The 269444-nt window shown below is 39.8% G+C and overlaps 2 protein-coding genes across 5 annotated transcripts; one reads left to right on the top strand and one right to left on the bottom strand.

The window, feature by feature from the left end:
* Positions 1–46348: 46348 nt before the first annotated feature.
* col9a2 (procollagen, type IX, alpha 2) lies at positions 46349–91849 on the top strand. The gene is made up of 32 exons (XM_041809488.1): positions 46349–46420; positions 47611–47685; positions 52576–52611; positions 52720–52782; positions 57477–57530; positions 58341–58376; positions 61823–61846; positions 61976–62029; positions 62133–62186; positions 65711–65761; positions 65844–65900; positions 65995–66048; positions 69631–69684; positions 69791–69844; positions 70329–70382; positions 70461–70514; positions 70661–70714; positions 70813–70866; positions 70960–71013; positions 71923–71967; positions 72058–72111; positions 72205–72258; positions 84430–84483; positions 84574–84645; positions 84999–85034; positions 85141–85185; positions 85571–85603; positions 85725–85871; positions 85961–86015; positions 86160–86348; positions 90719–90796; positions 91370–91849. Exons 1-32 carry the CDS (start codon positions 46349–46351, stop codon positions 91573–91575), a joined length of 2076 nt encoding a protein of 691 aa, XP_041665422.1. The 3' UTR covers positions 91576–91849.
* A 6847-nt stretch (positions 91850–98696) lies between these two features.
* Positions 98697–267885, bottom strand: col16a1 (collagen, type XVI, alpha 1). Of its 4 annotated transcripts, XM_041808222.1 has the most exons (71): positions 267656–267885; positions 247706–247821; positions 230438–230506; positions 230242–230359; positions 207386–207509; positions 206460–206741; positions 199806–199886; positions 189561–189629; positions 182329–182361; positions 169746–169781; positions 169612–169662; positions 169343–169375; positions 169151–169186; positions 166251–166289; positions 166061–166123; positions 165076–165120; positions 164893–164988; positions 164569–164607; positions 159632–159676; positions 159477–159512; positions 159271–159393; positions 158562–158597; positions 158132–158167; positions 153122–153250; positions 152823–152867; positions 152427–152462; positions 152292–152345; positions 145914–145964; positions 145690–145833; positions 144375–144410; positions 142576–142683; positions 142091–142213; positions 141951–142004; positions 141801–141842; positions 141394–141429; positions 141260–141313; positions 141074–141142; positions 140932–140985; positions 140540–140566; positions 136655–136711; positions 136294–136338; positions 136068–136139; positions 135272–135325; positions 128068–128121; positions 127786–127905; positions 127488–127529; positions 127332–127403; positions 127215–127259; positions 126117–126161; positions 122843–122896; positions 122698–122751; positions 122514–122567; positions 122383–122427; positions 122239–122292; positions 120363–120398; positions 120217–120279; positions 120060–120131; positions 119901–119954; positions 119715–119759; positions 115448–115492; positions 112983–113036; positions 112783–112836; positions 112637–112687; positions 107993–108082; positions 107838–107873; positions 107678–107722; positions 102568–102762; positions 102277–102340; positions 101897–102073; positions 101731–101808; positions 98697–100178 (listed from the first exon to the last, which is right to left on the bottom strand). In XM_041808222.1, the coding sequence occupies exons 2-71, from the start codon at positions 247779–247781 to the stop codon at positions 99985–99987; spliced, it is 4848 nt and encodes a 1615-aa protein (XP_041664156.1). In that variant the 5' UTR covers positions 247782–247821; positions 267656–267885; the 3' UTR covers positions 98697–99984. The 4 variants fall into 4 exon arrangements, with proteins under 4 accessions (XP_041664156.1, XP_041664158.1, XP_041664159.1 ...); XM_041808224.1 differs by lacking the exon at positions 127488–127529; XM_041808225.1 differs by lacking the exon at positions 135272–135325.
* Between the last annotated feature and the right edge of the window lie 1559 nt (positions 267886–269444).

Genomic DNA, 269444 nt, shown 5'->3' with positions numbered 1-269444 from the left:
AGCATTAGTTCGGCTTAAATAGTCATTGACCCAAAGTTTATTAAGGATTACATATAAAGTTTACAAAATGTCACAAATATCACCCATCTGTGTGTCCCAGTGAGCTCTCAGAGCAGAGAGCTCCCGAGCTCAGGAAGTGTCTCTCTTTTTATCTTCAGGGGAGGATCCTCCTCCACTTCCTGACAAGGAGGAGTCCTGTGAATTACGTCACTTCCCTGTAACAAAGAGTGGTCTCACTGTCTTTAACCTTAGCTGTCATCATCACTGTAGACAAAAGGAGCCACTCACTCTAATCTTAGCAGAGAAAAAGATTATATCTAAAAGTACAATGTGTCATCTTGTAATATCTCACAATTCCCCCTTTAAATATGATTTTATCATATTTACAATAATCTATGTGTATGCAATATGTGTAAGCAGTTTCTTTGTTGCATTTCGTGCATTTCTTCCTCTTATGTCCAAGAGAGTGAGTAGATGCCAAATCAGACTCCACGATTTTTTTGGTTGTTCACGACCATGTTAGACAATGCAACTAAAAACTCTTGTCCCATCTCGGCCGACTGGCCACACTACAAAACTAATCATTGTATGCTGACGTCACCACTGTCTCTGCACCTGAGTGGCATCAAAGGTGAGGCTTTTCCAATACGGCTTTTAGCCGCACCGAGCCAAACCAAGCCGTGCTGATTTGCTTTTCCTCCACCACGTTGGCCGCGCCACACCGCACTCAAATAGCGCTGCTCATGGGCAGGGCAAAAGCGAGCCAGCCCTTGCCTCCAAGAGTACCACGCAGACATTGAGGCGGTTTGCAGGGTGCTATTTGCTGGGGAAATTTACCCATTCTGCTACTGACACTCCACCATTATAATTTTTCATCCCATGGGGAGAAGGGCAGAGACATTTCCTCCCTGCCTGTGCTCCAGCGGTCTATAACTCTGTTACAGTCAGCATTCTCTGAATGACTTAAACATTTATGACACACAACCAAAACTCCAGATTTATGTGCATACTACGGTCCGATAGTTGTGCATGGCTTCTCACACTGACAGGTGAGATCAGGAAGGACCAGGCATAGATCCAGGATTACCACTTTTCTGCACATACTAATAACAAAAGTTTGACCCTTTCCCCTTCCAATAGACAGACAAATTTGTGACTTTTTAAAAAACAAGATCCTGGAGAAGTTTGAAAAGTTTAGCCCTTGACAGAGACAGTTTGTAGTTTATTAACTGGTGCTAGTTCTTGCTGCTGTCAGGGGTCTGATTTACAAAACAGTGCATAGAATCCACACTAAAATGAAGCCTCAGTTTGGGAGTCTGCTTAAAAAGGTTGGTCTCAGTCTGCTTCCACTCTAGTATGACTGGTTCCTGGCAAGAGCACCAATGGATCTTGATCTGATCAAACTAAGGAAACGCTGAGTTTTCTTGGATTAAATCAGCTACCATAGCCAGGGGATTATGGGTAATTGGTAGATGGACTTGAGCTTGTATGGCGCTTTTCTCATCTGTCTACTCAAAGTGCTTTTGCACACCTACCCATTCACACACATTCACTCACAGCAGAGGTTGCTATGGAGACGTGGCCATCAGAATTAGCTAATCTCATTCATACACTTCCGTACCCGTTTACACTCCACTGGAGCAGCAGTGGGAGCAAAGTGGGGTTAAGTGTCTTGCCCAAGGACTCATCGGCATGTGACTGCAGGAGCTGGGGATCAAACCCACAAGCTTCTGATTACGAGACGACCGACTCTACCTACTAAGCAACTTTAAAACTACAGACAGACCTGGCAGAACTTCAGCAACAATCCTCTCTTTTGGCTGCTGTCTCTGTGGAAAACACTACAAAGGTAATGGACATGAGTTGTTTCCAACACGAAAACTTTAACTGGATTTATATGTAAATTAATTCTAGGAAAATATCAGGCTCAGACAGTCTGTGGTGCTATAGCGCCCATTTTTACCACACTCACTAGTTATTACTGCCCATGTTTGCCAGTTTAAATCATTTTTGCCTTTTTTCTGCCTCAGCCAACCCATTTTTGCCAGTTTTGACCAATCTTTCCCACTTTTTAAATAGCATTTCACAAATATTTCCACCCATTTTCCCCCTTTAACCCCATTTCTGCCATGTTTTTCATTTAATTTCACCACTTTTTCAATCAAATTCTGCTACTTTTATGCCAATATTTCCACCGTTAGCCACTTTTACCACTTTTTCTGTTCATTTTTGCCACTCTTATCTACATTTCACCCCTTTTAACCCATTTTCATTCTGTTTTAGAAAAAGGATTTACATTTTAAAGATGGATATATTCTATGGCACAAATGAAAGAAAAAGATTTTTGTTGCCTTGAGCAGAGTCATTATTCAGGAAAAATAAAAAGTACAGATAGAAACAGTAAACTTTATAATGACTCCTTGGGTCCCCAGTATCTTTAAATGTTTATAGCTGTGTCCAACCACCTACAGGGACAGTGAGGGTCCCCGGTCACTGGCAACTTTATCTTCGGGGTGGCGGGCTGGAAAGGTTGAGAGCCCCTGCTGTAAACAAACCAACTTCAAAAATATAGAAATATCCCTTTAAAGGCACCTGTAACCCAGGTCACAAAATGACCAGATTAATATTTTTTTTTTTTTTACAAAGGAATTAAAAGGTTAAATGATTAAAAGAACCGACCTTATTGGTAATATTGTTTGAAATATGTATTGTAAACTTTGTACAAATGTTTTTAATTGTAATCAATTATTTGTGAAACTTTTAATAATCACACGCCATGATTATATAGCGGAATGTCAAATCCCGTTTTATCCCGTTTGAAATCTCGCGCGACGTCTCAGCCAATCGCAGCACACATGCAGTATTTTTAAACAGGAACTGCTAGAAGAACCGATCAACTTGACGAAGGACTGCCGTAAAGATTCCAAATAATCGCGACTTGGTAAGTGACATTCCGCAGCTGCATATGATCCTAACTAATTCATTGAATGGCATTTGTTTATTAAAGAGATTTAAGGAATTTTATTTTGTTATGAAAGTACATGTGTGGATACATTTAAGTTGAAGTTATAGGGGAAAAATGTCTAAAACCTTTGTTCTAGCCCTGTTACCAGACCAGGTTTTTCCCCCCTGGAGTTTGGATGTCGAGCTAAACCCAGGACAAATCATCATCACCATTCCCCTCACCCATAATCATCATCATCCCCCTCACCCAAAGTGTACCTCCCAGGCCAGTAGGACAAATGAACCCCTTTTCCCTCATACCTATTTAAGTTGACTTTTGAAAAAACCCCAAGGAGTTTTAAGTATTTCTTTTCTTTTTATTGGTGAACTGAAACCTAAAAAAGTGTTTAAACAAAATTTTAATTTACCCCACTGAAAGAAAGAGCTTTAAAAAAAAAAGACTCTTGGTATTTTTTGTTATTGTGAATATTTTATGTGTATTTACTTTTGTTTAAATTTTTAATACAAGAATTTTGAGTAACCATATTTGAGTCTCCTGAGTTTGAATGCTGATATCAGTTTGTTTCTTCCTCTTTTCGAGTTTAGAGTCTTCTGAGTTAATTTAGCCTTGATATTTCTTATGTTGCTTATAAGTTTACTCTAAATTAAATTATAAAAAGTAAACTTGTGCTATGCACCCGTTTGGACTGCTGACATGTCATTTTGCAAGCAACCCTTTCTCTTAACATTTTTGACTGAGGCTTTTATATCCGTTCCAGTGTCAATCATACCTCCTTATTTCTGATATTGATGCCAGCATCACAAGTACTGTGGTTGGATCTAGAGTTTCTGTTTCGTAATGATGTAGAGGGTGCATGTACTTGTTTTTGCATTTGTTTATTTTGGGAGGACAAAATATTTAATTCTTACATTCTTAATTCTAATTCTTACACTTTTATACATCCAAAGGCATAATTCAGAGACAAGAAACACAAAACTAAAAGTTTTTCTTCATACATATTTATCTTATGTCTAAAACAAGGTCCAATAAGATATAGAAATTGCAATAAAACTACAGGGGTAACAGAGATTTATCTGCATCACTCTTCTACATCTTACATCAAATGAAATTCAAACCTGCAGTAACTACAGAAAACACTAAATATTATTACTTCTATTCACTGCGTGTGTTTTGATATCCAAGAAATATATAACACATCGACTGTTATCTACTGCTTATGCAAGCAAATCTCCAAAAGATAGCTGGTTAAAACTGCTTGGTCTTTTCAAGCAAATAAAATTCTTCTTCTCTGAACAGTCTCTGATAGTCAAATAGCCTCCTCTCTTCCCCATTACCCCACAGTGTGTCCTGGGTCCAGGGCAGGCCACCGGTCTCTTCAGAGGGAAGCCGCTCACCCAAAACCACTCTCCAGCCAGGAAACGCAGACCTGTCCACACTTCGTCTGTCTCGGCCTTTTGGATCAAGTCTACAGGGTCCAAGTTGTTATTTTCGATGTCCATGTGTAGAAGGTCGTATTGATAATTGAGGGGTGAGTCTTCTGAATCAGGGTCAGTCTGAAGACTCCTGCAGTGGTCCAGAGCCTCCTCCCATGTCTTCAGCTCGTTCACCAAGATCACATCCGCAAAGCACACACTTGGCAGTTTGACTTTACAAACCCAATCACGCCAAATTCTCCCAGTCATAAAACCACACTCCTCATGAAGGTTCTGAGATTCATTTTTGCCCCAGCTTGTGAAACTGACTTCTTCTCCATTAGCCCAGATCCAAGTATTGGGGTCTTTAGCATCTCGTCGCAGACCAATCCAGCAGGCGTTTGAACTGCATGGAGTCTGTAGAGCCTGAAATTCACTCCAACTTCCAAAAACAGCCAGATCAGTGTGGCTGGCTCTGCAGAACTGACGGGCATCAGTCCAGTTCATTGGAATTGGCATATGAATGTACCTTCTGTGCTGTTCAAAAGCCTGGACGCAAAAAACTTGCATGAAGATCAAGAGGCTGCTGATCATCATGATTCCCCAGAGATCTACTCTTCGTCAGCTTTAGCTGTCAGCCACAGGACATGAGCAGGACGATCTCTATGAGGAATCTCAGATTGAACACCTTAATAAAAGCCTGTGTGGGTGGTGCCTGTTCACACACACCCAATGCAGTGTAACATCTACCAACATGTTGACAACTTTCTCTGCCTCTATTTGTTTAAGGAAATCAGAGAATCAAGTTAAGCCTCTCTACTCAAATATGTCTGCCAGCCTGTAGAAACTGGATCAGCCTTGTTACTGTCAGAACCCATCAGGTCAGTCAAAGACACTAGAGCTTTGAAAAGTGTTGGTGTTTACAACTAAACTACCAAACAGAAGCTGTTCAGATCCACCAGAGAAAACCTCTCCATATAAAGTTCCTGTAAAACAGGAAGTGCTGATTTGTTTTTTCATCCCCACTTTGGCCGCACCACGCCACACTCAAATAGCGCTGTTCATGGGCAGGGCCAAAGCGAGCCAGCCCTTGCCTCCCAGAGTACCATGTCGAGGCGGTTTGCAAGGTGCTATTTGCTGGGGAAATTTACCCATTCTGCTACTGACACTCCACCATGACAATTTTTCATCCCATGGGGAGAAGGGCAGAGACATTTCCTCCCTGCCTGTGCTCCAGCTGTCTATAACTCTGTTACAGTCAGCATTCTCTGAATGACTGAAACATTTATGACACACAACCAAAACTCTAGATTATTGTGCATACTATTGTCCGATAGTTGTGCATGGCTTCTCACACTGACAGGTGAGATCAGGAGGGACCAGGCATAGATCCAGGATTACCACTTTTCTGCACATACTAATAACAAAAGTTTGACCCTTTCCCCTTCCAATAGACAAACAAATTCTAGACTTCCTAAAAAACAAAATGCTGGAGAAGTTTGAAACATTTAGCCCTTGACAGAGTCAGTTTGGGAGTCTGCTTAAAAAGGTTGGTCTCAGTCTGCTTCAACTCTAGTATGACTGGTTCCTGGCAAGAGCACCAATGGATCTTGATCTGATCAAACTAAGGAAATGCTGAGTTTACTTGGATTAAATCAGCTACCATAGCCAGGGGATTATGGGTAAATGGACTTGAGCTTGTATGATGCTTTTCTAGTCACCTGTCTACTCAAAGTGCTTTTGCACACCTTCCCATTCACAGACATTCACTCACAGCAGAGGTTGCTATGGAGACGTGGCCATCAGTATTAGCTAATCTCATTCATACGCTTCCATACCCGTTTACACTCCACTGGAGCAGCAGTGGGAGCAAAGTGGGGTTAAGTGTCTTGCCCAAGGACTCATCGGCATGTGACTGCAGGAGCTGGGGATCAAACCCACAAGCTTCTGATTACGAGACGACTGACTCTACCTACTAAGCAACTTTAAAACTACAGACAGACCTGGCAGAACTTCCCCAGACAACAAGCAGTTATTGAAACTCTATTGAACCAATGTTATTTTATTCTGAACATAGAACAACAGAATTTCAATGGTATTTTAATTATCAGGAATATTGAAACAACGTGGACATTTCTACTCAACTATAAATCAAGGTGTTTTCAATTCAATTTCAACTGTAATAAGCTGAATATCCAGGCCTAAAAACCCTGCTTTATCTACAGCCAAAGTGTGAAAAAGTGATGAAAACCTTTTAGAGTAGGCAAGAAATTACTACACCTGATGACTTTAAAGTACATATAAACACATTTTTATTAGAATATAACAGCATTTGATAACACATTTACATTTACATTTAATAACACTTTTACATTTAATAACACATTTACTGGTGCAGGCATCCAGCTCCCCCTGCCCTGTCCAGTGCATAGCGGAGCCACTTCTGAACTGCCTGGGAAAACATGAATTGGGTCACCGTCGCGGGCCCTCCCTGCAGTACAAGAGCATCTAAATAGAAAATACAAACAAAGTGCAAAGTTAAGCTTAGTTTATACTTCTGTGAATCTTTTTTTTTTTTTTTTTTTTTTTTAAAGGAGGGGGCAGAAGCAGGAAACCTAGAGTAAAAATGTGACTTGTTGCAGAAAAAAAGGGACAGTTTGTGCATTTTTCTCTTTTTGCTGCTAAAATTGTATAAAATAAGAGGTCAATACAAGTGCTTTGGTGGTAAATATATATATATATATATATATACACACACTGCCTGGCCAAAGAAAAAGTCGCCACCTGGATTTAACTCAGCAAATAGGTACGAGCCTCCTATTGGATAATTACTGCATGGGCTATTATCTTTCAGCTGGCAACAAGTTATTTAACCCCAGCTGATGCAATGAGTAACTTCTCATTTCTTAAACAATGGATTTTTTCTTCCCTAATGGCACGAGCATATTCCAAGATGACAATGCCAGGATTCATTGGGCTAAAATTTTGAAAGAGTGGTTCAGGGAGCATGAGACATCATTTTCACACATGGATTGGCCACCACAGAGTCCAGACCTTAACCCCATTGAGAATCTTTGGGATGTGCTGGAGAAGGCTTTGTGCAGTGGTCAGACTCTCCCAACATCAATATTAAAATTAATGCAACACTGGATGGAAATCTTGTGACATTGCAGAAGCTTATCTAAACAATGCCACAGCGAATGTGTGCTGTAATCAAAGCTAAAGGCGGTCCAACGAAATATCAGAGTGTGTGACCTTTTTTGGTGGTGACTTTTTTTTCTTTTTTTTTTTGGCCAGGCAGTGTAAATATATGGGTGATTGTTCAATTCGGGGCACTTTTGACTTTTGGAATTGGCATGCTCAACTCAAATGTACCATATGATGGGTGCCAATCCAAAAAAGATAAAATAGAACATTTTTAGCACTCTCAAGTAAGTGTGTAACATTTTAATTCATGCATAGCAACAGTGGCATGACCCATATTGAACAACAGTCAGGGACCTGCTGGTGATTATCAACCAGCATATACATATCATCAGAACAATGTCATAAAAAGTACTAAAATACTAACAGGAAATACAGTATAGTAAGAAAAATAGTATTTAAATCATTAAAAAAACATATATCACATTGTGACTGCAACAACCGCATAAGTAACCAATTGATTTTACATACTAACAATAAGAAAATGCACTTGACAATATAAAAACTCATGTGCAGAACCTCAATAGCAGAATTAAAGTGTTTGGCTTTATTTTTAGCACCTTTTTTACAAAGAGCATTCAAATTTCACTTTGCCAAAAGCTTTTTTGACAGTTTAGAGTGTGCTACCAACATTAACCTTAGACACAAGTTTGTTTCATTCCCTGAGGGAGCACAACATCTCCCACACATTCTCTGGTAGCCTCATGTGCCTTTTTGTGACTGGCTGGGGCTCTGGGACAAGAACAAGCAGATCATGTGGCTGATACCACAGAACATCATCTCTCATAGGCCAAAAGAGACGGTTCTTGCCAATGATGCTCATTGTTTTCACAAGGGTACAACCTTCTGCATCTACATCCTGAATGATGCCTGGATACACATCTTGGTCATATTGAATGGCACACCTTTGTCCAATCAGCTGATCTGTGATCTCTGAAACAGGGACAAGTGTTGATGGTTGTGTGTCCATCTCAGGTGGCTGCAGATCCAAGGGTGTCCACTGTCTGCGGGCCATAGCATTTGCACTCCTCTGGAGCTGAACATAAATAGCTGAGTAGTCGCCACTTGATGTGACCTGCATTGTTGGTGAAAATCTGTACAAAAATTAAAACAATTTGGTGTTACTGAATATGCTACATTCACAGAGTAAATAAAGACTAATTTGATATTCAAGTTTTATAATATAATATATGAAATACTCCACCTGATGTATTTTCATTGTTCCATGAACTGTTTCCAGTTGATTTGGTAGCAAAACATCCTTTGCTGAAATGTCTTCTTCAGTAACATAGAAGAGCTTGATGTTTGATTGCTCCTTTGACAGGACATCAAAGAGGACTTCACCGCTTGGTACATCTATTCCACGGGCAACAATAGCATCTGCATTTCGTTTTATTGCTGCCCCAACTCCATCTGCGGGCCCTTTGCCTTGCCCGGCCTCCAAAAAATTCCAGGTCACCCCGCTGAATCCAAACCTAAACGGCATTGTGGAGCGTAAATAAAAATTCTTCTTGGATCGGTACTGGGTTGTAGGGCCGTCACTTATGACATGGAGGGTTGTTGCGGAGGGGTTCTGTTCCTTCAAGTGGGAAAGCACAGGAGAGAGATGTGCCCATATAGCTGAAGGATCATGCCTCATTGATGAGGAAACTGAACACACTGACGATATCCCTTTTCCTATGTAGGCAACTCCAGTGTGAAGGGATGCTTGCTTGTGTGAGTCGCCAAAATGTACAGCTTGAATCTCAGATGAGTATTAGCAGAGATAATTCTCAGCAAAATCCACTTGAAGAATAATCTCACTATGTCCAACAATTTCTTTCAGTCGACTCAGCATGGAGTACTGATGGCGGGTGTTGAAGACATGTCTTGCAAACCTCTCTTTTAAAGCAGTTGTGAAGTCTTCCAAAAGAGATTGAAGGGTACCACATATCCGCTCCTTTCTCGTTAAGTGCACACTGAACTTGTGTTTTGTCCCATCTTTGTTTGTCTTCTCACGCTCTTCAATGCTATTTTTCCAGTTAAACCAGTAGGTCTGTAAGCCCGGATCAAATTCACCAGTTTGCAGCTCTTTTCCTTTGCAGAGGTTACACTCTCTGTATGCACATTCTTTTGTCGCCCTTCCACAGCATATGGTCTCCATCAACCTGTCCGGGGTTTTTGCTTTGTATCACTCTATGATATGCTGCTTGTCAGCCATAAATTGCACATTGGCATGTATTTTGCATAAGCAGGTATCTCTGTCGCGTCAAGTAGGTGTCACAACCCACAGAGGTCGATTTTTGCAAAACTCTGTATGTGACAGCTTCAACAGTGGACTTTCCATCTTGAACTTAAGATAAAGGTTGGTAAGTGTGTCATTTAGAAAACGCTTCTGCTTTTTCACCTTCTGTCAGGTGAGTGTCTCCCTTTTCCCTGTTGTTGCTCTGCTGTTATCGTCTCGTTCCAAGAATATCTTGCTTTTCTCAGTGGTATCCACACTGATTATGTTTTTGTAGGGTTTCCTATGAAAGTGAAGACCAGCAGGCCGTTTACTGTTTCTCCGCATCATCTTGGCTGAGAAACCAAGTTGGCTTTGTGCTTCTTTCACCAAGTGGTACTTCTTTAGAATCTTCAAAGCCAGAATCTTTGACACTATTTGTTTTTCTTTTGTGCCAAAATCCCTGTATTTTTTTTTTTTTTTTTTTCAGCTGAGAAAGCACTGCATTCTGAAACAGTAGTGTTCTTTGAAGGGCCTTCGGTTTTAGCTGCATTTGTTGCTTTAATTTCATTTTGGGGGATTCTGAAGTTTTCAACTTCTCGGAGAGCCTTAGATATCTCTTTTCATACTTCTCCACCTTTCTCAGAGCATGTTCAAGCTTCAGATGGTCACGGTAAGCTTTTGCCCTATTTGCTCTCACAATTTTCCGTCCTTTCATACGTCTTGGGGTTTTCTGATGAGAACTGTCAGAAATATGAGGTGACGCTTCAAGAATGGGCACTTCATTCTCATGTTCTTCCTGACCTATAGGAGATATGGGAGGTGTGTTTCCAGCTACGTAACTTTCCACTGTCGTCTCCTGACTCTTTGTTCCCGCTTTGATAATTGTGAGATGGCTTTCAATTTTCCTGTCTTTTCTTTTTTTGTATCGCTCTTTTTCTCTTTCAAGATATTGCTGATATTTCTCAGGACATTCCTTGATTTTGTCTCTGTATTTTTTTGACTTTTGAGCTGGTTTAGCTGGGGCCATGTTGACATCTTCAAACAAAAATAATGTAAATTACGGTTGGTCACTGTTCAATTATGTGTCATAGTAAAGTAGTAAATAGTAAATTAAACTAAAATATTTTAGTTGTAAGGTAATAAACAGATAAATTGTCATTACCATAACTGATTGTCATTACCATCACAGTCACTTGTGTGATGGTAATGACATGTGATGGTAATGACAACTTTCACTATTTGCAGAAAATGTTGGCTAAGTTTTAGACTTGCTAAGCTAATTGGTTAGCTAGCATACAATGTACACTGAATATATGTACATAAAGTGAAATTTCCCATTAATTAATTAAAATACTCAAATAGTAACTTGTTTGGTAATGACGCCTAATAAACATACTCTCAGATCAGGATGTAAAAAACATCAAATTACTTCCATATGTGGGCATCAAAAATCAGTTCAAGTTGTTATGAAGAAATGCAAAGTAAAATTTTAATGAATTTAGCACTATTTATTGCTTTACTATAGAGGGGATGTCAAAAAGTCTGGGTTGGGGACAAGTCCAAAACAGTGAAATTCTTGCACATTTGAATTTTCAATACACTTAAAAAAGTATTAAAATATCATCATTGAGACACACTGATTTTTTTCATAGCTACTACAACCTAACCTTAACAAATTTAATATTTGTTTTTTACAAAAAACATTTTTTTTTTTTCTTGAAAATCTACCCTGGGGACAGAAAAACTCCCTTAATTGAAGAATCACCCATATATATATATTAGGGATGCACTTTGTACTTCGTGCCAGGAAAAACTCTGCAGCAGCCTCTACTTAAGTCATTCAACAAAGCTAAAAAAATACAGCAGTGACCACTCAAAGGTAAGGAGCTGAACAGGAAAATCATTGAATTTTTAGCTCTTGATAATCAGCCTTTCAGCGAGGTGGAATATACCGGCTTATGATGCATTTAAAGCCCCGCTACGTTATACCTAGCAGGCGCTTATAGCCTTACCTGAACTGCAAAAAACTTCGTTTCCAGTCACGGAGAGAAGCTCCTCGTTAAAGCTAAACATATTAGCTTCACCACGGATATATAGACATCATCATGTTTAGCCTCACCGCCTCCGTGGATAGATGAGGATTTTACTCTTAAAAAGTCTGTCCTACACTTACAGGAGTGCTCACTCAGCAGCTGCTTTTGATAACATGTTTAGATAGAGATAAAAAGAATGTGCATGTCGTCCTATGTGACATGCGCGAAACATGGCAAAAGTAATGACGGACTTCTGAGTGCCATCTCCTGTGCACACTCGAAGTTGCACAAAGGCGTGTCCGACATTGGAGATGTGGGTGTCACTGTGTTGTTACAGCGCTGTTTACAGTAAAATGCCCATTAAACTTGGTTGCTTAGTTAGTTTGTGCTGTTTAAAGCAGAGTCAGGAGAACTACTTTAGTTGAAGTCTTATTTCTGTTCATCTTGAGTCTCAGAAATTTATAATTATAATTAAGCTCTGAACTATAGCTAGTTTTTTTTTGCATTTAAGAATCTGTGTTGTTTTTTTAAAGCCCTTTGTCAGGAGTATCTGGCTGAGTAATAAGGAGAATCAGTCTATATGTATAAGCTATTTCTTTTTTGCACTGTGGAGCTCAGAGTAAGCAGGTTATTTTGCTGCTTATTGCCCTCAAAAATGCAGATGACTTTGGCTGTACTGTTAAAACTACATGTAAGCATGTAATACACATGTAACCCAAAGACATTACTCTAAGTTTGTCATGAGTGTATGGCTGTATTTGAAAAAAACCCAATATATCCTTCAGTTCTGATAAAAATCAAATGTTTTGTCAGTTTGTACAAAATTAGACTACCAATATTTTAAAAAAATTGTAGTCCATGATAGAATTGGTGTTTATAACAGTGGAAAAAATGTAATTAAATATCGGTATCGGCCAAAATTTCTTTCAAAGTATCGGCATATCGGATATCGGCAAAAATTCAATATCTTGCATCCCTTATATATATATATATATATATATATATATATATATATATATATATATACACACACACACAGTCATGGACGAAAATAGTGGCACCCCTGGAATTTTTCCAGAAAATACATCATTTCTCCCAGAAATTGTTGCAATCAACAAATGTTTTTGGTATACATGTGTTCATTACCTTTATGTGCATTGGAACAACACAAAAAATCCGAAGAAAAAAGACAAAATTGACATAATTTTACACAAAACTCAAAAAATGGGCTGGACAATATTATTGGCACCCTCAACTTAATATTTGGTTGCACAACCTCGGAAAAAAATAACCGAAACCAATCGCTTCCTGTAACCATCGACAAGCTTCTTACACCTCTCAACTGGATTCTTGGACCACTCTTCTTTTGCAATCTGCTCCAGGTCTCTCAGATTTGAAGGGTGCTTCCTGCAACAGCAGTTTTGAGATCTCTCCATAGGTGTTCAATGGGCTTTAGATCCGCATTGCTGGCCACTTAAGAACTCTCCAGCTTTGTCTCCAACCATTTCTTGGTGCTTTTTGAGGTATGTTTGGGGGCCGTTGTCCTGCTGGAACACCCATGACCTCTGATGCAGACCCAGCTTTCTGACACCAGGCCCTTCATTGTGGCCCAAAATTTTTTTTTATAGTCTCAGATTTCATGATTGCTTGCACACAGTCCAGGCACCCAGTGCCAGAGGCAGCAAAACAACCCCAAAACATCCTTGAACCTCCACCATGTTTGACTGTAGGTACTGTGTTCTTTTCTTTGTAGGCCTCATTCTGTTTTCTGTAAACAGTAGAATAACCTGCTTTTCCAAAACCTCTACCTTAGTCTCATCTGTCCACAAAATGTTCTCCCAGAAGGATTGAGGCTTACTTGGGTACATTTTTGCAAACTCCAGTCTGGCTTTTTTATGTCTGTTTGTCAGCAGTGGGGTTCTCCTCGGTCTCCTGCCATAGCGCTTTATCTCATTCAGATGACCACATATGGTCCCAGCTGACACTTTTGCATCCTGAGTCTACGGACAGCCTGAATTTGTGTGGAAGTTGACTGAGGATGTTTATCCACCATTCAACTATCCTGTGTTGCATTCTTTTGTCAGTTTTTCTCTTCCATCCACGTCCAGGGAGATTAGCCACAGTGCCATGGGTTATAAACTTCTTGATTATATTGCGCACAGTGGACAAAAGACTTTCAAGATCTCTGGAGATGGTCTTTAACCTTGAGATCGTTCATATTTTTCCACAATTTTGCTTCTTAAGTCCTCAGACAATTCCTGGCTCCTCTTTCTCTTCTCCATGCTTGGTGTGACACACACAGGCAGACAACACGAAGGTTGAGTCAACTTTTAGACATTCTAACTGGCTTCAGGTGTGATTTCTAGATTGTCAGCACCTGTTACTGCCACAGGTGAGTTTAAATGAGCATCACATGCTTGAAATAAAGTGATTTACCCACAGTTTTAAAAGGGTGCCATTAATTTTGTCTGGCCCATTTTTGAGTTTTGTGTAAAATTGTGTCAATTTTGTTTTTTTTCTTCTGATTTATTGTGTTGTTCAAATGCACATGAAGGAAATAAACGTGTATACCAAAAACATTTGTAATTGCGACAATTTCTGGGAGAAATGGCGTACTTTCTGGAAAAATTCCAGGGGTGCCAATATTTTCGTCCATGACTGTATATATAAAAAAAAAAAAAATATATATATATATATATATATATATATATATATATATATATATATATATATAGAATGTCACAGAAAACACAACAAACTAATTACATTACACTATTTACAACTGATTTTACATCTGTATGCAATCTACAGTCCGTGTGTATTGTGCCAGTCATTTTAACAGTCCTTTTTGGCCACAAAACACAGTGGGATGTACATGGCGCATTTACGTCATGTAATCTAATCCAAACCCCCACATTTAATACATTGTAGGAAAGGTCAGTCTATTGGCTAAACAACTAGTCAGTCAAGAAGAAGCTGGTTCACATTGGCTGAAAGTTTGGAGGGCGGGAGTCCGGGTTGGTCTTTTCTGAACTGGTTAGACATTAGAGCCTTTGGTTTGGATATACAAATTCCGATCGACTCAAATGAGGTGTTAATCGAACGATCACACTCCAGCGGCCATTTTGAGGAGAGATGTAAACAATCGGGGGGAGGAATATGCAGATATAACGAAAAAGGAGGAGGAAATTTACAGAGTGGACGTCTTTTTGTAAATGCAACTATAGTTAGTCATGATTTATGGCCCTTTCTTCTGAGTTTTGGACAAAATGCTGAATGTCATTGGATTTATGGATATCTTAGGAAGATTTTGAGACTATTTTTGTGGGAATATTCTGATGCAGTGGAACAGGACAGGGCTTCAAAGTTGAGTAATTCCATTTATTTTACTCCGTCTTTTTTTGCTGCAGGTCTGACGGACTGTGTTTGCTGTTATGGTTGTATTTGAGATTGGTTTATATGGCTGAAAACGTGAGATTCTTAGCTTTCAAACGGAGGATCACACTTGTGATATGCTACTGCTGCCACTGCTTCTCTGTAAAGATGGTGTTATGCAAATTATGTTGTCAACGGCCCGAATATGGGCCGGTGGACGTTAACTGTAGAAATACTTGTCATCACGTTCGCTGTGCCAGCAGTTTTTGCTACTGCACTCTGAAAAAGGCAGAACGTAGAGTGGTTAGCTGGAGTGTCTAGACAAGACCGCACAATGCTGGACAAAAGGAGATTTTTACTTTCCAAAAACAGATGAGCGGTGAGTAATGGAGATTTTTCTTTTTCTCAAGGCAGCACCGCCTGCTTTTTATAACTGTTTTTATCTGTTCATCATTATTTGATGTGTGTGAATGTGAGAGTTAGCGCTGCTCATTTGCAATAGGCTACTAGAGCAGGGTTAGCTAACCGGTGCGGACCCTCTACAAACTACACAGATTTTTTTGCTTGGTCTCAGATTTTATTTTGAAACAGAATGTCCAAAGAATAAAGGGTTCATGGATGTGTTACCAACCTTGGGCCGTGCATAAGAATACCAGATTTTTGAACAATAGGTAACAGATTTTGTGCTTACCTGGGTGCTTGGCTTCAGGATGAGAGACAAATGGATGAGTCCGCCACACGATGATCTCCCGGTCAACCATACATCAACTAATTTTCGATCATATTTCCCGGGCAACTTGCAGTTACCTGGGCAACTATAAATCAATGGCTTTTCAACAACATGCAGTTTCGCCGTCAATCATTTTTCAACTATTTATCAACATTGGTGTCATCGCCCGGTCAACCAGAAATAGATGCTTAATCAACCACAATAGCCGATCATAAATCAATGTTGTTCCAATGTTATAGTCATCAACATCAGGTACCATCAACAATTCAATGATGATTCAATGTTAATTTATCATTGAGAAATCGATATCAACCATTCTGACAGTTTAGATGAAGTATCAACATTTATTCAATGTCGTCTTGCTGGGCAACAACCCTCTTTTGGCTGCTGTCTCTGTGAAAAACACTACAAAGGTAATGGACATGAGTTGTTTCCAACACGAAAACTTTATCTGGATTTATATGTAAATTATATCTAGGTAAATATCAGGCTCAGATGGTCTGTGGTGCTATAGCGCCCATTTTAACCACACTCACTAATTATTATGCCATGTTTGCCAGTTTAAATCATTTCTGCCTTTTTTCTGCCTCAGCCAACCCATTTTTGCCAGTTTAGACCAATCTATCCCACTTTTTAAATAGCATTTCACAAACATGTCCACCCATTTTCCCCCTTTAACCCCATTTCTGCCACTTTTTCATTTAACTTCGCCACTTTTTCAATCAAATTCTGCAACTTTTATGCCAATATTTCCACCATTAACCACTTTTCATTTTTTTATGTTCATTTTTGCCACTCTTATCTACATTTCACCCCTTTAACCTATTTTCATTCTGTTTTATATAAAGGATTTATATTTTGAATATGGATATATACTATCCCAGAGGAAAAGAAAATCCAAAAAGAGATCTCAAAAATGTTTCAATTACTTCTCCTAGACAACTATGAGATCTGTGTGACACCAAACTGAGACTAAGGTGTATTTCTCCTGTCTCTCATTTTTTTCTCCTGAGCAATAAGATGCACTGAATCTCAGTTTAGTCTCCATTGAAGTTTCAGAAGAGATCTCATCAGCCTCTAATTTAATTCTCAAAGTTTCTCAACTTTTGTCTCTCTTTGTGATCTCAGACAGAGAAATAAAAGAGCTCTCTTTATGAACTCAATCCACTCTCATCCCAGCTTCAGTTCATGCATCTCACACTTAGCTCACACAGAGCTAATGAAGAGCTCTCCACAAGCACTCTTTGAATTCTCAGACTTAGATACATATTTTGGTAGTTTTTATTCACCTGATATCTTGTTGATTTTATTGTAATCCACGCAATATTGTTATTTATTATTGTGCACAATGAATTGTTGAAAATGTATCTTCTGCTTTTATATTAATTATATGTTCTATAAATCCTTTTAAGTATTGCACTGCACGTAATTCAGTTTTGTCACGGACTACATAAAAGACGTAACACGTAAAATAAAAAACTAAATTTATTAGTTACTTGAAGGCTATAAAGTGTCTATTTCAACAAAGTATTTACATAAAGTCCTGTATATTATTTCCCCAGATGTCACTTAAAAATACCATTATCATTGCCTCCAATAACAGACACATTTGTGAATTAAATTATTCATCAGAACAAAAAACAGAATGCTACACTATGACCCTTGCATTGAGAAAATTTGGTTTATATAATGCTGAAAAAAGCATTACATTTTACTTGGATGATCTCCAGAGTTTGTAGAGCTTTTGGGTTCTGTTCCCTCCTCTTGGTTTTTAGCTTTAGAGTATCTTGTTCGAGTGTGTTGTCCTGATACTTCCTGAAGAAACTGGTCGGCATATGTGGTAAAAAGTAAAGCTAGCTAGCGAGGCTGTTAGCCAGAACCTCATATAGTTTGGAACTTGTGTAGGTTAGCTAACTGTTAACTTACTGCAGTAACATTTAATAATGGGAGAATCACCTGTATGCCCAATTTATGTAAATAACATACAGTTTGAGGGGAAAAAATCTTTTTCTTTTTCATTTCGTAAGACTACATTTTTTTATATGTGTGTGCGTGTGTGTGTGTGTGTGTACACATATATAGAGTATATATATTTAAATACTTAGTCACAGTCTGGATTTTTATCTGATGTTCCTTCAGGATCCCTCTGTGTTACTGTTGTTTGTCTGATGGATTTTAGATTATGTTTTTCAGGTCCTGAGTGGTCTGATATGGTAAAATTAACATGATCTACTTATCCAAATATATTAACATGTGTTGTACTTTGTTCCCAAATACAAGACATAATGACAGGATAAATTAAGAAGTTTAAGCACTTTTTAAGTTGGCTAATTAAAATGTGATGCACTTGTATGTATTTAACAGAATGGATGGCCCAGCAACAAATACTAAAAAGGAGCTGCCTAAAAGAGCAAGAAAACCCAACGAAGAAGATACATTTCTATGAACCAGACCCTGACTCACCTAGAGATGACCGAGATGGTAATTGAGCTATTGTTTTACTACATGGCTTAGCTGTCTTTAAAGTGACTGTTACTTTGAATTTACGTCTGTTTGACAATCTCTAGTATCTATAACTGGTATTATTATCAATTAATCTGCAGCTTCAGGCACAAACACTGGTTTACAGGATTTTTGAAAAGAAATGACAGAGAAGTAAGAGTAATCCTCTAATCCAATTGAAACTGTTTGTATTTTAGTGGAAGAATTTTGCAGCACGGTTGGTCAAATTATCACTACATTTGGGGCTGGGAGATTGATTTGGAAATGTTATTACTTTTTTAAATCTCTCATTTGAAAAAATAGATACTGTTTTACCTGGAAGGGCATGAAATTGCAAATAGGTATGAAGTTGATACTGCAGAAATTGTGTTGCCACTTGTTTGCTGATTTTAGGATTTAACTGTTTAAAATGTATTGACAATTTACTGAACATTTTCAGCAGCTTGACCTTAACTAAAGGCAATTTGAGAGAGGACAGGCCAGGTGACAAAAACAGAAGAATATCAAGAACAAAAGTTTGCTAAATACAATCTTTTCATTCAACAGCATTGTAAAAAGCTAAAAATTGATATAAAATGAATTATCTCACATAAAAAAACTCCCAACAGCACACCTGGACACAGATCATGACCCTTCTCTATCCTACTCTATTCTCAATAGTTTATTGGTTGATGCATTAATAATGAACTTTATTTGCATAGCACCTCTGATACAATTATTGCAACTCAAAGTGCTTTACAACAAAGAATTACAGCATCAGGTGTGTCATAGAAAATGTGTAAAAAATTAAAATGCATAATCTAAAATAATAAAATGAAAAACAAAGTGAAAAGATAGAATACAGAGTGCAAAAATCAAATAATGAACACTATTTAAAATAGTCACGTGAGTTCAGAAGTGTCCGGAAAATGCACAATTAGGCTACTAAATTTAATGCTATTTAAAGGCATAAGTAAAGAGAAAGTTTGTGCTAAGGTCTAAGAGGATTAGAATTGAGACCAAAAGGATATAGTAGCATGTTTCTTGCATCACTTATCCCATCTTCTTTTCGATGATTTTTTTAATGCAGAGGAGTGCCAAAATACTGTAGTATTTGGGAAACACAGAAAGGTGCCAGATGGAAAGACAGTCCTGGATCAGTCCAAAGTCAATGGAATTCTAAGTAAGTACACTGATCACTTAGGAGTTAAAAAAAGGAATGTTATGGAAAATTGTTGGAAATTAATTGGTAAAAACTTGTGGGAACCCAATATAGAGAGCCAAAGGTGTATCCCTTGGGACCTTATTTTGGAGAAATATATGTGGCAGTGAACAGCAAGAGATAACTAATCATGTGATCATGTTTGAATTGTGTCATGATTTACACATATGATGCTGGTCAATTTAAAATACAACATTACAACTCATAAAGTCACAGATGTTGAAAAAACTGTACGAGACTGTGAAAATATGTAATTAGAAAGACAACACACCCAAGAGTTGCACGGGTGACGTCATGCTAACTAGAGCTGTTGAATCCAGTGTTAACATGATGCCTGTGTGTTTTGTGCTGGGACGTAGGTACACATATATTGGCTACATTGGCTCTTGCTTGTTCTTTGGCTATCTGGCTGAAAAGGAACATGAGTCACTGGATAAAGCACATCAGGCAAGATACATTTGTGCGTCTAACAGCTAAGCTCATGCTACTGATGTATAGTATGTTGTGCAAGATGAGAGTATTGTCCGGGTTGATACAAAACTACTAAATTCTTAACTATTTTCATGCTTATTTTTGTTAATAACAGCAAGGTAACATTTTGTAGTGATATACATTAACAAAAGTTTAATTCATCCACAGTTCATGGGATTAGGAATTAAGTTGTCTTTTGTCATTTACTGTCATACATATTAGGGGTGCCATGATTTTCCAAATCCTTGATTTGATTGGATTTTCAATATTAGGGTCACAATTAATTAGATTCTTGATCTTCTGTTCTCTTTAGCACAGATGGCAGTACCACTTTTAGACTGTCTAATCTAGATTAATTGCTTTTATGCAATGATAACTCATTTAATTTTGGATTCTTTATTTAAAAGATGGTTTACATGGTGTCATGAGTGATATAATCTCCATTATTTGTTAACAGTGTGCCACACTATAGCCTTATTGTCAAATTGAGATAATTTATTAACAACATAATTTAAAAATAAACTATTTTCTTGTTGGCAACGTTAATTTAATTGGCACAACTCATTTGGAAGGCAATAAATCAGGGTTCATTTTGACAGTTTTTTTAAATTAAGTCTCAGTCTTAGTCTTTACATTAAATTTTGTATAGTTTAAGTCACATTTTAAACATTTATAACCTTTTATAGTTTTAGTCTAGTTTTAGTCCATAAAGATTTTAGTCTTGACCTTTAATCCAAGCAATTTATTTTCTTGCCTGAACCTGGAACCAAACCATGGTACTGTGTTCTCTGCACTCTGCCAAACCTGCTTTCTACAGCTGAGAGGCAGAAGAAATACAGATGCATTGTTTTTTTGAAAGATTTACCCACAGTGGAGAAATATCACGGATTTTGATTGACTGAAAAAACCTTTATTACATTTTAGTCTAGTTTTAGTCATCTTAATGAAAACTAAACTTACTTTGAGTCAGTTTTTGTCATCAAAGATCTATTTTTGTTAGTCTTCGTCTAGTCTTTCTCATGTAAAAAAGGCTATCCACATTCATTTTTGGTCATAGTTTTAGTCGACAAAATTAACACTGCAATATGTTGATTTCAGAAAAGCAGGAGGAAGTTTGGTTCATGTGTTTCCTATATCAGCAGTTGCCATGGTGTCTTAATTGACACTTTCAGGTTAGAGGATGTAATGTTCACTTGCAGTACAGTGGCCACAACCACAATATGCTCTGTGTTTTTTGTCCCTCTTGGCCTGCCTGCTTTACATGACACTGGGGGCAAGGCTAAATCCTCGATTCTTCTTTGAATTTTGAAGGTCGAGATCATGATGTCACTCCTATTAATATCCAATTTAAATCGAGATAGAAATACATATTAAAAAATACATATAAAAAAAAATACATATTTTTTTCCAGAAATAAGGTCCCATAGGGTCCACTAGAAGGGGTTGACTTTGGCTTTCTATATGGAACTCTGTGTGGTGTTTTACTTTGTATTGATCGTTTTACTTTGTTAACTTCCGGTTTCCGGAGTTGGTTGCTGGCTGGTAACTTTCCTTTGTTCTTCCTGAGGCATCCACCCGCCCCCCTGGTGCTGTGGAGAGTGCACACCTCACTCATTGGACTCACGCTACTAAAGACCGGCTGCAGCTCTCTACAGTGCCTGAGTCTTGTCTACCTTACCACACGGTAAACGTCAGCTCCGGGCTCCTTCTCGAGATCTTCCAGAGAAGTTTCTAGTGCTCTTTTGATGATTTATTTGAGTAATCTCCAGTGCTTGTACTTTTTGTGCTTACCTCTAATGTGCCTCTCCTCCTTCTTCCAGTGCCTCCTGCTCAGATCACCTCAGCCAGCTCCAGCACACTCTCACTCCCTCTTGGACTCTTGGAGTCCCCCCCTCCCCTCTTCACTTACCTGCACAATAAAACTGTTTAAACTGCTCTCCGTCTCCGCATCCTGGTTCCAACCATCACATAAACATAACACTCTGAGAATGGTTGACTGCAACTTTCTCATTACCAAGTTGTCCAACACAAGCGTTTGGGGTTGTGACACAAGACTGTGCTGGAGTTCTATACTGGGCCTTTAAGAAGCTTGTGTCAGAAATGTATTCCCCTTAAATGCCCTTAATCAATTGTAATTGATAACCAATAAACTAATAGTTGCAAATCTAAAAAAAAAAAACCAAAAAAAGTTTTAACATCAACCTGTGTCAACCAAGTGTTTTTGTTTTTCAATAAAGCTTCATCTAGCTCATACACTGATTAACATGAGTTTAACCATCAACTTTTTCAATCTAAAGAAATGCAGCATTATTTTCAAAAATGAAGTTGTTGTAATTCTAGTTTTTATTTCTAGTTTGTTTTCCCTTTGTCTTCTGCCCTTTCTCCTCACATTTATCACCACATATAGCTAAATTTGTGCATACTTTCTAAAGCATTGGGACCCCATAAATTATGTAGCTACATTTAATGTTGTGGTTGTTTCAAGGTTTTCAGTGTCCCCCAGTTTTACTGCGTTCTCTTGTGTGAACCATAGAGATATTACAATAAGAATTTTCAATATCAGGATAATAAAAAAATCTCAATACTGTTGTGATAACCTGTTAGATTATCCAAGTTTTAATTAGCGCTGTAGTGCACTGGATGGATGGACACCGGTTGAGAAAAGTAAGGTCCAAAAAGCTGTCAAACAAATGTCGCATGAGAGCTACAAACACATGGACAACTGATGAGATGACCATGTTTAAAAAAGCCCTTATATACAATGCTGCATGATGGGCCTTAAAGAAGTTGTTGAATGTTATGTGTTGTAAAGCTGTGCTGATACTTCTCAAAACATTGTTAGAGACACTGTTTGTCCACGTCTGTTTTGAAAAATTTAGTTTTACTGATAAGAGGCACATTTATGGTTCAGATTTTATAAGGATGACAATGGTGGAGTAGCCTTAGCTGTTGTTGAAGTGCTAACATGTTATTACAGCTATCATAAATACTCAGTTGGGACTGAACTGTTTGTCAAAGTCAATTTACTACTGTTGTTAGTGCACTTTAATAAAGACTTACTAGTACCAACATTGCTGTGTGTGAGTGTTCATATATCTATTCTTCTATATATGGGGGTGTGTGTGTGTGTGTGTGGGGGGGGTGTCAAGTATGACTCCCTCTAACCTCTAATTATTCTGTCTCACCTGTTTCTCCTAGTGAATTTTAGGAGAAATAGGTGAGACTCACTTATTACTCCATAGTAGCTCCAGTAATGCTCTTTTTTTTTTTCCAAAGGAGAAACAAAAGAGCCAATAAAAACACTGAACTGAGATTAGTAAGGTATCTCTCATAAGTCTCAAGAATGGCTCCCTCTAATTATTCTGTCTCACCTATTTCCCCTTGGAGAAAAAGCTGAGAAACATTTCAGACACAATAGAAACCAAAATGAGGCTGAGATGAGAATCACAACTTTGTCTCACAAGCAATAGAAGAGCAAGCTTTCAGCAGTAGATTTTCCTCTGGGATGGCACAAATTTAAAAAAAGAGAGATTTTTGTTGCTTTGAGCAGAGTCGTTATTATTCAGGAAAAATAAAAGTACAATGTGCATGTCTGTGTTCAACCACCTACAGGTACAGTGAGGGTCACCGATCACTGGCGCCTTTAATTTTGGGGTGGCAGGCTGGAAAGGTTGAGAGCCCCTGCTGTAAACAAACCTAACTTCAAAAATATAGAAATATCCCTTTAAAGGCACCTGTTAGGACGGTTGACGTAGTATAATTTTCCAAGCAACCCTTTCTCTTAACATTTTTTGATTCAGGCTTTTATATCTGTTTCAGTGTCAATCATACCTCCTTATTTCTGATATTGATGCCAGCATCACAAGAACTGTGGATGGATCTAGAGTGTCTGTTTAGTAATGATGAAGAGGGTGCATGTACTTGTTTTTGCATTTGTTTATTTTAGAAGGAAAAAATATTTAATTCTTACATTCATGATTCTAATTCTTACACTCTAAAACATCCAAAGGCATAATTCAGAGACAAGAAACACGAAACTAATTTTTTTTCCTCATACATATTAATCTTATGTCTAATACAAAATCTAGTAAGATAGAGAAATTGTAATAAAACTACAGGAGTAACAGAGATCAATTTTCTACATCTTATATCAAATGAAATTCAAACCTGCAGTAACTACAGAAAACACTAAATATTACTTCTATTCACTGCGTGTGTTTTGATACCTAACAAATATATAACACATGGACTATTATCTACTGCTTATGCAAGTAAATCTCAAAAATAGAGCTCAGGTATTGGTTAAAACTACTTGCTCTTTTTCAAGCAAATAAAATTCTTCTTCTCTGAACAGTCTCTGATAGTCAAATAGCCTCCTTTCTTCATCATTACCCCACAGTGTGTCCTGGGTCCAGGGCAGGTCGTCGGTTGTCTCTTCAGAGGGAAGCCGCTCACCCAAAACCACTCTCCAGCCAGGAAACGCAGACCTGTCCACACCTCGTCTGTCTCAGCCTTTTGGAACAACTCTACAGGGTCCCAGTTCTTATTTTCGCTGTCCACGTGTAGAAGGTCGTATTGATGATTGAGGGGTGAGTCTTCTGAGTCAGGGTCAGTCTGAAGACTCCTGCAGTGATCCAGAGCCTCCTCCCATGTCTTCAGCTCGTTCACCAAGATCACATCCTCAAAGCACACACTTGGCAGTTTGACTTTACAAAACCAATCACCCCAAATTTTCTGAATCATAAAACCACAATCCTCATTAAGGTCCTGAGATTCATTTATGGCCCAGCTTGTGAAGTTGACTTCTTCTCCATTAGCCCAGATCCAGGTAGTGGGATCTCTATCATCTCGTCGCAGACCAATCCAGCAGGCGTTTGAACTGCATGGAGTCTGTACAGCCTCAAATTCACTCCGACTTCCAAAAACAGCCAGATCAGTGTGGCTGGCTCTGCAGTACTGTTGGGCATCAGCCCAGTTCATTGGAATCGGCACATAAATGTACCTTCTGTGCTGTTCAAAAGCCTGAATGAAAAGAACCTGCATGAAGATCAAGAGGCTGCTGATCATCATGATTCCCCAGAGATCAACTCTTCGTCAGCTTTAGCTGTCAGCCACAGGACATGAGCAGGACGATCCCTCTGAGGAATCTCAGGTTGAACAGCTTAATAAAAGCCTGTGTGGGTTGTGCCTGTTCACACACACCCAATGCAATTCCAACATGTCGAGAACTTTCTCTGCCTCTATTTGTTTAAAGAAATCAGAGAATCAAGTTAAGCCTCTCTACTCAAATATGTCTGCCAACCTGTACAAACTGGGTCAGCCTTGTTATTGTCAGAACCCATCAGGTCAGTCAAAGACACTAGAGCTTTAAAAAGTGTTGGTGTTTACAACTAAACTACCAACCAGAAGCTGTTAAGATCCACTAGCTGAACCCTCCCCATATAAAGTTCCTGTGAAACAGTGGTGGCTGGTCATAGACAGTGCCAGAGGACCATCAACCCACTCTCCACAAGGAGCACGACAGACCCACTACTCACTAAATTACATTTTTAAACTCTTCCTAAAATATTCATCTTTAAAAGATGATATTTGTGTGATTAAGTTGGAGGGTAAAATGTGTACTGTGTGATTAAAATTTAGAATCACAGGCTTAACATGTTTAAGGTCACTTCCTGGTCACATGTTTTTGGCTTGGGCTGTATTTGGTCCTTCCATTAACTCTCTTTTTAAGTTAAGTGTGCATTTCTTCCTCCTATGTGCAAGAGAGAGAAAAAAGGCCAAATCAGACTACACGATTTTTTTTTTGGTTGTTCACAACCAGAGGTGGGTAGTGACGTGTTACATTGACTCTATTACATGTAGTTTTGTTTAAAGATCCTACTTCTGAGAGTAGTTATAGAGCAGAGTACTTTTTACTTCTACTCTGTGACATTGGGCATGCACTGGTCGCTACTTTTACTTGTCTATCATTTATTTTCATTAAGTTTTCTTTTACACTCAGCTGAGCTCTCACAGCAGCGTGAGGTAAAATCCACAGCACCACAGAGTAAACGGAGGAGTGACCCCTCCCCCTTAACCATCAACAGTTGGAGATAATGGCTGAAGATGTCATATCTGCGTCTCCTTCAGAGGAGCATGTTCATCCCTGGTCCAACATCAAGACTCTTTGCCTTTCAAACGACGAGGAACAACAGCCACATAATGCACTGCCTACTGTGTCTCCCTGAAACGGTGGAAATTTCAAGCTTCAAAAATAGCAAGTCAAATTTAAGAAAGCACGTTATGCTAAGAAAGCTAAACAAGCTAATGACTGCACTGCTAGTTGGCTAAACGTATAAGTTCAAATCTGTTTTAACTCACAGACTGCACAGACACAGTTGTGTCAGTGATAAATGATTTCACGTGTCCAACCACCTCTGCAACTCTCCCACAAATGTGATTACAGCATTATTTAACATTATGTCGTAGGTGATAGTATTATCCTGTGTGTGTGGCATATCTCTGATATCAGTGATTATACCTAACATGGTTATAATGTGGGGCTAGTGGACCAAAGTTGTCCTTGGTTTAATAAGTTTCAGTTTGAATTGCCAAATTTGTTGAGTTATAATCAGGGTAAAAATTCATAAATTGGAGCTAAAAAGTAAAAATTAAATAAAAAAGGGCAAGAAGTCAGAAATGAGGCCAGTTCATAAGATTGATTTCATAAATATGAGCCATAAATCATTAAAGGGGCTCTATGCAAGATTTAGAAAAACATCAGTGTAGCGACACCGCCGACAATTAGGCGAACTACAACAACATTGTGTTGCTCGTCCACGACGGCATGCTCCTTACTCATGAATGAGCCTCCAGTTTATCAGCTGATACACACGTAGGCCAAGGTGATTTACCGGCATCATGTATACAGAGGAGGTAAGTGAAGTAGCACTTAAAAGTTCCACAAACTAAAAATGAAAATGAATAAAGTATTTTTGAACCTCTAGCGCAGACATGGCAAAAAATTAAATACTGGTTCATATGAGGCGATTAAAAAAAGGACGATATTTTTGCTACCATTTCTATGACTTCGCTACTTAGTGCAGCATTGACCAATTTTATTGTCTTTTAAGGTGTGTAAAGTGTATTGAATTGGACGCATTTTAGAGCAGAAGCTACAGGGAACACATTGCTCAGACAATGGTGCCTGGACCGCGGATATCAGATAGCTGACATTAGGTGTTGAAGATATTTTACAAACCAAGTATCAAAAAATAAACTCAGTAAGTTGAGTCCAGTGCCAGGAAGCAAGAAAAAGATGTAACATCATCCAGAAAAAACTAATGAGCAACATGACATTCTCTTTGTTTGGATAGCATCTTCATAAGCAAGCTTCGTGATGTAGCATATGGTTTATACAACATAATACACTACATTGTATTTCACAGTCCGGAGTGATGCCTTACCTTTCACAAATGCTCCACCGATATTTATCATCGATTTCCCACTGCGTTGGTCACACTCTCTTTTAGCTTGACGGGCTTCAGCAAATAAAACTATCTTCGTTTTTTTATGTTTTCGCGGAGTTTGAGTGGATGTTTGGGCTGAGCTAGCTGGTCGTTTACTCGCGGAAGCGGCTTTCTCCATTACTGTCTCTCTCTCTTCTCCATTCAACACGCCGTGGTCAGGTATAAACAGAGCAAGGGGGTGCGCGCATTATGTAGTACCCAACATCACTTCCGTTGAGATTTCATGGGAAATTCGTCCCGAATTCTTCACAGAGAAATGACTCCACAGGCTTATACAGGCAAACAAGGAAGACATAAAGAGCCTCATTCTTCACATCGGGAAAAAGTGCGCACCATTATATACTCTAAAGTGGGAAGTTTTAAAGCAAAAATCTTACATAGAGACCCTTTAACACATGATAAAATAAATAGAATGTGATTAAAAAGTAAGAACTGCAAGGTAAAAATGTATGTGTGAGACTAAAATCATCATGTAGAAATAAGATAACTATTATGAGAGAAAGTCTGTTTTTTCTCATATTGAATTTTTATTAACAAACATAACTTGACTACTGCTTTATGTGTTAAGATTTTTATTTCTTTTACTTTTGGCAAGTTATGCTACTTTATCTATGACAATGTGCAGTTTAATTTCTACCCCTGAATAATATGTTGTAATGTCATAGGTTTTAATAAATTGCACAAAATGAAGTTACTTACCACTTGAATACTCTTGAAATAAAGTACTTATTTACTCTTTACTTACTTTTATAAGTACCTGTACTTCTACTTGAGTAATTATTATTAAGTAACAGTACTTTTAATTGAGTACTATAACTGTGTACCCTTTCCCACCACTGTTCATGACCATGTGAAACTATGCAACAAAAACTCTTGTCCCATCTCGGCCGACTGACTGGCCACACTAAAAAAGTGCTTGTTGTATGCTGATGTCACCACTGTCTCTGCACCTGAGTGGCTTCACAGGTGGGGCTTTTCCGCTACAGCTTTTGGCCGCACCGCAACACTCAAATGGCACTGTGAGCCAGCCCCACCTCCAAGAGTACCACACAGATGCTGAGGCGGTTTGCAGGGTGCTATTTGCTGGGGGAATTTACCCATTCTGCTACTGACACTCCAACATGATAATTTTTTATCTCATGGGGAGAAGGGCAGAGACATTTTCTCCCTGCCTGTGCTCCAGCTGTCTATAACTCTGTTACAGTCAGCATTCTCTGAACGACTTAAACATTTATGACACGTGACCAAAACTCCAGATTACTGTGCATACTACGGTCCGATAGTTGTGCACGGCTTCTGACACTGACAGGTGAGATCAGGAAGGACCAGGCGTAGATCCAGGATTACCACTTTTCTGCACTTACTAATAACAAATGTTTGACACTTTCCCCTTCCAACAGACAAACAAATTCTAGACTTTTAAAAAACAAAATGCTGGAGAAGTTTGAAACATTTAGCCCTTGACAGAGTCAGTTTGTAGTTTTTTTAACTTGCGCTAGTTCTTGCTACTATCAGGGGTCTGATTTACAAAACAGTGCATAGAATCCACACTAAAATGAAGCCTCAGATTGGGAGTCTGCTTAAAAAGGTTGGTCTCAGTCTGCTAACACTCTAGTATGATTGGTTTCTGGCAAGAGCACCAATGGATCTTGATCTGATCAAACTAAGGAAATGCTGAGTTTTCTTGGATTAAATAATTTACCGTAGCCAGGGGATTATGGGTAAATGGTAGATAGACTTGAGCTTGTATAGCGCTTTACTAGTCATCTGTCTACTCAAAGTGCTTTAACACACCTTCCCATTCACACAAATTCACTCACAGCAGAGGTTGCTATGGAGACGTGGCCAGTAGTATTAGCTAGTCTCATTCATACGCTTCCATACCCGTTTACACTCCACTGGAGCAGCAGTGGGAGCAAAGTGCCCAAGGACTCATCCGCCTGTGACTGCAGGAGCTGGGGATCAAACCCACAAGCTTCTGATTACGAGACGACTGACTCTACCTACTAAGCAACTTTAAAACTACAGATAGACCTGACAGAGCTTCAGCAACAATCCTCTCTTTTGGCTGCTGTCTCTGTGAAAAACACTACAAAGGTAATGGACATGAGTTGTTTCCAACACGAAAACTTTAACTGGATTTATATGTAAATTAATATTCAAATCTAGGTAAATATCAGACACAGACTGTCTGTGGTGCTAAAGCGCCCATTTTTACCACACTCACCAGTTATTACTGCCCATGTTTCTCTGTTGAAATCATTTCTGCCTTTTTTCTGCCTCAGCCAACCCATTTTTAACCAGTTTAGACCAATCCATCCCACTATTTAAGTAGCATTTCACCAACTTTTCCACCCATTTTCCTCCTTTAACCCCATTTCTGCCACTTTTTCCATCTAATTTAGCCACTTTTTCAATCAAATTCTGCAACTTCTATGCCAATATTTCCACCGTTAGCCACTTTTAACACTTTTTATGTTCCTTTTTGCCACTCTGATCTTCATTTCACCCCTTTTAACCCAATTTCATTCTGTTTTAGAAAAAGGATTTACATTTTTTTAAATGGATATATACTATGGCACAAAGGACACAGAAGAGATTTTTGTTGCTGCAGAGTCATTACTCAGGAAAATAAAAGTACAGATAGAAACAGCGTATCTTTATAATGACTCCTTGGGCCCCCAGTATTTTTAAATGTTCATAGCTGTGTTCAACCACCTACAGGGACAGTGAGGGTCCCCGGTCACTGGCAACTTTATCTTCAGGGTGGCGGGCTGAAAAGGTTGAGAGCCCCTGCTGTAAATAAACCAACTTCAAAAAATATAGAAATATCCCTTTAAAGGCGCCTGTTAGGACTGCTGACATGTCATTTTGCAAGTAACCCTTTCTCTTAACAACATTTTTTATTCAGACTTTTATATCTGTTCCAGTGTCAATCATACCTCCTTATTTCTGATACTGATGCCAGCCTCACAAGACCTGTGGTGTCTGTTTTGTAATGATGTAGAGGGTGCATGCACTTGTTTTGCATTTGTTTATTTTAGAAGAACAAAATATTTAATTCTTACTTCTTAATTTTAATTATTACACTCTAATACATCCAAAGGCATAATTCACAGACATGAAACACACAACACTAAAGTTTTTCTTCATACATATTTATCTTATGTCTAAAACAAAGTCCAATAAGATATAGAAATTGCAATGAAACTACAGGAATAACTGGGATTTAGCTTGTTTTTCATGACAGTGAAATTGTTCATCTGCACCACTTTTCTACATCTTACATCAAATGAAATTCAAACCTGCAGTAACTACAGAAAACACTAAATATTATTACTTCTATTCACTGCGTGTGTTTTTATATCCAACAAATATATAACACATGGACTATTATCTACTGCTTATGCAAGCAAATCTCCAAAATAGAGCTGGTTAAAACTACTTGCTCTTCTTCAAGCAAATAAAATTCTTCTTCTCTGAACAGTCTCTGATCCTCAAATAGGCTCCACTCCTCCCCATTACCCCACAGTGTGTCCTGGGTCCAGGGCACGTCGTCGGTTGTCTCCTTAGATGGAAACCGCTCACCCAAAACCACTCTCCAGCCAGGAAACGCAGACCTGTCCACACCTCGTCTGTCTCGGCCTTTTTGATCAACTCTACAGGGTTCCAGTTGTTATTTTCGGTGTCCACGTGTGGAAGGTCGTATTGATAATTGAGGGGTGAGTCTTCTGAATCAGGGTCAGTCTGAAGACTCCTGCAGTGGTCCAGAGCCTCCTCCCATGTCTTCAGCTCGTTCACCAAGATCAAATCCTCAAAGCACAAACTTTGCACTCTGGATGTACAAACCATATCACCCCAAGTTTTCTGAAACATAAAACCACACTCCTCATTAAGGTTCTGAGATTCATTTACGCCCCAGCTTGTGAAGTTGACTTCTTGTCCATTAACCCAGATCCAGGAAGTGGGATCTCTTTCATCTCGTCGCAGACCAATCCAGGTATATCCTGAACTGCCTGGAGTCTGTAGAGCCTGAAATTCACTCTGACTTCCAAAAACAGCCAGGTCAGTGTGGCTGGCTCTGCAGTACTGCCGGGCATCAGCCCAGTTCATTAGAATTGGCACATAAATGTACCTTCTGTGCTGTTCAAAAGCCTGAATGAAAAGAACCTGCATGAAGATCAAGAGGCTGCTGATCATCATGATTCCCCAGAGATTAACTCTTCGTCAGCTTTAGCTGTCAGCCACAGGACATGAGCAGGACGATCTCTATGAGGAATCTCAGGATGAACACCTTAATAAAAGCCTGTGTGGGTTGTGCCTGTTCACACACACCCAATGCAATTCCAACATGTCGAAAACTTTCTCTGCCTCTATTTGTTTAAGGAAATCAGAGAATCAAGTTAAGCCTCTCTACTCAAATATGTCTGCCAACCTGTAGAAACTTGATCCGCCTTGTTATTGTCAGGACCCATCAGGTCAGTCAAAGACACTAGAGCTTTAAAAAGTGTCGGTGTTTACAACTAAACTACCAAACAGAAGCTGTTCAGATCCACCAGATAAACCCTCTCCATATAAAGTTCCTGTGAAACAGTGGTGGCTGGTCATAGACAGTGCCAGAGGACCATCAACCCACTCTCCACAAGGAGCATGACAGACCCACTACTCACTAAATTACATTTTTAAACTCTTGAAATATTCATCTTTTAAAAAATGATATTTATGTGATTACGTTAGAGAGTTAAATGTGTACTGTGATGGAAATTTAGAATCACAAGCTTAACATGTTTAAGGTCACTTCCTGGTCACATGTTTTTGGCTTGGGCTGTATTTGGTCCTTCCACTCTCTTTTTAAGTTAAGCGTGCATTTCTTCCTCTTATGTCCAAGAGAGCGAGTAAAGTCCAAATCAGACAACATGATTTTTTTGGTCGTTCAGCACCATGTTAGACAACGCAACAAAAATCTCTTGTCCCATCTCAGGCGACTGACTGGCCACACTACAAAAGTGATCATTGTATGCTGATGTCATTGTGTGCTGTCTCTGCACCTGAGTGGCTTCACAGGTGGGGCTGGTGGGGAGAGCTAAACCAGGCCGTGCTGATTTGCTTTTCCATCCCCACTTTGGCCGCGCCACGCCACACTCAAATGGCGCTGCTCATGAGCAGGGCCAAAGCGAGCCAGCCCTTGCCTCCAAGAGTACCACGCAGACATTGAGGCGGTTTGCAGGGTGCTATTTGCTGGGGGAATTTGCCCATTCTGCTACTGACACTCCACCATGATAATTTTTCATCCCATGGGGAGAAGGGCAGAGACATTTTCTCCCTGCCTGTGCTCCAGCTGTTTATAACTCTGTTACAGTCAGCATTCTCTGAATGACTTAAACATTTATGACACACGACCAAAACTCCAGATTTTTGTGAATACTATTGTCCGATAGTTGTGCACGGCTTCTGACACTGACAGGTGAGATCAGGAAGGACCAGGCGTAGATCCAGGATTACCACTTTTCTGCACATACTAATAAAAGTTTGACCCTTTCCCCTTCCAATAGACAGACAAATTCTAAACTTTTTAAAAACAAAAATCCTGGAGAAGTTTAAAACATTTAGCCCTTGACAGAGTCAGTTTGTAGTTTATAAACTGGTGCTAGTTCTTGCTGCTATCAGGGGTCTGATATAAAAAAGTGCATAGAATCCACACTAAAATGAAGCCTCAGATTGGGAGTCTGCTTTAAAAGGCTGGTCTCAGTCTGCTTACAATCAAGTATGACTGGTTTCTGGCAAGAGCACCAATGGATCTTGATCTGATCAAACTAAGGAAATGCTGAGTTTCCTTCAATTAAATCAGCTACCATAGCCAGGGGATTATGGGTAAATGGTAGATGGACTTTAGCTTGTATGGCACTTTTCTAGTCATCTGTCTGCTCAAAGTGCTTTTGCATACCTACCCATTCACACACATTCACTCACAGCAGAGGTTGCTATGGAGACGTGGCCATCAGTATTAGCTAGTCTCATTCATACGCTTCCATACCCATTTACTCTCCACTGGAGGAGCCGTGGGAGCAAAGTGGGGTTAAGTGTCTTGCCCAAGGACTCATCAGCATGTGACTGCAGGAGCTGGGGATCGAACCCACAAGTTTCCGTTTACGAGACAACCGACTCTACCTACTAAGCAACTTCAAAACTACAGACAGACCTGACAGAGCTTCAGCAACAATTCATTTAATTACATCGGATCCCCATTAGTTGTTACCGCAGTAACGACTATTCTTCCTGGGGTCCATGAAAAGACATGACACTACACAAAACATAATCAAACAAATACACAAACAGTACATGATACAGTAAAATACAATAAAATCAGACAGTCCCAACATATCAGGAGCTTAAATGTTTCATAGTCTGGAAGCAGATGTTTAAAACATTTGTTTACAGTATAATAACTCCAGTTTCCTTAACAGTCTATTAAATATACATCAGATTCATTTAATCACTTACCAGCTGTTGCAAATAAAAGCCTTATTTCTAAAGCATTGGATTTGGGCAGTGGTAAGCATTTTATCTAGGTCCTTGCTGTTTACTGCAGATACATGTATTATACAATCATCTGCATACATAACAATACCTGCTTTGTTTAATACATATGGAAGGTCATTTGTATATATTGCATATAAAAGAGGTCCTAATCAGCTACTCTGGGGAATTCCACATTTCAAAGATTTAATACTAGACAAGCTGCCATTGAATGTTACACATTGTTGTCTGTTAGATAAGTAGCTTTCCATCCATCTAATGGCTGAGGGTTTGAATCCATATGCAGATAGTTTAACTAATAGTAGGTCAAAAGCTACACTAAAATCCAGCAGTACAGTACCTACTAAAAGCTTTCTGTCAATATCTTTCAACCAGTCATCTGTTAATAGGGTAAGGGCTGTGCATGTTGAATGACCTGTCCTAAAACGTGTTGAAATTCTGAGTTGAATGTGTTTTGAGAGAAGTAAAACTATATTTGTTTGAATACAATACCTTCTATTAATTTGCTTAAAACATGTAAAATGCAAATAGGTCGACTATTTGGTCCGTTGAAAGGATCCTTGTTATTTTTTGGTGAGGGATTAATTTTCTCTATTTTCCACGGCTGTGGAAAAACACCTTCCTCAAGACTTAAATTAAAAATATGACACAGTGGTTTTGCAAGAGTTCTAGCTGAAAGCTTTAGCAGTTTACCATCCATGTTATCGTAGCCACAAGGTTTATCACATTTTAGTGCAAGAAGACATTTTTCTACTTCATCAACATTAAGAAATTCAAACTGACACGTTTGTCTTTACAATATGATGTTTAATTAGTGACTCAGAAAGCTTTCTGTTCTTTGTCAGCATTTGATTTCTCATTGCATCCATTTTATTGATGAAAAAATTATTAAAATAATCAGCAATATCTTTCAGTTTGGTGATGAATCCAGTGTCAGATTCAATGAATGATGGGACATTGTTGATCCTTTTTCCCATTATGTCATTGAGGGTTCTCCATAGTTTTTTGCTGTCACCCTTCATTTCCTCAATCCTGTTTTGATAATATTGTTTTTTCTGTTGTTTATTCAATTTTGTGACTCTGTTCCTCATGTAACCGTAAGCTTGCCAGTCAGCTGAATTCCCAGTTACAACTGCGGCTTTCTTCAGTTGGTCCCTCTCTTTCATAGTTTCTCAACTCCAAATCAAGCCAAAGAGCTCTGATTGTTCTAACAGTTTCCAAACAGGAGCGTGTTTGTTACAGATAGATAAAAACAAATTCATAAATAATTGTAATGCAACTTCAGTATTAGTTTTTGTACTTACATTATCCCACTGAGCATTATTTATGTCTTTAATAAACTCATTGTCACAAAAAATGTCTGTATATTCTTTGATATCACCTTAGGTCCAGTTTTTGGGACTTTTGATTTCCTTGCCAGGGTAATGAGGTTATGATCACTGAAGCCTATAGGTACACATACTACCTTTGAACAACTGTCCACAGAGTTTGTGAAAAAATAATCAATGCAAGTTGAAGAGGTCATGGCTGAGCTCCTGATGTTAACTAACCCACTAACCCACTAATATAGGTTTAAGATGGGGTAAATGGACCTGTAACCACAGAACTTCAACACCAGCTGCATCTAGATCTTTTCATCTTTTCTTCTTTTTACAGGTAAATGTTCTTGGATATAAAAGGTTACACCACCTCTATCTTAATTTCTGTCATATCTAAATCTTTTATACCCCTGTATAGCAACCTCTTCATCCTCTGTTGATGAATCTAAATGTGTCTCTGAGATTGCCATTATGTGCACATTATTTTCCTGCAGCACATGATCCAAGTCCTGTACCTTGTTTTTTAGGCTACAGATATTTAAATGAGCAATTTTAAGACCTTTCTTTGGCAATTTAATAGACATGCAGTTTATGCCATAATTTGAATTGCTGACTTATGAGTAACAGACTTTTGATGACCGTTTAGGAGGACAGGTTAGTGTTTCTCTTTGGTCTCACAATGAGCCGATCATAGCTGATTATGGCATAGTTACCTTTTGCTCGAGCTTCTTTCATTGCAGGCAGGAGCTCAGCTTTCTTTTTCCTCAGCCTTTCAGAGAAGTCCTCATTTATGAGGTGTTTTTTACACAGAGGTTTTTTTTCAGGTGTGCTCTGGCCTTCTCCATGACGAGTATCTTTTTAGCTTCACAGCAATGCTCCTGGGTTTTTCAGCCTCCTGTCTGAATCTTCAGACAATCCTCTCTTTTGGCTGCTGTCTCTGTGGAAAACACTACAAAGGTAATGGACATGAGTTGTTTCCAACACGAAAACTTTACCTGGATTTATATGTAAATTAAATCTAGGTAAATACAGTTGACACCAGAAGTTTACATACACTATATAAAAAGGCACATAAACTTTTTTTTCTCACCGTCTAACATTAAATCAGATTAAACTTTTCCTGTTTTTGGTCAATTAGGATTACCAAAAATATTTCTATTTGCTAAATGCCAGAATAATGAGAAAAGGATTTTTTTCAGACAATTTTTATTACTTTCTTCAAAGTCAGAAGTTTACATACACTAAGATTACTATGCCTTTAAACAATTTGGGAAAGCCCAGATGATGATGTCATGTCTTTGGAAGCCTCTGATAGGTTTATTGACAACATTTGAGTTAATTAGAGGCACACCTGTGGATGTATCTTAAGGCACACCTGAAACACACTGCTTCTTTGCGTATCATCATGGGAAAATCAAAAGAAATCAGCCAAGATATCAGGAAGAGAATTGTAGACTTGCACAAGTCTGGTTCATCCTTGGGTGCAATTTCCAGATGCCTGAAGGTGCCACGTTCATCTGTTCAAACAATTACACGCAAGTATAAACACCATGGGAATGTCCAGCCATCATACCGCTCAGGAAGGAGACGGGTTCTGTGTCCCAGAGATGAACGTGCTTTGGTCCGAAAAGTGCATCTCAACCCAAGAACAAAAGCAAAAGACCTTGTGAAGATGCTGGCTGAAGCTGGTGAGAGTGTGTCATTATCAACAGTCAAACGAGTCCTGTACCCACATGGGCTGAAAGGCCACTCTCCCAGGAAGAAGCCATTACTCCAAAAGAAACATAAAAAAGCCAGATTACAGTTTGTAAATGCACACAGGGACAAAGACCTTAATTTTTGGAGACATGTTCTGTGGTCTGACGAAACTAAAATTGAACTTTTTGGCCATAATGACGATCGTTACATTTGGAGAAAAAAGGGGGAAGCTTGCAAGCCTGAGAACACCATCCCAACTGTGAAACATGGGGGTGGCAGCATCATGTTGTGGGGTTGTTTTGCTGCAGGAGGGACTGGTGCACTTAACAAAATAGATGGCATCATGAGGAAAGAACATTATGTGAAAATACTGAAGAAACATCTCAAGACATCAGCCAGGAAGTTAAAGCTTGGGCGCAAATGGGTTTTCCAAATGGACAATGACCCTAAGCATACTGCCAAACTGGCTACAAAGTAGCTTAAGGATAACAAAGTCAATGTTTTAGAGTGGCCATCACAAAGCCCTGATCTCAATCCCATTGAAAATTTATGGGCAGAGCTGAAAAGGCATGTGCGAGCAAGGCGGCCTACAAACTTGGCTCAGTTACACCAGTTCTGCCAGGAGGAATGGGCCAAAATTCCTGCAAACTATTGTGAGAAGCTTGTGGAAGCATATCCAAAACATTTGACCCAAGTCATACAGTTTAAAGGCAATGCTACCAAATACTAATGAAATGTATGTAAACTTCTGACTCTCAAGAAAATAATACAAAAAATTGTCTAAAAAATGATCTCTCTCATTATTCTGGCATTTAGCAAATAGAAATAATTTTGGTAATCCTAACTGACCAAAAACAGGAAAAGATTAATCTGAATTAATGTTAGACGGTGAGAAAAAAAAGTTTATGTGCCTTTTTATATAGTGTATGTAAACTTCTGGTTTCAACTGTATCAGGCACAGACTGTCTGTGGTGCTAAAGTGCACATTTTTACCACACTCACTAATTATTATGCCATGTTTGCCAGTTTAAACCATTTCTACCTTTTTTTTTTTGCCTCAGCCAACCCATTTTTGCCAGTTAAGACCAATCTTTCCCACTTTTTAAATATCATTTCACCAACTTTTCCACCCATTTTCCCCCTTTAACACCATTTCTGCCACTTTTTCATCTGATTTCACCACTTTTTCAATCAAATTCTGCAACTTTTATGCCACTTTTACTACTTTTTATGTTCCTTTTTGCCACTCTTATCTATATTTCACCCCTTTAACCTATTTTCATTCTGTTTTAGAAAAAGGATTATCATTTTAAGGATGGACATATACTTTGGCACAATTTAAAAAAAAAAGATTTTTGTTGCTTTGAGCAGAGTCATTATTATTCAGGAAAAATAAAAGTACAGATAGCACAGCGTAACTTTATAATGACTCCTTGGGCCCCCAGTATTTTTAAATGTTTATAGCTGTGTTCAACCACCTACAGATACAGTGGGGGTCCCCGGTCACTGGCGCCTTTATCTTCGGGGTGGCGGGCTGAAAAGGTTGAGAGCCCCTGCTGTAAACAAACCAACTTCAAAAATATAGAAATATCCCTTTAAAGGCACCTGTTAGGACTGCTGACATAATGTAATCTTCCAAGCAACCCTTTCTCTTAACATTTTTGATTCAGGCTTTTTTATCCGTTCCAGTGTCAATCATACCTCCGTATTTCTGATACTGATGCCAGCATCACAAGACCTGCAGTTAGATCTAGAGCAGTGGTTCTCAAATGGTGTGGCAGGGCACACTAGTGTGCCTTACAGCAAGTCTAGGAGTGCCGTGGGAATTTGTACAATACGCTATTACTACAGTTTAATGGAAAGTACTGTAACCAGGCCTGCCCACAGATCTGGACCCCTGAAAACCCCAGAGAGAACGACCTCCCCAGTTGTTATTTATTGATGATATCAGTGTCGTGTGTTGGATCAGTAGCATTGGTGCTAGCATCCTGGCTAACAGTTACCTCATTAAAGCATGCCAAGCTATTACTGGGTTGAAATTGGTGTTGAAATGATTGATTCGTGCAATTCTTAACCAAGTTAACCAATTTTTCTATCCATTTTTGACACTTCTTTTGACAACTTAAACCATTTTGCTACTTTTTTTCACATTTTTGTCACTTCATAATACTACTTTTGACCCATTTTTGCCACGTTTTTTGGAGTTTTTTTCCATATTTAACCCATTTTTGCAACCTTTTTGCCACTTCTTGCACAACTTTGCTATTGTTTGGCCACTTTTTCCCACCACCTTTTAGCAGCCCTAACCCTTTCTGCCACTTGTGATCCATTTTGCCACCTTTTTGACACTTACAACCCATTAATACAACCTTTTCTATAACATTTTATCCTTTAAGGCAAATTGTAACCCATTTTTGCCACTACTTTGCCACTTACAAGTTTTTGCCAATCTCTGCTTGGCCACGTTTTTACCAATTTTCGCCCATTTATGACTTTTTTTTTTGCCACTTTTTGTCCAATTTTGCCATCTCCATGATCCCCCAGTTGGCTGGGCCCCAGAAAGCCCTCCCTTTTATCACCCCATATAGGCCACCTTGAATGTAACATTATTTAAAAAGTCTATTATGTATAAATTTAAATATTATGTGCCTTAGGATTGTGGTTTAACCTTAGGTGTGTATTGGGTGAAAAAAGTTTGAAAACCACTGATCTAGAGTGTCTGTTTTGTAATGATGTAGAGGGTGCATGTACTTGCTTTGCATTTGTTTATTTTGGAAGGACAAAATATTTAATTTTTACATTCTTAATTCTAATTATTACACTCTTATACATCCAAAGGCATAATTCAGAGACATGAAACACAAAACTTAAGTTTTTTCTTCATACATGTTTATCTTATGTCTAAAACGAAGTCCAATAAGATATAGAAACTGCAATAAAACTACAGGAGTAACAGAGATTTATCTGCATCACTTTTCTACATCTTTCATCAATTGAAATTCAAACCTGCAGTAACTACAGAAAACACTAAATATTACTTCTATTCACTGAGTGAGTTTTTATATCCTACAAATATATAACACATGGACTATTATCTACTGCTTATGCAAGCAAATCTCCAAAATATGGTTAAAACTACTTGCTCTTTTTCAAGCAAATAAAATTCTTCTTCTCTGAACAGTCTCCGATTGTCAAATAGCCTCCATTCCTCCCCATTACCCCACAATGTGTCCTGGGTCCAGGGCAGGTCGTCGGTTGTCTCTTCAGAGGGAAGCCGCTCATCCAAAACCACTCTCCAGCCAGGAAACGCAGACCTGTCCACACCTCGTCTGTCTCTGCCATTTGGATCAGCTCTACAGCGTTCCAGTTGTAATTTTCGATGTCCACGTGTAGAAGGTCGTATTGATAATTGAGGGGTGAGTCTTCTGAATCAGGGTCAGTCTGAAGACTCCTGCAGTGGTCTAGAGCCTCCTCCCATGTCTTCAGCTCGTTCACCAAGATCAAATCCTCAAAGCACACACTTGGCAGTTTGGATTTACAAGCCATATCACCCCAGATTTTCCGAATCATAAAACCACACTCCTCATGAAGGTTCTGAGATTCATTTATGCCCCAGCTTGTGAAGTTGACTTCTTCTCCATTAGCCCAGATCCAGGTAGTGGGATCTCTATCATCTCGTTGCAGACCAATCCAGCAGTATTCTGAACTGCATGGAGTCTGTAGAGCCTGAAATTCACTCTGACTTCCAAAAACAGCCAGGTCAGTGTGGTTGGCTCTGCAGTACTGTTGGGCATCAGCCCAGTTCATTGGAATCGGCACATAAATGTACCTTCTGTGCTGTTCAAAAGCCCGAATGAAAAGAACCTGCATGAAGATCAAGAGGCTGCTGATCATCATGATTCCCCAGAGATCAACTCTTCGTCAGCTTTAGCTGTCAGCCACAGGACATGAGCAGGACGATCTCTATGAGGAATCTCAGGTTGAACACCTTAATAAAAGCCTGTGTGGGTTGTGCCTGTTCACACACACCCAATGCAATTCCAACATGTTGAGAACTTTCTCTGCCTCTATTTGTTTAAGGAAATCAGAGAATCAAGTTAAGCCTCTCTACTCAAATATGTCTGCCAACCTGTAGAAACTGGATCCACCTTGTTATTGTCAGGACCCATCAGGTCAGTCAAAGACACTAGAGCTTTAAAAAGTGTTGGTGTTTACAACTAAACTACCAAACAGAAGCTGTTCAGATCCACCAGATAAACCCTCTCAACATAAAGTTCCTGTGAAACAATGGTGGCTGGTCATAGACAGTGCCAGAGGACCATCAACCCACTCTCCACAAGGTGAATATCAGACCTTCTCAGTGAAGTACATTTTTAAACTCTTTTTGAAATATTCATTTTTTAAAAATGATATTTATGTGATTAAGTCGGAGAGTTAAATGTGTACTGTGCAATAAAAAATTAGAATCACAAGCTTAACATGTTTAAGGTCACTTCCTGGTCACATGTTTTGGGCTTGGGCTGTATTTGGTCCTTCCATTAACCCTCTTTTTAAGTTAAGCGTGCATTTCTTCCTCTTACGTACAAGAGAGAGAATAATGGCCAAATCAGACATGATTGTCGTTCAAGAGCATGTTAGACTCCTTTCCCATCTCAGCCGACTGACTGACCACACTACAAAAGTGATCATTGTATGCTGACGTCACCACCATAGACTGTAGAAAGAACTGGACAGAGCCTGAGTGACGTCAGCCGTCTGCTTACAATAGGCGGACTCAAACGGCTCTTGAAGCCAATGCACGGCAGCTTCCATATTGAAATTACTGTCTCAACCAAACTTTGGATCATTCTAAGGGCCCGCCCACTAAGCATGACTTCCATTCATCTAGCTAGCTAGCATTCTGGTTGACAGAAACGTAGTTTCTGCCTGTTGAGCTATCTGTCAATCAAATGAGAAGTGCCAGTCAGTCCGCAGTGAGGTTTTTCCTAAATATAATCAAAACCATTATGGTACAAAAAAATTCACACCTGTACAGTGAGGGCATATAGTCATTAGCCAATGAGACACGTTTGTTTTTGAACCAGGCTGTTAACCAGTTTATTTCTAATGTAAAAACCGGCTGTTTAACAGGTGTCCAGATGGGACTTCTGGTGTTCCTGCAGCCAGCCTCAAGTCGACATTCGCGGTATAGCAATTTTTTGCACTTTTGCATTGACTTCATTTTTCAGGACCGGAGGTTGCCGCTTGGTCAATAAATGATCCATATTAAAATAATAACTGATAGTGAAATATAAGTATATGTAAATAAGTTGTAAACCGTTTCTCATGCAACAGTTCATTTCGGCGTAAGTGGTCCATCTCAATAAATGCTGAACTGGGAGACTTCGTATACGTGGGATAAAGGCCTTGTTGTGCAAGTTATCGGAATAATGAGCTCAAACGATCAGATTAATATACAGTGCTTAACAAATATATTAGACCACCCTAACCCTAACCAAAGTAAGGTTTATGCCACAGCTGCCCTAAATTAACAGCATTGGTAATTACCAAAATCATTTTTTATGTTTCTGCAATGGTTAATACACCAATATGTAGAAGGTCTTTAGCCCAAATGATATTTCTAATACTAAAATACAATTGTTATTGTTTTCCATGAGTTTTCAAATTTACTGATTTACAAAAAAATTGAAAAAATAGTAAAGCACATTAATATTTCTTGATTAATATGTCAAATTATAATTATTTACTTGCATTCCTGAACAAAAAAATTAGTTTTAGTGGTTGAATGTTGTGCTTGATTCATTTCTGACTTCTCAGAGAGGCCCAGTGAGCCGGCTCAAATTTGGGTGAATTCAGTTTGAAATTCCTCATTCCTGTTCAAAATGGTAAAACGTGGAGAGCTGACTGAAAATGAAAGAGTCCGGATTAAAGCACTTCATGATGCAGGTGGTCTAATAAATTTGTTAAGCACTGTATATAAATATATATAGATATCTATCTATCTATCTATCTATCTATCTATATCTATATCTATATATATCTATATATATATATCTATATATATATCTATATCTATATATATATATAGATATATATAGATATAGATATATAGATATATACACATACATGTATGAAACTGTATTATATACATATATAACATTTGATTTTAAATCATGGAGTTCATCTATTCATTTGACTGAGAAAATACAAGACAGCAGATTCAGCTTTTATGTTTCACTGTCACTATTTTAACATGGACCATTTATTACTAATGATTCATTAAAATCCATGCAATCTCATCGTTTGAGCTTTTTATTCCAAAAACTTGCACGTTCCTTGTCTACTGTATTGAATGACGTAGCGACGTCTCCTTGTATTTCCTTACTTGGCGGACTTGCCTCTATTAATGTGGCGACGACACACGGAGAAAACAACAAAGAAGACGTTACGTTCAAGTGACTTCTGGTATTAGAAGACAAGATATGGCGGCGATTTTCCCTAACATTCATTACGTTGATGCTTGTAAAGCCAGGTACTCTGGACCGTACGAGTGAATTTGGGATGGACTGTGACAAATGACAGCAGACTTTCCCTCACAATCGTATCTTGTCTCTTCCTCTCCTGCTACATCTCTCCACAACACACAAACATAAATCTGCATCACCAGCAAGCATATCTGTTAGCGAAATAATAAATATCAGCAGCAGTTTCCCTTGTTATAAGGAAGAGCTATTAAAGGGGCATTCCAGCTTTTTTCATAATGATTTAGGAGGATGTGTTTGTGTGCAGTCGTAAAACCAAAATGTCAAACATGCCAGAAATCCAAAAAAGATCAAGCAGGTAACAAAGTAACAGAGAAAGATTTAAGAAAATAACAAATGAATATATAACATGAATTTTCCAAACACCTCTATCTTTGGCTGCCAGTGTAGGTAACAACAGTGCTGCCTCAGCTAGCAGTGCTAACATGCTAACAGACTGTTGCATTATCATTTAATTTCCTGACAACCGTTCCTTTTTAGAGTGAAAGACTGCTGTCAAAGCCCTGAGTTTGTGATGAATGTTTCCATGCAGTAGAGCACATCATGTTATTCCAAGAGCTCTGATTCCCCCAGGTTGTGTTCAGTTATTGCCAGCATACATCAGTGACTTTAGTGATCATATTATATGCCACTTGTGTTCTGTTACATATTTATCCATTCTAGTCAGTCTGGAAGGTTTTTACTGAAGCTTTTTAAGTTAACTAGACTGGTGTTTTGTTGAATAGGGCCAGTCTGTTACAAATGTGAGGGCCCAGCAGCTCTGTCTGTTGTCATTAGAATATGCATTTAAGTCTAAAAAAAGGACCCCCACTTTGTATGTATGCTTAAGTTGGGAGAAGAGCCCTATATTCTAGCTGTTACAGCAGTAGCAGGTCCTATAAAAAGTATTCAGCCCCTTGGATGTTTAACTTTTTGTTTTACCAACATCCGAAAAACCTCTTTAATGATGAAGTGAAAACACTTTTCAACAACTGATGCCAAGTACATAAAACATGTACTGTAAAATCAGTGACTTCATAAATACTCACCCCCTTCAAGTCAGTATTCAGTAGATGCACCTTTGTCTGTGTAGATAGCTCTCAATAACGCTTGCACATCTAGACACTCTGGGATCAGGTGTGAACAGCCCTTTACAAGTCCTGCCACAAATTCTCTACTGAATTGAGGTCTGGGCTTTGACTCGGCCACTCCACAACATTCTCCTTGTTGCCTTTAAACCATTTCTGTGTAGTTATCGCCGTATGCTTCAGGTCATCGTCTTGATGGAAAATAAATCTTCTCTGAAGCTGTACTTCTCCTGCACACTAAATAAGATTTTCCTCCAGGATTTTCGGATATTTTGCCACATTCATCTACCCTCTACCTTTACAAGCCTCTCAGCCGGCTGCTGAGAAGCATCCCCACAGCATGATGCTGCCACCACTGTGCTTCACATTTGGGATGGTGTGTTTGTGGTGTTGTGCAGTGTTTGGTGTCCATCAAACATAGCATCTTGTCTGATAGCCATCGGCACCATTTTGGTCTCATTAGACCAAAGAACTTTCTTCTGCTTGACCATGGAGCCTCCCTCATGCCTTTTGGTGAACTCTTTCTCTTTGCCACTTCTCCATAAAAGCTTTGACTGGTGAAGAACCTGGGCAACAGTTGTTCTTTGCAGAGTCTCCCATCTCAGCTGCTGAAGCGTGTAACTCCTTCAGAGCAGTCATAGGTGTCTTGTCGGCTTACACGTCATATTCCCTTAATTTCTCGATGCTGGATTTAACTGGACTCCAAGGGTTGTTGAATGCTGTGGAAATGTTTTTGTACCCATCCCCTGACCTACACATTTCAATAACCTTTTCTCTGAGTCGCTTGGAGTGTTCTTTTGTCTTTATGGTGTGATAGGAGCCAGGAATACTGCTAAACCAGTGATTGGACCCTCCAGACACAGGTGCCAGCACACTTTTGATCATGTTTTGGCTCCAAATTATGACATCGTGCACAATATGTCCACCTGTGCAAATTTGTCTTCACTTCTGTACAGCATCAAGAGACGGAGATGCACTGTCCATATTATACAGTCATTGGTAGACGTGTAAAAGTGTTGATGCAGTTGGCTGTTTTCATTGGTTCTTTCTCAGTATTGGGTGGAGCCTTCATGCTGCTGTGTCTAATTGGCTGTAGAGCTTGTACAAACTATGCTAATTATTCAGGAATCAGCCAATCAGAGAGGCAGAATCTGCCTGTTGATTCACAGTCAGAGAGAGGTGAAAACTCTAAGAACTTGGTTTGACCAAATTTAGATTTTTGTTTGTTGACTGGTTCATCGTGTATTTTTCTTCTGCTTTCAGAGGCCTGAAGTGGGGGGAGGATTACACCTCTACCTCTGTGTTCCTCCACCTCCTCCCCCCTGCCAGCTCCCTGCTCTCTCCTTCCTTCCTCCTGAGTGGATTTCTTGGAGCAGTGAACACATCCCCCCCACCACCACCACACACACCCACCCACCCACCTCACCCCCGTCGCTCCTGCCCTCTCAGAGCGCTCTGCTCCGCCAGTTTTCCTCACCGTGCCGGCCCGGAGAGGAGTAAGGGAGCGGAAAGAGGAGCCAGAAGAGAGGATTTGGTGAACCGAGGAGAGACAGTCGGACGGACAGGGGAGAGAGGAGGACCATGGCTGCTCTCTCTGCCTTGCTGAAGACCTGGGTGATACTGCAGACCCTCTGCCTGGCTTTGGCCCAAGTGGTGAGTGGACACAGGGGGGAGGCTGAGACCCACTCTGTGCGGGATTAGCTGCTTTATTCTGGGGTTCAGTGGGGATAAGAGACCCCTGGGAAAGGGCCACTGGATGCCTAGAGGTGCTGTAATAGGTTTTTGATGTGCAGGTGGAACCAGAAAAAGCTCTACAGTTACTATCAGTAAAAGAAAGATGAACATGAATGAGTTTTTGCTGTGCAAAGAAAATGAAACCAGCTTCTTTCTGTGGATATCACCTTTTATCGTGTATGGACTCTTATTTCTTGTGAAGATTTGTCTGCTGAGCTGCTGAAGACAGGATTCCTCAACACCTGGACTTCTTTTTTAAGATTTTTATATAAATGGAAGAAAACATGAACAAGATTTTTCTATTTTTTCCATCAGCAGCTTTAAGAGAAACTTAAATCTGGAAACCCTTGGGTTTTGACACATAGACGACCACACAAACACCACAGCACATACACAAACTTTGCCCAGTGAGCGTGAAAGCTGCTGTTCAAACACAAACACCGACCTGTTATCTGCTGGAAGACTTACACTTTTCACTCCTAAGGATTATTCTTGTTTTATTTTGTTTTTTTGCTCCTTTTGCGCAACTCAAAGCCGGATTAAAAACATTTTTTATCGCTTGATGGACTGACTGACCCTCTGTGATGAAATTGAAGAAAGTAGAAGGAGGCATTTGGATGGGGAGAGGGGGGAGAGGTGGGGGTGGTGGGGGTAAACAGTGCCAGTCTCATGACCCCTCCTTCCACATTCCTACTAAGCCTTTGATTTTACCCCTTCCTGGAAAGATTTTATCCTCTTTCATCAGGTTTTTTCTTGATTTTCAACAACTTTTTGCATTTTTTGATCGTCAGGAGTTGCAAAAAGTTGATGTTTAAGAACTCAGAGCACAAATTTGCACATCTACAGCTTTGATTTAGCTTTGTATAATTTTTCCCCATGGAAAACAAGTCAAATATATACTCAATATTTACTTCATATTGTACAACTATCTTCCAATTTTTAAAAATTCAGCTTCCCCCTTTGTTTGCATTCTACATCACACACTAATAACAAAACTGCTGCATAATCTAAAAGCTGCAATATTTGTCCATCACCTTAAGACTCTTTTAAACTTTATTTTCCTTTTACCTGCCTGGTTTTCTAAGTGTTTCTCTCCATCTGTGTTACAGAGGGGTCCACCTGGACCACAGGGCCAGCCGGGCCCACCAGGCCCCTCCGGCACCCCCGGGTCAGACGGCATCGATGTGAGTATCCACACAGGTTTGCTCTGCATACTTGTCACAAAGAGCATCATTGTGCTGGTGAAATCTCAGTGCTGCAGCGCCACAGTCTTACCAGCAGAGAGCAGTGAAAATGAAAACACGGAGGCACAAAAGAGCTCTGTTCACAGCAGAGAGAGGGGTCTTTGAGTAGGGACCCTCGCCTCAGCGCTGTCACAGTAATGTGATACATTTGAGATGTTTCTAAGGTTAACTACACACAGGTTGTAGGAGTGTGCTGAAAATAGAGGCTGGAATGAAAGCAGACAGAGCAGGAAAAAGTGATTTTAAAGCATGAGGAGGGGGATTCTTCATGTTTGCACCTCAGTCATGAGATCAGTTTTAATATAAACGCTGTTAAACCATCATTCTGCTTGTCAGATGTGCCGTACAGAGATGCACAGTATTGCATTTGATTCAAATTATAACCTTTACTCAGGGACGGAAAGTAACTACTTGGTTGGTTTTGTAGGGGTCCTTTTTTATTTTAAAACCAGAACTTTTACTTTAACTTAATCAAGTTTTAACTGACTTTTTTTTTTAAGTACAATAGTCTTTTACCTTGCCCACCTCTTCACTACACAGTGGCACAAAGAGAGAAACATTCCACATCACAATCTAACACTCCCCATTTGCACCAAAGGTGAAGTTATCCACTGAGTTAGACGTCACTCCAGTGACTTTAGGTGCTTCTTAAGTACACATGGTGCATATGCTACATCAGTATACACTGCCTTGCTATAAGGTTGACTCTCTACTTTGTTAGTGCCAGAGGAGACCTCTCTATGACAGAGAAAAACTCTCTAAATTATAGTTTATCTATATGTTTTGTGGACAAATATACACACACACTTTAACCATATTTAAGTTTTGACACTTTCAATTTTACTTAGTATTTTACTTTCTAACAGAGGTGTGACTCTACCTGAACAATCTGGTAGTAGAAACTCAGTACTTACAGTAATCTTTAAATTAAATAGGTTTTACTTTGAGTTGAGTAGATTTATAGACCAGTGCTTTTACACAAGCTTAAGTAAACTTTAAGCAACATAACTGTACTTTTACTTGAGTACAATACTCTTGTTCTTTTTCCACCTCTGTTGACTACACAGTGCCACATAGAGAGAAAATTGTTCCACATCACAATCTAACACTCCCCACTTTTGCGCTGTGAGTGAAGTTATCCACTGAGTTAGAGGTCACGCCTGTGTGAGTGCAGTAACCATGTACTGTTTCCACCCCCGCCAGTAGCAGAAATGCTGATATTTTCAACCTCACTTTAGCTGATACGCACATATACACATTTCTTTGTTTGAAAGAATCATCAGTCTCTCCTGTATTTGAATGAATACAAATGAACTCTCCTAGTTAAACAGCATGTTTGCATGGTGCTTCCCTAAGGCAATCGTTATTTGTGACAGAACACTTCAAACAAAACAAAACATACATCCTTACCAGGTCTAACAAATAAAACAAGGTAAATTAAGACCTCAAACATCAGTCCCTAGTTATAGTTCCTAGTAACATAATAGATATATCTTGACCAAACTGACTAAAAACGGACATTGATGTCTCCTTAGCACACTCTTTGCAAATACAGTCTGTCACAAATAGTTCAAATTACAGTAATCAAAAAATGTTGGCCTGGCATGTCAAAAATGACCAATGAGTGTTGTAGTCATAGCTATTGCCAAATTAGATCACAATTTCTTCCAGACTTGACACCAAAAATAGATCTAATATCAAATAGATGATGCATAATGACACTAATTTACATAAAGAAGCATAGAAAATGTGTTCATCTCTAACAAACAATTGGGTGATAAATTATGCATATGCTTGATAAAGAGACAAGCGGTCAGTTTTGACCAAAGGGATCGAGTGTGAAAAATGTATATGGTTTGATTGTTATAATCTCCAACCAGATCCTCCTCTGATCATAGCTAATGATTAAGCATTTTCAAATTTTTTAATTCAAAATAAAAGAATAATCTAAACAAGGAATGCTGACCATATATCAGGGGAAAAAGTGTTAAACATATATGATTGAGATGAGATCAAGTTGGAGAAAGTTATGTAACAAAGACACTGGTGACAGTTTATCCTATTATGATTTAAAGCAATGAAACCAGATTTGGTCAAATTTGACCTGGCAGGATAACAAATCAGAGTTTAAAACAAAGAAAACCAAAAAGTCAAATTTTGAGGAATGGAGAAACATAATGAAAAAACCCTCCAACTAAGGGAGGTCCATTGTTTCTGCACAAACTTATACTTGCTGTTGTCAGTGCAGCCAATACCGCCCATCCATTTTCTACACTGCTTATCCCTCATTGGGCAAAGGCAGGTCACACTCTGGACTAGTCACCAGTCAATAGCAGGGCTGACATACAGAGAAGGACAACCAGGCACTCTCCCACTCATGGCCAAGTAACAGTGATGATTAACTTTTTAAGCTATTATCCCATACTGATATCCTGTTGATAATATTGTGCATCCCTGGTGCTGTATGTGCATTTCAACTACCTGCTGATCACTTTCTAAATCACAGTAACTTCTCAGGATTTGGTTGCCACCAGAATGCAGCAGTTTAAGACCCAAGCACTGACAACAGCCATTGCAAAAAAAAAAAAAAAAAAAAACAGTGGTGCATGGTCCAAACATGAAGGTGGATCTTCCCCTTTCTGATCAGAAAGGAAACCTGACCTGCCATTGATACTGTTCCAAATGTTAATAGCATGGAAACCCAGTGTGCTTTCCCAGGCCTGATCCGACACACTAAATACTGTGTGCCGAAGACCCAATGGGCTGGTCCAGACGCCTTAAGGAGGATGGCCATCAGGAGGCCAGAGCAGTACAGGACCAAGATAGACACAGCGAATGTAAAATAAACCAGAATATGCTCCCATACATGACCTGATGTATTCATTGGATGGGATGTTTTTCATAACCATCTGGGCCCATACATGCTTCTTGGGATGGGCAGAACCTTTGAACTAAATCTCAGAGGGTGATTGGATTTGCCTGTAACATTTAAGTACCTCCAACCGATCCCAGGGTAGCGCTTTGGGGCACCCAGATGGCCCAGTGGTTAGATTGCACCCCCTGTAATTGGGAGGACCTGGGTTCAAGCTCAGCTTGTAGCTCCCTCCCTGCATGTCTCTTCCTCACTCTCTCATCCTTGTTCTGATTCTGGACACTGTTCTCCTCTATAAATAAAGGCAGAACATCCCAAAAATATCTATAAAAAAGATTCAGGACTTTTGGGAAGGCGTTTGGGGCTTAAGCCCCGTGAGCCACCCCTTGGCTCAGCCTATGTGCAGATACCGACTTCATAGAGACAGTGCGTCTTGGGTCTTTTTCACACCTGATAGTCCGGGGGGCTCGATCCGTTTTGGAACGTAAATTGCAACATTGTTGCGCTTTCCTTCAGTTCAGTTTGCATTCACATTGCTCTTGGCCAAACGGACCAAACCGTCTGAACACCTACCACCTCTGCCCATTAGGGTAGCTGTCGTCACAAACAAAAGGCGCCCAAGAAGAAAAGAAGGCATAGAAGAAGACAAAACCGGAAATCCATCATCTTCCACACATGAACAATGAAAAAACACCAAATTCACGCTGTCTTGGAGTGTCTGCTTTTGCATTGGGGCATTACAAGCAGCCAACAAGGCGATGAGCTGTCCAGCGTGACGTTCTTTATATGAGACAAATAAATCAGCACCGACTACGAATGGTTGCTATGGCTACTCATATGCCAAGCATGGTAGCGACATGTATTTGAGTGTATTAGCTCACTTAAATAGGTATATCATTACGCTTCATGCCACTTCCTGCCTATGATTTACAAGCTGGTCCGCTTTGCTTTCACACCTCAAACAAACCACACCAGGGTTTGTTTGGAAGAGGACCCAGACCCCATGTGTTCAAGCGGACCAGAATCTGATTGTTTGCTCCGCACCAGAGTTCATTTGAGCTTTCACACCACTCCAAATGAACGGGACTACCCAGGAACTGACTAGAGTTCTTTTAAAGCAGACCAAATAGCTCTGGTGTGAATGCGCACTGAACTATCAAACCTTTCCATACAGGAGATTTCAAAATCTTTTTAAATTCCCCCCATCCATTAAGAGTACGTTGGATCCTCTCCAGGTGGAGGATGTCAGTTAGTATTGTTACCAAAGCTTCAAAGGTTGGTGCATCTTTATTTGAAGCAAATGTTTCTAAGGATAAAAGAGGCCATGAGACAGGAGTGGTGGAGCTTTAAGTTCTTTAAGTTTTCTTTGAAACCGCTGCAAACAGATGTGGTTCCAGGCTTATTTTAGCATTAAAAACCTTTGAGCCAAAGCCAGAAACCCAGAATTCCTCTAGTTAAGGGGATAGAGCATGACTATGTGGTAAATCTGCATTGGTGTGATGATTTTTTTAACTGATTGGTGATATTTCTGGGACGGTGTGATGTAGTTTTATCATTGAATAATGTAACCTGTGCAGAATTTTAGAATGGGGCAAACTTTGTTTTGCTATAAGAGAACAAATAAAACAACTTGGGCTCTTATCCAGAAGTATTTTTAAATAAATGTGCACTCCAGACGGCAGGGCATACTTGAAATTTCTGTTTATTTAAAGATATAAGTCATGCATTGTTTTCAAAGGCCTTGATAAGTCCAACATGAATGTGTAAACAACACAAAACATTTTAAAGAATGTATTTATGTTGTTGTTTTGAAAGGGATATGTCAGAAAAAAACAGATAAGAGAATCTGATAGATTTCCATGAATAACCTTGAAGTCTATATTGCTTGTAATATCACATTGCCATTAAACAAATTGCAAATAAAAATAGCTTCATGTCTTTGCTCTTTGTTTCTGCAGGGAGATAAAGGACCCCCCGGCCCCCCTGGACCACCAGTACGTTACCACTTTTTGTTCTTAAAACTTTAAAGTCAAATTTATATATTAATTAATACGTTGTCTGGATTGTGTTTTGCCAACTAAAATCCTACTTTTTCATTGTAGGGACAAAAGGGAGAGCCAGGAGAGCCAGGTCCTGATGGAGCACCGGGAGAGAACGGCATTGATGTAAGTAAACCCACCGCTGACTGTGTTTGGCGTCTGTCAGATTATGAGGATCAGAAGAAAGAGTGCTTTAAAGAGGCAGAAAATGCTTGAAAAATCATAATGAAGTTGCATCCAAAACTGCTTCCCTGGAGCAGCTGTCTGTTAGGCTTTACCTAAAACAGTTCAATATCTAAAAGTAAAAAAATAATGAGCAGAAACATGAATAAACGCCCACAGCAGTGAGTGGATAGAATCAGCTATTGGTTTGTAGGTTTATAGAGGAAACATATGCAGAAAATAAAACAGTAAATGATGTATCTGAGGTGTTCTTTTTAGGATAAAGAGTTAGGTTGATATCTTTAACTGAGGATATCATCAGAGAGGAAGGAGTGGAAGTTCTTAAAAGTCTGGTAGCAGAAAGTTGTTATAATCAGGGCAGTGATGCAGAGTTGTCATCATTTCAGGGCTCCTTTAGGGAGAACTAAAAGGTTCAAGGTGGCAGTTAGGCCTTTCCATTTTCACATGAACTCTTTGACTGATTATTGTTGGTCTTTTGTATATTGTTCTTTTATAAAGACTTATTTATCCTTGATCTGTTGTTTCTGCTTGTGCCTGCTGCAAAAGTGATTTCCTCTTGTGGAATAACAAACAGAATCTGCTTCTGAATCTAAAGGTACCTGAAGAACGAGCTATCAGTGGTACAGTATTTTGATGACAGCGCCTTTGGTTGCTTTTATTAAGTAATGCCACGTTTAAAGTTACACATTTGCCATGAGTTTGGACCAGTGGTGGACTTAGCAATTTTGGGGCCCAAGGCAAACAAGGCATGGGCCCCCTCATTCACTGTTCTTCCCTTTTTGAATCCTTATCCTCAAAGCAAGAGCTACTTGTAACTCCACTTGTAACTTTTAAAAAACATAAACACAGATAAACAAATGCACTCACTATTGAAACTATTAAAAAATAATTTTCTGTATTTCTTTTGCCTTTGATCATGTAGGTGCGCTTGTTTTGTTCCTCAGAGTCTCCAGCCACAGAGAAAGTGAACTTTCTTAAAAACACTGCTCCTGCCATGCACACAATGTGTTGCGTCAGAGATAAGCGGTGCTTTTATGGTGTCTTTCACTGATGAGTTTGCAAGTTAGTGTGTTTTTGGGACTAAGTGAAGTTGCTAATCTTGTTTGTTAGACCCTAACCTTCCTCTGGATACCAGGTTTACCTGGATTTGTTATGATTATTGGACTACAAGACAGACAAAGCAGGCAGCACAGCTGTTTTTTTCCTGTTTTCCTCGCATTAAAGGGCTAGTTTCTGTTTTTTTTGGACAGTTTCTGCAGGATTTTGTTTGAATATTGAGAATTTCCTCCTCAGGAGGGAGGCATTTTGGATATACACCCTTAACACGGTTGGCTAAACCATTTGGACTAAATGAAGAACTTAGCCTCTCGTGTTTTTGTAATATGTGTTTTGTTTTGTTTTGTTTTTTTTGCTGAGTAGGCTACATCTTACCTTCTTTAATTGTCGATCTATGTATTTTGTACATATTGTATATTTTGTATATATTTGTTGTGAATTATGGTCACATATTCCTGTTTGGAATAGATGGCTAGACATGAGTGCTTTCACAGTATTGGTCCACTGCGGGCTGACGTCCCACTCTAAACAATCAGTGTTGTAACTCTTTACTAAGGAGGGTATTTAAGGTTTTCAAACTGCACCATTACTGTTTGACTCTGATGAAGACGCAGTGAGAGTCGAAACATTAGTCCTCTGCACCTGATTAAACGCCATCGAGTGATCTGTGTGCTCCAGTGTCTTCACTGGGTTTACCTGGTAGATCCAGTGAAACACCCCTGTTTGTTGCTGGTCCTTCTGTGAGCACCGACCTCCACCTGTGGAGGGGCTGAAATGAAGAGACTCTCTCATTGAGATTTTCCTCTTTCTATCCCATCTTGGGAGAAGGGGTTAAGTTGATTAGGTCTTCACAGGGCTCCTAGTAGTTTGAGGCCCCAGGCTATTGCTTGCCTTTGCCCAAATGGTAAAGTCTGCCTCTGGTTTGGACTGACATGATTTACATTTGTACAGACTGTTGAGGGCTTTCAAGAGAAACTAATCAGTGGTATAGAGGTCCTTGCTGAAATGGGTATACAGCTAATTTATTTACTCTTTGGGTATATGCTTTATTTAGAAGTGTGTATACTCTATGGAGACTAAAAACAAGAGGGTATACTCTTTATACCAGCATATATCTAGCACTACACCACTGCCAAACATGGGCGAATGATGGGGTTTTGGATTGGCTATTCCCACTTGAGGGCCCATTTCTTGCACAATTTTTTGAGCATTTAAGTTCGCCATGTCCTCATCAGCACTAAATATTGCTCAGTTGCTCATTTCTACATTACATATGAGGTCACTGGCTCGTTAGATTTCAAATGTTACACTTTCAGCACTGTACAGTAATCACCTCTAAGCAATAGCATGTATCATGAGCATTTTGGATGATCCTAGTGTCACTGGGAGGTGGATGGGACACAAAATATTGTGGTTTTAGTCACCTTTTGCAAAACCTGATTGATAAAAAAAGGTTTGAAGTTGAGCAATGAGGCTACAGCAGCATTTTAGTCGATAACAATGATAATAAATCAGAGACGATGACCCAGGTTAAGATTTTACTGGTGACCAGCTAGTCAAGGCTTTCTAAAAATGGGAAATGTTTGAAGAGGAGGATACGATGTTTTTGATTTTGATTAATGGTATAAAAATGCTCAGACTAGCACAAAAGCAGTTATTTATATTCAGAGCCGAGGGTTAGGCTTTTAAATGTTTTATTTTTCATTCTCCATCTGCTACAGAGGCTGAGGAGAAGAGAATTTAGTAGCTATTAAAATCCTGTGCACATTTTTGAAACCTTCAGGTTTTAAGAGATTGTTTTTCAACAGGATTGGAAGCTAACTTTTTTGTCTGCTTTCTACTGTGGCTTGTGGATTCAGAAAGCTACCAGTCATGCCTTGCTGTTGTTAGCATGACTACACCGCTGTGCTTATGACACATTAGCATAGCCCCGTACGCTGGGGCGAAGCACATTTACAGCGTATGTTACATTTATTTACCTAGCCCAGTCGCTGGTAGGTTGAGCAAATTCACCCAACACTGCCAGCATCTGGCTGGTGGCAGGTGCCGATTTCCCGCCCTGATTTTCAAACAATACCTAAGTTTTGGACAGCATTATTATAAGACAAACTTAGGTCTAAAAAGTTAAAGATGCAAAACTGCAGCCTTAGTTCATGTTTTCAGAGGATTTATCATGTTCTGCTTCTGTTGATTTAACATGGTGTTTTATTTATAACACCTTCAGGGTTACGGGGATGTTGACAACAAAACTTAAATCTCAACAATGTTGTTTATGATTGAGAGTAGCTTTAAAAATAGAGTGTAAAATTGGGAAAATAAGCTTTTGCTACCAGTCAGATTCAGGATTGCATGCTTCACTTCTGGAGGTAACCATGGCAACCTCTGTGTTCTGGCCTTCCTGTGTGTAAAAACAACAGAGAACATATTTGTCACTATACAGAGTTAAAATAGCATCCTTACTGTAACCAAACTGTATAACACACATTTACATGATGCTCTGTATAGCTGGCATACATCTGCATTCATCTTACACAAAGTAAAAAAAAAGGGCAGTTAGCTTGATGCTAACACTTAATGGAAAATCCCAATTACAGGCTAACAAAAGTTAGCATCGCGATCACGGTTATTTTCTAACTATTAAAAAGAACCTTAAACGACACATTTCTCAACACATAGCATCATAAGTAGCCCAAAATTACCATACTTACAGACGTATGTTTCCAATTAGCTCATATTAGCTAACTCCAGTCTAACACTTTTCTGCATCACAGCTTCTCTCTGGACTGATATACGGTAGCCGTGGAAGGCCAAAAAGCCAAACCTCATAAACACAGCTTATCTAAATAATCAGTCGATCAAGGCAGCAAAAGCTTAGTGATGCTGCTATTGTAATTTTTTAAAATAAAGTGTGTGAATGTCTCAGTTTCAATCATCTTTTTAATTTTGCACGGACAGAAAATTCCCAAAGCTCTGTATCAATGAACCTTGGAGCTGTTGCTGCTGTTTCCTTCCATCACAGTCATATAAAAGTGTTTTGCAGGAAAACTTCCCCATGATCAGCTTAAAACACTCATATTAATCCTCTTATCTGTTGCTGATCTAACCCTTTAACCTTTAGCAATCACATAAATAGAGCAGTTGCTAACAGCTAACAAAGCTAACGGTCTGAAAAGGATTTAGTAGCTTTATCAGACCTGTGCTACTAGTTAACCCGGTGTTAAATGTGGTTAACTGCAAAAAAAAAAATGCTCTGTCAGTCTGAGTTTGAGGGAAAATAAGAGTCACATGCTAACATCACTAGCATACAGCCTCACACTCTCACATGCATTCCTCAGAGATTTAGCCAATAATCCGCCCTGGAATCCAAATCTCAGTTTTGTTTCCTAATTACTTACAAGAACAGTGTCAGCTTCGATCAAATGTGTGATTAGCCCTGCTGTTAGGTGAATTCATGTCAAATGTAACCCATGAGAGGCACAGTGGTTACACATAACCTCCTTTTTAAACACATTTTCTGACCTCTTTACACAAGTCAGAGGTATTAGCCTATAACGTCTCCTTCTCCTTATGTCCTTCTGCAGGGTTTGATTGGAGCAAAGGGTGACCGAGGTCCTGTTGGGAGCCCCGGCTCCAAGGTAAGTGTGCAAGCCACGTCCTTAAAATATCAGAAAAAGTACAGACTGGGTCAGTGTACATGTCGAAGATGCACTGCTTGACAACACAGTGATCATTATACAAAACCTAAATGAGTTGGTACAATATTTAATTTCTCATCCCAGTAATTTTACAAGATCATCTTTCACCCTCTGGAGATATTTTTTCTGTGTGCTAATGGCATGATATTTACAAAAGTTGATGTTTTTTATCAAGGTTAAAAGTTGCAACCTCTCTTTTCATTACAGCCTCACAGTTTGGGGATTTAGCACTTTTTCTGATGGGACCCATTTGGGTCCCAAGTGTCCTAAGTGTGTGTTTTTGATATAAACCTGCAGTACTAAAAAGATAATATTGCAGCAAAATCCATGTTGTTATAATTGTTAACATATGCAAGACTCTAATAACTTCATCTCAAACATTCCACTCTGCAATTTCTTAATTTATGTTTTGCATTTTTCTTGTTAAAATAGGGGTGCCATTATGACAAAAATGGCATTAAAATGTAGAGAATATTTCAAAAATCAATAAAAAAATTTATATTTCTGATTAGGGCTGGAGCTGGTTAAAAGATTTAAGCTTTGAAAGTGAAAAAATATTACTGTATCTGATTTTTATAGCACTTTTTCTGATGGGACCTGTTTGGGTCCCAATAGTCCTGAGTGGAGTTTTTCTAGGAGGACTCTGGAGGGTTAATATGATCTTAAATGTACTGTGAGCACATTTCCTTCTCTACTGAGGTTGTATCATGTCACTACCTCAGTCATAATGTGGTTCCCTCCTCTCTGCAGGGTCAACCTGGACCAACTGGTGAACCTGGACCTCCTGTAAGTAAAACGTGCTATCTATAACCTTCCTGTTCACATGTTGGGTAACTGTGCAGTCAGTCAAACAACATCAGATGTAATATTTAAGAGTGGAAATTTCATCCGTGCTGACCTACAGACATTTTCAGCATGGATAGAGTCATAAATAAACACTGGGATATTTAGAGCTATCAGCGAGAAAAGGATTCTTTAAGTTTTAAACTAGATTGGGTTTTGAAATTAAGCTCATAAGATAACTAAAAGTCTTATTTTATTAGTGAGAGGTCCTAAATTTGGGATTGCATTGATAATGAGACATATCTTAGTGCTCTTAAGTGATTCAATTTAAAGTGTCCAGCTAGTGTTACATTTTTGTTAAATTTTTTGTCTCAATCCTTTTTCTGTTCTTGTTTGCTTATGTGGATCATTAAAAGGTCCTGGCATTATTTTCATCATGTTTCATAACCATTTAAAACTCCCTAACAGAAGAGCACAGAAAGCTCTAGAGTAGAGATGGGAATCATTTATTTTATTCTCACTGTAAGAAGGGCCGATTTGTTGCAAAGTGCTGGACACTCTCAATTAGATCATCATGACTTACAGTCTTGGGGAATACTCGATTCTGATTGGCTCTGGAAATTCCATTGGTGTCCATTAACTACTGATATATGGACACCTTTAAAACTTCACAAGTAGTTCTGGTCAAAAAATCATTACACTGCTCCAAATTAATGCACAACAGCCGTTAGAGGATAGGAGTAACCATAGCAACCAGAGGCAGTCATACTTTCTGAGCAGGGGGTACAGCGTTGCCACCCTAAGGGGTCTACGGACCGGCATCAACCGTCACTTTACTGACATAAATAAAACGACAGACTCCAGGTTTATGACCAGTAACGTAAGACGGTCTTATCTTCTAAATTCGATGTACTACTTGTCCCCAGTCACAAAAAAAAAGAACTGTCCTCCTTTTCTAACTTTTTAAAACTATTGTTAGAAGAGTAAGATCACATTAAACAAGAGAAAAGAAGCCATGATGTCTTTGTAGAGCCAAAAGACGCTTCTGATAAACCAGCATGATAATATTTGATAAATATTGACGTGTCTGACAGAGAATCAGCACCTCCAGTGCGTGGACTCACCTCTATTACCTCGTAGTGCAGAAAAGGGAATTATTCTGTTAATTGAAACAGCTGGTCTGCTAAAACTAAACTTTCTGTCAGATGACTGTTCATGTTAACTTACAGGTTTATAGCCTGATCATAGATGACTCTCCGCCTCCCTCGTCTTCATGCCTTTTCATTTATAAATCTGTTAAGAAAGTGCGCTGAGCAGACTAGTTTTTTGTTCCATTGTGACTTCTTGTCTATGTCCCGTCCTATTTACTGGAGTACTGAATAATGTTTACGTTCCCTAAGAACTAAGGACTGGAATGACCATTCCAGTTATTAGTCAAGCCCTCAGATGTTGTTAGGGAAAAGGAATTGTCGCTATAGTAAAACTTTCTATTTTGATCACAAAACGTATGTAATTATAAATTAGTAGTTTCATTAATTCTTCTCATTGGCAGTGACCATGGTATAAGCGGGTTAATGCCCTTTAATTATCAAGGATTAATGGACTTCACGGAGGAAACCATCCAACGTTCAGGCCTCCACGTCGTCCATTAATCCCTGATAATTGGACACCTTCATCGTGCATTAACCCTTACAAACAAAAAGAGCAAATATAATGCTTTCATCAGAATTCATTAAACCAACATAAATATTTTTTAATGCAAATGCAAACTGTAATACTTAAAGGCGCAATAAGTAGACATTTTGCAGTAAAACATCTAAATTGATTGACAAATTACTAAACCTATGATATATATATTCTTATTGAGTACTGATGTAACTTCAGATATTTCCAACAGTTTTCATAGTTTTCATAGAGCAGCTGATTATTGTCACTATACCTCCTCTTTAACACTTTCTATGCCCGTTTTCACACATTTTTACCACATTTCAGTACTTGTTATGCCAGTTTAACCTATTTCTGCCTATTTTTCTGCCTTACATAAGCCATTTTGCTAGTTAAAACAACTTTTAACTACTTTTAAATCCCATAAACCAAATTTTCCACCCATTTCTGCTGCTTTTTTATTCCCTTTTAACCACTTTTTGTGCCCATTTTTGCTGCTCTAATGCAGTTTTGCTACTTTCTGATTATTTTTTGCCCTTCTATCTAATTTTTGCCACTTTTAAACAATTTCAGACACTTTTAAAATGCCATTTCACCACATTTTTAACCCATTATAGCCATTTTTTTACCTATTTTGATTCCAGTTTAAAGAAAAGGGATTTACATTTTTAAGAAAGCTATAGTGAATAAGAAAGATATTTGTCACTGTAATAAGAGTGGTTATTATTCAGGTCAAATATAAAGTTTTATTTGTTTAGAGTTGTATTCAATTCTTAAACAGGAGTGATATGTGGTTATCATTGGTGAGTGGAGAGTGGAATCACTCCGATGATTCCCTGCTACCCTTTAGTCATCTTTTAAAAGTCTTTTAAATCAAGAGCCCTCTGGTGGTTGGAGTTACACACCTTTTATTTAGTGAACATACTTCCTGTCAGTTCATATAAGGTGTGTTGTGCCTAAGTAGAGAACACTGTAACTCCTAATGCTGTCATCATACTTGAGAATGAGTAACGGTGGGAGGAATTAGGCATCGTTTGAAGCCTTGTCAGCTTCTTAACAAACATATTGTGACCCAGCTGGTTTCATACGACAACCTCCTGAGTCGTTTTTCTCCATGCCTGAATGCCTGACCAGCTGTGCCCTCTTTTGGGTCTACTTTACCCAGATGTGGCATACATCTGCTGCATATGACACAGGCCTCATTGCTAAAGTGTGCACGGTCTTTCATGCAGAAGAAAAGAGGAATATTTGCCTACAGTTTTGAAGAATGTTAAAACTTAAGCTGATCAATTGAAGAGTAAAATATACCAGTAATACCCTCTCAAATCACTAGGTGGAGCTCAGAGTCCATCCATGACACATCCTGCAGTATATTTCAGCTCTAAGTTCAGAGTCTTTCAATGTCATGCTTGGATGCAGCGCTATTAGTTAAATCCTTTGTTTAGCATTAGTCGGCATGATGTCTGGGGGCTCTGATCCTCCCGTGCACCCAGCTGCCTGGTTCTGCACAGACAGGAGATCCTGCCTCGTGGGTTGTTGTTCCTCCAACAAGGCTTACTTACTTCATTACTTTGTTTATAATTAACTCTGAGCAACAGACACAGCAAACACCAACTGATTGTGTCTTTGTACTTCCTGAGCGCTGTTTACTCTGACACTGGATGACACACGCTCCACTGAATTACTGACGCCTTTATTAATTGGCTTTTGTTAATTGATACTTTGACTGATTGGTTCCACTTGTCATACAGTAATTTAACCCCTCGTCCCTCCTGTCCACACAGGGACCCGGCCTTCCTGGACTGGCTGTAAGTAGCTTGTATGGTGTAATACAGTTATGCTGTTATCACTTAATGGCTTTTCTTTGAGGTGTGGAAATCATTTTATGTCTGGTGGGATTTGTATTCATTCCTTTCTCTTCCTCTCTGGGTGTCTAGGGTGCTCCGGGACCAATTGGTCTTCCAGGAGAAATTGGACCAAATGGGCCAAAGGTAGAACACTAAATTTAGTTTGTTATACTGAAGCTGTGAAAATTTACCTACAATCTGTTGTGGCTTTTCTGCTTAAATAAATTGTTTCTTTTTCTTTATTTAGGGTGTGATGGGACCACCTGGACCTCCAGGACTACCTGGACCTCCTGGCAAGCCTGTAAGTCTCCACCCGGGGAAAATGCTCTTTTTTTTCCATGTTTTTATTGGAGAAATTTTAATTTAAGTCCTGGAATTTCTTTATAAATGTAAGATTACAAGGTTTGAATGCTTTTAGATACCTTGTTGTTGTGGGAACGGAACATTTTATGTGCACAGAGGAGAACCATAACCAGGTTTACTGCCACGAAAGTCCAAACATAAAAGAAGTTATTGTTGCTTTATACCAGAATATCATTTAAAAATATGAACCAAAATAAGCATCAGCACTCCTACTATCAAGACAATTAAACAGAGCACACCAGCGATGTAAATGTTAAACAAAGTGATGTTAAAAATGTGAAATATTTATGGTTGAAATGCTACAAAGCTTCAAAGTCAGTGCAAGAGTGTCAAAGGTGTTACTGAGGTGATGTGCATGGCAGTATTGCATGGCCTCAGTGACAATGTTCAATATACGGAGATGTAAATCTACACACAGGTGTAAATAGATAGATTGTAATAGTGTATCTAATTTCTAAAGAGTCCTGCAGCTTAATATACATTACTGCTCAAAAGTTTGGGATCGCTGGCAAATTTCTTTGTTTTCCAATGAAAAAACATTTTCATGCAGTTATCATCAACTGTCAGTTCTCTGCATCAGTCTCCTTGTATGGCTGCTAATCCAACTTAATCATGTTGCACAGCTAAAAACCATTTTGCTAAAAAGGGAGCAAAACGGCTGGACACTGGAAGACCAGAAGAATGTGTTGTGTACAAATGAGTCCAAGTTTGAGGTCTTCAGATCAAACAGAAGAACATTTTTGAGACGCAGAACAATTGAAAAGATGCAAGAACAGTGTTTAAAATCATCAGAGAGGTGGAGGCAGCGTGATGTCTGTGGGGCTTTGGAGGTGGTAGAATAGGAGATTTGTGAAAAGTGGAAGGGAACTTGAGGAAGGAAAGCTATCACAAGATTATGCAACCCCATGCCTTCACCCTACGACAGCACTTGCTAGGAGCCATTTTCATCCTACAACAGGATAATGACCCTGAGTGAACATCATACATTTTTAAAAACATATTCAAACAGGCTGCTCTTTACTTATTTTATTTTTATTATTATTTTTTATTGGTGATAAAGTGAAAATACATACATGGAACTGTAACAAGAAAACAATAAACACAAACAAAAAAAATAAACAAACAAAATTAAAAAATGAGAATAAAAACAGACATTATTATGGCCTTGGTGTTGGATAATCTGTGGTGTGGTAAGGTGTCCTGGCTTATACAGCAAATAGAAATAAGTATTTCAAAAGTGCAAAATTCATTTCACAGAACAAAAATAAATTTCAAAGAACAAAAATTATTTTCACAGAACAAAATTAAATTTCTTAGGACACAAATAAAATTCATGAAACACAAATAAATTTCACAGTGTGTGTTCTGTGAAATTGATTTGTGTTTTGTGAAATTAATTGTGTTTTGTGAACTTTATTTTGTGCTTTTGAAATATTTATTCCTATTGGCCTTTAGGGCCATTGTAAGAAGTTATAGCTGTCCTTGAAAAAAAAGGGAAAAAGAGTGGGATGAACTTATTGAACTGACAATAAAATCAGAAATAATAATGATAAGATAATAATAACAACAACAATAGTAGACATGTAATTATAGTTATAAATCAAATAATACATTGAATAATACTCATAAGTTTTACTTATCATTTTATTTATTTAAAGATGATGTTTGAATACAACCCCAGACATAAAACAACCACTGTGTGATGTCTTAACCAATCAAATCAAGCCATTTTACACTCCCCAGACTTGGGTGTAGGTTCCACTCAGTACCTAAAGATATTTTGTCTCTATTATGTTGGTGAGTTTTGCAGGCACACTATACAGTTTTAGTTAGCTTTCATTTTTTGGTGAAGCTTAGTTTTATTTAGTTTCAGATAACTAGAATGATCTTTGTATTTCAGTTTTAGATATTTAGTTAGTTTATGTTAACTATTATAGCTTTGACTAAGATAGACACTTGTTACACGCCAGGTATGCAGAAGAGCAGCTCTGGAAAGATTTGGGAAAGTAATCTAATTGCAGTGTTTTCCCCAGTATTGCAATTGTGATTTGATGTGGTTATTTCTTTAGTTCCTAACATTGTGTTTAAAAAAAAAAAACAGCAATAAATTATTCTGTATTATAACCAACACATGTTAGATAAAAATAGAGCTGAACAATTTTTTTAAAATATCTGGTTGTTTTCATTTTGACTCCTATTACAAAAGCAATAGGAATTGATACATTGAAGGGAGTTACAATTTTTACGTCATTCTCATATTTGATAAGAAAAACATACAGAAAAGTGGGATTTTGCAGAGTATTCAAAAATTGCATGTGGATTATTGCATGATCTGTAATACATAACTGTGCTGCAAAAAATGTTTTAGACTGCTATTTGACACAAATTTCAGGTTAAAGAAATATTGCACCTTCTGCAATTTGAAAATTGCTGCAGGCCATTCGTGATTTAATCTAATTTTTGATTAATTGCCCAGTCCTTTCTGGCAGCATGTTAGAAGCAGATTGGCTACAGCAGCAGACGACCACACGGGGTGCCGCTCCTGTCGAGACGTACCGGAAAACTGAGGCTAGAATTCATGAATGCTCACCAAATTTGGATAATAGAAGACTGGAAAAGTGTTGCCTGGTCTGGTGCGTCTCGATGGCATTTGAATGGGGTCCGAATTTGACATAAACAACATAAGAGCCTGCCAGACCCCCAATAAAACCACATTAATCACCTCTCTTCCCTACTCTAATGCTGTGTTTAAACCTCAGCAGATCGTTTGGACCATGTCTATGCCTGAATGCATTGGTTGAAGCCATGTAATTGGCAGATTATCTATATTTCTAAATGCAGTTAAACAGGTGTACCTAATAAAGTGGAGAAACAGCAGTGTGAAATTAACAAGCTACCAGATGTTAACTTTCAATATAGATCACAGTATTACTGCATTCATCATGTGTTACTGAATGGGATCACAGTATCACATAATGCTACTTCAAGCAGTACCAGCAGCAAACACAGCAACAATCACCGAGCACAGCTGGAGCTCAGGGCTTCCAGTTAGAGTAAGTGGTAAAAAAACAAGAACAATTTTCAATAGAGCACTTTTAAGTCTATATTCGACGGTGTGCTTTCTCTTCTGCATGCATCTGTAAGAACAGGGATGTATCCTCATTGAGAGTGATGTTCCCAGCCCAGGGGAGTGTATTTGTTTAGCTGTAGTGCTGTCCTAGGGTAAATAAACCCCCCATTAGATCAGTGGGCTGTCTCATCCGACTGTAGCAGGAATACATCACAACCTGTAGAGATACTTTATTCTCTAACTCAGTCTATAGACAGAGAGGAGGAAAGATGGAGGAAGAGAAAGATAAAGAAAGAGGGAGAATGCTGGCTCAGCTCAAGAGAGAAAAACAGCTCTGACCAGGGGATTTTCTTCTCCTTTATCTCTCTATTTTCATCTGTTTGTCCATCTAGGGTCCTCCAGGTAAGTTTCTTGGTGGAGAAGAAGGCAGCGCAGAATTTCAGGTATGATCTTCTCTCATTGTCTTTACAAATCTGTTTTGACACAACCTTACATGTCATAATCCACGTCTCCCTCTCTCTACAGTGTCCTCTTAACTGTCCATCAGGACCTAAAGGCCCACAAGGACTGCAGGGGGTCAAGGTGAGTCACTACCTCCTGGTTTCATGAAGCCCTAAAGGAATAAACAGTTCTATAAATTTGTTATAAACCCCACTGACTGACTTTTGCTTTCTAGGGACACAAAGGGCGTGCTGGTGTTCTTGGAGATCCTGGCAGCATAGGAAAACTGGTGAGCAGCTTAAAAACCCACAAATAAAAAGACTCATCATACGCATGCACTGTCGCACACTAACCCACCATTCAAGACCAGCAGAGGTAAGGATTAGCTCTAATGAAGCCCCCCGAGGCACATGACTGGCACTAATCTGGCTGCGATTAGTCAGGCCTGGCCCTGGCCCTGCAGTCAGCATGCAGCGAGCCAGATGAAAGCGGCGGTGATAGAGCCAGGTACATGAAGGGGGGAGGATGAGAGCGTCAGGGTTCACGTGGCTCCCTCACCTCGCTGCATTTAGCAGAGCTAATGAGTGCGCCGTGAGCTCCAAGACAGCAGCCAGCCAGGCCTCAGGCATTAGCCTCTGATCTCCCCACACAAGGAGCCTCAGACGCTCAAAACACTCGATGCAACAAGTTATCATTCATCACCGACAGGGCAGATCAGCAGGCTCTTAAAGAAGACTTGCCGTGACTCAAGGCTGCTTTGTGGGGTTCTCTCGCTTTTATTTTTCTCAGAGATACGCAGCGAGGGCCGTTTACTTTCCTAGTAGTTGTTCACTAAATCTCAGCTAAAACACGGATACCATCAACTTTGTGACAAATGCACTTTTTGCATGCATCATGTATTTCTAATGACAATGCCATTCAAAAAAGCAGAGGAAGTCACAGCCCAGATGCATCACATTTATCTTAAAACTGTGGCTCTACTTATGCTGTCTACTTTTATCTGATCGAATATACAACCAGGCCTGCCTATAGAGATGGACGGGCCCCTGAAAGGCCCAGTAAATGGGCCCTCCCTGATGCCGTTAATGAGTATCAACACATAAACCTGGTCAACATTCACTTCCTGGGCCTGGGGTCAATCAGCCTTTGAGTGGACTAAAGTTGTTGCAGGTCTTATAAGGGCTACCCACACATTACTGTGAGTAATATTAGCCCTCACATAATGTTTTGTAATTTTTTTTTGTTGCTTTTAATCCTCAGGCCCTCCTATAACCCTTTTATGGCTTTTCAGTTGTATTTTTTATCTCCTTTTGGCAGTAATAATGTTGAGGTGAGGGTATCTGACAAATATTTTCATTTTTTAAACAATTTTTGAATTTTAACAATTGTCCACTACAGACCAAAAAACTGACAGTCATCCCCCTGGAGCCTTTTTAGGCCCCATTGACTATCATTAAAACCACTTATTTTCATTCTACTGCCATTGAAATATGAAATCCTGTTAATTCCTCTGTAACCAAGTCGCCAAAAATGTGCACTCAAATGGGCTCTCCCAGCTGTCATTGGGTGAGAGGTGGGGTACACCCTGGACTGGTTGCCAGTCAATTGCTGGGCTAACATATAGAGACGCTCACATTCACACCTACAGACAATTCAGAGTCACCAGTTAACCTAATGAGCATGTTTTTGGTGGTGGGAGGAAGCTGGACTACCCAGAGAGAGCCCATACACTCACAGGGAGAACATGCAAACTCCGCACAGAAGGGCCTTGACCAGGAAGCGAACCAGCAACCTTCTTGCTGTGAGGTGACAGTGCTAACCACTGCGCCGCCATGCTGCCCCCTTATTAATAACTTCATTACTTAATAAAACATCTTTGAAGTAGGTAATGAAGCCTATTGGAACATCAGTCACTTGGTAGCTAGTGGTAGGATAACATTTGACACTTTTCTTATGGTTTCATGCCAAACCAAGCTAACCTTAATACTTAAGCCAAAAGCTAAGTCCAACTGTTTCATTTTTACAACTGGTTCAGCACCTAAGTTATCCAAAATGGTTATTTTACTAACTTATGATAGCTAAATGCTACTTCAGTGTTTGTAGCTTTTCAGCTAGTCTTGCTGTCAGACTAGCTTTAGCTTTTAATCATGTTTTTGTAGTAACATATAACTAATTTTCACGCATTTCTTTCTTGTATCTTTCTTTTTTATATCATTATCACTGTAATCTTTGTAAGGGAAACTCTAACACCAACATTTTCCAACAATGTTTACAGACATGTTGATAAAAAAGCCAAGATGGCTTAGCAGTGCTGCTTTCACGTATTTGTAAGTATCAAACACAGGTGCTCTTAGGTCTCAAGGAAAAGTTCATGATACCAAAAAAATGGGGGGGGGGGGGGGGGGGGGGGCAGACTTGTGTTGTGTCTAGGGTAAAAAGAGTAATAACCAGAAAAAAAAAACAAGGCACACTGTGTTGAAAAAGTTAAAAAGCTTTAATAAATGGGCTAAAGTGCCTATGCGTTTCAACTCACAAAGTCTTCATCAGGGCATTTAAAAACAAGTGACTTCACAGATTTTCAAGGCTGTGGCAGCTGCCTTGCAATCAGTCAACTGCTTCTCAGGTTCAGTGAGAAAAGTAGGTGTGTACTCTTAATTGCTGCACTCCAACAAATCAAACTCAGAGCAAGAACAATAGTTACACAATCAGCAGTTACAAAAAAAAAGATACCAAAAACAATAAACATGATTATAAAGGAAAGCAAACAGCAAAAAACGTGACAAAGAACATACAAGATAATGATCCCACTGAGCTCTCCCATTCTATCTAGTGAGAGGGGAAAATGACCTACAGGTATGGGGTGTAGTCCAGTTCCTCATTTAGTCCTGGACTTGTTGTAGCCTTTAGTTTGAAAATCCAGTAAGTCTCTCTCTGTAATAGTTTCTTCAGTTTATCTCCTCCTCTTTTGGACATTTCTATGGCCTCTATACCAATGGCTTTAAGAGAATCTGGATTGCATCCATAAAGCTGTTTGTAATATTTGGCCGTGGGATAGACTTCATTTCCAATCCAGATAGCATACTTATGTTCAAGGTTTACACACATATATGTGATTCTGATTCTGGTTTTCACCAAGTCTTTTCAGAAACACCCCAGTAAAGAACCCCTTAAGACAAGTCAAAAGCAGAGACTACGACAGACTAGTTTGAACTCTCACCTGTTAGCTCCAACTCTTAATATCTATCCTCAAAAATTTTCTACATTTACGTCCTTGCAGACATTTTTATAAAGATTCCTTATGCTAATTCCTTTTAAAATTTCATTTGTTATGTGACCCTGCCAAAGAATATCATGGCAGAAATGTGCAACAGCTTGTTTCATCAAGCTCCTTAAAGGGGTGTATGATTGCTTTCACTGCTCTTAGCATTTCTTGGCTCAAACCAGTCGGCTTTTACTGTCTTTATAGCATAAAAAAGATTTTTATCAGGTCAACAAAGAAGTGGCATTTAATAGTTAAAGGCTAGTTTAGATATTCTATGCAACCAGTACACATCTTAAATAAATAAAGTAAATAGTGAATGGGCTTGAGCTTGTGTTGCACTTTTCTAGTCTTCTGACCTACTGGACAGGTCACACTTACCCACGTATGCTTTATTTGACCAGGTGAGACAATCACTTAACCGGCTGCTGTTGGAACTGGATACTCTAGATTCTTTGGTCAACATCTATATTTGAGCATCTTTATCTTTAACACCTGCGTGAAAGAGTTTGAACATAGTACGAGTGGGAGAAGTCACTATTTATAAAATAGAGGAAATGCCTCATAATGAGAATAACTAATAAGCTTCTTCCATTTTGTTTCCTCCACCAGGGTATCAAGGGAGAAACTGGCATCTCTGGGGAACAGGGTATCCCCGGACCTCCGGTATGCTGCTAATTCAACTCTTTTAGTCAGCTGGCAAAGCCAGACACTCAGGCTAATATTACACTGTGCTGTATGCTCACCCTGTTTTTTTTCCTACTTCCTTCAGGGTCCAATGGGTCTCAGGGGCTATCCAGGAATGATGGGTCCTAAAGGGGAAGCAGTGAGTACCACCCTCTCTTTTTCTTTTCTTTGTTCGCACTCAGACTACAACTTTTATGCCCCATTTTTCTTTTTTGGATCCAAGCACGTTCGTATTCTTAAATGAGCACCAAGAAGGCACAACCGGACCTGCCCCCACTATACAAACACCATCCATTACCAGCAATGGGGACATATGGAAATGATGCTAACACAAATCTCTCCCCTCCTCTAATGAGTCGGGGTTGTCTAGGTCCGCCGTGCCTCCATCTGTAGTTAATGATCCGCTGTAGCCATCCGTCTTACTGTTAACATTAGCCGCGTTAGCCAAGTTAGCGCCCCGGCTTAGTGCCAAAACAAGAGTGGCTGGCTCTCTGTGTAGCTCCCCATTAGTGGAGTGAGTTAAGCGCTAATTACTCCTTTATCACAATGAATAGCCAGCTAGCGTGACTTAGCATCCACTCTGATGGGAAGTGATTGATGGCACTTTTTCTGTTTTCCCGCAGGGGCCTCGTGGTTACAAGGGCATCAACGGACCTGTAGGAATTCCTGGGCCTCCTGTAGGTGCACACAGTCACACATTCAAGTAAGTTATCCATTGCATACTGTGGATATTCTGAACTTTTCTCTCTTTTCAGGGTGAAGAAGGCCCTCAGGGACCTCCTGGAGAGCCAGGTGACAAAGGAGATAAAGTAGGTGACCATTCCAGTGTATTTTTTATTGTCAAAGCAGGAGCAAAAGACCAAAAAAAGATGAAAAATGTCTGAGAACATGAATGGGGGCGCTGGTCCTGTTGTGCATGTATCCTCACTGAGGCTGGTTTGGTTATCTTCTGCAGGGCGGCCGAGGCATCCAGGGCCCACAGGGCGCAGTTGGCAAAAAGGGAGAGAATGTGAGTGAGCGCACTTTTGTTTGTGCCCAGCACAGTTGCACGAGTTTTTAGAGAGTGTGCCAAATGAAGCCCACTGACTCATTTGCCTGCTTTTCCAGGGTCTGCCGGGCATTGATGGAAAGGATGGCACACCTGGTGTTCCTGGAATCAAGGTAAGGGTTCACAGCCATGAAAATGATGAGAAACTTCCATCTCTGTAAAAGCTGGCAGTTCATTCTTCTTCTCTTCTATTCTCTTTACCATAGGGTGCGCCCGGCCAGGCTGGGATGCCGGGTCCTCCTGGTCCGCAGGGAGCAGCGGTGAGTGATCCTTCAGTGAAGTGAAGCTAAATGCAAATAAGGCTCTTGCATTTTCACTCCGACCACGTAGGGGGTCATTGTGTTCTCCCCAGTTTAGAAAAAAAAGTCCAGAGCACAGACAGGGGAAACCAGCGTGAAGTCGCCTGTAAATCTTGGTGTGTTTTGTTTTCTGGGCTCTCATCCAGGTTAACAGCAACCCTGTGACCCACGCTGTTTTAAAATTTAAACCACCTTGAAATAGCATTTTCCCTCCCACCATAGGTGATTTATCACAATCAGACCAGTGGGTACGCTCGTGTGGGTGTAGGTTGGACTTATATTTGTGTACGTGTCATTCTGACTAAAGGGTAATGGAGCATGAGATGCACACTTTGCTGTGTGGTCATTGCGGTGACACTAACACCGCTGCAAACTCAAGCACCATAACTTCTCCTGCTTCATACCCTCCCACGATATGCCATCACACACAAAAACACAAGAACAAACACACAATCACTGCAGAGAAATCATGTTCAAGGTATAAACCTATAGCTAGCACTGCTGTATGGAATATTTTCATTATTTTTATTATTGTATCAGGCATCAGCATTATTACCGTCCGCCACCAGCTCACCCATACTAATATTCCCATTCATTTTCTCCTCTATATTCAGGGTTACTCTCTGTGTTTTGAACATAAAGTACACAGCGTACTGTCAGACTTTGGCCTTTTTGCCGTAAAAGGGTTTCTACTGAGCTGTGGCCTTATTGGAAAAAGTTTTAAAGTTGCAGAATGCAACATGTACCAAAGACCAGCAGACTGAATCTTAGCATGTTTGTGTTTTTTATCTTCTTTTTACAACATTGCATCAAGGACACCCATTATAAAGAACTTTCCTCTATTTACACTCATTTAATTTCCGTCTGCAGGGATTGCCTGGAGCACCAGGAGCAAAAGGTGGACCTGGAGATAAAGTAAGCCTTTGACATTATGTTTTATTTCCTTTTTGGCATTCTGTTCAGTTTCATTTTTTAATTGTGTTCGTATTTCTTTTCTTTCTGTAGGGAGAGAATGGACCCAGGGGTCACGCCGGCATGCAGGGTGCACCTGGACCTCTGGTAAAACATGCAGCAGATACAGCTTTTCTCAGGTATTACAATCGTTTATTTTTCACAAGGGTGAATAATTTTACATCAAATTTATTTCTCCAGGGTGAGCCTGGTCTTCCTGGTGAGGCTGGTATGGAAGGAGTTCCTGGACCTAAGGTACAATTATGGTGCATTTCCATATGTGACACCGGCTTGACTCATTTTGGTGCCAGTCACTTTTCATTACCAGTATCGGAAACACGTCTGATACTGCTGAAAATGCAGATATTGGTATCTTGAGGACACAAGTTTATGCACCGATCCGATACCGTTTGGTTTAACTATATATTTTGCTTCATTTAGCCATGCTACATGCTTGCGCTTTAAACCAGAAATCAATTCTTCTTCGCTGCCAGAAAACACTGCATGCACAAGCTACCATATTCAGAGCAATGAAGAAGAATTACAGGACTCGCTACAGCAAGGAATGGTGCTGCGTAACGTTTTTTCTCTGAATGTGATCGTTAAAATGCCTTCCAGACCGGCGCTATCGTACACAACCAGAAGTAACACAGCTTATCAACAGTTAAATAACTTTTGAACCATAAATCGTTGCCTCTTGGTTGTTTTTCCTCTTGAAGCTAGCTGCTCGGCCTTCCCATTGACGCTATTGAATTCTTTGCAGCAGCATTTTCAGCGAGCCTGGAACTCATGTGACTTTTGGGACTTTAATTATTAAATCCACACCAGTAATTCTGGTATTGGACATCTTTTTAACCATTTTAATCCAATTATGATCATTTATTACTGCCAGTTTGAATGCTTACCATCATGTTGTTTACCCTTTGTGATGGTCTGTCAGCCAATGGCAGGCTGCCAGAATAGAGCATAATGGCGATAGAGAGGGCCTGAGGTGCAGCCCCATGTATTATTGTTATTTTAATATTTGGCAGTAAGACTCAATAATCAGCAGAAAAACAACTTTAGGGTCACAGAGATGCTGTACATTATGATTCTATTTGTTGAGTAATGTTCTGAGTCAAATATAGGTCTAAAATAATTTGCTAGTCTGCACAGTCAGTCCAGAAAGGTCACACTGGTATCAGATCAGTACATAGTATCGGCCGATACTCAACACCTTGATATCAGAATAGGTATCGGGAAAGAAAAAAATGGTATTGGAACATCTCTACTTTTCATTTCAGTAGATACTATCTTTAACTCATGCCATGCAAAACTGTTCTGATGTCCAACTCACATAGGCGCTTTTACCATTAGTCAAAAACAGGCAATTGCCTGGGACTTTGTGCTCCAAGCTGCCTCAAGATATACTCAGAATAGGTTGTTTGCAAATGATGTAATAGCGCAGCAAAGAGCTCCAGATGAGGAGCAGGAAGTGGTTTCTGCAAATGAAAGTGCTTGCTGAAAGTTTTGTGCTGTTTCGATTTTGCTAACCGTTCAAAACCCAGGGACCTAAAGTAGCGTTACACTGAGGCAGAAAAGCTTAAAAAGTTTTCTTAGAAACTGCAGCAGACATGAATAAAAAGCCTGGATGAGCCAGGTAGAAAACACTTGTGTATGGCCCTTTTTCGCTCAGTGGTCAGTTTGATCAGGACTTTCTTTCAGGACATTTTGGCTAAATCCCAATTCTCCCCTTAACCCTCAGTCTTAACCCTCAGTCTCAAAATGAGCGTTCCCGTGAAATGTGAGGGTTGTCCCAATTCTCCCAAGAATTGAGTTGAGGGGCGAGTTTGAGGGTTTATCTCCCTCGATTTTTCCTTTGAATTTTACAACCATGAGCCAGTAACTGTGCTGTCGCGGACAAGCCTACGAGTTACAACTGGTGTTTTGCGTAAGCCGTGCAATATGGTGACTTTCAGCTGAATATGTCCGTGGTTGTGGTGTTTATACATGTTATTTGGTTGAATATTAACACGTTCTCGTTCTTCTTCTTCTTCTTCCTCTGAATCAACAGACTACTCAGTTTTGGCACATTACTGCTCTCTACAGTCTGAAACCGTAACTGCGTGGTCTGTCGATGTCCCATTTGGCCCTGACACTTGGTTTTGATGGGCGAGTTAAGACTGAGGTTTGAGCTTAAGGGTAAGATTGAGGGTTAAGGGAGTCAGCCTTTGTCACAGTTCAGCTCTCAGTTTAGCGATAGGAAATCCGTTTTTTTTTTTTTTTTTTTTTGAGACCTGGATCATTTGGCTCAGCTCAGTAATAAGAGCTGGTCCTCTGGTTCTGAAATGGCTCCACATTTGGTACTATTTTGTCTTTTAAAATGTGCAGTAAATTATGACAAAAAAGGAGTAAAGGAAGCTTCCTCTCAAACTGGAGCTAACTCCCAGAGTTCACATAAAAGCTGGCTAGTAGAGCAGGCTTAATTGTGAACAACACATCATTACTCCGTACCTGCCCCACAAGATTTATAAAACTAGAAGCATGTTTGTAACAAAATAAGTGAGAAAAGCCGTTAAAAAGGCACAGTTATCCTCTTAGCTCAGTGCAAGACTCCTCAAGACTTGTCTCCCAAGACAAGGTTAGATATAAAGCAATCTGTGATATGGATTTCCTCCATGCCAGGTTATGTGGTTAGCCTGTGAGGAAAATCTCTTGCAGAATTTTTCTAATGATGGTTCTAACATGAAGGTCCATTTAGGATTTTAATGTCCCCCAATGATCCCCAGTGAGTCCTAGTTGGTGATCTTCACATTCTGCCCATCTTGACTGCAAACAACCTGTCGCTGTGAATCAAATGTGAGGTACACAGTTAAAGACAAAATTATTTGCCTCCTGTGAAAATTTCAGTTTTTGCCAAGTATTTCCCAAGTTCTGCTCAACAGAGCAAGTAATTTTTAACACAGATTATCCAGACATCCTAGTTTTATTTTGGATGCTTACATTATTTTCTTTTGCACACAAAAAAGATCTACCAGGGTTTAAATTATTAGCCCATATTTTATACTTATTTAAAACAGAGGTTTATCTTCTAATTTACACTCAGTATAAAAATGTAGCAAGGGTTTGAGCTGCCACAGGAGAAAGCATCATGCTAAAGACCCCAGAACAACTGCCTGAGAGGTTGCAGACAGAGAAAAACTCCACTTCTGCAGAAGAGACCCCTTCAAGCCAGACTGAGGTATGCTAAGGACAACTTGGAGAAAGGTTCTGCATATAACTAGAGCTCTTTGGCTAGAGAAGCTGCTTTTATTTGGAGAAAGAAAGGAGACGCGTATAACCTATATAACCTAAAGAACGCCGTCTCCACAGTGACACAGCGGTGGGGATGCTTCAGTGTGTCTGGAACCGGGACTCTCTTAAAGGTGGAGAATGTGTGAAGATTTTGAAAGAAAACCTTAAGCTGTCAGACGCAAAACTGGCCGTGGGTCATTGCTTTGTCTTCCAACACAACAATGATCCAAAACATCCATGGCTCCTGGTGAAGAGCTTCCTCCAGGAGACTGAAGTGAAGGTTATTGACTAGCCTGACCAAAGCCATGACTTGAATCCCATTTAAGATCTGTGTTGTAAACCTAAGACCAAGGTCAACATCAGAAGACCATCAAATCTGGAGGAGCTTGAGGGATTAGTCAAAGAAGAATGGGCTGGGATTCCTCGGTAGACATGACTGAGACTCGTCTAAAACTACAACAAGCGACTGCAGGCTGTAATCCAGCAAAAAGGAGACACAACTGACTATTAATATCAGGGGGCTAATTCTGTGTGCAAAGTAAAATAATGTAAGCATCGAATATGAAACTAGAATGTCTGGAAAAGCTGTGTTAAAAGTTCCTTGCTCTGTTTAGCAGCACTTTACAGAGGGCAGCTATTAATCTGTATGTTTAAAACTACTTCTAGTGATTACGACTTGCAGTATGAATGAAAACAAGAGGCCAAGAGTGAATAAAATAGACTCTGACTATCCAAAAATGCCCTCTTAAATCCCTGTACAGATACAGGCAGATATAGACATTAAAACAATGAATTGGAGGACACTAGGGGGCGCGATGGACGGGTGAGATGCACCTGAGGCAGCTCTCGTGAATTTCGACTTAAATCTTCTATTTTCATCAAAACACGGGGGTTTTTTGATATTCATCCTTAAAGTTCCAAACAGTATACGCTCGGGGCATCAACTTCTCTACAAATTTAAAATGCCGCACTCAAGGCGGGGAAAGAGCAGGACGAGGGGTGACTCTGTGGATGAAGGCCCAGGTGGAGCCTCGACCTTGCCTGAGGAGGAGGAAGACGAGACAAGTGAATATGACCCCAACGAGAGCGTGGTGTTAGCGGCTATAGCTTCTTTACGCTCTGAGCTACATACTATAAAAACTGATATTTGTGACAAGATAGATGAAAGGATTGCGGACGTTTCGGTTACTCTGAGAGCTGAAATTGCCGCTTTACGTACAGAAACTGATGCTAACATTGCTAAGCTACAAACCCAAACCGGGTTGCAAGCGGAAACACTGAATGGACTGGAACAATCAGCCTCACGCACAACGGACATTATGGCGGAGTTGGAAACGCAAGTTAAACGCCTCACGAACAAAGTCAACCAACTGAACGATAAATGTCTGGATCTAGAGGGGCGCTCTAAGAGACAAAATCTGAGGATCGCGGGTGTGAAGGAGGGGATGGAGCATGGACAACCCGCCAGGGATTTTGCGGGTCTACTCAAGGAGGTGCTGGAACTAGAGGAAAAACCAGTGCTGGACCGAGCCCACAGAGCGATCAGGAAACGCCAAGGAGATGACGAGCCACCGCGGCACATGATTCTAAAGATTCATCATGGGCACATCTTTGATGATATTCTTCGCAAGATTTCTAACAAGAAGGAGCTAAAGTACCGAGGACAGCGGATCCAGATGTTTAGAGATCTCCCCTATGATGTTGCCAGGGCGCGTGCGGCTTTCACTCCAGTCAGGAAGCTTCTCCGGGACAAGCCCGGGGTCAGGTTTGGAATTGCATATCCAGCAAAGTTAAGAGTGACCCACAATGGTATGGAGCTTATGTTTACAGATCCAAAGAAGGCCTTGGCTTATGCTGAGAAACATTTCGGACCGGGGTGATCAGAGCTGGACGGTAATGCACGCACTACATATAATAGTTATCCACACGCCACACCTAAGTCATTTTGGTGAAAGACACATACTACGGTTTAAGATGGACTCCGGTTGTTACTGAAGTAGTGGGTTCACAACTGCAGCACATTTCTGTTACTGTGCTGTCACTGTGCTACTAGCAAGACTCCTAATTTCAGTTTTTCCCCAATAAGTTTAACTTATCAGTATTATTAGTATTATTTTACTTCATAAAACCCCATAAGGGCAATGCAGCCGGTGTCCTGTTTTGTTGATTACATTTCAATTCTGTAGAGCTGCTTTTTGTGTTTTGTAACTGTGAATTGACACCTAGACTGTCTGGAGATAAATAAGGAGGTGATCTTTATTTGATATTATTATTATTATTTTATCCTGTTTGACATTTTAGTTTATATAGTCCTCCAGGAGTGAGATTGTGTTGTACTCTAGGAGTAACACACAATGCAGTGGTTTTCTGGGTTAGTTGTTCAGAATAAGGGGCTGGGGAGGGTGGGGAGGAGTGTTACCTGACAGACAAGTGTGTGATGTACCAATATGACACCGGATGATTCAAGTACATCAAAGGGGAATATGGGTGAGGTGATATTCTGTTCCTGGAATGTTAAAGGGGTAAATGAACCTGTTAAAAGGGGCAAGGTGCTGGCACATTTAAAGTCTTTGAAAGCAGGGATTATATTTATGCAGGAAACCCATTTAAAGAGAGACTCACATCTGAGACTCAGATGTAAATGGATTAGCCAAGTTTATCACTCATCTTTCCCTTTTAAAACTAGAGGTGTAGCGATCATTATTAAGAAAGGAGTTCCCTTTAGACATCAACTTACTGTTGCTGATAAGGAGGGGCGATATGTTTTGGTGGTAGGAGAGTTGCATTCTAAACCCATAACACTGTTAAATATTTATGGGCCTAATCAGGATGATCCTGAATTCTATAGGAAGGTGTTTGGGCTAATTCCGGATGTGGCCACTACTAATTTGATTATTGGGGGCGATTTTAACTGTGTTCTAGATTACCATCTGGACAAATCATCTGTGCATTCAATGACCCCCTCCAATGCAAGTCAATTTCTGAATTCGTACATTGGGAATATGAATCTATGTGATGTATGGAGGATTTTCAATCCAACAGGCAGGGACTATTCTTTTCATTCACCCGTCCATAATAGTTATACCAGAATAGACTATTTTCTTGTAGATGGAAAACTGTTGCCGTACTCTGGAAATGCCAGATATCATAATATCATTATCTCTGATCATTCTCCCGTTACATTCTCTTTAAATTTATGTGATATACCCCCTAATCAGAGAAGTTGGAGGTTTAATCCACAACTTTTAACTGATGCTGGATTCTGTGACTATATTGAAAGACATATAAATTTATTTTATGAAACGAATGAAAAACCTGAGACTACACCGTCAGTATTGTGGGAGACTCTGAAAGTTTATTTAAGAGGGTGTATTATCTCATTCCAAGCATCAAAACGGAAACATGCCAAGGCAGAACAGTTGGATTTAGAAGCCCAGATACACAGACTTGACGCAGAAAATGCACAGTGCCCTTCTTTAGCCAAATTTAATAAGATTTTAACCCTTAAATACAAACTAAATAAGATACTCTCTGCAAAAATTAGTAAAGCCTTTGTTTTTGCAAAGCAGAAATATTTTGAATTCGGAGATAAACCGAATAAACTGCTAGCAAGACAGTTACGCAATTTAGAGAATGAGCATTACAATTCATAGAATAAAATCAGACACAGGAGAATTGCTAACCTCCCATTTAAAAATTAATGAAAGATTTCAGCAGTTCTATGAGAGATTATACTCCTCCCAAGTGAGGGCAACACCAGAGGTTATGCAGGAATTTCTAGAGGAATGTAAACTCCCAACGTTAAATCAAACAGATCGTGACTACTTAGGCTCTGAATTGACTTGTGGGGAAATAACAGAAACAATAAAATCACTAAAAAATGGCAAGAGCCCAGGGCCGGATGGCTTTAGTAATGAATTTTATAAGAAGCTTAACAAATTATTAGTACCTTATTTAAACAGGATGTATGGGCATGCGTTTGTAGGTGGAGAGCTTCCCCAGACGCTAAGTGAGGCAACTATAATTCTAATTCCAAAAAAAGGAAAGGACCTAGAAGAAGTCGGGTCCTATAGACCTGTATCTTTGCTTAATACAGATCAAAAGATCCTTACAAAGACTTTGGCTAAAAGACTTAGTACTATGATAGGAAAGCTGGTGCATCCAGACCAGACAGGATTTATTCCTCAAAGACATTCATATTTTAACTTACGACGACTATTTAATGTTATATATTCCACACGCTTTCCTGAAAAAGACCTTGCAGTGCTATCTCTAGATGCTGAAAAGGCCTTTGACCAGGTTGAATGGCCATATTTATTTGCAGTTCTTCATAAATTTCAACTTGGCAATAATTTCATTTCATGGATAAGATTATTATATAAAAATCCCTTGGCTAAAATACTGACCAACCAGACTTGTTCTCCTAATTTTAAATTGTTTAGAGGGACAAGACAAGGCTGTGCTTTAAGCCCTCTACTCTTTGCGCTAGCAATAGAACCTCTTGCCGAAAGAATCCGATTACATCCTGAAATCCATGGATATAACACAAAATACACGGTTAATAAAATATGTTTGTATGCTGATGATATCCTCCTTTTCATATCTCAACCAAAAATTTCAGTTACTTCAATTTTGTCTGTGATTAATCAGTTTGGATCATTTTCTGGGTATAGAGTGAATTGGGCTAAGAGCGAGCTCATGCCAATTCATCTTATGGATTCTGAGTGGCTCCAACAGGTTCCCTTTAGGATAACAGAAGAGAGGATTACATATTTGGGAATAGTTGTTACAAAAAATTGTAATTCATTATTTAAGGCCAACTTCGATCCCCTAATAGGAAAGCTTCATAATAATATTCAATTCTGGAGGACACTCCCTATCTCTCTTATAGGAAGAACAAATGCTATTAAGATGATTTTCCTCCCACAGTTGCTGTATCTCTTCCAGAATATTCCTGTATTTATATCTAAAGCATTCTTCAAACGTTTAGATTCTATTGTTCTCGACTTTGTGTGGGGATATAAATTGCACAGAATTGGCAAAGCACACCTTTGTAAACCTAAGACTCAGGGAGGGCTGGCTTTGCCCAATTTTTTGTATTATTATTGGGCTGCCAATGTTCGTTCCATTGCATACTGGTTAGATGATACAGCAGTGCTACCCAGTGGGTTAGAGATGGAAAGGGAGGATTGTTTACCTTTCACCATCGGTGCAATTATCCTGTCACCTATATCAATAAGTAAACATAGTTACCATAGCAATCCAGTTATTCATAATACCATACGTATATGGAAACAAATTACTAAATATTTCAAGCTGAGGGCCATGTCCTTCTTACTCCCTATAGTAGCTAATCCCTCTTTTGCTCCTTCCAACTTGGATGGTGCATTTCTTGGATGGAGAGACTTGGGAATATGTAAGGTTGGAGATTTGTACGTGGAGGGGGTCTTTGCATCATTTCAACAGTTAAAGCACAGATATGCCCTACTGCACCAAGACTTTTTTAAATATCTGCAGGTTAGGAGCTACGTGAGAGCATATTTACCGGGCTTCGAAAATGCAGGGCCAGACAAATTGGATAACTGTTTAAAAAGTCTGGCTGGGTCTGAGAATATAATATCCGGCCTGTATTGTACATTTCAGGATATAGCCCCCAAAAACACAGACACCCTTAAGGCAGTATGGGAGGCAGAACTGGGTAAACAGCTATCGGAGGATACCTGGAACAAAAGCCTGAAATACGTGCATGCATGCTCTATAAATGCTCGTCATTGTCTAATACAATTCAAAATTTTGCACAGACTGCACTACTCAAAGTCGAAGCTACACAAAATATTTCCTGACATTTCACCTGGCTGTGATAAATGCAACTTAACGAGCGACTTTGACACACAGTTATGCCCTGTGCCCAAGGCTGCAGAATTTTTGGATTGGAATCTTTAAATTTTTTCAAAGATTTTGGGGTGGAGATTAAACCTGATCCACTATTGATTATTATGGGAGTAGCAGAAGAACTAAAAGGCTTACAGGTAGTTCAACAGAATCTTCTGTCATATGGGCTTATCACTGCCAAGAAACTTATTCTTTTATTTTGGAAGAAGAAAGAAGTGCCTACTATCAAATTGTGGTTGACTGAATTGACGGACACACTTCATTTAGAAAGAATTAGATTCATTCTCAAAGACAAATTGGATAAATTTGAGAAGATTTGGCACCCATTGGTCTCCTTTTTGCAGAGTTGAATAATCCACTTGGCTTTGCAGATATAGGTTCAGGTGACACTCCAGGGGTGGGTTGAGGTTGGGGTTGGGATGAGAACAGTTTGTTATTGTTCTGTTGTTCACTTTGTACATAGATAAGAAGACTTTATGTATATGTATGTGGGTATGTATGTGTATATGTATGTATGTATGTATGCATTTGTGTATATATGTGTGTACGTATGTATGTATGTGTATATATATATATGATTTTGTTTTTGTTTTTTGTTTTTTGTTTTCTGCCTACTACTAAGGATGAAAGGACTTATTCATTTCATTAATTATGCCAGGCCTGGATAATTTTTTTTTTTTGTATGTAAAGGAAAAAGCAAAATGCTTTTGTGGATGCTATATGAAGATTCGATTTCTTTAATAAAAATATTTCAAACAAAAAAAAAAACAATGAATTGGTGAATTACTGTGTGCTAAAATGGCATGCATTATAAATGATCTGTGGCAGGAGAATAGACATTGCACCAGAGGATAATGTATATATTTTGAGCAAATACTTATCTATATTAAAGTTACACCTAGCCTAGACACATGATAGTATATAACCATGTGGTGAGTTTGAGTTGTGATGCTCCCTAAGAGCTGATGGGCACCTACTGTTGGATATTTGGGTGTTTATATTTCAGATTTTTTCTGTGACGCTCTGTCTTTGATTGCTTTTAGCTTAATGAGTAGGGGTCCCATATTGGTCAGCTTGAGGCCTTGAAATTAGTGAAACCACCCCTGCCAACACCACAACTATGTAGGGCATAGGGGCACTATCAGTTTGTGGGTTTTTGTAAAAGAAAAATGGGAAAAGTTGCAAGGAGCAGGGGAAAATCCTGTGAAAAGTACAGGAGAGTTTTTGAAGTCATGGTGCCGTTTGATTCCTGAGTGAGACTCAAACCAAAGAGGTCCAAATCGTTTCGTAGCCTCCCAGATCTGAATCGTAAGAATCAAACACGTTTGATATTTATGTTTCTAGGTCATCATGCCTCTGACGGAGTAGCCTACCCACAACTACCAACAAGAGCGAGCAGATACAGTAGCGTCACCAACCAGATCATCCGTACTCTCACCAGTCACAACCATAAACACAACAGTAACTCCACTCCTGCCAGGATTTCTTCCTGATTCTTCCCCTTGTTGTATCGTTTTTGCTGCACCTGTAACGAATGCCAGGGCAGCCTGTTTTGGAGAGACAGTAAGAGGGTATCGCAGACATCTGTGTTTGTTTGTTTTTGTCTGAAGTCACGTGATCACCCAAAGTTGTCGGCAGGTCGGCAGGTGTGTGGTCTCCAGTGATCTGACAGTCTGGCGGAGTTTTCTAGTGTGTGTGTTCAGAGGATTAAAGATGAAACAGTTTTTGAAATGTTCCTGATGTCTGTGGTGTGATGAGTGCTGTGATGTCAGATTAAAAAATCCTGTTGTGTGTGGCCTCAGCTTGCTTGTAACCTCACCAGAGGTAAAAGGCACCAGGTGATAAGGCCCACCCTCAGATTTAGCTGGGCCCCTTAAAAACCCAGACAATGGGCCCTCCACAGTTGTGATTTATTGACAATACGAATGTATGTGTGTTTGATCTGAAGCACAAAGTTACCTCATGTTGGAGCTGAAAAGTGTGTCCAACTGTGATGTTGGTACTCTTTATCTCACGACTTCTCTTATACAATATTGACACTTTTATTTTGCCATTTTTTGCTGTTTTTCACTCATTTTTGCCCCTTTTCTACCCATTTCTGCAACATATATTTGCAACTTTTTGCCTTGCTTAGCTGCCTTTTTCCATTTTAACAAATTGTTGACCTTTTTTTATCCAAATATGCCACTCTTTGCCGATTTTAGCCCTTTTTTGGCCATTTTATGCCCATTGATGCCACTTTTTGCCTATTTAAGCAGCCTTTTGCATTTTTACCAAATTTTGCACATTGTTGTCAATTTTTGCCACTTTCTGCTGCCTTTTGTCAAATTGTGTCACTTCTCCTTGTTACGTGACCCAGTTTTTCCACTTTCACTTGTTTAAGTCCCTTTTTCCCATTCTTTTAAAATTTTCTTTGCCACATTTCACCCATTTTTGCTCCTTTTTTTTTACCCATTTTTGTCTCTTTCCTATTTTTGGGATTTTTTTGCCTTTTTCCTGCTTTTAGCCCATTTATGCCCCTCTTTGCCCAATTTTGTACCCTTTGCCTTTTTACCGTTTTTGCCCATCTTAGTCCAATTTTCCCGCTTATGCTTTTTTTAGTCCATTTTTGCCACTTGTCACTTGTTTTAATCATTTTTTGGCATTTTTTAAAAGTTCTTTATTCCGTGTTTCATCTTATTTTTACCACTTCTAACCCATTTTTGTCTCTTTTCACTATTATTCTCTTCTTTTCTGAAAAATCTCAGTTTCTTCTGCTTCATGCATCCTGACATTTGTGCACATTATGGCCAAGCCATGAAGTCTAACATGACTTTCCTAATCATTAAGTGTAATGTGCCCGTCCACATTGTTTACATCACTAATGAAAAGGTTTTCTACTTTAAGAAAAGGGGTTTACTTTTGAAAAAAAGAGTATACTCTACAACAGCATAAATATGACTGTTGCTTTGATCAGAGTGGTTATTATTCAGGTTAAATGTTAATATTTTTATCACAGCTTAACTTTTTGAATGGACCATGTTTTCGCTGATCTCCATGGGCCCCTAGTTTGTCAGGGCCCCAGAAAGCTCTCCCCTCTATCTGTCCTTATGGGCGGCCTTGAGTATGATTCCTAATGGAAAATCACAAAAATGAGAAGAGTCGAGACGAGTCAAGCCAGTGCCACATTGTCAAAAAGCACCAAAAACAGAACTGCTGCATAAAAGCACCAAAAGCTGCAATTCTGCCACCAAACCTACTCACCTTAAATGATCTCCACAGGGCGACAGAGGCCAGCGGGGACCAGTCGGACCACAGGGTGTTGTCGGAAAACCTGTAAGTTTCTTATTTTGTGTATGTTTTCACCTAAAAAACAAATAAATGTATATGAGGGTATGATATCTAATTAAAAATACATCTTCACAGGGAAGCAAAGGAGAGAGAGGACCCCCAGGTGTCCCAGGAGCTCAGGGTCTAAGTGGCACTAAAGGAGATAAGGTCTGTGAGAGTTTATAAAGGAGAAAAACACTGTAAAGCATGGGCATTATTGCCTCTGCTCATGCAGGCTTTATGATGATGCAGTTGCCCAGTCTTCTCCACAGGGGGCAGTGTTTATCCATGAATAAAAGGCATGAAACAGTAAAACACTGAAATGAGGCAGGTAATATAAATAAGCAATATAAATGATAATCCAGGCGTCCTCGTCTTCCAAGTTTGAGAAAGGACAAAACATCTTTCTTATTTTCTGATATATGATGTCTCAATTTTGCATCATTGTTTTAGTTTCTTGGTTGATGTTAAAATCTAAATTCGCCCGCGTTTGCATGCACTGAACAGATCTTTCTTTGCAGGGTTTCCAAGGAAAAGTCGGGTCAAAGGGAGACATTGTGAGTAGAAACTCTGCCCTTCAAACTGGACCGTCCAATCTCAAATTTCATGTGTAGCTCCATGTCAACAATCTCTCTCCTCTTGATCTTGTTTCTTTCTGTTTAGGGTGACCCCGGCGTTGAGGGATTGGCCGGAGAGAAAGGTGAAAAGGTAAAAATCGTTACTGCACCACCGGCTGTTTCAAACCTTTTTTTCATCTTCACAATAAGACTTGTGGGCTTCAGATGAGAAGCTTGTCTCCGTAGGCATCAAAGTAAAGTGATAAAAAAGCAGAAAATATCACAACTGTAGTGAAGTTAGGAAGTAGAAAGAGTCTGTTTTGGAATTTGCATATAAATCCCTGTAATAGTCCAGATGGCAAATGAGCTATTTACATGACAGTGAAGCGATGATGCACGTTGGCTCTTTGTAGCAGCGTTTTTGGGCATTCATTTACAAAATTCACTCTTGAATTATTGCTCAATGAGCATCTGTGAGGCACAAATGATAGATGGAAGTGATGAAAATGATGACTTCTCTGTGTGTGCTGTGACAGGGTTTGTCTGGTGAGCCTGGACCCAAAGGACAGGTGAGGTTTGGCTTCCTAGACCTCCATTAAACCCCCCTCCCTTTTTAACATAATCATATTCCATTAGTGTCTTATTCAGCCCTCATAAAATCCCTCTTTTTTGTTGCTTCTGTCCTCATAGCAAGGTATCAGGGGAGACATGGGACACAATGGACCCACTGGGGACCCTGGTAAGCCTGGAGACCAGGGGCCAGCAGGACTTCCTGGTCCTAGAGGACTCAACGGAGAGCGAGGAGTTCCCGGCATGCCTGGTATTCCAGGAGCATCTGTGAGTTGGTCGATTTTATGAGAAACCAGTTGCATACAACATGATAGATACACTCTGCTGATGCTCAGATGTCCCCTTCCTCTCTGCAGGGACGTGATGCGTCAGACCAGCATATTATTGAAGTGGTGTTGAAGATGTTGCAGGGTGAGAGCGTCTAGACAGGAATGTTCACCTTTGATGTCCATAGGGGAGATTAGATTAGCCCTCTACTTTCATCTTCTGAGCAATCAGTTTCCTGTTATCAAAGGTAATTCAATCAATAAGATGCTTCTGCTTCCTCTGTTGCAGAGAGGCTAGCGGCGGTAGCAGTAAGCGCCAAGAGGGCTGTGCTCGGTGGAGCCGGCGTGATGGGTCCACCCGGGCCTCCTGGACCTCCAGGGTCACCCGGACCTCAGGGACCTCATGGTTTACCTGGTGCACGTGGCATTCCTGGAATGATCGGAGCACCAGGACAGATTGGAAACACAGGATTGAAAGGTAGAAAGAGACAGATGAGGATCAACATCTTTGAATGAGGCATCTTAAATAAACCTCAGGCTAGGGCTGGGCAATAGGAAAATATCATATGTAACATAAATATGACCAAAAATCTCAATATCTGTTAGCAGAAAGTGAAAAAAGGGTTTTATCCCTTATTTTCTATAGGGAAATAACAAAAGCAAGTCACAGTCTCATAGGCCAAAAGCCAAATGTCACACTGGAACTTAAAGCAGCCAGCTGTTAACACAGACAGAGTTTTATACAAACCTCTGAACATGTTGCTGTAAAACTGGGTATTTTATATAGGGTCTAATACTGATTCTGTGGCTTTTGCTGCAAGCCCCAAGTGGACACTTGTAGAACTGCAGCCTTTTGCACTTTATCACAGAGGTTGCAGCTTTTCAAAAATATTTTTTTACACAGCTTTTACTTTATAGTTCTGTTTGAGTCTTACTAATCCTACAGGTTAATTAAACACCTTACTTTAGGTTCAGGTTTATTTTATTCTCACAGAATTATCAATTCATAAGCCTTCTCTTGCCACATAAGTCGACCAGTCAATTTTCATTCATTTGGGGTAAATCACAGCAAAAGTAAGCAGGTATCTATCTATATATAGAGCGGATATAGATTGATTTTTGTTGTATAATTTACAAAGTAAACATTAATATATCAATGAGCAGAGACTTGGAAGCAAAGGTAAGAAAACACAACTTTGTAGCAGAGACCTTGAACAGAGCCACACTGATTGGTGACTTCATGCTCTTTCAAAAGAGGAGAGTTTATGCCTGCTTTTATAAATCAGAGAGGCTTTCTGCCTGTCTGACCTGAAGTTTGAGACAACTTTTTTTGTCTGATAGGACCTTCATATGTGTAAAAGCATCTGTGCAAGTGCAACATAAGGCTAGGTAGAAGTGAACAAAGTGTAGATAATGTACAAGTGCAGTTTTAAAAGTCAGCTCCAAATAAAACTGGTGGAAGAGAGAGAAACTACTTTTGAAATCATAACTGTAGGCTTCTCTAGCAGACCTGCATTCAGGGAGGGTGATGCTCTACAGGTGTCATCTCAGTGCTGGGACAGGTGTGTGTCTGATTGCCCCTGATCCGGACCAGGTGTGGAGAATTTATATGCACCCCTGGATTCAAGCATATTCTGCTGACTGATTACCACAGCAATGGAGGTAGTGAGCGTTCGTCTCAGGCCTTGTCCACAGGAGGTTTTTCCTCATCCATATTCAAACATAATCCTGTCCATACGCAGCGTGTTAGGAACATCTACGTCGACACAGAGGCACACAGGCCTGCAGACAGATTTGGCTGGGCCCCTGTCAAACCCAGAGAATGGGCCCTCCTCTGCTGTGATTTTTTGATGATATCATAGCATGTGTGTTTTATCAGTTGCATTGGTGCTAGTGTCCTGAATAACAGTTACTTCATTTTGGAGCTGAGAAGTGTGTCAAACTGTTATTGGGTTCTAATGGTGCCACTTTTTAACCACTTTTCCAACCCAATTTTGCCACTTTTATTTGCCTCTTTTCAACAATTTTTGCAAACTTTGCCCAATTTTACCCTCTTTTGACACTTTACACCAATTTTGCCCAGTTTTAACCCATTTTCATCACTTTCTCCCACCAATTTTAACGTACTTTGTCAAATTTATGCCAAATTTTGTCAATTTCAAACATTTTCACCACTTTTTTCTGCCTGTTTTTGCCACTTGTAAACAAATTCCTGCCACTTTACGCCTATTGTTGCCTCTGTTGACCCATTATTGCCACTGTTAACCCCTCTTTACCATTTTTAAGCCAATGTTTGCCCATTTTAACTACATTTCACTATTTGTTTTGTCAATTTCTGCCAGTTTACTGCCACTTTTTCAATATACAATTGCTTTGCTGAACTCCTGTGGCCCCCAGTCAGGATGGGCCCTAGAGAGCTCATCCGAAGTTGCTATGGAAACGAAAGTAATGTTTTCCAGGGCTGTGTAGGTCTGCAGAAGCACCACAAAAACAGAGTGTGCAATTTTCTCACCATCACAAGTCTATCGGAGGTTGGTTTAGAGTCGTAGAGTTGTTATACCTCAACCTTTGTGCTTCACTTTTTGTTCAGGTTTGGCAGATATTGTGGTTAGGTTTAGGGGTGTTTCCCTTTTCTTCTCTGAGAGTTTAGTTTGTAGTTAACCTGCCCTTTGCTCAGATCTGCATTTTTGCTTGTTCACATTACTTTTTTAAAACATGGCCTTTAGCAGACTCCTCCCTTCCCTTCAATGGATTCACATACAAAAGTAGTTCAAATATGATTTAAAGAAAGAATCGAATTCAGTGTCACATGTTCAGTCTAAACTGTCATGAAAAAATAAGATCTAATAAAAGGTCCATATTTGCAGCCCACTTCCTGTTTTATGGCAGAAGGCCCACTTGGTTACTCTCTGCTCTTAGAAGATCCTTATTTACCAGGATTTTTCTTACATTTGTTCCCACGTTACTGGGAATAGTCTTTGAGAGGTTCATATAATTGTTTGCACCTGTGTTCTTTTATTTATTATTAAAGAATGCTGTGTTCATAAGCTTGGAGCTTGCTCAGATGTTCCTAATCAGAACTAAACAGAGACCCTTTGAGGGCGAGGGACTGCAGGGCAGTTTGTTCCCATAAAAGTTACAGAGCGGACAAAAGATGTTGTAAATTTGATCATTGAAAACTTTAAAAGTATGCATTAATTCCAAATGTGAGGAGCTGTTCTGGGATGATGGGGTGACATTTACTTTATTTATTTATTATTTATTTCGACTGATACTGATATCACTATAGATGAAGTTGAGACCTTAAACTTCAGTCCGTAACCTCCTGAGACCTGGGCTTTACTTTAGACTACATTTTAGTTTCTCCCACTTATTTTGGATCATTTGGATCTGATAAGTTCAAAAGCTTGAACTTATAGCAGGAATTAATTATGACTGAAAATGAAGTCCAATATCAACACAAAATCCCTAAAATTTCAAAGAAACAACCTGAAATTTCTGTGAAATATTCTTAAACATATATTTAAAATTTCTCATAAAAACACTCCTCAAAATTTTCCAAAAATTATCCCCAAATGTTTCAGTGGAAATTTATCCTAAAGCCTAAATTTTAATTTTAAAAAAAGTCTAAAAAAAATTCCACCTTAATCCCTGAAAAAATTACAAATAAATTCCCTGTGATTCCATGAAAAATGATTGAAAATTCCCCGAAACATACCATCAAATTCCCTATAAAATCCCATTTCCCAAGTTTCTGTGAACATACCTAAAAAAATGTATGCAAATTTTCCCCAAAGAATTCAAATAAAATTCCACAAAAATTGCAGACATTTCCCAAATTTATACAAAAATACTGAACAGTGAAAAAAATATCCCCCAAAAATAAAAATGACAAAATTTCCTTACAAATACCACGAAAAAAGTCATGGCAAAAGCACTTCCAATGAAATGCTTAAAAACACACAAACATATCGCAAAATTCCTGTGATAATTCTTGAAAATGTCATAGTGTTACGGGCTAACCCCGGGTAAATAAACAATGTCGGCAACCAAAGCCCTGACATCTAGTGTCTTAAAGAAAAGATGAAAGAAAACAGGACTGGGTTTCAGTGTTGGAAACACAAGCTGGGTAAGCCCACCTGCACGCCGTTGTCGTCAGGGCCTCCGGCCTAGTTCGCTGTTGAAGCGTCGCATGGTTCGGCAAGCCCAAGCGTTCTTTCAGGTCAGTTTTAGTTCGGCTGGGATGTAACTCAAAAACAATGACGTGTTTCATTCAAGTCCATGGAGTTAGGGTTGCTGTACAGTCCGAGTTGTCGTCTTCTTCTCTCAGTGGCAGCGTTCCCCGCTACCCGAGTCTTGTGACGTCATTTGAAGGTGACACAGTTGCAGCTTCGCACGCACTGCTGTCATGGTGCATTCAAGACTGTTGGACATTCCAACACAGCTTAACCTATTGGTTATTTCCCACATAAAACCAATCCAAAACAATTTACAAAGAGAAAAGAAAAGAAGAGAAGAGGAACTCTATCATGCTTATTCCAAGTGAATTACTTTAGCTTGTATGGACAGTTCAGACATTTTTCTAAAAAATAAGTAACAGAAAAATTTTTACTATGTTGTAGGAAAGCCTGGATGTAATGGTGTCATATGTGCATCCAGGGTTCTAGGATGTTGAAGATGAAGGAATAAGTCTGAAAAACCTTCAGCATCTGTTGGTCTTATAACTTACAGACTTATAATGTACAGCTGACATGTTGGTTGTAAATATCAGAAGAATTGTTCATATCCACCAGTGCCGATAACTAGCTGCCAGGGCACATCTCACCCCATTCTTTTTTACTTTTCTAGGAAAGAGAGGGCCTAAAGGAGAAAGAGGAGACCCTGGTAAACCTCATCCTGGACTACCAGGACCTCCAGGAATACAAGGTGAGGCCAGAGCTGCGGCTCAGTTAGTAGTAAGTCGTCTCTCAACCATGAGTTCGGGGGTTTGACCCCCAGCTCCTGCTGTCAAATATCAGATGTTGACAAATGTTTGCCGCAGCTGGCTTTCAGTGGAGTACAGACGTGTGTGTGTGTGTGTGTTTAGATAACACTGATGGCCACTCTGCAGCTTCAGCCTTAAGTGTGTGAATGTGGTGTGAACAGTCAGGTGGTGAGAAAAGAGCTATACAAGCTGCAACTTTAAAAGCCTGGCTTTCTTTGAGCTTTGTGTACACACACATTGAATGTAAAACAGCATTAAATACTGACAGGAGGTTAAATAGGATAAGAGTCCAGTAAGAAACTGAAGGACTTGGCATTACAGCTCTTTCCACAGGAGAGGCTGCTCAAAGGCATTTTAAAAGCATCATTAACTCCAGTCATTGAACAGATGCTCTTGAATGTAAAAGGACTTCAACAGAACACACTTGTTTAAACACTCACACACACCCTTAATACACATTAAATACCCACATCTGACTTTCAGTTAAACCCCTTTTTGATGTCGGCCCCCCTCAGGTCCTCCTGGTGTTGATGGTGTAGCCAGGGATGGCCGCCATGGTGAAAGAGGACCACAAGGAGCAGCCGGAGAGGCCGGTCGCCCCGGTAAGGCGGGCTCACCTGGTCTCCCAGGCTACTGCGAGGCAGCCATGTGTCTGGCTGCGTCAGCGTACACCTCCCCGAGGCTACAGGAGGCGGGAAGAATCAAAGGACCCAATGTTTAGGGAGCTGTCTCTCCATCAGCAGCTCACAAATCCTGGGACAGAGAGAGAGAGAGAGATAAAGAGAAGGAGAAAAGACCACGGATCTTAGCAGGACAACATCCAGAATGAGAAGGCAGGGGGGCAGTAACAGTAGCCCCTCTTTTTTTGGAAACCTGAAGTTTTAACTGGTGGGACACACTCTGATCTTAATCCCCCACATCACCATGACAACTGCAGCTCACAGCCACCCACATCTTTCTGAATCCTCTTGTGTTTTTGGATCATGTCAGTGTCGGTCCCGTCCAAATATCCCTGTCCTGTTCCTGCAGTGAAAGAGGAACAGATTTATTTTGCATCAATTCAGCATGTAAGAGCTGAGAGGAGAACAAAGTGTGGAAAAAAAAGGTGCTTTTCTTTTACAAAGTGGTCACTTTAAATGCTTTTACTTTTTTTTTTTCTTTGAGACGTGTTTGGAAGTTTAAATACCCTGCTTCTCATGTGGCATCACACCTGCTGCCTTGTACAAAAAGGACCAATAAATGATTGAAACTAACATTCAGTACTGTACTGCATGTTAAACTGAGGAATTATCACGTGTTAGCAAGAGTGAAATCCCTGATTTACCTCATTTGTACATCCCCCTCTCCCCTCCACATCCCCGCTCTCTCCCCGACTCTCATTTTAGAAACTAACGACTAGCTTTATCTCTTCCTCTTGTTGCCTGGCAACGGCATATCCCGATGGGCACTCCCATCTCCCACAATGCAGTGCTGTAAATCTTTGTAAATGTGTGTTGATTATTATGTAGAGAAAAAGGAATGGGTTACGATATGCACCAACAGAAATCCTGTGTTAATGAATTCAGCGAGTAATAAAAAGTTCCTCCAGACAGACGGCGGATCAGTCCGAATGTGCTTCCTATGCCACTGTCAACTGTTCACAGGGTGTCAGCGATTTTATGACTGATTTATTCTCAGCAGAAACTATTTATTGTTCTTTATATAATCATCTGTAAAGAGGGTTTTTTCTGACTGTTCAGGTCAACCCAAACCAATAAAGAGGAATCTTTTTTAAAATCTGTTCTTCTGTATCATGTGGGGCACTGAAACAAGTCTCTTAGGGTTAGCTCAACTATTTTAGCTCCTTTACTTCATTTCTCTTCATCTTCTAATTATTTATACTGTCAATGCATGCTTGTAAATAAAGTCCCATGTTTCCAAAGCTGCACATACTCAGCTTTTGTTGTAATCTTGCAACATAAAGGCCCGACGGTCCAAACTTCAATGCCACACCAGGATGATATAGATTCAGTTACAAACACTGTATAGAAAGACACAAACTTTTTCTCACCATCTGATCTTAAATCAGACAAAAATGTTCCTGTTTTGACTCACTTAGGATTACCAACATTTTTTGTATTTGCTAAATGCCAGAGTAATGAGATTGTTTTTACTAATTTCTTCAAAATCAGGAGTTTGCATACACTAACATTACTTTGCCTCTCAACAGTTTGGGAAAGCCCAGATGATGATGTCATGGCTTTTGAAGCTTCTGATTGGTTAATTCAGTAGTTCTCAACCTTAGGGTCGGGACCCCTTTGGGGGTCGTGAGACACTGAGAAGGGTCTCCAGATGCCCTTAAAATCTAAGTTTTAAATTACACTGTTGCCACTTTACACCATTTTTGTCCAATTTTAACCCCTTTTCATCATTTTCCCCACCAACTTTAACACATTTTTACCATTTAACACCTATTTTTTTGTCAGTTTTAAACTTTTCCACCACTTTTTTCTGCCTGTTTTTGCAACTTCTAAAGCAATTCTTGCCACTTAATTAATGTTGACCCATTATTGCCACTATTAACCCCTTTTTTTACAGCCATTTTTCCCATTTTAACCCCATTTCACCAGTTGATTTGCCAATTGTTGCTAATTTAACCAATTTCTGCCAATATCTGCCTTTTTTGTTTCTCAGTTAACCCTTTTTTTTTTTGCCAGATTTTAAGACTATTTTTCATCCCATTTTTGCCAGTTTAAGCCATTTCAGCCACTTTTTAACTCCCTTTTACCACTATTTATGCCCATTTTTTGCCACTTTAACCCATTTTTGCTAACTATTTTGCCATTTTTGTCTAATTTTTGCCACTTCGAACGCATTTCTGCTACATTTAAAATTCACCACCTTTTCCACCACTTTTGGTCGTTATTAACCCATTGTAGCAATTTTTAAACCAATTTTATTTATTTATTTTTTTACAAAGGGGATTTACATTTTGAAGAAGGCTATTTACTACACAAAGGATTTAAAAACGATATCGTTTCTTTGACACACTGCTTCCATTTGTGGCTTCATGGGAAAATCAGCCAAGATATCAGGGAGAGAATAGTGGACCTCCACATGTCTGCTTAATCCTTGGGTATAATTTCCCGATGCGTGAAGGTCAAACAGTGATACGCAATTTTAACCCTTAGAGATCCACTGGCTATTTTGCCGTTTTGTTAATTTTCTTATGACAAAATAAACCACTCAGAAAATGTATACCATGCTCATGTTTAGTATAATCTTTTTCAACACTACCACAACTTTATAAAATGAATATATATTTCTTTTAAATTTAATTTACTGTGTTAGATATAGATCCTCCAAAAAACACAACACCCCACAAAAATGGATTTTTAAAAACTGTTATCTAAAACAATACATTGTCATTTTAAAAAGAAATTACAATAAGCTGAAATAATGAAAAAATATCAGTGTCAGATCCTTCCACTGATCCCCTGTCCCCTTTGTGTAACAGTAATTTTTATATCAAATTAAAATGATCATTTTTCTTGTTTTACTTGGCCTATTGACTTCAAACAAAAACTGAAAGAAAGCTCAAAGATCATGTTTTCCACACAAAGTGATGCAATGCAAAATGTGGCTTTGTTTTCATGCTATCATGTCACAAATGTAGCTCATGATGAAATCGCACCAGCGTGATCGTGGACCCCTAATATTTAAATACCATGGGGATGTCCAGCCAGCATACCGCTCAGGAAGGAGAAGGGTTCCAAGTCCCAGAGATGAACATGCTCTGGCGTAAAATGTATCAACCCTAGAACAAAAGCTAAAGAGCTTGTGAAGATGCTGGCTGAAGCTAGTAGGAGCGTGTCATCGTCCGCAGTAAAACGAGTCAGGTACCCAGGCCACTCAGCGAGCAAAAGCAACATAAAGAAGCCAGCTGACAGTTTGCATATGAACACAGCGACAAAGAGCTTAATTCCTGCAGACATGTCCTGTGGGCTGAGGACAGTAAAACTGAACTGTTTGGCCATGATGACCAACGTTACATTTGGAGAAAAAAGGGGGTTAGCTTGCAAGCCTGAGAACACTATCCTAACTGTGAAGTAGCAGCGTGGAGGCATCATGTTGATCTCCTGGTGAACGACTGACAGCACTGATGCTGGAAACACTGGAATTCAAGCACAGTGCATTCTGTGCTTCTCTGATCTAAATCCAGACTCAAACTGAATGCTAAATTAACTTACCTCCAAAAGCACAACTTTGGAGTATTGTAAACTTTGGCAGCTATTTGTAATTTTAGTCTAGTTTTAGTCAGGAGAACTCAAAAACATTTTAGTCTAGTTTTAGTTAACGAGAACTCAAAACATTTTAGTCTAGTTTTAGTCCACGAGAACTCAAAACATTTTAGTCTAGTTTTAGTCTAGTTTTAGTCAACGAGAACTCAAAAACATTTTAGTCTAGTTTTAGTTAACGAGAACTCAAAAACATTTTAGTCTAGTTTTAGTTAACGAGAACTCAAAAACATTTTAGTCTAGTTTTAGTCCACGAGAACTCAAAAGCATTTTAGTCTAGTTTTAGTCCACGAGAACTCAAAAACATTTTAGTCTAGTTTTAGTCCACGAGAACTCAAAAACATTTTAGTCTAGTTTTAGTCCACGAGAACTCAAAAACATTTTAGTCTAGTTTTAGTCGATGAAAACTCAAAAACATTTTAGTCTAGTTTTAGTCGATGAGAACTCAAAAACATTTTAGTCTAGTTTTAGTCCACGAGAACTGAAAAACATTTTAGTCTAGTTTTAGTTAATGAGAACTCAAAAACATTTTAGTCTAGTTTTAGTCCACGAGAACTCAAAAACATTTTAGTCTAGTTTTAGTCGACGAAAACTCAAAAACATTTAAGTCTAGTTTTAGTCGATGAGAACTCAAAAACATTTTATTTTAGTTTTAGTCGATGAGAACTCAAAAACATTTTAGTCTAGTTTTAGTTAATGAAAACTCAAAACATTTTAGTCTAGTTGTAGTCGACGAAAACTCAAAAACATTTTAGTCTAGTTTTAGTCGACGAAAACTCAAAAACATTTTAGTCTAGTTTTAGTCGACGAGAACTCAAAAACATTTTAGTCTAGTTTTAGTCAATGAGAACTCAAAAACATTTTTGTCTAGTTTTAGTCAATGAGAACTCAAAAACATTTTAGTGTAGTTTTAGTCGATGAGAACTCAAAAACATTTTAGTCTAGTTTTAGTCAATGAGAACTCAAAAACATTTTAGTCTAGTTTTAGTCCACGAGAACTCAAAAACATTTTAGTCTAGTTTTAGTCAATGAAAACTCAAAACATTTTAGTCTAGTTGTAGTCGACGAAAACTCAAAAACATTTTAGTCTAGTTTTAGTAGACGAGAACTCAAAAACATTTTAGTCTAGTTTTAGTCGACGAGAACTCAAAAACATTTTAGTCTAGTTTTAGTCAACAAAAACTCAAAAACATTTTAGTCTAGTTTTAGTCGACGTAAACTCAAAAACATTTTATTTTAGTTTTAGTCGATGAGAACTCAAAAACATTTTAGTCTAGTTGTAGTCGACGAAAACTCAAAAACATTTTAGTCTAGTTTTAGTCAACAAAAACTCAAAAACATTTTAGTCTAGTTTTAGTCGACGTAAACTCAAAAACATTTTATTTCAGTTTTAGTCGATGAGAACTCAAAAACATTTTAGTCTAGTTTTAGTTAATGAAAACTCAAAACATTTTAGTCTAGTTGTAGTCGACGAGAACTCAAAAACATTTTAGTCTAGTTTTAGTCGACGAGAACTCAAAAACATTTTAGTCTAGTTTTAGTCCAAGAGAACTGAAAAACATTTTAGTCTAGTTTTAGTCGACAAAAACTCAAAAGCATTTTAGTCTAGTTTTAGTCAACGAGAACTCAAAAACATTTTAGTCTAGTTTTAGTCAACGAGAACTCAAAAACATTTTAGTCTAGTTTCAGTCAATGAGAACTCAAAAACATTTTAGTCTAGTTTTAGTCCACGAGAACTGAAAAACATTTTAGTCTAGTTTTAGTCGATGAAAACTCAAAAACATTTTAGTCTAGTTTTAGTCAACGAGAACTCAAAAACATTTTAGTCTAGTTTTAGTCAACGAGAACTCAAAAACATTTTAGTCTAGTTTCAGTCAATTAGAACTCAAAAACATTTTAGTCTAGTTTTAGTCCACGAGAACTGAAAAACATTTTAGTCTAGTTTTAGTCAACGAAAACTCAAAAACATTTTAGTCTAGTTGTAGTCGACGAAAACTCAAAAACATTTTAGTCTAGTTTTAGTTGACGAGAACTCAAAAACATTTTAGTCTAGTTTTAGTCGACAAAAACTCAAAAACATTTTAGTCTAGTTTTAGTCAAAAAAAAGTTCTCAAGTCTTAGTCTTTACTTTTAGTCCATTTATTTAGTCATACAGAAACATTGTTTTTTGACAGATTTACCACCAGTAGACATATCACGGATTTTGAATGTCTTTCATCTTCATGAAAACTAAACTTACTTTTTGTCAGTTTTAGTCATCACAGATCTATTTTTGTTAGTCTTAGTCTCGTTTTTGTCATAGAAAAAAAGGCTGTCGACAAATAGTTTTAGTTGACAAAATTGCACGACTGAGAACGGCCCACTTCTTTTTCTCCTTAGTCCAGGTGAAACCCTTGTAGTCCATTTTCTGCACCCTTCTATGTGTGTGGTGGTTGTCCGCTCCTTGTGAAGCTCCCTTAAGTTCTCGAATCTGCTTTGTTTGAAAATCCTCTGAGGGCTGAGCTCATCCCTGTTGCTTGTGCGCCTTTTTTTTACCTGACTTTCCCTTCCAGTCAACTTTAATCTGCTTTGATACAGCCTTGGAACAACCTGCCCTTTCAGCAGTGACCTTCTGTGGCTTACCCTCCTCGTGAAGGATGGCAATGATTGTCTTCTGAAGCACCGTCTTCCCTATGATTGCAGTTTTATGTACTGAGCCAGAGTGAGAAAACTTTCCACAATGTTCTAATATTTTGAGAAAATGGATTTTTGAGAGTTATAAGCCAGAATCATCAAGATTACCAAAAAAAAAAAAAAAACAAAAAACAAAAAACAAAAACGTATTGATGTTTCACTTTGTATAAGATGAATATACTTTTACATGACATTCTAACTTTTTTGAGATGCACCTGTAGGAGTTATGTAAGGTAAAAGTTGAGGATAACACTGAAGACCCATTCAAACAGGCTGGACAGTTCATGAGCTCATAGATGGATGATTTCTGGACGGGCCTCGTGGGCACAGACTGAAAAATCAGTTTGAAGACAGTAAAAACATCAAACTAAAAAGAGACACCTTCACAACCACAGAGCTGGAAAAAAAAATAAGCACAGTACAAACAAACAATTACAGAGAGACAGAACAAAATGAGCTGATGCAAAACAACCTCAAAAAAAGGCCATAAAACTACAAAGCCATACCTTACAACTACAAATTAACAGTTAACTACAAAAGAGCTTTCATGAATAATCTGCCCTCTTTCTTTTATCTGAGGTCACATCAGAGTGGTGGCCAAAAACAACTGTAAACATCAAACCTCAAAGGGATTCAGCTTTAAAGAAACAAGGGAGAAGAAAAGAGAAATAATGCAACCAAAAAGGAGGCAAAGACAACTACAAACATGCAAGACATCAGAAACACAAAAGAGCACCTACAAAGAGTTAAAAACAACTAAAATGTCCTTTGAAGAAAAGGAAAGTTGGACCCATGGCTGCCTGTCTCATAATTCTTTCATGGGTGGATAATATTATTTCAAAGGAGCTGAAAACTGAACGCAGTTTGACAATGAGTCACACAAAATACAGCATCTTTGAAAAGCAATTTTATTCAGCATAAGGTCAAACATGTCCAATGGGTTAGGTTGTGAAAAATAAAAGCTCTGGCTCATAGTTTAAACTGCGGTTTAAACTAGAGATGTGGTGGTTAAAATGTCCACGTATAAAAATGATACATTACCAGTCACCTTACAAAGCATCTTTTGTGATGCTTTACAGGCTGTTTTCTGAATCTCTGCAAGATCGTGAGGCTTTGGTGGCAGTGCTCAGTGAGTTGCATTACAGTACATGAGGAGAATAAGCTGCACTATTGCTCATTTTCTTAAACAAGTGCCTGGTGAAGCAGACAGATGGATATTACAGCTACTATGGAGTACAAAATGAGATGGAAGGCTTGTTTTGTCAGATGGGCTGCCTTTAAAATAAGACAATTAACTTAAGCAATGGTTACAAAAGCCAATATGCCTTCTCAGGTAATAATAAATCATAAATAATTTGTTTTTACTGAACATTTAATCCATTCTTAAAACTTAAATATCCCTTTGGTATTTAAAGTTGCTTTATTTCCTCTTAGAATGAAACACAATCGGCCGGCCATGCAAAGTCCTTTATCAAATCTGTTGAAAAAGTATAAAAAGCCACTATATATAAATATAAATATATACAAGACAGTCGAATCCATCAAAGAGGGTATGAATGCACATTTTTGACATCTGTTTTGACTGAACGGGAAATACATTTCTAAGGGAAATCTCTGGGTCAAATTGGCATACGCCACAAGCTCTGAGACGGAATATTAGAAATGCATGAGCTGCACTCTGAATGTGAGTCTGTGAGAAACGAAAAGAGATATGAGTGGTGGAAGCAAAGTGCTACAGTAATTGTGTATGTCCTCTTAATATGGATTTATGAAGGGGAATAAAAGAAAACAGAGGAAGCCAGAGTTAAATGAGAAAAAAATATACAGGTTCTCTTTGCTTGTTTGAAGATGTACCAAAGGAGTGAAACAAGGCAAGAAAAAGAGGTGAGACCACAATCAGAGGCAATGATTTAGTATTCATACCAGAAAAAGGATGATGCAATAAAAATGTGCTACTGGTGCTTCCTTGCAGGCCTCATTCCAGCGGGGCCGATAGAGAAAAATGAAGGCTTTTGCTCAAATGAACAGAGGAAATCTGTGTGGTTTAATCTTTACAATTCAACAACAAAGGAGCTTCTTTTATAACATCTTGTGGTCAGGTTTAATATCTCTGGGTCACCGTCTTTGGCTTCCTGTATTCTTTGTAGTCTCTTTGGTTCAGTCCCCTCTCCTGCAGCCCTCTACCAGGGGCCTTTAATGGGCGGGCCCTTGGGGCTGTACTCTACTTGATGGCTCATACAGTCACCGGGATTACAGCGGCCATCGTTTCCCTTCGAACCAGGCGTACCAGGAGGGCCTGGGATTCCAGGAACTCCCTGCTGGCCAACAGGACCTGGAGGTCCCATCTTACCATAACCTGGGGGGCCTGGGACACCTGGAAGAGGAGAGGAAATGGAGGCAAAGTAGTAATGATTACTGCACTATTGCAAACCTTGAACCTTGTACTGTACATACTCAAAAACCTAAATATTAGTAAGGTGATGTTAATGGAATAGTGAAGAGTTGTTGGAACAATGCTTCTTGGAGATAAACCTTAAAACTGTTGGGAAGTCTGTTTATTTCCCTTTGCCAGGTCAGAGAACGGACAGGACCAATCAGCATTATCTGAGGGAAATAAGGCAGCAGGCGCAGACAAGGTTTGGTTGTTCTCAAGGCTGGCAGCAGTGGCTCTGGTGACTTTGGATGGTCACGAATGGGATTTGGTTTTACAGTAAGCCAGTATGCCAGAAAATGGTGGGTTGCTCCTTCCAGGTGGGGAGAGTGTCTTTGCCCCAAGTGAAGGAGTTCAAGTACCTCAGGGTCTTGTTCAAGAGTGAGGGTAGAAGGGACTGTGAGATCGACAGGTGGATCAGAGCAGACGTTGTACTGCACCGTCATGGTGAAGAGGGAGCTGAACCGGAAAGCAAAACTCTCAGTTTATTGGTCAGTTTTCGTCCCAACCCTTACCTATGGTCATGAACTCTTGGTAAGGACTGTAAGAATGAGATCACAGGTTCAAGCGATCGAAATGAGATTCCCCAGGATGGTATCTGCTCAACCTTAGAGATAGGGTGAGAAGCTCGGACATCTGGAAGGATCTCGAAGAAGAGCCGCTGCTCCTTCGTGTCGAAAGGAGCCAGTTGAGGTGGTTCGTCTGTTGATCAGGATGCCTCCTGGTTGCCTCCCTATCCACGTCCAACTGGAAGAAGACCCTGGGGTAGACCCAGAACTCGCTGGAAGGATTATATATCTCATCCCTAACCCTAGGAACGCATTGGAGCCCCCAGGAGGAGCTGGAAAATGTTGCTGGGGAGAGAGATGTCTGGGTTGACATGCTTAGCCTGCTGCCAACGCGACCCAACCCCGGATAAGCTGAAGAAAATGGATGAATGGAGAAAGCTAGTATGGCTGCTATTTGAGCGATTAGCTCAGATGTAGCTTTAGCAGCAGTTTTTAACGGACTTGGACAGCATTTCTTTTTTGAAAGATGAGCAAAGAACCACACTGAAAGCTTTTCTTGGCAGATGTGTTTTTGCACTTTTTCAACCAGCTGATGAGTTTTATCCACCAACAAGCTCCGCCGTTCGAAAACTATGATAGCATCTGCCATCTCATGTTACTACTGGAGCTGTGCATGCCTGCTAACTCATTTTGTCTTGTCACTCTGATTTGCTCATAATACATGTGACAGACAGAGTTTGGTTTATTCATCTTCTGAGAATAATAAAGAGAAAGTCCCGCCATATTCAAACACTTGGTATGGAAGGTGTCCCAGATGTCCTATGCTCTGGATATATGAAAGTCTATCTGGTATATCAGGTTACAATAATAATAATTCACCCAGGGGACAGTGATTCTAGTATGTTAAATTGTGGCAGGCCCATGTCACAAATCATCAATGGGCTACCATGTTTTCTGTTTGTGGTCAGTGGGGTACTTTATAATACCTGGTGCTCCTGGAGGTCCTATATCTCCCATCTCTCCTACACCTTTATCTCCCTTTACTCCTTGTGGTCCTCGTGGCCCTGCAAACAGAGAGAGTTGCACATTTTGACCATGGCTGTCTGATGGTTTACAGTAAGCTTAAGAGTACACGTAAGTGGTCTAACAGACCTGGGGGTCCGATGCCTCCTGGACGACCTTGTCTGCCAATCATTCCTGGGATTCCTGGTGATCCGGGGGCTCCAGGGTTACCTGGTGCACCATCTTTTCCTGGGGGTCCGGGCCGGCCTGGAGATGCCACCATCTCTACAGGCATCTGCATGCGAGACATGTAGTAGGCCATTCTCTCTGGGGAAGAGGAGGAGAAAGCCACAATAACAAACAAAGCAGCAAGAGCAGCCGTGTCCCAGAGGAGTCTACAAATAATTTGCTCACAGAGAGATGTTCATCTGAGGAAAAAAAATGTTCCTCTCGTCTAAAAACTGCAGAATCTTGCAGGGTAAATGATCCCGTAACAATGTGCATTAGCAGAGATTAACACATGCCCTCACCATCAAAGACCTTGATGACCTGCTGGCGGATGAAGTTCTTGATTTCATCATAATTGACTACAGCCTGTTTTAGAGCAGAGAAATGAGGAGAAAAACAAAGGAGAGAGCATTCATCAAGGTAGATAATTAGAAAAATCATTATTTACAGGAGCAGATGGAGCTGGCGAATGCCTCTGGCCATTGTACAATTTGTCATTTCCTCCTCTCAGAGCTAAGCTGGAGAGTAAATAATTTAAAGCTGGTTAAAAACTTTAAGCAAGGTGCACAGACTGTAATAAACGTGTATCTCACATCGTTTCCTGGTGACCCTGGAGTTCCTGGAAGCCCTGCAGGCCCCTCTGGGCCCGGACTTCCCCTCTCTCCTCTGGGTCCGATGGGGCCCATCATGGGCTGTGCATCCTTGGCTTGGTAACCCCCAACACCTGCAGGGCCTGGTCTGCCAGGAGGACCAGGAGGACCTCTAAGGCCTTGGGCCCCTTGCTCACCCTGGGAGACACACAAACACTCGCGCATTAATGTTAAAACGATAGAAGACAAAACCGTGAAAAGCCCTAAATTAGCTCATAAAAGGGGAGAAAAATAACAATTCCAGTCATGACATGTGAGACACTTTCATCATTTTAAACAGGTTTGTGCTAATTGAATAATAACTACTATTATCAGTAATTTTATGCATCCACCACCTTTTCAAAAATCATTTATTCACTGATTTGAAAAAGAAAGAAAATAATGACCTTGTTTTGACTTCCCTTCGACGTTTAAATTGTTAAACTAATATAAAAATCCTCCTTGTCATGGCGCTTTAGAACTCTTTGTATGAAGCACTTTGATTTGCTTTGTTGCTGAAATGTGCTCTCCAAAGTAGGCTTGCATCCTTACATTTTATTTACTTCATTTTCCAGCAGTAGTGATTGGCTTCCAATTATTTGCTTCTGAGCTTGACTTTTTTAGTCCTACCTCATATCCTCAGTGCTTGAAAAGCACAAAAATAAAGAAAAAGGCTTTATTTCCTATATGAGTGTGGACCATGGCCTGGCACAGCGACCTGTTGATTGTTTTTTCGATAGCCAGAAATTTACCCTCTTTTCACATTACCGAGATAAAGGGAGAAGCATTTGTTATAGTATGATATAGGAAAAATAAAAAGAGATCTGAAGGATACAAGACTAAGTAAAACCCTAGAATATGACTGACCGCAACTATCTGGGATGCCTATTAAAATGCCTGAATGAATTGTGTCTTGTGGACAAAACTGCCACTGTGGCTAATTCCAAGCCAATCACTTCACTAGCAGGCATTGTATACAACCACTTGCAACAACTAACTTCTTTCCCTGTAGTTCTCACAAAGTCATGCTAAAGCAGGTCGGCAGAAGACTGAAAACATCTTTTCTGTTATGGAAGGCTTTCTGTGTTGCCCTCTGTGCTTGTTGTAATAAAGAAATGTTGTCCAGTTCTGGCAAAAGTACTGCTGCAGCTAATTCTGAGCTAATCACTCCACAAGCAGCCACTGTATACAAGCATTCACACAACAACTAACTTTTTCCCCATAACTATCCCATAGTTATGCCAAAGCAGGTTGGCAGAAGAACGAAAACATCTTTCACAACATGAAAAGCTTTTAGGGTTGTTTTAATTCTTTATTTCACACAGAAACATGGTCCAGTTCTTAATCTTAAGCTACAGTATGTCCGAGGTATTCACCACACTGGAGGCAGCCATTACCAACAGTTTTCAGTCCAACTAAACCCCGCCCACAGCGCAACTCTGTATGCATGCCTCTGAAAGTAGAGTCACTCAGTCAGTCACTCAGTCAGTCAGGGACATACAGACCTATGTGTAGGGCTGACCTCAGTGAGATTAGTAATTGCTGGAAAATGGAGTAAATAAAATACATGCCCTCTTTCCATGCTTACCTTATAGACAAATCAACATGTAAGATAATCCTCTTTCATCTGTGGAACTACATGAAGAACAAAAATCACTTCCCACTAAAGTTGAAGATTTTGAAATGAAATGCTAGTGTTAAGTCTGTAAACAAGGAAAAACAGCCTGAGGATGCCCAAAAAGGTCACTAGCCTATTAGTGCAGCAAAAGCTCACTTACAAACAAAAGTAAAGCATGCTTGTTTCATTCTTTAAAAGGAACTATTAAATTCAACAGCTGCTGGCAAGACACGAGATGGTTTTAAGCCTCATCCAAGGCCATATTTGATCAGAGGTGCATAACACCAATAAACCCTTGGAGAAAGCAACTGTTTGTCCAAATAGTGTGATGTCAGTACATGTTTTCACTGCTCCAAGTCAAGTCAGAACCTCCAAAATCTGTTATGTTTGATCGTGCGAATTTCTGATAGATCTCTTATCTTCACTGTGAAATCATTGGTACAAATGGCAGGTGTTTGGCCTGGCAATCTGGCTGAAACTTCTGTTGAGTGGACTTAGAGAATTTTTTTATTAAATCAAGTCAAACTGCCCTTATGTCTGTGGTCTCCCATGCCTGTAAATCAGTTTTTCGAATCCAAAACCGTCCAGTGTTTTGCCAGCTTTTAGCAGGGCACACACTCAAAAAACTCATGCCAATCTTGGGTGAGATCCCCCCTACTTCTTTGGCACAGATGGCGTAGTGGTTAGGCTGAACCCATACACAGGTGGAACTGTGGCTCCTTTCATGCATGCCACTAATTCATCCCTGCTTCTGAATCTATTTCTCCTTCTCTACCTCCTCTCTCAAAAATAGAGGTGCATAAAGCCCAAAAATCATTCTGAAAAAAAGAGAACAAGGGTACTAATGGCCTGATTACTGGATGGTTATTAAGAAGAAAAAAGGGAAGGGAGGATAATGAGGTTATTTAGTGTTTGCTGAAAGGCATGTGGAGAATCATTGGTCAAGTGGAAGAAAGTTCTTTGGTCTGAAGAGACCAAAATGGGGCTTTCTGGCCATCAGAAAGCACCACTGACTCAAAACACTGCACATCACCACAAACACATCATCCCCACTGTGAAACACAGTTGTGGCAGCATCATGCTGTGGGGATGCTTCTTGGCAGCTGGCCCAGAAAGTCTAGTAAAGGTAGAAACTAAAATGAACGCAGCAAAATATGAGAAAATCCCTTATTCAGTCTTCAAGAAACTGTAGCTTGGGGGAAGGTTTATTCCCCAGCAAGAAAACTAGGTCGTTTCCACAGAGCAGTCCGGTTCAGTTTGGTACAGCATGGTACACATTTTTGGACGTTTCCATATAGGAAAAGTAGAGGGGTCCCAAAAATGACTCGTACCGTCCCACTTTGTAGCACCCTTCCATACCTATATTACCCAAAAAGGTGGAGCTAAACACACTAACAAGGGTTTGCACTGATGTCACATCAGTGCGCGACACTACCGCTCAGCTTCAGGCTGCAAAACACAGAAGTCTGCTCTTTTAGGAGCGAGCATATCTGTTTAAATCAGGGATATTTGGACTCGACAGAGATCCATAATGTTTCCTAGTCTGTAGATATCAATATGGGGACACAAATCAAGTTTCCTGACGTTTATCTGGACCTGAATTTAAGTACACAAAGCAGAGCCTGAGGGCTCACATCAGCCTGGTCTATCCGCGATGGCTGGGGAACTAAATTAATGCTGAAGTTTTGTGAAAACGGAGCTGTAGATCAGGTGATTTTCTGTAACTTGTTGTTCATCTACTCCTTACTTTAGGTAACTTGTGAAAAGATCACTCTGTGGTTGCTGAACGTGCTTGTAAAACTTAGGGTAGCCTTTTTTAAAAAGAGATCAATGCACCCAGGATTTCTGACTTAATCTAGTTTGATTTTAACACCAGTCAAACATTTAGTTCTTATGTGACAAATTCTCCTGATACAGCTCTAAACTTTTATATTATGTTGTATAAACTGTTGTAGACTAGAGAATATTATCGGACCGGTACGACTGAAAATGTTTTGGTACACATCAGCTGAAGATGTGTACTAGCCGTAGTTGACATGATTAAGGTTTAGTTATTAAAAAACAGCATGTCTGTGGAAACGCTAACTATTTTAGTGTTCAGCATACCGAACCATACCAAGTTGAACTCAATCAAATTGGACCACCTGATGGAATCGTGGCTAAAGACCCGTAGCATAGAGTCAAAGCCCAGAGCTCAGTCCAACAGAGAGTTTGCTGTTCACGCCTGATCCCTGTGCAAACTCATAAACCTCAAGCAGTTTTGCAAAGAAGAATGGAGTAAAATTGCAGTGTCCTGATGTGGAGGCTCAACTGAGACTTATCCACACAGACTCAACGTTGTGGATCTTGTTTGATCAAGCAAGATTTTGAGTTTTAAGTGTGGAGAATCTGGTTGTTGGTGTGTGAATCTCTTGGTGTGTGTTGTGCTGTTTTGGTCTTCTCGTTGCTTGCAACGAACTAAGAGCGAAACTGTGATATCAATCATGTGTGGGGTCCCTTTTAGTCCGCCAGGTTTTAGCTAACCCTTCATCATCAGTGGCACTTCCAGTCTCATTTTTCAGTCTATAAACAGATGAAGCTGACACCATGCACCATTGGTAACAGCTACTTTTCTTCATAAAGCTTTTCTCGCTAGCTATGTTTTCCTCTTCAGTAGTTTGAATATTTTGCGGGTTCTTAGAGACCTAATGAGGACTCTATATTTCAGCAAATATCGAGCAGGCACAAGCAAAGCTGCTTTTTCACCAAGCTATCACTATCTACAGTAAAAAGAAGAGCCCACCATTAGTGTGGTTTAAATAAACTTAACAAAACAGTGGTGCTGCATTAGCGACAGTGATTTATCGAGGACAAAGAAGCCCATAATGGACGTCTAATGTTTACGTGTCACGTCAGACAAGTGGCTCTTGAAACAGAGGGGAGGGAGGAGAATAGAGGAGTCCGTTCTTGTCTTTCTCCTCTGTTCTATTCTGTGCAGCTAAAACCCTGACAATGCCATCCTGTCAGCGTGACAAATAGCCTCATCTAGCATCTCTCCTCTTGCTTAATAGCATTATCCCAGAGGCAGAGAATAACTTTATCATTGTATCCACCTACAGTGCTGTAAGGAGAGGCTCCAACAGGCTCTTATAGCTACAGAGGTCTGGCAGGCAGCTGGCTGCCAGCTCGCCCAGGGGGTGAAGTGAGGTGAGGAGGAAGGAGGGTGTCGATGGGTGGGTCTGAGAGGGTTAGTGAACTGATGACTGTGTTAAGTGCGGGTGCTGAATGGGCAGAAATGAAGGGAGTGAGAGAGAGAGCGTGTTCAGCAGCGTGGTGTGCCGACCTCCCTGAGCTAAAAGAAACCGAACAAGGGAGCACGTTCACTGAATTCAGATGATCTGCTGAGGTAACGTTTGATGGATGCCCGCCTTGACGACACACTATCACATAATACATCGTCTCACCCTGATTCAGTACCTTTTGACCCGGCGGCCCCATGTCCCCTGGCAGACCAGCCGTGCCCTGTCAAAACAAAGAAAGAAATATCCATCAAGGGAATGAAATATACACATCGCCACATCCATCTCTGGCTATTATACTTTAATGGGGACAAACACCACACCCAGACATTACTCACATCTTTACCCGCAGCACCGTCATTGCCAGGCTCACCCTGAAACAAAAAGTCAAGGAAAAAGAATGAGATATTTTCAGCAGAGTAGCAGCTTGGATGATAATTTATTAAAACGGCTTCATTATGGGTGACAGATCTAGAGGTGAAGAGGTACTAACCAATGGCCCTGGATGCCCTGGTGGTCCTGGAGGCCCTCCCATTCCTGGGATACCCCGCTCACCGGATTGGCCTTTATCTCCTTTAATACCCTGCAGGGGAAGGTTGAATTTTAAATGTGTTTTCTTTCCTCCTCTTCCTTTCTCTAGCACATGTACAACACAATACAAATAGAAAAAATATGTTGCTCACCATAAAAAATGTTTAGACGTTCAATCATTATACATCTAATTAGACACAACATGTACTTCTTGTTCCCTGTGCTGTTTGTACAACAAAGCAGGGCTTTAATTATAAAGGTAACAACGGAGGTTACTCTGGGTGAAGGTGTTTCAGTATAGATTGCAATGGTTACTTTTGAGGCCAGGACTACAAAGCAAATAAAATCTAGCCAAGGTGTCTGTCAGTTACCTTGCTTTTCCAGCCCCAACAGAGGAGATCTCATTAAGCATCAGTGAAGCTGGTTATTAACTCAATAAGAAAACTCAGAGATTCTCTGTGCATGCAAACATTACTATGTGGTGGCAGCAGCACGTAACCAATTACACAATTAAACAAGTGCATGATATTAAATTCATTGTAGTTAAACTGTAGGAGCTTTACTTGGATGAAAAAAAAAGAAAAAAATCTGTTGCATTGCCAAAGAAAACATTCAAAGGAATGAATAAATTATGTATTTTATACAACAATAAATTAATAGCAATTGAAATATGTATCAAACTTATGGTTTGAAAAAATGAGAAATTCTATCATATAGAATGAAATTTGTTTTTTCATGCATCCATTTTGTCGTTCTGCATCTCTCACTTGCTCTTTTTTTTCAATTTGTGCATATCTCTCACCCTGCAACTTCCTCTTCCCTTTCCTAATGTTTCTTTCTTTATTTCTGTATCCTCCTTTTTCTTGATTTCTGCATCTTCCTCTTCTTTTCTTCCTGACTTTCGAGGTTTGCTCTTCTTGCCCTTCCATCTTAGCTCTTTTTGCAACTTCCTCTTCTCTCTCTCTTCATCTTCTCTTTTCCTGCATCTTCCTCTTTTCTTTCCTTCCTTTACTTCTCTCTTTCTGCATCTTCCTCTCATTTCCTCCGGCATCTGCCTCTATCCCTTCACAACTTTTGAGTCAAAAATTATCTTTACACTCTTTCGAAGCCACATTCACCAGTTAAACCCCAGATAAACATCTCATTCTAATATGAAATAAGAAAGTCTTGAATTCCCTGTTATAGGTAACTCATCTGCCACTGCAGGAGTGAAATTCACATGTTGAATGTCCTGCAATTAGATGTTTAAATGTATACAGTGGTGCAGTCGTGACTTAATGTTGCAGGCAAACCTGGAAGTTAGCGTTGCATGGGTTCCCTCGGCGTTGAGCCTATGGGATTTTTCATTGGGTTTTTGGATTATTGCTGAACATAAGCTCTGTGCCCATTAAAAGTTTATGAAACTTACACGTTTTGTTCATAAAGATAATCTTCACAAATTGATAATATAAGCATCATATCTGGTTCGTTAATCTAACTGGCGAAAGTAAAAAGCTAACATCATGCTATATTGAACTACAACACGGTCGACTGAATTTACGTCATTACACACAGATACAGCTGAACGGCTCAGTTGCTTCGGATGATGACATTTGTCGTCCTTGTTAGCTATCTTTTAGCAACCGTCTTTATTAGGACGTGAAAAGATAAACAATTAAAAGATGAGGTATGTTTCAGATGTATTTTATGTTGTAGGATAAAACGTTAAACTCTCCTGAACTTGTGTTTAGCACAGACCTTATTTTAGGCATTTATCTGAAAACACATTCGAAATTCCCATAGGCTTTCAGACGAGGGAACCGGAAGTGCTAAAATGCTAACTTATTTGGCATTTTAGGACTCATTCCTGCACCACTCTATAAATTACTTAAGGCTGTCCAATTGGAAGACGTTCATTCTCATCCCAGAAAGAGTTTTTTATCCTGGCATGTCAATTCAGTGTAGCTAATCATAAATGAAACAATACTTTTGACTAGAAATTAGACGTATGCACACGCATAAAATTTGAGTTTTTGCAGCGTGGTGTCTTTGTGTTTCAATCTGACTAGCCTCTGTTGTCAGAATTAATGCTTTAGTTATAAATCCTGTGTAGTAAAAGAAATGACAAACAATATTGAACGTTAAATATGCAGAATAAACATAAAGTATGACAGCTGCACATGGTACATTTAAGAGCAGAAGCATATGAAAACAGACATATCTAGTAGCATGTAACAGATTTTAGCACTGGTTTCTCACTGACTTTGGAGAAAATCATCTTGAATCAGGGTCAGGTGTGTGTAATTGGCTCTGATTGAGGCCAGGTGTGTAAGCTTACATATACCTCTGAGTTTCAGTGTTCAGAGCTGACTCATTGGGCTCTATTTTCGTAGACCAGGCGCAGGCACGGCACACCTGCCCTACGCCACGCCTGTGCCCAACAACGGGGTGTGTCCAGGGCATTTTGCAATTTTCCTGCACGGCGCAGTCTGGCGCAGTACGGCGCAACGTGGCGCACCCAGGCCTCCGTCCCTCCCACCGGCACAAGTGGCAAAGAGGGAGGAGAGAAGGCGTGAGTGGGTTTAACACAGCTGAGGTTAATCTTCACCAATCAAATGAACGCCTCTCCTTGCCTTTAAATGCGCTGCGGGCAAGGACTCCAAGGACTGATGATGCAAAAACTGCCTGGGAGGAAGTTACTAATATTGTCAATCAAGTTTGCCCAGATATTCTGAGAACCGCTGCCCAATGTAAAAAAACGGTTCAATGATGTAAGGAGAAGGGCCAAAAAAAAGCTGTCAGAGCAAAGAAGGCACACAGTGGCCACCGGGCTGTGCATCAGAGGCCACGATGCGTTTCACCGTGTGGACCACCTCACGGGACAGATGTCATCTGTTCCTGTGTCATGAATAGGAGTACAAAATTAAGTGACAATTACATTAAACACAGCAGCAGGCTAATCCAGGCATCATGCTTGTGATCCATCTGCATTCCTGCTCTGTCATCGCCAAATAGGAGAACCTTTGGTGATATATTCTCTCCCGGTATCTCCTCCTCATCCTCCTTGCAATAATGTACTCCATCTTTTTAGATCACGTTAAGAATTAAGATTAAAACACAGAAATATGGGCAATCACAGGTAAATCCATAAGACACCGACTGACTTACATTTATTCAGCAAGTGTCTCTCTCTTTTTTCTTTTCTTTTGAATTTCATGAGATGATAGAAGCCGAATATATACTCCGTATCGGATGCCATGGCTGTTTGTGGTTGGCTGAGAGATGTGAACGCGTGACAAACATCTTTGATCTGACATCAGATGTGACGGGACAATTTATATAGATACAAATGTATATGCTGGTTCAGACGGTTACATTAAATAGTGGTTGCTGTGATTGTTTTTTGCATTGAAATGTGCCTGACACTCTGGAAACCTGCCTGTGAGGTTTTGGTGACGTGTGCGCACTGCGCGCCTGTCAGCCAAATTACCACTACACCGGGCACGCTTCGCCTGCGCCGAGAATAGACCAGGTTGAAGGCTGGCGGGCTTTCAGCGCACCTTCCGCGCAGTGTTTTGGCACGAAATTGTCACTGCGCCAAGCTGAATCTGTCGACACCTCCCCCTGGTGCGCCGCCACACCCATCTCGGCACAGCCCGGTCTACCAAATTGCCAAACTGACTGCGCACGGTGGTGCACCGGACGAAATTACCACTGCACGGGGTGCGCCACGCTACGCCACCCTGTGCTGCGCCACGAAATTAGAGCCCATTATCTCAACATCAGAGATAGTGAGAGCTTCTTTCTTTGTGGTTTCTGAGTGTGTGCTGTTGTGTTTGTTCTAGGTTTTCAGTCCGTCTAAGGCTGGCTTCACACTAGATAATTTTAGGCCAGGTTTTGTGGCAGATTTGGGCCAATTTCATATGCAATCCTAATTTAGATTATTTCCAAACAGCCAGGTCTGAATGCATGGCTTTGACATTGCTTCTCACAGTTCTGTGCTGGGTTTTACACTACAAACTGGGCTAAATACACCAAGACTTATTGCTATCATGAGCAACTTTGCTGTCAGCAGTTCAATCATTTTTAAAAATTCAAAGAGAAACTATGATATTAGAAAGCATTTAAAAAATCTCATAATCCAAACTAAAATCAACACAAGGGCAGTGACAAGTACAAGAAGGGCAACTGAGAGGAAAAAATGACTGCTTGGATGCACAAATTATGGTTTATAATATCACTTAATTCTCATTAGTGTGTAAGAGGGTTGTTAGTGTTGCTGGGTTGGTCTTTTTTCTACCCTAACCTTTTGTGTTCTCTCTAAAGGTCTCCTGGCAGCCCTTGTGTTTTGGTAAGTGTTTCCTGGGTCTCTTATTTTTTTCAGTCATCTGCTTTTAAACAATGTTGTATTTCCTCCTTATCCAGTGACTTTTAGTTAAGGGAGCTTGTTTGTTTTGGCTCATTGCTATTTTGTTTGTTCTTGTCTTATATTTATTCCCTGTGACTTTTATGGTTATCCCTGTAGGTGAACTTTAAAGATCCTGGTCCACAGCTGCATCCAACTCCAATTCTTCACAGATGTCTAAACCTATTCATGTGTGATGTCATGTTTGAGCATTGGTCTTACCACTCCTGAGGGACCAGGAGGTCCTGGTGGACCAGCTGGACCTGTAGCACCCTAATGAAAAAAGGAGATACACACATTACTCACACACACACACCACAAAAACTGAATATTAAACAAGCTAAGGGTTAAAAGGGCAGAAAGCTTACTATGTGACCGGGGGGTCCAGGTCGTCCCTGAGTTCCTGGGGTTCCAGGATCACCCTGCAAAGGTCAAAGATTGACATTCTGAGCTGTGCATATTTACCCAGACTATGACAAATACACTGTACACTTGCTTTAGGCTTGAAAAATTTTCAGTCCAGCCTAAATGGACGTTGGGTTTTGAGGGAAAAGAGAAAGGTACTAACTTCATGGCCCGGTCTGCCTGGAGGTCCAGGTGGACCTGTGGGTCCAGCTTCACCCTAAAAAGATGCAACATAAAAACACTGTTGGACTGACAGAAATGAGACCTGTACAACATCAGACATATGTGCAATAATATTGCTGAAGAATGCAACAAAATTATGAAGCCCAAGTGAATTCATGTTTGCAAAGTGTTTCCCTGAATTTACATTAAATTATTTTTTTCTGAATGTTGAATTTGTTCCAATCATTCTGAGCATTTATGGCTGCATTAAAATGGTATGAAATCATAGCTGCTATGCCCTCCATACACTGGGTAACATTTAACTATGCTGAGAGATAGTACATTTTGAAATTTTGCTTCTGTGTTTTAGAACATATAAAACACAGAAAATATCATCATTATTACAGTCTTATTTTTTATCTGTTTATTATGTGTACCTGTTCAACTACTCATTAATGTATCTAATCATCCAATCAGATGGCATCAACCATTAATGTGGGCGTGTTCACATGGTTAAGATAATCTGCTGAAGATCAAACAAAGCATTTAAATGAAAATAAAGGAGATGTTCCTGACTTTGAACATGCAGTGGTCTGACAGCTTCTTTTTATGTTGTTTGTGCCAGATTGTAAACCTACACCCATTGACCTTTCAGACTGGAAAGGCTGTTTTTTGGTTCCTGAACCTAATTTTGAAACGGCCGGCGAATAGTTGGTTCTTTCCTGGGAACTGTGACACCATCAGGGGGTGTATCACATTCTAGGTTGTTAAGATGAACAGAAGGCCAGGAGTGTTGGGAGACAAAATGTTTGGTTGTAATCTGGGCATTGACTAACCTGACAGCCAGATGGATTTGTTTCACACCTCCATCTTGTAAACCTTCCATAGACGGTGTTTGAGAAAGGACAGAGACTTGGAAAATAAAACTTGGAGGATGATTGGATGAATGTTCTGTCTGTCACATCTTTACGGGCCAATCAGTGCAACAAAACACGTGACGTCGTAGCCCCAAACCGAAGTACGCCACTACCGATGAATAAAGTCCATAGAGAGCTGCAGAACCAGACCATGGCAACTGTAGACATGTCAGTACACAACTTTTTTCATTTTTGAAAAGAAAACTGCTCATTGCTGTTCTTTGTTATTCTTTTGATGAAAGAAATGTTGTCAAGTTCTGATAAAACTGATGCTCTAACAGCATCCATGCTAATGTCTTCCACCATATCTGCACCAGCCTCTTCTCACTGCTTGCTTACGTCACAACTCCGGCGCGCTCGAAAGTACTGCCCCTCGATGCTGATTGGCCCTGTCACTTTCTAACCGGGCCCAAACGGTTTAGATGGGCGTTTTGCAGGATGGATTTACAAGTAAGATTTATGGAAATGGGAAAAACCATCTGCTTTGCAAGGTTGGGCAAAGGTAAAGGTAAAGCTGGAGAGCAATACAAGGAGGGGTATTTTATGCTGAATTTGTGGAAGAGACAGTGAAGGCTGGGTTCACCTAAACACCAAACCAAATAATGAATAAACTCAAGAAACTGAAGAAGGGATACCGGGACAGCAAGAAAGACTTGTGCAAAAGTGAAACTGGACGATACACGTCCATCATGTCCTTATGCTTAAACTGGCTTGAACGCTGGTTCACCAGAAAGCACCAAGGTTCTGAGACTCCAGAACGGAACCAGAAGTAACATGTCTGTCTGAAAGCACTAACTGTCACCTACTGGTGACCAGTCCAGTATGGAACCCGCCTCTCATCCAAGCAACAGTTGCGATCGGCTTCACCAACCGCAACCAAAAAAAGAGACAAGCTGGTATCAGTCTGGACATTTTCATCTGACTGCTGCTACAAAAGAGATATTTTGGCAATGAGAAATGCTGTTCAAATGGTATTCTCTCTTGGTCTCTTGACGATTCTCTGCAAACCCTAGAGATGATTATGGGTGAAGACCTCAGCAGATCAGCAGTTTCTGAAGTACTCAGACCAGGCAGTCTGGAACCAACAACCATGGCATATTCAAAGTCACTCTTGTTCCCTGCTCTTTTGCTCTGTTTGACTTTTAGCAGATCTGCTTGACCATGAGCCTACATGCATTTACCGCCTCCAGACAGTTAAACAGGTGTACCTAATAAAGTGATCAGTTGGAGTATATTTAAGCCAGTAAATGAACAATGAGTTGTTATCTTAATGTGACAAATATAGTAGTTATTTTATATTTTTGATTAAGTATCTGTTTCATTAATGTGTTTGCACACTTTTGCAATGTGTTTATTTTGATTAATGATTCTTCTGACAGTGATGAAAGTGAAGCCCATCATTACAACCCAGACATGTACTGGTGAGAGTCTTGATAATCATCAGTTTGATAAAACAACTTGGCCCTGATGCACGAACAACAGACAGTTGCTGTAAGGACACAAACGGATGGACACAGTGTGATGGTAAAGCAGAGAGTTGTTGGCTAACCTTCTGTCCTGGGAAGCCAGTATGGCCGGTTTTCCCTTTGAATCCCTGAGGAGACACATCAAAGAGAATGAGATTGGTACAGTATCAAAATTCACAAAGTGGAGGCTGCCAAAGAACGGGCAGACGTGTCTTTGAAATCCTGAACACCTGCTCTTGGGTGGAACACAAACTGAGATACAGAGAGTGAGGCAGAGATATAAAAAGAGAAAGAAAGGCAGCTACTCATTTCTCCTCTGAAGCTGACTTCAGGGTGTGAATATCGCTCTGTCTGCTGTGTCGGTTAAAAAGACAGAAAGTTATAAAGATCTGAAAGGACGAGAGGAAGCTAAGAAGTCTAAATGGGGTCACATCACCAATGACATTTTAACAAGACTCAGTGATGACTGAACATGAGGATGTAGAGTGGCAACTTTGAGAAATATCACTAAGAACAGTGCCTTATTACATTGACCCCTTCTCTGTGGATCAAACTATATAAATGTCAAGAATTAGTAGGATCACACCTGTAGAGACCTGTCCTTAAACTTTAAAACATTTCTTCTTTTAATCTGAAATGCAAGTCACAGGCTGGAGTGCATAAAATATTCACCAAGAACTGCAAATCCATCTCCCCATAAAGAGCTTTGGAAAGGCTTCCAATGAAAAAGGTTTAGTCATGCAGGCTGATTTGCATACTGGTTTCCTGTTTGTGATACTGAAGGTGAGCTGTAGCAATGCAATCCTAATGCACTGCATAGAAAAGCATGCCTATGGATTGTTTTCTCCACAACAAAGTACTGAATGTGAAAAATGATAAGAGCCTTTCTGATGTGAATGCTTAAAGGAACATTATATTTACATCAAATTTACTCCATGTTTCAACAAGACTCTGTAAGAAATATCATTAGTTTTGCAAATATTTGGGCATTTACCAAAGTGTCAGACTAATTAAAAGTCTAAACTCATACTCATGCTGGAAGGAAAGTTTGAGAATTAGTCAGATGTTATTAAAATGACTCCTGAGGGGGAAATGAATGTTCCAGAGTTGTTGGTAAAATTCACTCAAAATTCACAGCTATAAACCTCATGGTGCTGCAAGAGAAGTCTGGGGACCATCAAAGGTATAAGGGGGCATTAACTAGGAAAAATGTTGATGTACAATATGATATGCCATTCTCATAGTTTTAATTGGTATGTTAAATTAGAAGGCAAAGACTGTGCATCTAGGAAAAGTCAGCAAATCACAAGCTTTTTAAGGATTCATCCTCTAGATACCATGAGTATCTGGACCATATTCCATGTTAACCAATCTTACACCATGTCTTCACTGGCAAGTGAGAATCAGCGACATAATCAGTTGATTTCATATTGTAGTGTCCTGACAATATGAGAGCAATGTGGGAACAAGAAGGGCAATAATTGTCCTCCAACACCCTGTTCCTGCATTCCTCTCCATCACAAACGTTGAGATGATCGAAGAAAAAGTAAACCAGGGGTGTCCAAACTATGGCCTGGGGGCCAAATGAAGCCTGCGGCCCATTTTTGATTGGCCCGCAGCAAATTCTAGAGATAAAATGAAATATTAAAACATAAAACTTGAGCTTAACTGTATTGTACTTCTTGTTTTCAGCACCAGAAAACAACATGGTAGCGGTGCTACCATGTTAAATCTGTAAACAAACATTTTGACAAGAAGATATCTTGATTAATAATGTCCTGATGGGTTATCACAGCAAATAGCAGCACCAATAAATTTACAGGAGCAGAGCCAGTGGTAGCCAGGGCTAAACAGGGCCCCCTGAAATCTGAGTGGCTCCCCAAAATCCTGAAAACGACTCTCCATTTGCCCTGTCATCCATTAACTAGCCATTTAGGCATACTCAATCACTAAGTATGTAAGAACTTAGATTGGATTAGTCTTACTAACTTTAACATCCTCATGGTGAGGAATATGAAAGTGGCCCCGTCATCCTAATATATTTCTGTATGTGGCCCTCTGTGGAAAAAGTTTGGACATCCCTGAAGTAATCAGCTAGATTGATCAATATGTTTTATTTTAACTTACATTACAGCCCCAGAACACTGACTGAATGTGATCCTGATACAATCTTTACTTCGTGTGAAGTCCCTAATGTTAGCACTCACCTATAATTTCATAAGGAATTGCTTCCCCTCCCTTCCTGAATGGCACCATTATTGACTCAGACACACCAAAAATGCATAAAATTGTCCAAGATTTTGTAAACTTTCATCCTGGTGGCTGTATAAAGAGAGTAATGGCTTTGAGATTTCTGGTTATAGTAATAAATACTGTCCCAGGTGCTGGGTAAGGGTCCAAACTTACAAAAACTTAGATTTTAAATGTATATCTTCATTTTCTGCGACGTGTGTTGTTTATAAAGATAGGGACTAACGAATAAATTTGGTATAGAGCTCAACAGTGCGCCCTCACTTTATCAGCAGTGTTGGTTATGGAAGTGAAATTTTCCAAAATCCTTACAACAACGCTTTCAATGCATGAACCAAGCTAACCAGTTACCCCAGTACCAGTGACTATAAAACACTGGCTTTGGCAAAAAAGTGGCATTTAAAATGGAGAAAAGGCAAAAGCACAAGACTGTATTTCTTTGCTAAGAGGTAGGAACTAACTCTGTAATGTCCCACAATCCATTGTGATTAATTTTATTCATTTTTAGTAATCACTTCTCAAGCTTTTAAACCACATATGTACTTCTTTTCTACATTTATCTCTACTACAGTGTTTATATTTGAAATGACAATGTTGTAATATTTTGTAGTTTGATTATTCAGGGCTTCATACTGTGGGGTAATGTATTGTCATCACCAACAGTGAACCGTAAAGATGTTCATAAGCGACAATTCCTCCATTCTGCTAAATGTTCATTTAAATTTTGTTTGACAGACTAGTCTAAAGAGGAGAAAATCCTTAGAAAACAGTCAGATTTCTCACAGGGTCATTGTAGGTGATGTTAGCCTGATTTACTCTCTACAGCGTGGCTACCATTAGCAGCTAGCTACGCCAGCCTTCGTTCGTCTTTGCAGATTAATATCGTGCTTTGATATGTGGCCTCTTTTCAATTTGGTTGAGTAGTCCTACGCAACTATTTCCACTTTCGACAGCCTACACATTTTATAATTTATGTCCATTAAACACTTAAAACTGTCACGCCCTGCTGTTCCTCCTGCACGCTAACTGCTAAGCTAAAGCTGAGCTTGTCATAATTATGTCCAGTGAAGTGCCATGTGAAAGCTAAGACAGGAAGGTTGCAACCATTAACTGAAGCTACAGCGGCCTCTAATGATGGGAGGTTCATTACAGTTTAAAATAACATTATAGACCAGAATTTCAAGCCTGTGTTTATAAAAATGATGGGTTATTTAGTTCAACCAACTTGTTTGCTTGTGCCAGCTATTTTGCTAAAAAAAATGTAACCCTTATACAGTGCACATCCCTAGTGGACAGCCTTCATTTTAGGGCTAAGTATAGTAACCGGAGGCCCAGTTAATCGGAGACACCACTATGACACTCAAGGGTTATGGGTATTGAAGGATTTTGGCCGAGATGGCACATAAACTGCCTGTTTTTAAACGAGCTTGATAACTTATGAACTTTTGTCTAACTTGTCTATGTGGTAAGTCTAACTTGAATGGTAGTTTTACTTCCAGAACCACACTGTTGAGCCCTATTCAGTGGTAGCTGACACTGTTCTCTTATTTTTGGAAGCTATGAAAGCTTCCAAAAAGCTATGCATTGCACCAGTGGGACCTCTGCAATTTCCCAAAATGATAAAGGTTCGTCCTTTGGGAACTATGCGTGCAAAATGATTTATACAAATTGGTCATTTACTCCATGAGAGATCTCACAAAATAAGATGATCTGCTTTAGACACCGCTTCTGGGAATAATAAATACTGAGTACTAAACTTGAGTTTTTGACAAACATCAGCCTGGGTGCAAGTGACTCATGATCAACCAACAACATGGCTTCTATTAAATTCCATTCAATCACATGCATGACGATACCAATCTGAAGAATTTCTGTTTCTTTCTCTATTGTACTCTTAATTTGTCTTTCCAGAGTACACAGATCTTATAAAAAGAAGAGTACAAAATGCATTAATATGAATATCATGTCACGATCTGCTTGCATTAAGTACATTTAATACTTAAAATATACTATACAACTTCTCATGTCTAATTCATGTGTTGAGCACTAAATGGACAGAGAATCAAACCAGGTCATGTTAATGTTAGAGGTGATACTTACTGGGATTCCTCGGGGTCCAGCTGGGCCTGGAGGGCCCGCTTCACCCTGATAACAAAGGAATAGCCAGTGTCAGAGGTCAGATATTACAAAACATGGATGTCTTTTACTTCACCAGAGACTCCATCTCTTCCATGTGGGCTTGGATGCGAGCGTGCTTTGCCCTGCCAACCATGAGTGCAAACTCACCCTCAGCCCTGGTTTTCCATCTTTTCCATCCATTCCCTCAATGCCAGGGGGGCCCTTTCAATGAAAACAAAGAGAGCGAGTGCACATGAGGATTCTGGCTAGTATACAGGTCATGGATATGTATGTTAACATTGTAATGTAACATGTCAGTATATTTACCATTAGCCCTGGGGAGCCTGGAGAGCCCGGGGGTCCGGTAGGTCCTTGAGAGCCTTGAAGGCCATCATTGCCCTGTGAAAACAAGGTTGATTTGAATACAACAAATGAGAATAATACATGCTAGAAATCCGCGGCTAACTGTGATGTTTTTACTCACTTTTTCACCTTTGATTCCAGAGAGTCCTTCCCTTCCTGGTTTGCCAGAAGGACCAGGAGGACCCTATAAAAGATATGAAAAAAATGTGTATGGAAAACCACAGAGAGACACACAAAAGCTGCAAAAAAGCCAGAAAAAATACATACTGGTGGTCCTGGAAAACCTGGCTGTCCTTGAAAACCCTTGAATAAAAGAGAAAAAGAGGTTATTCAGTCTATTTTCTATCAAGATACCATATGAAGTGTTACTATAGATAGATAGCAGGGATGGAAAGTAACTAATTACATTTACTCAATAACTAATTGAGTAGCTTTTTGTCTAGTTGTACTTTTTTTAGTAGTTTTTTTAAATAGTAAAACTACTTTTACTTTTAAGTATACTTTGTGTGAGCTATTGCACTTAATTACAATTTAAAAAGCATCAAGTACTGAGCAAAAAAAACTAAACACAAAAATTCATGCCAGCAACATGAAAACAACCAGTTGTTTGGCTTTCATAACACATGACGGTCAGTACATGCACAGAGCAAGAGAATGGAGGTTGGAGGTCCATATTCAGGGCCTGAGAACTAACCTTGGAGCCAGGACCCTGTTGTATCTGTGGGCATTCTTAGATATTATTTTTCCAACACTTTGTGGCCTGTTTTGAGGGCCTTGACTGCCTAAAAAGTCCCAAAAACCTTCCAGAAAATCAAAGGGAATGTTTTATGTTTTGGTGGAATTGTGCAAGTCTATTGCACATGGGCCCCACAAGTGTGACATAGGGGACTGGGTAAGAGCTACATGCATAAAAATCAGTACATGTATGTATCAGATCTAGACAAAATAAAAAGTCACCTGGAACTATCCTCTAATACCTACAGGAAATGCACCACAAACAGTTAAACATCAAATTTTGGCCATTTTTTGGCAGCATCATTGTTGTCACATCTGAAGGATCTCCACCGACAGATTTCATCAGATTGTCCCCATGTTTATTGTGCTTATTCTAGACAAGATGGAGCTCTAAAGTTGTGCAAACTGTGAGTTTTACCATAAGACTGGGCTGTGAACAGGGCCCAAAGTTGGAAAACTATTATCCATATTTTTTGAAGTGTGCCAACTATTTAGATTCTATATAACTCTACAGTGCTTATGTCGATCTTCACCAAACATATCAGGGATGATCACACTTTGACTCTGAATACATTTATCACTCTGTCACAGCATCCCCTTCTGCTGATTTATCATTTCCTCTGAATTTAGATTTTGTCCTTTAAAACACCTTTAAACATTCTGCCCTCCCACACCTTTCAAACAAGGTTTATGATTTTTGATTTACTTGCAGATCATCACCTACAAAAGAAAACTCTTGGCATGTGCTGGGGTGCGAGGGTCCTTCAGTGCTGCTTGCAGCCCTTGTTTCTTGTTGTTATTGCACATTAAAGACAGGTCATATTTCTCTGTGAAAGCCCCTTAGATATCAAAAGTAGCTACTCAGTACTTTGAGTACATTTGAAATGACTTACTTTTTAATTTCACTTGAGTTGATTTATAGACCAGTACTTTTACTAGAGTACAACAGTCTGGTACTTTTCCACCTCTGCCAGTCAGAGACCTCAGTCACTTCTGTAATTATGCAAATGTATGCATAAAGGCCTTTGCACACCGGGATTTTTTATTGTCTGAATTTTTTGCACATTAAAAAGAAAATCGCTCTCATTCACACTGGCATCAAAATTTTTGTCATTATTTTTTTCTGAACAGGTTTGACTTTAAGCAAATTTTCGCATCAGTCCAAGCCATTGAAATGGGAGACTGATGATTCAGATCAGCGCCTGCTCGCTTACCCCTGACCCCTCCATTCTCTCTCTCTCACTTGCACCAACACCTCACTTTAAACACCATGATTTGAACATGTTTTACATGGATATCAACAATGGTAATATGACAGATTAGGACACAAGTTTGTTCACACAGCCACCTCACAAAGCCTTAGTATATGTTTCAACATGGGAGGTTGCTTCTTGAGCATGTTACATACCGTATCCCCTTTGGCACCTGGAAGCCCTGCTGGTCCTGTGTCTCCTTTGATGCCCTGCAGACACAGAATGACTCACATTATTCTTCTCTAAAAGTTATTACTAACTAAAGGAGCCAATCTAAGTATATGAACTAGAAAACTGACCGGTGAGCCAGCCGAGCCTTGATACCCAGGGTTTCCAGGAGGACCCTGCAGAATAACAGGAAATGTTAGTGAATAATTTAAAAGCACAAATAGATCATGGGTCATGAAGTAGGGATGGAGTGACGGCTCACTGATTCTCCTTTCTGGCCACTTGTTCCTGGACTCCCACGTTCGCCCTTCAGTCCCTGACAAGAACACAGAGACAGTTAATGTGTGACTTCACAAATCACTGTAACCAGCTATCCATCCATTTAAGCTGTCAGATTGACGTCAGTCCCACTATTCTTTCATAATGCCGCGCTGAGAACAACTCACAGGCAGTCCAGGCGGTCCCATGGTTCCTGGATACCCAGGCGTCCCAGGAGGGCCCTGAGGTAAAGATCAGAGAATCAGTCAAACAGTGAGGAAAGCAATCAATTTATGGTTATGATATCCAGGTATTTGATTGGCAGACACTAACCTGCTCACCCTTCATTCCGCTGAGGCCGGGCGGCCCTCTCTCGCCCTGCTGACCCTGAAGATGACGGGAATGAGGCATGATTAGAAAATGAAGGAGAAGATGTGATTTGACACCAGGAAGAGAGGCTCCCCTGGTGGAAACGAGCCAAGGACGAGGCAAGTCAATATCAAAGAGGGGAAATGGCTAACGGGCTCAAACTGTCTCCCTTTGGAGCTGGCTACTTTTGATTTTGTCCTCTGCTTTACACCTATACCAGGCTCTAAAATGGTGATTTAGGTCTTTTCTGGCAATGTCCTGCGGCTGAACATCCCGTTTGGTCTGTTTAGTTGCTAAAGACTTTCATATTTCTCCCCCTCAAAAATACATCTCCTACTTACTCAGGTATCAATTTTCCCCTTATTGTTGTGCACACTAGGGTGCAATTACACTCTTTCATATTCAAACAAGTATAAAAATTACCTTAAACAGATGTAATGTTTTATACAGCGGCACAGTAGTATGCAAACATTTCCTAATGTTTCAAAGAAAAATGCAAACCCTACATTTTTCCACTCTGTTAATTGCATATTGAAGTCTGTTTTGACGTAAATATCAATAGGCATGTTTGAGTGTGATCTGTTGCCTAGAAACTGCTTTTATAAGCATGAGAGCTGGAAGAAAAGACTGAAGTTTTTACAAATCTGAGCGAATAAAAGGATGTCAGTGGAAGATGAGTGCTTTTAAAAGAAGGGAAGCTCGCATAATTTGAAATTAGAGACAACTCAGAGTGATAATAAGCTGTTAAGCTAATTGTTTTTTAAATGTAAAGTGTCACTTGAGAATGAAAAAATAATACAGAAATTCAAAAACCGGGAAGAAAATCACAGTGATGTGTAAGATTTCCAAGTATGATTGGTTATTAAAGTGATAATTGAGGGTTGTGATTTAAAGACTGTAATTATAACTGATCCCACTGAGGAGAGACTAATTAGTGGCTGATTATTGTGACTTCCTCACTCCTGAATACGAGTAATACATCCAGCAGCAGGGCCGCTCTTCCCTCTCTCTCCCTCACAAACAGAACAAACAGACACGCTGCGGCACACAGCAGAGACTAACACCTGCTGTAAAGTGCTATGACGCTGCAAATGGACTGCACGCGGCGTTCACACGGCTCATCCATTTAGCATCTCTTTGCTCCTGAAACAATAACTCTGCGGGGGGGGGGTTGGACTGCACAGCGAGTGCCATTCTCCATCACTTAGAGGGGGGAATAATTGAACAACCAGAGAGAGAGAAAGACAACAAAACATTTTCCTCATCTGAAATAACTTTCATTAAAGGCAGGCGATGAGAGGGAAGATGACAAGGCGGCGTGATCGAGAGCTGCTAGAGTTTGAAATTACACGGTGCATGTTTTAACGAGGCAAAAGAGAGAAGAGTGGCTATAAAAAGATTATAAAATCAAAGTCTTAGAGAAACCTCTCAAGTACTGCTTTTAAGTACAAATCTGAGGTCCCTAAGATGCTCCAGTATCTCTAAATGTAAGTTCAATTAATCTGGAGTTGCACTTCACTATAATGCACTATGCTTTTTACCCTGCATCAACAAATTAGAATATTATGTGATCGATTCAAGAAGTGAAACTTCCAGATATTCTAGATTAAAATCATACAAAGTGAAATATTTCAAGATTTTTTAAACCTTGATGATTACGGCTGACAGCTCACAGCAATCTTATATCCACTATCACAAAATATTATAATATCACTAAACAAAAGCCCAAAAAAGGATCTATAACAAAGAAATGTTGACCTTCTGGAAAGTCATGCTCATTTATGCGCTCAGTATTTGGTTGGAGCTCCATTTGCACAAATTACTGCATCTATGCAACATGGAGCCAATCAGTCCGTGGCACTGCTGGGGTCATGAAGCCCAGGTTACTCTGAGAGCAGCCTTCAGCTCGTCTGCACTGGAATATTTCACTTTGTGTGAGATTAATATAGACTTTATAAAAGTTTAACATTTTGAAGTAAATTACAGGAATTTCCATCAATATTTAAGTAATTTGCTTGACATTATTGGAGAATTTTTTATTTGGATTTTGCTTGACAATTTTTCAAAGTATTTTCATAAACATTTATGGCATATGTTTATTTTTTGTCATGGGGCGTTGCATTGGAAATTTGGGGAAATTTGCTTCTGATTTTTTTGGACAATTTCATGGGAACTTGGGAAAGTGGTTTGGATGGTGGGAGTATTTTATTTTAATTTTCATTTATTTATTTTTACATTTTCTGCCTTTTCAAGGAAAATTGGTCATTTTATTTGTAAATATTTGGGGATTTAATTGGCTTTTTGGGTGTTGGTGTGTGTGTGTTGGGGGATGAGGGTGTTCAAAATTTTTTTAAATAATTTTCATGAAACTATATTGAATATGTCTGATGTATAGATGTTCCCATCATTTTCAGGAAATTTGGGGTTATTCATTTATACATTTTTGGAAATTTGCTTAAATTTTTAGTGGGAATTTACTGTTCAATTCAGGGGCTTTGCTTGATATTTTTTTATTGGCGTGTTTGGGTTTTATGATAAACTTTCTCAAAAACATTTGGGAACTGACTGAAGAAATTAGTTTTTTTATAGAACACTTTGAAAAATATTTTTGAGAATTTTCAGAGGAATTTGAAGTAGTTTCTTTTTAAATATTAGTTAATTTGTGTGGATTTTGTAAAGGAAAATTGACCAAAAAAATCTCATTTTGTAAATCATCAGGTCCTCATTATCCCAAACAGATTGGAGAAACTAAAAAATACAGTCCAGACAAAAGTCTAACTCTCAGGAGGATAAAAATACGTGCAGTAATGTAGCATTCTCTACTCATGTTGTATTTTTTTTATGATTCTGATACAGCCAGAGCTTTCTTTGTTGTTTTTAATGATATTACTCTTGTTCTTTAAAACATGAAATGTTTTCTTAAAGACAGTTTTTTACTTCTGAGTTTTGTGCTGTGTTTCTAGGTGGTTTTACAAAATTACAAAACTCTGACTACTTTTTAATCAAGACATTAAAGTAAGCTTAAAAAAGAAAGAGGATAGGCGCGCCGGTAGTCAAGTGGTTAAGGCGCATGTCATATACGCAGGTGACCCGGGTTCGAATCCGGCCCGTGGCACTATTTCCTGCATGTCTCTCCCCTGTTTCATACTCTATCCACTGTCCTATCAAATAATGGCAAAAAGGCCAAAAATAAATCTTAAAAAAAAAAAAAAAAGAAAGAGGATAGATCAAGACTTACTGGTGAACCAGATGGGCCCTGAGAACCGGGGAAGCCAGGGGGTCCCTGTGAACAGAAAAGATAAAAGGAATAAACCAGTTCACTATTCCAGTAGTTCTAGACACATCACCGACAATTTAGAGAATATCACAAGAACTCCAGTGGAGCTAGAGTGTGATTATCATGTGTGTAAGACAGGTGAGTGCCTGGAGGCAACTTGTATAATGTTTTCACAAAGACCACTAGGGGGCTCTGGAAAATCATAAGAAGTCCCAAACCCAGGCTATCCTCAAATCACAGCATATGACTACCATAGGACTATAAGCAGAAGAGATGAGGTTTGAGATTAAGAACCCTCATTCAGACTTGTAGATTCTTTATCCTGTGCTATAAAGCTTCATAAGACTCACAGCAGAAAAGCCAGCATGGTTCAGTATCTGGAATTAACAAAGCCCCTTTTACATTGTTGTTACATTTGGGGCCATTACGCCTCTGCCACAACTTGGTGTCAATGAAAAAATCTCCAAAAGTTGGGATGTTACGTGTAATGTGATTGCAAACACACAATTTGAATTTGATGGCTGCAACACAATAGTTGAGACAGGAGCGTGTTTACCACTGTGCTGCATCACCTCGCTGTTATTATGAAGACATGACTGCTGATGTAAAGTAAGCTGAAGATTTTCCTGATTATATCTGGCAACATTTCAATGGGAGACAAATCTGGACTGCATAGAGGTAAGTCTAGCACCAGCACACTTTTACTGTGAAGCCATGCTGTTGTAGCCTTGACGCTTCTTGAATGTAATATGGGCACAAGTCTCTTATTTTAGGAACTACTTCTAAAACTAAACATCCAAGTGTATTAGTTTGAACATGAAAATATTGTCTTTGTGCTGTATTCAGTAGAATATAGGTTTTAAATGATTTTACATTTTACACAATGTCCCAACTTTTATGGAAATGTTGTGTGTAAATGTCACAAACACTACATTATTCGTCCAGTGCTGGGTAAACTCACATACATTGTTGCCTACATTTCCCTACATGTTGGATTTAAAGTAAAAAATGGCAGAGCTCCTGTGTGGACCCTCAATGTGAAAAGGACTAAAGTCTCACCAAGTTTCCTGGGATTCCAGGTTGGCCTCTGTTCCCTGGTATACCCTGCAGTAAAGGAAAAAAAGTCAGACATTCTCATTTCTAAATGAATTTACTAACACACAGTGACAGACTCACAGGCTCTCCTTTGTCTCCAGGTGATCCAGGCACTCCTGGAACTCCTGGTGTTCCTATGCAGGATCGGTCACCCTGTAAGCCAAGAAAAAGTTGCACTCAAACATCCCTGTGAACGATACATGTGCGTGTTCGAGTATGACAATGATTCCTACTGACCACTGCTTGTGTTGCCTGCTCTCTCTGCAGTTTTTCCAAACACTGGAAGCAGACAGCAGGGGAAGTTATGAGAGTCTTACTGCTGGCACTGTATTGTCAGACTAGCAGAAACGCATTCAGCCATGCAAACTTGAATCGAATGCTAAATGAGAGCCTGCCATTTTGCATTCATCAAAGCACAACATCAGACTCCGTGGCTGTACGTTAAGTGACATCGATATGATTCTGGATTCGGAGAATCATGTAGTGAAGCTGAAAATGTTTCAACAAGAAACTCCCCCATCACTCTGAGTCTCACCCTGTCACAGTTGTCCAACGGGGTGACACCAGGCTTGCCCTGGTCTCCTTTCTCTCCCTTGGCACCAGCCATGCCTGGCACCCCTGGCAACCCTGTGGAGCAGCCCTCACCACAGCCCTCCTGTGTCACAGAGGGGGAAAACTGTGTGTATATATACACAGTCTGTACATATATACACTTTCACACACGTATGCAGTTTTCATGCCAAAAAGTGGCACAACACGTAAAAGAGGCGGCAATAATGCTTTAAAAACCATTCCCCATTCTTGCTCATGCACTTACATCTCCAGCTCCTCCTGCGGAGTCCTGAGGCAGAACAAATGGTCCACGAGGGGGCTGTAAGGAAAGGAAGGAATAAAGGTTTATTTATAAACTAAACATGACAAAACATAATCATTTCTTCACATTAACAAAACAGAACTCAAGGACATCAATGTGGAGAAGTCACTGTTGGTTAATAAAAAGACATTTAGGGTGTAGTTTTAGGTTTTAAAGCTCCAATGAGGGCATTTTATCTGGTAAAATTAGCTTTTTTAATGCCTATTTCAAAGACACTTGATCCATGTCAAATAAAGCAGATAACTGTTCACAGCTAAGGCAGCTTTATTTTACAGTTTCAAACATATAATGACAGAAAATATCAAATAAAAAGGGCTTAAACTACTTCTATTGTCATGAAACTTACTGGGTAAATGATAAGAGGCATTTTTCCAATCTAATATGCAACTATGCATCAATGAAACAGTTCAGAGCTTCAGAGCTGTAGTGCATTCAGAAAGTATTCAGTCCCTTTCACTTTTTTGTATTGTTTTCTGTTGTAGCCTGATGCTACAGTAGAAAAAAAACATTTTTATACTCATCAATCTACACCTAGTACTCTATCATGACAAAGTGAAAACAGGATTTTAGAAATCTGTGCAAAATTGAAAAAAAATGAAAAAAAGAAATATCTCAATAACATAAGTATTCAGACTCTTTAAAAAACAACTGACATTTAGTTTAGGTGCCTCTTGGTAGTAATAATCAGAGCAAAAGTTGACTGAAAAATTTAACCCCAAAAGAATTGGCTAAAAATCATTATACAAAATATTTTTGTAGAAGTTAACGATATTAAATTTGTTCAGAAACAGCAAAAAACTTGATATAGCATTTTCAAAACATATGGAGAAACTGTCTGACAAAAGAGCCACAATAATTGCAAATAAAAAGTGTCTTGGACAAATGCACGTAATGATACCAGAAGGTTCACCTGCACAGCATTTAAAGACCCTGTAAAGTAAAAATAAATTTGTATTTAGGTTTGTTGTATGACAGGTCAGTGTTTTATGAACCCCCTGGTCGAATATCAGTCAAATAAACAATTTCTAAGTTTATAAAATTAAGCTTTAAAATCATGACAAAAGTAAAATCTGCTGTAGGATGGTGTGGGCGTGTCTGTTGAATGAGCTGAGGCCACGCCCACTCAGGAGAAATACAATCCTTTCACATTTTAAAAATGCTACAATCTGAACTGAGGAGAGCAGTAATGCCTTTAGCCTGCATCTTGAACTTTTGTTGACCTTAGAAGGAGAGACAAAGTCAGTTTTCGGCTCAAATCTCAGATATGATCATTTAAATGATTTACATCACAATTAACAGAAAACCAGCATTGGCCTGACTGTTTCATTAAGTGCAGGGACATCAGCTAACAACAGAATGTACTGAGAAGAACTGCTCTGTAGTGTTAGAGGGGCGGGGTCATTCCCCAATGTGGGATTGTGACATCATGAGCCCACATATTGCCCTGCCCCAATTAAACCCAGCCAGGGAAGACATAAAAAACTTTCTAAAGGTCTAAATCCAAAATTCAGTCACTTGAAGAGTTCAGTGTTTTCACATGTTTACAGCACCCATATTCCAACATATCTAAAGCGTTCAGACAAAAACTTTTGATTTCACTTTACAGGGTCTTTAATGGTGACTTATGCTAATCAATCAGTTTGAAAAATGTCTTTCTTATCTAATGCTCTTTTTCAAAAGTCCCTGTAAAGTGAAATCCAAACTTACTGTCTTAACACACTAGATATTTTGGAATATGGTTTCTGTAAACATGAAATTACTAAAATCTACCTGACTTATTTTTCTATGTAGACCTTTAAAAGTTGGTCACCTTTTTCCTGGCTTGGTTTGATCTGCGCAGAGTAAATATGTAAGCCCATGACATCACCAGGCTTGATGGGAAATGACCCCGCCCCCCTAATGTTACGATGATGTAAAGTCACAGGGCAGTTCATCTCAGCAGAGTCTGTTGTTAGCTGATGTCACTGAAAGTTAACAGCCAGTTACTTGCTGTGTTTTTGTTTACTGTGAGATAAACTTCCCAAATCTATCAGCCATGGTGGCCTTCAGGTCATTGAAAGCACCATAGTGGAGAGATTTGTGCCAGAAAACAGTAAATTTAATCCCCAACTTCTGTCTCTCTGCTCTAGCTGGAGCCACGCACCTGAGCTCTGATCAGGTGAGACATTTAAAAAAAAAGAAAAGAAAAAAGTGAGACGATTGTATTTCTCATGACTGAGGGGGTGTGGATTCAGCTGTGACACACCCACACCATACAAGAGCAGATATTAATGCCTCTTTTTTCTGATTTTGAAGCTTAGTTTTACTAACTTAGAGATGTTTTTCATGACTTAAATTTGGCTGGTGGGTTATAACACAATAGTCTGTCATACAACAAACCTAAAATAAAGATTTTTTTTTTTATCACTTTACAGGGATGTTAATACAACACATGTTAAAACAAGAAGCCCATCCTCTTTACCACCTGGGCCATGAAAGGCTGAGCAAAGGTTATACTTATATATTTTCAAATAATCTATTCTTTATAGTATGACCAAAAAACATTGAGACCTGCATGAATTGAAGTGATGATGTGGCTAATATTTATGTGTTAAACAAAACTAATTCTGTCCAGAGTTTCAGGTCTGCACAAGTCTAAAGCCTAAACAGGGAAATATTAAGTACAAATAACATAAAGGTCTGACCCTGTTTGCCCCTTCCTAACTCAAATACTACCACATACATACTGGAACTGGAACAAAGCAAGGACAAAAGCCACAGAGGAGTTAAGCCGTCTATTTAAAGGAAGTTCTAAAACAAAAGGGCTCTCTGCACAAGCTCAATCAAATTTGCTGTGAAAGTCGCTCTGCTCCCTATCAAAGCAGCAGGACCTGTTTCACTGAGAGAGTCCGTCAATAGCACCTGGCCCGGTTTCACAGTCATTACAAACCCATTTGACATTGTTCAAACTGGGGCCATTAACTAGAAAGGCTATTTTATGCTGCGAAGCGCTGCCTGTTATACGGGTGGGAACAAGGCCTCTCTCTGAAGAAGTTTCTCTATATTTCTATGTCACGGTGCACGCTGAGGCCGACCTCTCTGAGCAACAAGTTATTTTCAAAGACAGTGTAGCTTTTGAGGGTCCTAAAAGCTACGCTGAGTTACAAAAAAGCTGCAGAACCATGAAAGAAAAAGATGTGTGTGATAGGAAAATCGACCAGCATTAACCTTTAAACCGTAGCTGAAGTTCTTATAGTAGAAAAGAGTTCATTCTCTGGTCATTTCAACCACAGAATTGTTGCTTAATATGCCAACAAGCAACACCTTTCTGCATAGTTTCTATAAGATTAGTCTGAAATCTCATTTCCCAGGACCTCCATTAAACTTTTACTTTAATTCCTTTGTTGAAGGTGAAGTTCCCCTTGGGTGCTGGCTGGAGATCAGCATCGATGTTTCCCTTAATGAAATTAAGCCATCTGCAGACTTGAAAGAAACAACACTGGCACCATATTACAAGAGAACAAAGAATCCACTGATAACTTCACAACACAACAACTCATTTCTCACTTTGATGCTGTCCTTGCACTCGCTGTGAGTCAAGTAAGTTTGTCCAGAGGAACGCTGAAAATCCTAAGAGTTTACAAACAGACCGAAGGTCAGACGAACAGTAGGCTCAAACTCTGAATATGCATGAGTAGTGTCGAAGAATTTCCAGCATATGTTTCATGTAGTATATCCATTACTGTAAGTCATGTACATTCTTAGAGTAATTTGTTATTTCATATCAATGTTTTTAATAATGTCTGTCATTTGCAGCATCCCAGAAAAATGTTCACCAAATGAAGGTAAATTTTATTTTTGTTCTATCAAAAATGTGAGAACCCTTAAATCATGGCCGAATAAAAGAGATGTTTAAAAAATAACAACTTAAACTGTTCTGACTTACAGAGGTAAATTTTTGCCTAATCATGCAAGGTCAAAGATATAACAAATTTTAACAGATTATGGCTTCCAAGCATCCCCAGACTCAGTCTGTCTACTGTGTACATCCACAAACACTAACACAGGTGAGAAGTGCAATATACACATGACCAGTAGGGGCGACGTAGAGGTGATAACTGCTTAAAGTGTGAAAGACAAACTGATAAAACAAGTCCACCGTGCTCCACTTTTTCATGATGAGTCATTGTAAATGTACAGAGACAAACATGTTCGTCCAACCAGCTGGGACTGAAAAACATGTTTTTAAAGTCAATTTTCATTACAGTAAAAAAAATCTAAATATGATCAGTGCTGCTTTAAAAAAGTGACCGTGCAAACTGGTGACTTTTATGCAAGTTCCTGTTTGGCGCTTTGTATTAGTTTACGTTTTCTTTTTATACATATCTGATGAGGTTTTTTTTTTTTTTTCTTTTTTTTTTTCCTTTTTTACATGTACATACATATTTAAAGCAACTCAAGTTTTCATCAGCTGCTGTTATAGTGTAACACTGCAAAGCAGCATTGGCAAGATTCCATGTCTGTAATCCGGCCAATCCATCTTGCAATGCTTCTATCTAAAACAATTTTGCCAGGTCTGAAAATTGACCTCACCAACCAGTGTCACTAGAGGAGAACGAGGTGGTTTCCATGGGTGGAGTTTCGCTGAGGCTGACGCCGGTGTAGCATTAGGTTCGGATGTAGCTATAGTATGGTGGTAGTTTTATCAGAACTGGGCCACATTTCTTTATTTGATAAGGAGTAGTGCTGTTGGAATGAATTTCGAGCATTGATTATAATCAGAATACTAAAAAACTCATTAATATTTGAAAGCTAAGGTCAAGTGTGTTTTATATCATTCAGCACATTTTACTCTTCTTTTTTCTTTGTTCTTAGCTACTTCACCTATTTCTCTTAATTGTCATTTAAGTCAGTGTCATTCGTCTGCATGTTTATGTCTGCCTTATTGTTAGCTTTTATGTATGTGGCTGCATGTTTATGTCTGCCTTATTGTTAGCTTTTATGTATGTGGCTGCATGTTTGTGTCTGCCTTGCTGTTGCTGTTTTTAAGCATTTTTATGGTTGTTCATTTATGTCTACTGCCATTGTTAGTCTTTTATGTCCATTTTATTCTGTTATATCATGTGTGTCATTTCTTAAAAGCCCAACCAGGGACAAGGACTGCAAATTAGCCATGGCTAGAAGTCTTTCATACATTGCATCAGTTGCACTGTAATTCAATGCAGCAATGCTTTTGTATTGTCCCTGACAAATAAACAGATAAATAGATAAATAAATAAATAAATAAGGGATAATCCTTGCAGTACATCCCTGAGAGTGACGTCCTAGTCCAAGTATCTCCCTCCTTAACCAGCTGACACACCAAAACCTGTGCAGCACAGGCACCTCTGTCAGGTTGGAGAGTTTTCTCCAGGCTGGGATTAGCGTTAACAAAAAACAATCTGCTCTTCACCCAGAAAATGTGGATTGCTTTGTGTTTTTGGCTAACAACCTGTAGAGACAGGATATTTCCAATACTGTTTGACATGTTTTCTTTTTTCTCATATATTTCATGGTAATACCGCTGTAAGTGGCACAATTTATTTCATTTTGTTTGATATTTAAATTCTAATCTTTTGGAACGTTTTTATTTTTGCCCAATGGTGCTAAAAATTCAAATCAAAGACCTCTGAATGATGCAGCTGGCTGTGTTTGAACCCTACAATGTTGATCAAAATAAAAATAAATTATTCTTTGCTCATTGTTTCTTAATTGTAAGTAATGAAATGTTGGAAAGGCGCTCTAGTGGATTAATGTGTCACTACATGGTGATTAAGGCACTGGTGCTTGAATGTTTTGTATGTACAATACCTATCAATTGAAGTAATGACACTTGTGCTTATATTGAAATATAAATCAAAATCTGCAAATAATATGACATAAAATTGATTAGGGGCTGCACGGCAGTGCAGGGGTTAGTGCTGTTGCCTCACAGCAAGAAGGTCCCTGGTTCACTTCCTGATCAGGGCCTTTCTGTTCTCCACGTGCACGCGTGGGTTCTGGCTTCCTCCCACCACCAAAGACTCTAAATTGCCAGTAGGTGTGAATATGAGCGTGCATGGTTGTCTGTCTCTATACGTCAGCCATGCAATTGACTGGTGACCAGTCCAGGATGTACCCCGCCTCTGGCCCAACGACAGCTGAGATGGGCCCCGGCCCCCTGCGACCCCTGACGCAATAAGTGGTATAGAAAATGGATGGATTGGGAGTGTAGATAAAGACTGACAGCCCTACTGAGGAGCACACAACAGCACTGAAAGCTTTTCATGATGGAAAAGATGTTTTTGCTCCAAACCTGCTTTGGCATGAGCTCTGATAGTTACAGTTAGTTAATGTTTAGTTGTACTGTAAGCTGGTATATATACAATGGCTGTCGCTGGCGTAGTTATTAGTTCAGATGTAACTTTAGTATAACAATAGTTCAACAGAACTGGGCCACATTGCGCCATGAGTTTTATTCACCGACAAGTCCCACTGTTCATACACTATGGCAACGACTGTCTGTCAAGCTCAGGTTACTACTGGAGCTTCACATCCTGACTACCTCATTTTGTCTTGCTGCTCTGATTGGCCTGTAATGACTGTGACAGTCAGAACCAATCGCCTTCTAAGTATTTTCTGAAATGTCCTGCTCTTCATGAACTCTTTATACGGGAGGTTTTCTGAAGCCCATCAATGCAATAGCTCTATGAAACAGTCTATGTAGCATAGCGGGTTAGTAATGATGGCATTCAGGAAAACAAGTTGAAAGTCACCAGTTAACATGGTCACTAATTTAACCGATACACTGGGAGCATTAAAAGGAAAATGATGGAGAAGTGGGGTGCAGATTGAGCCTCAAATTATCACTATATTCACCGTCTCCATGTTGGTAGTTTACATCCCACACATCAGGTAGTCTGAGATCTCTTGTGTGCCCAGTAGTGGTGTCCTCCAGTAACCCACGTCACATATAGGCAAGTGTATTCAAATAAAAGAATAATAAGCATCAAATCAACAAAGTCCAAATGGAGCTAATTGACCTTCTAGTGTCAAATGTGTTTATTTGTGCTTGATCGCAAAAACATGTTGTTTTTTGTATGATTTTACATGAGCCACATCTCCTCCTTTCTTCTCTAATTTTACTTACGCTGTATCCTGGCAAACCCGGGTTCCCTGGTATCCCGTCGTTTCCAGGGATACCCTGAAAGAAGGAACTTAGGTTGAACTGATTTGCCGCCAATCAAAGACTAGCCACTCCCACCTCCACCAACGACCAAGGCAGAGTTAGAATGATCGAGCCTGTTCCTTCTTCTGCCACTTTTTATGCCACTTTACAAGGCCCACATTTTTATTAAAGTGAGAATATGGGGAACAAAATCCATTCAGCATTTCCTTAACACATTCACTGATAACTGCAAATGCACCCTTGTCAAAGACATGACCGCTTATCCTCCACCACTGCTGATATTATTCTTGCACCTTTGACCCTTGCAGCACAGATCACTATGAAACTTTATTTGAAGGTCCACTCATAATACACTCTTTGGATCATCAAACTGACACTTTTAAGTATTACAGCCAAAAACTAATGGTATGCCAATTAAGATGGACCCTCAAATAAATGTTCATGTCTTGACAAGTATTCCCAAAGCTTGCTCTTTTGCCTCTCTTGGTGTTAAAGCTTGAAGCCATTGACAGTTAGTGCACTCTCTAATATCACCCTGAAAAGGTAAGCCTGTTTCAAACTCATCTGTTGCACGCATTCAACACAATGTCGCCCCTTTTCTGACATGCATTTATGTTTCAAAGCATGTCAAAGCATTGCTCTTTTGAGCTGAAAACCAAACGCCCAAGCTGTAAGCCTTCATCTTTGCTGATGGAGCAGCTTTTGAACTGAACTATAGAGAGACCCCATCACCAACCAACCATCCCCTTTCTCTTACCTGTGGTCCTTGGATTCCAGTGACACCCTGAGGCCCAGGGGGGCCAGGAGGGCCAGGAGGTCCTGGCGGGCCCTACACAACACAAAGACATGTCCTCAGATGACATTGCACATCCCCATTAAGACAGAAAAGCTGTGATTTTTTTGTGCAAACTTTGTAGGAGAAACAAAGCTTGCAAAAACAAAGCCAAAGTTATCAGACAGGACTGCTGGCTGACAGATCAGACCTGAGGCCCGGGCTGCCAAACGTTTATTGGAGTTCCTGGAGCTCCCTGGAAGGCAAAAGTAGTCAAAATCAGAGCAGTTACGCTGCTTGCACAAACAGAATATACAGAAATCCAAAAGTGTTTTTTTTTTCTAAGAATAACACAAGAAATGTCAAAGCACAGAGAGAGGCAGGGAGGAAATAACCTAGCAACAATGTTTTTCTCCATACATCCCCTGTGGAGTCTTAATAAACCCTCTGAGAGCATCTTTGAAAATCAGTGTGCAGTCAGACTCCTGTTGTGAGGCTGCAACTCTTTAAATTAAACTAATTGCATACCGACATGTGTTTATCTCAGCGTGTGAGTGCATGTGAGTACTCACAGGTCCTCCGACGCTGCTGTGCTGTGGGTAAATGCAGTTACACTCCCCAGGTTCGCCCTAAAATATACATCAAAAAAAGAGAGAAAGTGAGACTTCTGCACAATTTTTAAGCACATCTTGCAAAACTGGAGTCCTCATTCAACATTTAAACTAGTTTAAGTTAAAAAAAAAAAAAGTCAGCTCTCTTTGAGCTTACAGAACTCTTTAGTGCTGTTTTGCTTAATAGTAAAAAATACAGGCATCACAAAGAGATTCAAAACTGCAAGGATGAAATAGTATCAGGGTCTTTTTATTCTGCTTTTGTTAACTTGAAGTGCTAAAAACATAAATGTGAGGAAGGTTAAATTCAGTGTGATGTGTGATAACAGAAGTTCGAATGATTCCTCTTACACGTCCAGACAAGGACAGAATTATAAGCCCCCTCTGCAAATTTCAGTTTGTAAAAAGTATTTCCATTTGGTTTCAAAGAGCACAAAGACTTTTTAACACAGCTTTCCTGAACAGCTTAATTATTTCCAGGAAGCAAATAGATGTGATGAATTGAAATAGAAACATTGTTTAGAAAAGGTTCACCTTTACTTCATTTGGCTGCACCCATAAGTAGGAAGCACTTTACAGGATAATCCATGAGAACTTCAAGGCTGTAGGGGCTGAATATGTGAGTGGAAAATTAATTATTCTCAGTGGATATCTTTGTTATAGCGAGACTGATCTAGCAAAGCATTTTAGTGTTTATATATGCTGTAAAATTTTGCTGTCGTGCTGCAATAGTGATGACAAGTGATTATCAGGAGGTTTGATGAGAAAGATATTTCTAAAATTAATAGCATTATCTGACGGAATTGGCGTATATGCCTTTCAAAATGAGATTTAAATTTCTCTTTTCACATTTCCCTGCTTGCTGCTTTCTTAAACCCGCTCTCTATGACTTGACAGGCTGAATCGCTGGCCACTACACCAGACAGCTTCATTCGAGCTGCAACGCTTGGTTCAGACTGCAGCGACTCTCACCAGCAACATTCTAAAAGCGTCTCGTCGTGAATCTTTAGTCTGAACTGGGCTTTAAAGCACATCTTTGCAAAGCAGCAGTTTGTGCTATGGCTCAACAAAAAGACAGTTGTAAAGTAGGCTAATGTGTAGATATAACCTTAAAACTCCTGTGAGGATATTTTCTACCATGTATGAAAACAACTGAAATAAACATTGATGCACCAATGCAGTGTGTTTGTGTTGTGGTGTTCTTTCTCTTGACATTTGTAATTGAGATTTGGATAAGCTCTCTGAGTTTTGTTGCCTACAATACAATGAAATATTTTGATGCCTTAAGCTAAATGGGGAAGGACCTCATAATAGTGCCATCAAGAAGCCTCCAAATCACCAAAACCCATCATAATTGTTTGAATTTTGGATTGCAGAGACAGAGACAAAGCTCGTCGTCCTCCTACTGGATGGCTTGCAGTTGCTGGTTCTCCTGCTTGACTCTGTGCTTCGTTCTGGTGAAACATTAAACTACAATACAAAATATGTGCATTCTAAAGTTTATTTGAAGAACAGAAGGCCACACAGCAGCTCTTCTGCATTGGGGTTAATGGTTTGTTTTCTTCCTTAGTGCAAAGCTGATGAAACATTTTCTGAAGCCGACTGTATCTTGACCTTGTGTTGAAGCTCTGTTGTTTGTTTTGTAATGCTCTTGTTCATCTCTGAAAGTTACATTGAGTTAATAGAGAGCTTTTTTTCATCCTTTTTACTTGAATTAATGCAAGTGTTACACTAACTCAGCCATCGGTCTAATGGATCCTTCAGTGTTAGCATCATGCTAAACGTGGATTAGCATCCTCTTAGCCAATTAACCTCAAAACCCGTTTTTAACTTTAATGCTCTTAAAAAGCTCTTAATTAGCCAACAAAAATAAAAAAGGCATTTTACTTTAATTAAGGCATGAAAGATAAGAATGTAAGACTGTTGAGTTGAATTTTTTTTTACTTAATACATATAGGCATCATTTTATTGTTGATTTTTTGCTTGTTATTTTGATATGTAGTCGCATAGTCAGCAGTCGGGCTGAGTGAGAAGCTGTCGGGATGAGGGTCAGCACCTCCATGGTTCTCTGCTGGAAAATGTTAGGTTACTCCCTCCGGGTGAGGAAAGTGTCTTTGCCCCAAGTGAAGGAGTTCAAGTACCACAGGGTCTTGTTCACAAGTGAGGGTAGAAGGGGCCACGAGATGGACAGGCGGATAAGTGCAGCATCTGCTGTATTGCAGACATGGTGAAGAGGGAGCTGAGCCGGAAGGCAAAACTCCCGATTTACCAGTCAGTCTTTGTCCCAACACTCACCTATGGTCATGAACTCGAGGTACCAACCGAAAGAACAAGATCGCGAGCTCCAGCGATAGAAATGAGATTCCTCAGGAGGGTGGCCAGGCTCAGCCTTAGACACAAGGTGAGGAGCTCGGACAACAAAAGGAATCTCAAAGTAGAGCTGCTCCTTTGTGCCGAAAGGACAAAGGACACGTTTAACTGGATGGAGACCCTTAACCTTGCATAGCAGATGGATACGCCCGTTTCTGTGTTTCTCACTGGCAAATCCATCTTGCAAAGCTCCCATCTGAACAGTTTGGGCCCGGTTAGAAAGTGATAGGACCAATCAGCGACGAGGGGCAGTACTTTCTGGCGCAGCGGAGTCGTGACGTTTACAAGCAGCAACAAGAGGCCAGTGCAATTATGGAGGAAGACATCAGCGTAGATGCTGCTAAAGCGCCAGTTTTATCATAACTTGACGACATTTCTTTGTTAACGGAAGGACAAAGAACAGCAGTGAGTCGTTTTCTTTCCAAAAACATCAGAAGTCGTGTACTGACATACCTACAGTCGCCATGGTTCATGTTATGCAGTTCGAGTTTATTCCTCGGTAGGGGCGCAGCTCAATAGCGGCTACGTCACGTGTTTTGCTGCTCTGATTGGCCCGAAAAGATGTGACAGACAGAACGTTCATCCAATCACCCTCCAAGTTTTTGTTTCAAAGGCTCTGCTCTTTCCCAAACGCTGTCTATGAGAGGTTTTCTAGATGTGTGAAATAAATCCATCTGGCGTGCCAGGTTAGTAGACCCTGGGGTAGACCGAGAATTCAACTGGAGGGATTATATATCTCATCTGGCCTGGGAATGCCTCAGAATCCTCCAGGAGGAGCTGGAAAATGTTGCTGGGTAGAGAGATGTCTGGATTTACTTGCTTAGACTGCTACCACATGATGCATAGATGGATGGAAGTTTTAATATGTGGCCAAATTTTGATTTTGGAGAAAGTAATATGATCTCAAATGCAGTTCAGATGCTCTTGAAATAAGGGTTGGCCCATGTGAGTACCAGTTGTTGATCTCGTTGTTTGGCATAAAAAAATCCTCTAAAAGCAAATAAACAGGGGCCCGTTGCTGCTTTGTCAACAGGGGAAGCCAAAATCGCCAAGTTCCTTGCAGGAGATTTTCACATTACCTATTTTGCTCGTGTTAATTTCTCTTGACATTCTTCTTCAACTGTCATGCCCCTGTCCCACATCTCACACCCATCCTGACCCCAAGCTCTCCCTCGGCTACTTCCTCATCTTCCCCACCCTCTCAGTGACAGTCTGGACCTGTGGCTCTGATAAATGCGGTAATTAATAGTCTCACACACTCTTGCTCTTAATGCCCCTGAAACTCCTCGTCTGCCAGCAACTGCACACTCGTCACCTCCACTTCTTCTCTACCCGCGCCCCGGGGGCAACCGCGTACAAGTGGGTGTATGCTTGTGTTTGCGCGAGCTGAACCATCTCTAGCGATTACCATCTGTTCCACCCACTTTTTTTCAAACCCCTTAAGATCTCTTCATCCAAGCAAAACGGTAGACTTACCTTGTCCCCCTTAGCTCCGTCAAGGCCCTGCAAGAGAAGGAGACAGCAAAATGCACACAGAAAGACACACAAACAGTTAGTTACTCTTGCTTTGTTGTTTCAGAAGAAAGCTCACGGGGGCAGTGAGCTGAACGCAGATCAGGGGACAGAGGATGAGATGGGAGCAGACATCGCCTCTGTTATGGATCGAGGCAGACATCCTTGGTTACAAATGATGCCTAAATCAAGGACAATTCCCAAAGAGGCTCAAAGAAAATTAAAACTCGGCACAGATGCTAGCACAACTCAACTCATACACGGAGATTTCTTTAACAGCTCTTCAAATTGTTGATGCAAATTTATAAAAAACATGCAAATGAAGCTTCAGACAATAAAGGAAGAAGACAACTCACAGGTCTGCCGTCAGCTCCTGGCAGTCCTATAACACCGGGGGCTCCGTCTTTACCCTGTGTGTGAAAAACAGAGTCTGACATTACAAAAGCATGGCATTGTATGCTCATATACATATGCAAAAGAGATGCATTTATGTCACACCGGCTGCCCTGCTACTCCCACGCCGGCAGGCCCCTGCAGTCCTGGAAACCCCATGTCTCCTTTGGAGCCCTGTGAGCAGAAAACACGTGCAGCAGGAGTCACATTGGTTTATAACATCAGATGATTGATCTTTCTTTTGTTTGACTGCATATGTTTACAAGAGTTTCAGCTTTGAATTCGTGCTACCTTTTCTCCTCCAGGGCCAACAGAGCCGACTGGTCCTTTGATTCCGGGGGTTCCCTGCAAAAACACACAAATAAGATGAAAAATCCAACAATAAAGTGCAGAAAAAGAACATAAAAACAACAAGGGAAACTTACCGGAAGTCCTGGCACTCCTCTTTGCCCCTGCTCACCCTGTGATATAAATTAAAACACACAAAGAGTGCTGAGTTTGGAGCTGGTTAAGGGTGTCTGACTGCAGCAGATGTTTTGTAGTAAATGACAAAGAAAGACCTTGGTTTCCATGTCAACCAAAAAAGGAAGCTCCCACAGTGAATCAGAGGATTAAAGAGAGAACTCTAAAGGATTGCATTAACTTGAGATTTACAACCTTGTTTCTTTCTAGTTAGGGGCGGAAAAACTCTTGTTATCATGGAAGCACATGGTGCTCATTACTGAGCTCACAACAGGAATGTGTCTGCTACAGACCTGTTTGTGTATCTGCAGCATTAAACATACAACTTTTCTAATAATGTAGATGTTTTCTATGAGAGAAACAGCCTTACTTGTGGTCCTGGAAGCCCAATACCTGCAGCCCCAGCTTCTCCCTACAGGAAGCGCAGGACAACCCAGATCAATAAGTGTCAGTAATGAATTCCACAATCCTCTCTGCATGTATTAATAAATATGTTAATACAAAAAAATGACATTCATACCTTGCTTCCTTTGGGACCTGCGGGCCCTTGTACACCTGGTAAGCCAGCTTTTCCCTGGAAGGAAAACATGTGAGATGATCATCAGTAATTCTAATTTAGCAGGGAGTAAATAAATTAGTAAGTACACAAAAATCCCTCACGTTTTTGCCAGGCTTTCCATTTCCTGGGGGACCTGGCTCTCCTCTCTCTCCTTTGGGGCCTGGCACAGCTACACCATCACCCACTGCAGATCCCAGAGTGGGACAGCTGGTGCAAGCATCACCCTGGGAAAAGAAAACAAATCCCAGCTATGATCCAGAAGCCTTTTTAGGAAGATGTAATCTATGTAAGAAAAATAGTTCCTCTTTTAGCTAAACAGTGCTCGTTAGAATTTTAAGTTTGAACGTTTACATTAAACACACAACTTGTAATTTCAATGGCAGATGCAAACAAATGCATAAAGGCCAAACTCCTTCTTCTTTTATATAAGATGTGTTGAAATGATTAAAATATGCTGAAAACTTGGCAAGTACTTTCTACACTTTACACCCTTTACCATTGATTCTAAAGACATCGGCATCAAACAATCAGCAAATTAAAAAATAAGGCAAAGCTGATCAGGCTTCGTAGGACAGGTATCCTTTACCTTCTCTCCTTTCAACCCTTGAAGTCCATCCCGACCAGGCTCTCCAGGTAGTCCTGGGACTCCTGGAAATCCATCCAGTCCCTTATCTCCTTGATCTCCTTGATCCCCCTAGTTTCAACCAAAGAAGATGACAGTGCTTACATTAAAGGTGCTCTTTTGGAGATTTTGACCACTAGATGAGCTACAGAGTCATGCAAGGGCTGTCAGCATCAAGACATTAATGGCACTATGATTAACCCTCAGTTATCCTAAAAGCAATGTTACACACGGTGCCTTGGTGTTCAAAAATGGGCACCTTACATGTATAACAGTAAAAATACATAATATTAATATTTTTTTCTCAGTTTTTGCATTTATTGTCTTACCAGCATAAGACCTATTGGCAAGCATGAATTTCAGGAATTTAACCCTTTAAATGCCAGTTTAAAATAATAAAATCACTTTGTTTTTTTTATACGGCAAAACACAAAGAAAGAAATAATTTTCATAAACTACATGCAATTTGGATTTAAATGAAAAGGTTATCACAGCCTTGGGTATGTCAATGATGAACAGCAACTTTGATATTTAGGAGTTATTATTTGTTCACACTGTACGGTTTTAAAAAGTTGTCAAATTATGGACACCATACAAAAACAGGAATAAGAATTTTTTACACTAATATTTTTTCTCACCTTTACTGCACTTTTTTTTTTTTAACAGCATGATATTTTGATGAATTTTCAGGAATTTACCCCTTTCAAATGCCAGTTTAAAAGCACAAAATCCCCACAGAGACCTCCACTTAATCTATTATCAATCTCTCATTATTGGGCAATGAGCAACCAGGGAAAAAAAGGTGCATTGTTAATTGTATTGTTGTTAATATGTATTTAGAATTTTTTGTTTTGAAAAGCAAAATAATTGAATCTTGAACATGCAATTACAAAATGTGATCAAACTAGAAAAAAAAATAAAAAAGCATATTCAGTGACTAATCGCTTTTTATAAAATAAGAAAAAAATAAAAGTCCCATTTTTGCAAATTGGTTCCTAGTTGTCGATTTTTGGCACAAAATTGTGCACAACTGCTCACTTCATTGGTCTAAAATGAAACAACTGGAATAATTAATTTTTTTTTAAATGTTGTGTGTAACATCAAGAATACATAGTACGAGACTGCAATTTGTGTTTTTCAAACAAAGGAACCAACACTACCCTGCTGTATTTGAGCCATTTGAATTTGTCTGTTTTATATCATTTAAATAACAAACCGTAACAAAATAAGCCTCAAAATTAAGTATAGGTCTGGCTCTGCTTTGGATTTCAGGCAAAGTGGTTGTGGGATAGCTTGGAAGTGATTTAAAGGAGCCTGGCTCAGTGGATGGCAGATTTATTTCCCTGGTATTTCAGTAAAGTGATGTGAATGCTCCAAAAGATGGACTTGGTGACCTGAAATAAAGCAGAGCGCCCGAGCTCCCTTAAAATATCTTTAGATACTGTGCAGGCCTGGTTATTTTTTCTGCAGACATCCTTGGTCCCTGTAGATGTCAAATTAGTTAAGAGAAGCTGACTGTCTCCAAAGGCCAGCGGTGACTCCAAATAGCTTGGTTCTTCCTCTTATCTAATGGTTTATGTAAGGTAGGCTGGTTTGGAGATGAGGGTTATTTTCAAAACAAACAAATGCATGAAAAGACCTTTATCAGTTGGTTCAAACTTCCTAGCTGATTTAATGTGGTATGAATTTGCTGCTTGATCAAGTAGGACATTCAAAATGAGTAAGAAACACAGATTCAGAGCTAAACATAGCAGGAAGCTTACCCTTTCTCCTTTAGGCCCAACAAGACCTGGTGGACCCTGTGTAAAAACAGAAGGTGATTAACAAATGCAATTTGATACAAGCGAGGCATGATTAAAAATAAGTGTTTGATTCACAGCTAGCATCAGAGGCTCAAGAAAAGCATCATCAAACGGGTTAGGAGAATCCTCGCAGACCCTGTAAGCACATTTAGCATTTTAGATGATTTGTGCCTCTAAGCTTTTGAAAAACGTCTATAAATCCGATCATGATGACGATTTTGGTGTCTGACAGGGAGAGAAACTTCTTTGGTTCTGTGAATTTTGTATTTTTTATGAATTCATCATACTGACATCATGAATTTATCACAAAGACAGATCATTCTGATCATTGATGCAATGCAGAAGTCTGAAGATCCATGCTGTCAAATGGCTTTATCCCTTAAAATTTCAGTTTCTACAACAGCACAGCTAAAAGACATGGTGTTGTGATTTCAGATAACACCGAACTGCCCTGTCAAAAGATACCAGGAAGTTGTGAGGGGCTTTAACCTTCAATAATACTAAAATAAAAACCAGAGGTTTGAGTCTTCCATTTACAAGATGATCACTTGCAAACCTTGACATATAGACTACAGACTGATCAACAACACTTACAGGGTGCATAAGCCAGCTCCTGAAATGAACCATGGAAGCTGGCTGCCATTTGAGAAACTGTATCCTATCCCCAATATTTTGGTATTCAATCCACATTTACAAAGCCAAACTGGAGTTAATAAACTGGCTCTTGTTGCTGAGCTGAGTCAAATGATCCAGAGATCGACAAAGGGACTGATTACTCATTGCAACATGCAAAGCAGGATGGACATCAGCTATGGAAACACAACTGGACGTTTGGTCATGTCTGCTCTCCTTCTTTCCACAAGCTTTGATTTTTTTTTGTTAGATTGTGTCACAACTTCTGTGATTCAGAAGTAGCTCAAGTTTGCTCTACAATGCAAAAGTTTTGCATTTTCAATGTATTTCTGTGCAGACCTGGAGTTATTTTCTGTGACGGGACATCTGCAAACAAGCTATGATTACTGACAAGTACTGTCATAGCAACATCTGTTCTTTTAGCTCTTTTAATCAACATTTATGGCTTCCTTCCAAGGTAAGGCAACAATGCAAGGGCAAATATTTAATGCAGTTCCATCAAACTCAACAAGCTTTATTGGCATGGATAGTTTACATTGCCAAAGCATTGCATAAATGTATTATAATAATAACAGAAAAAAATATTGGTATATGTATAAACACTTGCAGTTTAACTTTAAAATAATGGTTCAGATATTCTAACCTGTTTGCCGTCTGCTCCAAAACCTGGAGGTCCAGGTGGACCTGGAGGACCTGGTTCGCCTTGCTTCCCGCTCGTTGCTTCAGGCATTTTGTAACCAGCAGGTCCACTTCCAACCTCTGATGGCTGGCAAACACCACACTCACCCTGGGAGTCAGGACAGTTGGGTTACGTGTAAATCAGTCTAATCCAGGAATTCAAATGTTAATGTGTTGATCAGTACTTACCTTCTCACCCTTTTGTCCCGGGGTAGCAAGACCAGGCAGTCCTGGCTCTCCCTGTTGGAACATAAATGATTTTATACAGCGATACATGATGCCATATACACTATGTGGACAAAAGTATTTGGCCACACCTGTTAATTATTGAGCTCAGGTATTTCAGCCATGGCACTTCGCCATACAGTCTACAATTACAAACATTTATGACACAAATGGGTTGTTCTGAAGCGCTCAGCAGCTTCAAGCATGCTACTGTGATGGATGCCACCTTTGCAACAAGACAGTTTGTGAAAATTTCATCCCTGCTGAATATTAAATAGTCATCTGCAGCATTTATGAACGACAGCAACTCAGCCACAAAGCAGAGAACTACATAAAATCCCAGCACGTATTCAATGACTGTCAAGGTGCATGGCATTAATGTAAGCACAAATACTGTGTGGTGAGAACTCGGTAAAATGGGTTTCCATAGCTGAGCAGCTTCACATCACCAAGTCCAGTACCAAATGTCAGATGGAGCTGTGAAAGCACATCAACACTGGACTGTGGAGCAGTTGAAACGGGTTCTGTGGAGTGATGAATGAGGCTTCTCTGTTTGGCAGTCAAGAAGGGTGGACTGGTGGAATCTTACCTGCCTGACTGCATTGTGCCAACTGTGAAGTTTGGTGGAGGAGGGATTATGATATGGGGCTGTTTATCAGGGTTTGGGCTAGTTCTCTTATCTCCAGTCAAGTCCAATCATTATGCCTCAGCAACACAAGACATTCTGGACGATGCTATGCTTCCAACTTTGTGGCAACAGTTTGAGGAAGGCCCTTTTCTATTCCAACATGACTGGACATGGTTTGATGAGTTCGGTGCGGGAGAACTTGACTGGTCTGCACAGAGTTCTGACTTCAACTCCACTGAGCACTCTCGGATGCACTGGAACAGAGATTGAGAGCCAGGCCTTCTCATCCATAATCAGTACCTGACCTCATAAATGCTATGCAGTATGAAAGGGCACAAATCCCCACAGAAATACTCCAAAATCTTGCAGAAAGCCTTCCAGGGAGACTGGAGGCTGTTATAGCTGCAAAAGGGGACACAATTCCATATTATTCCATATTCCTGTTGATGTAATGGACAGGTGGTTGAAAACTTCTGTCCATGTAGTGTATGTTCCTTTTTTTCCCACCGTTTCATATCTCAGGATCATGCAAAAATCAGTTGTTTACAAGTAAAAAACATAAAGTCCACAGCTACTCCACAGAGATACATAACTTGGTTTCAAAAGAACACAGTGACTCAGGCAGTCTTTCACTTTCTTCAGGTGCATAAATATTGAATGCCTCTTCACCAGACTTTAAAAGTTCTCCAGATATATGGAGGAGATTTTCACCTTGTGACCGCAGTGATCTGCTGGGGTTATAAACTGACAGCATGCCTGTGACGTGCTGTGGCGCCTTAACAGCGAGAGCTTTATAAACCAGGAGGAGGATTTTAAATCATATTCTGAAAACAACAGGTAACTGATGAAGGTTTGGGCGGGCTGAAGTTTATGGTTTGATCTTTTTGCCCTTTTATAAACTTTTGGAGCTGAATTTAAAATAGATTGGTCTTTTTGTTTTGTTAGGGATATATGGATAACTCAAGGAAAACACACAAAAGCCAACTTTTTAAGACATATGGGTAACATAATGTTTGGCTTAGGCATTCCCAAGGTTTAGACTCCCCTCTCAGCTTAGAGGGAAAAATAATTTGTCATAATCAGATCAGCAATGAGAGAAATGGCTGAGGGTATGTTAGCTATATGCAGACAGTTTTCTTGTGTGTTAAAGTCTGTTCACATTTCCCACTGTAGGTGGGGCAAGCACATAAGAACATACTTTTCTGTAATTAACTGAAATTACACCATCTGTCTTGCATGCTAACATTAATATTTACAAATGGAAAAAAAGGGGCCTTTTGTGTTCCACTTGTGCAGTCAAACATGCCAGCTTGGTGTTATGCATATGTTATCAGTGTAACAGGAGCTGCTGTGTTTTACCCAATAACTCCTGTAGGACTATTTTTGTTAAAAGCATAGCTTTTCTAGCCTGTGTTAGCTAGCAGCTAGCAGCTAGTTACTAAGCTGCCACTTCTCATGGGATTTCCAAGGCTGTGTTTGAACTCACCCACTATATACAACACTATAAAGGTATCTCACCATTGTATTGTGCTGTCTGAATAATGAGTGATCATATTAAAACCCTATAGCACAGATCATCAACTGGTAGCCTGGGGGCCATATGAGGCCCCCCAAAGCTTCCTGTCTGTCCCCCGAAAGATCATTAAATTCAGAAAAAGAGGAAAAGAAGATGTTGTGGTTTTAAGAGTATCCTCTGGCTTTAAAAGTCTGCAGCTGTTAAATCCATCCAACAGACAATTAACATTAAAATAGTTTTGGAATGACTTAACATCTGATCTGTTTTTACAGAAGTTTACTGTCATAATTAGTAGATATTTAAAAAAGGTTAAAATTGGCAAAAGTGCTGCAAAAATGGCCGGATAAAGTGGTGAAAAGCGGTTAGAGAGTAGCAAAAATGAGTGGAAAGTGGCAAAATAGGTTGTGATGTGGCACAAAGGGGCAAAAACTGGCAGAATAGGTGGTGAAAAGAGGTTAAAGTGTGGCAAAAATTGCTAAAAGAGGAAAAGAAAGGGGAAAAGGTATCAAAAATTGGTTACCAATAACAGAAAATAGTATAAAAAAGTAATGAAAAGGAGTAAAAAGTGGCAAAAATGGCATAAATGGGTCAAAAATTGTGTTAAGGGGGCAAAAAGTATGAAAAATGGGTAAAAAGTGTCAAAAATGAGTAAATACTAGTGCTTAATCACAATTGTGGAGGGCCCATTCCCTGGGATTTTCAGGGGCCCAGCCAATTCTGTTGTCAGGCCTGTCTCCTCAGCCATTATAGATAATAGGCAAAGATATCACTGGTAAAGATTAAAAACGTCCTGTATTTTGAAAGAAAATACAAATACTACTACAATAATATGTTAAACAGATGAAAATCCTTTTTTAATTTTTGTTTCTTTGAAAGTCCGGCCCCCAGAGTTTCTGTTGAGTCTAAATCTGGCCCTTGTGCAAAGGTACTTGGTGACCCCTGCCCTATAGTGAACTTATTGTATACCAAAATGCAAAAATCAGCACAAATGGTCACCAACCAAGGAATATTAAACTAATGTGGAAAACTGGGTGGATATGAGATGTGCAACCAGGGTGAGAGCAATGAAGACATTAATTGAGAGGCATCTGGCTGCAGCCCTCGGGCCAACCTCTATGCTGGGGCATTCGGCTGGAGACCTCTATGGTGGGGCAAACCTCTCCGCTGGGGCGTGACATACATTGCCCAAGCCATGGACCTCTACGCTGGGGCGTGACGTATATTACCCACGATGAAATTTCAGCTCTATCCGCTTGCCGACAGGCTGACCCTAAATCTAACCACTCGGATTTAAATGCCTAAACCGAACCAGTCGGGTTTTAATAGCGTATGGGTCGGCGTCTGCTACTGCACGGTCCAGTGTAAACCCATACACTGGGGCTTACGGGTCGGCGTCTGCATGGCCCAGCGTAGAGGTTTGCTCGAGGGCTGCAGCCAGACCCTCTTGCACTAATTAGGTTTCTCACTGTAGGTTGATTGCAGGCTTGACATCCCATTGTTGTGCAAATGTTCGATGAGGGGCAGGAAGTGAAGAACAGGGGCTAAATCAATGGGAATGGGGGAAATTTTGTAGTCATTGTCAGAAAATTTCAACATACAATGATCCCTAAACTTTACGAAAAAGTTTTTTCTTTCACAGGTTACCTGATTTGTCTGGTGTGGAGGTGACCTATTGCAAAGACATGAGTCTTGAAGAGCCCAGCAAAGAGGCTTTTTGTGCCCCTTCAACAGCTTTTCTCCCTAATTCTGTTATAACGTGCTTCAAATTGAAACAGTGATGTATTAAAAACCAAATAATTGTGAGGTAAGCAACCAAGTAATGATGAGCAATTCATGTACAAGCCTGTTTTACAAAACAACCCTTTAATATTTAAAAGCCAGTTTCTTTCTACCATTTTTGTCCTATTTCATACACACTTAAAAAACCAAACCAAATAAGGAGCCAATTGGGAGCCAAGGCTCTTATCAGGGCCGGAGTGGGACCAGTTTTCAGCCCTGGAGTGTGTTGGCTCAGACCAGCAGCTGTGTATGTTTTGGTCTTCTACAGCGTTTCCACTTATGAAGTTCTCATCTCATCTGTCGGCTAGTTTTCAGTTCAGCTCAATCCTTCATCATGATGTGGATTGCGAGGCCACCAGGACTGAGGGTTGAAATATTATGTTGATGGGGATTATGTCTATGATACGTGATTCATACACAATGTGGCAACTGTGGTGTCCTCAGAAAAACATACAAAACTCCTGATTGTGTCTTTAAGAATTAGCCTATTTATAGTAGAGCCATGAAAATTATGGGACTTTTCCAGGAGAAATAACACAGCAGGAAGTAGGTGGGAAATGGCCCAAAAATACAAGATAACCCAGGAAAAACTGGAGTGCTGGCAGGTGTGCTTACCAGGGATTCTCCAGATTAGCCACGAGGCCTGGAGCTAAGAATGTTCCTAAGCGTCTATTTCCCCATTCTGCTAAACCCTAGTCTAAAGAGGAGAAAATCCTTAAAAACAGTCAGATTCCTCACAGGGTCATTGTATCAGCAGGTGTGGGAGCCTGATATACTGTCTACAGCGTGGCTAACATTAGCAGCTAATGCCTCCAGGCTTTGTTCCTCTTTGCAGATTAATACTGTGCTTTGAAATGTGGCTTCTCATATTTACATCCGGTGAAGTGCCAGGGGAAGCTCAGACGGGAAGGCAGCGGCCATTAACTGAAGCTACAGCGGCCTCTAGTGGCGGGAGGTACATTACAGTTTAATAATGCATTACAGTCTGGGATTACAAGCTTGTGTTTATAAAAAAATGGTAGGTAATTAGTTTAACCAACTGGCAATCTAGTGCCGGCAAATTTGATTAATGAATTTAACCATTTAAAGCGCACGCATTCCCACTCTGAGCTAGGCAAAATGATCCAGATCTCTAAAACGAGACGTCTGTGTTTCAGGCTTTAGACAGAGGTTCTTAATCCATGTTTGCGCATGACTTGGGACTCAAAAGAAGCTCAGGATTGTTATTATTCCTTGTATTAGGAATACTTGGCACACCCATAAACAGCACATTGGTATTTTGCTGCAATTACTTTCTGCCCCCTATCTGGAGTTCTTCATTGTAAGGTCTTCAGCAAACAACCTATATAGTACATTACAAAGCACTCCTTGGGTAGGGAATGAGGGCAAATGAGTAGGTGATTTGGGGTACAGCTTTAGTGGTTTGCAACAAGTGACACAGTTTCAGGTGGCAGCAAAGTACTCTGATCCTCCATATTATGAATGCTTTTTTCTTCATTTCGAAACAGCTGTTGCAATGACCTGCTGCTAGCAATTTAAACTAAACTTAGCACAAAAAGTAAAGAAATTTGCATTTGGAAGATTTCTTTCTTTCTTTACAAATAGTCTTACACCATTAGAAAGCCTTTTCATTTCCCTTTGAAATGGTGCCACATTTGTAAGGAACATGTATTTGTGAAGTTTGCCAAATCTTCTCTGCCAATGCAGAGCGGGGTTAATCAGAGACTACCTCTAGATTTTGGGAGTGGAGAGGATGGAATGGCCTGCCAGCAGTTCTGACCTTAACCCACTGAACACTTGTGGGATCAGCTTTTGTGTGCTGTTTGTACCAGAGAGACCAGCACAACCACATTGGCTGACTTGCAACAAATGCTGGTTGAAGAATGGGATGCCATCCCGCAGGAGTGTGTGGCCAGGCTGGTGACCAGCATAAGGAGGAGGAGCCAGGCTGTTGTGGCTGTGTATTGTTCTTCCATGTTTTTTAATTGCCAATATGTTTTGTATTGTTGTACTTCAATCCACCAAATATCACCAAACAAGAGTCAGTGGCAGAATAAGCTGCTTGGCATTGGCAAAGAAGATTTGTCAAATGTTTTATGGATGCAAGCCAAATGCTCAGCTCTGCTGCTCATCCCAAAAATGCATGATCCTTACAAATGTGGCATCTTTAAAAGGGTAATAAACAGGCTTTCCAACCGTATATGATTTATTGCCAAGAAGCATTGTTACAATGAAAAGTAATGTACCAAACACAATTTTTTTTTTTTTTTTGTATATTTCTCAATTCTTAGTACATGCGCTCCTCAGTATAGTAGAAGATTATGAAAATATATCACTGGACCTTTTTTTGCTCAAAAAACATTCAAAATTCATAAAAAATAAAGCTTTTGTGAACTCACTTGCCAGTTTTTCCTCCTACCTTTGGGCCTTTCTGTCCTTCTTTGCCAGTTGGTCCCCTTTGTCCAGGTTTTCCCTGTCATAAGAGACATATCTTGTTAAACAACATCAAAAAATCAGTACCTAACTGTGACTCTAATTACAAATCTGAACTTACCGGCTTCCCATCAGGTCCTTTGCTGCCTGTATTGCCCTGAGACAAGTAGAAAAAAAAAACACCACAGTATCTGAATTGTTCCATTTGATAAAAATGAATGGCTCTTTTTAATTTGGTTATTCACATTTCATAGGAAGGAATGGCCTACAGGCAGCCATGTCAAATGATTGTGCTTTTTCACTACCTGAGCTTTTCGCTAATAAGTTCCCCGCTGAGTAAAATCCCAACGGCAGACAGTTTTAGGCCCTAAAATTAGTGCGCTGCTGTGATTATCTTCCTCATGAAGTGTGTTAAAAGCCCCATTCAGAAACCTACCAAGAGGGTTCCCCTTACATTAGCCTTGTCTGCTATTGAGGGCACCTCTTCTTAAGTCCTTTTTCTTTTTATGCTGCTTACCTTCTCTCCTTTAAGACCAGGCGATCCCACATCTCCTGGTATCCCCTGTGGAGCAGGAAAGAAGAGAAACATGTCAATTTAATGAGGACGCTTATCACCGCTCACACATTTTAGAAAACCCACAGAGATGTACAAAATCAGAAATACAGTAACAAAAGCACCCAGTTTGGTGTTTTTCTTCTACCGTTAGAGATACAAGACTTGCTGCTATCTTCACAGTGGTTTTAGAGGTATAACAACTACTTCTGTAGTGTGTCATTTATTCAGAGCTGCAATGGAGCCTGTTCACACAGACTTACCTGCTCTCCTTTCTGTCCAATCCCCGGCTCTCCTTTTTCTCCCTTCTGCTTCAGCACTTGGGCCATGACATCTGGGCCGAGGTTAGAGGGTATCTCTCCAAGAGTTGGGCAAACAGAACATGGCTCTCCCTAAACCACAGATGGAAAAAGTTCAGTACAATGAGGTCTTCAAATTCTGATCTGATCAGGATATTCAGATGGATGGAGAAGCCTCTACCTACTTACTGGCTACAGGGCAGTCATAAGCCCTGGCTTTCATGTTGACAGATGGGACATGGGTGAAAATTGGAATACTATATTCATCCATCAGACGTGTGGAAAGACATGCCTTAAAGTCGATGGCCTATTGTCTGGTTTTGGTGTCCCACAAGGGTCCATATTGGGTCTGACTGTATTTGTTATTCGCATACGATACAGTTTTATGCTTTGTCATCTTCCTTTAAAAATGTGACTGACACAGTACAAGCAGCATCTGATGTTGTCCACAGAAACCTCAATGAATACAGACTTGTACTTAATGACAAAAAGACCAAAATGATGCACTTCTAGAGGTTTAAGCCACTCATTCAAGAAGGCACTCAGATTTTAACCTTGAAGACTAGGTAACTGAATGTGTTTTACGCTAAATTATAAATACCATGTCTTTTTGCTTCACTTTTAACTGCCTCATAGAGAAACTGAGGTGAAAGTGTTTCTTCTATTGAAAAAAATGCTGCTTTTCTTTTGATGCAAGGAGGACGCTTATTCTGAACACCTTTCTGAATGATTATAATGATATCCTGCTGCATCATTATCCTCTCTATAGATGTTGGACTCAGTTTAATAAGCTGTCTTGCCATTTTTTTCTGGCCATCATAATGTCTTGTATGACAAAACTGGTTGGTGTTCCTTATACAACAAGAAGGATAGAGCATTGGTACATCTTTCTTTCTAAGGCCATTTCACACAAACTGCCTTCTAATATTGACTCCAAAAGCTGTGAGTAGCTGTGACCTTCATTCTCATGGATGTATCATGTAGATAATTGCTCAAACTTGCTTTCAGAGCTTTGAATGTTTTTGCTACATCATCTTGGTCTGAGTTACAAGGTCACATTAACTTTAGTGTTGTATTAGTTTGGGAGATTTTAAAACCAGAATAAAGGAACATTTCACTAGTTTTCTACTTTACACTGCTGATTCGTCAATGGATGTAACCTTTATGTGTTTTGGACTGTTGTTTGTCATCCGCTGTTGTCTTGGTCAGGACTCCCTTGTAGAAGAGATTTTTATAGCTCCATAGATGTACTGCTAAATAAAGGTTAAGGCCCCTAACATTCAGCTCACTCAGGACGATATTGCTTTGATTTTTATCATTCATTCCATTAATGTTTCCGAAATACTGAATGATGTTTGTAAAATTCTCCCAATTGAAAAGAAGTCTTCAATTTCCACTTTTCTATCTTTTTCAACCTCATTTGAACAATTAAAATTATCATCTAAACTTTTTCCTGACAAAGTTGATTCAACTTCCCAGCCCTTCAATGCTTCGTCAGCATGAAGGTTTTAAAAATACCCACCTACATGTGGACAGGGCCTAAGGCATCTGACATTGATTTTAATGGCACAGAGTATTTAGATTGACATTGAAAAATACTGCCTTAGCAGTTCAGCACAAGCTTTCCCACGATATGTTTTAAAATCTTTCAACATAATTAAGATTATTCATCTTTTCCAGGGTAAATATAGAAAATTTGACACTGGATCTATTGCACTATTTCAATTTTAAAGCTGCAATATTAACAAAACTGCTGATTCTGTGCTGACTGCAAGATAAGAAAGTGACAAAAAGAAAGAAAAAAAAGAAGAAAATGCCAGTAGTATTTTTCATTGTAGTATGAAAATTAGGCTTTCTTGCAGCATTTCGAGATTACAACACGAGGAAAACTAACCAGCAGTAGCTGAATGGAAGGTCTTATCTATTAATTAAGTTGCCTAAAAGAAGCTATCCTGAAATCTGGAACAAGAGCCTACAATTAGGTATCAAGAAACAAAAACACACACAAAAAAAAAAAACACAAAAAAGGCATGATTGCCAATATCAGGATACTTACAACTCTTAATTCTGATTTTAAAGCATTTAGGGGTCCATAATCTCTTAACTGTTGCAGCTGATTAATGATATCTCATTATTATTGAGTTGTATTCTTTTCAGTAATGGATCTCCAAAAGTCTGGGACAAATTCAGTTCAGATCTGGCAGTTCTAAAAAAAATCTCATGTGTGATTGAATCTAAATATATAAAATAGAGTCAGAAAAATTAGCCAACAACCTCTTTGGATTATAGGCTATAAAAGTAAAATGAAAAAAACATTTAAGACCTCATAGTCTTGCATTCAAGACATTTCCATTCTTTTAAAAGCTTTAAATTTGGTGAATGGATTTTCAACTTTTCATACTGTTGAAAACCCTGCAGACGCCCTGTTTTCAGACAGAGCCTTTGCAGGTCAGTGCCTGCTTTTTCACTAAATATTTTGCACGGATTACTTTCATTATTCAACTTTCTCAGTTGCAGTATATTTTAGGCTTATTAAGTGTGCAGCATTCACACTGCAATTTCTCCTTTCTCTAGCTGTGTTCTCAAACCCAGATTCAATCATAATACATGGTTATCATCATGTTAACTCATGTCCAAGTGTTTATATTCAGACATGCTTTGTTGTAGTAAGTTCTTAGCATATGTAACCTCATACATGAACTTCTTTCAGCACACTCAATGGTGTTGTCATAGTATAAAACTTAGAACAGTTATTAAACTTTTCATAACAGTGAGTTTCTGCTCCACTCTGGCACAACTATCTGTTCTGATACTGACTCTGCCAACCTACAGGGATTTGACAGTTGCTTAAATGGGTAGTGGTTACTGTATTTCTAACATGTGGTAAAAATTCTTCCAATCTACCCGCCAGCCCTGTCCCTCCAACCTCTTGGCTCCAAATTTTGTCACTAATTCAATATGTCAGCAGCCTTTGAGTGGATAATTTGGCTTCACTTTTGCACAATGGCAGGAGACACATTGCCCAAACTGATATACAGTCAATAATTGAGACACATTCAATTAAAGTAGTTAGAAATGCTCTGGTCTTTTAAAAGATATGTTCCCAACCTTTTTCCTTAGGGAACTCCCTATTCGTATCTAAGAGGATGCACTTGGAAAAATTAATCACAGATTTAACTGTTTTGTTGACAAAATCCCAACTTTAGAGGCCTACATACACTCGTTCTTCACAAAAGTTCTATATTACAATCCATTATTCAGGCCACTCTTGAAAAAAAAAAAAAAAACAATATTGCTAGAAAAACAAACTCAAAATTCTCTAGTTTAAAAGTCATATTTACAAGACAAAAAAAAGTATTTTTTACTTTAAGGGCGCATTCACACCAGAGCTGTTTGGTCCACTATAAAAGAACTCTGGTCCGTTTTCTCGGATAGTCTGGTTCATTTGGGTGAAAGCAAAGCGGACCAACTTGTGAACCAAAGGCAGGAAGTGGCATAAAGTGTAATGATATACAGATTTATGTGTGCTTTAATACACTCAAATACATGCCGGTACCTCGCCTGGCGTCTTGTAACCATAGCAGCACGTCGTAGTCCGTGGTTATTTATCCGTCTCATGTTAAGAACGACATGTTGGACAGCTCACTGCCATGCTGGCTGCTCGTAATGGCCCAATGCAAGAGCAGAAACCCAAAGACAGCGTAAATTCTGTGTTTTTTAATTGTTTATGTGGAAAAAAGACCAGCGGGAGGAGTTTCGTCTTCTTCTACGCCTTCTTTTCTTCTTGGTCGCCGTTTGTTCGTGGCAACAGTGCCCCTAGCGGGCAGAGGTTGAAAGATGGTCAGACGGTTTGGTCCGCTTGACCAAGAGAGCAGTGTGAATGCGAACCAAACCAAAGGAAAGTGCAACAATGTTGGTATTTCTGTTCCAAAATGGACAGAGTCCCGGGACTATCAGGTGTGAAAACGACCTAAGAGTTGTAAATGTATATGATTTAAAACTTTGAATTTTTAAGATTATAAAGTCCAAAAGTCAAAATCCAGCTGTTTACAGTCTGGTTTCTTGTAGGTTTTTGATTTTAAACACAGTTGTAAATCTATAATTTAAAAGCTTACTTTTTTGGATTTCAGTTAGAAATTTGGAAAATGTAAGACTTTTTAAAAACTCAGAAATGTTTAATTTTCCCTCATAAATTTCCAATTTTTTAAACCTTTAAATTAGGAGTTTGTTTTGTTGTAAATATATGCCTTTATTTTCTCAATGTTTCCTTTGTTGCCAAAGATTTTGACGTCAAAAATCAGCAGATTCTCTCTCTTTTATGTATATATATATAAAAATCTTTTAGATGGGCCCTAATATGCCCTCATAAATTCTAATCATGACTTCAGAATAACATATACATCTAATTTTGACCATGTCAGAGCAGACAAAGTCCTGTACCCCCCCTGAGATTTTCTGCGCACCTTTTAGGGCAGGGGTTCTCAAACTTTCAGCCCATGACCCCTAAAATAAAGGGTCCAGGGGCCAGGGACCCCCACTGTACCTGTTCAAGCATAGTTAAACACGGTTTAAGTAATGTTTTTTTAAACATCACTTTAACTAGAGTGTAAATCTCACCAAAAGGCCATGTTTTTATATACATTTAGAGTAATTTAATGCATATATTTTCATTTTTTAAAAATAAGTAAAATATACAAAATCATTTAAAAATATTGTGGGGATGGGGGCTGTTGGTATCTGGCGACCCCCTTACAGTGTCTCATGACCCCCAAAGGGTGCCCAGACCCCAGGTTGGGAACCCTTGCTTTAAAGCAGGAAAAACTACCCCTACATTTGGAAGTACGTGTTCAGGTTTGGCAATAAAAGCAATGCTAAGCTCACTAATTAGGGTACTCTGTCTTGTTGATAACTTTAATAAGAAGTCTAAACAAGAAATTGTTCAACATCAAGCCTAATAAAGACTCTCAAGCTGACCTTTTCCCCTTTGGCTCCACCTGATCCAGGATCTCCCTGCCAAAACAAAAACACACCCAAAAAAGCAAATTAGTCCCAGCTCAGTCTGATGAACATGTTGTCTTTGTGATATCCTGTCTGGACATGGCATCGGAAGCAGACGTGGGAGTGAATCAGCAATATGTGAGTGGATTTGTGCCAGTGTATTAGCTTGGGCATGTTGGCACATTTGGGCATGACTACATGTAGGAGTGCTAAATGTGAGAGTGCACTTTGCTCTCATTTCTTTGTGGAGTTAAGTTTGCTTGCATCTGCTTTAGTGGAGAGCCTTCTGCACTGCTGATGTTAGCATATCTGAATGTGTAGCAATGCAGATGAGTGTGTATAGGTCACGCTTCCACTGAATATGAATGAACCATAAGCTGTAAATGAATGAGATGGAACTCTATACCTTCTGTCCTGCTTTGCCATCTGCACCCTGGGGCCCCTGGTATAATATAGGAAGAGAAAAAGAGAAAAGAAGAGCAGGGATTAGCCAGGAGAAAGAGCGTGTTAGTTCAACTTTGTTAGCAGGAGGTCATATCTCCCTCTTTCTCTTGCTCCCTCTGTGCTGCTCTACCTTCCTTCTCCTTCTGCTCTAACCAGGTATGACAGATGGATGCTGACATTATTGGAAATCGTTGCACAGAGAATCTCATAAGGCTTTAGATTTATATTCTTTTTTTTCTCCACCGCAAATCATTCCTCATCTCAACTGCAGGGGTAAGATGCAGAGTGAACAGAAAGAGAAACACAATGCAGGGTGTTTTTGACTTGCAGTAGACTGAGAAAGATGCGTAAAGATTACATTTATAAAATGACCTTTGCCTCTGAGGATAAACTTTTGACAGCCTCCTTGAACTGCTGCAGCACTGTTAGAATTACAAGGGCAAAATACAACCTCAAGGTAAAAGTAAACTGCGTTCCTTCCCTCAGAGTGATAAGAAAAGTAAAATATATACGTTATCAAACAAGTGCTCAAGGTTTAATCGGCAGCCACAGCTCAGGCTGTGTCTACAACTCCCTAATAAAACATGTAGCAAGATCGTAAAAATGTTAATCTGAACATTCAGGGCAAGTTCAGAATACATTAAAGAATGACATTAAACTGTTGTACTTACAGGCAGTCCTCTCTCTCCTGTTCCTGGAGAGCCAGGCTCTCCTTTGGGGCCTGGCTTCCCTTGCAGAGCTACTGTGTTTCCTAAGTCTGCAGGCAGCACAGGGCACACTTCGCATGGGTCACCCTGAAGGTTGAAACGCATGAAACATGGATAAAATAGCACACAGGCATGCAGATAAAGAGATTAAAGACAATGTTTGCAGGTACCTTTTCTCCCTTGGATCCTGCTGGTCCTCTTGGGCCCTTGGAAAAACAGCAGAATCCCAGTTAAACATAGAAGTATGAACTCACAGCTGGATTAGTATATATGTAAGGCTCAGGTATACAGAACTGAATATCAATCAATGCTTAGAGTCTCTTACAGGATCTCCTGATGATCCATCGTCTCCTTTAGGTCCTGAATCTCCCTGTAAAGACAGAGTGATGCATATTCATGAGAGTATGGTCACAGTCATCCTAAAACAATCCTTATAATCCCTTTTTCTTTGCTGTGAACTCCCATTTAGGAAGATGATCATTACAAATCTTTGAATCCCTAGACTATGAAATAGACTAATAATAGTGTTAAAAACAAGATTTTTCACAATAACAAAAACACTTTTCAAGCACAGCACTGTGAGGAACTTTTAGCCATGTTTGGGGCACTTGAGGGAACCTCCTGGCGGGAAGGAGGGTTGGCACAACCCCGGTTGTGTATGTCCAGGGGCATAGGGAAGTAACCTAGGCCCCTCCAGGCTGAAGTGTGGCGAGTAAGCATAGCCCGGGGTACCATCTGGGTGGGTAGTAGGGTTTTCAGAAACCCCTGAGTGTGCTGTGGATGTCCGAAGTGCTTAAAAATAGCTGGCAGTCTCCAGGGTGAAAAGAAAAAAAGGTAAAAGAGATGCCCTCGAGCTTGACCTTGACTGCATAGTGACACACGTGTGTCTAAATGAGTTGCACAACCCGGGGCTGGACCTGCATTTTTAACTTTAACCTTACTGGTTCACATGTGTGTAGTTTAGGCTAACTAGCTAAACAGCATTCTTTACTATAAGCTAACTGGTCCATCTATGTAGTCTTTACTTTAAGCCAACTATCTGAACTCTGTATGTTTCGCTTTGAGCTAACTGGTTCACCAGTGTATCCTTCACTTTTACCTAATTGATACAACTGTATATCTTTAGTTTAAGCTAACTATTTGAACTGTGTATCTTTAACTTGAAGCTTACTGGTTCACATGTGTATCCTTTAGTCTTACTAAACCACCTTAACTGTCTATACTTTAAGCTCACTAGCTAAACTGTATCGTTCACTTTAAGCTAACTGATACACTGTGTGTCCTTTAAGCTAACTAGTTAATCTGTGCATTCCTTAGTTTAAGCTTACTGGTTCACAAGTGTATCCTTTACTTTTAGCTAACTAGCTAAACTATACATTCTTCACTTTAAGCAGTTTCACCTGTGTGGTCTTTACTTTAAGCTAACTATAAAAAATATGTAAAAAAAATCGTTGTAAGATAACAGTTCCACCTATGTATCTTTAACTTTAAGCTAACTGGTTCATCTGAGTATCATTTACTTTAAGCTAACTATATGTTGTACCTTTAAGTTCAAGCTAACTGGTCCACCTATGTATCCTCTACTTTAGGCTAAATATTTACTATATGTTGTATCTTTTACTTGAAGCTTGCTGGTTCACTTGTGTATCATTTACTTTTGCTAACAAGTTAAAAGGACTCTGGGCTACCTTTTCCTTGAAGCTAGCATGTTCTCCCATTTATCGTTTATTTTTTAGCAGACTGGTTTGAATCTTGCTATTTCAATCATTTCCAAAAGTTTGATTTGTTTTCTCAGAACTTTAAGCTAACAATAACAAAACCTTATTGATTACTTTAAGCAAAGAAGCTCAACTATTATCAGTCACTTTTGGCTGATTGTTTATTTGCTTCCAGTAATTGTATGTCCAATAGCCTACTTCAAATCCTATCCTACCTTTTTAAATGTGTTTTTCCATTCACTAATAATGTCAAGTATTTCTAGATTTTGTCGAGCCTATTAATTCAGTGATTTTAGCAAACAACTATTTTTTACTGTTCATCACTTTAAGCTAACAGTTTAAACCCCTCTGCTTATGTGGTAGGCTTTTTTTTATCTTATCATCTCAACTGGGAAAGTCAGGGGTTGGCTGAAACACAGAAACAACACAAGTTACAGGCTTTAAACTAACCAGCCATTTTGTGGAAGCAATAAGGCATGGGTTATTACCTTGTGACAACGACAAGGGTGTTTCACTCCTACACTCTCATTTGTAAAATGTTGTTATGATTAATAGCTGACTGGTTGAAGGGCAGTTCACTTTTTAGTTCACTGGTTACAGTGTATTTTCTAAAGTAGCCTAAGTCTATTTATCTGTCAAATTTTCTACTAAGATGAATACATGAATACTTTTCCATGACCAAATCTTCATTTCTATTCGTTACTAAGATTAATTCCATGTGCTACACAGGTGTGAAGGGGCCTTTTGTCACTCATTGACTTTGGTGGCTATAATCTCAGAGCAGGGTCAGGTGTGTGCTCCTAATTGGCTCTGATTAAGGCCAGGTGTGTGAAGTTTATTTATACCTCTGGGTTTCAGTGCTTTTTGCTGACTCATCTCACATCAGAGAAAGCGAAAGTTTATTTTAGTGTGCTTTCTTCTAGCGCTAGGATTCTTCTAACCTGAGTGCTATGGGAGCTTTTTTGTATCAGCTTGCCCCCGTTATTGTTCCTCTAGTAAGTAAGTAAAGTCTATCCTATAAAACACCCTCACAAAGCACCTCACAAAGTGCTTTACAAACAACACAATCACAGTAATCACAGTAAAATCCTAAAAATGCACAAGAATAAAACACAAATGGTACAAGTGCACAAAACTACATCAGGTAATCAAAGGCTGATTTGAAGAAATTGGTTTTGAGCTGCTTTTGGAAAAGCTTCAGTCGAAGCTTTAAAAGGAAGAGTGTTCAAGGGTATTTGTTCCCAAAATGGGTCCCTAATGGGGGCACCACAGATCTCAAATGGAACTATGAGGCTTCGTCTACTCTGAGGTTGTCAAAACTTACCTGAAACCATTGTGAAACTTTGTTTTCTCAGCGTTTTATCAATGAAACAATTAATCAATGTTGATTTTTGCTAATGCCGTTTTAATCCAACTACAAAGCCAACCATTTACCAGAACACTTGTGACCATTAAACATTTGATTTAATGCAAAAATGGAATTCAAAAACAAATGTACAAGACTGTAAATGTATTTCAATGAGGATTAAGGAATTATGTATCCCACAATCTATTGTGGGTCCTTTTTATTTATTGTAAATTTCAATTATTTATAACAGGACCTTCTTTCTACAACTGTTGTTACTGCAGTGTTTATACTCAAAAAATATTGATGTATTTTAATTTGTGTATATCACTTCATACTATGGGTTGCAACATGATTACAGCCTGAGTTGCAACTGAGACACGGCTGCCTTCTCAATGGGGAATGAGAGAAAACGGGAGAAGACAGACAAATATTTGCTTAAATTAGGGAGATTTGTACTTGACAGAGATCCATACTGTTTCCTGAAGACACAGTGGACCGCTGACATCGATGTGTAGTCATAAATAGAGTTTCTTGACATTATGTGGACCTCATTTTTCAAAGCCTGTAGGCACACAGTCTGGTTCACTGGCGATGGATATGAAAGTAAATTAATGCGAAAGTTTTGTTGATCAAAGCTTCACATCAGTTGTTCTGCAGAAGTTCAGTGAAGTTTTGTTTACTTCATTTCACTTTAGCTAATCTGTGAAAAGGTCACCCCGTCGTTAAAGCTGTTAATTCAAAAGAAGATCAACACACTCCAGCTTGCTTATCTAATCTAGTCCAATTAAAATGCCTGTTAAACCTTCATTTATATTTTCATATTATGTCATACTAATGTTTAACTGTTAAAGCATCTGATAGGTTCACTTTATGTAGCATTGACAGAAATAACTTCAGTATTTAACTGACTTAATTTACAAAGTTATGCTTTTTATGATTAGCTTTTTTGTGATTAATATCAATGAACTTAATTTATTTTTTTGTCTTTCCAATATAAAACCAGTCATGTTAATCAGACATTACAGAGCTATTTGAACAGCTATCAAACATAACCCAGTGTCATTAAATGCCCTGTCACTTTAGATATCACTTTATCGTATGGTTGATCTGCTGGAATTTAAGGTCTTAAATTTTCTTTTAAGGTAACAGGCAGGAGAATGGAGTAAGGTTTAGCTTCTCTTTATCACCAATTGAATGCTTGGAGTAGCTGTAGAAGCCCAGCTTCATCTTGTCGTTATAAACGTATGGCTCCAAACATTTTTATAGACTTATTCCAACATCTGAGGATCTACACTGATTGCTGTGAACATTATCAAGATGCAATTATCAAAAAAGACAGCACTTTTCTTCTGAAATAAAGCCGTTTGTTGCTTATGCCCCACTGATATCTGTCACTAGACAGCTGCTGGAACGGCAGAGAATCATACTGACTGTGACATCACATATATACCCTCTATAGCAGGGGTGTCAAACTCAATCACAGCAGGGGCTGGATTCTGAACTTGGGTCTAACCTGAGGGCCGAATAATTTTGAGTCTACATAAATAAATAAAGATAACAGGGTGGATAGTTACCGAAAAAATGTCAACCTGATGTTCACCAGCAATGAATTATGGGGTCACTGATGATAAATGATTTTGTGATTAAAAGGTCAACATGATAAGTTAAAAACTCAAAATCTGAGGGAAAATGGTTCTAAACTTCAACAACTCCAAAGGCATGATCACCTTTGGTTGTTGGTCAGACCTGAGGGACAACAAATGGATGGTGATCTGAGGACCTCAGTGGTCTACTAGGGATAAAGGGTCAGAGTAGGTCAGTGTAATATTTAGGTGTCTGATCATGTAGGCCTTTAAAAAACAAGAAATAAAGATCTTATTAAAGACTCGACTGGAAGCTCATATGGAGAACATTAATGGGTTTAGCCTTTCATTGAAGACATCAACAGAGGACCTATCGAGGCAGGTGAAAAGGGATATGAGATAGTCATGGCAGAAAGGTACAAAAGCATGACTTATCATTTCTAACTTGGCCTGTGAGACAGCAGATTTTAATCTGGCAGTACAGCCTGATTTTCGTATATACCGAGCTGCAGTTGTGTCCCACTCAGCACTCAATATCTCTTGCCACTAGTGTAGATCTGTTTACATACGCTTTCAGAGACTACTTGGGTGATATGCGAAAGGTGAAACCTACCTTCTCTCCTTTTGGACCACCTGGTTCTCCAGGAGGGCCCTGAAAGCAAAAAAAAAGTACAGAAAACTTTTCAAATGTCTTTCTTAAGATGCTTTAAGGCTTTTGTCAAGGACAATGAGAGCTGCAGCCATAGAAGTAGCCCTGCCAAGTCCTGCGTTCACTTTCGAGAGCAAGGCTAATAGTCATACATTTTTTGGTCAAACAGGCGCCATCTGTAAGAGGACTGTGAGGACATTAAGATAATAAGTGAAATGATCCATCCAATAAGTACATATTGGCTCCTTTTGTTCTTTCCAAAGTTTTTAAAGCAAGAAAAACACTTACTGGAGGGCCTACAGTTCCAGGACCAGGTGGGCCTGGAAGTCCTGGCTTCCCTGGCTCTCCAGCCAAACCCTCAGGACCCACTACACCGGGGGTACCCTGGAAAATAAGTTTGAAAAGCAGCTCAGTTAAAGCAAAACTGACCTCTTAGAGCTCAGACAGCTCCCACAGTTAATGCAGACTGACCTTCTGTCCTTTGGGGCCAACGACACAGATAGACCCTGCTCGACCCTGGAAAAAGGCGAGAGGGAAAGTGAAAAGACAGCATCAGTACGGGTCAGTTCAGCCTGGAAAAATCAAACCAGCTTTAAAGAAATGTTTCACAACATCTTCATAGACTGCTTAAGATTTACCTCATTTGTTTGACACTTTACCAATGGAAATAGAAATAGGAAGGATTGTGAAGTCCCTAAGATGTATTATCTTCACTGGTGCATATGCAATATTTTCTGCCTGCCTGATTCAAGTCACATCAACAAGCACATTCATATTCACGCTGTCAGATGGATGAGAGGCTTAAGAAAAATCTATGCTCCACCAAATCCATCTGTCCCAACAAGCACTTAGCCCCGGTGAACAGCAAAACGTGAGGGTGTATGATACCAAAAAAAGGGGGGGGGGGGTGGTGTCTCCTAGCACACACACGTTGTAATTTGTTCCTCAAAAACTTTTCATGCGTCTACAGGATCACGGCGCTGAACAGGGAAGATTATGAGGTTTAAGTCGTCGTGAATAGGCGCCTGCCTGTGTGCGAGACTAACAGAACAGTCAATGAGGCAGCATTGATTGTGAGAGCTTTGTTGCTCTAGCCTAATCTAACAGGCATTAACAGGCCGACTTAACGCCACGGGAGGGAGGAGGGGGGAGAGCAGATATCAATGAGAGGCTGAGCTTAAAGAGTAATGCCGTATAAGTTTACTGAATATCCGCTCTCGGCTTCATAAAAGCGCTTCTGTGAGTGGATATTTCAGAGTATGCATGAGCTTTCTGATGTCTTTATGCATGAATGCTCACTTGCACATTTAAAGTATTTAAAATATATCATGCAAGCCAAGTTTTGTATAAAATGCAGAGTAGATATAGTGCCAGACAGACATTTTACTGATTCTTATCACAGTTTTGAGCCAAAGCAAAAGAGAGAAAGAGAAACATAAAATGATGAACCACATACGTCCTTCCCCGGAGCGCCTGTGAGACCCTGAGTGCCGATCTCTCCCTTCTGACCTTTTTCTCCCTAGACAAGCCGGAGACAAAAAAAGAAGTGAGACACTGGCAGTGAGAGAGCGATGAGTGAAAATAAAAGGGTGTTAACTAATGATTAAAAGGTCATATCTTCACTGGAAGTTGCTGAAGCCTTTCACCTGATAGCCTGCTGCTTCTCCCCAGTTGGCAGGTGATCCCTGCAGAGGAAGGGAATGGAGACAAGGACCAGATCAATGACCTGGCTCTAAAGAGACATCACACAAACACACACACCAGTGGAGCATGGCAAACAACACGGCCACCAGTTGGCAATGTGTATAAGCTAACAGCAAGACACACTTAAGCACACAGGCTTGGAGATGATCCGTATTGTGCATGCAGTAATCTGTAGTATAAAACGATGATCTGATATTAACGGGCTGGGCAAAATGGCTTCAAATTTAGATTGTTTTCCCTTTTTGTTAAAAGTATTATTTCGTAGGATTCCAAAGTTAAAGAACATTTTCATCTGAAGGCAAAGACGGAGTAATACATGGTGTAATCTCCAAGGAGAACTTTAAGTGTCCTTTACCCGTATCTGGAACACATATTTGGACTTCTGTGAATTCTTCATAGTTGAATCTGTAGTTAACAGGTTTTATTTTTTATAATCATGGCCTGAGCCCACACATGCCACCTATGAAGCAGTGGGAGCAAATCGGGGTTTCGTTTCTTGACATGTGATGGCTAACAACCTCCTGACTGCAGGACTTCTGATTCTACCTGCTGTGCCATAGTTGCCCCATGTGGAGTATGTGGAATTTGGGGGTAAGATGCGTCAATCCATAACCTTGCAAAGCAGATCGATACGCCAGTTTCCGTGTTTCTCACTGGCGAATCCATCTTGCCAATCTGTCTGAACCATTTGGGCCCAGTAAGAAAATGACAGAACCAATCAGTGGCGAGGTGCAGTACTTTCAGGGGCGGCAGAGTCATGATGTAAGCGAGCAGCAACAAGAGGCCAGTGCAATTATGGAATGATTGGAAAAGACATTAGCGTGGCTGCTGCTAAAGCGCCAGTTTTATCAGAACTTGACGACATTTCTTCACTAAAAGAAGAACAAAGAACAGCATTGAGTAGTTTTCTTTTCAAAATCGACAAAAGTGGTGTACTGACATGTCCACAGTCACCATGGTTTGTGTTATGCAGTTCTCTATGGAGTTTACTCCTCAGTACTGGCTATGTCATGTGTTTTTGTGAACAACAGTTTTCTTTAAAAGGCTCTGCCCTTTCACAAACGCTGTCTATGTCCCGCTAGGGATGAGACCAATCTGATCCGATATCCGTATCGGTCAAATATGGACGTAATTAAAAGATCAGATACCTGACCAACGGCACCGATCTAAGTGACCGATCCAAATCCATGAACACACCGCAGTCTAACACGAGACAGTCTGTGTGCAATTGAGCTAGTATTAGTTAGGATGTACTTAGCAGTAGAATTACCTTGTCGATTAAACGTAAATCTATATTTAGAATAGTCAAAACTAGTCTAAAGATGAGAGAACACAAAGAAGAGTGGGTGTGACGTTAGCCTGATAACCTTCGTTCCTCTTTGCAGATTAATATCGTGCTTTGATATTAACCTTCGTTCCTCCTTTCACTTCAGTAAGTAGTCATACGTGAGCTTAACCCTCAACAGCCCACATACCACTTTATTTCAATTTACTTCTTTGGAAAACTGCCGTACCATGGTCTTCTTACGATATGCTAACAGGTAAGCCACTGCCGACCTTCTCATTACATCCTGTGAAGGGTCAGAGTGGAAGGCTGAGATATTAACTGAAGCTACAGCGGTCTCTAGTGGCGGGGGGTTCATTAAAGAACATTATAGACAGGGATTTATAACTTACTCAGTTGTTGTTTTTTGCATAATGTTGATATTTATTTTTTAGTAGCAGTTCAAATAAATTTGTTTGGAATACATTTAAATTCAATTCATTTTTGCATTTTTTTGCTTTTTAATAAGAGGAGCTGGGTGGTTTACTACAGCCTCATGTAACCTCACACATTATACCAACAACAATAATAACTGTAAAAAAAAAAAAAAAAAAAATATATATATATATATATATATATATATATATATATATATATATATATATATATATATATATATATAAAATCAGTATCAGTATCAGTATCGGCACATATTCATCAGAATCGGATTGGAACTGAAAAAAGTGGAGCGGTGCATCCCTAGTTAGCGTCAAGTTGCTACTGACAACACAGCATTTCATGACTTAGGTGTTCACAATAAAAGCACTCAAGCAAAATAACATCTATGGGCTTTTATTGTGAAGTATGTTTCGAAAATAGCATGTTTTTGATTGCTTTAGCAGATGTACAAGTGAGTGTACAGAGCAACTGTGTTTACAGCTGTTTCTCTAACCTTGTTTAATGCCATAGATAGCTACTTAAAATCATTGTTTCAGAATGCTAGGCTCAAGACGAACTGTGTCAATCCATTGCGGCTCACAGCCTATGTTTACGCCCCAGACAGCCTGATGGAGACGCTGTGCAAACCGAGCACACTCTCTGCATGTAGCTCCTATTACAAACATCAGACTTGGAAAGAAAAGGACACATGTTAACCTCATTACTGTGTCATTTTAATTACACTGACACAAACAGGTGAGGTTTGGCTCATGGCTGCTCTTTGGTGACAGAACGAAACCTGCTGATGACTGTCCTCAGGCTGAGCTGCTGCTGCTACACTCACAGTGGCACTGGTTATGCTCCAGACAGCTGACAGTGTTGAAAAAAATCCATTCAAATTTGACCAAGCACTGTGTTGATACTGCTTTACCCTCCACCACTATATGAGCGTGATACATTAGAATTTTAGACATGTAAACATGCATAAAAGGCACATCCTCATTCCCCTTGCATCATTAATGATGAGCCTGGAAGCTTGAAAATAAGGCTTTGAATGAAGATCAAACCAAATCACTGATGGGGTTAGCAGGGTTCGGATGCGGAGGGATGTGTAACCTGTAGCAGAAGATTGGCACTCACCGGCTCTCCCTTCTGGCCCTTAGGTCCTGTTGAGCACTGAGGTTGGAGACACACAGTTGGCATGAATCATCACAGGCTATTTTTGGCTAGATTTCAGCATTTTGTTTTGCAGCATGCCAAATTATAAGACAACACTTTTACTGAGAAGAAGAAGAAACTTTGCAATACAGAGATGATGGAAAAAGTACTTACAGGGCCTGAATGGGTGCCAGAACAGTCATCACCCTAAGATGAAGAGAGGGAGGAATGATTACTTGTGGGTGAGCTCTGAAGAATGCATATCAGCTGCGTGGTGTTTTGGTTCACAGCCAGCTTCATTTTACAGTACATCGACATAAAAGTGTGCAGGTTTGAGTGTGCATTGTTCAGTGTTAGGCCTGTCCAGGCACATGTAATGACATCACACATTCCCTGACATTAGCCTCACTTATGTTGTGTGTACATGGCTTTCAAATACTCACCCGGTCGCCTTTTTCACCTTTAAAGCCAATAATTCCACCCAGATTTACAGCCTGAAAGACAAACACATGATTAGACGATCTGTATTTACATGTTCCAGTGGAAAGAAGTGAAAGTAAAGATCACTGATCCTTACATTTTCTCCCACTTTTGGAAGTAAACAACCAGCACACTATAGCCGGAAACACATGAAGAAGAGAATTATTATCGTACTATATCAGAAATTCACATGAGGAGCTTTTTGTTGGAGCTAAATGGTTTTTAAGGGCGTTGTAATTCTAGAAGCTGCCAGATGGTGGCACTGCAACATCAAACTAAACTGTGCTGAAGCTTAAGCTGCAACAGTATGCAGTGAAAAAGGATGTGAGGTGGGCAAGAAAGCACACACAACCATGCACCCACATGTCCCATGGGAGACAGATCAATAGGAATGTCTGATTCCCACAGCAAGGAGTGAGAAGACCAGCTGCTACTCACAGGAGGGCACACACACTCCAACACAATCTCATACACACTCCAAATAAGGATAACTGTTATAAATAACGGAAGCAATTTTTTTTTTTTTTTTGTGGATGCAAGTAATTAAAGCCGAAATCCCCCACCCGATGCTTGTGGGAGTCTCGCTTTCACACACCAGAAAGTTTGCACACGCTGAAGCAGTGACTACGAGCCTGCCGAGGCAACCAAAGGGAGCGAGTAACAGCACAGAGACAATGTGTAATTCTCCCCCTCTCCCCAACCCTTCCCCGACAAGCTGCAAATCTATCAATGGCTGGCTCGAGCGGCTGCAGTGGCAAGTCAGTGTTTCCAAGCTCCTGTCTGAACGTGGATTTAGTCAAGTCCTCATTTAGTTCCATTTAAAACCTCAGCAGCCTCGTCTTTGGTGTTTATTTTCTGCATTCAAATGAAATGATAAAGTTGGACTGTTGTAAAAGAACTACAGAAAGTCTGTTTGTATAATGAAATGGCACTAAAAATGGTGCAATTTCACCCATTTAGTGTCTACTTCTCCCATAAGACTAGGGTTTAATGATGAAATCCAAAAAATGTTTTGTAAAGACGGAACAGACCCAAATCAAATTAACATTAATGATAGTGGTTAAATCAACGAAGGTCACTTGACTGTATTGTTTTGTGGCACGATTCCTCACTTCCAAATAAATGGCAGAACCATCAGCTTAATCTCCTCAGAGCAGAGGACGATCAGAGATACTTTTAACTAACACCGTAACTATAAATTATGTTCAATGATTATGATCAGAAATCCTTCCTGTGTGGACAGCCACCAAGGACTTCCAAGCACACATGAGCAGGATAATGTGGAATACAGTCATGGACGAAAGTATTGGCACCCCTGGAATTTTTCCAGAAAATACACCATTTCTTCCAGAAATTGTTGCAAATACAAATTTTTTGGTATACACATGTTTATTGCCTTTATCTGCATTGGAACAACACAAAAAATCTGAAGAAAAAAGCTAAAATTGACATAATTTTACACAAAACTCAAAAATGGGCTGGGCACCCTCAACTTTATATTTGGTTGCCCAGCCTTGGAAAAAAATAACTGAAACCAATCTCTTCCTATAACCATCAACAAGCTTCTTACACCTCTCAACTGGAATTTTGGACCACTCTTCTTTTGCAAACTGCTCCAGGTCTCAGATTTGAAGGGTGCTTCTTGCAACAGCAGTTTTGAGATCTCTTCATAGGTGTTCAATGGGATTTAGATCAAGACTCATTGCTGGCCACATCAAAACTCTCCAGCTTTGTCTCCAACCATTTCTTGGTGTTTTTTGAGGTATGTTTGGGGTCATTGTCCTGCTGAAACACCCATGACCTCTGACGCAGACCCAGCTTTCTGGCACTAGGCCCTGTATTGCGGCCCAAAATGTTTTGATAGCCTCCAGATTTCATGATTCCTTGTACACAGTCAAGGCACCCAGTGCCAGAGGCAGCAAAACAACCCCAAAACATCCTTGAACCTCCACCATGTTTGACTGTAGGTACTGTGTTCTTTTCTCTGTAGGCCTCATTCTGTTTTCTGTAAACAGTAGAATGACGTGCTTTTCCAAAAAGCTCTACCTTAGTCTCATCTGTCCACAAAATGTTCTCCCAGAAGGATTGAGGCTTACTCAGGTACATTTTTGCAAACTCCAGTCTGGCTTTTTTTATGTCTCTTTGTCAGCAGTGGGGTTCTCCTTGGTCTCCTGCCATAGCACTGCATCTCATTCAGATGACCACGTATGGTTCGAGCTGACACTTTTGCACCCTGAGTCTGCAGGACAGCCTGAATTTGTGTGGAAGTTGACTGAGGATGTTTATCCACCATTCCAACTATCCTGCGTTGCATTCTGTTGCCAATTTTTCTCTTCCTTCCTTCCTTCCTTCCTTCCTTCCTTCCTTCCTAAGTCCTCAGACAATCATTGGCCCTTCTTTCTCTCCTCCATGCTTGGTGTGACACACACAGGCACAAAACACAAAGGTTGAGTCAACTTTTAGACAGTCTAACTGGCTTCAGGTGTGATTTCTAGATTGCCAGCACCTGTTACTGCCACAGGTGAGTTTGAATGAGCATCACATGCTTGAAATAAAGTGATTTACCCACAGTTGTAAAAGGATGCCAATAATTTTGTCGAGCCCATTTTTGAGTTTTGTGTAAAATTATGTCAATTTTGGCTTTTTTCTTCAGATTTTTTGCGTTGTTCCAATGCAAATGAAGGCAATAAACACATGTATACCAAAAACATTTGTAATTGCAACAATTTCTGGGAGAAATGGTGTATTTTCTGGAAAAATTCCAGGGGTGCCAATACTTTTGTCTATGACTCTAAAATGCTAGCCAATCACAAAGAGAGCTGCCTGAAGGAGGAAGCACAACAAATGCAGCCATGGCAGTGAAAGTAAACGAGAAGATGGATGTCAGAAATTGAGGACCAGTTTGTAGATTTTGGCAATTAAAGTGTTTATACAACATTTTCTGCTAAACATACAACTATTGAATTGACAAATGAAGTTGCTGGACCAGAGTTACTATCACAGTGCATGTAGCAGGTAGCTAACAGCTAGTCAAATGTAGCCTGTTTACTCTAAAATCACATTTGACTAAGCAAGGTTTTGTGTAGAGGTGCTGAAAAAAATTGACACACTGACAAACTGTCTGCATTGTTTATGGAGCCATGGGTTACTCAGCCTGTACTGTTTTACAAAAAAAAAAAAAAAGTTTTAAGACTCACTGTGGATTTTTCAATCTTAGCTTAGAGGAAAACTGACCTGGCATGCACACTAAGCGTGCTAACTACAGTAGCATAGTCTACTTCAGGAGGTCACATCATGACATGAAGACATTAGCTGATGAGGCACGTTTCGTTTATTGAACCAGGCTGTAAACCAGTTTATTTCTAGTGTAAAAAAGAGCTTTTTAACATGTGTTGTGTACTTGACTTCTGGTGCTCAGCCAGGCTCAGGTGTACACACACACTATTTTTTGCATTTTGGCACTGGCTTCATTTTTCAGGATTGGAGGTTGCCGCTTGGTCAAAGTGTCCATCCTTGTCTTAATAACATGGCCCATCGAAAACATTAAGAGTCCCTTTGTTTAGTTTTCAGTGAAATCATAACTCCTGAACATATTTTAGACATAATGGGAAATGTTCATTGCTTTAAAAATGTAAGTAGAAAAACCAATGACACATTTAGCAGGAAAATCACCAGCTACCATGGTAACCAGTTAAACCGTAACACCTCCTGTCCTGTAGCATCCTCAGCAGTAAAGGTTTTAGATTTGATTGATTTTTCACCGACTGGTCTATGGTAAAAACTTTTCTTACCTACACCCACACATTTTATTCATAATTAATAATTTTGCAAGTATAAATAAATGTTTTCCTTTTTAAGGTTTGACTTTATGGATTTACATTATTGTAATAAATTAATCAGCTGACAAATGCAACAAATATGCTGCAAAGGCAATGATATTGAACACATTTAAGTACCTGTTAATGTGAAATAATGTATTACTTCACATGAATACATTCCCTGCAGTGCACAACAGGAGAAGAGGCTGAAATAATCACCTCTTTATAAGAAATAAAGGAATGTGTGGTGAATCGTTCCTCACTGTATTTTCAAAAACTGCTTAAGATTTTAAAAAATCTTTTAGTGTCTGGCACTCACTAAGGGGCTGCTTTGACAATGCATTATTACAGAATAGCAATCCATTTTGGGCATTTAATACCAAGAGACCACCTTTAATGATGTGCATCCATACTTAAACAAAATGTCAGAACTCACTTGTGCAAACAACAGCGTGTACATCATTTCCATGACACCCTTTACATGGCTTGGTGTCTTTCCCCACTGTGTGCAAGAAATGCACTGGCAATAAGAATTAATCACACGCTAAAAGGCTGAAACACATTTTCTTCCCTCATAAATCCACTTTACAAGGACATAATGTGCTATTTTGCAAATGTGGTGTGCTGGTTAGATTAAAATGACAACTCAAGATTTAAAGTCATGAGGTGTTGTTCACAAAGAGCCCGATCCAGGAGCTGGCTTCTGTTGTCAATAGAGAAGGCTGGTTCCTGTTTGAGCAATGGGTTACTTTCTCTTTGCTGTTTAAAAAACATAAAAAAAGGCAAAATACTACCAAATGAAGTTTGGAAGACAAAAGATCGTCTCTTAAAGTGAGCTGAGTCAAACAAGCAAAAGAGCACTTATTCCTATCACTCTGAGCTTGGCTGGAAACACACACAGGTGCATCTCAAAAAATTTAAAGATCATGTAAAAGTTCATTTTTTCCTGCGATTTTAGTCCAGAAAGTTAGACTTCAATAAATTTTAGATTCATCTAACACAAAGTGAAATATTTCAAGTTTTAATGTTGATGATAAAAGATTACAGTTCATGAAAAAAACACAATCTCAAAAATGTAAATTATGCTCATTTGCGCCCTCAGTAATTGGTCAGGGCTCCTTTTGCACAAATTACTGCATCTATGCACTTTGGCATGGAGGCAATCAGTCCGTGGCACTGCTAGGTTATTATGAAGCAGGCCAGTTGGCCAGCCAATCAAGCACAGAAACACCACAGTCCGCAAACCAGTTCCTGGTAGTTCTGGCTTCACTGTGGGCAGGTGCCAAGTCCTGCTGGAAAAGTAAATCAGTATCTCCATAAAGCTTCTCAGCAGAAGGAAGCATGAAGGTCTCTAAAATCTCCTTGTAGGCAGCTGACAGGGTTGACTCTGGACTTGATAAAGACCAGTGGAGCAGTAGACGGTATGACACCCCAAACCATCACTGACTGTGGAGACTGAAAAAACAGGACTTCAAGCACCTTGGATTCTGTGTCTCTCCGATCTTCCTTCAGACTCCAGAACCTTGATTTCCAGATGAAACTTTCATCTTGAAAACAGGACTGTGGTTCAGGATTGGCTGGAAGTTAAGAATGAGACACTTGTAGTCCATTTCCTGGACCCTTTTGTGTGGTGGCTCTTGATCCACTGACTCCAGCCTCAGTCCACTCCTTGTGAAGGCCCCTGTAAATTGTTGAATCCTCTGGAGGCTGAGCTCATCCCTGCTGCTTGTGCTTCTTTTCTTACCATACTTTTCAGTCAGCTTTACATTAATATGTTTTGATACAGCCTCTGAGAACAGCCTCCCCTTAGCAGTGACCTTCTGTGGCTTACCCTCCTTGTGGAGGGTGTCAATGATTGTCTTCTGGACATTTGTCACTCTGAACCAGAGTGAGAGAATGAAGGATCGGCAAACCTTTGCAAACTGGACTTTTCCACATTATTCTAATGTTCTGAGATAGGGAATTTTCAATTTTTGTAAACTGTAAGCTGTAATCATCAACATTAAAACAAAGAAAAATATCTAAATTTGTGTGAGATGAATGTATAATTTATAAAGTAACTTTTTAGAGTAAAATATGGGAAAAAAATAAACTTTTATATGATATAATGTTTTAAATGCACTTGTAAACACTTTTTGTTTACTGGTAGAATACCACAGATCACGTCAGCTAACCAGTAATGTAACCAATAATGTCATTATCTTTCATCTATAGCAGTGGTTCCCAAAGTGGGGGTCAGGACCCCCAGGGGGGTCGCAAGACAGTGAAAGGGGGTCACGGAATGCTTTCCAAAATTTAATATGATTTAAAATCATACTTTAGTATATTATTATAAAAGAAGTTGTCACCATGAGTACCATTTAAAATAAAAATGTGATTATTTTAGTGATATTTGTGCTTAAATCTAAGTAAAAGTGGTAAAAAGTACCTAAAAAGCAAGTTGCTTTGTGCAACATCATGCGCTTTATGCCCCTAAAGGGAAGGTGGGGGTCCCCGATCTCTGATGCCGTTTTTTGGGGGGTCACGAGCTGAAAAGTTTGGGAACCCCTGATCTATAGGACCAATCCAATCAAGATGAAGCCATGCCAGACCACCTCTATATGCAATCTGCACATCAGAAATCAAACTGTTGTCAGTACAGATTGAGGTGCACACGAAGCATAAAAAATGACCACTTGGTTTCTAAAAGACTAAAACAGACATAAATCCCTGTTATGCATCATCTAAACCGTGTAAAAGAGAGATCAGTGTTGCTCTGAGCCTGTCTAATAACAAGCAAAAACTCCTAACAGGAACTTTGAAGTCTAATGTGAAGAAAAGCGTCCTCACTCTCTGTACTTTTTTTGAAGATTCTCAAGATTTTTTTGCACACCTTAAACAGGATAAAAGTCGTGCTGCTTAAGCCCCACTAATCCCTCCCACACAATGTAATGCACTCCGTTGTAATGTTGCAGGGGCGCAGAGTTTATGTTATCCTTGATATCCTATAGCAGCATCTCTACACTTTGCTTTCTCATGGTAAACAGCAAAATGTGTATTGCTGCCTTACGGCATTAAATTAAGTTTTCATACATGTGAGATCTTGTTTTATATATATTAAATCCCTACAGTACAACCGATCGACTGCCTGTTTGCATTAAAATTCATCATCTCTAGGGAGTTAAACATGCTGAAAACAAAGGTTTTTCTAAGGTTTTATCAGTTTCATACATGCCATATGGTGTTAGCATTAGTTCTTTAAATCTGTGCATCTTTTTCAATCCACCTGGGTACAGCAAAACAAGCTGTAAACACAATATCTGTATACTTTAAGGTTTAATTCAGAGAACTGTTGCCGACAGCACACCCAGCAGACTTAGTTCTCATTTGAAGCCATTTTTACGGTCACTTCACAAATTTGTATCCAGAATTCATTCACCTTTGAGCACTTTGTTGAACTCTTTCTGCTCCCAGTTTGTAAGCTGCTAAATGCTCCATTACACCCAGTTGTTTTTTTACACTCTCTGTAGGGCTGGGGAAACTATCTCTGATTTTAGAGTAAGAATCTGAGTATTAAATAGTAAAAACTCACATAAAAAGGCTGTTTTTGACTTCCAAGTCTCAGTACACTGGCAGTAATTCTGCATTAGGTGTGCCAAAAGCAATGCTCATTTATGGACTTACACGTCTCCAAAGACAGGCGGGATTTATGGCTTTAGCTTCCTGTGTGCGAGCCTTGTTCTTTGGTATTAAACCTCCCATTGGGCTCATATTTTGGCATAGCCTCTCTAGCTTGCAGGCACTGACAGAACAAGGGCAAGACCCAGCACACACTAATGAAGTATCAGTATACACATAAATTAGCAACAGCCTCTCCAAAATACTCCAAATTGATCCATACGTGTGGATATTTGTGTGTAAGTGCCACTTTCTCGTATGCACGATGGGTAGAAGAGGGTCAGGTCTGGAGTAGCCCTTCGTGTTAACGCCTGCTGATTGTTGGAGCTGAGCCTTTTGACTCACACAACAGAGAATCCACTGATGTAGCAGGAACAAGCTGTAGAGGAATAGCTGAAGCAGCAGGACATGAAAGCTGTGATGAAAATTGGCTTCCGAGTGAGCTTTAGGAGTGCAGAGAGAAGCCGTATCTTCCTTGTATTCACACCTTTTATTGCCATGCTATTAATGCAAAAGGACTGTCTGGCAGATATGTTTAAGAGCATGATACCAGGTTGCATTACAATCAGATCCCTCTGGGCATCAGGCTCCTTTTCTCAGTTAAAATAGCCCCATCACCTTTGTTTTTGACCTAATTAAACCCACAGAACTGGAGAGAAGTGCCTCTTGTTTCTTTACAAGTGTTTGCCCCGTGTGGCAGGGCAGGCTGCGCGCTCCAACCCAAGCAATAACCTACATTGCAGAAGTCAGGGGAGGCGACCAGCTGCTTTAGTAAGCACACGCAGGAGCGACATAATGAAGCGTCTGGAGTTCTGTATTCTATTTGTGAACACAACTCTCCTATTGTAGGTGAATGACAAAATTAATAGGCAGCACAACTCCCGACTGAGACCTCGGAGCATAATGAGGTGTAAATCAGTCCTCGGTCAGTCAGCAAGCTGCTTACGTGTGAGGGAGGGGGAGGAGAGAGAGATATTTTTATTTTTCTAGCTCCATGCTCACCACACATGCTCATCTGACCTGCATATTTTGTCCTATTTGAGTTTCCTGGCACATAAATGGTGGAAGTATCTTAATTCCATTCATTTTGTTGCTTTTTTGGACACTATTAGAATGAAACGGATTAAAAAGCTGAGTAGACAGGGGATTAGTGAGCAGTAGGGTGGGGAAAAATGTCAGTACAACAATATATCATTATCCTGACTTGTGTACAGGGATGGGGATCAAAACCAGGTTCCACAGGGCAGTAGTTCTCAACCTTGGGGTCGGGACCCCATTGTGGGTCGCGAGACACTGAGAGGGGGTCACCAGATGCCTTAAAAAAAAAACTAAGAATATTTTTTAAATTACACTGTTGCCACTTTACACCTATTTTTGCAAATTTGAACCCTTTTTCATTACTTTTAAACACCAATTTTGCCTTTATTAGCACATTAATCAATTTTATACCCTTCCCACCGTTTTTTTTGGCCTGTTTTTGTCACTTCTAAACCAATTCGTGCCACTTTTTTGGCCTCATTATTGTCACAATTAACCACTTTTTACACTCCTTTTTGCCCATTTTAACCACAGCTACACTATTTTTGCCAGTTTATATCAACTTTTCATCCAAGTCCACTTAATTTCCCTCAAATTTTTGCACTTAAAAGCCATTTCAGCCACTTTTTAATCCATGTTTACCAATTTTTGTGCCCATTCTTGCCAATTTTATCAATTTCTGGTTATTTTTTTTGCCACATCTTTCTGATTTTTGCCACTTTTAACCCATTTATGTTCTTTAAAAATCCAATTTCACCAACTTTTTTCACCATTTTTGCCATTATTCACTAATTTCAGCAATTTTTCACCCATTTACAATATGTACAGTGCTTAACAAATTTATTAGACCACCACCCAAAGTAAGGTTAAATGCCACAGGTGCCCTAAATTAACAGCATTGGTAATTACCAAAATCATTTTTTATGTTTCTGCAATGGTTAATACACCAATATGTAGAAGCTCTTTAACCCAAATGATATTTTTAATGCTAAAATATAATTATTATTGTTATCCATGAATTTTCAAATTTACTGATTTACAAAAAAACTGAAAAATAGTAAAGCACATTAATATTTCTTGATTAATATGTCAAATTTTAGTTATTTACTCGCATTCCTGAACAGAAAAATGAGTTTTAGTGGTTGAATGTTATGCTTGATTATTTTCTGACTTCTCAGAGAAGCCCAGTGAGCCGGCTCAAATTTGGGTGAATTCAGTTTGAAATTCCTCATTCCTGTTCAAAATGGGAAAACATGGAGAGCTCACTGAAAATGAAAGAGTCCAAATATGACAGGTGGTCTAATAAATTTGTTAGGCACCGTATTTAACAAAAGTTATTTTCATTTTAAGAAGGCTATTGACTACACAAATGAATAGAAAGAGATATTTGTTCCTCCAAAAAGAGTGGTTATTATTTAGGTCAAATATAAAATATTGTTTTCACAGCTTATCTCCCAACAGACCATGATTTTGCTGACCTCCATGGGCCCCCAGTTTGGCTGGGTCCCAGAAACCTCCCCCTTTATCCCCCCTAATGGGCGGCCTTGTCTGCACATGACTATTCTTGAATGTTCATGGCTGTGTTCAACCACCTTCAGGTACAATGGGGGTCCCCAGTCTCTGACACCTTTATTTTGGGGGTCCCAGGCTGAAAAGGTTGAGAACCCCTGCAATTCTGTTCTGTTCTGCAGTTTTCACCACCTGAAAATCATCCATGCTTGAGCTTATTCCCAAGTCCTGTGAGCCCAATAATGTAAAGTTAATCAGGTTGAGTAACGTCTTTGTTATTCCTTGTGTTGCATTGTTGTAAGTTCTTAGCTGTTGCAAAACTCAGTATTTTGTTTTGTGTTTGAGTGAGCGAGTGTGCTGTTTGTCATGTGTTAGAGGATCTTTGTTACCCAGGTGGAAGTGTCTGATTGGCTGACGAAGTGGAGCTGGCAGAGGTGAGAACTCAAACAGTCACAGCAGCACTGATGTTCTTTCTCAGCCTCCAAACTTAGAGCAAGTGTTGAAGACTTTCTGTGGTCTCAGTCATTAATTTTTGAGTTTATTCCTCTTTTTACAGCCACAATTCCATAAAAGTTTAGTTTTAAATTGTGAATAAGAACATAAAGAAATGATGTGGATATCTCAGAAATCCATATTTTACTCACAGTAGAACAAAAAACACACCAGACATTTTTCTGTTTCATTAAAAACTTCAGCTCATTTTGAATTTGGCCATCTCAAAAAAAGTAGGGACAGGGCCTTACGCACAAAGCATCCCAACTTTTTTGGAATTGGAATAATCAAGAGGACGGGTGGAAGTGGGAGCAGAGGCTGCCACAGCCACACAGGTTCCCACTGATCTGGTTGCTCTTTTCCAGACTTGGGTTGATATGGAAGACCTTAAACTGGCCCGTGAGGCTGAGTTCATGCACCTTCACCTATGGGTGCTGGAGCTGGAGGGATGTGACCATTTGCTCAGCTCTTTAAGTCCTCCCACCACTGCCACTGATCGGTTCGATGTGTTGCTCTGGTGCCGACATTAAGAGAGACTGAAGTTGATCCTAACTTCAGCGCCTTTGGGTATACTGTGGAAACTCATGGACGGCCTAAAGATGCGTGGAGTCTGCTGCTTCAGTGCAAAGTCAGGGAAAAATGCTGATGGCTCTTATGATGAGTAAAGGGAATGCAAATGGAAGTTTGTTCTTCGTTTTAATGAAGAACAAAACAAAACCAAGAGGCCCCTCAAATTTTTCACATTTGTTAGTGCAGATGCATTCCACATAAAGTCACCAAATGTCATGGTTACTCTTTTACTACTTTCAGCCAATTGTTGCCACTTTCAGCCAATTGTTGCCACTTTTGGCCAAAAGATTAGTCTAAAGGATTAGATCAGGGGTGTCAAACTCAAGGCCCGGGGGCCAAATCCGGCCCATGGAACAGGTAAATCCGGATGATCTCATATTTCTGTTTTAACAGGCCCATCAGTCTGAGGTCTGCAGATTTTCTCAAGTATAAAAATGTGAACTTATCCTTGATGATTTAAAATATCCTTGTTAAGTTAAAATCTGAAAAAGTAAGGAGTAAAAATATTTAGATAAGAAGTCAGGAATGTGGGAAAAGAAATTAATTTGTGTTTAAATTTCACATTTTCAATTTAGCATCTCACAATTAGGGCCCAAACTCGGGATTTTGACTTTTTATTTTGTACTTTGAACATTTCAACTCATAATTTTGACTTCTTATATGATATCTTAAACTTAAAGATACAGAATTCTCATTTTTAGGTCATATTTTGACCTTTTTAACCAATTATTTTTTGTTTTATCTCAAATTTTTCAACTCCAAACTTTGACTTAATAATCCCATAGTTTGTCCTTTCAGACTCACAATTTAAATTTTTGAATCATAGTTTGACTTTTAATTTCATGATTACAAATTTTATTTCATATTTTGACCTTTAAAACTCATGAATTTGACTTTCTTTCTAATATATTTGCCTTTAAAAAACATTTTTCAATTTCAATTTCATGTTTTGACCTTTTTGAACTAATAAATTGACTTTTCTCAGATGTGAGCCTGTAAACTTATCTTTTAAACTTTAAACATCAGAATCATTTATCATCAGTGCTATTTTTTTTTCTTTTTCATATATTATTACTGGTGAAATGAGGTTGACAGTTTATGGTTAAAAAGATGACCCTGTTAGGCCCCCAGGTTAGACCTGAATCCAGAATCCGGCCCCTGCTGTGACTGAGTTTGACACCTCTGGATTAGATGAAGCGTTGTAGAGGCCTCTGCTCGCTGTGCATGCAGACAAGTGCTTGTATAAAGTGTTTTTAAAACATCTGACTGTAATACCATACACCCCAGTAGAATTTGTAGAGGGTATGATGGTAATAGAAAAATAAATACTGCCCAACTGTGGGCATTTATATTTGTAATTTTGTCAGGAGTTGATTTCAGCACCTCTAATCATGAGATTATCACTTTTGAACACCTTCCAAGTTTTGGAATTTCAAAGCCACTTCCATCTTTACCGGAAATTTCTGGACTCAGCTTTAGAACAAGTTTGAGTCAAACATCCATCTTGGTAACTTTACTTCTTCAGCAAGTCTGTGTTAAAATTAAATGCTATAAAACCAAATGTGTATTAGTGTGGGTGTGAATTTGGAGACTTACTTTCTTTGCCAGATCCTTGGATGCAAAAATATCCTGTTGGAAGAAATAAAAAAGAAAAACTTCAGTACTTTTCTTCCACGTTAACACCATATTTCACCATGACCCAAATACGACTACCATTTTTGGCTTCACATGGGTCCAAAATGGGATCTAGCCTACGTTAAAATGAGAATGCTGACAGTTTCATGACCAAAACTGGCTGAAATAATCCAATGACTTTGAAGACCCCTCACAGAAATATCATCCAACATTTTTTTTCTATTTTAGTATGACTGTAACCTACTTCTCGTTCTATCCCTTCTTTCTGCTTTCATTTTGTCGAGAAATCCATATTTTAAAATTCTTCTGAAACCTTTATAGTTTATATTCCCCGTCACTGGCAGCTCTGTTACACTTCATAGTGAGTAAATCTCTTGAGGATGTTTCCAGGAATGGCAGCAATTGCATTTGAAAGTCTCGATTATATCAACATCATGTGACATCTTTGGCATCAGCAAGCTGTTGTTTTCCTGTTGAATGTGCAATGCGCCCCTTCAAACCTTGCTGCTATTTCACCCCATTGCATCAGATACGCAACAAAGACAGGAGAAATAAAGGCCATACTGGTTTCACACATGGGTCATTAAGAGTTATTTTCTATTCTAGGAAAAAAAAGAAAATAGATGAAAGGAGATGAGGAGAGAGAATGAAAAACAGTGTACCTCAGGAGCCCAGAGGCAAATGAAGAGACGGACCCTGCTGTGCACAATTCCAAACAGACGAGAAAAGCAAGAAAAGACTGGAAAGCACGGCACAAACAATTCTGAAGGTGGCAAGCCCAAAAGAGAGGAGTAAGGAAGAGTTTCAGGAAAGATAGAAGGCATTAACTTGGAAAAAGTTGAAGCAGAAACAAACTGAGAGAGGGAAAAACAAGAGGCAAAGACGCCCGTGGGTCCTCTGAGGATGAGATGACCTTTCAGCTGGGAGCTGGGTCGAAAGCGAGAGAAAAAATGTTCTCTGTGTTGGAAGATAAGAAACAGTGTGGGTGAGATTTGTCATACACCAGGAAGGCAGAAACTGCTGTGACCCAAACACAGACACGAATGGAAACACACACCTCTGCACCAAACCTGACTCAACGAGCTGCAAAGAGGCAGTCGAACGCCACCAGAAGATGTGGTTTTGTTTTTGCAAGCAAAAACTTTCACTTTTTTAGTCTTTACTCAGACAAAGACTGTTCGAACCAGCCAAACTTCATTTAAAGATATGGTGGAGATCCAAAGCATTCACAATCCCTGAAACTGAGGTGAAATATTTCACTCTGGTCATCATTTAGCTGGAATAAAGATCAACGAGCCTTGAAATAAACCCTGACAGCGTGGAATAACATGTTTTCCCAAGCTTTTAAGCCTGAACAGAACCTTGTTTGCTTTCTTGCCAAGTTTCAGATGAGTGGATCAATACGAGTCTCATATGTCGGTTAAATATAAGCCTCAGACAGCTGCCAGTTCCAGCTCTTCACTCAAACTAAATTATGGTAGCGCTGAAACAAGAAGGCAGTCTGCTCCAGGCTTTGCTACACCTATTCTCATTTGGTTTGATTCTAATACCTTGGAGTTAAGTTTGGAGGGTCCAACTTTTCCCTTTACAAACATCTAATATGTGGTTTAATTTTAAGTACAAAACCAGCCGGAAAATAACCAGAGGGCAGGGGTCCAGCTTAGGCCCAAACTTCCAACCTGACCCTACCCAAGCCTGGCAACGAGAGACCAGCATAAAAATCTTCAGTTCATTTGACTAGTAGGGGTGTGACGAGACTGGCTCCACAAGAATGAGACAAGATTTTACGTTTTTTTTTTTTGTTTTTTTTTTTAAATTTTGGAACAAAATGCTTGAGTGGAAACTGTCTTTTAAACAGCTGAAAGTCATAAATGCAAAGCAATTCAGGTCTGTTCAGACATGTTGAAAGGAATCCTCTTGTAATGAAAAGGCTTTCAGTGCCTTTGTCTTCTCTGTGTGCAGTATTGATCTCGCCAGATAGTTTTTACCTCAACTAGTAATCTTGTTTGAGTTTGATATGTCCTAATTCATTTAGTGTGTCATTTGAGTTGTGTTTGGGGCATGTAAAAAAGGGTTATATAGTCGTGTAGCCCAGGTTCTCCTGTTTAATTTGATGTGCAACATCACTGTATTCTTTCATGATTAGTGCATTATTTCACACTGTGTTTGCCAATGCCACTGAACCTTAGGGTTCAAGGGGTCTTAAAGACCCTGTAAAATAAAATCCAAAGTTTTGTCTAAACACACTAGCTATGTTAGAATCTGGTTGCTGTAAACATGTGAAAACACTGAGATCTACATGTTACTGAATTCTGGATTTGGACTGCTGGAAAGTTTTTCACCACTTTCCTGGCTTGGTTTCATGTGGGCGGGGCTAATATGTGGGCTCATGATGTCATGAGCCCACAGTGGGGGGTGACCCCGCCCCTCTCACACTACAATATAAAATCACAGAGCAGTTCATCTCAGTCCAGTCTGTTGTTAGCTGATGTCACTGCCTTTACGTGAAGTTAACAGTCAGTTGAATGTTGTTTTTGTTCATTGTGAGGTAAATTTGTCAAATCTATCAGCCACAGTGGTCTATGGATCATTTAAAGCAGTATTTTCCAACTGTTTGTCCTTGGAGCCCCTCATCTACATGGACCTAAGAAAAGCCCAAGACATTCAGATTGTAACATCTTTTAAATCTGAGAGGATTGTATTTCTCCTGAGTGGACGTGGCTTTAGCCCATTCAACAGACACACCCACACCATCCTAAAGCAGATTTTACTGCCTCATTGTTCATGATTGTGAAGCTTAATTTCATAAACTTAGAGATGTCTAGCTGACTGAAATTTGATTTAGGGGTTCATTATACAGTGGCCTGTTATACAACAAACCTAAAAACAGATTTATTTTCACTTTACAGGGTCTATAACATGCACCTCCCTTTTAATATTTTCACAATTACAAACAGTTGCATTTAGAGTCCATGGGTACGCCTGGCTGCTGAACCTGCATTCTCCATTATTCTCTTGTTTAACATCTTTCTACTCTCTCCTACATGTGTCCTGAGACTCTTGTTTGCAATAGGGTTGAATGGCTTGAAATTTTGGACAAGAGCAGTCAAGTAATGACAGGTTGAGACCTGTCATTACCTCAGAAGGGTAATCTTCCATAAATTCTAGATTAATCCCATATAAAGGGAAATACTTTAAGACTTTCTTTGTTTTTATCTTGATAATTATGGCTTACAGCTCATGAAAAATCTAAATTCCTCTCTATTGTGAAAAGTCCCATTTGGAAAGGTTTCCTGAGCCTTCATTCTCTCACGCTGGTTCAGTGCACACAACTGCAATCATGAGGAAGACTGCTGCCTCGACAAATGTCCAGAAGACGATCGCTGTCATCCTCCACAAGGAGGGTAAGCAGAAGGTCACTGCTGAAAGGACAGGCTGTTCTCAGAGGCTGTATCAAAGGATACTCATTGAAAGTTGACTGGAAGGGAAAACTGTGGTAAGAAAAGAAGCACAAGCTACAGAGATGAGCTCAGCCCTCAGAGGACTGTCAAGAACTTAGGGGAGCTTCACAAGAAGTGGGCGGAGACTTGAGTCCGTGCATCAAGAGCCACCACACATGGAAGAGTCCAGGAAATGGGCTACAAGTGGCGTGTTCCTAGCGTCCAGTCAATCCTGAATCACAGACAACATCAGCTTCTCACCTGGGCTAAGGAGAAAGAGCTGGACCATTGCTTAGTGGTCTAAAGTCCTGTTTTCAGATTAAACTATATTTTGAATTTCATTTGGAAGACAAGATCCCAGAGTCTGGAGGAAGATCAGAGAAGCACGGAAATCCATGTAAATGCTGTCAGCCATCTACCAGGAGATTAGAGCACTTCATGCTTCCACCTGCTGAGAAGCTTTATGGAAATACTGGTTTAGTTTTCTAGCAGGACTTTGCACCTGCCCACAGTGAAACCAAAACTACCAGAAACTGGTTTGCTGACCATGCTGATCTGAAATCTAAAGAGAATCTCCAGGGAAATGTCAAGAGAATGATGAGAGACACTAGAATCCCTTTGAAGCCACAAGAAGTTAACTCCTCACACAGACCCTACCTCATACACTCCACCATGACCACAGTTTGCCCTCCGCTCACTCACTATAAATAACACAGAGCACCGTTTCCACGTACAGAACACATCACATTCCACATATGCTGTCACTCACTGGGGCTTAGTGTAATGAAAGCTGTGCTATGGCTCAGTAACATCTGGCCTGCACACTGGAATCTTGGATTAAACTGTTCATTTACTGTGTGCAGAGCTGGCACAGGGATAAGGACGAAAACAAGTCAGCTTTGTCTAAGCATGTATTAGCATGGATCTGTGAACTGAAAAATAGTCACGGGGGAAAACACAGGATAGTTGTGAAAATGGATCAGATGTGGGCACATTTCATTCTAAAATCTAAGTCCACAAACCAATGAAAACTTTAAATGATGTCAATAAGAGATGCATTGACTGCAGAACCAGGGATTTAGCCAATGCTGCTGTCACCAACGACTCCTTCATCACTCCATCGCTGTTAAACTCATTGTATTCCAGCATTTTCTCACATACCTGACCATAAAAACAGTTGAGAGTTTGTCTAACTGGTCACGTCCTCTGCCATTCTGCCATTCTGCAGCATGAAAATGATTGGACACAACATATAACCAAGAGAAACTGATATCTGGTCATTCTACATCATTTGAACAATGGTTGATGTTAGTAAACAGGAACAATTCCATCCGATACCAATGTTTAACCAGCGCAATGTTGCACTGGTCCATGTTCTAAGTCCATATAACGTTGATACGTTATATTGCCAAATGTATCCACTCACCCATCCAAATAATTGAAATCAGGTGTTCCAATCACCTCCATGGCCACAGGTGTATAAAATCGAGCACCAAGGCATGCAGACTGTTTCTACAAACATTTGTGAAAGAATGGCTCGCTCTCAGGAGCTCAGTGAATTCCAGCGTGGTACTGTGATAGGATGCCACCTGTGCAACAAGTCCAGTGGTGAAATTTCCTCGCTCACAAATATTCCACAGTCAACTGTCAGTGGTATTATAACAAAGTGGAAGCGATTGGGAACGACAACAACTCAACCATGGAGTGGTAGGCCACGTAAAATGACGGAGCGGGGTCAGCGGATGCAGAGGTGCGTAGAGCGCAGAGGTCACCAACTTTGTGCAGAATCAATCACTACAGACCTCCAAACTTCATGTGGCCTTCACATTAGCTCAAGAACAGTGGTAGAGAGCTTCATGGAATGGGTTTCCATGGCCGAGCAGCTGCATCCAAGCCATACATCACCAAGTGCAATGCAAAGCATCAGATGCAGTGGTGTAAAGCACGCCACCACTGGACTCTAGAGCAGTGGAGACGCGTTCTCTGGAGTGACAAATCATGCATCTCCATCTGGCAATCTGATGGACAAGTCTGGGTTTGGCGGTTGCCAGGGGAACGGTACTTGTCTGACTGCACTGTGCCAAGTGTAAAGTTTGGTGGAGGGGGGATTATGGTGTGGGGTTGTTTTTCAGGAGCTGGGCTTGGCCCCTTAGTTCCAGTGAAATAAACTCTGAATGCTTCAGCATACCAAGAGATTTTGGACAATTCCATGCTTCCATGTGTGTGACCTCACAGGTGCATTTCTGGAAGAATGGTCAAAAATTCCCATAAACACACTCCTAAACCTTGTGGAAAACCTTCCCAGAAGAGTTGAAGCTGTTATAGCTGCAAAGGGTGGACCGATGTCATATTAAACCCTACGGATCAAGAATGGGATGTCACTGAAGTTCATATGCAAGTCAAGGCAGGTGAGCAAATACTTTTAGAGAAAAACAAAAGCTCATCCTGCTGTATTGGTAAGGGTCCCCATTTCATTATAGCCATGGATTCCCTCTTTTCTATATTATTTTTGGGGCATTTTTCTGCCTTTATCTGATAGCACAGCTGAAGAGAGACAGGAAATATGGTGAATGGCATGTGCAAAGACCAAGAACTGATCCCACAACCACTGCATCGTGGACTAAAGAGTCTGCTTAGACACCTGACACTTTTTGAGCACCATATAGGTGTAGCACCCCTTCACAGTAAAAGTACTCGGGGCGTTTTGACTGGTTGTTCCATAAAGTCTCAAAAGTACCTGGAGGCTGTACTTCAACAATGATGTTAACAGAAACTTGATTTGAAAAACTATAATGGAAAACTTTCAACCCTGATTAGTAACATCCATGTTAAAAAGTGCTAAAAAAGTGATAACTAAGAATCATTAGAGTTACAAATGTATGCCCAGCTCTGATAATAATACATATATATTGTCTGAGTCATTCAGGAACAGAGAATAACAAAGCGGAGGGGAAACAGTGACAGGTAAAAGAGAGAGATATTAAAACAGAGAGGTGACATTCCTGAGTTATTACAACTGTGTCTGGATGAACCCATCCACAGGATTGATGACTGTTTCCTGAAGTCTGCCAGAGCTCTAAGTTAACACCAGCACTTCACAAGACAAACACGAGGCCCTAATGAATAGATAATTGGATATACATCCCATTAATATGAATGATGACACAGGCGGGTGTGGAAACTCAAATAAATTGCTTTTTGCGTTACACGGGACGAACTTCATGTATCAAACAGCGCTGAAGAAGCTCTAAAAAACCCACAGAGGAAATTTGTGGGAATAACAGCTCCCATGTGTTGCATGAGGCTCCATTTGTCAAGCATTCACCACGGCGTGTGGACAGCTTAAACGATTGCTACCAGAGAAGAGTTCCCTGAAATGAACTACGGAAGTGCCGAAATCCACAGCAGAGTGGAAAACACGTTTCCCAAGGAAGAGATTCAGGGGAAAACAACTGAACCATTTGGTATGAGTCCTGCAGGCAGGAGTTTGGTTGCCAGCAGGAGTTTGAGACAATTTGTGTCTGAAGCCAAATGCTTGTCTTTGTCTGTACGTGTTATGTCTGTGCCTGATGGGGAGCATATGCTGTGATAAATCAAACAGGACAAGTTATTAACATTGCACCTCAATTTGTTACTGAAGTAAATGTTCCCTTCAGGGATTTTATAAAGACTAAATCCTGGTGTGATCCTGATATGTTGTGCATCATAAATCTGAATTACTGTCCTTCTTTATGTACATTTGTGTGACTTTACCTGAGCAAAGGTGTTCTCCATCAGCTCGTTCTCTGCAGCACGGCGGCTCTTGGGAGTGTCAGGCGGGCACTGCAACAAAAGAATGGACACATTATTGAAAACAGGATCAAACCTGTTAAGTTGTTTTCCTACCTGAAACATTTTCTCTGACTCTGGGCAGAACAGAAAAAATCTGACATCCAAAAATTCTACACCTGTTCTGATTAAACACAGAAGTTGCAATGTGGCAGACTGTAGATATCTGAGGTCAGAACTTCATTTACAGCATTCACTGGAGTTAGAAACTCCCAACAAACACAAGGGAGCATGTTAGCAAAAATTAACTTCATACCGAGAAGCTTATGGCACTTTATTGCAATGTTTTTTTCTGGGAGGACATGTGTCCTCAGTTTCTGTCCACTGAGTGGTCACTTTTCACAAAAAGCCCACTGGTAGAAAGCCCTGGAGGAGACATTACAACCTACTGTCCATTAAAGGGTCAATCAGGAGGGCACTTTTGTTGAATTCTACCTATCTAGAGGTCACTAAAGATCAAGTGTTGGCGCCAAAGAGGGCAGTTTTTTTACAAATTTGTCAACTTGGAAAGCATTAAAGAGGGCAATTTGACAATTTAACAGGCCCTTAAGAGGAGCTTTGTCAAGCATTGTCCTCTTAGAGGGAACTTAAAGGGACACTTTGTCAAATATTGTCCAATAAGACTGCACTAAAGAGGCAACTTTGTCAAACATTGTTTACTATGAGGGGATCTCTATAAGACATTTTGTCAAATATTACCCAGTGAGAGCGCGCTAAAAAGGACAGCATCATATTTTGTCCATGAGGTGTGCACTTACGAGGGCACATTGTCAAATATTGTCCACTTAGAGGACGCTAGGAAGGAAACTTTGTCAAAAATTGTCTATTAGGAGGAACCTTTATCAAATATTACCCACTCAGATGACACTTAAGAGGGAACTTTGTCAAACATTGTCCACTTGGAGGGCCCTGAAGAGGGAACTATGACAACTTTGCCCAGTTGGAAGGCACTTACTAGGGAACTTTGGCGCATATTGTCCACTAAGTCGGTACTTGGGAGGAAACGTCTTCAGATATTGTCCTCTAAGAGTGCATTAAAGAGGTACTTTTTATAGGCAACTTAGATGGCACTTTAGAGGGCACTTTGTCAAGGATTGTCCACTTAGCAGCAACTAATAGGGCAATTAGTTGATTTTAACCAGTTAGAGAGCATTTGCCAAAAAAAAGTCCACTTCGAGTGCAGTTTGTAACATTTGATTCACTTGGAGGGCACTTTAGAGGGAACTTTGTCAAAGATTGTCTACTGAAAGGGCACTTTAGAGGGAACTTAGTCATATATCATCTACTGATAGGGCACTTTAGAGGGAACTTTGTCGAAGGTTGTCCACTTGGAGGGTAGTTTAAAACATTTTGTCTACTTAGGGGGAACCAAAGATGGAATTTAGTCAAACATTGGATCAGTAGGGTAAATTGTCAATTCTGTACAGTTAGAGGGCACTAAAGAGGGCAGTTTTTTTTACATTTCATCCACTTGGAGGGCACTTAAGGGGAAACTTTTTTAAAATATTGTCCACTAAGTGTGGACTAGCCAAATAAAGGCTACTTGGAGGGTGCTAAAAAGGCAGTTGTTCTCTTTAGTGCCTCCAAGTTGACAAAATATTAGATTTTGTAGTATTTTGTCCACTTGGAGGGCCCTAAAGAGGGATCTTTAACAGTTTTATCAAAGACAGGGGCATTAGAGAGGGTACTTTTGCATGCTAAAAGAAAATGCAAGTATTCGAGAACTCTGAGAAGTAGTCAAGGGTAGCTGAAAGTTGTGCCTTTATGTCAGGCATGTCCTTTGGGGGCTGACATTGTGGATAAGGGAGTAGGTTTGGCTTCAGTTTGAAGGGGGAAACATGCATGTGTCTGGATGAGGACAAGGGATCTGGAGGTCCCTTAAAGGGCTGCTCAGTCATGACAAACATCATTATTGCACATATTATAATTGGTATTAAATACTATTATTATATGTGCCACCTTGTGCTTGGATTTCCAATGAGGGATAAAAACATGAGTGCTTCCTTGAGGGGCAGCCACCAATAATTCTGCATGTTTTGCAGCACTGTTTCAGGACAGACACCAGACTTGCTCCATATGGCTGAAGCCATTTGACCTTTTGTGTTTCTGTCATCTTCTTCTGGCTCTCTGGTCCTTCAAACTAACTTCAAAAGTGCATGCTGCGGAGTCCTCTGCTCCTAAATTAAATAAAGCAAGAGCTGTTTCGGTGGGATAGGCAGAACCCTCGCTGAGCTTTAAAGGAGTGGAGGGGGCTCTCTATTTACTACACATGACCAAAGATATGGACAAAATGAGCGCAACACTGCATGTCCAAAACTAATCGTTTAATCTCTTAATCTATTTTCTTTGAAGGATTGTGGGGAGCCAAAATGAAATTGGAATTAAAAGTAAATGTATCACACAGTGCTAGTTCTGCCCTTACAACGTCTTAGCCTCTAAAATGTTTTTCCTGTATTCACGTGTTTCTTTATGCAGACATTTGTAATTTATTCATGCATATTTTTATTTTGTAGAGCAAAGCACAAAAGCAATCACCGATTCACATTAGCCCCATCATTAACAACAAAATATACAAAAATATAAAAAGATACAGAAATTTCATTGGTCGTTTTTATCCAGGTTTTAACATGACAGAAGATTCACCTTAAACATGTATGCTTTTATAAAAAAAATCAACAAATAAGTTTCCATGTTCTATTTTTATCAAATTTTGGGACACTCTTTTTCTGTCAGGTGGTCTGGTATTTGAAAGGTTTTAAAAAGTTTCTTATAATGAGGAGAACTGGAAAGTCAGACGTGTCTACTCTGTCTACTCTGACATTTTCAGCTGACTTACTCCTTCCTGAAGCTTCCGCCTCCCTTCTAGTTCATGCAGTGCAGCTGAGCTCACACCCATTAAATCAGCTAGTGCAGCCGTTTTCAACCTTGGGGTCGGGACCCCCATGGGGGTCGCGAGACACTGAGAGAGGGTTGCAAGATGCCCTAAATAAACTAAGAATATCTTTTAAATTAAACTGTTGCCACTTTACACCAATTTTGCTGAATTTTAACCGTTTTTTTATGACTTTTTTTCCCCTCAATTTTGCCATTTTTAACACACTTTTGCTACTTAAATTTTTTTTCCATTTCAAACCTCGACAAGTTTTTTCCTGCCTGTTTTTGCCACTTCTAAACCAAGTCTTGCCACTTTAAACCTCTTGTTGTCTCTATTGACCCATTATTGTCTCTATTAACCATTTTTTTTACTACATTTCACTGTGCTCATTTTTGCCAGTTTAACAGATTTCTGCCCATTTTTCTGTCTTAGTTAACCTTTTATGTTAGTTTATATCAATTTTCCATCCAATTTCACTGAATTTTCCACCCATTTATGCCTATTTCAAGTAATTTCAGCCACTTTTTAACTCTCCTTACCACTATATATGGCCGTTTTTGCCACATTAATCAAGTTTTGCCCCTTTTTTTGCCAATTTTTTCACATGTTTGCCACTTCTAACAAATTTCTGCTACTTTTAAAATCCAGTTTCACGACATTTTCCACCATGTTTTTGCCATTATTAACCTATTCTAGCCATTTTAACCCAGTTTACTTCTGTTTTGAACAAAAGTGATTTGAACCCATTTTTAAGAAGGCTATCTACCACACAGATGAAAAAAAAAAAACATACTTCCTTCTTTGGTAAGAGTGGTTATTTTTCAGGTTAAAGCTCTCCCCTTTATCGCCCCTCATGGGTGGCTTTGTCTGCACATGACTATTCAAGATTGTGCATGGCTGTGTTCAACCATCTTCAGGTACAGTGGGGGTCCACAGTAGCTTGCAACTTTATTTTTGGGGTCCTGGGCTGAAAAAGCTGAGAACCATTGAGCTAGTGGGTCGCCTGGTCACAGGGATGGAGAGGTTGGAATTTAATGCATTTTGTGCATTTTATTACATTTTATTAATTGAATACTTTTTCAGACGTTTTCAAGCCCCTCTCAAAGGTTTCTAAGACCCCATTGCATCTTCTATTTCTAGTCATTGTTTTTGCAGATTTGTGTCCTCTCAAACATCAGACTGTCATTTAGCTCTTACAGGAAGTGACATTGGATTAACAGCCTCTGTTTTCTTCGTTTTTTTAACAGCAAAATATTGTGGCTCCCTGGGACTTTTAATTGCCTGTAAGGGACAAATAAAGTGTTTTGAATCAAACTGAATTGAATTGAACTGCCTTTGAATATTTCTGTGTGAGAAGAGCACCTATGCACACAAAATATTCAGTATTCAGTACAGAAGAATGTGATCTGGAACACTCTGTCTGTGCTAGTGTTACACTACACAGCAAAAACTTCACTGCAAAAAGTGCTTTATTATTTGAAAATCCTGTTGAATGTTATCAAGTATCGGCCCTGGCTTCAGCTCCAACACCTTCTCCTCCAACCACCTCTCAGAGAACCTGCATTAACCCATCACTCACACGTACACACCACTACATCACATTTTTAACTTGCCTTCCTTGTGATTTTATTGTTTTAGTAGATATGCCCTGAAACATTGAAGGCTTTTAAACCAAATTCTTGACTCTAGTGAGTGTGCCTGAAGATTGCCCTGGTGGCAATACGCCTCGTTCTGCAAGAGCACCTGGCTTTAATCTGGAGTTTACCACACAACGAGAGCACACGGTACATCTCTCCCTTTTTGCTGATAATAAATAAGGTTGTAGGCCAATAGGAACTATAAATGTTTTGATATGAGAAATGACAAAACTGAAGAGGAGGGTACTGATATATATAGAAGAAATGTGAATTATAGAGGCGGCACGACAGCGCAAGAATGTCGCTGGTTCCCCTCCAGGTCAGGGCCAGAGCCTTTCTGTGCGGAGTTTGCATGTTCTCCCTGTGCACGCGTGGGTTATCTCCGGGTACTTCGGCTTCCTCCCACCATCAAAAGCATGCTCATTAGGTTAATTGGTGACTCTAAATTGCCCGTAGGTGTGAATGTGAGCGTGCCTGGTTGTCTGTCTCTATATGTCAGCCCTATATGGATGGCAAATAATATAATAGAAACAAAAAAATAAAATGGGAGCGTTGGCAGGTGTGAGACCAGGATGTCAGCATGCAAACATTTCCTCACTTACATTTAAAAGAGAAATTTTCATCTTTTGGTTATAAATTAGGCATTCAGGATTAACAGATGAATCCACTGTAATCTGTATTAATGACAAACTATCTCAAAGTCACATTTCAAATATTTAACACCAAACATTTGACTGACTAAAGTTATGTTCAATTCCATCTGTTTCCTTCCTGTTTAGAGAAGCTGAAGCTTTCCGGGTGCTTAAGCGTCAGTGAGTGTCAGCACATGTGAACTCTTGCCCTTAACTGATTATTTCAAACTTAAATGCAGCTCAGAGGGAACCCTCCAGCAGCTCTTAAATAAGGGAAGAGGTTTACTTCTTCAAACCCTCTAATAACTCTGTTTTTAATTTCTTTAAACTCAGCTCTTACTCCAGAGGACTCTGAGCTAACAGCATCTGACAGAACTTTTCCTCCTATTTGTAGCCTTGATCATGACATTTAAACATCTGCATGAATACACAGACGCATAAGCCAACTCTGAAGAAATTCGGACAAGAAAAAAGAGTTGGCTGAGTGAAAAGAAAAATACCCACAGCTTAAAAATAAACCCAAGAGCTGGCTGTTTGAAATTCTTCCCATAACAGAACTATCATCCCGCTCTGCTTTCGCCTGTCGAACAGAAACCTGCTGTTGTCTTTGGGTCCAATAAATCTGGTCTGTATTTCATAAGGCATTGTCTGAAGCCCACAAACAATACTTTCACGAAAGCATTGTGGACTGGGGGAAACAAAGACATGAATAGTGAATGTTTCTTAAGCTGCGAGAGGCAGCAAGTCTTAGTATCTATTAGGCTTTTAGTTACAGTCACAGAGTACAATCGTTAAAACACCATAGTTGATTCGGCATAATTACACACAATGGGATTAGAGTAAGCCCCAGTTAGTTTGTATACATAATACTCTACATTTAACAATGCCTCTGAAGGATTTTAGACTCACATAACACAGGCTTATTAAGATGTGTCACACCCTTAAGGAAGACAAAATTGTGAGGAGAACTTTCCATTCACTTCAATAATACAACAGCTAGTTCTGACTGTTTATTCTGAGGGACGATCCGTGTGTCCAACACACCTGAGAATGACAACACTGTGAGAACACTTCATGCCATTAAGCACTCCTTTTGTCATGTGTGGTAAATGGAGCATCTCTTCAAAAGCAAGGCAATTTCCCGCAGCTTTATACCCAAACACCCTAAAAGCAGAGGTGCAAAAAGTACACAACTAATGTACTCAAGTAAAAGTACTGTCACTCGGTTTAAAATTTACTTAAAGGTCACATATTTTACCTCTTTGAGACAAGTTTAGTTGGTCTCAGAGGTCCCCAAATCATGCCTGTGAAGTCTGTTGCAGAAAAAACACTCCAGTATTGGATTTTTGCATGCCTAAAAAAACCCTCTGTTTCAGCCCTCAGAACGAGCTGCTGTGTCTGTAGCTTTAAATGTTAATGAACTGTCTGACTCCGCCCCTCTAACAAAATGGATGCAGATGTGGCTCTCCTGATCTGAGAGGACGATCAGGAGACGAGGGCGGAACTTTCTTCCAAGCTGGAAGGGCCAACCGAACCTGTGGGCGGGGCTTATTCCCCACATGAAGAGCCTGAAAAAGTGTATTTTGCATAATATGCAACCATTAAATTCAAGTAAATACTACTCAATCTACTCAAATAAAAGTATTTAGTTTAAAATGTAATTACTGGGCAGCTACCGTATTGTACAATATGATCTTTTCTAAATGGCAAAAACAACAACAGAATACGTCTCCAATCAGGTTTTGTGATATTCTAATATTTTCAGATAATAGATTTTGTGAGCTTTAACTCAAAATCATCAAGAGTAAAACAAACAAAGAAGTATTTAATTTTGTATGAGATATATCTAGAATAAATGAAAGTTTCAACTTTTTCATGATATTGTGTTTTTTGGATGTACCTCCATGTGTAAGGGTTACATAAAAGCAATGTCACACTTGAGGTTGAGATTATGTTCCACATATCATCACTGCTGTGATGATTTTTGGCGTTGGCCTGCAGCCTTGTACCTTCGACTGAATCACAGCAGGGATGATGTTCAGAACAATATTACTTCCTCTCGTGAGATGCCACTCGGATGGACAGCTATGTTGTTTTTGTCACTTTTCTGACCTCTAAATGCTACAGCGTGTCCTAACATCCTGCAGACATCAGGTTCTGTGTCACAACACACACTGTCTTTATGTTCAATGCCAGGTAAACTTCAGGTTCCACCTCAAACAGTATGACACCCTTTCTTTTATTTTGCAGAGAAGCAGGCTTGTGGTGTTTTAATTGGGGTGTCTTTGATGGAAATGAGTGGGATAGCTAGGCTTTCTTCACGGGACAAGTCAAAGTATGGATATTGTCAACACTATCTTTACTTAGCACAAGCTAACATGCTCTGCTAAGGGAGAAAAGTGAAAGCAAATACTCCTGTCAGGCACTCGCAGTACCTTACATACTCCATATTTCTTTGATCTTTCTCAAAGTCAAACTGAGCAGCTAAAAGGATGAATAGAAATTGGGCAATGGTGCAAAAACAACGCATCACATCAGTCACAGGCTTTTAGGTCACCACATCATTAATCATTCTGATTGTCTTCCTTATATGAATTTTTTTTTCTGTCCATACAGCATCACGCCCACAAAAACTAAGCATTAGCAACGCAAAGTTTTTCTAATCTACAAAGTTAAGCCTCAAAAAGAAAACTGATTTAAGTTTAATCCTGATTCTGTACAACCTTGCAAAGCAGATGCTACACCCGTTTCTGTGTTCTCACTGGCTAATCCATCTTGCAAAGCTCCCGCCTGAACAGTTTGACCTGGTTAGAAAGTGACAGGACCAATCAGCGACGAGGGGCAGTGGCAGAGTTGTGACGTAAGCAAGCAGTGACAAGAGGCTGGAGCAATTCTGGAGGAAGAGATTAGCGTGGATGCTGCTTAAATGCCAGTTTTATCAGAGCTTGACGACATTTCTTCGTTAAAAGAAGAACAAAGAACAGCATTGAGTTGTTTTCTTTTCAAAAACTGAAAAAAAGTCTGACACTGACATCGCTTGTTACAGGCTTGCACTGACATATCTACAGTCGCCATGGTTCGTGCAGTTCTCTATGGAGTTTACTCCTCAGTCGTGGCGCACCTCAGTAGCGGCTACGTCGTGTGTTTTGTTGCTCTGATTGGCCCATAAAGATCACAACAGAACGTTCATCCAATCACCCTGCGAGTATTTTTTAAAGGTTCTGCTCTTTCCCAGACACCGTCTATGGAAGTTTTACCAGATGCTGTCTGAAACAAATTCATCTGGTGTGTAGATTCTGTATAACCATCCATCCATTTTCTTCTGCTTAACCGGGAGTCGGGTCGCAGTGGCAGCAGGCTAAGCATGTCAACCAATACATCTCTCTGCCTAGCAACATTTTCAAACTCCTCCTGGGGGATTCCAGGGCGTTCCCAGGCCAAATAAGATACATTATCCCTCCAGCGAGTTCTGGGTCTACCCCGGGGTCTCCTTCCAGTTGCCCAGATGTCCTCAACAGGGAAGCGACCAGGAGGCATCCCGAACCACCTCAACTGGCTCTTTTTGAAGGAGCAGCAGCTCTACTTTGAGATCTCTCCGGATGTCCGAGCTCCTCACCCTGTCTCTAAGGCTGAGCCCAGTCATCCTCTCGAGGAATCTCATTTTGATCGCTTGAACCTGCAATCTTGTTCCTTTGGTCATGACCATAGATGAGGGTTGGGACAAAGATCAACCGGTAGGTTTCTGTAAATCCAGCTTTTCTTGCAGCCGCTGCACTGTGAAGTAGCAGCAGAAAGCTTTGGCTCTGAGTCAGAGGAGCAAAGTATGATAAGGGTTAACTGAGGTTACTGTTGCCACAGACTGCTCTGAACACAGTTTTCACTGGTTTAGATGAAGAATGGTCAGTGCCTATTGATCAAAGTTTGTTGTTTTATGATCTTGAAACTGAAATGAACACAATGGTCAAAAATAGCAACTTCCCACTCACACTCATAACCCCATGTGGAGACAAGGGTTACAGCCATAATCTGGATTTGTAAGCAGGTCAGATGGAATAAATAGGTGTCTTTTAAGATGTCAGGTTAGGGTGATGTCTTACTTTTACTTTTATTTTTAAATAATAAACTAACAAGATACAGTATATTATGTTATTAAAGGGCTGTTTAGAGCTATTAGTAGGTTTTTTCTTACTTTATCCCAGTAGGGATGCATGCGGTTAGACGCTTAAATATGTTTATCAAATTAGCCAGCATGAGATTTACAAGGCAGTTAAACTAATTACCAATCATTTCTTTTTATAGACACAGGCTGATAACCCCGGTCTCTGCTCTTCTAAACTGTAATAAGCCTCCCACCACTAGAGGCCATTGTAGCTTCACTTAATGGCCACTACCTTCCTGTCTGAGCTTTCCACCAGAACTACACTGGACGTAAATATGAGAAGCTCAGCGGTGGCTAAGCAGTTAGCAATTTCAGGAACAGCGCCGTATGATAGTTTTTTAAGCAGTTAATGGAAATTAAGTGGTATGTAGGCTGTCAAGGGTTGAATTCATGTATAATTACTCAACTGAAGTGAAAGAGGCCACATATTGAAGCATGATAATCTGCAAAGGGGAATGAAGGTTGGTGGAGCTAGCTGCTAATGCTAGCCACGCTGCAGAGAGTAAATCAGACTCACATTAAACCCACTAACACAGTGACCCAGTGAGGGATTTGACCTTTTTTTTTAAGTGTTTTCTCCTCTTCAGGCTGAAATTTAAATGAGCATTTAGCTAAATGGGCAAACAGAGGCTTAGAAGCATCCTCAGTTCCCAGTCTACTAAGCTAACTATCAGCTGGTTACAGCCTAACCCTAGTGTAAGGACACGAGTTTAAAGGAGATAAGTGCACCATTTGCCTCCACTTCAGGCTCTAAAATGATTCTAAAAGTGTAGGGTGGTGCAGCAGAGGTCTTGGTTGGGTCACACACATTCTCTTTTGTTGTTAATAATGGCTTGACCAACTGTTTGGAAAGGTTGCCAGTCTCACCCGTGCTCCAGGAATCTCACAGCAGGCCTCCTGAATGGCGAGCGCAGGGTCACAGTACAGCATCACCTGCTGAATGTCCATCTAAAAAAGGAGGAGAGAAAAGAGAGAGGTTTGTTATTTTAACACGATGGTCTATATCCTCGGGTTGTTTGGTTTATAATGTGAATAAAATGTATAAAAGAAGCCTTAAACGAGGCTGAGAGCTAGTTATAGTGTCATGTTTATGATGCATTTGATAAGCTTTGCCTGTGTTGTGGACATACGTGTCATGCATGTGTAAACACTTCCTTTTTGTTGGCAAAAGGCCCTGCCTGATTTTTAACTATGCCAGTTAATTGATCATCAAAGTTAATGTCTGAATTACTGGATCTACTTAGTCCTAATGGTCCTAGCTCACCACAGGATCATTATCCCACATAGAAAACTCACTTTTATAACAGAACTGAGCAAGACTGTCTAAGTATAGAGGCACCTCTAGTCTTATGCACATACATACACAATGAAATATAAACACATTGATACATGACTAGTATGTATAAATGATTTCAGCTCAAAGACCTTTAGGACCAGACATTCTGGCCACATGGTTCGCGTGGTCCCCCATCTTTCTTCATCTGAGACCTACTTTGCTGTGGCTGAGGGCTTCTTAAATCTGACTGCTTAGTCCAGGGGTGTCACACTTAATCACAGCAGGGGTCATTTTCTGACCTGAGTGCCTAACAGGGTCAACATTTTGCACCAGTAAAGAGAAATGGGGAAAACTAACTGAGCCCTGATTTCCAGATTTAAAAAAGTCAAAATTACAAGTTTAACAGCTCAAAATCTGAGATGAAAGTCAAATGTATTAGTTCAAAAGGTCAAAACACAAAATTTAAAGTCAAAATAATGATTTTAAAGTTCAAATATATGAGAGAGAATGTCAAAATGGAAGTTTTTAGAATGGAAATATTACATACAATTCAAAATCATGAGTTTAAAAGGTAAAAATATGAGTTAAAATTTTGAATTGAGTCTAAAAGGTAAAAATGTGGGATTAAAAGTAAAAGTTAGAAGTTGAAAAGTTCAAAAGGTGAGAACAAATTGGAAACAGTAAGTTAAAAAAGGTCCAAATATGAGTTTAAATTCACAACTGTGTATTTAAAAGGTTGAATTTTTATGTAAAAAGTCAAAATTGTGAATTTAAAAGGTCAAAATATGAAATGAAAAGTCAAACAATTAAATTTGATTCTGGGATGAAAAATTGATAATATGTTATGAAAACAAATGGATTTCTTTTCCACATTCCTGACTTTTTATCTAAATATTCTTACTCTTTACTTTTTTACCTTTCAAAGGTTATGTTTACATTTTTATACTGTAAATCTGCAGACCTCATACCAGCGGGCCAATTACTATAGAAATAGGATATGATCTTGCGGGCCGGATTTGGCCCCCGGGCCTTCAGTTTGACCCCCCTGGCTTAGTCACGTCATGTAACAAAATAAAATGACAGCAGTCAAAGTGCTAGTTTTGAACAACCAAGAAGGGATCAAACAACCATCGAGCCAAAATGATCGATGACACACTCATTCTCTGAACCAACAATGCTGCCTTAAAGATGTTTTGGCTTTAGGTTGACTAATAAATCCCTTGATGACTCCAGGACTGTCTGATTTCAGCTCAGATTTAAACTTTTATCAGGACGACTAAGAGGGGAAGACAGAGAAAAGCACACGTTAAAAGAGTTAATGTTTCGAGTTTATTTAAAAATTGGCTTTAAACTTTAATATCTGAAAAACAAGACAGGGGGAAACCAACACTTGACCTTTTGTTCAATTTATCTAAATTAAAGTGCTTTTAAATTAGAGTGCTTTCCTCCATTCAGATTGTAGCATTTTTTAAATTTGAGAGGATTTGTCCTGAGTGGGCGTGGCTTCAGCTCATTCAACAGACACGCCCACACCATCCTGCAGCAGTTTTTACAGCCTCATTTTTCATGATTTTGAAGCTTAATTTTATAAACTTAGAGATACTTTAGTTGACTGAAATTTGACCTGGGGGTTCATAACACAGTGACCTGTCATACAACAAACCTAAATACAGATCTGTTTTCACTTTGCAGGGTCTTTAAGCCTTTCTTATGTGAACTAGGCACTTTGCAAGAGCTGTCTTTAGGTAGTCTCTTATATTTGAATAGCAAGCTTCTTTTAATTTAATCAAAAATAATTAATTTGGATATTTTATTGATATTGATAGATTACTATAATTTTATCTTAATCTATAATTCATGAAATATTGTTGTTTTCAATGTCTTTTCATGAACTAGACTTACTTATATCATATTCTGTACCTTTGCTTAGGGAAATGTTGAACCAGGCCTCCAAGAATTTTCATAGATGACCCCTGTGCTACAGTATTCAGATTTTTTGTTGTTGTAGCAAATAACCTATGTGCCTGTAATGTTAGTTTTGCAATTCATGTAGCTTTGGCCACTGGAGGGTAAACACAGTTGTGTTAAAGCATTGGGCCATCTCGCTGACTGAGCTAGTGAGATGGCAGAGAGATTGACATCAAAAGATCATGTAGTATTGTCAGTTTTACCACAAAGCAGTTTTTAAGAGGTATGCAGCATTACACATAGCCTGTTTGTAACACACACTGACTATGTGTTACATTGTCTTCCTTAGCCTAGTTCATGGTTAGATTATGAGCATATTAACCCCCGGAGCCCTTAGCTATTTTAAACCATTTTATTTTGCCTGGACCTTTTGTCTTTAAAAGCTTGTAAAACATCAACTCTGTGGTCCACAGTAAAGCTTTAAACATCCCCTTATTCAGGACAGCCAGGGCTTCAAGGATATATGTGATGCAGTAATGTCACTTGAATTTAAGAAGTTACAGGACTCAAACTCAAAGATTTGAGTGTTATTCTGAGACAAAAAAAAAAAAATCTCCAAAATATTTACATATTTACAAATAAAAGTCCTTGTGCTTGTATGTTTTAGCTCTATTAGTGGCAAGTCTCAAAGCACCGATCGAAGTTTAAAGTCCCGAGCAGTTTGACAAAGCATGACATGACAATGAAACAGCCTGTCATTGGTTGGCTCATCACAATCCATTGCCGGATACAAAATGTCAAGATATCATTAGTCGCAGGACCGATGGAAAAATTGATTTAAAAAATGAATAAAAAGATGTGCAATGCCTGTTACGGCTCTGGATTCTACCTTTTAAGACCCTGGAAAGTCACCCAAGTTCGCGGCTGGCTAGAAAGCCTCCATAAGAGCTACCTGGCATGAAAAGCATCATTAGGACAGCACAATGGAGAGCTTTCAGAGGAAACAAGAGTAAGTGGCTTGGTTTATGTTTGAAAAATTAAATGACTTTTTATTAACTGTGTCTCTTCTTGTGGTTTACAACAACGTCTGTCTCTGGGGGTTAAAGAGCCGCAAAGGTTATCACATCTTTTACTCTATTATTACGCTGCACCGTTAGCATTACGGACCATAAACGTGGCTGTAGAGTCAGCACATCCAAAGGGAGACCTACACTAGGCCAGGTTGTATGTGTTTTTACAATTTGCATGCATGAGTGATTAAATGGTTTTTAAATTTAGTAATGAAAAAGACCTTGAACATCCTTCTTTCCTCATTATGTAATGATGTAACAAACTATTTTCTAAAGATTTATTTTTGGGCTTTTATGCCATTTATGTTGTGAGAAGGGCAGTGGATATAGTCAGAAAAAGGGAGTCACACACTTAAGATTAGTTATGATTCTCAACGCTCCATGTATCCACAGAAGTATTCAAAGATTGAAGGCATAAAAGCAAAAGGCTGTACCACGACACTAGTGGGCTTTATCTGACTCCTACGATCCCAGAATGACACCTCACCCACTGAGGTCATCCTTCTCTTATCCATTCTGCCACTGGTAATAAATGGCTTCTTGCACTTCTTATTGATGCCTTTGTTTCCACACCGGCCTCCTTCACTGGCTGGATGAATAGAAATTGCTGTTTTTTAAGGGTTGCTTTCAGCTCTTTCCCCTTTCAGTTTGAACTTACTTAAGTGAACATCAGGGTTCTGGTGCTCTACACTGCTCCTTTAACTGGATGAAACACTGGTACTGCAGATGAGACATGAACACCTTTCTTTTTATATTCATGAAATAAGAACTCGGCTTCCCACTCCAGCATTTTTTCTGCTGTCAAAGCATAGCAACCATTGTCAATGGTATTAAATCTGATGAACAGGGTCAGCACAAGTGACCAGGGCTGCCCACAGATATAAGGAGGAGCCCTAAAAATCCCAGAGAATGGGCCCTCCCCATTTGTGATCACTGATAACATCAATGGCCGTGTATTGGATCAATAGCATTGGTGCTAGCGTCTTAGCTAACAGTTACCTCATTTCGAACCTGAAAAGTGTGTCAAACTTTTACTGTTGGAATATTCTATTTTTCTTTGTGCAACTTTTCAACCCCTTTTCAACACTACTACTTTTAACCCTCTTCGTGCCACTTTGCCCATTCTTGACATTGTTTTTGCACTTTTTTGCCACTATAAACCAATTCTGCCATTTTTAGCCCTTTTTTCTGCACCTTTTAACCAATTTTGATGTTTGCTGCCTTTTCATGACTCCTTTTGCCACTTTTCATCCATTTTTGCAATTGTTTTGTCAATTTTAGCCTTTTTTAAAGAAAGTGTGCCTGTTTTGCACTTTTGTTACCACTTTGCCACTATTTTGCCACTTCATGAAATTTTTTGCTGCTTCTTTTTACCACGTTTATTGAATTTTTATCACTGTTTTGCCACTATAGACCCACTTTTGCTTTTCCTACCCCTTAATGCCACTTTGTCACTGCTTTTGACACTTTTTACCCACTTTTGCTTCTTTGAGTTCATTTAAGCAACCTCTTTTGTCACTTCTATAACAGTTTTAACACTTTTTGACACTGTTTTTCATGTTTTTGTCCATTTCTGCCAATTTAAATCTACTATTGAGGTGTTTTGGCCATTTTTACCAATGTTGCTCCATTGTTACTGCTTCACCCCTATTTCTTTTCTTTTTTTTTACCCCTACATGTTTGTAGCTTTAAATGCACTTTGTTGCTTTGTATCCATTTTTGCCACTTCTTTTTACCACTTTTGACCAATTGTTGTTGCTCCTCCCACATTTTTGCCACTTTTTGTCCATGTTTGCCACATTGTTTTGCCAGTTTTAACCAATTTTTTTTTGCAACTTTTTGGGCATTTTCCCCTTTTCCAATTATAACAAATTTTTCCTTCAATTTTTTACCTCTTTTCTCAGTTATGTTAATATTTTCCATTAACCCTTAGAGCTCCCGTGGCATGGATCCATGCCGCAGGCACACCCCTTCGTAAGTTGCTTGGTAACTCCTGAACTGTAAGGGGCGTGCAGATGGTCGAGTGGCACCATGTATGCGGGCGGCCCGGGTTCAAATTCGACCTGTGGCCCTTTACCACATGTCTCTACCCACTCTCTTCTCTATTTCAGAGTCTATCCACTGTGCTCCTCTGTCTAATAAAGGCCCAAAAATAAATCTATAAGAAACACCTTTTGAACCATAAGTCGTAGGCACTAACTTGTTTATTTCTATGAAAGCTCTCTGTTGTGCTTTTCTAATTATGTTCTCCACACAGGTGTCATAAATAACATTTTCTAGTGAGCCCGGCACTTGACTGACTTTCCTGGGTCTCTGAGGACAACGTTATTGTATACGACAAGAAGTAACAAGTTTATAAAAATGTTTTTAAAAAGCTGAATTTTTTTTTTGTATATATATGAATATTTTAAAAACGCTTGGTCACAGGATGTTTATTTTTCACTGTTTTCAAGAGATGGGAGAACAAGTCTGTGCAAAGAAAAGGCTTAGTCAATAATGTTTACTGTGTGATATCAATACAAATCTTTGAGTCCTATAACTTTTTTAAAAAAGTGACATTACCAGGTGGTCCTGAAAAAAGGATGTATAGAGCTTGACTGTGGACCACAGGGTTGATGTTTTATACGCTTTATACACAATCCAACAACTCTAAAATGCTCTGATGGGCAAGTTGTGACCTGCACATTCACCACGCTATGAAATAATAACTTATAATTATGCAACATTACGACACATGAAGCAAATAGTTGGAACTATTTCTTGAGTAAAGCACTGGGCGGAGTGACACAGTGCAGCAGCCTTGTCTGGAGTGTAGTTCCAGCTTTGCATTTAACTTAAAAACATCTCCATCTCATAATGTTCCATGATTATTTCATAGCGTGGTGAATGTGCAGGTCACAACTTGTCCACGAGAGCATTTTGGAGTTGTTGGATTGTGTATTTGATGAGTTTGATGAGGGAAAGCCAGAATACCATCTGCTTACATTGAGTTGGCACAGCAGGTCTGGACTCGGCAGTGGCCGATCTTAAAACAGCTTGCACCGACAACTGAAGGTAACGAACCTATTACTAAGACTATAGGAATTATGGCAATGGATGAATTTGCCAAAATGTTGAAGTATCCCTTTAAAGACTGTCATGGGCGATGCATTGGATACCCCAGCTGTGAGGGGAGCCTGGAAAACCTTTTATATTTTTAATTTTTATGTACAAAACCTGAATAATTACAATGAAAGTTCCACTTCCGTTATTTCAGTATGTTCATACCTGTGCAGAGCCGGCGTCTGAGGCACGAATGCCCAGCAGAGTGTGTCCGTCGGTTGGCACAGGTACAATGGGGTCTATGGGTTTGGTCTCAATGGAGCTGCAGTCCACGTGGAGGGATACCGATTTTTGTTGCACACTCAGGGCCACCTTGTGCCAGCGCAGGTCCATCAGGGCCTCCACCCCCTCTCCGGAGAAAACACAGCTCACCATGTCGGCAGTGGGGTCTACCCCTCTGGCACGCACGGACAGGGTGCCATCAGGGCCGTTTAAGTCAACGGAAAACTGAGATGGAGATTAAATGAAAAAGAATGTTGATTACAAAAGAATCAGCACTGCATGAGTAAAAAACAATTGAGCTTAAGGCTGTCTAATTGTAAAGAGTAATATGTACATGCTGCAACTGACTAACAAAGCTGTAGAACACAGAAGCAGAGTTGGAGTAAAGGCGGAGACATATTAATTACACACCCAAGCTGTACAGCCAATCAATCACTCCTAATGAGGCGACTTGGCCCCATCCATCATACACATTGAGTATTTAAATACGGCCTCAGACTCTCAGTGATTACGGGAACTCTGAGGGACTCCAGTGCTTCATCATGGAACACACATGAATAACAATGAAGGTGAACGAAACAGGTGAGCAGAAGATGATGGAGGGAAGACGACGGTGGAGACTGCGAGTGAGAGAGAGGAAGAAGAATAAGAGAGGACAAAGGGGGGGGGGGGGGGGCTGAAAAGGTGTCACCGAGGGGGAATAAATCGAAGAGGAAAGTGGATGACTGTGCTAAAGAGAAATGAGAGGAAGAATGAGTAGACAAAAGGTGTGATTGATAAAGGTGAGCGATGGGAAAAGGCAGAGGAGGAGGAGGAGGGAACAGTACAGTGAAGAAGCAGTGAAAGCAGAGGCAAAGAGAGAGCAGCACCTGTGGGTAGCCCTGCTCATTGGAGATCTGGAAGAGGTAGATGGTGTCTCCCAGGGCGGCTTTCTTCAACGCCAGGGTGAAGATCAGGGCGAACTCGTCAGGTAGGCTGTGAGGAAACACCTGACTGAAAGACAAGAAATCAGAAAGGTCAGGGCATATCACGGTTCAATATGGCCACTGTGAAACTTCAGCAAATACATAAACATACATAAATGCTTTCGCCCTTAGTGCTGTTGTTAATATCTTCTGTGAATCAATAAGATGGTGAATCAATGCTGCCATTGATATTTCTGTGTATCAACTCTGATAAATTATTTAGATTGGCATTGTTAATATGATTCATGATGGGCAATGTACTGAAAAGAAAAAATAATCAAAATAATCATAATTTCCAAAGTGCTTTAAGGTATTTCAAATATCTGGATTATCATAAAAGGGGACATATGATGCAAAATACACTTTTTCAAGCTCTTCTAACAAAAATATGTGCCCCTGCCCTGTCCACAACCCCCCAAGAATCAGAAAAATCCCCCCTCTCTTTCTCCACCTTCAGAAAATGTGTGCTGAAACAAGCCGTTCTCAGATTTTCTCCACATGATTTCACGTGAGGAGTTAGCCCCGCCCCCAGGTTCGGTTGGCCCTCCCTGCTTGGAGGAAAGTTCAGCCCTTGTCTCCTGATCGTTCTATCAGCTGCCAGCTGAGAGGAGGATCAGGAGAGCCACATCTATTTCCTGAAAGGGGCGTGGTCAGGGGCGGAGTCAGACAGTTAGTTAACATTTAAAGCCACAGAAACAGAAATTGCTCGTCCTGAGGGCTGAAACAGATGGGTTTTTAGACATGCAAAAATCCAACACTAGAAGGTTTTTCAGCCAAAAAAACTTTGCAGGCATGTTTTGGGGACTTCTGAGACCAATATAAACCTGTCTTTCTTGAAGGAGTAAAATATGTGACCTTTAATTTCTAAGTGTGTGCCCATGACTTATCTAATCATATATAATATACACTGTGTCAGCGCTGAACGATTTGCAAGAATAATCTAATTGTATTTTTTTTTACCCCCATATCGCAATTGCAATTTAATATGCGACTGTAATTAGGTTCCTCATCTTATATATTATTCAACAAATTCAGGCAGTAAATCATTCTATATCATAACCTACATTCAGTTAGGACCACTCATCATATATTTAACCATTTTACTGCAAAATGGATCTACAGTTTCGTTTGGCAGAGAAGGCTCTGCTCTAAAGATGCTCCCTAGTCAGCAGCTTTCTTTGACTTTGTAGGGAGCGCATAGTTAGAAACCCGCATATGGACAAATACATTTATGACAATGTGTGCAATTTATCCATAGGAGCATAAATCTGAATATGAGGGTGCAACAAGTTTTAAAGGAGGTTGCTGGGGTGGAGGAGGTGAAGCTTTGCAAGCAACAAATTTGCAAATTTGCAACAAATTTTAAGTTAAAATACTGCAACTTCTGTGATTTGTAAATTGCAGCAGGCTATATTGCAATTTAATCTAATTTGCGATTAATTGCCCAGCCCTACACTGTATATTTTCCATTATTTTACATGAGCTTCATTGTAATGTGACACTACCTATTGGTGGTGGCTGTAGTAAAATCTGAAATCTGACTACCATTAAAGGACAAAAGAAGAAGAAAGTGTTGGTGTAAGTTACTTAAGCCTTCTGAATCTACACAGTAGTATACATTGTTTGTCCCTGGCCTGGACTGGATGTTTCTGAGTAATGTTTACAATCTTTACTGTTCGTATTTTACTTTATGTGATTATTGTTAGGTTTCTCATTTTGTGAATTTTTCAACTGATTCAAGCAATAAATCATTCTATACTACAACCTACATCAGCCAGGAACACTCTTGTCATGTAACCATTTTATGGCAAAATGGATCAACAGTTTTACTTTGCAGAGAAGGCTCTGCTCAAAAGATGCTCTCTGGGTTAGTAAAGCAGCATGCTTTGACTTTCCAGAGAGAGTGCATAGCTAGAAACCCCCTACATGGGTAGATACATTCATGACAATATTGAAAACAGCTTCTGCATGAGAATCTCATATAGGATAGTATACTTTTAGAAAACATGTCAATTCCAAGCCAGGAACATCAGCTGCACTATTGTTATTCAATGGGAATTAAAATGAATTATGTTCTATCTTTGCTTAATTCATCCTATTTAGGAATTGTGTGAAATGACATTTTTTTATTGTTTAGATGCTTCAAAAAGAGGTATCCTCAGTAATGTTTTTCAAGGCAATATGTATAAAAACTGTGCAGGTTTGGGGGTTTTTGGATCAGAACTAAAAGTTGAAATCTGGAAAATAACAACTGTTAAAGAAACTTAAGAAAATAGATTCTATAGACTGGAATCAAATCTTGGGTTGAGTGTATCGTTACATCTCTTCCACCCAACAAAGGATTGGAACCGTTTAGTCAGCCAATCATGCACACCCCTACTGCCAGGCAGTGTTTCAGTGAGTACTGCAGAGTGATGTGGACACACCAGTGCACAACTGTGTCGTACAGAGTAGGCCAGTATGATGTAGCTTTGGCACTGATGCAACAAAGAAGTATAAACCGGACGTTAACTGGGAAACTGACTATAGAGATGCTAAAAAGCAATAATCATGTCTTAATGCCAGAAATGATCAGATTTACTGAACACTGTTAAAAGAAGTAGACTTCATCAGAACGACCCAAAAACTCAAAGCCTCCAACACCCTGAGTTGCTTTTGATTTTGTGTTCCATTTATCACTGTTCAGACTTTAAATTCCTGTTTTAATTTGTCTTTTCTTTCCTTGTTTATCATTCCCTTTGGGTATTTTGTCCAAACAATTCCTGAGTTTATTTGTTCTTTGTGTCCAGTTTTATATCGTAGTTCTTGCCTCAAGATTTCCATGTCTGGTTTGACTTTCTGCCGGTGCTTCCCCACTTTTAATCTGCCCTCATCAGTTCCACCTGTGTCTAGTTTGTCACACCTGTGTCCAATAACTCAGAGTATTAAATCTCTGTGTAGTTTCCCTCTTGCGTCAGTTCATCATATGTGTAACATCCCTGCTGTGCTTGGAGAGTAGTCCCGGCCACCAGTGTCTCTAAGTGGCTCCATGTGTTTGCCGGGCTTTGTATTGCGTCAGCCTCATAGTATAATTGCACAAGTCATTTTTTGGCCAAATTGTGCTAACTGCCAAATTCTACCCACCTAACACTACTGATTCATTTTACCTTACCATGCACGGTAAAAACTTGAATGGAGTTTTCATATAACGTGATCAAACAAGCTATGAAAAAGTCCAAGTAACTTGTATTAGCCTATTGATTTAGTGTCAGAAAACATGTTGAACAGGGGTGTTCAAACTATGGCTCAGGGGATAAATGCAGACCGCCGTCCACTTCTGACTGGCCCACAGCAAACTCTAAACTAAAATGAAATATGGCCCAAGTTAGCTTTATTGTCTGTAGTTTCAACACAAGGTGGTGCTAAACTAGTTGATTCAAACAAACATCTTAACAAGAAGAATTTATTGGTGTTTTTCGTGACTAATTTGAGAAGACACTGTAAATGGGGAACATATTGTTAGCCAACATCATAATGGTATCTGAATTATATTAGCTTGGCGGATTACAGCAGCACCAGTGGCACTACTTTGCTCCACATCTGTTCTGTGTTAAGGTCTGATTTCCAAAGTATTTTGCTTTGCAAGATGAACCGTCAGCAGCTTCCCTCTCTGCACAGAGCGTTGTTCTCATCCTGACCAGGGTCAGAGCCCGTGGTAGCCCCAACCAGGGACCCCCTGAAATCTTAGAGGCCTACCAAATACCCTTAAAATAATCATGCTTGTCAGTCATTAACTTTCTATTTAAGCATATCCAAACATAAGCCTATCTTAACCACCACTGGATTGGTTTACTTACTCTATTACCTGAAAGGTGAATTATATCAATGCAGCCCCAACATTCTTATATTTTTCTGTATGTGGCTCTTAGTGGAACAAGTTTGGACACCCCTGATGTAGTAGTATTTGCAGCTTATGTTACCAAATAGTGATGCACCAATCCATTGGTGGAACATTGGCATTGACCAATGGTGGCCTTGAGATGACAGTTGTTCAGGTATGTCGAATATGGGAGACAGACAAATCTGAAGGCATGCTGTTCTGAAAGAAAATGCTAAACCATGACAACAGTGACGCCAGACAGCGGCTCTGCTGCACAGCGCACACACCCTCCAGCTGGCTGTCTGGATCAGCCAAATTTGCAGCATGCAGCATTCTTAAATATGGCTTCAATTAGCTAAAAAATAGTGGAAGTTTTAATCCTCCCATTGCCGGCTGTGCAGGTGCAGTGGGGACTAACGCAGATGAGACTGCAGCAGGACGTCCCAACCCGGTGGAATAATATGCTATTTCTAACATGATGCAAAGCCTTCTACACTACACTCTAGCCCAGTGATTCTCAACCTTTTCATCCTGGGACCCCCAAAATAAAGGTGTAAGAGACCGGGGACCCCCACTGTACCTGAAGGTGGTTGAACACAGCCATGTACATTCTAGAATAGTCATGTGCAGACAAGGTCGCCCATTAATGGTGACGAAGGGGGAGGTTTCTGGGACCCAGCCAAATTGGGGGCCCATGGAGATCAACAAAATCATGGTCCATTGGGAGTTAAGCTGTGAAAACTACCTGGGTAAGAGGAAAACATCTTTGTAGACAAAAAACATGCAACATCCAACCAAAAGTAGACTTTGGGGTAGACCATGGCAATATATTTGCATCTAACTGAGAAGTAGACTCTAAAGAAGGGCTAGGGATTATACCAGCATTACTATGAATAAAGCTATGAGGTAAGGCCGGCCCTGATTTTCACAGTCTGTGCATCACTATTACCAAGAGTTTATTGTCTTTAGCCACTTTTTATTTTTAAGTTATTGTATAAATGTTAGCTGCAGGGACAAATTTTACATTTAAGCCTTCTAATTGGCTCATGCCAGAAAGCTACAAAGCATTTAAATCAAATTTGATTGATTTAAACTTCAGAAAAGTAGAGGTAAATTAAGTTTCTTTAATTTTGACTAGCAACAAAGCAACCTTGTTTGTTTTTATGTTGATTCTTTTGTCTATTTCTAAATGTTTCCCCCCTAGCTTGCCTCTCAGAATTGTGGAGTGCAGCCGGCAGCACAATGCAAAGCCCGCTGTGTATAACCCCTGGCATTAATTTTCATAGCTGATACAGTCCGCCAGGCCTCATCCCTCAGTTTTTGGTCAAGGGCATCTAAGCACAAAAAAACACACACTTTTCAGTGCATGGTGTGGTGTAGATGTATTGAGAGATGAAGGGTTCACAAACAAGCCCAGTGAAATGCATGCTCACTGAGATGGTGAACACTTTGAAATATTCTCTCTCGCCCCATTTCTCCTCTCTCTCTTTCACCGCACACACACAAACACACACGCAGAATTGTTGATGCTGGCAGCTGGTTTCCCACTCTGAGAAGTGGGGTGACAGTGATTTATGACTGAGAGAAGATCCAAGGGAAAACAGCCAACTACAGGACGTCAAAACAAAGAGAGGATGAGTGGAAGAAAAGGTGAGGAAGAAACGGAGTTAGAGACCTGGAGGGACACAGAAAGCCATAGAGATACTAAGAAACAATAGAGAACTGAGGGACCAAAAAACTTCTGTGGATAACAGTCAAATGCACAAGAATTAATGGGCACAGGAAGTAGGGGTGACAAGGGTGCTGCACAACCTCTCAAAATCAGGAAATATAAAAACTGTCAAACTTTTAAACCTAGGTAAACCACTTCAATGCAGATGAAGAACAAAGGAATATATCTATATATATTTGACTGTACCATGTTTATATTACTGCAGAGTTGCAACAAGTTGGAACATTTAAATGGTGTGCACACTAAAGCCCAAATTTATCGACCTGATGCAGAAACCAATGTATCTTAAGACAGAATGTGGTTCATGAAATGAGCATTACTGAATGACTAGGGATTGATAAATGTGAAAAAGGAATCACCCCTAAACCCCACAGCTGGTTGTGCCAACCTTAGCGACAACATCTGCATGCAAGCTTGCGATACCTGGCAATGAGTCTTTCATATCTCTGTGGAGGAATTTTGGCCCTCTTCTCTTTGCAGAATTGTTTTAAATCAGCCCCACTGGAGAGTTTCTGAGTATGAAAAGCCTGTTTAAGGTTATGCCAAAACATCTTAATCAGATTTTTCGTAAGCTATTCAGAGTAGGGCTGAACGAGTTAGGAAAATAATCTAATTCTGAGTCCTTCCAAAAAGTTCAACTTTAGTCTCATCAGTCCACAGATTGTTTTCCCAAAAATTTTGGGGATCATCAAGATGTTTTTCTGGCAAATGTGAGACAAGCCGTTGTGTTCCTTTTTGTCAGTAGGGGTTTTGGCCTTGGAACCCTACCATTGTTTTGCCATTTTTTTCCAGTCTCTTTCTTATTGTTGAATCAGGAACACTGACCTTAGCTGGGTCAAGTGAGGCCTATGGGTGTTTAAATGTTGTTCTGGTTCTTTTGAAACCCTTTGGATGAGTCACTGATGCACCCTTGGAGTCATTTTGTTAGGCTGGCCGCTCCTAGGAAGGTTCACATTTTTTCCAAATGTTCTCTATTTGTGGATAATGGCTCTCACCATGGTTCGCCAGGGGTCAAAAGCCATAGAAATGGCCAAACCACACTTATAGATATCAGTGACTTTGTTTATCATCTGTTCTTGAATTTCTTTAGATCTTGGCATGATGTGTTGCTTTTTTAGATCTTTTAGCCTGCCTCACTTTGTCAGAAAGGTTCTATTAAAGTGATTTCTTGATTTAACAGGTCTGGCAGTAATCAGGTCCAGGTGTGGCTAGTGAAATTGAACTCAGCTTTCCAAAACGTGGTTAATCCTGGGAACCCCCAAACCCAGACTCATCTATCAGATTGCTAGATGGAGAAGCACGATTCGTCTCTCCAGAGAACGTGTCTCCGCTGCTCTAGAGTCCAGTGGCAGTGTGCTTCACACCACTGCATCTAATGCTTTGCATTGCACTTGGTGATGTATGGCTTGGATGCAGCTGCTCGGCCATGGAAACCCATTCCACGAAGCTCTCTACGCACTGTTCTTGAGCTAATCTGAAGGCCACATGAAGTTTGGGGATCTGTAGCGATTAAATCTGCAGAAAGTTGGTAGCCTCAGCATCCGCTGACCCCACTCTGTCATTTACGTGGCCTACCACTCCGTGGCTGAGTTGCTGTATCTCAGTTGCTCTATCTGTTATAACACCACTGACAGTTGACTGTGGAATATTTAGGAGTGAGGAAATTTCATGACTGGACTTGTTGCACAGGTGGCATCCTATCACAGTACCACACTGGAAATCACTGAGCTCCTGAGAGCAACCCATTCTTTCACAAATGTTTGTAGAAAAAATTTGAAAAAAAATGAACAAGGCACTGAACATCCTCTAAAGTTCAGCTAAATCCATCATCAAGATATGGAAGGAATATGACAAATCTGCCTGAATCAGGCTGTCCTCACAAACTGAGTGACTGAGCAAGAAGGAGACTAGTGAGAGAGGCTGCCAAGACACCTATGCCTACTCTGAAGGAGTTACAAGCTTCAGCAGCTGAGATGGGAGAGACTCTGCATACAACAACTGTTGCCTGAGTTCTTCACCAGTCAAACTGTTGAAGAAAACTCACTGACAAGAGTTAATGTGGGAGACTCCATGGTCTAGTATAACAAAGTTCTTTGGTCTGATGAGAACAAAATTGTGTGTTTCGGCCATCAGACAAGATACTATGTTTGGTGTCCACCAAACTCTGAATCACGGTGGTGGCAGCATCATGCTGTGGGGATGCTTCTTGACTGCCACTTTGCATTACATATTTAAATTTAATTTGTAGAGATCTACTTTAACTCTGACATTAGACCATATGACTATGACTGACTTATAAAATCAATAAAAGGGTAAAACATCCACGGCGGTGAACACTTGTTATACAGTCACGGACGAAAGTATTGGCACCCCTGGAATGTTTCCAGAAAATACACCATTTCTCCCAGAAATTGTTGCAATTTCAAATGTTTTAGGTACATACATTTTTATTTCCTTTATGTGCATTGGAAAAACACAAAAACAGAAGAAAAAAAGCAAAAATTTACTTAATTTTACACAAAACTCAAAAAATGGGCTAAACAATATTATTAGCACCCTTTTTAAACTGTGGGTAAATCACTTTATTTCAAGCATGTGATGCTCATTTAAACTCACCTGTGGCAGTAACAGGTGCTGGCAATCTAGAAATCACACCTGAAGCCAGTTAGAATGTCTAAAAGTTGACTCAACCTTTGTGTTGTGTGCCTGTGTGTGTCACACCAAGCATGGAGAAGAGAAAGAAGAGCCCAGGATTGTCTGAGGACTTAAGAAGCAAAATTGTAGAAAAATATGAACAATCTCAAGGTTACAAGACTATTTCCAGAGATCTAGAAATTCCTTTGTCCACTGTGCGTGAAATAATCAAGAAGTTTATAACCTTGGCACTGTGGCTAATCTCCCTGGACGTGGACAGAAAAGAAAAAATGACAAAAGAATACAACACAGGATAGTTGGAATGGTGGATAAACATCCTTAGTCAATTTGCACACATATTCAGGCTGTCCTGCAGACTCAGGGTGCAAAAGTGTCAGCTCGGACCATACGTGGTCATCTGAATGAGATGAAATGCTATGGCAGGAGACCGAGGAGAACCCCACTGCTGACAAAGAGACATAAAAAAGCCGGACTGGAGTTTGCAAAAATGTACCTGAGTAAGCCTCAATCCTTCTGGGAGAACATTTTGTGAACAGATGAGACTAAGGTAGAGCTCTTTGGAAAAGCACGTCATTCTACTGTTGACAGAAAACAGAATGAGGCCTACAAAGAAAAGAACACAGTACCTACAGTCAAACATGGTGGAGGTTCAAGGATGTTTTGGGGTTGTTTTGTTGCCTCTGGCACTGGGTGCCTTGACTGTGTGCAAGGAATCATGAAAAATCATCAAAAAATTTTGGGCCTCAATGTAGGGCCTAGTGTCAGAAAGCTGGGTCTGCGTCAGAGGTCATGGGTGTTCCAGCAGGACAAAGACCCCCAAACATACCTCAAAAAACACCAAGAAATGGTTGGAGACAAAGCTGGAGAGTTCTGAAGTGGCCAGCAATGAGTCCAGATCTAAATCCCACCGAAGACCAATGAAGAGATCTCAAAACTGCTGTTGCAAGAAGCACCCTTCAAATCTGAGAGACCTGGAGCAGTTTGCAAAAAAAGAGTGGTCCAAAATTCCAGTTGAGTGGTGTAAGAAGCTTGTTAATGCTTATAGGAAGTGATTGGTTTCAGTTATTTTTTCCCAAGGTTGTGCAACCAAATATTAAGTTAAGGGTGCCAATAATTTTGTCCGGCCCATTTTTGGAGTTTTGTGTAAAATTACGTCAATTTTGGCTTTTTCCTTCTTCTTTTTGTGTTGTTCCAATGCATATAAAAGCAATAAAAACATGTATACCAAAAACATTTGTAATCTGGGAGAAATGGTGTATTTCTGGAAAAATTCCAGGGGTGCCAATACTTTCAGCCATGACTGTAGGTACTGTATGTGCAAGACAGCCAGCCAGATAGAAAGTGGGAGAAAAGAGAGAAACAAGAGTGAAGTTGTTTTGTTGTCTATTAGAGTCATGAGCTGCAGGGCACCAAACCACTCAACCTACTGACTTTTTACTTGAAAGCACCTTGACCTCTTAGTCTGAGTTGTGAAAACCCAATATATCCCCCATCCCCCAATACACACGTACAAATGTGCAATGAGGAGATGAATGACTCACTGTGGGCCAGGCTGATTCAGATCTAGCCTCTACCAACTCAGAGAAAAGTTACTTCTGCCTCTCTTGTTTAAAAAAAGAGAAGGAGAAGAAAGTCAGAGTGAGCCAGAGAGGCACAGAGGAAGAGGCATAGAGGAAATCCAATGTTGAAAAAGTAGATCTGCGGTTTTAGATGGGAATATCACCTGGAGAGGTGTATAGCAACTCTTAGACTGGGTTCTAACTGTGCTCGAATCAATTGCCTTCAGTGGAGAGTTTCTATCCCTGGATGAATTATACATACCTGACTGAAAGGAATTTTAAACAGCTCTGAGCTCGTACACAGAAGAAAACATACTTTTACAAGCTATAGTGGCCAAATGTTGGTACACTTTGCATTTTTTCCTCATGGCTATTTTTTAACTTTCAAAATAAGAATATCAATAAAAGCAAAGTCAGAAAAACTTTGCACATGTAGAACAACACATACCTTGATTGTTAACAAGATTTATAACTCTAAAGTTGTATGCCCTTACCAATCCATACATGCAGTTTACAACCGTCTCCCAAAGAGTGTGAGAGTAATGTGAGGAAATATAAAATCTATGAAAATGGAACTGACTTGACCTACCTTTGACCACCAAAATCTTATACGTACCTCCTTGTGTATGATGGATATTTTTGCCATGTCTGGAGGCAAACCCTGCAGGTGTTTTATTGAATCTGGGTTGTTATCCCAGTCCTGTTCTAGAAAGCTTTCCAAGTATTTACTTGAATAATGTTTATCCGAAAAACTGCTCTTATGACCTTCTTGGTGAATAATGTCTAGAACAGGATGTGTGGATCCGTATCAACATGGTCACCAATGCCACAAGCTTTTTTGGGGCCTTCAACAGGATCCAATACGGGATAAAATGACTTCAGGTCAACCTATGACTTGTCTACAGCTTAGCTTCTACACTACAACTAGGCATGTGCCTGATTAGTAGATCAATTAACCACAATGTGTTTCCAGCTGGAACACCCTTGAGTTATGAATATATATGGATACACATAAAAGGGACTGGTTAATACTAACAGCAGTCTGAGCATCCGTGCGGGAATGTGGGATGAAAAGAGAGTGGGTAAAGGCCGGGTCAGTCTTCACTATTTCTTTGGTCTTTCATGACTGCACCATGTCAGTAACGTTTAAAGCAGATGGATTCGCCCGTTTCCGTGTTTCTCACTGGCGATTCCATCTGGCAAAGTTCCCATCTGAACAGTCAGGGCCCGGTTAGAAAGTTACAGGACCAATCAGCATCAAGGCGCAGCCGGTGCAATTATGGCGGAAGACATTAGCCTGGATGCTGCTATAGCGTCAGTTTTAAAAGAAGAACAAAAAACAGCATTGAGTTGTTTTCTTCTCAAAACCAAGTTGTGTACTGACATGTCTATAGTCACCACAGTTTGAATTATGCAGCTCTCTATGGAGTTTACTGCTCATAGTGGCTATGATATGTTTTGTTGCCCTTATTGGCCCGTAAAGATGTGACACAGAACGTTCATCCAATCACCCTCCAAGTTTTATTACAAAGGTTCTGCCCTTTCCCAAACGAGCAAACAGATAGCCGTAAAAATGCATGTTGTTGTCAGGGTGTAAAACGAGACAAGGATGCAAGAAAAATTCTGACATGTTTGTCTTGTCCAGTCGTGGTTGTGGGGGTCTAATGACTCTAGCAGGCCTGTTAGTGGAGTCATTAGCTGGGACTGAGCCGCGGCAGCGCTTTGTCTGAACTGGACGTGTCTAAATCCAAACAAGCACAGAGAGCAACACTGAAAGCTTTCTGTGACAGAAAAATGTTCTTGCTTTACTCCCTTGTAGAGCTGTTTTGGCATGGCTTTCCAATCACGGCAGTGGGCGTGTCCAGTACTGTCTGCCGTTAGCTGTTAGTTTGGATGTCGCTGTAGGACTGCTGCAGTTGACTCCGAACAAGACCACAAATCTTGTTAAAACCAGAGTAGAGAGCCACACCGACAGCTTGTCTTTTACAGAGAGAAGCACAGAATAAAGGGACGATATTTTCTCCACACCGCTCTCTAACTGCAGTTGAGCAATGTTGGGGGTAATGCGTTACAGTGACTCTGTAACTTTTCATGGTAACTACATATCCGGTTCGGTGGATGACGTGACAGGACTGTAAGCACATCTGCACCCTGTGACAGAGAATAGCCTCAGCAGAAACACACAAACTCTGTCAATAAAGTAAAGCTATTTTAGACTTCTTAAACCAGTGATACACTTACCGTGGCTCTGGAGCCACATGTGGCTCTTTTATGATGATTTGTGGCTCTTTTATGTCTTAATTTGAATATTATGCCCCAGAAAACCTTCAAAAAGGGAAACTTTGACCTCAGAAATTAGCCATGCAAGTCACATTAATCAGTTTCTTTCCCACACAGTAAGCTTTAATTGTCAAACTTAACTGTCAACATTTATTTTTCTGTATAATTCCAGTGCCCTTTTTGCAATTTTGCCACTTTTTTGCCACTTTCAAACAATTTTTGCTACTTTCAGTCCATTTTGCCACTTTTTCTTGCCTCTTTCCACTAATTTTTGTCAATTTTATCCCGTTTTGCCCTTTTCACCAGTTTTTCCCTCTTTTGTCCTGCTTTGTGCAATTTGCAATTTTTTTTTCCCTATTTCTGCCACTTTTGCCCCTTTAAGCTGCATTTTGCCATTAAATGCCTCTTCCTGCAACTATGCTGCTTTTTGCCCATTTTATTCACTTTCCACTCTTTTTTTTTGCTGCTTTTTGACCATTTTTCTCCACTTTCCACCACTTAGATTGTGGCTCTTGCAAAGGTTCTTCACCACTTTGGCTCTTTGGTTGAGTAACAATACCTTAAACAGTGTAAAAAGCTTTAACAGTCAGAAGTTGAGAAAAGTTTCTGCTGAGTTCATTCCAACAGAATGATAATGGCTACAATGTTACATGACATTAGTTATTTCCTCTTATGCTGCCACAATAACACAAATTAATGTGATGTGTACAATAATGAGGATTGAAGCAAAAGAGTAACGCCTGAGTTACTTTTGAAGTAACTAGTTACTTCAACAAAGCAGTAACTCAGTTACTAACTCAGTTACTTTTTGCAAGCAGTAACTAGTAACTGTAGTTACTGTTTTTCAGTAAGTTGCCCAACACTGCAGCTGAGTCGATGTGTGTGTGTCTGTCTTTGTTTGTGTTTAGCCAATCAAATGTGATAGAAGAAAAGCAGGAGGGGAGGTGACGCTGCTCAGGGCTTCATCACACACACAGAAAGAGACAGACAGAGACAGAGAAAAACATGTAGCTTTTTACATTTAAGTAAACGCTTACCACAAATAACAATCATGACAAAATCACTCTGCCAGAACACACATTTCAGTCAGGCATTACTAGACATCCCAGATAGATGCAGTCAGCCATATAATAGGTTTTTACCTCGTCTTGTTAATTTGCAAGTGCTATACCATAAATCTGCATTCAACTAACTTTATAATTAGTTGCTATAGAAACATCCAACAAAAACAACATTTAGGGTGCTTTCACACCCTTAGGGGCCCAGTCCCAGATCCGAGTGCACTTGAGCCCAAAGTCCGGTGCGTTTGGGTAGTGTAAATGCAAATGAACCGCGCCCGGGCGCACTTGGGGAGGTGGTCTCGGGCGTGCTTCAAGTGGACTCTGGCACGGTTAGGATGAGATGTGAATGCAACCGTGCTCGGATACGGGACAGAGCATCGTATCAGCTTTATGACATCGTCGTAAAAACTAAACTTCTGTCAACAGCGCGGCAATTTATTCACATTTTTCCTCAATAAAAAGTGGAAATTATCAGAATCCAGTCAATAAATGGTCTGTTGTGACTCACCTTACAGATGAACACAAGGTGGAGTCTGCGAGAGGAGGTGCAAAGGCAATAAAAGTCTCCTGTCACCTCAAAAACCGCTGCATCTGCACAGAGCGAGCCCAGTTAATCCTCTGAGCTGTAGTAGATGTGCAGATACGAAGAGCAAAGTTGCTGGCATCTTAAAAAGTGATTTAAATCATCCATGGCTGCAGGATGGACTTTTTGCCGGGTCAAAACAAAAGCAGTCTTCGCTCAGGTCATGATCCCAGTGGTTGCCATGGTAGCATCTTCTTCTTTCTCCTCCTTGCGGGGTTGTAAACCAGCTACGTGCATACCGCCACCTGCTGTTTCAGACCAAGTAAATATGCAAGTGCTCCCAGGCACGGTTTGATGTTGCTAGTGTGAAAGCAAACCAGGGGAGAAGGGGGAGGGGGAAGGGGAGAAATCGCATTTGGGCCTAATGTGAAAGCACCCTTAAATATCTACGGGCTGAAAATTACAATTAAATTATTTTCATAGTTGTCATGTAAAATGTTCAATGACATCCCCTGTAGTAGTCCGGTGATACTGACGTTTAAAGTGTCATTTTTCTAATTGCATCATTGCAGTTTTTCCTGAGGGAATATTACTTCAATCATGCCACCTCTACAGGCGTCTTAATTAAAAACATTAAGCCAGTTTCGTGGTGGTAATGGACAAGGAGTGAGGAAATTACAAAAGACTTCAGGATTCATCCTCGGTGCACCATGAATATTTTTCTCTGACTTTTATGTCCAGTGTCTGATGGCTGTCAGACATTGGATAGTGCCTTATAATGTCTACCCAAGACTGAGGACGAGTCGGAGGATTACTAAATTAAATAAATTAATCCTTCTGAGACCATGTTTTTTTTTCTTTTGTGACAGATCAACATTTTAGTAGCAACCAACATCCACATCAAACATTAATTAATGCCCTTCGTTCAGGGGACTAACATTTATCACTGCTCTTGTGCTCCAATCTGCACAAATTCAGCCGATCTGCTGAACTTAGTGTTCGTAGCAGCTCAGAGGATGTAGGCAGAAAAGCATGCGCTCAGCCAACATTACTGAGATTGTCATTATTATTAATGGTACAAAATTGGTCACTTTAAGGCTAATGCACTGAGTCTGGACATTCTGTGACGTGAATTCAGTGTTAGTCAGACAAGTAATCATCCCCCTTCTGCAGAGGTGAAATGGAATATCTTTGCAACCGCTGTCTCATATCCTCGCCTGTACTTCTCCTTTTTCTTTCTTGACTCTTCTATTCATCTTTTCTTCTATTTACCTCCTACACGTTTGATCCTTCATGGTCTTTGTCCACAGAAACTTTGGAAGCTCTCAGATGTCCTCACCTTTCATTTCTTATAACCTTCTTGGACTTTTGTGTGGAACTTTATCTCAAGTTGCAATGCTTGCTTGTTAAGGAGAGCAACAAAAATAATAATTATGCTTGTTCAGTCATTTTTTGCATTAAAATCCTGTCATAAACACTTGTAATCTTGGCCTCATGTCACACAAATACTTCCTGTTTTTATATTCTAAAGGCCCAAAGCAATAAAATCACATTCTGCTGAAATTGAAATGCATGTCTCCTGCTGTGAGTGGGGCCCGTTTCACTATCGTCGTACAGCTCAGCGCTGCGAGAGACAAGCAGCTTCATCTGCCTGTCACTCAGCTCTGTTAGCTTGGATTAGCTGAATGGATTAGCCTCTGATACAAAGCAAACCTCCGCTTTCCAATTAATGTACACACGTCTCACACTTCACTCAACCTCAGCAGCCATGAATTAAAAAAGCCTTCTGAGTGACAGCGGCGCCTGTGGCGGATGGAGCCGCGTATCGAACGGACAGAGAAATACACTATAGAGGGAGAGTAATGGAAATGAAGTGCAACAAGCTGCAAACACAGTTCAAGCAGAGACAGATTTAAGCAGACAAACACACAAATTAGCGCACACATGCAGAAATGCTAGACAGACACACTCAGACTGTGAGTGAGAAAAAAAAAGGAAGAACAAGCCGGAGGGGTTTGTTCTGATGCAGTCGCTGATCGCCTTGATTTAAACCTTTAACCCTCGTGTTTCCTCACTACATAACACTGTCCATCTGTTTCCTGCCTCTGTTCGCTTTTGCTTTTATAAATCCCTAAAACCCATCCATACAATGCTATTCTTGTTAGCAAAAGTAAAAACAAAGTAAAAATTTCAGAAAATACAGGGATTATCATTTCCCATCCTGAGCATTAAAGCTCCTGCTAGAAACTTTCTGTCTGTCTTGATTTTGGCACCCCCTGTACTTAAAGGTGGTATTCCTCATTTCTTTGTTCTGTACATGTGCAGGAAGGGCCAAGTAACAGGCCAAGTTACATGTTAACACAGGAGCCCTTCTTTGATATCACCTTCACAATTCTTGTATCCATCAAACTCTTGAGCTTTCGGAGTTTCTGCTTGAATTTCTTTGTAAGATGTCAGAATATCCTCCCAGAGCTGCTTTTTTGATGTGAACTGTCTCCCACCCTCATAGATCTTTAGCTTGAGGATTCTCCAAAGGTTCTCAATAGGGTTGAGGTCAGGGGAGGATGGGGGCCACACCATGAGTTTCTCTCCTTTTATGCCCATAGCAGCCAATGACACAGAGGGATTCCTTGCAGCAGGAGATGGTTCATGAAGATTATTTTGCTATGGAAAGCACGGTTCTTCTTTTTGTACCATGGAAGAAAGCAGTCTCTCAGAAACTCAGTCAGTTTCACACCTTCAGGAACCCTAAAAGGGCCTACCAGTTGTCTCCCTACGATTCCAGCCTGAAACATGACTCCGCCCCCTCCTTGCTGGCATCGCAGCCTTGTTGGGACATGGTGGCCATCCACCAACCATCCACTACTCCTCCATCTGGACCATCCAGGGTTGCACGGCACTCATCAGTAGACAAGACTGCTTGAAAATGAGTCTTCATGTATTTCTGGGCCCACTGCAACCGTTTCTGCTTGTGAGCATTGGTTAGGAGTGGCTGAATAGTAGGTTTATGCATGACTGCAAGCCTCTGGAGGATCCTACACCTTGAGGTTGGTGGGACTCCAGAGGCACCAGCAGCTTCAAATACTTGTTTGCTTCTTTGTAATGACATTTTAGCAGCTGCTCTCTTAACCCGATGAATTTGTCTGGCAGAAACCTTCCTCATTATGCTTTTATCTGCATAAACCCATCCATGCTCTAAATCAGCCTCAAATTTCTTCACAGTGCAATGATCACGCCTAAGTTTTCTTGAAATATAAAATATAATATCTAATATATATATCTAAATAAAGTATCTAATTTTTTCTTACCTACCTGCTCTACAGAAGAAAGATTATGCACATGCACAAGGTGTTTCTTTGCAAAGGCACACCCTCAACTACAGACCAAGCGCGTATACTTCAAGGTTTTAACATTTTTGCAGATCTGTGTGCATGTTGTTGAATACAGAACTGTTTTGGAAAAGGCAAGACTGAAACTATTCTGTTTTTAGTGGATAGTGTTCATGTAAACATGGCCAGAATCTTTCTTTGGCATGCTGCTAAGAACTCTGTCTGACTCCTATCTCCCAGCAGTGGTTTAGGGCTTTAAAAAGAACAATGTAGAGCAGATAAATCTTCTTCCTGGTAGTCTTGTTTGCTTTTGTCGGCTATAAAGAGCCATTAGTATAAATTTCAGTCTGTTTAATAACCTTTAAAAAAGTCCTTGGAGAAGCATTAAGTGAGGCAAAGAGAGAAATGAGAAAAGGAATATGTAAAAAGGCACACATTTGTGTTTAGTCATAAAGTGTAACATGACAGTTCCACTCATAGAGAGCTGCAGCTTAAGGAGGCAGCAGGCTGATGTGCTAACATTGATTACAGTCCGTCTCAGTTAGAGAGAAGTCACTAAGGCAGCGTTCTTTACTGATAAAACCGACAGCAACGCTCTCAACGGTACGGAAATCTCAATAAATGTAGCAGCAGAACAAAATCCCAAAACAGCTGCAGCAAAAACAAGACAAAGAAGTGTGCTCCCATCCGCTCTCTGTATGGTTAGAGGCAAAACAAAAACATCCTGGATTTCCTCTCTAACTCCAAACATGCTGATTTCCTAAGAAGTGACAGTTTTTTGGTCTTCGTGCTTGTTTTTTCATAAGGACAACCTTTCTCTAAGCCAGTGACGAACAATCTATGTGACGCTTTTAGAGCAAAATGTCTAGGATGTAAAAGGATGTTTTGTAGACACATTTATCGGAGCCTTCGAGCAAGCAGAGTTCACAAAGCTGGACCTGGTGATAAAGAAGTCCAGGCTGACCTAGTTGATGAGCTGGAAAACGGCCTTATGGTTGGTTCAAAGGTGAATCCTCAACACAAAGTAAAGGCATCAACAGGATAATAACAGCATGAAAAGCATAATTACAGCATGTCAGAATAAACAGTGTGCTGTGAAAGGAGTCCAGGCTCTGCTGGAGTTTAAAGCTTCAGATCTCTTGTTGAAAACAGGCTCTGCTTTCATCTGCTGCAGTTAAAGTCACACATTTTAGTTTTACAAGCAACTGCATCATGTCAGCTACCTAAGCCCTGTCTAAATGTCTCGATGAGATACGCGCTGTACAACCGGGATCACCAACTACATTTGCACAAGGGCAGGCATTATGGGGGCCAGACTGTTACTTAAGCAAATAAGCTCTATTGAGATGTTTTGATTTCCTTTGGAATTTGCAGTTAATTCAGTCCCTAAAGGGGCGATTGAGATACACTATATTGCCAACAGTATTCACTCAACCATCTAAAAATGTGTAAAATCAAGCAACTAGGCATGCAGACTGTTTCTACAAACATTTGTGAAAGAATGGGTCGCTGTCAGGAGCTCAGTGAATCCCAGTGTGGTACTGTGATAGGATGCCACCTGTGCAGCAAGTCCAGCGGTGAAATTTCCTCGCTCCTAAATACTCCACAGTCAACTGTCAGTGGTATTATAACAAAGTGGAAGCGATTGGGAATGATAGCAACTCAGCCATGAAGTGGTAGGCCACATAAAGTGACGGAGTGAGGTCAGCGGGTGCTGAGGCCGCCAACTTTCTGCAGAGTCAAACGCTACAGATCCCCAAACTTCATGTGGCCTTCAGATCAGCTCAAGAACAGTGTGCAGAGAGCTTCATGGAATGGATTTCCACGGCCGAGCAGCTGCATCCAAGCCATATATCACCAAGCGCAATGCAAAGCGTCAGATGCAGTGGTGTAAAGCGCGCCACCACTGGACTCTAGAGCAGTGGAGATGCATTCTCTGGAGTGACCAGTCTGGGTTTGGCGGTTGCCAGGACAACGGTACTTGTCTGACTGCATTGTGCCAAGTGTAAAGTTTGGTGGAGGGAGATTATGGTGTGGGATTGTTTTCAGGACCTGGGCTTGGCCCCTTAGTTCCAGTGAAAGGAACTCTGAATGCTTCAGCATACCAAGAGATTTTGGACAATTCAATGCTCCCAACTTTGTGGGAACAGTTTGGGGATGGCCCCTTCCTGTTCCAACATGACTGTGCACCAGTGCACAAAGCAAGGTCCATAAAGACATGGATGAGAGAGTTTGGTGTGGATGAACTTGACTGGCCTCCACAGAGTCCTGACCTCAACCCGATAGAACACCTTTGGGATGAATTAGAGTGGAGACTGAGGGCCAGGCCTTCTCGTCCAACATCAGTGTGTGACCTCACAAATGCGCTTCTGGAGGAATGGTGAAAAATTCCCATAAACACACTCCTAAACCTTGTGGAAAGCCTTCCCAGAAGAGTTGAAGCTGTTATAGCTGCAAAGGGTGGACCGACGTCATATTAAACCCTATGAATTAAGAAAGGAATTAAGAATTCACTCACCTGCCGTGGCTCACTTAAGTTCCTATGTGAGCTAAGGCAGGTGAGTGAATACTTTTGGCAATATAGTGTATTTCTAGTGCTGTAATGTAGTGCATCACTAGGTTTGAGCTAAAAATGTCAATCCTGATTGGTGAAAAACGCATGCTGTGAACAGGTCTTTTGTTTATGATTTCTAGGCAGGGAAAATGGTAGGTTCACATGGTAACCGGCAGTTCTCATCAAGAATGGACTGATGAGTGTTTATCATGCATCTTATTTACTGATTTTTGCAAAACTCTTCTAGCAAATCCAGAACTTTTTTTAAAATCTCAATTAATTTGGGGGTTCCTTTAGGGATTCGAAAATGAAAATACATTGCAAATACTATGACAAATTTTACTCACATTTTCTGATTTCAATAATCTTCTGGGAGCTGCATGGGAAGCTGTGGGGGGCCTAATCTGGCCCCCGGGCCTCCAGTTGATGATCACTGCTGCACAATGTGATGTGAGACAACACCATGCAACACAAGATCTTTTTAAGACCTTCTTCATGCTTTTTAAGAACCTATCGAATCTTTAATTTCTAACTTGTTTTATCCGAGTCATGGTTTCATATGTTAACAAGCCACACATTGGCTCTGTCAATTGCTAATTAGTGGGAGGAGTCTGCAACTAAGAGCAAATTTGGAAGTGCATTTTGCATTTTGAGCAGAGACCCTGACGAGCATTGAGTCACGCTCGACAGATAGAGAGCACCGGTCTGTGTTGGAGTGTGTGGATGCTGGTGGTGAGTAACTGCATCTCGAGGAAGGTTCGCTTTAGTCAGGGTAGTTTAGGCCCTCAGGGAAGAAGAAACTCACCTCTACTCAAACCATTCGTTCTCCAATCTGAAGTTACTGCTACAGAACAAATCATAAAGGTGCAGAGTGCTGTGGAGACGCTGCAGCTGACTGACTTAACAGCTGACCTGTTTGATTCAACTGACCTCAGTAACGCTTTGTTTTGTTTTTCTTTCTTCTTTGTTGCATGAACTGCATGACTTGCATGTACCAACTGCTTGAACTTGAAATGCTTTTTTTTGCAGTTTTGGACTGAACAGAAGTAGAGGGGGATTTAAAGAACTGAACTTGATGGGATGAAAAAAATTAGAGCCTGAAAAGGTATTTTTGAGTTTTCGGACTGATCTTGTTTATGTTTGTTTTAAGTTGCTTTTTTCATTATTGTTGAGCTTTTTTTTGTTTGCTTTTCTTTTTTCAATTTAATACAAACTTTATTCTTTGACTGAGGAGGTTGAGGCCTGTGTCATTTCTTTATGAAATGATAGTATTTTCTTTTAAAATACTGGGTTACTGAGTTTTATACTTCTACATTCTTTGTGTTGGTTTTTTTCAATTAAGGAGTGACTTAACGATCTAAAATTACTTTCAGGTTTAACCCTGGCTGGAAAATAAAACAAAGAAGACGTCTAAGAATGAAGGCTTCCGTAATACAAAAAGAAAAAAAAAAAAAAAACAAAAAGAAAAAAAAACATTGTGGCCTGTCACGTTATGTCCTCCCCACAACACAGTACATCAGTCCTAGTAGCGTCACATTATGTAATAACGCCGCATTATGTAAGCCACTAAGTTGTTAGGGTTAGGGCAAGGTAGTAGGGTATACCCTGGAGCCCACCCTAAGTCCTAGGGTTATGGTGCTGTCGAACAGCACTGGTTCTAAAAACACTATCTGCTGAGCTTCTCATATTTACATCCAGTGAAGAGCTCAGACAGGAAGACAGCGAACAATAACTGAAGCTACAGCAGCCCCTAGTGGTGGGAGGTTCATTACAGTTTTAAAGAGCATAATAGACTGGGATTTCATGCTCGTGTTTATAAAAAAATACATGTTATAAGTGTATCTGACTTGTAAATCTCGTCCCGGCCAATTTGATTAATGAATTCAACCATTTAAATTTGTGCATCCCTATATTTAACACAATGGGATTGAGGGCTAAACAATATGGAAAAAATATCTAATTGCGATTTTTATCCAAAATATTGCAAGCACTATTTAGGCACGATTAAATTCCTTTTTAATTTATGTATCTCCTAACAAACAAGCAATAAATCAGTCTATATTAAATATCTCATTAAAATAATTTTGACTCATTGCAAATTTGATAAGAATTGTTGTACTGAAGGGAATGACGATTTTATGTCTTCCAAATTGTTCTTGAGAAAGTTGACACCTGGATGTTTGCATAATGTGTAAAAAAAATCATGCAAACACTTTCTCTGCCTGAAAAAAATGTATTTTACGGGAATTTAAAGAAATATTGCAGCCCCTGCAATTTGAAAACTGCAAGGACATATTGTGATTTAATCTAAATTTTGATTAATTGCCCAGCCTTAATGGGATGGATACAGTGTTAGACAGTATATTAAGATACAGAACAGCAAATGGGAAATAAGATGACAGACACTTTTGCAATGTGTTACAGTACATAAGATGCCACACAGTATCATTAGATGTGATACATTACAATAACATTCAATACTTTACATTTAGATGCACTTGATTGATTTAATTTTTGCTTTGATTTTCATCTAATGTTATTTTAAGACACAATGTGGGTAAGAACTTTGCATTCAGAACTAATTTCATCACGTTTCTGTTATCTTTAAATATGTTTTGCCGTTAAAATTCAATAAGGATGCTGCATTGTTGGAGTTTAGTGACAGCAGGGTATTTTTGACCCCTAAAACAAGGGAAAGACACAGAATTTCAAGACAATGTGGCATCACTTTTACAGTTTATGCTCAAGCAGTTAAGCCTTTAACGGCCCATGAAAATTACATGAAATAAGTAGATGTGGTCAAAACCAGAAAACCAAAAGGCAGTTATGAGCTTTTACGAGCGCATGTCAGCTGCGAGGGGAATGAAGTTGTGCTTATGGAAATGCAATCAAGGGTTGACCCTTGGTGCATGGTTCACCATGTGTTTGCAGCTGTTGGGCAGCACTGACATGCTGAGAGAGAGTTCAGAGGCTGACAGGCTGTAGGGCGTTCCGACTGTTTTTCTCTTTGTTCAGACATGGCATGAAAAAGCCAGCTCCTGTCCGCACAGGCCTACAGGGGGCTGAAATATCCATCAGAAAAATTCACTTTGTTTCACTTCCTGGTATGCATCTGTACCTCCTGTGGCTGTACATGATGTGTATGTGCACAGTGTGTTTTCTCTGTGGGTGCTAGGAAAAAAAGCAGCTACAAGAACTGTAAACTTACTCCGTTGGGCGTAGGAGTGCTGCTTTACCCAGGCGGAGGATGACTGGTCCACGAGGGTTGCGGATCTTCTTGACATCTGAACTCTTGAGGAGTGCGAATCGCCTTACCAGATTAAAACCTGACAAGAAGCAACGCTCATCAGCACCCACATACATACAACTCAAAGGAAATATGTCTGTTCTCATATTCTTTTCACCTGTTATGTTTTGCCTTGCTGTCTGAGGAAACTTCCACTCATCCACTTGTAAGTCCGGGCATTGTACATCTGTGGAGACAAGAATATGACACACGGGTTCATGAGAAGAAAAAGGCAAGAGGTGGGTGCACAGAGAGGAAAAAAACCTGGAATTCAAGCTTCAAGAGATTTCAGAAACAGCACGTCAGTCTTAAGAGAAGTCGTCCTACACGTGAAAAAGCACGCTTACAGCTGGCTGATGTGGACAGAGTTTGTTTGAAAAGAAAAGCAACTTGGAATGTGTACATTTGAGAGCAACAGAGATATTGATCCTGCAGAATAAAAAAGGAGAGTCATTTGGGGTGAAAGACAGTGAAAAGGGATTGTAAAAAAAACACAGGCAGAGAGATAAAAATGAGGTTAAAAGTGTGCAGAGAGGAACAGAGCCAAGGCTGACAGGTTGTCTCGCACCAAGCTTGTCAGTCGCGGTAGCCTCTGTTTGATGGATATGTTCTCACCCTGTCAGGGGAGGTTACAGAGAAAAGTGCTGCCTGTCAGAGCGGCCCGTCTGACTAAGGGGGGGAGATGTGAGATGTGTTGAAAAACCAGGCCAGGTAGACATGGACCCTGTGAATCACTGTGATCCAAAGTTAATTGATCTCTTTGGGGCCAAGGACCAAGCGGCCCCGAGCAAGACGTTCTACAGGGTACAGTTTTTCAAAAAGGGTTTTTTTTTTCTTCAAAGTATGACTGCAGAGATTTTGAAAGCAGGCGGTGCCCTATGTAACCCCAAAAATAAAACCTTATGATTTTCTTAGAGTGATGTTGCTGTCAGTTGCATTTTGAATAGTTAATGGGTGCCAAATGCCAAAGCTGAAGGTTAGATATTTTAATTTAACCTCATTCTATGCAACCCCATGGACACTGGCTTATTCTAAAAACCATGTCTATGAGGAAAAGATAAAAGCTCTGTATCAGTGATGGGCTGTCAGGGCCAGCAAGGCCTCCTCTGCTGGACTGCTGTCAGAATCTCAACCTTTCAATGTAATACATGCTGACATCAATACCATATGCATTATGGGGATTTTTCACAACAAGTTTATTATATTTACTTGGAGCCTACATCCATCATCAGTCATTTTTAATGATGCTAATTGTCACAGTAAGTTCACATGATCAGACCTGCTGTCACAGCACATTATCACCTACCACTGTCACATTATAGTCCATTAACCCTCAATATACACCCTCAATGACATTTATAACACATTAGTAGTAGAGTCCCTGTCTCAAGTGTCACGCTGAAGTATCTGTGGCAGCAGCAGAGTTGCCTACAGCCTGTACATTTTCAGTGTGACTACAATCACTAATGTAGCAGTTGCACTTGGGCACTAAAATTCTCCTGCTTGACCTCAGCAGACCTGCCAACCTTGGCATAATATTTTGAGTATCACTTTCGTTGTGCAGCATTTCTCACAGATTTTTGCAAATCCTTTGCTTTGGACACAGTAATTTCCCCATTCACTGTGTGGACTGGTTCACTAACTGGAATGTGTGTGTGTATATATAAATATATATATACATATATATACATATATATAGCACTGGTGCTTAAGAGGTTGACAATCTTGTGGCATGGAACAAAAAATATTTTAGTATATATTAAGCATTTATGTGACAGGGACACACACACGCATCTACCACGTCCCCTGTGTTGTTATGAGCAACAAATGAAACATAAAAGACTCATAACAAAGATTTTTATATCCTAAAGTCTCTTCAGGAAGAGGAACTGTGACTGTGAACATTTAAACAGCAGAAATGTTTCTCTTACAGTTTTTTTCGATTGCTTAAGCATGATTTTGAAAACAGGGTTCATTTTGTCAAAACACTACACACAATTCACACAACCACCCACACAAGTAGCAGAACACCTCAGATCCTTTGCAAAATGAAACACTCTGGTAAAAACTATACACTCATTTATAAAAAACACATTTTGTTACCATATGTAACACACATGTTTCATATGACTTAATTCTGTTTGAACCAGTTACACACTGCTGTTTCTAACCTAAACACTTTTAGCAATTCTACTTCTCAGTGATTAGAGTACTGTAAGTGAAGTACACAGAGAAAGATCAAATATACAATAAATTCACCAAACACAACACAAGACCAATGCTGCAAACTGACGAAAATATAATTTTTTCTCTCCATTTAGCCAAATCAGTCAACATGTCAGCATGGAGAATCACAACAAAACATGCCACATGTTCATGCTACTACAGTAGTAGTCCTCATCGGCAAGACAACATGGAAGAACCATCTTGAATGTTGAATCCATCCTTGCACAGCTGCGTCGTCGATTTGGTCACAGGCCTCCTCCATGGCCTGAATGAGGGCTACCTGAGCCTGGGGCCAGAGAACGTAAACCCTCCACTGCCATGCCGAGAAAAACTCTTTGATTGGTTTAGATTTTTTTGATGAATTTGGTCCTCTTCTTCTTTGAGCATGTTCTCTTTTTGCTTCAGGTCTTCCTCTTCCTCTTCCTCCTTCTCCTCCTCTATGGATTCTCTCTCTCAACCTCACTCTTCTTCCATTTTGGTTGAAGACAGGTGAACTCACCTGCTGCATTTTTATAGTGCTTAAACCTGAGTGTGTCTACAATTAAGCAATCATGTGTTTGTGCACCTGATGGCTGTGTTTAACCAATGACTTACTGGTGTGGTAATTTGACAGTCAGTGCTTTGGAATTGCAAGGAAGTGACATCGTGATATACTTCTGTGTCTAATGTATACAAGTGTGTTTAGTGATTTGCAAATCCCTAATTGTGTAATACTTTTGATTTTAGTGTTTATGCAGTCGAAAAAAAACTGTAATCTGAACTCATAGTCAGTATGATTAGATGCATGATGTTCAAGTCCTTTTATTTCCCAATAATATTAAATTGTTTTGTTTTATTTCCTACCAGTCCATTTTCTTTAATTCTCTTGTCTATGTTAATTTTCTTAGTCTACTCTGGTTCTGTCTGCCTTTCAGCTCGTTATGTGAAAAGCTCTATAAACTGCATCTTAGTTGCATAATGATAACGATAAATATAATAATCCCAATATGGCAACACGTCAACTTAATTGCTGGAATTGGTGATTTATAAACCTTTAATACCTCTGCCAAGGAGGTTATGTGATCAGGTGTGCTTGTTCGTTTGTTTGTTTGTTAGCAACATAACTCAAAAAGTTGTGGACAGATTTTGATGAAAATTTCAGGAAATGCCAGAAATGGCATAAAGAAGAATTGATTAGATTTTGGGAGTGATCCAGATCACCGTCTGGATCCAGGAATATTTTAAAAGATTCTGTACTATGGGAGATAGGGCTAATGGCAGAGGTCTGCGCTGTTACCACTTTACACCAGGAGATGGCGGACATGAGTAACTTCAATCACAGCAGCAGTTTTTGGGTGTGTTTCTGTTCAAAGTGTTGGAGTTTATAGAGTTTGAAAGACGCACACCCGGTCAAGGAGACGAGTCGGAGAGTAACAGAGAGAAAGACAGCGAATTGTAGCGAGAACACTCACAATGCTGGGAGGAACAGAGGAATATTCACCCTCTGCCATGACTTCCAGTCGTCCGGTGAGACCATGGGTGCATCTGTTGGCACCCGAAGTGAAGCCAATGCTTTGCCTCACTGTGTTTCCAAGTAATCGGCGAATGCCGTGGTGGGGGGCACATGGTGACGGATCCAGGAATTATTTAAAGGATTCTTCACTATTGGGAGATAGGGCTAATGGCAGAGGTCTGCGTGCTGAGTGCTTTTCTAGTTACATTTACTTTAGTATTTCAAAATAGCAAAACAAATGTAGTTTGAAATACTGACTGATCGGTTTACTGTTTGGATAAAAAATGGAAATGAGAAGAAACAAAATCATTATCATAAGAGGAATGATATAGATTCATATCTGTAATATTCCTCTGTTCACTCCCTTCCTTTTATCACATGAATTACAAGTTTGACAATGAATTTTACTCTCTGAGTCGAAACTAGTAAAGTTACAGTCAAATTGATCGATGGTTTGATGAAAAAAAGAATTGTGAGTCATCTTTTTATCTCTGCTTTGGTAAAGGATGGTCAAGTTTTTCCACGGCTAAAGGAGATAATAAAGGAAGTAATGAAGCTCCTTTCCTTTTCAGTTAGAGTATTCGAACGGCCTTTATCATGTCTGGGACGTTTCACTCAGTTAAGAACCTTCCTAAGCAAAATGGAGTATTCGAACGGACCACAGGAGAGCCTGTGATTGTGAGTGGAGGATTGAGAACAACTTTTGTTAGCTAAAGGAAGGTTTCCAAGGACATTCCTGGTCTTTATTAATCCGGGTTTTTTTTATTTATTATGGTTTCCTTTATCCCCAAGGAACTGTGGAATGGAACACAGAGTGTTCATGATTTGGAAAGATTTAGTTGTTCAAAACACACTTTTGATAAAACAGTGGATGAACTTAACAGAGGCACGCCACAGGGACACACATGTCTACTCCATCCAGGCTAAGTCACATGAAAACAAGAGGAGAGGGCACTAATATAATTACAAAAAAACAATAAAATCCAACTGACTTTAATCAAGAGTAAGGAATTTAATTTCACGCAAGCAGGCTCAAGAAAGAATTAAATCACATTAAGCGCTTCAGCACCTATTATCAAGTCCATCGCTTGACACCCTGCAGCTTTGGCTCATCTCGGCTCTCTAACACAACCATTTCAGAGCACAGCCTGTCTGCCTCTGTATTCTATCATTCTCCTATTACCGTCTGAATGTACAAATCAAGGTGTGGAAAAGAGATGTCAAGCAGAGGTTCTTTAGGAGGCTGAGTTGAGACGTGAAATCAAAGAAATTGAATGTGACATTGGAACAGTTGCAGGGAGTAATATCAAGAACAAGTCTTCCGAGCTTTCTCGCATGCATCCATAATACATCCTTTTCTCTTATTCCCCTCCTCTTCTTCTCATACATAGTCATACAGATATATATTTATAACTTTGGTCCATCCTGAAATCATATCTGCCAACTCAGCACAAAAATCACTCTCTGCAGCCTTTCAAAGAAAGTGCTGCCTTTTAAAAAAGACTCCTATATTCTCACTTATAGTGTACAGCAGGAGCTTATCTCTATTTTTGAAGGCAATATACTCTAAGATCTATCTTTTATCATCGTTTACTCTTTCTGTTATCTGTTTTCTTTTCTGTAGTTGTTAATCACCGCCCCGCTTCCATCAGACAGAGTTGAGATGAAGGCTTTGTCAGGAGTAATCCTGGCTGGAGGCAGGCAGGCAGCACAATGAGAAGTTGGGAAACAGAAGAGATGGGAAGGTGAAGAGACGGGGAAAAAGATTCAAAGGATAGCAGAAAGGGTGGCAAAGTGTAGAAGGAGAATGAGAGGTGAGAAAGTTTTCACCTTTCAATGAGCAACCTGCCCTTTACACCCAGCCTAGCACCCCTGATGTTAGATTTGTTGTCCTTTCCAAGGTGGAGTCAGACTTCTGTCCTGACATTTACTTTATGTTAGTGTATATTTGATTCCCAAAATACTTTGTTGTCTCTTCATTTGTCATTTCAGCAACTCTTAAATCTTGTCATGTCTAAAAAGAAAAACAGGCTCATCTTTTTCTAGTCAAATACAGTGTATCAGCATGTTTAATAAACCAAAGACCCTTTAACAAACTAGTGTTATGATGCTAGCATGGAACCATGTCACTGTGGTCTCACCAGAATTTTTACTTCAAATTTGACAGTGTAACTTACAAACAATAGCCTTATAATCAAATTTGTTGAAGCTGAAAGAGTCCATTTCCAACAAATAAGCTTTTTGTTTTATTGATAAGGCAAAGGTGTCAGCAATTGTGAGGTAAAACTTTAAATATGGATCAACTCTCATGTTATTTAAGAGTAAAAAATAAAATTCTACACAAAATGAGGCTGAATTAGATCATACCCCAGACTGAAGGAAGTTAACTGTTGATTGTAGTCACACATTTGTACACATTTGTAAATCTGTGTACAAATTAGAAGATTTCTGCACACATTTGTAGATTTGAGACTCGTTTAAAGATTTAGGTACACATAAGCAGATCTGTGGTCACATCTGTAGATCTGAGACACATTTGTAGATTCATGCACACATTTGTAAATCTGTACACATTTCTCAAGCTGAGTACAGGTTTGTAGACTTCGACCATTTGTACACATTGAAGAACATTACACGTCTGTGGATCTGTGGTCAAATTTGTCCATTTTTGTTCATGTTTGTAGATTTGTGTATATATTCGTACATATGTGCACATGTCTGTTCAATTGTGTGCACATTTACAGATTTTTTTCACATTTGAAGATCTGAGACACATTTGTAGATGGGAGACACATTAGATGTATGTACACATTTGTAGATACATGCGCACATATGTAGAGATAAGTTCAGGTTTGCAGATATTTGAACAAATTTGTAGATTTTTGTACATGTGTGTGCATGTGTGACACATTTGTAATTTTGTACACATTGTAGATTGTGTACACATATGCAGATATGTCGTCACATTTGTAAATTTGTGGTCACATTTGTAGATTTGTGTATGATTTTGTAGATTTGTGCACATATCCGTTCAATTGTGTGCACATAACTAGATTTTTGTACATTTCTTTTTAGATTTGTGCACACATTTGTAGCGTCATGTTCACATTTGTCCTTTTAATAAATTGTCAATACAACACATTTTAATACAGATACGAAAAACACTTTTAGATATGTGTACACATTAATGGATCTATGCATATTTGTAGAGTTGTTAACAGATTTGTGGTTTGTGTTTGTATCTGTCATTTGTGTACACATTTATAGATTTGTGTACACATTAATAGATCTGCGCACACATTTGTAGATTTGTGTACACAATTGTATCTCTGTGCACACATTTGGAGTTTGTGTTCACGTTTGATTTTTTATTACATTGTTAGATCTGTGCACATTTGTAGATTTGTTAACAGATTTGTTGTTTGTGTTTGTATCAGTCATTTGTGTACACATTTGAAGATTTGTACACACATTTTAAGATTTGTGCACATATTTGAAGATTTGTGAACACATTTGTAGATTTGTGTACACATTTGAAGATTTGTGAACACATTTGAAGATTTGTGTACACATTTAAAGATTTGTGTACACATTTGAAGATTTGTGTACACATTTTTAGATTTGTATACACATTTGAAGATTTGTGTACACATTTGAAGATCTGTGTACACATTTGAAGATTTGTGTACACATTTTTAGATTTGTATACACATTTGAAGATTTGTGTACACATTTGTAGATTTGTGTACACATTTGTAGATTTGTGTACACATTTGAAGATTTGTATACACATTTGTAGATTTTTTTTTAGCTCTGTGCACACATTTGTTAATCTCTTTACACATTTGTAGATTTTTTTGTACAAATTTGTAAATCTTAGGCTCATTTTAAGATTTTGGACACATTTGCAGATCCATGTACACATTTGCAGATTGTTGTACACATTTGTATATTTGTGAACACAATCATATACTTTTGTACACATTTGTAGATATGTGCACACATTTGTTGATCTTGAACTAATTTGTGGATCAGTGTACACATTTGTAGATTCTTGTTCACATTTTTGTATTTGTTTATATTTGAGACTTATTTGTATATATGAGACCATTTTATGCTTTTACACATATTTGTAAATCTGTACATTTTTGCAGATTGGTGTATACATTTATAGATCTGCGCACACATTTGTGTACAAATCTGTTGATTGTGGAGCCATTTGTAGATCTGTGAGCACATTTGTTACCCAGTGACTTATTTGTGTAGACATCTGTGGATTGCTGTACACATTTACTGAACTAGGTATGCATTTGAATAAAAGTGTCCACATTTGTGGATCTGCATTCAGATGTGTTCATTGTTTGACCAACAACTTTCTTAATTGTTTTACATTAATATTACCTCCATGCTTTTGTGTCCACATTGACTAGAGAAACTGATGCTGAGAGGTAAATCTGCATTTCCACCTAGCTGTCTTGTCCAGTTTTGTTCAGTACGATACACAATTCTAATCATTTCCACTGTCAAAAAAATCAAAAGTCCAAATTTGCTGATCTGTAAATTATGCTTTTTTAGCTCCCGTCTATGTGGAGCTAGACTTATTGCTGTCTGCTTATTGGTCAAAAGGATCATCACTTCCAATGCTACAGCGAGGAGCTAATAGGCCAGCACTTATTACTGAGCTGAGCTGAATTACTGGATTCTCTTAAAGGGTTGGAATTCCCAACACTTAGAGGAATCACAATCAAGATCAGGGTTTACCGTAGCAACTACACTGAACCAAACTGGACTGTTTGGTGGATAAACATCAGAACTGTAGTCCCTTTGTCTAGTCTTTGAACGCCTTGATGAATGACTTGGTAAAGCTTCATAATCTGCATTTAGTTGGTAAATGAATTCTTAAGGTTATGTAAAATAAAATTATTTAGTGAGTCAAGTTATAACTTGTGCCTGAGGCAATTACTGGCAGCATTTTGGACTTAAACTCCTGAGTTCACAAGCTGTGTCTGTATATCTACAAGAAAGAGGGATATTTTAGTGGACTGTTGCTTTCCCAGGCACTTTGGCAGTTTGGCAGTGGACACACACTGCAGAACTTGAACCCCATTTCCCTCTCAAGCTGTGATCAAAGAAAAGCATTTGCTTGTTGACAAGCTAATTAGCACATAGTATGCGCACAACTCCGGGATCCAGCTATTAGCTGCGTGTAGCATTAAAGAGATTGGATGGTCTTGGCTGGGTTCACTTCCTCTTTGATGGGTTGCGTTTAAGTCCTGCCAAAGCAGGTAATGATACTACACTGGCAGACATGCAGCACACTGCTGTGAGTGTTTCCCCCCTAAAGTCTCCTCCCTGCCAAAGATACAAACTCAGGCCATTTCAGGTCTTTAAGGAAGTGAAACGCCACTTTTATGGTAGAAAGACTTAGAGGTTGTACAAATAAAATATACCAGATCTCATCATGACTGTAAGCAGCTTAAATGCAACCTCGCCTTAGGTCAATACCTGGGCACATACCTTCCAACTAGGCATTCATTATGACAAAAAACAACATGCATGTGCCACAACAACTTTATTCAAACCACTTCAATATCCCGGCTAAGATAAGCAACGTGCTTTGGAGTGGTCTGGGTCTTCTGAAACATACAGTCTGAGGTTTTAGTCTGCTTGTATGGCTGCACAATCTCAGCAAAGCCTTTTCATTAGGGAGATGAGGTCAGAGGTGCTTAACAGTGTCAGACAGCACTGTGAGGGTTTTAATAAGAGAGGATGCGTTGGGTATTGAATGTGCTTTTTAATGTGGCATCCCAAGATAATTAGACCAAGCGGCTCATCTGCAGAAACTCAGAGATCCCAAAGCTATTTAACACAAGCAGGGGGAGGTGGGTAGCATAGTAGATGATTCAGTAAGATGAGTCAGGCAGTCAATGTAGGGCAAAAATGAGGGGAAACATGGAAAAGTGAGGAGGAGATAATGAACATAAAGGATGGATTGAGACAGAGTCTTTTACATGCCCTCTTGGCCAAATGAAAGAGACGAGAGAGCATTCCTGAATGTTTTCCAGAGATAAACTTGCAGGACAGAGTAGTGGAAATACTTAAAAATGCTGCACTTCAGAAGGATGAGCTCACTCATTTTCCCCTCGTAGGCCTCTGGCCCACATTCAACACACTCTCATAGGCTCACTCACACATAAACTTGACTCATGACACACAAATTTACAAGCTCTGCACAACAACAAACTCAGACAGAACATCCCAGACAGCTGGACACCTCACAAATGTGACTGTGCTGAGTTGTACACGTTGGTATTTTTTGGCCCTTTGTGGTATAAATCTGTGAGTCATTACCACTTCACTTAGTTAATGGTGTTTCAGAGTACTTGCACACTCATTATCCCTTTGTAAGCAGATCTCATGGAGCTCTTAATGCAAAATTTTCTCTTCAGTGACTAAATATCACAGGACAGGTTCATTCATGAAGCAGCTCAAACCCTGAAGCACTTACACATTTAAGTGTTTTACTAAAGTTCATCTCTTGCTCTCTAATCCTCAGTATGGAAACTAGTCACACCTTTAAGGTTACCTGTCAGTTCTGAACACTGCTAATCAGCAGAGGACAAAGTAAAAAGGGCACCGTAATGTTCATGTTTCAGTGTTTCTCACACTCTCTAGTTTCATCTGTTAGCATGGCATGCTCCCGGCCCAAATAAAACTAATGGTTCATAACAACTCCGACAAATCCACGACACTTTACCGCAGTGAAACTCAACGCGTGGCTCTGGAGCCACATGTGGCTCTTTGGTGAGGATTTGTGGCTCTTGAATGTCTAAATTTGAAATATGATTTCCCAGAATAAAAACAAAAAACAAAAAAGGGAAACTTTGACCTCAGAATTATCGATTGCAATTTGTTCCCCAAACTTGTACAGCAGGCTTTGTCAGATTTAATTGTCAACCTTTATTTTTTTGTCTGTATAATTTCATTGCCCTTATTTGTGATTTTTTTTTGCCCATCTTTTACATTTTTTGCCATATTTTGCCCATTTTAGTTACCTCTTGCATTACAAGTCACTTTTCCCATTTTCCCCCACCTTTTTGCTGCTTTGCGCAAATTTTAGTTATTTTTCACTCATTTTCCCCCTCCTTTTTGCTGCTTCTCACCGATCTTAGCAATTTTTCACTCATTTCCTCCACTTTTTTGCTGCTTTTTGCCAATTTTAGTAATTTTTCACTCATTTTTCCCCACTTTTGTTGCTGCTTTTCACCAATTTTAGTTATTTTTCACTCATTTCCTCCACTTTTTTGCTGCTTTTTGCCAATTTTAGTTATTTTTCACTCATTTCCCCCACTTTTTTGCTGCTTTTTGCCAATTTTAGTAATTTTTCACTCATTTTTCCCCACTTTTGTTGCTGCTTTTCACCAATTTTAGTTATTTTTCACTCATTTTCCCCACCTTTTTGCTACTTTTTTGCCAATCTTAGTTATTTTTCACTCATTTCCCCCACTTTTGTTGCTGCGTCTTGCTGATCTTAGCAATTTTTCACTCATTTCCCCCACTTTTTTTGCTGCTTTTTTCCATTTTTAGTTATTTGCCACTCATTTTCCCTAGTTTTGTTACTGCTTTTTGCCATTTTTAATTATTTTTCACTCATTTCCCGCACCTTTTTGCTGTTTATTGCCAATTTTAGTCACTTCTCACTTGTTTTTTTCCCCAAATCTTTGTCGCTTGCCACCTGTAACTTTTTCTCCACATTTTTTGTCACTTTTCACTCATTTTTTTGCCAATTTGTTTTGCTTTTTTTTTTTTTAACCATTTTCGCTACCTTTTTGGACATTTTTTTTATCATGTCTCACCCATTTCTGCTACTTTTTCTCCACATTTTTTGTCACTTTTCATTTTTTGTCTGCCATTTTCTGCATATTTTACCCCTGTTCACCCATTTTTGGCCACTTTTTTTGCAACTTTTGCACCTATTTGGCCATTTAGCTCTTTGGTTGAGCAGGGTTGAGTGACACTGCTTTATCAGTTCAACCTACTGAGTCTAACTTATAATAAGAATGGAATTAGGACAAATCTAATTACATATTAGGACTGATGAAGGTTATAAAACCCAAATTATCAATTACAAACTGCTGCTCCCAACTCTGAGCACTGTGTGATGTGGTGGGAGACAGAGACCATGTGGAAATCAGTGAAGTGTTGCTTTTCATAAGGCAGATGCACAGCTAACTAGAGCTAACTATTCCTCAGTTTTGATGAGATATTAGTTGGGGGTGTAATGGTTCATGGAGGTAACAGTTCGGTCCTGCCTCGGTGTTGGGATCATAGTTCAGTACGGTTAAAAACCTAAAGTCCCGTAGTTATAGGTCTTACTATAGGTTTCCCTCATTAATAGGGTGATCAGGTGTCCCCATTTACAGGACTGTCCCGTTTTCAGGCTTTGGGCTGAATGATTCGGGAAAAAAATCTAATTGCAATGTTTTTCCCCAATATTGCGACTGCGATTTAATATGCAACTATTCCTTAAGTTCCTCATCTTATGTACAGTACTGTGGAGAAGTTTGAGGCATGTTTGGGCTGAAATCTGAGGCTGAAGAAAGGCGTGTAATGGCAAGCACGCCCACCTGAGGGCCCCATCTGTGGGAAGGAGGACTGACACAATCCAGGTCATGCTCTGGATGTCTGTACATTACCAAGGGCATGGGAGGATAATCTGTTGAAAACGAAACAAAAACCACAGCTTTAGGGAGGAGTTACGGGTAGATGTGGCACTTAAACATAGCCTGGGGTACTGTTAGGGTGGGTAGGAGGGTTGCCACAACCCCCTGGTTGTCGTGTGTATGTTCTAAGCCCCTGTAAACTGTTGGTGGTTGCTGGGTGTACTACCAGGGGTGCACAGGCCCAGATAAAAAACATGCTGTTAAGCTCGACCTCGGATGGAGGGGTGGCGCTTTCACACATGTGAATATGCTCCACTTTGTGTGTGTGAATCTCTTCAAAACTGTGTGACGTTTGTCTCAAAAATAAATGCGCGTGCTGGTTGATCTGCAAATGCACTTTCAACAATTCACAAGCAGAATTGAAGATTTACAAATGATAAGTCATGATAAATGCACACACAAAATAAAAAAAAAACGTGTAAATCGTGGATACATTTGTGGATCTGAAAAATACGTCTAAATTGTGGATATATATTTGTTCCTAATTTTGAGACAGATCTCTCCCATACTCTCATACTCTCATACTATGGTATGACCCATGTGTAGGGTTGTATCAAAGTATCAAAATTTGGACAACCTTAGCCAGCAAAAACAGCTAATTTGACTCATTCTGGTCAACGTTTTTTTAAACTCCACACTAATATAAGTATGAATATTTGGAAATGAAAACAGTCATCCCAAATCTTGTTCTGTAGTTTGTTTCACAAAACAAGCACCCTCAAATATTCAGTATTATCTGCACAGAATTAAACTAAAGACATTTATATCCCCTCATAGTTTATACACAAAACAGATCCCTTTTATTCCTGTACTCCAGAATGGTATTTTCTGTTTCTGTGAGGTTGTTTTGCCAGCATTTACTGCCTTCGGGAAAACATTAATTTAAGCTAAAAACTGATCAATACTTGAAACTATTACTTAAGACAGTGGAGGGTGTTTCAGTACAGAAAGACCAAGATCAGCAGCACTCTACCAAAGCCGGGAAATCTTTTCAATTTATTTGAGTCATGGGGACTAGTCTCTCTGCAGAACTGCAGTGCAATCATTTAACTCCTCAACACTAGTTTTACTTAAACCTACGTTCCTACTGTAATGTCAGCAAATTACCAGCGAGTAGAGATTTGGATGAGTCAGAGGAACGCTGCTCGTGTATGTGTGGCAGTGCTTGGTGTGACAAAATGTTATAGCTGCACTTGAGAAAGCACTTTCCTCCAACTGCTGGGGGAAGGACTCAGGGGAGCCGCGAGCTGACTCAGTCTCATCTGAAAATCTCAGACATGGGTCTCCCAAGAGGGACCACCACATCCACAAAGCTCCCTTCAGAGCTCCAGGAGCTGTAGGGGATTGCTCGCCCCCCCCCAGTGATATTACAGAGCCGGCCCCTGAGGACACACTGACAGCGTGATGAAAAGTATGACAGTTCAGAATGAAATAAATAAATAAAGCAAGACAATAAAAGACATTTCTCTCTTCACCTTTCTACCTCTTGATTTCTTGGTTGTCTGTTTCTGTTGTTGTCACACACACAAACACCTGGATGCAAACAGAAACACATGCACATTTTTCTCCAAGACATCAAAAAGGCAAAACAAAAGCAATTCAAAAGTTTTCAGTCAAACATATGCTCAGGCAGAATAATAAAAACTCATTTTTCTCCTAAAGAAATACACAAAAACTCAGAATGACTGATGGTTCGTGAAGAGGAACAAAACCGCAAATGGTAAACATGCACGCCTCCTCGCCGCAGACTAACCGCCCTGCCACCCACAGCCAGCAGCATCAAACAAGACATAAGCTGTAATTTAAAGTCCGCTTTCATTGTAGCCTCGGGCGCCATCTCCCATAGAGACAGACGCAGGTCTGTCAAACTCCAGATGGGCTCCAAAGCTTGGAAGTTGGTCAAGCATGCAAGTCCAGATTAGACCCTGGAAAAAGTTTGTTCCAGCTCCTATAAAAGTTTGAGACCTCATTGTCTTTTTAGCTTTTAAACAGCAATAAAGGGATCGTTCTGATAAGAAGCTGGTTGGGAGCAATTAATCATATATAATTATGTTCCATAGAAAAGTAATTTTTAAAAAGGCCCACAGTGGCTGTAAATTAATGCTCTAACTTTATTTTTTCCTATTTATTTCTTTTTATCCAATTTGAAATAACAGTTACTTTCCAACTTGTTTAAAATTCCAATTTTTCAAACAATACTTCAACATTTTCAAAATAAATTGGTTTTGCTTTTGTGACAAGATTGAAAATCTTAATACCACACCACACTCACAACCCATTGGCAATCAGCTAATTTTTTGGTGCAGTAATTCTTCAGTTCCATTAAAATCAGTCTCCCAAATGCACTGATTACATAGAAGCTTAATGAAGAGATCAGATTATGGAATGCAAATGTATGCATCGAGCCTTTAATCAGAGAAAAGTAGACTTCAGCAGAGCTGGCCTTCTGGTCTCTGCCTCTGATACTGGTTCTTCTGCTGTCTGAAAGTTTTCTCTCTGTAGTCAGATCCATTGTAGTGAGATCTGATGTCTCACTGTGTGCTTATTTCTCTCTGATTTGTCCCTTCTGGTTTTATTTGAGGAAAGCTTCCAGTTTTTGAGCAGTTGGCAGCAACAAAGATGCACTCTTGAGTTATATCTTGGACTTGTAGGGGTTTTTCACTATTAAGTTTACAACATATGTTGAAACCTATGAAAACAACAAAGATGGATGGTCCAGGACACCTCTGAGGGAACGAACAGGAAATTTCCATCAAGAAAAACCCAAAAAAGTGAAAAAGAAGACCTCAGTCTCAACTACAACTCCTGGCTTGGAGACTACTGAATGCTACCTATTGAGGTAGCATGGGGCGGCGCGTACGAAGGTTCCATCACTAGCAGCAAAACAAAGCCCTGCACTTACACCAGAACTGACAGCGTGCCCACGGAGTTTACATCTTTCCTAATGGAGATTATCTGGGGAATGGGGCGCTCGGAGACTGAAAGGAGGACGCGGAGCAGCACGACACCTACAGCCAGGTAACAAGGAGGTAGAGACGGCATTGTGCGAGAAGGCGGAGGCAGGGCAAATAAGCCGGGCTGCAGGCTAGGCTAAGAGCAACCCCACACAAATCTGTCGTAATGAGCATCTTTCTCTGAGGTGCCCGCTCCCTCGCCAGCAGGATGGATAATGAGAGGCTGCAGATTTCTAACCACCACTTGGACCAGTGTGTTTGCTGCAACAGAGGAGACTGCCAAATGTAATTTTGTTGTATTTTTACAATGCAATGGCAATAAACGACTACCTGTCTGTCTGTCTATCTAAAAAATTATTTGCCATGTAATCCATCCTGAATCCAAAACATTGATACACATAGGTATTTAAGTAGATGAGGTAAAGATAAGGCCTTTTAAAACACACATTTTGTCCAAAAATATTTCACCTCATCAAAATCACTTTAAATATCTCATTTTGACTAGTTGTGAGGATCTTTGAGTTGGATTTTGGCGCCCCCTGTGGTCAGAATATGTAGTGTAAAAGTGCCTTTTAAAACACACACCTGTAACAGGGTAATTCTATCCAGGTTTTCTTTTGAAAACCAAGGCCAGTATCGGTTTTCAGAAATGGTTTTGAGAAACCCAGTTTTGCTAACTGGAGTACTCCAAAAGAAAACAGGATACTGTGCCGTGTATAAAGGGGAAAGACTGAGTGACAACCAGGCTACGGTGTTTGAAGTGGATCAGTCACTGGATCAGTATGTCTGAACTGTATTTAGCACTCATATTTTGATGAACAGTGAGCCAAACAGTCTGGTGTTTCAGCCATCACAGAAACTAGAGCCTAGTTTACCGTGGAGGTTGAGAAAGACCCTTCACCCTTTGAGTAACTGAGAGTTCAACCTCTGTTGGCCAAAGATGGATAACAGCACTACAGGTAAGCATCCTGCTATGTCTGTTGAGACATCCTTGGCCTGAAATGTAGATGTGATATTTTTTCAGGTGTTCTTTTAAAACAAAATCTTGAGCTGCCTTTTTTTCACATAATACTTTTATTCTAAAGCTGTTTTTGGATCAGTTGTTTAGGGCACTGGTTCTTATCTAAGGGGTCGATGAGACACTGAGAGGGGGTCGCCAGAAGCCCTAAAAAAAGAAGAATATTTTTTAAATGATTAAAAATGGTATATTTTACAAATTTTTTTAAAAAATAAATGTGCAAAATTAGTGGAATGAAGTACAAAAACATGGTAATTTGGTGAGATTTAAGCTGAAATCAAAGTAATGTATTTTTGCCTGTTTTATTTGCCATTTTTCACCCATTTTTGCACAATTTTTACACATTTTTGCCACTTTACACCAGTTTGTCCAAATTTTAACCTGATTTTAGCACATTCTGCCAACAATTTTCCACTTTTTACCACATTTTTGTCAGTTTTAAACTCCTTCCATGCTTTTTTCCTGCCTGTTTTTGCCACTTCTAAACCGATTCGTGCCAGTTCTGTTAAGGAAGAAAACAACAGCAATTCAAACCTCACTTAAGCAATTTTTGCCAGTTCAACCACTTTTCCCACATTTAAATCTCATTTCACCAAAATTCCCATACATTTTTGCCACTTTAAACCTATTTCTGCCACTTTTTATTCCCTTTTTATCACTTGAATTGCAGTTTTTGCCATTTCGACCAATTTTTGCCTTTTTGTTTGCCACTAATATCAATTTTTTTGCCATTTCTAACCCATTTCAGCTTCTTTCAAAATGCCAGCTTACCACCCTTTCCAGTAATATTTGCAATTTTTTAAATCCAATTTTAGCCATTTTTAACACATTCTAATTCTGTTTTCAAGAAAAGGGATTTTTTTTAACACTTTTTTTTTTTTTTTTTAAATAAAACCAATCAACATGAAAGCACCCGTCTTTGTTTGGCAATTTAAAAAAAATTAAGAGGTCCAAGAGAGAAGAGGAGACTCACCTTGCTCTGACGTCACCGTGTCACATGATCCAAAGCTGAGGGCCAACAGCGTCAGACAGGCGCAGAGCAGCCACATGGTTTCCCTCCTCTGACAAACGCCTCACCTCTGACACCAGCTGATGGATGAAAACAGAGAAAAATTCCAAAAGTCACATCTTTCCCACTTTCTGTCAGCGTGCCACCCAGTCTGCTCGCCGCGCCGACAGCTGCGCATTATGCTCGACTCCTAAATAGACATTGATGTATATTTATGAGTCAGTCAGAGTTGATGTGTTAATTATGTGGTATGATGCTGGCTTTGTTAGTGGCATATGAATTAAGCAGAATGTCCCTCATTAAGGAGTGTAACTCTATAAAGTCTGATCATAGTCATTACCCCGTCCATCTGGTTGGCCTTTGACTGGGCAGCTGCTTCATTCACACACAAACAAACACACGCATGTAATTATGTCAGAGAGTATACACTTAAGAATACAACCACAGCAGAGAGCATTCTGAAAGTCAAGAAGAAGAAAATAAACAAATACCTTCTGCAAATCCAGACAAAAGGGGAAAACAGGCAGATGAAAGTGATTTACATGCAGGCTGCTCAGTCTACTGTCAAACAGACACTGAGGCCAAAACACAAACACATCTGGAGCCGATTCTTCTGGAGCCAGGGTTGTGTTGCACCAGATGCTTCCACGTGGCCTGATAACAAGCACACACAGGCTTCCAACATTAAAATGTGTGCCACGTCTAAATATTAACTATATTCAGTCTGTAAGGTTTGCTATCCTACAGCCTCTTTATACTAAACACTCACAAGAATGCATTAACACAGAGAAGCCACCCACTTCCACTCCCATAAACACATCCCGGCTGACCCGGACTTGCCCCCAGCATGTGTGAGGACCCCATAACTCTGCAGTGTTTACAGGTACAGCAGGGCCCTCGAGGCAGCCAGGCAGGCGAGCAGACTGTGTCTCTGAGCTCACACCTGTCCCGTCTGCCCGAAGACATGACCCCCACGCTTCCCTGGGGGTACCCGATGTGGTGCTTTCTGCTCAGCAGAGGACATGGTGTGAATAGCATCTACTTTGACCTGCCTGTTTGTTGTGAGCTGTTAACAGACGCTGTGGTGGAGGAGAATGTTGTGAGCCATGACCTGTGAGGATGGGCGGTAAGACTGTGAGGTTTTTAAAAAAGAGCCACAGTATTCCTGATTTAAATGGTAAAAAATCGAGATAAAGGCATGAAGGCACTTTAAAGTGATGACAAAACCCCTGTAAAAGATGCATGCCTAACCTGCCATATAAAGCTGGGACCTCCACTGTACCTGAAGGTGGTTGAAAACAGCCATGCATACTCAAGAACAGTCATGTGCAGACAAGGCTGCCTATATGGAGGGATAATGGGAAAGCTTTCTGGGGCCTAGTCAAACTGGGATCTCATGGAAGTCAGCAAAGCATGGTCCATTGTAAAGTTAAGCTGTGATATCCATAGTTTATATTTAACCTGAATAATATCCACTCTTATCAAATTAGCAAATATTAGTTTTACTGATTTGTTCTTAAAAATTGAAATCCCTTTTCTTGAAAACAGAATTAACATGTGTTAAATGGATAACATTGGATTAAAAAAAAATTGCAAATATCACTGAAAAAGGTGGTAAGCTGGCATTTTGAAAGAAGCTGAAATGGGTTAGGAATGGCAAAAAAATGATAATAGTGGCAAACAAAAAGGCAAAAATTGGTTAAAATGGCAAAAACTGGAATAAAAGTGATAAAAAGGGAATAAAAAGTGGAAGAAATGGGTAAAAGGTGGCAAAAATGTATGGGAATTTTGGTGGAATGGGATTTAAAAGTGGGAGAAAGTTGTTTAAACAGGCAAAAATTGCTTAAGTGAGGAAAAAGATAGGCAGATAGTGGCAGAAATTGGTTAAATTTGCAACATCAGGCATGACAAATAGTGAAATGCAGTTAAATTGGGTAGAAATGGGGTGAAGTGGCAAAATTTGGCATTTAAGTGATAAAAAGGTAATAGAAAGAGGCAGAAATAGGTTTAAAGTGGCAAAAATGGGTGGGAATTTTGGTAAAATGGGATTTAAATGTGGGTAAAGTGGTTTAACTGGCAAAAATAGCTTAAGTGAGGAAATGGATTGGCAGAAATTGGTTAAACTGGCAACATTAGCCATGACAAATAGTGAAATGTGGTTAAAGTGGACAAAATGCAGTGGAGAGGGGTTAATAGTGGCAATAATGGGTCAACAGAGGCAACAATAGGCGTGAAAATGGTTAAGAATTGGTTTGGAAGTAGCATTAAAGTGGTGGAAAAGTTTTGGAATTGACAAAAATGTGGCAAAATTGGGGAAAAGTCTGTTAAAACTGGTGGGAAAAAAGTGATGAAAATGGGTAAAAATTTGGCAAAATTGGTGTAAAGTAGCAAAAGTAGGTGAAAAGAGATAAAAACTGAGCAAAAGCAGATGAAAAGTGGCAAATAACTTGTGTCATTTCACTCTGGTATCGGATTGGTGCATTAAACGTGTACCTACCGATACCAATACCCCTATTTTTAGCAGTATTGGACGTATTTTCAATACTGGTATTGGATTCGTAGCAATGCTAGATGTGTGTTCACCACTACTCATTGAAGTAGTTAAAAACTTCCTTTGATCATCTGTCACAATGCAGTTCAGTTCACAAGTTAAGTGTGTGAACAACATTGCAACTACGAATCATTTCCAGTAATAAACACTAAGCGTCCTTATCTTATTCGGTAAAACAACATTTTGAAACAGGTACGCTAAGCTAAATAAGTTTATAGTTTGTACAAACCTTCTGTGCTTTGATATTTTAAATGAGTTAAACAGATTTCTAAAACATCCCTCTTATGCATGCTGCTCCACTCCACTAACTCATTTCAGAGCACTTGTTCAGAATGTTAATGTTTCAAGGCTAAAATGTTGAATCAATTCTGCTCTCCTCTGTAGTGACTGTAAGGTCTATTATAATTGTTCTTTACACTTATATTTCCTTCAATTCAAGTAATTTAAAAAAAAAAATCATGGTATCATTATGAAGGAATAGTATCCTGGTATTTTTAACAATTTTAAACCTTGACATGCCACCATCACACAGGTCAGATTAGTTCCTCCTCTTCCGTTCTTTCTCACAAACCTAGTACCAGATCCCCAGAGTCCCATCCTCTTTTAATTTTGATTGATCAGTAAGACATAAGTGGCATCATGAAGCATGGAAGCGTACAAAAAGCCAAGCTATTTGCAAATGAGACAGCTCTGAACGATGCCACAAGAAAAAGCCGATGCCCTGTGGCCTTTTTGTGCCGAGCACACTGAGAGCTGAAAACAAAGAATAAACTGTATTTTGCCAAATAAAAATTAAACAGTGGATTCATTTAAGAAATTAGTTGAGGTTGAGTCTGTGTAAAACAAAACCAGACTCGAGAGTTCTTCTCATGGACCAGAAGTTACTACAAGTGTAATCACTCTCTACAGTTTTGCTCGCTAACCTTCATGCTGCGAGTGCATCTTCCCCAGTGTCAGACCTTAGAGAACAGCTTGGTCCGTCTGGTCAAATTGCCTGAGAATGATGAGGTCAGTGTTCTCAGAGTCTGAATCTGATTCTCACTCTGGTGACTCAAACATGGAGGCTGGACAAATACAGCAGAGCAGCAGGATGAGCCCCTACAGCCAGGTCATAGTCATTCTTGACATTTGAGAGAGGAATAAGCACTGTTTTGACATTAAATGGACAAGCCTACAGCATACATATGGTCTTACGGTCAATCATAACCCAGTCTATTGTTGTATAGTTGACTTACAACTAGTGGTAGGCAGTAAGCTGGTATCTCTTAAGTCACTGGTAAAATTTCTGCCACTGAAGGGAATTTTCCAAAACGATCATAACCAGTTTAAATGCATGCATTGTGTTATAGTGCACACATGTGGCATGACCAATGCTGCTGTTAGCACAGCAGAGAGATATGTGAAAGACAACAGCTCAGTCTGAGTTCAGTCATCTGCATGTTTTACTCTAGCACTACACAGCATTCATGTCACGTCACCCACTGGAGTTGTAAAAAACCCAAGGTCTCTTCCCTCTCCGAGCTTGAGGTCTGTCAACACAGCAACAAGTCAGTGTGTGGACCACACTGAGCATCTCTGTGAGCCTTTCAGGAGCTCTTAAATGAGCTGTGCTGCATCGGATCAACTGGGTTTGTCGCTAGCCAAGTGCTGAAGCAGTTCATCTGAAAAACAAATGGTTTAAACAACCATTTTAAGATATGTATCGCCTGACAGTTGTCTTGTTTCAAACCCATGGTGTCTCAGAGAAGCAGGCTGTGGCGTTCAACAAGGTCGGAGAAGCAGCGGTAAGAGGGGCTGCTTTGCACACCCACTTGCTACTAGGGGTGTGTATTGGCAAGAATCTGGCGATACAATAGGTATCACGAAACAGGGGTGCTGATATCGATATATCACGATACTATGAGCATATATATATATATATAGATACAGTGCTTAACAAATTCTGTCATATTTGTCTCAGAGACCATCCAGCATCATGAATGCGGACTCTTTCATTTTCAGTGAGTTTTACCATTTTGATCAGGAATGAGGAATTTCAAACTGAATTCAGCTTTTTATACCCAAATTTGAGCCGGCTCACTGGGCTTCTCTGAGAAGTCAGAAATGAATCAAGCATAACATTTAACCACTAAAATTCAGGAATGCAAGTAAATAACTAAAACTTGACATATTAATCAAGAAATAATAATGTGCTTTACTATTTTTTCAGGTTTTTTTTGTAAATTAGTAAATTTGAAAACTCATGGATAACAATAATAATTATATTTTAGCATTAAAAATATCATTTGGGTTATAGAGCTTCTACATATTGGTGTATTAACCATTACAGAAACATAAAAAATGATTTTGGTAATTACCAATGCTGTTAATTTAGGGCAGCTGTGGCATAAACCTTACTTTGGGTGGTGGTCTAATAAATTTGTTAAGCACTGCATATATGTAAATATAAATTTGTATATTTGTGTATGTATATGTGGGTGTATATATATATGTTTATTTATAGAAATAAATAACTGTAATGTTAAGTTAATATGGATTAAAACAGAACAGAATTAAGCTATGAATAAAAATCTATAAAAATTACCTGTATAGTATGTAAATTCAATTTCACATGGTGTATTATTAAATATATGGTGTCTTGCATCATCTAGAGTTTTAACTCTTTTAGTGCAATTTGAAGATGAGGATTTTTCCCATTTGTTGTCATGAATTAAAATACTTTTAGGACTTCTCTGGGTAATTATGGTTACATGAGTAAAAATCAGCAGTAGCTTCAGTGGGCTTCTTTCATGTTAGCTGTTAGCCGCTAAGCTATCACTATGATATCTCGCGCTCGGGTTTGTCATGTCGTCCAAGTATTTCACTCTGGCGTGGCATATCTTACAAACGACTTGACTCCTGTAGAGGTCTGTATAGTCTCTAATGTTTTGGAAGCCAACATAAGTCCACATATCCTCTATGAATGCAGCAGAAGCTGCACTGCTGGGTAGACGTGAGCAACCAGCTCACCCAGATCGGAAGTCTTGCATGATCTTGTTGTCTAAGCAGAGGAGAAGAGGGAAGAGTCGACTGTCTGCTGCCAACTAGAGGTCAGAGGGTGAAATAGCACCACAAACTACCGCACCAACAAAGTAAATCATTAATTAAATAATATTGATACTGCATTTTAAAATATCGATACAGTATTGCATCGCGAAATATCACGACATATCAGTGTATCGATATTTTCAAACACCTCTACTTCCTACTCTGCTAAAGCTATGCTAAAGCCATAATAAACATGCTATTTCTGACAATCTCTTGACAACAAATGTCTTGATGATGACTTGAGTTGAGAATGCCACTGCAGGCTTGTATTAGGCAGAGAAGGGGGCTGTAACACCTGAAAATGCATTTGAATGCATCGTCTTTTTTAACTCTGTAATACCTCAAAATAAAAGCGTTACCATTAAGGGCAAAACTATGATGTTTATTTTATCATATCCCCTTGACCTACTGACAATACATATTTTCACTTGTTTGACACTGACTATTTAAAGGGTAAAGCAGAAAAAAAGCGTAAAACTGTCAGCAAATTGCTGTGAAATGATACACGAACCCTGCACTTCACCTTTTCAAGAGCATTCTGCTTTTTTCATTCAATAAGATGTTATGATTTATGATTTAAAGTCTTTTTTCTCTGGGTTTTCTGAGTAAAGCTACAGTGCCAAGATCTGGAGCAGAACCAAAAATCAATTTCAAGAGGACTGAAGCACCAACTCCCCCAACTAAGCTAGACCAGAGCCCTGCACCATTACCTGGCTGTCTCATAATAAATCAGTTATCACAGGATTGCCGTATGACAGTATCATCTTTATTATGAGCCATGTAGCATATTGCATCACATGCTATCATCAGTTTCCCTCTAATTAAAACTCTCAGTGTTCATCATTTTTTGCAGAAGTAGCTGCAAGCTTTAGAAAAAAAAAAGAAAAGGCCTATTTTTCCACAAACAGACTCAGCCTGTTATTGGTTGGGTGGATGGTTAATCAAAGCTATGACAGCTGAGTTTGAGCACTCTGGAGCTGCAGCCATTATTACAGGCTTCATGCCACATGATCACAATAATAAGAAAGTTCACACAGTACATAATGCATGATGCATCACAGTCCAGAGCACACAAGCTGAAGGAAAAGTTACAGCTCATTGCCATTATTGTCTGGCTATAATCCAGAGCTGCTTAAAAAGCTTCCTAATATGCGTTGCCACAGACGACTCTTTTTCATCTTCTTTTTCTTTTTTTTTTCTCTACTCCATCTGCAGCTTCACGGCCACCCATCTGGCTATAGGAGATAAAGGCAGAACAGGGTTAGGACATTGGGCTCGGCCACTGGGCTGGCCATGAGCCCGGTAAGCGGACCTGTGAGGGATCGGGTCACTGAGTCCGAAGCCAATACAGAAAGGGAAACGGTGACAGATTTTGAAGGCGTTCCAGCCCTACAAGCCTGCGGACCAGAGCCAGACAGAAGTGGTGACTAACATCGACAGTCACAACACGGCTCTGACTCCTTTTTTTTTTTAATGATAAAAATCTGTCTCCCTTGAAGATACAAAGATGCTCAGTCATTCCAAGAGTCATGTGGTTCTAGCTGCTGGCCTGTCGCCTGTGTTCCCCATCCAGTAAGCCATCAGTGCCAGTCATTTTACAGCTCGAATACCCAGACAGAAAGGCTCTATATAACAATGCAAAGGGGGTAATTTGTGTTTAGTGCTAGCAATTCTTGTTGTCACCCATTTCATCATCATTGCCATTGCTTACAGATGAACAGCAGCCCAAACACAAGCCTGTTTAGAGGAACAGAGTTAAATGAAACATGTCCTCTCTATGACTTGACAAGCGAATTGCTTATTAGCCACAGAGCCACGGCTGATTAAATAACAGTGAACCAGAAGCTCACTGTTTAGACTGCTCTGCATCTGTTTAAATGGGAGAACCCAGCATAAACGCAGCAGTCATGTAATATTTGAGGGTTCACCGCCTTTCCAGCTGTCGCTCCAAGCATTCCACTACACCAAGATTGATAGATGGCTCACTCACAGGTTGTCTGCTTCAAATGCACCCTACTTCGTCTCACAAACACATACAGTGAGCACTGCTTTGGGTGCAAAGCTGTGAAAAAACAATCTCCTGATCCGTCTGAGAGGTTTTGACTTCTGTCTCCTTCAAATAAAGTCCTCTCTCAGCAGAGGAAAGTTCACAAAAAGTTGACTGGAAAGCAGCCACAAAGCAGATGGCCTGCATAATAAGTAGACACACATGCAAACTTGCATTCAACGACATTAAAACATATTAGGATTATGCTTATCACATTTATGTTGGCAGATCTAAGGGGCAATAGTGGAAGCAGATTCATGGTTTCCAGATTCCCATGTCTGCTAGAGTTCACGTGGGGAAGTGTGACGTAAGCGTAGTCTGCCAGAGTCTGTGGTTCCAACATCTGAGTGTAGCCCCACGTTTGTAGTCGGACTGTCTGCCAGACAAAGATGACTGCACACTTTGTTTAAATGTAGTGGGGCAGTCAGAAATTTCCAGACTGTGATACTTTTCATGCAATCTCCATATGGGACGCTTCTGAACAATAGCAGTTGCCATCTTACTTGTGCAGAGGAGACAGTACATGATGACCGTGCATCATAAACGATTCAGTCCACCACAACTGTCATAGAGTTGGCTTGGAATTGCACTATGCATGCCAGGCTTTACTCAGAGAGGTGACCAAGAACCTGATGGTCACTCTGACCTAGCTCTAGAGATCCTGTCTGAAGATGGGACAAAGTTCAAGAAGCACAACCATCACTGCAGCCCTCCACTGATCTAGTCTTTGTGTGGCGAGATGGAAGCCTCTCCCCAGTGTCAAACACATGAAAGCCTGCTTAGAGTTTGCAAAGAACAACAAACCCTGAAGGGCTCTCAGACTCTGAGAAATGGTTCTCTGTTCTGATGAAATCAAGATCGAACTATCTGGCCTCAGTTCTAAATGTCATGTCTGCAAGTGGACCACCCATCACCTACCCAACAGTGAAGCATGGTGGTGGCAGCATCATGCTTTTGGGGTGTTCTTCAAGAGCCAGGACTTGGCAACTGGTCAGAGTTAAGGGAAAGCTGAATGGAGCAAATGACAGAGATATCCTAAATGAAAACCTGTGCCGCAGTACCCAGGACCTCAGATTGGGACCTCAGCGCTCTGACTTGAACCCTCTCCAACATCTCTGGAGAGACCAGTCCACCCATGGTCCCCATCCAACCTGAGTGAGGATTTGCAATGAAGAATGGCAGAACATTCTCCAACCCAGGTGTGAAAAGCTTGCTGCTTCATATCAAAATATTTCAAGGGTATAATTGCTGCCAAAGGTGCTTCAACTTAGTCCTGAGTAAAGGGTCAGAAAACTTTTGTCAGTGTGATGTTTCAGGTTTTTCTTTTAATAAATTTGCAAAAATTTCTAAACCTCTGTTTTCCCTTTGTCATTATGGGTAGCCGGGTGTAGATTAAAGAGAGAAAAAAATGAGCTTCAACGACAGTAGGCTGCACCATAACAATATTGAAAAATAAAGGGGGTCTGAATACTTTCTGATTGCATTGTACAGCTAGTTAAGGCTGGGTTTTTCCCACAGTCTTCTGGGTGTGCTTTATTGCAGAGGATATTCTCAAAGGCAAAGTTTTAACAGTCCTAGACTTTAAAACACTTAATTTCCAATCCACAAAGATGGGAAAAAAAATTAAAACATTCAATTTGTAATCTCTAAACTAAAATTAAAAGCAAATACAATTTTGAATCGTGACACAACCCTCCCTGTTGTTTTTAATACTTTTCATGTAATAATATTCTGGTTTCACTTGACTTGATTTTCCAATTTTCTTTAGCTTATATTGATAACAATACCAATATATTTATGTAGTTCAAACCAATGACTTCAGTTCTTTGAACACCCATAAAATCTAATTTAATCAAACTTAAAAGAATGAGGGTGACAGAGAAAGACTTCAGCTCATGTAGGTCTGCTCATCCTACCTAAAACTTTACAAACTCATTTGTATATATCTGGACATTTAAAGCCATTATATGGGCTGTAAGTACTGCCAGAAATGTTCGTATACTGATATACTGATATCATGCTGATAATATCGTGCCTCCTTACTTTTTGCTTTATATCTGCATAGAACTTTGGCACCACAGCTTCTGTCATAGACAGGAGAGTTAGGTTTCAACAGTGGTACTCATGCTCATGCAGCTGCTTGACGCCTTTCATATTACCTAAGCCAGTGGTTTTCAAAGTGTGGGAGAGTGAGCCTCCCCTAAGAAAAAATTATTCATTCGGTGGACCCCCACCCACAAAAAGGATTCAAATTGAAAAAAATTAAACAACATTCAAACATATATGTCTAATCTTTAAACATTTTTAACATTAATACATTTTGGATATTTTGGTTTGCAAATGTCCTTAAACATCTTCCTTTCGTTCTTATTCAGATAAAATGCCATTAAATACTCCTTTTTCATATTTTTTGGCTATTTTACAACTTCTTTTTGCCTCATTTTCCCCATTTTTTCCACTTTCATCCCCTTTTTTTCCCTTTTCTAACTTTTGCCAATTTAAGCTACCTTTCATCATTAAATATCCCTTTTTTCAAATTTTTTTTTTGCTCATTATTCTAAGTCTTTTTGCCACTTTTTCCCTATTTTTTTGCTAATTTTTCCCAATTTTTGCCACTTTTATCCCATTTTTTGCCCTTTTTTAAACCATTTTTTGCCCATTTAAACTACCCTTTGCCATTATGTACCATTTATTTCCTCTTTTTTGACCATTTTTGCCACTCTTGACTGCTTTTTTCCCATTTTAGTCACTTTCCACTCACTTTTTTTGTCACTTCTCATCCATTTCTGCTACTTTCTGGCCATTTCTCCATTTTTTCCTCCCCATTTTTACCTCTTTTCACCCATTTTTGCTGCTTTTTGACCGTTTTGTCCCCTTTTAACCTATTTTTAATGCTACTTCAACCCATTTTTGCCATTTTTCACCTCTTAGATTGTGGCTCTTGCAAAAGTATTTTTCAAAAATTTGGCTCTTTGGTTGAGTAACACCGCTCTATAGCATAGTCCCTATAGTAACTATAAGTCTGTCCATTTTGCTCAATGCACAGCAGAGATTCGCAAAGAAAAATCACCTTTTTCTGGTTTATGGTTCCGTGCCTCTGGCCTCACACTTTGAAAATGACTGACCTAAGCCATGCAGCTCTAGTTTTCACAAATAAAACTTAAATTGTTGTTTATGATCTTCTAATCCCGTTTAGAAATTTTGTCTTTACAGAGTCATTCAGTGACAAAAAAAATGCTAGTGTGGCAAGCCTAGATATCGTTGCTAACAGCTAACTCAAAACATGGGTCAAACATAAGGTCAAAAACATGAAATCGAAACTGGAAAATTTTTTTTTTTTTTAAAGGCAAATATATTAGAGAGAAATTGTAAATTATGAGTTTAAAGGGTCAAAATATGAAATAAAGTTTGTAATCATAAAATTAAAAGTCAAAATATGATTAAAAATTTTAAAATTGTGAGGTAAAACTATGGGATTATGAAGTCAAATTTTAGAGTTGAAAATATGAGATAAAATACAAAATAATTAGTTAAAAAGGTCAAAACATGACTAAAAATTTTAAATTTTTAATCTATAAGCCCAAAATATTATATAAGAAGTCAAAATTATGAGTTGAAATCCTCAAAGTACAAAAAAAGTAAAAATCCCAATTTTGAGTCCTTATTGGGAGATGCAAAATTGAAAATATGAAATTAAAACACAAATCAGTTTATTTTCACACATTCCTGACTTTTTATTTAATTCTTTTTACTCCTTATTTTTCAGATTTTATGACTTAACAAGGATATCTTAAATCATCAAGGATAAGTTCACATTTTATACTTGAAAAAATATGCATACTGATGCGCCAGTTACAACAGAAATATCACATGATCTTGCAGGCTGGATTTAACTGTTCCATGGGCCATATTTGGCCCCCGGGCCTTGAGTTTGACACCCCTGGTCTAGTGGCTTTTCTGCTAACTACAAAGTAGGGAATGTGTATTTTAAAACTGACATCACAGCATTTATGGCTGTATAAAGTCTTTAACATCGGTACACATGTCAGCAAGGAGCACATGACAATATATTGCCATGCCATTTTTTTTTTTTTTTTAATACAGGCTATAGCAGGCTGGAGTGGATGAATGCACAGGCTAGCCAAGGCTGAAGCCTAGGGGCTCCTGGACTGGCCAGATAATTGATAATTTGAACTTTGAAAATGCATTTACCCATTCTGGCCTCTAAGAAACATTCCTTTTTGAAATTAGCACCTGATTGGTTGGATATAACAGGCCACAATTAGCCTCCCAAATCAGCAGCTGACCTTCCATAACCATGGTTATAAAGTAATTCTTGTTTTTCAGATGACTTCATAACGTTCTCAAAGTGGCAGATTGTCTGAGAGAAAATGTGGAAAACTAAAAGCTTGCAGATGCACAATGAAAGGCTTTTTCCTTGTAGTACTGCTGTTTATATGATAAATGAGTCATACATGCCAGTGCACTGTGTAAAATACCCTACAAGATTTTATGCTCAAGGTCACCTTTTCCTAGGGGAGCATGATGAGTCATGTGGGACTCACAAAAACAATAGCCCAAGGGCCCATACCCAACTTAGTCTGCAACAGATAGCAAGAATCACCAAATTGTGGGCATCAGTCAAAACCTTGTGAAACCAGGTCTACAACAAGAACTTCTAACATAAACAAAACAGCTTTAGACGCTTTTCCCAAAGGCTCCTTAACATTTTCTGCTCAAGACCAGAAATGAGACGTTTGCTCACACGGCCAACATTTGAGAATCCTTCTTTATAGTTTTGCTTTGGCATCATGGACAACACAAATTTAATGGCACTCAGAGCCGGGTACAGCAGGTGTGAGTGAGGGTCTCAAGGGAAGGAGAGGGAGCTCCTCACACATTAAAATTAAAAATTAAAAAAATTAAAAATAATAATAATAATTATTGAGATTAATCTCACATGTGTCGGAGTTAATTGCGAATAAATGCCATTTAATCGCACCATTTTCATCCATCCTAAATTTAGCATAATGGGATGTTTCTCAAGATTGAAATACACACGAGTGTACAAAATGCATTCTTTATGCAAATGTTTGTTCACGGTAACCACCTAAACAGTGATGGATAATGTCCTTAAAATTCTCCAGATTAAGCTCAAAGATACTGAGTGCTCCAAAAATATGCTGAGAGCATAACATGGTAAACTCAAGCCCAACAAGAGACAACAGATAGGGAAACTGACTTTAATGTAACATTGAAAAATACGACAATGTAGTGTCCAACGTCAGACTAATAGAAGCTAACTCCTCTGTTGTTCTCAGCAGCTTAACACAGAACAACAGCTCTCATCATCACAAATGTACATAAAGTGCATGGTCAGTTAAGTTTGAAATCACCTAAAGATCATTCCATGAATCCTTCACACTTAGCCTAAATCAGAGATTTTCAACCTCGCATGGGGGGAAATAAAGGCTCACAGAGACATCCCTTTACACACAGAAAACAGGAAAATAGCAAAAACAGATAAAAAAGACAGAGAATTACACCACAGATTACTGAGAGAAGTCAAGGTACAGTGAAAGCAAACATGAAGACGAGAGAGCCTTTTAGCATTTTACTTCATAATGGCTCTCAAAGACGAATCATAAGTGCAGCTCATCCTCCACAATATAAATTGGCCCGCAATCTGTAGCCACCCATTTAGCAAACACTGTTGAAGGTTTGTTGCTTGCAGAGTTGTCTGAGTGCCTCCGTTGTTAACCATCCAGCATGGCCTGCCTTTGGCTAGGCAGGCGGCTCCCTGCATCGGTGGGGTGCTTGGCCAGCAAGTGGTACAAGGTATTTAAGGGTGCTTTCAAATTAGGCTTGATTGTTTCAAAATGCACCGTGGCACAATTCCTCCCCCTCCCCCTTACCCCACTGGCTTACTTTCACACTAGCAACATTGATCTGTGCCACGGCCCAGGATCTGTGCTCAGTCAGATCCAGCAGGTGGCGGTATGCACGTAGCTGGTTTACATCCCTGCCAAGGAGGAGAAAGAAGAAGAGGCTACCATGGAAACCACTCGCGTCATGGCCCGAGTGAAGATTGTATATGTCCATCCTGTTACCACGGATGATGTTAAAATCCCTTTTTAAGATGCCAGCAACTTTGCTCTTCGTATCTACACATCTACGTGCAGCTCAGAGAATTAAATTGGGTTGCACTGCATGGATACAGCGCCTTATGAGGTGACAGCAGACTTTTACTGCCTTTGCATCCTGCAGCTTGAGTTAATCCGTAAGTTGAGCCATAACCGACCATTTGTTGACCTTATTCTGATGATTTCCACCTTTCATTGAGGAAATATTTGAACAAACTGCCGCACTGTGGAAAGAAGTTTAGTTTCTACAGTTAGTTTTTACGTCAGGTGATGTCACAGACTCTGTCCCGTATTCAGGTGCGGTTGCATTCACATTTCATCCGAACAGTGCCGAGTCCACTTAGATCGCGCCTAAGACCTCCTCCCCACGTGGGTGCCCAGGCGTGGTTAATTTGCATTCACACTGAACAAAACGAACTGGACTTTGGGCTCAGCGCACTCAGATCTAGGACCAGGCCCCGAGTGTGAACGCCACCTAAGACTCTACGTACTCCAGGTAACTCAGGTCATGTAGGCAGTAAGTGCAAATGACTTAAAAGGCTGAACTTGCCATTCAAATGTCTCTGTCCTTTATCCATTTCTCTTCGCTTGCAAATAACATCCCTACAACTTCCTTATCTCGCAAACTACAGGATGGGTCAGGGGTCATACAGAACGCCTGTGTGTTAATCGGGCAACAAAAAAAGTGGCGTCAAAATAAATCTGAGTTAAAACAGTAAACTGTTAACTTTGCCAGCCCTAGAAAATACAGACATTTAACTTGACTCACCAGTGACTTAATATAAACTTGCCTGCAATCCAGCCTCAGCTTGAAGGGTGCCGTAGGCTATTCTAAATGGTGCAGCTTTTCTTGCCCTTATGGTGGCTATTTCAGCAAGGAAAGTCACAGACCAATGAATTTGTCTGTTATCATCACACATGATGCTACTCAGCCAATCAATTCATTCACTCAGTGGGTGAGCACAGTGTGTGATTGATGATACTGAAACTAGAGGAGTCAGCAAAGTCTCAGTAACACAATGGGAGAAACTAAAATGAGCAAGAGTGCTCCGAAATTGGTAATCAGCAAATAAAAAGCTTTTAATCTAGAATGGGTGGACTCTTTAAATATTTATTCAGTTTAAAATTAGTATCTCTTGGATGTTCTTGCATTTATTAAATGTGGTTATGTCAGGCATTACAACAAGACAAACAACATGCCTTTACAACTCACGTCTCACCCAGAAACAGACAACAGAAAATTAACGGGCACCAAAATCATTCACTGACCAACAAAGCTCCTTTAAAGTTGCTTTGATTTATTTATACAGATGCCAAAAGGTTTAACAGCATGAACTGGCACATTGCCTGGCTCAGAAAAGGAATTTGTTATCTATTGTTCATTTTTTTACTGGCACACCCTGGATTGGTGGGAATCCTTTAAAGCCTAAAAACACTTTCAAAAATTGATGATGAGGACTGTGGCTGAGTTGACTTACAGGTGGATGTTTTGTAGCTGTTCAACAGAAAACTTAAGGCTGCCTCAGTTCAGCCTCTTTGCCTGTTCCTAGGTTTATCAACGTGGCACTCACACAAGACAATCTGTACTGTGCTCTAAAAAGCTTGAGCCCCAGTGTCCAGTTTTTTTGACCAGTATGAGAGCTTTGTACAGTATTTAAGCACAGGGCATCCTTGGCCCTAATACGGATGGGAGAGGTGTGCTTTGGGGCAGTACTGAATGCCCATGAACACAAGCAGGAGTGCAAGGCATGGACGTAAAATACAGTTCCTAAAATTAACCAATCATGGTCAACATATTTCGACTTTTTTGACAAAAGAAATGTACAAACAATGTATTCAATGTGAAAGTGAAAACAGATTTCTATAAAGTAATGTAGATAAGACAAAAACTGTAATGTACAGCATAAATATTTATCCCCCTTAAAGTGACTGATCTAATTCCACAGAGGTCCAGCCAGTTAGTGCTAGTAGTCTAACAATTAGTGAAATGGGGATCACCTGAGTGCAATGAATGTGTCTCAAGTGATTGACATATAAATACACCTGTGTCTAGAAGGTCCAGTCTCTTGTTAATCGGTATTCCTGGCTACCATTACACCATGAAGACAAAAGAACACTCCAAGCAGCTCAGAGAAAAGGTCATTAAAATGTACATCCCCCAGAGTTCAGTTAAATCCATCATCAAGAAATGGAAGGAACATGGAACATGTGCAAATCTGCCTACATCAGGCTGTCCTCACAAAATGAGAGACCGCGCAAGAAAGAGACTATTGAGAGAGGATGCCAAGACACCTGTGACTCCTCTGAAGGAGTTCCAAGCTTTATCTGCTGAGATGGGAGAGACTCTGCAGACAACAACTGTTACCTGGGGTTCTTCACCAGTCAGAGCTCAATAACCTGGATGCAGCCGAGGACCTCCACTTCACACCGGAAGTCAGAAAATCACCACCAAATTCATGTATCACTGAGCACAGACATAATATATGACGGGAGATTGGCTGGCTTGCCTGACGTCGGCGTAGTGTTGTCAGAGGCAACGTCATTCAATACAGTAGACAAGGACTGTGCACGTCTTCAGAATTAAAAGCTCAAACAATGAGATTACATGGATTTTAATAAATCATTTATAACAAATAGTCCATTTTAAAATAATAATTGATAGTGAAACATAAAAGCCAAATCCGCTTTCTTGTATTTTCTCAGTTAAATGAAAAGATGTACTGCATGATTTAAGATAAATTATTTTTTATACAATACAGTTTCATATACATAAAGATATTTTTTTATCTTGAATTTATATATCTGTCTATATATATATTTATATTAATCTGATCGTTTGAGCTTTTTATTTCAAAAATGTGCACAGTCCTTGTCTCCTGTATTGAATGACATAGCGGACCTGCCTCTGGCAACATGGTGGCGACATCAGTGTCTGGCCAGCCAGGCAATCTCCTGTCGCATATAATGTTCAGCTGAAGTGACTACCCGTATTAGAAGACGGGATATGGCAGCGCTCGTCCGACTTCTGGTATGAAGTGGAGGTCCTCGGCTGCATCTAGGTCTCTTGAGCTCAATGAGAGAATGGCAAAGAGAAAACCACAGTTGAAGAAAAGTCCATTTAAATCTTGACTTGAGTACTAAAAGGCATGTGGGAGACTCCATGGTCAAGCGGAAGAATGTTCTGTGACAGACCAATATGATGCTTTTTGGCCATCAGGCAAGACGCTATGTTAAGCACACCAAACACTACATATCACCACAAATAGGCCATCTCCACTGTGTCGCACAGGTGTGGCAGCATCATGCTGTGGGATGCTTCTCAGCAGTCAGATCAAGAGGGCTTGCAAAGCTAGAGGGTAAAATGCATGATGCAAAATATAAGCAAATCCCAGAGAACAATCATTTTCAGTCAACAAGAGAACTACGGCTAGGGTGAGGATTTATATACCAGAAGCATACAGCCAAAGCTACACAGAAATGCTTTAAAAAGGTGAATGTTCTGGAAAGGCAAAGCCAACACTCACCCTCAAACCAACAATCAGTGCAACCTGACAGAGCTTTGACAGTTTTGCAAAGAATGGAGTAAAGTTGGAGTGTCCAGATGTGCAAGCCTGATTGAGACCTATCCACACTGGCACACTATCTGGCCAAAATGGCTCAAAATAAGCCACTGAGTAAGTGAAGTTGTCTGTGTACTAGTCTTTTTACAAGGTTATGATGTGTTTTTCCTAAAGCTCTTTTGGGCTTGGGGCAATGTGGGTGCAGACTAATGGGACTGGGAAGAAAGGATGAGTGGGCTGTAAGGGGCAATCGGACCTTGTGCGAGTTTGCCCTTAAAGTTAGATTAAGATTGCATTTTCAACATGAACACCACAAGGCTTTATAATGCTTCTTCAAAAAAGGAAAGCTAAATCCATGTTCTATGCTATCTATGCTTTCACAATCACACTGAATTCACAGGGGAACATGGATGTATACTCCTCGCTTCAAGGCTATCCATCTAATAGTTCTATACATCACTTAAAACCCCAGAAGGAGCCTTCTTCTGCTGTTGAAGAATCCCCAGGGTCAGTTGGACTCTTCCTTTGAAACATGAAAGTCTCTGCCAATCCATCTTGTGCATACTGAAAATTCACATGATAAGTTAATGCTTGAGCCTGCTGTAGGAGTAAGAGGAAGCAGGAGATGAGGTAAATGATCAAAAGAGCCAAAGATTCATCCTCCTGTGACTGATAAATGTAGTGGCTACCTTGAAGGCAGCTTTTGAGATGAATAAGCCCAGACCAAATCTGGAGAAACTTAACTTTTCTGCTGCTTGCTTGGCAAAAAAAGAAGACGGGAATTAGCTGTTACCACCAGTCAACTAGCTGTCCTCTGTAGAGTTTTTTTTGCCAAATGGGAGGAATTTCTGCTGAGTCTTACGTGTCCTTAATGGAAACATGTACACGTATGCTTTTGGCTGAACTTAAGTCACCTCAGGCTAAACATGAGTGCATTGCAGGCCTGTTGCAGCAGGAAGCTAAGGCTTAATTTAGTCATTAGAGATGCCCTGAGGTTTTGATGGACACTCTAGATTTCCAGTGATAAGAGCCAATGGAAATTTGCAAGCTTGTGAAGACAGTCCAACTCTGTAAGCAACTAAAGAGAAACTGAGGCAAGTTTTTACTAGTCTTACATTCTGGGTAGTGTTCAAGGCCTGTGCATGAATATTTGTAAGTGAGAGACAGGCCAGTGCAGTGGAAGATCAAAAACATGAGTAGGGAGAGTTTAACAAAGACAAATCTCTGAGTTCCACTTATTCAAATGACGCCTCCATGCTCGGTTGGGTCAGCCTCCAGCGGGCAGCTGACCCGCTGCTTTTCTCCGTCTTAACTTTACATTTCTGGTTAATGTGCTGACCAGAATGAGCACAAGTGTCAAGCGGAAGATGCAATTAGCCTCAGGCCCATTGCACTTACTAAAAGGAAGTGAAAAAGATGCTTAACACTGCTTGTGCTGCCTTCAACAGGTTAACTGAGCAACACTTAATGTGCAGTTAAATTCAAGGACGTCCATTTGTAACGTTTACAGGGCTTTATTCCCCAGGTGCTGCAGAGGGAGTGTAACCTAATCCTGCAAGGGAAGGAAGAGTCCCTGGAGGTACTGCAGCACACAGGTTTCCAAGGGTCCAATAAATTTGTTTAAACGGCCCTTCAAGAATAGATTTCCAAAGATAAAAATGGAGAGAATGAAGCCAATCAGAGAGCTAAATCTTGCTCTTTCTCAAGATGCAATCCTCCGGTGAGTTATCCACATGAAGCACTGAGTTGTTCCACATTTTGCAGTGGAGGATTTACACAAACTTTCCAGAACTCCCAAGGGGCTTTCTTGTGGGGTGCAGAGACAGGATGCAAGAGCCTGCAAACATGGGGAGACTTAGTCATGAGGAAAACAGATGTGACTGCTGTGGTGTTCAAGCTTCCCCCCGCAGCACTTTTCCTTTCCTTCCAAGGTAAAAGGAAAGGTTTCAAACACAGATCTCAGATCAGTTCAGAGCTAGAGTACACCGCTTGAATGATATGCATGTAGCAGATCCAAATGTAGCTCTAGTCTGAGGCTTTTCCACGCCACAGGGGTTGGATGCAAGCCACAAAGATTTACAGTATTAAGTCATCCAATAATGTGTTGTGTAAAGGCCTGGCTTGGATATGAAGGAAAATAGGCATCATGTTTGCCAGCAGCTACTAGGTTTGTGCAAATGCAAGCAATAAAAATCTACAACGTGTCATTTTACCTGTCTAGGTATCTGTTTATTTTTCAATCACAATTCTGCAGGAGCTTATAAAGTTCTCAGAAACGAATTTACACTTACCTTTAGGCTACATACTGTAAAATACCTTAATAAGCCTCTGAGACGTAAGAAAGCATCTGCCTCTGCCTGCAAACTAGCTTAAAACTTTCAAAATAAAGTTTTACTGCAGTAACGTTCAAAATAAGTACTTTCTTGGCTGAAATGTTTCTTTAGCAAAACAAAACGTTTCCAAGTTTGCCGTTTTGACGTTGCAAGCATCACTCACGCACGCTGACGTCAACGCAAACTTACATACCTTCAACTACTGATAACTCCTCAAATTTGCGACCACATTAATCCGTCAGTAAACGCCTGTGCAGCATCCAGGGAGCAGTTTAAATCCTTTGTAGCGATGAAAAGCAGAGGTAATCCAGTGTTGTCCTCCTGACTTATTTTCTGGAGGCTTCTTCCACAGAGAAAGGGAAGAAGGAAAAAAAGTTTCTGCGGGATTGTCCTTGTCGAACTTTTTCCCCTCCCCTCTCGCGCACTCCGTCTCGCGCGCTGCAGCAAGCTGGAAACCAAACCCCTCACTCTCTCTCTCTCTCTCTCTCTCTCTCTCCCCTGGTGTCTCTCTCCCTCAGTTTCTCCTTACTTTTCTTCACTGTCTGCTCTTTTCCTGCCTCTTTTCAACTCCCCCTCCCTCACCGCCTCCCTTTGGACCTTCCTCCCTCACTCAATGGGAGATGCCTCTGTGACATTACTCCGTCCTGCAGAGTTTGCAGGGCATCTCTCTGATCACTTATCCAGGCCTCTACTCTTGATCTGTTTGCCTGTTACCCCCTGAAATCAACAATTCCCTGATTCACGAGTATCCTCTTTACCTCTCACCTTTTTTACATAGATAGATAGATAGATAGATAGATAGATAGATAGATGGATAGATAGGCATACAGACAGATAGACAGATAGAAGAGAATTAAGGCAACGGAAAAAAATCTGAGACACGTTTTTTTTTTCACTTGTGAGATAAGTCCGAATTCTGAGATATTTAAAATCTGACTTTAATCTCAGAATTCTGACTTTAGACTCTGAATTCTAACTATTTTCTCAAAATTCTGATTTTTTTAGAATTCTGACACTAATCCCAGAATTCTGACTTTTTCCGTGAATTCTGATTTTAATCTCGTAATTTCGACTTTTTTCTCATAATTCTAAATTTTTTCTCAGATTTCTGACTTAAATCTCGTGATTCTAACTTTTCTCTCATAATTCTGAATTTTTCTCAGAAATCTGACTTTAATCTCAGAATTCTGACTTTTTTCTCTTAATTCCAATTTTTTTCTCAGAATTTTGACTTTTATCCCAGAAATCTTACTTTAGACTCAGAATTCTCACTTTAAACTCCAAAATTCTGACTTTTTTCTCATAATTCAAATTTTTTTTCAGAATTCTGACTTTAATCTCAGAATTCTGACTTTAATCTCGTAATTTTTTTTCAGTGGGACTAATCCTCTTCTGTACAGATGGATGGATGGATGGATGGATGGAGCGATGGATGGTGGATGGATGGATGGATGGATGGATGGATTGATGGATGGATGGATGGATGGAGGGATGGTTGGAGGGATGGATGGATGGATGGATGGAGGGATGGATGGAGGGATGTTGGAGGGAGGGATGCATGGATGGATGGAGGGATGGTTGGAGGGATGGATGGATGGAGGGATGGATGGATGGATGGATGGAGGGTTGGATGGGTGGATGGTGGATGGATGGATGGATGGATGGATTGATGGATGGATGGATGGATGGAGGGATGGTTGGAGGGATGGATGGATGGATGGATGGATGGTTGGAGGGATGGATGGATGGATGGAGGGATGGATGGATGGATGGAGGGATGAAGGGATGGGTGGATGGATGGATGGAGGGATGAATGGAGGGATGGATGGATGGATGGATGGAGGGATGGTTGGAGGGATGGATGGATGGATGGAGGGATGGATGGATGGATGGATGGAGGGATGGATGGTTGGGTGGATGGAGGGATGGATGGTTGGGTGGATGGAGGGATGGATGGAGAGATGGAGGGATGGATGGATGGA

Source organism: Cheilinus undulatus, linkage group 16, assembly GCF_018320785.1.
Source record: "Cheilinus undulatus linkage group 16, ASM1832078v1, whole genome shotgun sequence".
Taxonomy (NCBI): Eukaryota; Metazoa; Chordata; class Actinopteri; order Labriformes; family Labridae; genus Cheilinus; species Cheilinus undulatus.
This window is presented reverse-complemented; position numbering and strand designations above follow the sequence as displayed.

Excerpts from the sequence above, each read along its gene's own strand:
- col9a2 (XM_041809488.1), top strand. The coding sequence starts at position 46,349 with ATGGCTGCTCTCTCTGCCTTGCTGAAGACCTGGGTGATACTGCAGACC. Across the intron at positions 61,847-61,975 it reads CCGGCCTTCCTGGACTGGCT|GGTGCTCCGGGACCAATTGG; the intron begins GTAAGTAGCTTG and ends CTGGGTGTCTAG. Across the intron at positions 69,685-69,790 it reads AGGGTATCCCCGGACCTCCG|GGTCCAATGGGTCTCAGGGG; the intron begins GTATGCTGCTAA and ends TACTTCCTTCAG.
- col16a1 (XM_041808222.1), bottom strand. The coding sequence starts at position 247,781 with ATGTGGCTGCTCTGCGCCTGTCTGACGCTGTTGGCCCTCAGCTTTGGA. Across the intron at positions 207,510-230,241 it reads GCACTCCTACGCCCAACGGA|TCAGGTGTTTCCTCACAGCC; the intron begins GTAAGTTTACAG and ends CTTGTCTTTCAG. Across the intron at positions 136,712-140,539 it reads ACGGAGCTAAGGGGGACAAG|GGCGAACCTGGGGAGTGTAA; the intron begins GTAAGTCTACCG and ends TGTATATTTTAG.